Source organism: Bradysia coprophila, unplaced genomic scaffold, assembly GCF_014529535.1.
Source record: "Bradysia coprophila strain Holo2 unplaced genomic scaffold, BU_Bcop_v1 contig_235, whole genome shotgun sequence".
Taxonomy (NCBI): domain Eukaryota; kingdom Metazoa; phylum Arthropoda; class Insecta; order Diptera; family Sciaridae; genus Bradysia; species Bradysia coprophila.
Genome location: NW_023503496.1, coordinates 3,388,820 through 3,635,509, shown reverse-complemented (window position 1 = coordinate 3,635,509; position 246,690 = coordinate 3,388,820). Strand labels below are relative to the sequence as shown.

At 37.1% G+C, this 246,690-nt stretch overlaps 8 protein-coding genes and 1 long non-coding RNA gene across 10 annotated transcripts; 6 read left to right on the top strand and 3 right to left on the bottom strand.

Moving 5' to 3' along the window:
* Window positions 1-3,627: 3,627 nt before the first annotated feature.
* On the bottom strand, window positions 3,628-9,118 carry LOC119077514. The gene is made up of 3 exons (XM_037184748.1): window positions 8,311-9,118; window positions 5,849-5,967; window positions 3,628-3,874 (listed from the first exon to the last, which is right to left on the bottom strand). Exons 1-3 carry the CDS (start codon window positions 8,438-8,440, stop codon window positions 3,668-3,670), a joined length of 456 nt encoding a protein of 151 aa, XP_037040643.1. The 5' UTR covers window positions 8,441-9,118; the 3' UTR covers window positions 3,628-3,667.
* A 13,644-nt stretch (window positions 9,119-22,762) lies between these two features.
* Window positions 22,763-60,445, top strand: LOC119077491 (adenosine deaminase 2). Of its 2 annotated transcripts, none has more exons than XM_037184710.1 (7): window positions 22,763-22,975; window positions 54,402-54,974; window positions 55,398-55,961; window positions 58,704-59,051; window positions 59,701-59,826; window positions 59,888-59,969; window positions 60,051-60,445. In XM_037184710.1, exons 2-7 carry the CDS (start codon window positions 54,726-54,728, stop codon window positions 60,266-60,268), a joined length of 1,587 nt encoding a protein of 528 aa, XP_037040605.1. In that variant the 5' UTR covers window positions 22,763-22,975; window positions 54,402-54,725; the 3' UTR covers window positions 60,269-60,445. The 2 variants fall into 2 exon arrangements, with proteins under 2 accessions (XP_037040605.1, XP_037040606.1); XM_037184711.1 differs by lacking the exon at window positions 22,763-22,975 and adding an exon at window positions 49,423-49,432.
* Window positions 60,446-74,808: 14,363 nt separating this feature from the next.
* On the bottom strand, window positions 74,809-149,511 carry LOC119077505 (CCN family member 2). The gene is made up of 10 exons (XM_037184734.1): window positions 148,799-149,511; window positions 110,233-110,327; window positions 102,195-102,225; window positions 100,823-100,902; window positions 96,281-96,425; window positions 93,440-93,538; window positions 91,877-91,989; window positions 91,625-91,777; window positions 89,581-89,763; window positions 74,809-77,347 (listed from the first exon to the last, which is right to left on the bottom strand). The coding sequence occupies exons 2-10, from the start codon at window positions 110,317-110,319 to the stop codon at window positions 77,273-77,275; spliced, it is 966 nt and encodes a 321-aa protein (XP_037040629.1). The 5' UTR covers window positions 110,320-110,327; window positions 148,799-149,511; the 3' UTR covers window positions 74,809-77,272.
* On the top strand, window positions 78,899-100,467 carry LOC119077523. Its single transcript, XR_005087823.1, has 3 exons — window positions 78,899-79,074; window positions 98,899-98,905; window positions 100,456-100,467. It is a non-coding gene; the product is annotated as an uncharacterized LOC119077523 (long non-coding RNA).
* LOC119077495 lies at window positions 79,491-81,291 on the top strand. Its single transcript, XM_037184719.1, has 2 exons — window positions 79,491-79,904; window positions 79,968-81,291. The coding sequence occupies exons 1-2, from the start codon at window positions 79,737-79,739 to the stop codon at window positions 81,267-81,269; spliced, it is 1,470 nt and encodes a 489-aa protein (XP_037040614.1). The 5' UTR covers window positions 79,491-79,736; the 3' UTR covers window positions 81,270-81,291.
* A 44,777-nt stretch (window positions 149,512-194,288) lies between the features above and the next one.
* On the top strand, window positions 194,289-196,810 carry LOC119077498. The gene is made up of 4 exons (XM_037184723.1): window positions 194,289-194,365; window positions 195,317-195,368; window positions 195,435-196,163; window positions 196,240-196,810. The coding sequence occupies exons 1-4, from the start codon at window positions 194,327-194,329 to the stop codon at window positions 196,674-196,676; spliced, it is 1,257 nt and encodes a 418-aa protein (XP_037040618.1). The 5' UTR covers window positions 194,289-194,326; the 3' UTR covers window positions 196,677-196,810.
* Window positions 196,811-213,798: 16,988 nt separating this feature from the next.
* On the bottom strand, window positions 213,799-214,848 carry LOC119077509. The gene is made up of 3 exons (XM_037184741.1): window positions 214,706-214,848; window positions 214,478-214,646; window positions 213,799-214,324 (listed from the first exon to the last, which is right to left on the bottom strand). Exons 1-3 carry the CDS (start codon window positions 214,779-214,781, stop codon window positions 213,811-213,813), a joined length of 759 nt encoding a protein of 252 aa, XP_037040636.1. The 5' UTR covers window positions 214,782-214,848; the 3' UTR covers window positions 213,799-213,810.
* A 3,107-nt stretch (window positions 214,849-217,955) lies between these two features.
* Window positions 217,956-220,222, top strand: LOC119077486 (leucine-rich repeat-containing protein 15-like). The gene has a single exon (XM_037184699.1). It carries the CDS (start codon window positions 218,039-218,041, stop codon window positions 220,010-220,012), a length of 1,974 nt encoding a protein of 657 aa, XP_037040594.1. The 5' UTR covers window positions 217,956-218,038; the 3' UTR covers window positions 220,013-220,222.
* Window positions 220,223-228,761: 8,539 nt separating this feature from the next.
* Window positions 228,762-245,938, top strand: LOC119077502. The gene is made up of 3 exons (XM_037184727.1): window positions 228,762-229,261; window positions 231,913-232,008; window positions 244,790-245,938. Exons 1-3 carry the CDS (start codon window positions 229,250-229,252, stop codon window positions 245,807-245,809), a joined length of 1,128 nt encoding a protein of 375 aa, XP_037040622.1. The 5' UTR covers window positions 228,762-229,249; the 3' UTR covers window positions 245,810-245,938.
* Window positions 245,939-246,690: the final 752 nt, after the last annotated feature.

The following is a 246,690-nucleotide window of genomic DNA, read 5'->3' as shown; positions in this document are numbered from 1 at the left end:
CTTCCAAGCAGAGCTTGTTTTAATTAAAGATTCTAATTTCTATAATTTCCAAAAGTTTAGCTCAGATAATGAAAAACAACTGAAATTGTAAAGATATACGCGGGTGACAAACGACAGTTGACGATAAAATGGCCGATTTCAAAGCACCTAGCAGGGTAATAGAAACAAATAAAGTAGTACTTTAATCGAAGTATGCGAATATTTCCATACCTTTTTTTCATAATGTCATTGCAAAATTACCATTAGGGCTGCTAATGGTATTATTGGTATCAAAAAACTACTCTATTTGACGTGTAAAAACCTCTATTACCCTGCTAGGTGCTTTGCCGATTTCATCGTGGCCCTACGTTAGTGAAAGCAAAGTATATAAACACTGAGTGTTTATATACTTTGAGTGAAAGGCCGTGACGCAAGTCCGTTCACACTGAAAATTAAAAAAAAACACGCCACATAAGGTTAAGATTTGGTCGAAATATCATAAAACTTACTGACATATTTCAAGCCAAGACATTCTTTAAATCGATTTTTCATCATGAAGCCATGATGGATCATTTTTGACCAAATGGAGAAAAATGTAGATCTGGTTGTGGTCTACATTTTTCTTCAAAACTTGGAAATTTGTATGAAGAAATGGATTTTCATACGTTATACCAACCTTTGTCTTTCTGTTACTTTGTTACGGTGAAACTTGGTGGATTTGGCTGAAATTGTATGTCAAGGAAGTAATTTTAAGAAACTAAATTGAAAGAATTTTCATAAAAGCTTATAATTTTGGAGCTATGAGCGTGTTAAGCTATGGGACCTATAACTCGGAAAAATATGGCAGACAGTGTCCAGTTCTAAACGACACGTGTTTCAGGGCTTTCCTTAAAAGTCGCTTATTTGGGAACTATGATCTATGAGCGTAAGCTATGTGATCTATATCTTGGCAAATATGGCAGTTATAAAGTTCGGTTCAAAGGGAAAGTTTTAGAGTTTTAGATTTTAGTCGAAACGTGTTCAAGGTTTTTTCAAAAAAATCGCTGATTTAATTGCGTTATACCAAATTCTTACAAAAGAACTGATATCGCCCAAAATGACGCGTGACGCAAGTCCTTTTATCCATTTACAAAAGAACTATATCGGTAAAGTTGACGCTTACAGCTTTACTCGTAAAGAGAAAAGCAAAAATTTTCCCGAAAAAATTCTAGAAAAAAAATTGACATAAAAATTTTGCGTCGCAAGTAGCAGATGTTGAGGAAAGTACTGTTAAGAAAATTGGTAAAATAGGGAAAAATTCGTCCTGAAACAAAGGAAAACCGGAAAGAAACCGAATCATGTCTCTGTCTGGGTGCAAAGGGTACAACTGCACCGAAAGGTACCGATGAAAATCAAAACTTTTGTGGAACCCTGGTTCAAGAGTCTGAGCTAACAGATACTATGAAGCACATCTCGGCATATCAGTTCGGGTTTGAAACCTGACCCATAATATGCAATAACGTGATGACCTGGTGTCATTCTAATGAAGGAAAGTATTAGTCCCAAAAATAAAATTACTATTAAAACATCTCGTTTAATGACTGGGTCCGCTGGGTGTCCACACACTCGCCGCAATCACCTCCATTAAATCTCCCATCGAAACCGACATCATTACCGCATTTATTTTCATGTGCATCATCATCATCAAAGCTCGTCGAAAATTTTTTCCAATCAATCATCCTTCGTTCACATTAACTTCCGTTTGCTATTAAAAGAACGGTGTGTGAGTGATGACGAACCGAATCCACATTTTTCGCAAACTTTTTTTTTGTTATTACGGTTTATTTTAGCGTCGCATGAAATAGCACATTTAAGTGGTCGTCTGTTGTGGATAGCGTGCATTACAATAAATTAAAAATTGTTTTGACACAGTAAAACAAAAGGAACGGATGGCATTAAGACTCTCGCTATCGTAATCGATAAAATTGAATTTTATTGTGGGGGCATAATAAATCATGAACGTTACAAAGATATTGCGGTATCTATGGAATAAAAAATAAAAAAATAAAAACAATTTTTGCAATGTGGTCACACAATATTGATATACACATGAATATTGTAGACTTTGCGTTACTTTACTAACAATAATAAACTCTCGACTCTGTAAGCTAAAGACGCAAAACAGAGGGCATTACATTAAGAATATCTCACACTCTCCTTTCACAGTACCCAACTGAAATAATGAAAATCGAGGGGTTCTACTTCCCTTTGCAGTAAATACAATGGGACGCTAAAAATTGCTCTGTGAAAAGTGACAAGTCATTTTCTCTCTGCGACATGTTGAGAGTCAGTGCCACCAAAACAATGCTAAAAATCGAAGAAAATCGGAAATGGAAATGATTTTTTGCCTCGTAGCAAAGAGGTGACAAACGTTGTACCCTCGGTTTGTCGTCATTTTGCTAGGAGGCAAAAATCACTGTTAATGGTTTCAGTGTAATTGTATACAAGGAAGCAAAGTATAATAACACTGAAGGTAAATGCAAGCCCTCAGCTGATAAAAGACAATTGATCCCGACTTTCAGGTGAATTCGTTTTTGTAATGTTTCGATCGTCACATTTTCTCGTGACAAATGTTGTTGCACCTCACTACTAACTTGACGTAAGCGAATTCCTTCAGTCAGAGAAATTTTAAGTTGTTAAGCATGTGGCGAGATAGAAGGAACATGTAAATGACAGCTGGCACCTTCCTTCTATCTCGCCACATGCGTACCAACTTAACATTTCTCTGTCTCAGGTTTAATATATTTTGCGCACCATGACAAAAAAGAGTTGAAATCGTCGAAATTTTTACCTGTAGCAGGTGACTTTGTCTCCAGGTAATCTACAAAAGCTGTCACGGCTGTAGCGCCTCATAAAAAAACAGCTTTTCTAGATTACCTGGAGACAAAGTTACCTGCTACAGGTAAGAATTTCAACTTTTTATGTGAGTACACAGTAACTACTTTCCAAGGTTCTGAAAGAACAGGTTAAAAGACACCTCTAGATCATGAAGACGGTGCTTGCCTTGCCTAACATCTTCTTTCTGGGAATTTAGTTTCGTTATGTTGCACGCATAGTAAATTTGTTTGCGTCAAGTCGCACCTAGTGGTGAGGTGAATTGGATTCCATACAAACTTAGCAGGTGCAGCAACGTTAGTCACAAGAAAATATGACGATGGCAACATTACAAAAATGAAATTACCTGAAAGTCGAGCTCCGTTATTTCTCTGATCCGCTGCGGGTTTGCATTACCTTCATTCAGTGTTTATATACTTTGCATACGACAAACAATGTGTGAGCCCTAGAAATACAATTACATCGAAACTACAACGAGTTCACTGATTTTTTGCGACCTAGCGTTGTGCAATTGTGCATTAATTTCCGATTTCTCTTCAGTTTTCACCATGGTTGTGGTGCCAATGAATCATGTTGCTTCACAAGCACCGTTCAGTGTCCAGCGTTTATTTTATTAGCGGATCGATCGTCTTCGTTAAGTCAAATTAAAATCAAATAATTGATAGGTCCAGGGCAGAACTCCCAACAGAGTCGAAGGGTGAGCTGCCGTAATAAGTTATCTGACAGTTAGAGTAAATGTTTCCATTATTCTCAGTGGCGTACGGTCAAAAAAGGGTGTGTGTGTGCATTAAGGTTATTTATTCAGTAAAATGGTTTAGAATGGACAACACAAATATCCAGCATCATTTGGATCAACACATCCGTTGGGGAAGCAGACATTCATCACCTCAGCACCATGAGCCGCAGCTTTAACACCCAACAATTCGCCCGGTATACCCTGGTTGCCGTTCTTAAATGGCACCAATTCCAATTCGGTCCAATCTAGTAAATTAGTGGAAAAGTTCGGTGGAGTTGAAATTCTCTGGAAATTGGAATCATATCATGTTACAGTGTTGCTGGTGTGAATGATATAGATGGAATGTAAAAATGTAAAACAAAGTTTCGATTGAAATGCTTTCAGCGTTAAATATGTTAATTTAACTTTTTAAAAGATGGTGAAAGAATTACACGAAGAAGCATCGCGCACGCAAACCGGGGTTGCATGAGATGGTTATCCTATCGTTATTATACGTTTTATTTTGATATGGAGAACATTTTGCATTCATTTATGTTAAATTGTTTTATTAAAGTCTTTTGACTCGGAAAGTCTTCGAAAGTTGGCGAAACTCAGTTCAGTTCCAACCGGCAACCCGAACTAAATATCCCGTCCCCCTCTTAAAATACGAAGCCATAACCGTTAACTGCGTTGCAATATAATTATTTATGAATAATGTATTAAGGGACGGGATAGAAGGATTTTACATGCGAAAAGTATACTTGTGGTGTACGAAGATAAACATGAACGTAAAAAGAGTAAACAGAAAGTCAAATTACCTAACGTTGCACTTTGTTTATCGTAGAGATTTATATCAAGAAAATTTCGAAGAACGTGGAGAGTGCAGAGTATATAGGACATTATAAATAACAAACAGCCGATGTTCATTTTAGGGTGGCCTGAGGTGATATTTATTTCTGTGTTGCAAAGGGAGACATTTGTAAAGAAAAAGTAGTTTCCAGCGGCTGGACGTGTTTAATTTGAGGGATTTCTTTTGGAGTACTCCCCGTGAGAGAGACAAAATTGAATTGCTTCAATTTTTGCTTTACTTGACACTCTTGACAGCTCGCTCTCTCACGGCTCTCACACGAAGTACTTTTTGTTGAGTGGAAACCATACTTAAGAGTGGTAAATACAATTCGTAATTTAAGAAGACAACTGTCAAGTTACGAATTAAATTAATGAGAATTGGCACCCAGTGTACATTATTACGAGGATATACATCATGTTCAATGCTGTCTATAATGTGAGACATCACGAAAGCTGTATGAACGAGAGAAAAACTTAACGAAACTCAGTCACATTGTTTCGCTTTTAGGTTATGTTAGTTTAAGGCTAGTATCCGTGAAGAATGTCTGAGAAATTATTGAAAAATTACATTTGCTCAACAATCTGAAAGATTATTGCAAAATCGAATCAATGTAGTGTAGGCACTACGCCATCTGGCTAATTCTAAGCAAAACTACACGACGAATCGTAAACAGATGACGTTGCAGCTCATTTCATTTTAATTTATTTCGCAAGCATTTTTTAGCTTGTGGAACAAATGTAATTTCTCAATCAGTTTTTAGACATTCTTTACGAAACATACAATACAAGCAATCCTACGCGGCAGCTCTTATTACTGAATCCTCCAAATTAGAAACTTGACAATTCAGTGTTATGCTAGAGCAGTGATGTGCAGTTACAAATTGACCAAAATTAAATAAATTTACGCTTCAATTGCGCTACAGATGGCAGTACCGTAAGAAAAATTTTAGACAAAAGATTTTCCGGAACGCCATCTCTTGACATTTCATTCAAGTGTCGTTAAGTTAATCTTTTTTGGTCAACTTGAACATGATGCGAGACCGCCTATTACACAAATTGTCCGTAAAAGACAGTCATACCATCTTGCAAGAACCAACATTTATGTAACTGTAATAACTTCCTAATCGTTTGCTAGTTGATTCACCCGTGCAACTATTATATAGAGCAATCTTAAGACCACCCCATGCATATTGAATTGAATTTATTATTTTTATTGTTGCTACAAATGCTTACATCTGCAATATGACAACGTTGTTCAAATGATTTACATTTCCACTGGAGTGGATTTTCATTAAGTTTGTTATTTTAAAATGAGTTTCCATCCCAAGAGCTAATGGTTACAGCACAACATAATTTGAATGTGCTGTGTGTGTGTGTGTGGTAAGAAAAGTTGAGATTTCATTTTTTTCTGTCATTTGTTTATGTACTTACCGAAAATTCTGCACGTTTTTCGGATGGTATTGTTTCGAGAACTGGCTTGAAAACGACATCGTCTCGACTTCTTTCGTTTAAGGCTATCGAAATGTGATAGGCAACAAAGTTTGGTCTGTCTGCAAAAGATGGAAACGAAGGAAAATTAATACGGTTATGTGCAAGCGCCATAAGTAAGAGCAAAATAAAATGATCGAATCCAGTTTTTGACAATTGAATTTCAATTGTCACAAACCAGACTCGATCGTTTTATTTTGCTTTCATTTTACATAAAAAAAGGAAAATCTACTTTGTAATCAGACTGTACCAGTACTTTGTGTAAAACGTGAGCACGAATAGCGAAAAAGCTCATTAAAAAAACAACTGAAGGCTAGTCGCCTATTCATAGGTAAATATTGTCTGTGTACCTCTAAATGAAGTCATTTTCGAAACCAAAGTTATTGACGAAAAAAGACCAATTTACAATACAAATGCCTTGCAGGGCAGAATCGTAAAAAAAATGTAAGACAAAAGTTGACAAAAATGTCAATGGTACCAGGCATTGCTCGCTTTGCTCAGAAATTTCATGAGCAATTTGTTGCTTTTTCCATTGAAATCAAATATTCACCGCAGACTAAACAATGGAAAGCTTAGCAAAATAGGACGAGTGTTGCGTCAGATAAATGAGTACTTCTAAAGTGGCGATATTTGTTTGTTTTCATAGCAATTATACGGTTCAACACAGAACTAGTACTCATTTGTCAAGTGGCGCCATCCTTGCTTTCACAGGTGAATACGCGCACGTACTAACATGCAACTAATGGCGAGCTTTATTGTCGATCCCATCAACGCAAAATTGCTCGTGGGCCTAAAACAAATAACTGAATTTCCAGCGTGTTAAAAATTGGCCATTCACTTCCACAATAAACATGTTTTAGCTGTTGGCTATGTAAAGCACCCAACAATTCAACCAGCCCTTAATATTGAAAACATCGAAATATTCTACTAAAATGGCTACAATGGCTACAATGTATCTGATTGAGTTATTTTGCAGACAAATTGATTATCTACAGAGAATGTTCACATAATATCCAGGTTAATTTAGAAGAATTTGAGAAGTTGTTGCAAATTCAATACTGTGGATGCCGTTAATAATGCCACAGATACTATTCGCCCGTGATATTATTGGAGGAAAGATGAGGGGCTTTGGTGCCATTTGTTCGAGGTAGTGGGATTGTCTGAAGGTAAATTATTTCATTTTTGATAACTTATGTTGCAAATGTCATAAGCGGTCCATGCGAACCTAGTACCATGAATGTATTTAGTGCCATATAGATCATCTTCAAGGCCGCTTGAAATGCCATCCACGTATACAGGATTTTAAGCTTATTATTCAAATGGCAGCTCATTTTTGACATTAAACCTTGTGTTAAATAAAACCCAACGAATCTAATGTGAGGTTACGTTTGAAAGTACCGTAACTTGAAGACGATCTATTGTCTTTCATGGAATATTAAACTCCCAACATTCTTTCGTCTCTCTTCTTCTCCCTAAAATCCACTACGTAAGGAAAAAGCACAAAGAAGCTACCGGAAAGCTTGACTTCTCCACCTCAACTTGCCTGTACAGAAGGTTCTCATTTACATCCGTTATCTGTCTATATGAGCAACACAAAGTTGTGTTTTTTTTGCCTAAAGGGAAACTATTCGTCTATGCGTTTAACCAACGCACTTCAAGCATGAGTAGTACTTTAAATGGGGTACTGAAACTGGACAGTGTATCGAACAAATTTTGGGACCGTAAAAAAAATTCGGACACTTTTCATACGAAGTAGTAGCTGCCATTAATAGCACTTTTGCTTGAAGTGCGTTGGTTTAACACACCCGAAAATCAAATTTTACGTTTGCAAAATGTGAATCAAACGATTCTCTATTAGGAACATTACAGTCAGAGGCAGTGATATTTCAACATGAATTTGCTTCAGCTGTTTTTCAGCTGGTCCACACAAACAATCAAAACCGTTTTTATCGTATGTGTGGATCAGGTAAAAAACAGCTGTAGCAAATTCATGCTGAAATTTCACTGTCTCTGACTGTAGGTTTTTATACGAATATACTTCCTAGACACAATACCAACGTAGTTTCACTGGTCGAACCCATTTCTACTACGAATTTCGAATTCGAAATATTTCAAATGAAACGCACTCTGTTGCAATTCGTACCCAGTGGAGCGAATATGGCTCCTCAGCCGAATTGAACAATAAAACTGGCAACAATTTCGATAGTAATTACGTCGAACATTGATGCATTTTAATTAAAAGGGGCCGTCCATAAAGGACGTCCGTGATTTTTCTGGAATTTTAGACCCCCCCCTCCCCCCTTGTCCGCACTTTTCCACTACACAAATGTATGGCGGTCACACTTTGGCGAACCTCCCCTCACCCCCATAGTGCGGACGTCCTTTATGGATGACCCCAAACATACCAGCGATTGGAACCGAATCCATGACGATTTGGGATGGAGTACGATGTGCACCGGTATCACCGTTGGCACGTGCATTAGATAAATCAAAGCAAAGCAGGAATATTGCTAGGAAAGCAATTAACGCCCTCATTCTGGATGCAGAAATTTTCCCTTTTTCTTTCCAAATAGAATTTTTCGTTCAAGACAACTCTTTTCACTCGGATTATTATTACGAACAAACGATTGATATTAAGTGTTTTCGTTCTTCCTTTATATACACGCTTGTCACTGCAGTGTGCAACACTCGAAACGATTCTGTTTTTCCAATTTTATTTGCTCAATTCACATTTGCCGTTGAAGTTTTTCTGTTTTTATTTTTATGTTTCGTTTCGTTCAGTTTTTTTTGTTGAACTCAATAAAATTCAAGTTGGATTGTCGATTTGTAAAAAAAAGCTTTGGATAATATTGTTTGAAAGCTCCGTTGGGGGCTGAACGCACTTCGTTAGTGAATTGTATTTCCAATTATACGAAATTAGAAAGCGACACGCTGCTATTTATACTTTAATTATGCAAAGTCACTACTTTTCCTGTTCGGTATTTTTTTTTTCAAATGTATTTTTAGCTATCTGCTCTCGCGAAAATCTTTTTATCAACTACTGGGTCGGAATGGAAAGTTTACGTTTTTTCCAAATGGTCGATGCACAAACGACTCTAAATTACACATCAAGACACGATAAAACCGGAGAATAATAATTACGACCAAAGATACGACGCCAAAGTAACTTCTCGAAGATATTTCGTATTTAAACTGCCAGCGGATTTCTTATCGGGTTTCTTTTCGATTTTTTTATTATTTTATTGCCCGGGTTCTGATGAATTGGATTTACGCTCACTTCAGTAGATATTTACAAATTGCTTTTAATCGACAGCTCATAAAATTCACTATTAATTGTCGTGTTCCAGCCATTCATTTTAAGCCAGTGGAATTTCGTCGCGTACGAGAATTTTAATCGATTTGGTCGTTATCTTAAAGAAAACAAATTATCGGTACGGGACACCATCTACAAACTTTTGTGGGAACAGAAATCTGCTGAGCATAGCGAAAACGAAAGTTTCAACGTGTTGACGACCCAAAAGGCGATAGAGACTTTGCGTTGGACTGAATCACAAATGTCTAGACATAGTCACAAGGTATATGACTTCTTCCGGAACATGTCGACAAATTCCTCAGGTTTTTCAGGAACAAAGGTTCGAAAGAAAGAATAGAAAAAGAGAAAACCGATTAAGCTGAATGACAAGGGGAACTGCACAAGTTAATAATGTCGGATATATTACCCTAGGGTAATAATATTGAAAGGAAATATTGAGCTAAATCAATCACATTGGCATTTGTAATAAGAATGTTTTCTGTTCATTCGGTATCAGTTAGTCCAAAGGCTCTATACCAGGCAAAAGTTGACCGATTTTTAAACGTAGGATTCGTTCCTAACATCCGCCGCTTATACAATGACAACAAAAGTGCGCGAAATGTTTGAAAATGCAAAAAAATTTTGTGGAAATTTTTTTATTTTTATATTCTTTTAGGTATTTCAGGTTTTTGGTAATTAGGCTGATATATATTTGATCTTTCATGGGCGTTTTACTTGTTTTGTGTGAAGTACCTTGTACATTTAGTTTCAAACTTCACAGCAAATAAGTAAAACGTCGATGAAAGATCAAATATATATCAGCCTAAATACCTAAAACCTGAAATACCTAAAAGAATATAAAAATAAAAAAATTTCCACAAAATTTTTTTGCGTTTTCAAAAATTTCGCGCACAATAAAAATCCATATCACCCTCATTCATTTGTTGTCATTGTATAAGCGGCGGATGTTAGAAACGAATCCGACGTTTAAAAATCGGTCAACTTTTGCCTGGTATAGAGCCTTTGATTAGTCATATAATAAGGATGTTCATATTTTCTGCTTCTATTCCTCACCATAAAATTGGAACCTCTAACAGGTTATGGGCCCAGATCGGCAATAGGGCAGTGCAGAATACAAGTCAAATATTTGAGGATTGAGTAAATTACTATGGATTTATGTGTTGGAATTGTGAATTGTGTTAGACAAATAATTAGAAAACGAAAGCGGAACGTAAACGGATAATGATTTGGAATTATGACCAGGAAGAAGAAAATGTTGACGACATGATTAAAAAAGGATAAAGAATGGATTACGGCACGGCTACAGTACAAGTTGAAGAAAAACTAATCCGATAAAATTTACTGCAACGACCCTGGCAAAGATTAATGGACAAAAGAAAATAGAAGAAAGTTGGTAACAGAATTTGAGCGGAGAGCAACAGAATTTACGCCTATGAAGAGAAGAAGAAGAAAAGGAGAAGAAGAGATCGGTGAACAGAAGAAGAAGGCATAAGACGACCACGACAATGAAGGAGTTTGACGATTTTGATTGTCGTTATTCAAAAGATATTTTTTTGGTACAATTTATGAGAATGAGAAGAAGTGTTAAAGTAGTAGACTTAGCATTCAATTGTCATTTGTAATAAGAATGTTTTCTTTTCAGTCAGTCATAGAATAGATCATTGCCGTTTGAGCGGTCAAATAAGATGTCATTTTCACAAAGCTAACCTCAAATCCGCGTGTGGAAATTCACGCTATCCGCGGTATCCTGGATACCGGGAAGTTTTCAGAAAAATTCTTTAGATACCGGGAAATCGAAAAAATCGGGAAAAATATGTGGCGAAAAATCAAATTTACGATTTTAGATACCGGGAAATTTGACTCGGATACCGGGAAGAAAACAAAATTTCCATACGCGCTCAAATCGAACAAAAAATGTATTTGATGGTGAGACGCCACACAAATTTTCATACAAGGGGCGGCTTGAACCAGAGAGATTATAAGTTGGTACGAATGTGGCCTGTTCTCTGTTCTGAACGAAACATTTTTTGAGGTTAACTTTGTGAAATTGACAACTCATTTCACACTTTTTAAGAGAAGAAACCGCTATTTGACACTGACTGGGTAAATAATAATGGCGTCACATATATCACACATATGGCAGAAATAATGTTCCGTGTAATACTCCGAAAAACAGTGTTTTATGTCGATATATTCGCGGCAATGCAATAAATTATTTGATTTTGATTCACTTTTACACACACTAAAGATGCGTAACACGAAATGGCGGAAAACGCACCGTTTTTGACATGTGGAACCAAGATATTTTACCGTATCCTAAACTTAAGAACAATCTTCACTTGGCAAATTTTGATGATAATTTTGCACTCGCATCCTTTTTGGAAGAAATAAAGACATCGTTTGGTGTTGAAATGTGGTAGGTTTGAATAAAGGTTTGTGATGATGTAACCTAAATTAGGAAAAACTCAATAGTCCACGAAAATTGACACAAATTTTGAGTTTTCATGGACCTAAGTTACATCACCACAAACATCTCTATTTTTTATTCAAATCTAACACATTTCAACATCGAACGATGTCTTTACTTTTTCCAAAAAGGATGCGAGTGCAAAATTATTGTCAAAAATGTAAAACTTTTGTGCCCAAATGTAGGCTACAAATTTGACAAGGGTAGATTGCTCTTAATTTGGAAACAAAGTAAACATTAAGAACAAAAAGCGAAAAAGTAGAAAAAACCAAAATTTAGTTTAAGACGAATCCACACATGGCTAAATTGTTGCCTACATTTCGGGGCAAAATTATTATTATTTTAATGATAATTTTGGACTCGAAGTCTTTTTCGAAAAAGTACGACCATCGTACTTTTTCGAAAAAGACTTCGAGTCCAAAATTATCATTAAAATAATAATAATTTTGCCCCGAAATGTAGGCAACAATTTAGCCATGTGTAGATTCCTCTTAACCTTCCTATACCACATATTGAAAGCTTGACTGTAGCGCCATACATAGTGGCCGCCAAATAAACTAAATTTGAATTTGTGGATTCCATTAGTTGTGGGATAAAGTGCGGGTTATTGATATGAGTATTGATATGAGTTTATCAGTTATCGGTCACCGAAAGGCTTTAACAATTTTAACTAATGAATTTATACAGAAAGTAGAACTAGAAATTGAAATAAAAACACCTTTTGCTTGTAATTGAAATTTTAACTATTTGTCACATTTATTAGACGATCCAACCGTATACACATAAATATTGACGCTGCTTCCGCCGAGTGAGAATATTCCATAATTCGATTAATTTTACCACATCACACGCTGGACCCAAAATTGATATTTTCGCGTCCATTTTCACCATTCAAATGTACGGTAAACAAACATCGAACATCACCTCGACTGAATAGATTTTAATTAGTTCATTGCATATTTCATTAGATTATGCAAAGCCAGTCATATTAATGAATTCAATTTAAGGACGGACATCAGGCCGTAATATTCTGGGGTGGTAATTCGGAACTCATTAATGGCATTGACACTCACCATATGAATCCGATTAGATTGGCAGATTTTATGTGGGAAAATTTTAGAGCAATCAATGCAGAATGAGTCGGTTGAAAAAAAGGAGTTGTATCGGAATGAAATGGGATGTGTTGGGCTTATTGTGTTCAAATTTGAATAATGTCCGTTTTTCTGTCATAACATTACCGTCGTATAGGCAATGTTCCATCTCATGTTAGCCATTCGAACTCGTAATGAAGAAGAGATTAATTTAGAGAATCGTTCTGATTCGTCTTTTGTACATTAACATCGACGACTTTAATGTAATTGTGATGGACATGCATTCTCAACTCGCAACAAAGTCGCATTTTAAAGAAACGCAGATTTAAGAATGTTCCAAGTAACACGAAACACGAAAGTTGACATGCCGAACACAGCCGATTTCATTCACACTGATGACAAACGTCAACAAATTTCCTTGTATATTTTTCGTTAAAATATTTTCTTGAAGTTGATTTCTCACACTATCTGTTTATAAAATTTGGTGTCAACCGCCTTCGTGGTTGTCTTAACCTGTTCTTTCAGAACTTTGATACAAACACCGTATTCAACCTTATTGTACTATCGTTCAATCAACAACGCCATCTTGTTCCAATGTAATTTCGAAATGTCTAATTTCATCAATTTCATCCACAGAAAGCAACTTAACCTCAACTTTCAGGTTGACGAAAACTTCACAGAGAAAGTTAACTTTTAGGTTATGTTCATATCTGGTCTGTGGATGAAATAGTTGTCGTTCGTGTTGGAGCTCGTTCAGGAACGATTTTTTCTTCACTCAGTGAAGATTTGACGATTCGTTTAATGTTACACTAACAGTTGTCTGACGTTTGCCGTTCAGATACGTTAGTGAAAGTTACGAGTTAATTTTCTGTTTATGTTTACATTCCCACAGGGGGATTCTTTTGAATTTCGACTGACCGAAATCGGCGCTATTTTTTCTGGGACTTCTTTATATATGCCTAGTTAGGCCTTGGTGGCTAGGCCCCAAAACAAGTCTAAGATTTTTTTGATCTTCCGAAAAAGTCGAAAAATGGGGTTTCGCAGTCCGGATTTCATTTCCGCAAGGTGGCGAGGATACGAGCGTGTATGGGTTCGTTGGAAAGCTGAGGTCGAGTATTATCGGGGAAAATATTAATTTCAAAAAATTGTATGACAAACGGCCGAATGACTTCCGAAAAATTTCTCAGAATCGATGGAACGTAGGTGAACTTTGACGAGGGCCTCCACCTCACTGATGCAATTATTTGATTAAATTATTATTTATTATGAATGTGGAGGACCTCAACTTTACAGTGATACTCACTTGCGTCCTTAACTTACCTTAACGGACCAACTTACTAGACCGAAAGTGGAGGGGAACGGAACTTATATACAAAATGAAGAGGAAGGAGGTGCCAAAAACAACTGACAACAGAACTATTTTGTTTCTTAGAAATTTATTTGACCATGACGAACATCACTCATTCAGAATTCATTCGACGCAATGAAAAGTCAGAAAAAAATATTTTCGCACAGTCTACAGTGCGCTTTTCTAAGATCGACCATCCAGTTCGACCATTTCTTTGATCATCTGAATTGCATCAGGCGTCTCCTCATATGCCTCGTAATAGTATTGAATGGTTTCCTGGACATGATCTTCACTTCATTCACTGTACCGACACGCTGTCATTGTGTCCTAATAATCTTTCGGATCGATGAGAGCGGGCCAACTGTACTTATTCCCCGTCTGAAAAAAGCCGAGCAACATTTCCAGTGCATGATCCAAATAGTCGACAAGAAGATATCTTGTTCGTATATAATTGCGCGTATCCAAGATTTCCCAAATACGCTCCCCTTCCGTTTCGAACACATTCGCCGGCAACATGAAACTTGGTGGTTCTGATGTACTCGACAGCAATATAGCAAATACTGTCTGTACTGTGGTTACTTGCAGCCCCCAGCTCGTACAGGATTACTTTTTTAGCACAACATCCGTTTATATGTAAATCCGTTCTATGAAACAGTTCTGTTAGGTCGGTGTCAGATCGATTTGACATCGGAAAATCTCTGTTCTTGAACTGTCGACGCTGGCATATCGTATCATCAAATGGTCCACAGAAATCGAAATGATTTATATCCGCAGACCACAACACATCCATTGTAAATTCACTTCACCGAAGTTTCATGACATTTGGGTAACATTTCACGACCAATATACATCGTGAGAAATCTAACCTCACAGTTACACCTGTCATCGTTAACTGAACGAAACTCAGTGAAGAAAAAATCGTTCCTGAACGAGCTCTTGTCGAAGTTCGGGCTTACAGTTATTTGGAACAAACATATTCATCCATGTCCATTTTGAAAGGAAAGACTCAAGGAAATTTGTTTAATATTTTAATCAGCTGAAGGTTGTAACCAACTATCAACGGTAAAATATTTAGCCAATCTCGTAAGTAATCTCGTCTAAGCCATACACGATATCGACGTAAGACGAAAAATGTTCACACCCGGACAGATGCAACCTGATAGAAAGTGTAGATATTTTTGTGTAAACGACTCATTTTGCCAATGTTTACGCCTGAATGATGACTATGATGTACGTTATTGTAGCGGAAACTATCTGTAAAATTACGAGTATACAATTTTTCCAACTGTGCCATTTATGGACACGGCAATAAAGTCATCATACTCACCGATGCCAATACATTCATATCGATTGTGAAGAAATCATTAGCGCTAATAACGACATTTTGATGACGAACTTGCAATAAAATCTCTTGCAATTGGTAGTTCGTCGTCCATATAACTTTGTGACTCAGAACTTTGCCAATAATATCGTACGTTGTAGACGCCTTTTCTACGACAGTTGGAAATTTAATGCGGTGGTTGATTATGATGGCGTAATACTAGAATAATGGGACTACACACAGAAAACAGACTCTCCAGTGCGCTCAATATATTCGAACAGCTGGTGGTAATGCAAACCATTAACGAACCACATAAACTATGGGGTTCTACTTCTGGAAAATCAAACTGGACGAACGTTTTGTACTTTTGTCCATTGGAATTTTTCTAATAAAAATGGCAAAGGTTCCAGAAGTTGACAGTTAGCGAAGTGATGGAATCTATAGGTTTGTTCCAAGGTCATTTCGAAATGTCAAATTTCATCCACAGAAGGAAATTTAGCCTCAGCTTTCAGGCCGACGAAAATTTTAACGAAAAATTTACAACGAAATTTGTTGACTTTTAGGTTATATTCATCTCTGTGGATGAAATCGTTTCGTGTTGTCAAAGTTCGGGTTTACTGTTAATTGGAACTTTTTCCTTTATATTCAACTAAAGTGAACGAAAGTAATCAAAAGCGAACCGATTACAGCTGTCAATTCATACCTTCAGACCATCTAGTCTTTTTTTGAACTTAAAAGGTCTATTGACGATTTTCAAAATATCCAGGCGGCGCTCCATTCTACGTGAAACTTGGCACTTTGATTGGTACAAATGTTTTGCACTACAATCTTGTGTCAGCGCTTTCTTTGTGAAATATGGCACTTTGACTGTTACAATTATCTACCACCACATGTCGCACTCTTCGTTGCAAATCATACATAGAAAGCAGTGACATCTACCGATCGTGAAAATCGCCAATACTTAATGGAATTACATACGAAATGTTACTCTAACCCACAGAGGAAACTCAGGCGCAATAAAAGAGAGTGCATGGCGATTCTATTACAATGAATGTAGCTCAAGGAAAACACTTACATTATCAGCACAACGTCCACAAGAATAGCACAAAGTGATCAATGCAATGGACACACTAACAAATCCGACAATGGCACTGATTTGGGTGCTTCTCGGCGTTATATTCTCAATCACCAAATAAAGCATGAAGCAATTACCCACCGAATCCACAAAATAGGAAACCACTATGATCAAAAGGGACCATCCAAACGATTCGTTGATCAATACGCTGACATCATAAACCAGCGCGTAAATCTGTCGCAAAACCGTGACTTTCGTTTGCAGTGCATTTGGCGACAAGTGCTTTTGCTGAACAAGTTTCCGCAACTCTTGATGTATCCACAGTATTCTGTCGTTGACCAAATTGGCGTAGAATGCGACTTGTATGCATCGGGTCCGGGAAACCATCAGCGATTGCACACAATGAAACCAATAAAATCGAAAGTATTTGTCCGAGTTATGCGTAATCAAATCGTGGACGAAGTAAATCCGAACTGCAGCCAGAGTTAGCATTGGCGCAAAGAATCTGAAAAAATATTTCGTTCGCAAACGTTTGTAGTCAATCGTCTTCCCAAATGCATTCTCAAATGCCGTGTCCATCTTGCTCAAGATCTGAAATATTTGCACCTGTTTCGACCGAGTACAGTACGTCTGGACGATGATTATCATCGAAACGATAGCCCTAATAATGAATACGACGTGTCCCATAAAAACACGCATGGATCCGTTGGTGAATATGGGCGATATGATGAGAAGAGATACTAACATCCAAATGCCTACCGAAAATGAGAGAACTGTAAAGATGGCGTAAATGGTCGGGTTAGGTAGCGGATACAAAGCCAATATTTGGAAGATAGTAAAAATTGGCTTCATTCCTGCGTTGCTTCTGGTTTCCATTTTATTTTGTTTGTCGACGAAATGCAGCGCAATTAATGTGTCTTTCAATGAAATACCCGATTCGACTAATGCGACGAAGTGGTAGAAGCAGTGGTTGGACTAAATATAGACGCAAAGGCAATGATTAGATCGATAGAATGATTCTCGTGGGACTTCACGCAATTAAAAGAAAATATTAATTTCGTAAAATGGTCAGTTTGTGGCATTGTGTATACGACAGACGAGTTTAATCAACATTTGTAGACTCGTTCACATTGGATGCTGCGAAAGTAGTTCATTACTTGTGGTAACAATTTAGTGATAAAAGTAAACGCAAATGTGCTGTTTAAGCAACAAGCTTCGGTAACTGTCTATTCGTCAAGTGTTCAGTTTTTATCTGAGGCGAAGGCGAGATATGCAACTACATTGGTCATAAAACAGTTACAGGAGCAAGTTGTTCTGAGTATCACAAAATTCTTTCCGAATTAATGAATTACTTAGTAGCATCCAATGTATTTTGGTTTATTGCCTGTCCCATGCGAAAGTTGCCCCCTTACACAGGGGGAAAACTGCTATGTAATGGTCAATTTTCGCATGTGACATTCAATAAAATTATTTTTTTTACCAGTCGATTTTTACGTATGCAGTCGTTGATCCCGTCTGAAACATTAATAATTAGATATTGAACAAGGTAGCTAGCCGACCTTCACCCATTTCCTACATTCTTTTATGACCGACATCCACAAATATATAATGTCCTCATCATCATTAGCATCTTGTTTCTCTTAGAGAAGGACCAGTAGTGTGGGCCACATAATTCTTCTACTTGGGGTCAGAGTCTCCAAATCACTTCAGCTTTTTCGATGCAACTATGTGGACACATAGGCCCTATGTGCCTGGGATATTTAAGACTAGGACTCAACGAGGCCAGGTCTAGATGCATCACGCTCTTAAGCATTTTATCTCTGTAACAAAAATACATTTGTGTATGATGCCGCAGAGATTTGATATGCTTCAACAAAGCAGATATGCCTTGGTGTACGAAAGTAATCAAGCACGTTAACGGACAGTAAGAACGTGTTCGTTGCATTTTGAAACAGTCTTCCACATTCTCTAAATTTGGCAGAATTAGATTTACATTTGAAAACAAGCTAATGTGGAACCTAGTGTAACGAATGACAAATGTGTAACCTAATGAAACAAATAACAAAACATACGACGTAACGAACGCGTTGTTCTATTATACAAGTATTCGTTGCAAAATTTACAGTGGGAGATGCGGGAAAACAGGAAAAGTATACTTTTCAAGGTATTTTAAACACTCAAATTGGTTCGTGGATCCGGGTCAGGAAAACAGCGGAATTTTTGTGCAATTTTTTTACTCCATTTTCTTACGATTTTCAGATGTTGTAAATAGTTAACTATGGAAAAGTTGTAACAATTTGAGTGTCTTTGAACAGTACACTTTTGACTTTTCCCGTTTTCCCGCACCTCCCTGTACTGCAGCGCTATGTGTTGAAATTTCCCTACAAGTTATGCCATCAATTAATTACAATGGCAGTGAATGCATTCTAAACTGGTTCAAGAGTGTTGTGTTGAGTTAAATGTTTATTTGCTTGCACGTTCTGTTGATACTTATAATTTTGTTCATTTTTCGACACCGCGTTTCGTGTTACATGGTACCTACAATACTTTTGTTCTCTAAACAGAAGGATATACACACTTTTCTGAGAGCTGTTTAGTTTCACCATGCTGCAATTACACAACAACAAACGACTTTTTGTTGAAGACTTTTAATTGAAAGAACTTTTCCCGTTAGCTAGCGCATTATCAAATAATTATAATGTTTCCTCTGAAATTCTTAAGACTTTTCATTTGAAGAACTCTTCCTTTGATGTAACTGTGGCAACACAACACTTCACATGATTCACGAATGTAAAAAAAATTACTTTTCTAATTAGATTTTATTTATTCAGCCAGGCTGTGATACACAAAATGGAATGAAAAGTTTGCTGGAACAAAAAAATCTGCATCTCTGCACAGCTGAAAATGTAGCATTTCGGATTTATATTACATTACGCGACTGTGGGAAAATTCTTCGAGGGAAAGAATTGTTTCACAAACCGATATAAGTGGATGATAAACACATTTTCGTATGTGAGGTGTGAGGCTATGAGAAAATGACATTTTGTTGACACTGTCGTCTGATGACAGTTCGGGGAAGCAATGTCTATTTTCTATCCTATTGTTTTGACTTCGGAGAAAATTGACATTTTCTATACTAAATTGTCTCTTTTCTTTTGGTTTTGCGAAATTGTGTCACAAATTGATGTTTTTGTTTCGTGTTCAGTCCTGGAAGAAAATACGAAATTCCAACTCGATCGATTCTATTTTGTATTTATTAGATCCGCTCTGGACGTGAAATTTCACTCCTGTTGAAATTTTCTGTTTTACAAATAGCTCCACAGAAACGAATGGTGTAAACAAAACAAAATTTCACACAATAAAGTAACGTCGTCAGCTCCCTAGTAAGTTAAAAATTTGAATTTGAGTGGTTTAAATTTTGCTGTGCGGTCATTTCAGTCAAAGTTCTGTAAGAAGTTTCAACATTTCGAGCTTAAAAAGCAAAGCTCTAAACTTTGAGGAGGTTACAATTATGACACACACATTACACTTTCTATATACAGTGCAGTCAGAAAGTCGCTGAACATGGAAACTATAGAACAATAGACTATTAGGCTTTTACAGTTCAACTGTTTTCGATTCCATTGTTCTATTCTTCACATATTAGACGCAGATCCGATTTTAGTGAATTCCTTTTGGTGAAAGTGGCGATCTGCGTGAAATTCCTAAAGTCCAACCAAGAAATGTGAAAATGGTGTAAATTCGTATTTTTTGAATGTATGTTAAGGTCCCAGCTATTATAGGCCATTATTAGCCTATAACCAAAATTTCAGGAAAATCTATAGAAACGTTTAGGAGTTGCTGGATCCACTTTTCCATAGGAACTAACTAAATAACTAACTAACTGCCTAACGTAGGAAATTTGCATTATCTGAAAATTCGAGATTTTCATACAAACATCAATATTTCGAAGTTTAATATCTCGGTCAATTTTGAAGCTGCAGTAACATGTGATAGCTCGTTGAACTCGTATTCCAGATATCCTTGGGTACCATTGGAACCAAGGGGGAGAAATTAAAAAGTTGCTGTATTTAGAATATGCTCCGCAGTCCTCAACATTTTTTTAAAACTTTTTGGTAGTGGACTTGCGTCACGTCCGCTTACTAACGTGCAGGCATATCGACGTAGTGTAAACTTTGTATACAACATTTCGGCAAGATTTATTAATGAAAATTTTAAAAGCCTCATTTCAGAAACCTTGTGTTACACTGTAAGTAAGTGCACTTCATATGAATTTTAAGTGAACGAGTGAAATGATAACAGATGGCGTTGCTGCCGTCTCACCGGCGCATTTACGATGTGAATTGGTGAAATTAAGTTTTTTTTTCTCCAAAAAATTAATTGAAATTGGCACCCCAGGGAGATAATATTCATAAAGATTCTAATTCCATATAAAGCAGACCAACGATACAACGTACTTAACAAACACACCATAATGAATGTTTAAGTTTGAGTGAGAGATTGACATTCAATATTATGTCAATCTCTCAACATAAAGTGCATAAAGCTAACCACATCTTCGATACGAAAATGAAATTTTGACAATTTTTCGAAAATTTCAATTCTCTAAAATCGGCTTTCGAACCGTTTCTATACAACAAGAATTTCTAATTGACTTGTTTCGGAGTTGTAATTTGTGAACGATTGAACGGTGTCGTGTTCCTCATTCCAGAGAAATAATCAACTTCACATGTTTGCTGCAATTAACTAAAATGAGCAAAAGGGCTCAAAGCATCGAACATAATTCATCATCGTTTTAATCTGATATCTTTGACGTCGTTCACATTTCAAATTGTGTGTTGGTAAATATATTATGTTATTTGTTCGACACAAAGTACTCCCATAATATATCCAACGATTTTATCTATTTTCCCAGTCAGCAAATTAAATGTTCGAGTAGTGCGTTACGTGGGAAATTATGGGGTAAAAATGTTCTTCGAGTTAAGGCCGAGCCTCTAGCAGAGATTGCAGCGCAGTGGAAAGCATCACTTTATTGACTCTCAGAGCTCTCAGAGCATACGATTCGGTGACGAGAAAAATCTCCGAGTGTATTATCGTTGCAGCAGCGATAATATCGTTTCAGGGACGATAATATCGTTTCAATCGGCGATAATATCGTTTTCTGTACGATAATATCGTTTCACGGGCAGAAATGATAATATTGTTGCATGAAACGATATTATTGTCCGGAAAACGATATTATTGTCGTCTAATACGATATTATCGTTGCTCAAACGATAATATTGTTTCACGGGTGATAATATAATATCAGAAATCATAATATCGTTTCTTGGGCGATAATATCGTTTCATGGACGATAATATCGTTGTACGGACGATAATATTGTTACAGAAAACGATATTATCGTCGGGAAAACAATATTATTCTCGCATGATACGATATTATCGTCGCTTGGGCAATAATAACGTTGCTCGAACGATAATTGCTCGGACGATAATTGTTGCAAAAAACGACTTTATCGTCGGGAAAACAATATTATTGTCGTCTGATACGATATCGTCGCTCGGACGATAATATCGTCGTTGAAAACGATAATATCGTCACAGCGATGATAATATCGTCACAGCGATGATAATATCGTCACAGCGATGATAATATCGTCACAGCGATGATAATATCGTCACAGCGATGATAATATCGTCACAGCGATGATAATATCGTCACAGCGACGATAATATCGTCACCGACGATAATACACTCGGAGATTTTTCCCTGCACCGATTCGTACATTCTCAATATTTCAATAATCATACTCACCACATTGACTTCAATCTACCCGAAAGATAGATTCTACAGTTTATTTGATCCGATGAATAGAAACAAAATTATCACTTCAATGATGTCTCGTCTGTACTAATATCTAAAAAGTTGTATTCAAATAATCATCACAACATCTTTAGTATGGACGAGCGAGTTCATTCAACCCTTGCTCTATTGCTATTATACCGTTACCGTTTTTCTGTCCGACGGTTTAAAAGGCGATATTTACTACAGCCAAAGAATAAACAAACACATCAGCTGCTGAACGGGTTCGATTCATATTTTGTCGTTTCCTCTCTTTGATTCCTCTTTCAAAAGGAATGTTGAACATGTATATTCCATGTTAATTTGCTTCTCATTCTATTCTGCTAGAACCTTTCATTGGTACACGCTCAATTTGTTTGCTTACATATTTTTAGTGCACTCCCGGCATATATGTAGCAGAGACGTCATTTTTTTGATGTCAAATTAAGTTTTCAATCTTTTTAGTTTGTCTTTTTATAATTCACGTTCAAAGCAAAGTGTTTCTCGGTGAACGGCGAGTAAATTTTGTTGATTTATGATTAATTGATTATTATACGAACTTGGGTGTTTAAGAAAATGTGTGCGGTGGAGTAAAGAAGCAGAAAGTGCAAGTGAGTCAATTAGTATAATGGAAACGAGTTATGCCTTCTCCTCTTCTGTGTACAGTTGCCGCAAAATAAATGTGATAATTTCATGTCTTTTCGATCAATAATATAATGTGAGATGGCTTTAGAACCTTGTGATCCGTGAATTTATAACAAAATTGAAAATAATCGTAAAATTAATGTCATTATTGACCACAGCCATAGGACTGCCCCTAGCATGAATATAGAACATATTCGAAGGCTGGTGAAATCACTGCGTTTCTTTCGCACAGATAGATGACTTGTTTGTGCTGTATGAGTCAAAACATACAATACAATCAACCTTTAGCGGTACATCTTGTCAATAAAGCCTTCAAATATGACACTTGTCAATTCCGTGTTCATGCTAGGAGTAGTGCTCTGCATTGAATACATGAAATGCAACATATTCTTCCCATATTCACCACTGTTGAAATATTTAGCGCTACCCCAAACAAAGTAGTGTACGGTTGCTAGGAATCTCGCGCCGCGTCATTCATAATAATTCACATTTTGACACATTTACATTTTGTATAAGGAAGATGTCACTTTGTGAGTTATTGTGAATGACAGTCGTTCATTAAGTGAGTGAAACTCCAAGAACTTTCCATTTATCTGCCGAGAACCGATTTACATTGAGATAAACTGTTTTGCATTAGAAGGATAAATTTGAGATTGTCGTTCTTGGCAGATTACGAGTTTTTCTTGACCTCGGTTTCGCCTTTGGATAAACGAAAATTCACATGAAACCCTGACTTTCCACTTTTCTTCCTTAATAGCAATTTACATGCTTTTGTTTTCCCTATGCTCGAAAGTAGTCTTTTACACATCTAGGGAAAACAAGAAATTTGGTTGAGTTTAAAAGTCTCGTTTTCGTGTGTTTGTTGATCCGAGGCGAAGCAGAACACCCTACTTAAGTAACTATTACAGACACGACAACGAGACCCTTAATTTTTAACCCGTGTTATGTAATGGATTTTACGTGTTGAGGGCGCCGAAATAAGTGCATCATACATTGATACAAGTATGGTTTTCAACGCATGCAGCATGTTAATGAATATTGCTTAACTAGTGACAATCTAAAAACTAAATTTTTCATGTATACTGTCAGGAATTCTACTCACTACAATTGAAAACACTTTACTTGGGGATGCTGTCCCCTGAACTTCTTGTTCAAAACTGATTTTATTTTCCCTTTTTTTTCTTCTGTTGCTTTGATTATCTACAACTTGATTTTCTCGCAAAGGATAACTCGATCACACATTGGAGTGCTTAGAACATTTCTTAACATACTCCCGCCTTGACCTCTTATAATCACAATTATTAAGGTCAATCAAAATTGCCACCGAACCTGCTGGCTGGCGCTCAAGTCAAAAGTTGGGTTGGTGTTGCCTTCCATTCCATTTTCCAAATGCTGATTGCTGCTTTTACTCCCACCATCCAATTTTTCAGAATTGTTCTATATTTCTTCTTGTCGCCTTTGCTTTACCGCCATTGAATCCTTTTTACAATCCTTGTTGACCAATTTTCAACTGCTTTAAATCACGCTGGCGAATTCCATGTTCTTTGAGAGAAGTTACTGCCTGTGCCCAATCTACACTCCGGTGAGCTGACTCCGGGGACATCCTCAGTAAACTTCTTTGATTACACAGCCATGTTTGCCCATCTTGTTAAAAGCTTGAGCCATTTTCTGCCTTTCTTGAGGCCTTTTCGTCGGCCGTTTTTTTTCTTCTTCAGCTGGCTTCTCTCCGTCTTAACTTCCTGTCAGTATTGTTTATCGTCCTAGTCTCTTTTTCCCTTTTCTCCTAAATGTCTTCAGATGTTTAATTTTCACGTGTCGCATGATTCGCTCTTTTTCTCTTCAATATTTCCTTCTTAAGTTCTTTTCTTTTCGTGCGTTTAATCTTCTGTTCTTCTCTTTAGCTTCTTTTTGTCTTTAATTTTTCTTCATTCTTCTCTCGCATCTCTCATGTCTTTCTTTCCTTCTTCTTGACCAAACCAATTTGTCTTCAACAAATTGAATGCTGTCAAACTTTCTTTCTTACAGTTTCACCTTCGACCAAACCAATTTGTCACGTACAAATTGAGTGCTGTCAACGCTTCTTCCTCTATCACTGTTTTCTTTTTCTTTTTTAGAAACAAAAGATCTCCATCGATCCCAGCCTGATAAATCTACCACTATTCTTTCTTTCTTCTTTTTCCTTTTTTTTTTCTTTTTTTCTTTCATCAACTTTGACTAAACTAATTTTCTCACAAAAACTGAACGTTGCCATAACTAATCCAACCCCTTCTCATCCTTAAACAGCCCCCAACGCTGTCAGACGAACAGAACTAATTTTCTCAATCATCCTTTCTAACATCCCTGTTTCCCGTCTTCCAAATTCCTTCTCCTTCTCACGACATATCTTTCAATTCTTTCGTTCTCTACTTCCACTCTCTATTTGACCAAACCAATCTTTCAGTACTCTATTTAGAGTACCACTCATGCTTGAAGTGTCTTTTTACTTCATTACCTATCTTTCTTTCGCTACCTGTTGCTTCTCAGACCTACTATTACTGCACGTTGGGTCACCTGCAACTCACGAAGCTTTAAAATTCACTTTTAACCGATCGTTCTCGTCTAGCCAACTCTCGTCGACCCTCTCCCCTAACATCGTTTACTCTAACGACCAAATGACGTTTCTCTGTCTTCTAATTCCCTTTTCTTAAAATTGCCTCCACTAAGAGAAATTGGAAATATGTTCACGCTTAAATTACAGATATATAAAATCAATTCAACGAAAATAAATGAGCTCAGCAAAAATTACAAAAAAAAACCGCTGTAAATTGAACATGAACATTTTCCCGTTTCTCTAACCAGCCGCAAACAACTGAATCCCTAAAACAAACAAACACTCGTACTGCACAAACCTCAGTCCCTGACTATCAGCCTAAGTAGTATCGAAACGACTTCTCAACAAACGACCTACACGAAGCAACAAACAGTACTATACAATTTCCTAAAGTCACTCACCCAATTCCAAAACAAATCATTCATATTTCTCTGTAGAAGACCAACGAACGATTGAAACCAGACTCCAGCTAAATCTTAATTGTGTTACGTTAGGTGTGCAGTACATTCCAGCAAAATTCTGATTCATTGGTTATCCGATCCAAGGTCCAATCACCGTTCAATGTTACTTGACTGCTACCAACTAATGACGTTCTTTCCGCCTTGACATGTCTAATGGTAACGATTTTCAATGAGCCACCAACCATTGACTAACGCCTGGATTTTTGTAATGATTCAATTGCTTCACCAACGATTTGCCTATCCGTATACCAACAGCAGTGACTTTTAAGGCACTACCAACAACTGGCCAACTAGTAAACTGTGTCCAACGGCGTTTGTTTTTTTTTTTTCAGTTTTCCAACAATTTCATTCGTTTCATCAAGCATGTCACACTGATAAATTACGCGGATGTGTCCTTTTATATGAATCCAATCAATTAGTGTGTATTGAAGATCCGACGATCCAATTTTCAAATTGTTTTTTCTGATTTCGACGACACGCTTTTGCTCTTTTTTGCAATAACATCTTCGGTTCTTTGTCATTATTATGAAAATACCTGTTTTCCTGCTGCGCCACTTGTCAGGAATTCTACTCACTACAATTGAAAACACTTTACTTGGGGATGCTGTCCCCTGAACTTCTTGTTCAAAACTGATTTTATTTTCCCTTTTTTTTCTTCTGTTGCTTTGATTATCTACAACTTGATTTTCTCGCAAAGGATAACTCGATCACACATTGGAGTGCTTAGAACATTTCTTAACATATACTGTGTGATTAGCCCTATTTTATCCACCCAAAAAGCCCTCTCCCTTCTTGTTCTAACGGAAAATAAAATTGAAGTTTCCTCCACCGGACTGTACAAAAATGGTAAAAACAAATTGATATTTTTATTTCACGGAGAAACATCTTGCACACAGATCATCTTCAATGCCGTTTGAAATGCCATCCACGTTTAAACGAGCCGTCAGAACAGTCGGAGCGTTTGCTGCGACTGAGCCCCGTACAAACCCGTACATCTATTGCGCACGTGACCCTACTTCGTCCGTCGCCCTACTCTTACCGTAAGCCTATTGCGCCCGTAAACGTCGTAAAATTCTTATGCAATGTGTACGTCTTAAAAATTGCGCATAGCGCAATTACAAAGCCCCGTACGACGTTCCTTTCAAAAGTAACACAAACTACACTTCCCACTGATCAGTGATTTTGGAATTATCATTTTCACCTATTTATATTGATTTTACAAAAATCCAAAATGGCGGCCGACGGCCATTTTGTTAGGAGGTGGAAAGTACGACGGCTGCTTTACATTCGTTAGTACCTTTCAAACAAAAAAAAATTCATGAAATTCGGTTAAATTTTACTCGAGATATTAACAAAAAACAACACCTTCACTGTACGGCCGAGTAGCCAGATAAGAGCTCACTCCAAGAGACCTAGCTCACGCTCCGGTAAACCGAATTCCATGAACTTTTTTTTCCCTGATTGGTACGGTCAATACCTATCTAATAAAGCAAAATCCATCTAAATACTTTCAAATTTGACTAACCTACAAGCAAAAACGGCTTGCCGCCCTGTACCTAGTTCACACCAAGGGGTCTAACTCACGAGTCGGTCATCTAATTTCCATAAACTTTTTTTTTGTGGATAGGTATTGTAAATACCTTTCATTTGATGTATCACTTACAAGTGTAGCCTTTAAATGGCCAGAGAAATCTTTGGAAAACGTTAAAGCACTTATGGGGCCCCAGGGGTCGACCCAAAATCGCCCATCTTCGAACTTAGCCTCATTATTTCAACTACCTTTCAGGGGAAAAAAAATTTTTGAAATCGGATTTGATTTACTCAAGATATCGACGTGACAGACGGACAGAAGGACAGACGGACAGACAAAATTTTTATTGCGGATTCGTTATCTATGAACATAGGCAAACACTTTGCCCTTACCGTCTGCTTCGAATTCCATCAATTACACACGGCATCGTAATCCTATAAGCCCCTTCGTACTTCGTACGGGGCTAAAAATCTCATACAAATGAATGAATGAACGAAACATTAAACGAAACTTAAGTGAGGTTACGTCTAAAAGTACCGTTGATATCTTGAAGATGATCTATGAAAAACGTTGTGTTCTCACCTCTGGAAGAACATAGACTAGATTGTGGCCCTCTGGCCGCAAAACTTCGCTCTTGCTGGAATTTTCTATTTTAATATTTCGGTATACAAATAACTATTTTCAAAACAAATCAACTATCCTTTCCGTACATGGAGACAAACATAGCTGTACTAACTGCTTTATGCATATCTTATTTACTTCACTACAATTACCATTGTAGTATTAAGGACACATTGTATTAATATACTGAGTGTGAATATATCTATTTCAATTTCAAGGTCATTTCGAAATGTCGAACGTCATCCATTTCACAGTGTGCTTATGAATTTATTGTTGACATTTTTTCCAATATTCGAGCTTTCATATTCACCTCATTCGTAAATACAAGGTTGAAGCCATATATGAATGGGAGATATTCACTCTTTCAAGTATATGGTTGAAACGGAGTGTTCCAGTTCGAATATAGGACAGCCTACAAAGATGGATGTACTGAAATCGCTCGGAAATAGAGATTCACCACACCAAAAGCATCGAATTTATTCGGAATTCTTTGTCAGTTGGCTTTGTCTTACGTCTTTCAAAAACCAGAGAAATGTTAAGTTGGTACGCATAGAAGGAACGTGTGAATGACAGCTGCCACCTATGGAAGAAAATGCGAGAGAATTTCATAAAATTTTGGTTAAATTCTTTATCAAAGTTGCCAGCTGTCATTCACATGTTCCTTCTCAGAGAAATGATATGTTGGTACGCCTGTGGCGAGATAGCAGGAGCATGTCGAAAAAATGGGCATCTACCTTTCTCGCCACAGGCGTACCAACTTACCATTTCTCTGGTTCCTTCTATCTCGCCACATGCGTACCAACTTAACATGTCTCTGTCAGAAACCTAACCTAACGGAACGATACCAGAGCCTCAATTCTCATAAAAATTCATCGAATCATCTCTAAAAATGTGTAACTTGACAGTTGCATGCATAAAATCCGTTAAGAACTGTCAAGTTACGAACGTATTAGAATTGAGGTACAGAGTTTTTGATAATTAATTTATGAATTTTACTATTGGATCACTATAGAATGAAAAACTAAACTCGTTGCTGTAATTCTTTCAAAAAAACCTTTCAAAACGAAAATATTCAAGAGCGTCCTTGAAATTGAATGGTTCAGAATTACAAGAGCCCAAAGAGAATATAAGTACTGCACGTGTCTAATTAATCAATTACACCGAATAATACCGATAATATGGGTACACTGATATGCTTGCGATTCAGCCCGATGAAGCCATTTTGGCTGTACGGAAAAATAATTTTGAATAAACATCAAATCCACTTTACTCCGACTTCATTCTTAATATCAAATTCGTTTTATTTCCTTAGCCCCCAACATGGTTTGTAATAATTGAATTAGGTAAATATTTGAGCTCATATCTATGGTAAAATTGGGTTATTTCTGGTGGATAATGAATTCGGGAATGAAAAGGCACAAGTGGTGTATCATACTGTTTGTTGTGTATATGTGATGTGTGTATGTATACACGAGACCACTGTAAATTTATCGAACATTTTCTATTTATATTGATTCTGCTTATCAAATATTAATGTTATGAATATAGTCGGCGCTTAAGTGGAATATGTATGAGCTGTATGCTGAGGGTCAATACCAAATACAAATTGATGAAAAATAAATGAGAATGATTGTAACGAACGAACGATGATTATATATACTGTGATTTACAATATTTATAGAGAACAATGAATTTTATATCTCGGTATTTTGGCATTGGTCGAGTTGATAGACGAAAGTATGATTAATGTATGTTCGACATAATATTTCATTGAATATGAATTATTTCACCATTCACGGTCAAGTTATTTTGTAATTTAAGCGCTTTGCGCGGCGTCGGCTTACGTCAAAGTGAAAGTTGGGATAAAAATGAAAGGTCTCGTTTTCGTGTGTTTTTTGACCTAGACTTCGCCTCGAATCAACAAAATTCTCAACAAATGTTTAATATTTTAATACCTTGTATACCCATTGTACCCCTTGCATCCATTGAATCCATTATATCCCTTGTATCCATTGCATCCCTTGTCTTTTATATGTAATTACTATTCTTTAACATGCACTATTATACAGTCTTTTGAAGATTTTATGCTCGTTGAGCTAACTATATATTATTAGAATGGAACTAACATTTTTCTAATTAAGTGAATAATATTGGGTGAGCAATAATTATTAAGTATGTCACTCGATAGTCTCACTTTTCTGGAAATTTTCCGATATAGTAGGTAGGGTTGATCCCTCAAACATCAAGTTTTCTTATAAGTGTAAATTACCCGTGTCGTCTGTCATCGTACTATAGAGCACCAAGCACCAACACCTTACTACTATACTACACCTTATTCGAGTTAAGCTAAGTATACAGTCTGCGAAATGAAATTTTGACATCAAATGTATGTAGTTTTTGCCTTCTTTTACGCTAGAAGTGAAATAATGACAGATTGTTCATACGATTTCTGTCAAAATTTCATTTCACGGCTGAGTGAGAACCTAGCTTTAGTGACTAGTATAAAGTATGAAGCGGCTGAAGATCGCCGCTTTCACAGTTGCTTGTATAAAATACCATACCTGTCAAGTTACGAATTATTGAGGTTACGAATGTTTCGAGAATCGGCGCCAAGACTTTATTTTCTAAAAGAGACTACACTTTTTCCAAAAAAAGATGAATTCACCGTCAATTGGCTTTATGTCAAACTACTGCTTCGAGATTTTTTTGTTAGAATTTTTTCGTACTTTTCACCGACGGAATTGTAGCGTCAAAATATCGAACCGAAACCAATATCTACACATCAAGCGACGAACAGAATTCCCCCAATATTTCCGATAATTGAGAGCATTCACTTCAAGGCATATTTGGTGAGTGAAATAAGCTTCAAAAACAATAATTGGATATTTGTACAGCTGTATGTTTCTCTTTATGACGAATAAATTGAAGTGTGAAGGTGTAAATTCGTCTCTAAATTAGATATCATTGGTTACACTAATGCAAAAAAGGGTGTTGATGACATTAGAGGCACGATCTAATAATCAAATATGGTTGATTGACATGTCTCAACAAGATCAAAGATTAAAATATGGTTCCTATTTAAGGGCGACCAGATCGATAATTCGAAGGCATATGATTGGTCCGAAATGATGTCATAGGTAATTTGATTGGTCGAGAATTGTGTTATACAAACATGGCTACCGTTAGGGTTGCCATGTGATTGAAAATTAGTAATGAAGAATGATTGGTTTGAATTGATGTCACATGATGTATTTCATTGATTTTATTGGATATTTTGTGTAGATGATGCAATATCTTGGCATGTTACATCAACTAAATATGATTGGTTAGAAATCGCGTCATTCTGGATTATGAAACAATTTAGAACAGTTGAGTGTGCATAAATAAAGGTGCATTGCGTGACGCCACACATTCATTCATAGTTTATTCATCGTTTTGGTGTTAATTCAGTTAAAATGGAAGCTAAATAATATTTATCACATCAGCGCCAGGTAAGTTTGGTTTGCTGTGTATGATACCTGCTTTGGCAACAAACACATAACGTCACCATTCTAACTGTAATTGTAAATACGGTAACATCACAGGAACCTGGGATCGTGAAGTATTTATATGTTTCCTACTGGCGACGAATGTAAACTCACGGGGCGAAAGTGACATAAATGTAAGCCCACGAGGCCCCAGTAGGCAGCATGTGATAGTTATTTACGTAGGCACTTTCGCAAGTTGTAGCCCGAACAAAGTAAGGGCAACATGCGAAAGTGCCTAAAAAAAGCGTCCACAACAGATGCGTATACAACTTTTCATGCTGAGGGCCTAAATTACGAGAAAAATTCCGAAATTTATGCCCAAGGCATGAAAAACTTAATACGTAATTCTTTCGGCCTAATCAATCGTTACGTAAATAACTATTATAGTGATGGTAAAGGCTTGCAACGTGTGTTTCACTTGAATGTTGTAACAACAGTCGTAACAGATTTAAACTGTACCGAACGCTGATGTGATATGGTACATAATTGGCTAAATACGTCATAAGCACTCTTTTGAATGTGTGCGCTCGTACATATCCTCGTGTGAAGTTAATTCACTCGTTCCGGATAAATCAAATTGTTTCAGACGGAGAAGGCTGCAGACTCAGACATATAAAATGCCCAAATATTTCAATCACACTGTCCGATTATCTGGGCGCCGATTATAGTGAATTTAAGAATTCGTAACTTGACAGTTGTAATCTCAATGCTAAAAATGACAGTTTTCGGTAAATAAATCCCATTTCGCTACTAATGAATGAATTTCGGTTAGAATTAAACATTGAGTAATCGGTACACGTAAATGTCACATCAAATAATTTAGGTCCACGGGCTGGACTAGTCATGTAGTTGCTCTACTTCCCGCAACTCCCATGTAAAAAGGTACGTTCGACTTTTTTCCGATACGCGTCGTTTCCTTTGTTGAAAATCGTCAATTGCGAAAAGTGAAAATGTATTAAATATTCTGTAGAAAAAAGGCAATGGGATCACTGCAGTCAACGCACTTCAGGCAGAAATTGTTTGGAGTGAAAGTTGCCAAATAGAGTACAATTTTGTATGAAAAACGTTTACGGTTTTTTTAATAATGCAAAGATTTGTTTGATACACTGACCCATTCCACTCACACTCATATTTGAAGTGCGTTGGTGTAGCGCAATTGTAGCGCAATTTTTTTTTGGAGACCTGTACACACTAGCTTGTTAAAAACAACCACATTTAGATCATTGATGTTGATTGCGGCGAAACCAATCAACATCTACACAGATCAAACGACGAACGAAATTCCCCCAATATTTCCGACAATTGAGAACATTCACATCAAGGCATATGATGAATGGAATAAGATTAAAAAATAATTGGATATTTGCATAGCTGTATGTTTCTAAATATAGAAAATAAATTGAAGGTTGGTCTGTAGCGTCTGTAGACACATAAAATGCCGAAATATTTCATTCACACTGCACACGTGTTTCCGCCTTAATTTTATTTACTTTCTTCGGCAATGACCTTAATATTCAGCCGTATAAATACTGTCGCCTCTGAATGTGTTACCTCAGTTCCGAGGTGTCCACTTAAGCTGTGAGTTACTTTTCTTTTCCCTTTTAATAATATTTATTTGGGTGTGCATGGTCTTGTTTGCTGCAATAGCTTCAAGTAGTTAAGGTTCTGGTCGAAACCAAGGTTTTATATGAGGAGATTAAACCGATATCTGGGGGCCGTTATCGCAAAAATCCACTGAACTTTGCTGTAACTTCATGCAAAATTGTAGCGTAATTTTAGTTCAGTTGACTTACTGAAATGCGATCGGCGTAACCTCCTAATAAATAACCTTAGGTCGAAACAAACTCATACAATAGTGAATACAAGAGCAGCGTCATTAGCACTTAACTTCAATGTCTAAATATTTGTCCAATATTCTATCTATCATACTCACCACACTCCACCACTTACCAATTGTGTGGAAATCGTAAACGCAATAGTGCTATAAAGTTGGCGTTTCACTTAGGCGGAAAACACACGAACAATTTTGCGTTGATGTGATCGACAATTATGCTGCGTTTTCCATTGTAATTCGATATTCACCACAGGCTTAACAATGGAAAAAACAGCATAATTGTTGATCCCATCAAAGTAAAATTGATCGTGTTCTTTCGGCTTTAAATTTATCCGAAAATAGGGTTCCGTTTTATTAATGTAATCAGTTGAAGGCTTGCATTACCTTGAGTATCCATATTCATTTGTTAGGACACCACTGAAAGTTGATCACAAAGGGCACTGACAACGTGAGTGATACTGATACCTAACTTTACAACATTTTCACATGTAAAATATCTACAGAACCGTTCAGATTTCTATGGCATTCTCGTTCGTGGAAACTGGGCGACGATAACTTGACAGTTGAGGGTGTAAAATACCATACGAACGGTTAAGTTACAAACGGCATGAGAATCTTCGCTCTGGTTTTTGAATTTTCGAAGTATAAGTTAAATCAAGAAAACATAAAACTTCTTCACAAAAAGCATAAAACCCTTATCTCACACAAATAAAACCCATAAAGACCATTTTAGTATAATCGGTATAGTCGGATTTGAAGCACGTCGCGCACTTCAATTTTCCACGCCGTTTAGCAGTGCATTAGCGAATCTCTCACTTGAAATGCACGATTCATGCAATAGAAATTTTTACGTGTATTTAACAGCACAATGTAAATGTAGCTTTGTTCATATGAAATCCTGTCCGCACATTAGTTGGCGGGCGTGACGGAAGTCCTACACTACAAAAATTTGTTTTAAGGACGAAGGAACATATTTACAACAAGTTTTGGATTTCACCCCTTCGGCTCGAATGGGTCCCAAATCTGGATATGCCACTTCGTGCCGCAAACCTTGTTTTTGTGAAATTTTCTTTTTAAATTTTTGTTCTTAAAACTTTTGCGTAAGTAAGTAAGCCAAAAGGACTTGCGTCACATTTTACCCTTTAAGGGTTTTTTTTTGACTGATATGCATTTACATCGCTTAATCACGTAAAGCACCGTACGCCCACACTTCGCCCCACTCATCCCCAACTCATCAAAATAAAAATTGGGGAGCACAGCCGGAATACACTATCAACAGAGTGCTCAAATGGAAAAGTGCGCGACATGACTATGGCTTTTATTATGTAACAACAGATGCAACGTTTTTTTAAATCAAAGAACGAAATGGCTAATGGTATAATGGCCTTAATTCCAAAATCATGGATAACAAAATGCGACGCATAAAAACCGAAGCTTTTTACATCTTGCAGTGCAGACTGTAGCCCTATTTAGCATAGACCAAAAACACATTTCAGTTTTCGGAGTGACTATTCGACACCAGTGTCGAATAGCCACACAACACAGTGCATGCTATTTGACACCGGTGTCGAATAGCCATACAACACAGGGCATGCTATTTGACACCGGTGTCGAATAGCCACACAACACAGTGTATGCTATTTGACACCGGTGTCGAATAGCCCAACAACACAGTACATGCTAATTGACACCAGACGCACTCATTTGTTTGGTTTTAAATATACGCAATGGTTAAAATTACTATTAAATGTGAAATTCAAATATTGATGTCAATAGGTTGTGGTTTCCGCAATGTTGGTATTTCGTGTAAGAAGGTCAAGAGGGGTCGATATTAGTAACGATGATAAATTGGCATATTAGCTAAAAATTGTTGGTGCTCTGAACGTTGGAGATCCGTTGTTGTTGTTCTCTTTTCAAATAATTACATTCTGAATTTCTAATTGGAGTTTCCGACAATTGTAAAAAATATTCTCAGTGTATAGAGAAAACTGAAAATTAAAAATCAAAGAATAAAACAATTTTGCACTCAAGAAATAGCGAAATCATATTGGTTCCCCGTCTGATGATTGTTCTAAACCTGGATCGAAATATAGCGAAATTATAATTTTGACTAATGGTTAGTTAAAGTAACTAGAACTGGTACAATAATTATCAGAAATCGTAAACCGTATTGGAATGAAATTAAATTTGAAAAGAAAAATTTGGTTCACGGGTGGGGACCGAACCCACAACCTTCAACTTGCCGGGAGACAGTAAATGTTCGTATGTACGGAAAGCGACAGCGTTACATGTTGAGTATGTGTGTGTTGTAGAAAAGTTCGACAATTGATCAGCTTGTGTGCAACACACGATATGAGCTGTGACGTAGCATTTGAAAGAACGGTTCAAAATTAGAGTTGAAAAGAAGATGTCCACGGTGGCCCAATGGATAGAGCATCAGCCCGGCAAGTTGAAGGTTGTGGGTTCGGTCCCCACCCGTGAACCAAATTTTTCTTTTCAAATTTAATTTCATTCCAATACGGTTTACGATTTCCGAAATTATAAATTCACAACCAGATCCAAATCATCAGTGAAATAATGAAACATACCAAAACATCTTCAATGCCAGGCTCAACCCGTAATTCCCAACATTTATTATTTTCAATGCATATCAGTCTTACAGTTCCAACAAAATAACGAATTCTAAGAATTTAAAATTTTTTTCGCAATTCCGGTCCATAATCATCACCTTTCCATGCATCCATTTAATGTCGTTTTGAAGGTACTTATTTCACTGTATTCCCGGACACAGTGCAATATGAACTTTTTTTTCGCACGCAGTGCGATACCAACTTTTTTTCGCACGCTAAAGAATCTATTACCTTCAACGAAGGCTAAATTTTTATAAACGGCTATAGAGTCAAGGCTGTATACTTTGGGGAGGTCACGCAGATGCAGATACGCGGGTTACACACCACGTTTCATACAAAAAATTCACTACGCCATACAAATTTAATTTTGGTGAATTTGTTTGTATGGAAAAGGTGTGTTCCCGCATATCTAATAAAATGGCGGTCTGCGTGACCTCCCCAAAGTATACAGCCTTGTATAGAGTCACACAATTATACCGAACGTATTGTTGAAGCTTATATACTAAGCATTGACTACTCGATTTCATTCAACGCGTTACATCACATTGCAATGTGTATTATAATGCAGCCTTCTTGATCGTTCATGACCCGAAATCACATAAATTCTTGTCAGGTTTAAATTTTTATTCCTTAAAAGTATGTGGTCTAAAACTAGGATCCCATATGCTTGTGTTTCTGATCTTATATTAAAAATAATTTAATGAGTAAAGTCTGTTAAAATTAGAAGCTATACTGTATCTGTTCTTAACGATTAGGTCTCTCCTATAAAGTTACGTTAGAAATGTTAAAATTTGACGCCAATGTGATTTAGATATCTTTTTATCACAATTTCAAAAATGCAATGCGAAGATATGCATCTGAAAAAGTGAGAGAAATCAAAAATGGTGGTTTGATGAACTTTGCGAAGTGTTAAAAAAACTCAAATACTTTATCTACAGCTAGGGAAAAGCACTTATTAAACAAATAAAGTTTTCGTTTCTAGTTAACCTGTGATTTTTTTAGAAAACAAAATATATAGTCTAGATTAGCCAGACAACACAGCTGATGCTATTCGACACCCACCTTTGGGAGCCAGAAATAAATTTCGCGCGCGCGAAATTTATTTCTGGCTCCCAAAGGTGGGTGTCGAATAGCATCAGCTGTGTTGTCTGGCTAATCGACACTAGTGTCAATTAGCATCTACTGTGTTGTGTGGATAATCGACACCGGATGCAAATAGCACGCACTGTGTTGTCTGGCTATTGTAGAGTTCACCTTCTGGGTATTGTGATCTTGAAGACGGCCGAGCGATGACGTAAATAAAAGGACACAATTATTTGGTTTTTTCTCTTAAACTTCCAAAAGAACACTTTAATTAACACGTTTAAGTATTTTACACGACTAAGAATTTGGACACACTGATACCGCGTTGCTTGTATGCAACGCCTTATATAATAAAATATTTTCCCTCATTTTCCCAAGTTTAACTAACTATCCACGGTTGCACCTGGATAGTTTATTCCATTTATTTTATTGATGTATTCTTTAATATATGTTACAGAATTTGTTCCATACCGAAATCAAATAAGCTTTCCGTTATCATCGTATGATTCTGTAGTTGCATATCATATTGCATCTGGATTATTTGTTATAGTTTATATCTTTACGATTTGATTTCGGGTCAGAAACGTTTTGAGAAATAGGCATATCGATAAGATTTAACACCTGGATGCAGTAACTCAATTTATTTTCCTATGAAATCTATTTGCGTTATGAACTCATTTATGGGAAAAGTTTCCCTGTTATCAGAAAAATGGTTCTGCATCTGCAAAAGTTAACTCTAGTTTCGTTCGATGACAGAAACTACTCCACTGTTTACTTTACGTATGAAACATCATTAATCGTGGTGTGTAATTCGGTCTTTGTAAATGACCGTACACTACATCCGCTCCCCCCTTTAGAAAAAGAAAAAAAATGGGGTTTGCTATTCTTTTTTCTTTCTTTTTTTTTTGTTAATTCTTTTATTCTTTGTTTTTGCTAGGGAAAATGAGGTTGTCTTAACCTATAAAAGACTTATTAAATAGAAAAGTTCTTGTACTTTCGAATTCGTACTCAAATTTTTTTTTTTTTTTTTTTTTGATAGCTAAGGTAAGTACGATGCAAATTATTCATCCGTATGTTCTTGTAAAATAAAAAAAATTAAGAAAACTAAAGAAATTCTTAGAATGTAATGTGGATGATTTCTTGTTATTGATTATAGTTTGATAGTAAAGGAAAAAAAAATATATATATATGTTACCAATAACATTTAGGACACTCACTTGGCGAATACCACGTAAATAGTTGTTGATCGCATAGGTTGCACCAGAATGATTTGAGTTCCAGTATTGATAAAGTTAACCCTTTTGTGAAAGTGCAGTGTTGATCGTTTTTCATGTGTATGGGGTTGGAGATGCTGCTTGGATTGATGTTTGTGTAGCAGTCCAAGCATGTGACCAACGCCGAGTTGTTCGTGGTTAATTCAAACATAACTCGAGGCAAAGTAATCAGGTGGTGGGTATGTTGGAAAATATTCAAGTTCGATGAATGTGTCAATATTGCCACTAGTGTTTTGGTGGTCAGTTGGGAAATTGTTGGTGTTTGGATGACTGGTGCAATAGTTTGGTTGTAACGGGTCACCAATCGGCTGTTGAGAGTGCTGGCCATGGTCCCATATGGCTGGAACTGTGTCCGTTGAGTACGTCGTTGGATTCTCTGTGGTGGCATTCTGTCTGCAATTATTGTCGACATTGATTAATAATGTTGATATTTTTAAGGATAGGATGGTGGATATGTTGTATAAAATTTCGTCACTGTTACTGGAAATTGTTACTATATTTTGGTTATTATGTAGACATCCTATTCTCAGTTTCAGAGTTGTAAATAGATTCTCAATTTGTTCTGCCATAAATTTTGTGTGTTCCATTGTGGCTATTCGGTTGAAGGTTTGTTTAGCTACTTCTGCCATGTTGACCCAGGTGTTTGTAACATTCCTTATTGCCTTGAGTCTTTCGGTTCTGTTCGTGGGAGATGTGTAATCGATCGAGTTCAAGTATACTTTGAATGCTGTTAGTGATTCCCTACGATTTCTTCTGAATACCGTCCGCAAATTGCCTCTGTTGTTGACGATGGCTGTGAAACGTACGTAGGAGTCGAGTTCGAGTTGCGATTCGGGTGGCATGTTTTTCAGAATGTTTAAAATATCTATTTCCGATAAATGTGCACTCCGGTCTGGGTGTGCTACGTAATATTGAAGTCTTACAATTGCTTCATAGCATATGGCCCATGTTATGTGTTTGCTTGGACGTGGCCAAAATGTTGCAAGTGTATCACGTGGTAGTGGACTTCCCTTCATGTTTCTTGTTGATTTACAATTTGGACTACTTGCATTGTGACTGGCTAGCGCTTCGCGTAATCTACTGGGATTGACCACGATAGCTTTGCATTTTTGGCATTGTATGTCGAATGTATTTGGTACCAGTATAAACCCGTGTTTGGCGTATGTTTCTACTGGCATGCATCGCGCATTTTTGAACGTTAATATGCGTTGTTGGAATGCGATTTGATCCTCGTATGTAGTCATGGTAATTCGGAAGTGAGTAGACCTAAAATTGCAATTTCATCACTTTGATGTTTTGTTTTGTTTTTTTTTGTTTTTTTTTTTTTGATTTTATCTTAGTGCGATTACTTAAAACTAAAAAGAAAAATAATATAAAGTAAAATGGTGAAGATCTTATAGTTTGTGATTTAAACTAAAGTGTCATTACGTGGTTCAATGACTTCATTTTGAATGTAACTTCTTTGTGCTTCGTTATGAGAGACGTTATAAACGTTTGTTCTGAACTGATCATAAACGATTAGTAGTATTAAATTTATAATCAAAATTAGTATGAGTAATCCAGCTACGGTTACGAAATTATTTCCGTTAGGTTGCACTATATAGTTTGGACGTTCGGAGATCAATTTAGATTTCATTTGGTTCGTCAATTCAGATAAGCTTGAGCTGACACTTTTCAGCTTATTATTTTCACCATTGGAAATGACGTCCGGAGACGATAACTGTTTAATAGATTGTTTGTCTATTTTGTCCAACAATTGTATAGTGGCATTGAAATCCCAAAGTTCGGTGAGGGATGGTTTCATCTGGTAATACTCGTCGGATTCGTAAACGGTGTGTGCTTGTATTACAATTTCGTCTGCCTTAATTTGACATCCTTGTTCGAGTAATACGATTCCAGATCCTTGTACTGCGATTTCGGTCGTTGGAGTATCACTGCATTTGACGTACAATATTTGTTTATTTGGGAAAGTTGCTAGCCAAGAGTTGGTTTGTCTTAGCTTGATCCAAACATTTGAGGTAATGTTACTGATTCGTTTGTCGCAGATGTTGGTTGGGTTTACGTTATTTAGCATTGTGATGCTACAGTCATCTCTTTGATGAGAAATTTTGAAGATTGGTGATGATTGCATGCAAATCAGTTCTTTCCTATTTGAAGCGTAACGCAAATCGTGACAATTTTCAAGTTCAGTGTTAGAAAAGGTTAAGTACGATTCCCGGAACGGATCGATCGCGATGTATTCGTGAGTTGGAATGATAAAACTATATAAGCTGTTGCCTAATGGATGGGGAAAGCTTGTCATTTTGATCAGGTCGAGCTGAATCGGGCTGATCAGTGGAATCGACATTTCCATAACTAGCTGATTGTCGACTATTCTTGATTTCGTTGATGACAACTGATAAAAGTGTAGTAGATTTGTTCTGGATATTCCGAGTGGTAACTCGAGCTCCTGTTCCTTCAAATGGTCGCGTATGTATTCCAATTCGTCCATAAATATTGCTGGCGGTAGAACAATTGCATTAGTGTTTGACCGTTGTGATCCAAATGTCATTGCGTCCAGAAGTTTCTTTTGGTTGTTACCAAAAGTCGTTAATGCCATAGATAACAAGATAAAAAGGTTTTCCAATTGGAATTGTAACTGGAGGTTTATCCATACGTCGTCGTAATTTTTGTGTAGTACGTCTAATGAATCGTACACTTCCTGTATTTGCTCATTCGTGTTGTTTTGCCATTTGGTGTTCTGGTTGTGCATATCCGATATAATTTGAACCGTTGATCGTAGTAATGTTGTCTGTTCATCTGTTTGCATTTGTCTTTGGGCGTCAAGTTGTTCCATGTGGTTGAATTTTCGCAGATACTCCTCGGCATCTTGTTGTGATAGGGTGCCAAATACTGCTTTCATTACTGAACCTACTATGCTTAGAGGTGCTCTTTTGTTACGTTGATTTGGTTGGTCATAAAACCATTCCGTGTGGAATTCCTTGATGTTCTCAATTGTGAGATGAATCTGGTCATAAGATGCTCCACATTCCCGCTTGAATTCTTCGCTTCGGATTTTATCTCGGTCGGTCTCGTTGACGAAGTTATATTCGGTCTCTAGATGTCGACATAGCTTGTCTAAGGCTTCTGCTATTTTGACAATCTTGTTGAATTCTTCTTGTACACTGGAGAGGTTCATGTGATATACGATTTTCCATTCCGAGTTGTAAACACGAATTGGACTGATGTTTTCCAGATATAATCCGGATGTAGTGTTTATCTCGTGAAATGCGAAACTCTTGTCCTGTAATGTATAGTTGACGATTTGTTCCGCCAATGACGTCCCCCATAGTAGCCTGTGATTTAGTTAAATGATTGTGTTGAGAGTTATGATTACTTCTTTTTCTTTTTATTTATTTTTGGTTTTTATATTTTCTCAATTATTAGGATTATCGAAAAGTGAAAATAAATTCAAGTTGAAATGAGTTGTTTCTGCTGGGAATGGAAAGGATTTCTTCCCTTAAAAAAAATGGGTGCAATTAGCTTGCGTTAAACGCGCTTTGATCATCGAATGGTTTCATTTTCTCTTTCGATCTGTCATAACTCTTCGCGCCCGAATGGCATCTTGACCGATCAACTTAACTATACAAATTGAACGTACATTATCGTATGTAACCTGTTGATTCAGTTAAAGAGTTCCTAAATAACTCGTTCTAAGTTACACTGATTCCGCATCATTCGTGAATTAATCATCGTTTATTCGTTATCAGCTATTCAGAGAAACCGTCGTCGTTTTGTCAACATTTTTTTCTTTTTTGATTCGGTGAGTTGAGAAAACAAAAATTTTCTTCGTTGTTGGGTCGAGAAGGAATATCGACGATAATATAATGGCGTTGTCGGTTTATGATCCGATAGTTTTGTGGATCCTAGTAATATCGGTAGCGGATCATGAAAATTCAGAAATCACAGTCCCTGGTTAAATGCTTGAAAACGCTATTTCTTGTTGTTCCAGACATTTTTCTTGCATTTCGGCGAGACACGGACTTGAATCAGAAAGGACATGAAGTATCAAGTTTCTCGTAACCTGGCACGGAATTTGACGATGAGGATGAATCGTCTTGTGATTCTGACTGTTTTGGCCGCGATTCGTGTGGAGTGCACGCCCTGTCTGATGGTCAACCCCGATACGAAAATAGAACCCTCTAATGATCGTTTCGATCACATCGATGGCCTCATGGTATTTTGTCTGATTATGAGCAGTTTGACCTTGTTGGTCGTGGTGATCGGGCTACTATCTTGGTGTATAATACGGTAGGAATTTATTCATATAAAACGTTGTCACATTTGTCCCTAGCTGTTTCGTCCTTGTGTGTCCTAATCTATTCGTTTTACTACTTTTTGGTCTGAGAGAGATTTTCTTTTCGCTTCTATTCGTATCTAGACGGGCCAACTTTCGTTCAGCGGTAGTTGCTTTTCGATCACCGGTTGAATCGGTGGAGGTACCTGATGTTCAACGAGCAATTTCCGAAGCGTCGCCAACTGCAACAGCGTCAGTACCCGTTGGTCCGGTACAAACATTACCCGAGATTAATGGCACGGCTTCGCCAACCATGCGTCCTATTCGGATTCGATTGGAAAGGAGACTGTAGCAAACGTTTTTGTTTTCCATTTTTTTTTTCTTTTTTTTATCGTTTGTTTACCGCTGAGGAAGATTTTCATTTCATTTTGCATTGTTATTATCTTCTCGTCATGAAGTCGCGTATTGTCCGTTTTGAAAGTTCAAAGAGAGAAGAAAAACAATGAGAGAGAGAGAGAAGAAAGAAAAAATGTTAACGGTCTAGATGAATGCATCTAATTTTGAATTTTAATGCTGAATATTGACCATTAGAGTACAATTAATATGTGTCCGATTGGACTGTATATAAGAGGATCTGAGAAAAAATGGGATCTTTATGTGAATAAAAAATAACTTCTGTCAAGTGACATAAAAATCGGCGTCGTTTCAATTTTAAAATCTGTTGAAGATTTCAGTCGGTCTCGAGTTGAAACTAATTAATTCATTTTACCATAACTGGATTTCGTTTGGGTCATTTTAACTTTTTATTTACTATTCAATCTTTCATTTGCTTTGTCTTAACGGTACATTTTGTGATTTTACATTGTTCTTGTTTTAGACAAATAGTGTTCTGGCTCCAAACTTGTCACCCCTGCAAATTGGGCAACAAAGAACTTGCTGGAGACATTCATTGCAGATGGTATGACCGCATCTGAAACTGCGGTTGATCCGTTCAGATTTGCATACTTGGCATGTGAGTGCATGGGCTTGGGTTTCATTTAGTTTTTGTAGTTCCATCATCTGCTGATTAGTTGCGTCAATAAAGTCCTGTTGTTCTCTGGCTAGGCCATACCAAGCGCTAGCTACCCCCTCCAATTCGATTGGGTGCTTCTTCATCATTTCCTTGATTAAATTACGACTTTTTTTGAGCCGCAAGTTGACGAAGTGGTCTTTGAAAGGTATGAATCCTTTCATACGTTGATTGTTGGTGGGGTAATTTGGAGTTCGTAGCTCTATTTCATCGTTGGTAAATGACCGGAACAGGAATTGGCATCCTCGATATAGGGTTGCGTGTAAATCGAAAATGTTGTCCCCTTTTTCTAGGTTCCGTAATCCTCCACCGCATTGAAAACAAACGACTAGATCAGAACGGCCGGTGTAGAAGAAGCCGTTCATTACTAACGTTGCAATTTTGACTGGGTGGGTGATTGGCCAGTATGCTACAAACGAGTTCCTTCTAGCCTTGCGAAGTCGGAAGCTTGGATGTTTGGCCCGGAAATGATGGGCCGCCAAGTTCGACGAGAAAATATGCGTCTGAGGTTGCTGTTGAGCTTCCATTGTTGTATCTTAAGTTTGGGTTGATACGTAGTCGATTTCGGACTTACTGTCGCCGACAGTCTATAATGACAGAGAATTGATACTATTACTACGAAACTGATTGTTTCTTTCTTTTCTCTCTTTTTTTTTTTTTTTTTTAATTATTATGCAGTTCTATTATTACTTAATTGCTTTCTTTAGTCATTACGCGTATCGTTAAATCTTTTTATGCGGTTCACGTGCACAATTTTTTCTTTTGAATTAATTTTTATTTTTACGTTTACGTCGGATACTAATTCGGTTATTTCGAAAGGTCCGACGAAAGGGTTGTGAAGCTTAGTTTCACGTTTGTTGTTAATTAACAGAACTTTGTCTCCTACTTCGAATTTTGATTGTTTTGCGTTCTTATCATAATATTTCTTGTTTATCATTTTCGAATTGAGTAAGTGTTCCCTGGCATTATGGTGTGCGGTTTGCAATTTAAATCTTAACTCTGCGCAGTAGTCTTCGTAATTGTATACGGGTTCCGGTTTACGAGTTAAATTAGTAGGTAAAATTAGCTTGTAAGCAAATAATAATTGATGAGGGCTATATTTGGTGGACGTATTGATTGAAGAGTTTATGACAAATGTGGCGTAAGGTAAAAAGTCGGGCCAATTGTGTACTACATTATTGGTGTTTGATCTAATTATAGCTTTGAGAGTTGCGTGACTTCTTTCCAAAAGTCCGTTACTTTCGGGATGATAAGGTGAAGTTTTATGGTGTTTAATACCTAGAATCTTTGTAATCTTAGCGAACAAGGTGTTCAGAAACTCAGAACCGGAATCTGAAAAGATTACCTCGGGTAATCCGAATCTTAATATCACTTGCTCCACCATGGCTTTCGAGACCGAATTGGCGGTGTGGTCTACTAACGGAACCGCGCCAAAATATCTGGTAAGCTCGTCCTCAAAAGTAAATATGTACTTGTACCCTTCCTTACTTTCTGCTAAAGGACCAATATTGTCAATGTGCAGTTTAAAAAATGGAGTACGACTGTTGGTCGTGATTTGCATTGGCTGTTTTACCAATCCTTTCGGCTTGGTTAATTGGCAAATTTTACAAGAATTGACATATTGCTGTATATCCTTGCGCATTCCCTGCCATTTATATTGTTGGCCGATCCTATTGGCCATGCGATGGATGCCTTGATGCCCTCCGACCGGGGAATCATGAAAATCAGTGAGTATTTGTTTTATTTCTTCAGGTTTCGTCAGTAAAACTACGTTTTGTTCTAGGAATAAAAACCTGATATTGGAATCATAAAACTGTTTGGAAACTGACTTTTTTACTTCATCGTATTCTTGTTCGGAACCAGAGAATGTGTCTTTCACGAAATGTAAGTGTGTTATGCTCGTTTTAAGTAAAAGAGTTCGAAATTCGATAAGTAATTTGTCGAACTCTTGTGGATTGATAGTTAGGCCTTCAATTATCAGTATGAATTCGTTTGAGACAGGTCTGTGAATTATGTTGCCTGGGATCACTAATTCGTCATCTATTCCTTTCTCTTCAAAGAACTTTGAATGTACTGTGCTGCTAATGAGCACTTGAGTCTTAAATTCGTTGATCAGATTTTGATCCGATGACTCGATTATAACAGGCAATTGATTTTTGTCAACTATGCTGTTCTTATCTATAGATATTGCTTCAATTGCAATTTCTGGTGTCTTGTAAGTTGTTTTATTTTCTGCTTGTCGGGCTTTGGCTCTAGTGACTACGTTAATTGATTTGACTGTGTCATTATCAACGTAACGAGACAAATGGTCAGCTACCGTATTTTCCTTGCCCTTGATGTGTTTCACTTCAAAATCATAACCTTGCAATTCTAGTTTCCATCTCAATAATCGGCTGTTTGGGGATTTGACCTGTAACAACCATTTAAGAGCTTGGCAGTCGCTAAATACGACAAAAGGAACATGACCTAAATATGTTTTGAAGTGGCTTATCCCCCAGACTACCGCTAAACACTCAGCTTCTGAGGCCGAATACCTAGATTCTGGGCCGGAGAGAGTCCTACTTGCGTATGCAATCGGTAAAAGGTTGCCTGGTTCGTTTTGACTCAGTATGGCTGAGATTGCCACTGATGAAGCGTCAGTTGACAGATAAAACGTCTTGTCGAAATCCGGATATTGTAAGATTGGAGGAGCCGTAAGACATTCCTTGAAGTATGTGAAAGCTTCCTCGCATTCCCCTGACCATAAGAACTTGGCATCCTTTTTTAGAAGGTTATGTAAAGGTTTTGCGTATTCAGACAATTTGGGAATATGTCTGGAATAATAATTGATCATTCCCATGAAACTTTTAATTGCCTTGGCATTTCTAGGCCTTGGTAATTTTATAATTGCTTCCGTTTTGCGTGGATCAGGTTGTACACCCTGATCTGATATCTGGAAGCCGAGAAATTTAATTTCTTTCATCAACAAATTACATTTCCTGGGGGAAATTTTCAAGTTGTGCTTTCTCAGTGTTTCGAACAGTATGTTCAACCGCTCAAAATGTTGAGGGATTGATTCTGAGTATAAGATCACATCGTCTAGAAATATGCACAGTATTTTGCCTATAAGACCGGCTAGCGCGATTCTCAAAACGCGGTTGAAAGTGTGGGAAGCACTGCGTAAACCTAGTGGCATCCTTTTGAATCTAAACGAATTATAGCCGCTGGTGAAGGCTGTTTTGTCTTTGCACGAATCACTTATCCTTATTTGCATATAACCTCGACAGAGATCGACACTAGAGAAGTATTTACTGTGACTCAACTGATCTATGATATCCAGAACCTGGCTAGAAGGATAAGTTTCAGGAATCGTTGCAGAATTTAACATTCTGTAGTCCAATACGATCCTTGACAAACGATTACCTTCGTCATCGAAGCCTTTCTTCACTAAATGCAGCGGGCTATTGAACGGACTCCTACAAGGTTCGATTACCCCCATGTCCAATAACTCCTGAACCTTCTTCTCGATTTCGTCTTTTTCAAATTTCGAACGTCTATTGTAAGGACGTACGTTGACCGGAGAGGAGTCTGAGAATAGAGGTATCGTGTGTTCTAAAATGTCACATGCAGATAATTTTTCACCTGTTAGGTAAAATATATCCGTAAAGTCCCGTATTAATGTTTCGACGTTATTGCGAATTTGATCGTTCATTTGACCCATTTTCACCTCCTTAATAATTGCTTCGTAGCGAGCTTGAGATTCAGTTCGCGTTCCTGGTGAATTTGAGAAGGATGCGATCAATTTGGTTCTCGTTTCCTTTCGCTTATAGAAAATAAGTGTCTCATAAGGAAATTTGCTGTTTAGTGCATGTGCACAATTAACAAAGAATACTTTTCTTCCCGATTCAGAGACCTGATAACTGATCAGTGATCGGAAATGATAAGTGATTACTTCATTGTCTAGATTGGTGTCTTTACCTAACGATATTATTGGGTCTATTCGTAACGAAGCATTCTCGAAATTGATACCTCCATCTAGATTCCGTACATATAAACAAAGATTCTCAGGCGAATTCTGTAAAAACGTGTATCTTTTCAGTGGTAAAGTTGGATTACATGTGAAACAATTAACCAAAGATTCCGTTGGAACAAAAAAATTTGCCATCATTGATGACGTTGAGTCACTTCTCTCAGTATCTAAGTGATTGAGATCTAAGCTATGACTGTTCATATATGAACAAGTGTCGCACTTTGTTCGTAATGACAATCGAAACTTAAATTGTTCAGTAATTTTTGAGTAGTCATTTTGACAACAATCGATTTCGGACAACAGTGTGTTGTCCAGGTCGCAATATATATTTGTATATAGATCGCATATTTTTGTATTTGATTCATTTTCACTTTGGTAATTCATGCGTTTATCATCTTGGAGAGTTTGCTCATGCTGAGTGTAGAATGGAATTGCTCTCGATAATACACAACCCATGCATTGACAAAGGGTACTATACGCGTCCGTATTAATTTCCTTCATGGTTTCAAGGAGCCATGCTTGAAAAATCGCATTAATTAACCTGTCGTCTTTTCCGACAAATATTGGAAATCTGTTAGTCGTAATTACTTTGTTGAGTAATTCCCGTTCATTATCATTTCGTGTTAAACGACGAATTGGATTATCGCGCTTATGTGCGGATTCCGTATTTTTAATTGTAAATGTAGATGGCGACTGTCGACACGTCGATTCATTCATTATTTCGTATAGCATGTCGCATATAAATTCATTTTCTTGATCATTCAAAATTATTATTTCTTTGTTAATATTCGCTGTCTCTATGGACTCATTATTATACGTTACATCAGGTAATTCGTCTGATAGGGATCCCTTAAATATTATAATTGACCTTAGTCTATATTGTATTCGTATATATTGTTTGCATATAGCATCGTAAGTGTTAAAAAACAAGTTTTGATTTATATCGAAATTTTCGATTTCAGTTCTAGTTTCCCGAAAAGATTTGGTTCTATCAGTTCCCACATATAGAAAATGCGGAGCCTTTAACAGATTGGGATGGACGTGTGAAGGATTCTTTTTGGCACAGAAAACACAAAACTGATACCAATCACGTTTGAAACCGTTTGCGAACAGATTTGACATCGAAGTTTGTGTATTTTTTGAAGGTTGAATAAAAATTTTAAGAAAATCAACTATTTTACTGTCCTTAAACTTACAGTAACTACAAGAATTCCTTATTTCAACTGTACCCTGCATCGTCAGTGCCATAGTTGTGAAAAAATCTGAAAACTTCATACATTTCGATGTTGACAAACTATTGAACAGTGATATCGGTAGGTGCCGTACAAAATTTTCGCACGTCGATGTTCCAATATTCAGTAATTGAAATAGTTCATCATACGCTTCATAGCCAGAGCTTTCACAATTTGACATCAATTTCACTATTGAACAACCGAAACACTTGCAAATCAATGATCTGTTTACGTTCTTCAAGTCAATTCTTGACCTGAGATTCGTTAACAAAGGGTCGATCATCATGTCAACAAATTTCTTCACGATTTCTTTTGGGTCTGTAACGTGCACATTGCATGGTACACATTCCTCTTGCTCTGTCAAGTCAATAGAATTCTGGCTATAATTTATTATGATTCTGTTCTTCACTAAGAAATCGTCCCCTAATATAGCATCCGCGGATAAATTTACAGAGATGTCATCCACTACGTGGAATTTATGAGATATCAAAGATTTGCCAATTTTTAACTGAATGGAACATGTTCCTAGTGTGTATACTATGGTACCGGATTGTGCTATTCCGTTGAGCTCACATATTTCAGATTGAATAATCTTTACTTTATTTTGTACTATAGAGAGACGTACTAATGAAATCTGTGCTCCGGTGTCCACAAGGAAATTCAACGTACCTAAAGAATTTAGGCCAAAACAATCTAAATTCAAGTAGCGCATTTTCTCGTGAATGATTGGAGTGGTGGTTGAAATTATGTGGGCTTTGGATGCGAAACGGGGGCTCGCCAGTTTTTTTGGCGGTTCCAAGAAATTATTTTGGACATTATTCCTGCCATCGTCCGTCTGTTGCGGAGCTGAGGGTAACCTGGCGAAGCAGTTTTCTTTTAAATGGCCTTGTCTGTTGCATCTAGAGCAAATTGGTCTCTCAAATCTGACCCTTGGATTCTGTTGTTGATTCCTGTACTGAAAAGGGTTCCTGTTCCTACTGTAATTGTTCCAATTCAACGGAACTGGGGAATTTCTGTTAATCGTTGAGAAATGGAGATTATCATTTTGTAATCTATTCATATTGGCTTTCAAATTATTGCCACTATCCGTAGATGGTTTGAGGACCGATACAAACGGTTCCTCTTCCATTGCCTTCCTCACTAAATCGTCTAGCTTCAATGCCTCACAATTTATGATCCGTTCTTTCAAGGGAGAACGTAAACCCTCTCGGAAAGTTCTAATAGCAATTTTTTCGTGTTCCGTTTGGAACGAAGTTATCACCGCCTCATCTTGATACATAGATTTAGTGACGTCAGCAAGTTCTTTTAATTTTTCCTTGATCAAATCAGCGAACTCTTTTGCTGACTTATCGTGCGGTTGAGAAAAATTCATCAATTCATTTTGAAGTGCTGAGGCGGATTTGCTTACTTTCAGACCTTTAAGCAGGTCTGATTTCAGTTCACCCCAATCCTCATACTTCTTCGTTTCATATATGATAAAAGCCTTACCCCCGAGTTTAAATATCAGATGCGCAACGAACGATTTCTTTCCCGCGTCAGATAGAGTACTATGGAAAGTATCGCATCTGCGAATGAAAATGTTTAGCGTTTCTACCTCACCCTTAAATTCGGGTATCATCCGATTAAAATCGGCAATGGCAAAAGCTGACATTTCTACCTCTTCAGTGATCGTAGTAAGGTTTGAGAAGAGTTTGTCCGGATTTTTCTTAATTTCTTCAGAGATAATTCGAGGATTGGAAACTGGTTTAGAATTCGGTGGAATATTCGTTTGAGTTATGGTCGTTTGTGGCGTTTGACTAACTATGCTTGATCTTAAAGATCTGCCTTCCGAAGTGCCCTGCAATGGGTCTATGTTTAAACCTAGTAATTCCCTCGATTTATTCTTGGTCTTGCTGTTTAAAGGATCAGTAAGTTCTGACATAAAGTCATCGAAATAAACCCTGTTACACAAAGAAAAACCGCGACACGGATTACACTACACTTTGAACATTTAAATGCTTCTTATTATTTACTATTTTCCTTTTTGTTTCTATTGTATGAAAAGCAATCACTTATTTGAATTTAATTCATCTACTGTGTAAAAAAAAAGAAATGAAAATGTCCTTACTTGTTCACTCGGTATTTTCAGAGAAAACTCGATACTAATCAAAACGGACTTTACAACTCGTGACACTGAATAAGACTGTTCGGAACCTGTCAAAATATTCTTAACGCAGGAAATATAAAATCCTGGTGAAACATAAGAAAAGCAAATTCAGATAAGAAACTGATATATTAAACAAAATAGCGATGATCGCAACATAAGGTTTATATGACCGTGTTTGTGAATTTTGGTTTTGTTCCTTAATCTTATTTCATGTATTTTCAAAAAAAAAAAATAAAGGGTAGGTGTCATATAAGAGAAAGCAATTGAATCTTTTGAATAAAAAAAAATAAATAAATATATTTTTCTCCACACGATTTGTTTGAACAGTGTGTCCTGACTTGATCAACTTTTATGACCCTGATACGCCTTATGATCATAAACGAGATCACTTTTCTATTCTTTCTCTTCTTTTTCTTTTTTATTACTGTTTGTTATCAACACCTATCTTATGCCAATTCAGCAAATAGAATCAACTTGTGTATTTCTGTTATGAGATATTTTCACTTTTCGATTCATATATATAGGTAAACTAAAGCATTTCAGAAAAGAGAGCAAAAAAAAAAAAAAAAAGGATAACTTGGATTTGTTTATTTTAAAGTGTAATTTATGACTTGGAAAGAATAAAAAAAAACCAAAAAGAAAGGTTTATTTTAAGAAGAAAAAATAACTATACTTACCACAATATGTAGAATTTCATTATTTTTCTTCCTTTACTTCTGATACCAATGTAAAGTTCACCTTCTGGGTATTGTGATCTTGAAGACGGCCGAGCGATGACGTAAATAAAAGGACACAATTATTTGGTTTTTTCTCTTAAACTTCCAAAAGAACACTTTAATTAACACGTTTAAGTATTTTACACGACTAAGAATTTGGACACACTGATACCGCGTTGCTTGTATGCAACGCCTTATATAATAAAATATTTTCCCTCATTTTCCCAAGTTTAACTAACTATCCACGGTTGCACCTGGATAGTTTATTCCATTTATTTTATTGATGTATTCTTTAATATATGTTACAGAATTTGTTCCATACCGAAATCAAATAAGCTTTCCGTTATCATCGTATGATTCTGTAGTTGCATATCATATTGCATCTGGATTATTTGTTATAGTTTATATCTTTACGATTTGATTTCGGGTCAGAAACGTTTTGAGAAATAGGCATATCGATAAGATTTAACACCTGGATGCAGTAACTCAATTTATTTTCCTATGAAATCTATTTGCGTTATGAACTCATTTATGGGAAAAGTTTCCCTGTTATCAGAAAAATGGTTCTGCATCTGCAAAAGTTAACTCTAGTTTCGTTCGATGACAGAAACTACTCCACTGTTTACTTTACGTATGAAACATCATTAATCGTGGTGTGTAATTCGGTCTTTGTAAATGACCGTACACTACACTATTCGACACCGGTGTCAAATAGCATGCACTGTGTTGATTGGCTATTCGCATCCGGTGTCAAATAGCCACACAACACAGTGCATGCTATTTGACACCGGTGCCGAATAGCATCGGCCTTCAGTTTTACATCGTAGTGTTACAGCGTTCGTTTCGTTCGCAGAATTTTGTTTATTTAAATTGGTATTGAAATATTTCGGCCAAATTGCTCATTTTTGGCACACTGTAAACAAAACGTTGTTTCGTACCCATTCTAAAAGATTTCTTGACCGAATAAAATTCCGAAACTCACCTACGGCTCGTGCTGAAAAGCTATCTCATTTGATGAAAAAAAGTTTTTTAGCATGCGTTAGGTAATAGGGAATAGGGCCATTCCCTCCCTAGGGAAAACCCTTTACCTCGCTCTCAAAGTACAATAGCATACTGCACTCGAAAAATAATTTGATATTTCGAATCACGATCAGTAAAAATACCTCGGGCTGAAGCCCTCGGATATTTTAACTCATCTGGATACGAGATACTTAATTTATTCTATGGTATAGTAATGTACAATACAAAACATGGGATAAAAAGTAGGAAAGTAGAGTTTTCGTAATTATATTTCACCAACGTTACCAATAGCGCAGTAGATGTATACCATTAACAGTGGACTGCAATTTTTACACATTTTACAGCCAGTCAGTGGACCGTATTCTATTTTTCAACCATTTTTCACGAACTGTGAACTCGCCATCAGATTTTAAGCTTTTGATCCTTCAATTAATAATTAGTGCTCGGGTCGGAATCGGTCTGTCTCGATTTCGAACCAAACATGAACCAACGTTTCAGGTTCGACCCGAACGTAATGTGAACCTGAAATTTTTGATATCGGGTTTTCACCCAAAGTTGAATTGGTTCGACGTGGGTTTGACCTGAACAGGAAATTTTCAAGTTGGATGAGGTGTCGGGTAAAAATTTGTGATTTCTGTTGTACCGAACGCGGCGTGATCCAAAATGAGAATTTCAGGTTCGGGTAAAACCGAAACTAAAAATTCAGGTTCGGTCGGGTTCGGGTTTAATCCGAAATCGAAAAGTTTAGATACGTTCGGGTCGAACCTGAAATTTTAGTTCAGGTTCGGATCAACGCGAACCCGATTCGAGCATTGGTCACAATCATTGTTCTGCACCTTCCCAAACATTTTTTTCAATATAAACGGACTAAGAGGAAAAGCTGGTGAAGTTGTAAGAAACCGAGGGGGGCCGCATTGAATTTGCAACTCTTTCGCAACTCTTTTTTTCCGCGTGCGTACAACACTCTTGCAACTCTGCAACTCTTTGTTTCAGATTGCAACTCTTTTCAGTGCGGTCTCCCTCGTAAGAAACCATATTTGACTTTGAGCGCCACGAAATTTTGGTTCGAAACTCTTGACGAGCGTAGACTTTTTAACATTGAACGACGTTAAGTCTGAATTCTCAGTCATCCGTGTCGCCGTGTACATGACAGTTGGTATTTCATACAATAGAGCACATTGTTTGAAATGACAACTGTCACTCATACGGAGGCAAAACGGAATGAAAACGGATGACTGTGATGTGACTGTAAATAACGAAATTCTACACCGGCTATACCAGCTAATCAATAAATGATGCCAAACTCTGTGTCATTCATTTAAAAAAAAACAGATTCGCGTTTCGTCTAACAATTTTGTTTCTTTGCTTTTCAGATCATCATCATTCCACAAATATTTGTGCTCGCATCTGCTACATCAACCGTACACGTACCTACTCAAATTATACCATCAAATCAATTCAATTAAAGTTCGATTGAGTTCATTAGAGTCGGAAATTCAGATATTTCGCTGACGGAAAAAACAGAACATCAAACGAAACACTGCAAAAACGTATTCGGTGTACCTGTGTGTATACCTTACTTGCAATACCTATAAGTAAGCAATACACACGCGAAACAGTAAAGCATTTCATGTAAAATACAACTCTGAACTTACGATTACGATTATCTTGTTCCCTCAATAGCAACACCGACAATTATGGCAAAAATTCAGCTTTATATGAATGTTGTAGCGGCTTTATCGGTTAGTTTACTGGTAATCGTAGCCGATTCAAAGTCGTTAGTCGACTCATTCAACAACGAAGTCCGCAATCGCAAACCGAAAATGTCGAACCGACCATCATTTGAGCAATACATTGCATCGCGTGAATCCATTTTCAATGCGGAAAATTCGGATAATTTCGAAAGTGATGTCAAACTGAGTCCGAAAGAGAAACGGGCCAATGCGGTGAGTTGCACTTTGAACGAGCTGCAATAAAACCAATGAAAAGCAGATTTTGGTTTTTTGCTTTGTCAAGTTGAATTCACATGTACACACTGGCTGTAACCATGTAAATTACCATCCGCCACCGGTTCGAAAACATTTCGGTACATTTCGGCTGAAAGGTATTACCGGTATTGCACAGCAGTTTGTATATGGAATTTCAACCTAACAAAAAATACTCTGCTCGACCAACGCACTTCAAGCAAAAGTGATCATAGTCGACAGCTGCCAAATAAAGCACTATTTTGTATGAAATGGTTTTTACAGTGTTTACACTGTCAAGTTTCAGTACCCTGTTTAGAGTACCACTCATGCTTGAAGTGCGTTGGCTCGACGGTCTACCAAAAAAATTGTGTTCTAATTGTCATATCCGAATGCCCCCCCAAGGTTATAATGGCAGCCAAAAATGCCGAATTGGATGACGGTCTGACGAATCCGCAAAACTTTGCACCGTCTCGCTATTTCTTTGAGGTATTGGATGAGATAAACAAATCGAAATTGTTCAAAATTATCAGAAATATGCCAAAAGGTGGCATATTGCATGCACACGATACGGCGTTGTGTAGCACCGACTATCTAGTGAGTTTAACGTATCGCGACAATTTGTGGCAATGTAACGATAACAGCAACCGGATCGTCGGTTTCAAATTTGCCAGAAGCACACCGGATCTGGTCGATGGATGCAATTGGGTGAAGGTGGCTGATGAACGGGCGCGTGTCGGTCGCGCTGAGTACGATGCTCACATACGGTCCAATTTCACGTTGAATACGAACAGTACGCGTAACTTTAGTGATATCAATGACGTGTGGAATGAGTTTATGGGACTGTTCATACGATTTGAACCACTGGTCACGTATGCACCGGTGTTCAAGGACTACTACAAACAGGCGCTGAAAGAGATGCTACAGGATGGTGTACAGTATTTGGAGCTGAGAGTGCTATTACCGCCGGTAACGATTCAGAATTTTTTTCGCTATTACGTACAATACAGCTGTGTTAGGGTGGAGCGCCGGAATTCATTTTTTTTAGGTTGTATATCTGTGAGCTCTAAGAGCTTGTCGTGACTGAAGATTAGTTTAAATTTCGTTAAATTGCGTGGTATACAGTTGGAGGCAGTAAAGTTTCAACATGAATCTGCTTCAGCTGTTTTTCAGCTGATCCACTCATCAAAACTGTTTATACGTCTTTATACGGTTTTACCACTACCACGCGAATGCGTGATGTGTGGATCAGCTGAAGAACAATTGAAGCAAATTCATGCTGAAATTTCACTGCCTTCAACTGTAAGATGAAAGAAAACTTCGATCAAAACAGATTTTGTGGTTTCCGGCTCGTACTGGAAGCCTCTTAGCTTGCGTTTGGTAGAATTAGTTGATTACATTGGATGCTGCGAAAGTAGTTCATTACATTGCGCAATAGTTTTGTGACAAAGGGTAACTTACAGATGTGCTTTTAGGGCAATAGCTTTTGGCTATACCAGTTTTCGGTAATACTGGACCACTGTAAACCGGTATTACCGGTTTTTCATCAGATCGTTCTTGCTACATAGGTTTCTTTCAAGGTCGTTCAAAATGTCAATCGTCATCCACATAGAAGCCAACACAACCTCACTTTTAAGTTGCGGTTATGTTTGCTTCTGTGGATGACGGTCGCTTGATTTCGGCCTGTCAAAATTCGTTTGTACCGTACGATGGAAGAAACCTATTGGTTTCTACAAATTTTTCTATTTCGTTGAAAATACCGGTAACTGACTGAATGACAATACAAACGGTGCAGAAGACATAGAACACTTAACTGGAAAACGAATGATGTCGCAAATCAGTGAACCGATTCAATCAGACAAATCTGATTGACAGAATCATATGGTTGCGGTTGAAATTCGAACCTATTAACTGTAGATACTCATCATAGCAACGCGACATTGACATAAACTTCTTTTCTTTTCGTTAAACTTTGGAAAGCTACGCAATTTGGTCGACTGATTTGGTCAATTTGGTCAATCATCAAAATTGCGTAGCTTTCGGAAATTGGAAAAGGCCCGAAAACAAAAGAATTTTATGTCACTGCTCTATTGAGTTGTTTGCGGTTTGCATTCTTGCGAATGTTAACAATGGAATTCACGTAAAATGAACGAAACATATTCGTCATGTAATGGATCACTTTCGCAGGGGGTGAAGTGCTATTTAATGGTCGACTTTCGCATGGGGCATGCAATAAAATATTTTTTTTTTTGAAAGTGAAATAGTGTTCTTTGGAATGCGTGAAACGATTAGAAATGTTCTTTCACACGAGAGACTATTTTATGAGTCGTTTGGAAAAACTTCGTTCCACTGTAATAGAAATACCTTGCGTTCGTTATGAGCCACAATTTTTTTTTCATGAAAATGTTTGTGTCAACAATAATTTGAATGGTTCGTCAAATTACATTACATTAACGGACGACTATAAATGCTCAATTATATGTATTTGTGTATGAAACACAAGTCGAACTCAAATCAACGTGTCGTAATATCATATTCTTCTCACACTTGTATACAGCCGATATGTGGACACACTAAGACTTCATTCTTTCCGAATTTTCTTTGTTCTTCGCCTCTGCACTTGAAAAATAGAAAGAGCAAAGTTCAATGCTTTGTATGGCAGGTCAGGTCGCCAAAAGATTTGTGAATTTTTTTAAGCGACTGTAATACCATCCGGACTGAGTGTTTCGCCTATCTTCTGTATTCAGATGCAATAAAAATTCCAATTCAATATCCGTCTAGACATCGTAAACGAAAGAATCCTCAATCACTCCGTATGTGTGCGTTAAATCAAACTGTAAAATGAAAAGAGAGAGCGAACGATTTTTGAGTACTTGCAAACAAAACCTCCGTTAAAAATGGCAATTTAATTGTTGTTCCTTACTTCGCTTCATACACTCGGTAAATTTCTGTAGAGTGCAGTATTTGCAACAGCTGTTCTTTTATCAGCTGGCATTCACTGTTTGTGTTCAGAGTACTTGTCTGTTTACTCACTCACACTTTCACAAATTTTCTCCAATTTTCGCGATTTTCTCAAATCAATTCAAAAAACTTTTTGCGAAAATTTGAGAAAATCGTGAAAAATTTTTCACGAATATAGGCACTGCACACCGGTTGTGTGTGTGAGTGAATAAACGGCTAATACACTGCTGATTTAAACATAGTAAGAACATCAGCTGGCTCAAGACCAGCTGTTGCAATTTCTGCATTTCAGTGAAATCTGTCGAATGTATTTTGCCTACGACATCATTCATACAATATGTCACGAGTGACAACTATTTGCCTTTCTTTCTACCACGTTGTCAACAACATCTTATATCTCCCTCGCACTTGAGTCATGCTTTATGAATAATCGCTACGACTAAGAAAATTACGATAGAAAACGCTTTTTAAGTCGCTGACTGAGAACTTGGTCAAGTATTGACATTTAACAAAGCCAAAAACTTTGTTTTCTAAGACCTCTATTCATGTTTGGAATCATGGAAACGACACACTAGCCCTTAGGAGACGTGTTGTTTTAATACAACAATTTCAAAAAAATTTTGTACTGAAATGCAACAAAAATGCAACAATGCAACACTTTTGGTCTACCGTTAGTAATCATAGAGCTAGATATACCAGCCAAACCAATTCTCATTTACCGGCTTCGAACTAATCACGAAATTACTGCAGGTGTACGACTTGGATGGAAAAATCTATTCCTATGTGGAGCGAGTTCAATTGTACGTCGACGGTCTGAACGAATTCAAAGCGGAAAATCCCGATTTCATCGGCTCCAAATTCATATTTGCCCCACTGAAAGCCGTCCCGGAACAAACGATTCTTGAGTACATCGACATAATGACCGATCTGCAGCGCAAATTCCCCGAATACATAGCCGGCTTCGATTTGGTTGGCCAAGAGGACACGGCTCCGAAATTGTTTGATTTGGCACAGAATCTACTGAAAATTCCGGACGACATTCAATTTTTCTACCATGCTGGCGAGACGAACTGGTTCGGTAGCATCGACGAAAATTTGGTAAAATATTTTTCTGATGATCCAAAGACGTTAAAAGCATTCCATCTGCATTGGGACGATATCACATTAACTGATTTCGGAAGGAAAATGGCGTTACTGAAATAGTAGATGAAGGTCTAATCCTGACACAAAAACCGCATCCTATGTTCTACAAAAAGCGAGCATTGCGAGCCCAAAAATGAGCTTTTTAAGCCTAAAATTCAGTATTTAAAGCCCAGATATGAGCTTTTCAACTCCAGAAGTGAGCTTTTCAAGCACAGAATTGAGCTTTTCAAGTTCAGATTGGAGCTTTTCAAGTTCAGATGGGAGCTTTTTAAGCCCCGAAGTGAGTTTTTCAAGCCCAGATCTGAGCTTTTCGAGCACAGAATTGAGCTTTTCAAGCACATAAGCCGGCTTACTGAGCTCAGATATTGAGCTTTTTAAGCCCAGGTTTGTGCTTTTCAAGCCCAGGTTTGTGCTTTTCAAGCCCAGGTGTGAGCTTTTCCAGCCCAGATGTGAGCTTTTCCAGCATTCAGCCTAAAAACAAGTTTTCGAGTACACGGAGTCAGTGGGCGAAACATTTTCTTCCGAAAGCTTTCTTCCCGACCAATGCGCAATGGAAATGCTCTGCGACAAATGATCCCCATCCGATAATTTTCCCCAATCGTAGGTCGATGCAATTTTGCTTGGTACGAAGCGAATCGGTCACGGATACGCTCTATCCAAACATCCACAGCTGTTGAAATTGGTCAAAGAACGGGACATTGCTATTGAAGTCAATCCCTTGTCCAATCAGGTAATTAACACAATTTTGAGGAGAGTGCAGTGAATTGACGCGAGTTTTTACGTTTGAAAAGGTTCTGAAATTGGTCGACGATTTACGGAATCATCCAGCCGCCGTCTACTTATCTCAGAACGTGCCCATGATTATATCGTCAGGTGAAACAAAAATTTATTTCCAACGTTGCGAACAGCACGACGTCATCTGAAAATGTTCGTTTGTCTCTTTTCCGCTAACAGATGATCCATCATTTTGGGGTGCATCGCCGCTGTCCCATGACTTCTACATGGCCTTCCTGGGCATTGCATCGAAACGAAGCGATTTACGTACGCTGAAAAAGCTGGCCACCAATTCGATCAAATACAGTTCGTTGAACAAACAAGAAAAGGAAATTGCATTTGCCAAATGGCAAACGAAATGGGATCGTTTCATTGAGGATGTGATAGCTGAATGCTGAAAATGTGTAATGGCTTTGCGGGAGGGGCGGGTGTGTTATTTTTCTTTACTCTGTTTTGTTGTGGAAATTGTTTGGTTGAAAGGGAAACGAAATGAAATCCGGCAATGTTGCAAGGAAGTAAATGGTTCTCTTAGACAAAATAGACGCAATAAATAAAAGTCGGTGGAACTTATGTATACGTATCGTGTTTGCAATGCATTTTCTCGTTCAATTCGGCTTTATGGGTGATAATTGGGCTCTCGTCTGTTGAAGTTGGTTTCTATGAGGTAAGTGGAATGTCTCGAGTGAAACGTGGAATAAATAGTCGATGAAAAGGTGTTTTGGAGAAAGAATGACTTTGAAGGGTGTTCAGTTTACTGCATCACACAGAGGAAAAATTTGGGCATTGCGTGAATTCTTTCATTTTGTCATCAATTCACACGGGACTTATTTTAAACTTCAATTCCAAATTCACGAACTTCTATGTCCATATTCACCCTAGTTAGAATGGTATGAGAAGCCTGAGAGCGGTTTAGACGATTCACAGTTTGATGCAGTCATAGAAGTAACCATAAGATGTCGCTGCGCTATCTCTACGCTGAAGCAGAAGCAACTCCATCTGTTATCATTTCTCTACCTCTTTCACCTCAAGTCATAAACATTTTCTCATCAGACAATAATCATCCATTCAATACCTGAAATCAGGGCCCAACTTTTACCAGCAGCACCTTGGGCACATTACCGAATTGCCCATGAAATAATCCGCAGCTTGGGAAGTGCGTTACGACTCTCACTGTTACGCCTATTTTCTTGGCTATTTTCACGATCAACCCTTCGTTTTATAAACGGAGAGCTAAAACGAAGGGTTGATCGTGAAAATAGCAGTTCATGTCAATGACAGTTCATTCCAACAAAATACTACTCTATTTGACGTGGTAAAGCCTCTATTATCCTGATAGGTGCTTTGAAAAGAAATAAAGTTTCCATGGTTTCAAACAACTGTCAAGTAAACAGAGTACCATATACGGCAAAGTGCGATTACACCACGAATCACACAGTCTTCGTTTTGAAAACGGTTCATCCGTCTGGTTAACACTTCGAATTCAGTTTTTAACGTACGTGCCACTTTCCTAACCGACGTTTCCATACAAAATAAAAGGCCGAATAATGACAGTTAATAAAATCTGTTCCTTTGCCTGTTCTTGGAGTGAGAAAATGAATTTTTGAGATAGTCCTCTCAAGTAAACGGACACAATAAAGGTGCTTTCAGTCTAAAAAAAATTCATCCGTTTACAACAAATGTTCATCCGTTTACGTAAACTCCACCTACATTCTATTGTTTGAACACATCTATCAAGTACACGGATGAACTAAACGGACCAAGGTGAGGAGATCACGCAGACCGCCATTTTATTAGATACGCGGGAACACACCACTTCTGATGATTTTACATGTAAAAAAATTCACCACATCATCAAGACGACGAGAATCATCAGAGTATGTGAATTTTTGTATAAAATCGGCCATTTTATCATCAACTGTGGTGTGTAATCCGCGTATCTGTATCTGCGTGACCTCCCCGAAGTATACAGCCTTGAAACGGACGACTCTGAATCTGAATTGCGCTTAATTCAATCGTCTTCAATTTTTGGGTGTTGAGGAATTTCGCGCCGTGTGTCATTCACAAAAAGTTTCTTCCATCGTCCGGTAAAAACGAATTTTGACAGGCCGAAAACAACCGACCGTCATCCACAGAAGCAAACATTACCGCAACTTAAACAAATTTGTTTGTGAAAACTTCAAAGTGAGGTTGTGTTGGCTTCGCTGTGGTTGACGATTGACATTTTGAACGACCTTGGAAGAAACCTATAAACCACAAAGTGGGATTTCCTTATACAAAATGTGTCATTTTGGCAATTATTGTGAATGACGCTGCGCGAATATCCTAGCAGCCGCGAGCTGTCAAATAAACAAAGGAAAAATTGAAAAAAATCAATTTTGTCTCTCACACGGAGTACTTTTTGGTAAAACTAAGCATTAGGTTTGGATTTTTTCTCTTTTTTGCTTTGTTTACTTAGCAGCTCGCTCTCTTACGGCTCTCGCACGGAGTACTTTTTGTTGAGTAGAAACCACACTTTAAAAAGCATAGTTTTTCAGACTTGTTTTGCTAATCCGATTTTTTCCAGAGAGTATTAGTTGAATAGATCATCTTCAATGCTGTTTGAAATGCCATCCATGTTAATAAAATTTCATGCTAATGAATGAATGAACGAAACATTTAACGAAGCTTAAAAGAGGTTAAGTCGTCTGAAAGAACCGTATCTTGAAGATGATCTATAGTAAATTGCGAGCTAAAAATTTTGTGAGAACAATTAATTGCCACAGCCGAGGAAATTCTATTAGCGATTTTCACGATCAACAGATGTCACTGCATTCTATATGTGATTTGTACTTCTAAGCGATGTTGCGCATTGGGGTCACCAGTTTCTATGTTCAATTCGTACCTTTTGTAGCGTCGCATTCCGTTTGGTGTATCGACAACGATAACAGATCGATATAGATGCTGTACATGAAATGGAATGTGACACAGATCTGGAAATAAAAGTATTTCAGCACTGCGAACAGTCTGTTGAAACTGTAAGAGCTACAACGAAGTGAACTTGCGCTGCACTCGAATTCACCCGAAACTTACTGCTCGTAACTGAAGGTAATGCAAATCCACAGTGTTTATATACTTTGAGTAAGAGGTCAATTGCAGCGTTGCGCTGTATCGCTTTATCGTCTCATACAATGCATACATCTTACTATAGCTCAAAATCAGTACGTCCAACACATAAAATTCTTTCATTCATTATGAGGGTTATGAGGGATTATTTAGGTTTCTTGTTTTTTTTTTTGTGGATTTGTATTACCTTCGGTTATTGAAAAATATTGAGCACGACACGACGAACATCTACAGGCTTAAATGTTCAAACAAGGTTCTTCATCATATTTCTCTGGATTAATCTTGTCCTCGCATTTTCCAATGTGTAACGGAAACTTTTACGAATTCAGAACTGTACAAACTTCGGTGGTTTGAGTCTCATCCCCTATTTCGTGTAATACATAAATCCAACGACAAACTTTACACACCAAGACAATGTTCTTAAATGACTGCGGCATGCCAGTCACTTTAACTTTGACTTTCAATATTGTGTTTCATCTGAATGAGAAACAAAGAAAAATTCGTCGACATCGTCTTCGTTGGTTTCACATAATCTGGATGGGAAAACCTCAACGACCAAAACATTTTCAGATCAATCAGAAAATATTAAAGTAAAATCCATCACAAAACCAGCGTGCCAAACCGAATTTCCTACACCGAAAACAAATTTCCAATTTTCTAAATCTTTTTTCGTGCAAATCCCTTGCGTATTTTTATTTAAAATTTTTTTTTATAATTTCGAACAATCTGAAATCATCAATCAGCCATAAAAGTTGGAGATAAAATATTGGTTTCCCTTCCAGGAAAATCAAAGGTAAAGCAAGAGGCATCCAATCTCTCTCCCTTTCTCGCGCTCGCTCTATTTCGAAAAGTAATCAAAATTCAAGTGCGACCTCACACCTTACACACGGGATATAAATAAAGAACCCGCTGTGCTTGTATTAAACCTTTAATTTTGCGTTATGTTTCTAGGCGGTACACGTACGTGTATACAATCCATATATATAACACCCTGATATACACCCAAGTCTATCCATATATCCCACGGGTGTACCACTTTACCATAAAAATTGTCGTAAAATACCATCGATGTTAGGCAATTGCCGAAGACAATTAAAAGTTACTATAACAGAAAATCGTTGTTGCCGAAAACTATAAATTCAGAAAATTAAGAAACGATTCGATGTTTTTGAACGACATTCAACAGGGCTGGTACAAAAATCAAAAATGTTCTAAGGCAGCGACAATAAAAATCGTTCTAAGTTACACCCCTGTGATATATCCACATTGCATGACCCACAACATTAACACCGACTTTTATGCCTCAAACGATTGTATTGGATTCTATTCTGTGCAACCGTGTTCCGGGATCATATTAAAAATGAGAAATGTATGCTCCTCCGGTAGCAGATGAAGCGAAAACAAAATGTGTGCGACATAAATGGTGAATACACCCGAAGTGTTAACTGTTCATTAAGTTAGCCGTAATTGATTCCCGTATCGTTAAACGTTTATTAGGGACATTTTCACCTGTGTGTTCGGTCCGTTTTGTGTTATCGGAAAAGAAGTCACGTTGTTGATGGTGTGTATAAACTAAACACATGTTTAATCGATATTATATGTGCTTGCATTGTATGGGCGATATATATGTGGTTGCTCTTTCCGAAAAGCCGTGAAAAGAACTCTTAATTCGACAGCGTTTCACGAACAAAATGATTTTATTATACCTTGCAAGCACCTTCTCAATGTACGTATTTGAAATTCTCTAAACTTTTTATTAGTTGCATTCGCTCATTTTATGCTGAAACCTAAGATTATATAGACCTCCGCCCACATACGCCGTTTAGCTCTACATTTACGTAACAGGTCTTTCAAACCAAAGAGTTACGATCGAGAGTTGATGGCGCTGATGCTAATCGGCACACCCAAGAATTACATGGGCACCCAGCCATGCTTAAAATTGACAGCTCCACGATGCATATCTCCCTAGTGTGACTCTAGCTACAAATACCGACGAGAAGAGAATTTTTCAAATTTCTTTTTTGTTATACTGTCAAATTTGACAGGACAACAAAAGAAAAATTTTAATAAGTTCTTTTTCTTTGTGGATCTAGTGGTTCAAACAATAGAAAAGAAGCAGAGTTCTCATTTAAGTAACACCGATTTGAGTCAAAACAATATTGCCAGATGAATCGACAAGTCGATTCCCGGAAGCGGGCAACAATATTTTTCCGCTATCGAGTCAAGGTTCATTTTACTGGAATTTTGTATTGCTGGATGTTGTGTTGCTTGAGTTGACAACCAATGAAACCAGGTTCATTTGAGGCTGAGAGACGAGCGAGGAAATTAAAATCCGAAATTTTCACACCTAATTTTTTGGGATTCAATTTAAGCCAAATTGACTTGTGGCCGATGTTGTGGCTGGGTGCTAGTTCTCAAATTTCAGATGGTCATTTGGAAGTTCTATAGGATACTCTAGAGAACCATGAGAAGTAGGTTCACTTCCGCCTGGTTTTTTGAAATTTAAATTCAAATTAAGATAATTTGGAAGTGACTGGGCGCTTGTTCCCAAATTCGAGACATTAATTGAATACGAATTTCAACATTAGCAAAACTACCGATAATTTTGTAGTTTCAGAAATATTATGCTCTGCCTTAAAGATAAGAAACTGTGTGGCAATCCAAAGTATATAAACACTGAAGGTAATGCTTAGTTTCCTCTTATCAAAAAAGTACTCCGTGTGAGAGACAAAATTTAATTTTTTTCAATTTTTCCTTTGTTTATTTGACTGCTTGCTCTCTCACGGAGTACTTTTTGTTGAGTGGAATGGACACTTAATGCAAATCCACAGTTAAGTGTCCACTCCACTCAACAAAAAGTACTCTGTTTGAGAGCAAGCTGTCAAATGAACAAAGAAAAAATTGAAAAAATTCAATTTTGTCTCTCACACGGAATACTTTTTTGGTAAGAGGAAACTAAGGATTACACATTGATCCAAACTTTCAGGTGAATTTTAGCTCCGTCATGTTGCACACGTATTGAATTCGTTTGCGTCAAGTAGCATCTAGTGGTGAATTTGGAACGATTTAGCGGCGTTATGTTGCACAAGTCTAACTTAGACACCTGAAAGTTTGGATCCGTAGATCCGTAATTTCTCTGATCCGCTGAGGGTCTGCATTACCTGCAGTGTTTATATACATTGTGGCAATCTGCGGTTATTTAATTTTCGTTGAATATTTATCGAATTTTAACGAAATTTTGAATCGAATTTTGACGAAGATGTCTGAAATACTTTAGCTTTTAACTTAAATGCACTGATAGACGATATAATAAAAAAAGGTCATCCGCACCATAAATTCATTGAAATTCATTAATAAACAATGTCTAGAACGCCTGCCAGTAATATTATGCAGTCCACCCAATCTTCAATCCATATTTGAATTTAGATGGACTCTCTATTACAGTAACACATTATTCCCGATTCAGGTCGGAATGCGACGATGATCACATCGTAAATATTTAATTCTCTTCCCTATCATATCATCCATGTGTGGATATGATTAACTAGTCACTAGCTCGATATGGACATGTCGTATATATTATCAGAACGATGAACAAGGGTTGTTGGGAGTGAGACATACCAAACATTTTTATTTCGCACAATGAACACACATAATACACGACCGACTAGCCGCTCTCGTAAAGGTAAAATCTACAAAAGAGCCTCGTATACATCTAATATTGACATTCGGTCCGGTCACGACAGCATCCAACAAATTTTCATAATAATACACACGACCTACATCGAGACCTACATTTATGTATTGTACACAATATCCCCATCGTTCGGTATACAAAAGGGATATTGCTTAAACAGACGACGACCCTTCTCATCGATGGATGTTCTTTTAATAAATTTATTCCATTTGTAAGTATAACTTTGCCATTGGGAAAATGTAATTTCCTCTTCTTTTTTTTGCTCAATCCATAAGTGGGATTGGGTAATGTATTTTTATTAAGTTTTCGATGCTCTCTCTCTGTGTGTGTGTATGTGTATGTGTTCTATTGGCTTCGAGTCTATCATCGTTGTGCTTTTTCTTTTCCGAATTTGTTGTTCCTGCACGAAGAGACTCATCTTCTTCTGTTCGCTTTTTTTTTCTTCCTTTTTTCCAATTTTGGATTGGATTGGAACGTATTTACTTTAATAATAAACGGGAGGATGGATATGGAACTGTTGACAGCAATATTATTTTCGATTTGAATTACATTAGTTTTTCCGTAGAAAGTGGAAATCTTGTCCATGATGGTATAGAGGGAACTGTAGAAGCTATTATCGCACACTCGGAAAAAAGAAATTGGAGCAGTCTTCCGGTGCGAAATGACGATAGTTAACGTAAATTGTGTACGGAAATACTAAAAATTTCAATTTATCGAGCATCTCTCTATTCTGCCGTTCTTCTAGCTATATCCTGGTAATTGCACAGGTTTCATAATTGAATCGTACAGTTGTTTACGTAATCTATAGGGTGTGTTCCACCTCAGAATTAGTTCACTTTTGTACTGGCAGCACACTATAATAAGAAATTGCAAAAGTGAACACATAATTCGTTTTTGATAGTATTATAAAGGTGAACTAACTCCAATGATATCTACTTTGGATGATATCTTTCCAGAAGAATTCTTTTTGAAAAAATATAGGAATGTAATAACGACCACGAATGTATTAGCTTTCACCAGGAAATAGATTTCCTTGTAGCAGTTTGACCAGCTCCGAGAAGACTGAGCAGTTTATGAAAATGAGAACTATTTATACCAATTTGCTCACGAGCAAGTCTAGCGAATCATAGTTAAAATGAAATTTAAACTCATCACCAAACTTGGGTTAAACTATATGAAAGAGCGAAAGAGTCTCTGACTTTGTGCGCTAAAAAGTGGATATTGAAACCGAGCGTTAAATCGACCCCATTCTCATTAAAGGAAAGCGGTGAAAATTTTTCTTTTCATTTTGTTCACTTACTGGTTCACTTCATTCATTCATTCATTTATTGTTCATTTTCAGTCGACTTAATACAAGCGGACTTAACTTAGGTATCACAGGTAGGACTAGGTAAACTTAAACTTCAAATTCTAAGGCGGTGGTGTCAATAAGAGCAAAGTATATAAACACTGAAGGTAATGCATACCCTCAGCGGATCAGAGAAAGGTAATGCAGACCCTCAGCGGATCCAAAGTAAATAAACACTGAAGGTAATTCAAATCCACAGTTACACGCGGATCCAAACTTTCAGGTTAATTTTAGCTCTGTCATGTTGCACACGCATTGAATTCGTTTGCGTCAAGTTGCATCTAGTGGTGAATTCGGAACGATTTAGCGGCGTTATGTTGCACACATAAAATTCGTTTGCGTCAAGTTCAATTTAGTGGTGAATTGGAAGGATTTAGGGCCGTCATGTTGCACAAGTCTAAGGTAGACAACATACGAAAATGAATTCACCTGAAAGTTTGGATCCGTAATTTCTCTGATCCGCTGAGGGTCTGCATTACCTTCAGTGTTTATATACTTTGAGCGGATCAGAGAAATTGCGAATCCAAACTTTCAGGTGAATTCATGTTCGTATGTTGTCTAACTTAGACTTGTGCAACATGACGGCCCTAAATCCTTCCAATTCACCACTAAATACAACTTGACGCAAACGATTCTTATATGTGGGCAACATAACGTCGCTAAATCGTTCCAAATTCACCACTAGATGCAACTTGACGCAAACGAATTCAATACGTGTGCAACATGACAGAGCTAAAATTCACCTGAAAGTTTGGATCCGTGTGTAACTGTGGATTTGCATTACCTTCAGTGTTTATATACTTTGAATAAGAGTCGATCGAAAATGTATAGTTTAACGAAACAATCAATCGATGTAATGTACTGAACTATACCTAAAGAATATCAACCCATATCTGTACGTATCACCATTCATATTTATACATTCGCTCCAAACAAAAACGATATTTTTCGATTGAAATAAAAACAAAAAACTTGTCTCCGTGGTCGTTATCGTGTTCAGGCGATATTAAATTACCAATAAAATATTTTTCCCATACAAAAATCTCGATACAGACAGTGGAATGAAGATTGTTTCGTGATGTGATGTACACTTAACAAAAATGAATAATCCGAAGTGATAAAATGTCTTGAAACGATAAAAACAAAAATGATAAATGAACAAAGTCTATCGGTTCAGGGCGTTGGACCCGCAACGTGACTAGTTATGATAACATCGGAACTGGAAAATAAAGAGAAGCCTTACGTAGTTGCATTGCAGTACTCTTAGGCCACGGACTCAAGGACGTTTAAAATGCAAATGAATGAATAAACAAAACATTTAACGAACGTTTAGTGAGGTTAGGTCTGAAAGTACCGTTATTTGAAGATGATCTATTTTGAACCTACCTTTCCATTCCGATATTTTGTCATGTCTGGAAACATAAAAAGATTCAAGTTCATGCTTTAGTACTTCAATAGAACTACACACAAGTGCTACACTAAATACTGTGGGTGTCAACGAACCGCACCTAAGAACCGTATGGCTTTGCAATATAATATACTAAGCAGACATCATACGGGCATATTGCTCGATATACTTTTTTCGTATGTTAGTAACACAATGCAAACGACGACTTTAGTTGCTATACAAATTGGAAAGAAATATGGGGAAACATGATGAGTGGCAATTATCGCGTCGATTGTTCTATGTACGTAGTAATATTATAAGACAAATACTGTGAATCATAAAATTTGAATCGATAACATTTTGACGGGCATTGAAGTTTGATTTTTATAAAGATTTAAAGATTTCTATTAACTTATCAGGACACGTCACGATGTAGTAGAATCTTGGTCGCAGGGGGTGATACGATTGTTTGTTTCTATTTAAATCGACCCACTTTGATCGCGAGTATATGTCAACATTTTTTCTATACAGAAAGTTTACGAAATATGCAGATCTAGCTGATCTAGTACGTTGATACGAAAAAATAGTAGAGCTTCCATACATCTTCTGTCATTCCTTCGCTTTGATCAGAGTTAATTACCAATTACCAATACCAGGTACGCCCGATTCTTCAAAATTTGTCGATTTAGGATCTGTTTTTAAAATAGTTATTCCCTCCGAGTTGACATTAGCCATACCTGGGTGGTTATTATTCATTGGTAAATACTAGGCTTAACTGGTCATATGGTCAGAGTAGTTTAGACTTCCATTTACATAAAAAACAGACATCGAGCCAATCCATTTTCACATTGCAGGCGAGAAAATAGTTATTTTCTCACCTCAGCTGAAACTTCCGAAGCATTTGTTGTGATAAACGTAGTGTTCACAGAGGAAAATTTTTATTTTTTTTTAAATATCGTCAGCGGGATTTCTCGACTAACTGACTGAATAACATTACCAACGAACAATTACATGTAACACAAAGAGACGTCATCTGTACTAAATCTAAGACGCAGCCTAATAATAGAGATGAGCGGGCCGACGTTTTATCAATACCCGACCCGACCCGGCCCGATCCAATTTTTTGAAACCGAGCCCGACCCGACCCGAGACTTTTCTCTTCGCGGCCCGACCCAACCCGACCCGAAAAAATCATCGGCCCGACGTGACCCGACTTTTTTTTACTATAAGAAATTTAATGAAAAATCATTTTCTACGCATAAAAGCTTTGCAATAATCTTATACGCGAAGTAAAATAATAAAATAAGTTAGTGTTTCATGCTTTATAGGCTTTTATTGGCTTACTTTAAATTTGTATTTCTAAGTCGGGCCGGCCCGAATTTTTGTTGTCAAAGCCCGACCCGGCCCGAATGAATTTTCAAAACCCGGACCCGAACCCGGGCCGATGTATTTCGGGCGGCCCGCTCATCTCTACCTAATAACCGATTCAATCAGATGTCAATATCGTGGACAACAACCTGATGAAACGAATTATTTGAGTTTCGAGCCCACAACTGTGATTCAATAATTCAATGTGAAGTCTCGACTTACACACTGCGCCATACACTCGCTACGCTCTGGCCACAAAAAACATCATCGAAATGAAATTTCTATTTTTTTCCACTAGGTGAACAAATAACTATTTGACCCAACTTTTCGTATAATTCGAGAGAAATTTCAGTTTCAGTTTGGAAATTTTGCGTTCCAGCACTAATACCTGTAAAAATACGAGAGGTTGAGCAAAGTGAATCTTTATTTCTGTCAGTTCAGTAGTTCATCAAAGCGTGAATAAAAGTCCAAAAGTTTGGTTTTTGCATTTTATTAAATGTTTACAAATAATTTCGATTTTTTATTTATTTTTAAATTATTTACTTAAACACTAAAAACTATTTTCTTTATTAATTCAAATTTTGCGATTTAATTAAATTCATTTTACTTTTCATTTAAATTTAATTTATTATTTTTTGTTATAGATATGTGTTTACCTATTGTGCCCATAATTCATTAATGAATATGTTTCATATTTCAATAAAATTGCAATTAAAACGAATGCATCCAATCCATTTGCAGACAATAACAAGCGGTCGTTTACAATAAGAGTGTTGACATAAGAGTGTTGACGGTGTTGACATAAGAGTGTTGCATTACGAGATATTCAAAAATCGTATTCGAGTACACTGAACGACATCTCAAATGTCTCACTGTCATTTTTTTCAGAGAATGTCATTGTGCAATGACACAATAAAATTCTCAGAAAAATTTGACAGTGAGACATTTGAGATGTCGTTCACTGCAGCTCTTTTGAATTGTTTAATGCAAACTAGAGTTACGCAGGTCATGTAAAACAGAACTTTTTTAAAATGAAATAAATGAAATGAAATGAGTGTTCACTTACATTTAAGTTTCAATCGTTCTAACGTGTCTAATATGTTGAACATAAGCACTAAGTCTTGCTTTTTTAGTAGAGAGGCATTCTTCTGACCGAAATCGGCGCTATTTTTTCCGGGACTTTTTTATATATGCCTAGTTAGGCCTTGGTGCCTAGGCCCCAAAACCAGTCTCAGATATTTTTGATCTTCTATACCTGGCTGGTTGTAAGTGGCCAAAAGTCGAAAAATGGGGTTTCGTAGTCCGGATTTCATTTCCGTAAGGTGGCGAGGACACGGGTGTGTATGGGTTCGTTGGAAAGCTGAGGTCAAGTACTACTGGGGCAAATATTAACTTCATAAAATTTGATAATAATCAGCCGAAAATATGACTTCCGGAAAATTTCTCAGAATCGATGTAACCTCTATGAACTTTGATGAGTGCTGTGACCTCACTAATGCAATTATTTGATTAAATTATTACTTATTATGAATGTAGAGGTCCTCAACTTTACAGCGATACGCATATTTAGTAGTTTGAGTTTTAAGAACATTTCCTAATGTTTAAGATTTTCAGTTTTTAAGGTGTGTGAGTGCCAGAAGTAAGTGGCTCGTGTGACAAAATATTCAATCATGCTAATGCAACTGCAACTCTTTTATTGATATTTTTGAAATTTCGTTTTAATATGCAAAGTGACCGATTACTGCCCGCAAATATTTAAAGTGTTGTATTACACAGCCAACAAAGTTACGTTAGAAACATTCTATGCTGATCCAACGCACTGCTCCTAGCATGAACACTACTTTGACAAACGTCGAATTTGGAGGCTTTTGTGATGAGAGCTACCGCTTAAGATTGATTGTATTGTGTGTTTGAACTCACACAACTAAAACAAGTCACCTATCTTCACGAAAGAAACGCAGTGCCTACTGTGACTTCATCAGCCTCCAAATATTTCTTATGTTCATGCTAGGAGCAGTGCGTTGGCTGATCCCGTGTTTCTTTATTGTTGTAATCTGTTGAACTCAAAGTACTTAGATGAACATGTTGTTCCATGTGCTTCTTGTTACTTGCGCTAAATTAAATGTAGTGCTTCAAAAAAGATTAAAAAAAGCTCCTAACCCAGTTTTGTTGGCTGTTCCAAGAGCGTCTACCCGGTAACGTCGTACCAATTTTTAACACGATCAAGAACAATAATTAAAAGAAAAATTCTTAGGAATTATCTGCTCTTGGTAAGTGATACATAAATAAACATTATCATTGCCTGCTCCATCCGGTGGTTTTTAGTATTACATTTAAAATGACCACCATAGTATTTTCGGGGAGCCTTGTGTATGGAAATTTTGACTCATCACTTTTTCCCGACTTATTTTGTTGACTTCGAATAAAGCAGACACTAGCATGACTAGCCTTTAGAAGTTAGGATCCTCTTCAAAAACATACATTCTGTTAATACATTTTACCTGCAGAAAGAGGAACAGCTGTTTATCCACAATTTAATTAGCTGTGCCACAACCGCATGATTCATAAACAATAATTGAATTAACGGTGTTACGCTACAATGGTGTAAGCCACAAGTATCTTGCGTTACAATAGAAATTTGAGCATCATGGAAGTCAGCGCCACCTGTACATAATTTCTTTAATTTGTCGACAAATCACTCACATCAAACGAAAAATCTTCGTCATCTGTGGAGAGAAAAAAAGAATTTCATTTACGTAACAAAGCTCTGCAACGGTAAATGATGCACCATTTTGAAGGAAAAGATGCTTTTGTCAATTTATAATCCTTCAAAATGCAGAGATTTGTTGCGTAAATGAATTTCTTTTTTTTTTAAATCTCCGCAGATGAAAAAAAAAACATTTCATTTGATGTCAGCGATTTGTTTGTCAAAATTCAAACGTACAAAAATTATAGAAATTATGTACAGATGGCGCTGTCTCCATGCGGTGCTTCAAATCATAATATAATAGATCTATCGTACGGTAAAAACGAATTTTTACAGGAAATAAACATAACAACCGACTGTCATCCAACTTAAACAATTTCTTTCGTTAAAATTTGAAAGTGAGGTTGTGTTGGCTTCTCTGTGGATGACGATTGACATTTTAAACGACCTTGGAACGGATGAACTATAGATCAGTGTCAAATAGCGGTACTTCTCTCTAAAATAGTGTCAAATAAGTTGTCAATTTCACAAAGCTAACCTCAAACAATGACAGCTTCATATAATTTTTTCTTATATTGTGGTTAGCTTTGTGAAAATGACAGCTTATTTGACGTCTCAAACGACATTGACAATGATCTATTTGCTCATGCGTAAAGTCAATTATACAACCAGTCGGTGAAATAAAATTCTCATACATTTTTCTAAGACTGTAAACTTTTGGGGAGGTCACGCAGATCGTTATTTTATTAGATACGCGGGAACACACCTTTTCCATACAAACAAATTCACCAAAATTCAATTTGTATTGCGTGGTGATTTATTTTATGAAACGTGGAGTGTATCTTCGTCTGCGTGACCTAAAAGTGTACAGCCTTGCATTTTTCCACACAAACTAAACAATTTCACTGGCTGGTTGTATTCTTAAATAAAAAAAGACTCATGTGGTTGTGCATCAGCTGTTGCTAATTCTGCATATAAAATTGATTTACTGAGTGTACTTCGAGCAACGAAACATAATTTCCTTGTTTCATCACTAACCACTCTACCGCTTGCCATGTATAATCTATCTATACTAATTCTTGCTTTATTAATGCAAACCAAATAAATATGAAATTGATTTAAAATGAACAAAACCTACCCTACAGGCATCCATATTACACTCATTTGCTTTATTTACATAAATGTACAATTGTATTTGTCATTCAATTTATGTAAAATGTTAAATTTTTTTTTGTATTTTAATCAAATTTTATTTTATTTTTATTATCTATATCGTGGAAATCTATTTTTATCATCATCGCGATATGTTTCGGGTTTGTGTGTTGTTTGTTTCTCTTCTCTCCTCTCTCACTTTCAATTGTGTTTGGAACATGTTGTTGGAAAAGATAATGACATTATGCCAATGGTATTATGTGCCTCAGTGTTAAAGTTACGAAATTTTATCAGAAAATTAATTTTTAACTCAATTCCAAATATTATATTTCGTTAAAATATAAGAAGGATAATTGAATTGGGAAAGTCTCTCCGAATCGAATCGGAAGAGTTTCTGATATTAATATATTGTATAAAGTGAAACGAGAAATAGCAAAGGGAATCGGGGGGTGGGGGAGGATGTTATAAAGAAACTTTCGAGAAATTGTTAATTAAAATTTAATATTTGATTTATAGCTAGATCCGTGCACATAAAACACAAATTCGTACAGCAGAGAAGTGTTGGAAAATTCTCTTTGTTGCACAACATTTCAAATTACAAATCTCATTTCTTTTGGGATTTCTTTTGTTAGTGGATTTTCTGTGTTAGCTTTGTCTGCAAATGTGTACGGTCAGAGTAATTGTCTGACATTAAAAACTGGACTCTACGAACATGGCTGCTCATATGTCTATGTGTCAGATGACGCTGGAACAACAATTTTTTTTTAAATTATGTGGTGATATGGAGTGTCATTCCACAGTACAACGTACGAAATTCTAGATTCACATTTCCACCATCACAAAGACAAAAGGCAAAATTGTTTTCCGCACTCAGCAACTTCTATTTTTATTCATAAATGAAAATTAGTTGATCATGTAGGTTGCTAGGAAGTTATTTAGTTACTTTAGCTATTTGAATGTAGATGGCGCGCTTGTCAATTGAAAATTTCGTTTTATTTTTTGAGACTGCGTTAGAGTCATTAGATCTAACTAGATGTTACTAATAGCAGAAACTACTTGTGATTAGGATAAAACATGAGAGCTTGATCATCTCGGGTATCAAACCCAGGACCCATATGCAGTGAGTTCATATCGTTCTACCCGGATATTTGATGAAGTTAGAAAGTAACGAGTAAGACCTGACCCGATTGCATCATGTAAAATTAACGAATTATCTTCGTCACAAAACCTAAAAAGTGCAAAAATGTCTATAAATGTCGTCACAGAAACCCTCTGTCGTACGCACTCTTTCCCTATGTTCATCTATACTTTGGACGTGACTACCTTCCTATCAACTAATAAAATATTTAAGACTAAAAAAACTCATTTCGGATTGCCTTTGATGAACCATCATTTACACATTCTCTGTCAACATTTTGTCATCGAAAATAAACGGGAAACAAACCCGTCCTAAAATAACTCAATAAAATCAATGCTCTGTTGTAGTCACGTGTGTTATTTCAACCTAATTTCCTCTATTGTATGGTCAGGCCATGCCATAATTGGTATACTTAAATCTGAATTACTTATCGTCACAACCGTTCAAGAACAAGAAAATTCTCTCCACCTCATTGCAACCCTACAAAAAACGAATTGTCGATTTTTGGGTGTTTTTCTTTCTAAGAGATGGTGCTGATGCTAGACTTTGGTGGCTTCAAGCTTCATGAATTTTAGTGATCTTTTCCCATTTTGACGGAAATAACCGAATTTTCGCAGCGCTTTGAGGAGGAATGAAGAAAAGATCCCGTCACCAATAATCGAGTATTGAACGCACGACATCAAATTCACATGATGGTCAGTTAGGAGCATACAAGGACCTACAAAGAAGAAGAAACTGAATCTCACGTGAGGCCTACGACCGGTCGCTGCTATAAAAGTGCTGCAAACAAGTTTTCTTTTCAAATTCAGACCCGAAAGCTTATTGCTGAAGCTCAGGTAAAGCTTGTTCGCTCTCGTTAATTTTACCGGTCTTACTAGATTTAAGTCACGCTGCGCCGTAGGTGTCTTTTATTTCAAAACATCGCACATCCGATGACGTTTACTATATGACGTCAGCGGTATTTTGTCCAACTGTCAGTAGTAAAAATTTAAATTTTGGCGCACTTATGACGTGAATTGACTACAGAAACGAAATTCAATGCCGGCGATACCAAATAATGATGGCAGTTCCGTTCCAGTTACACAACACACATTTTCTAATTCAAATTGACGCTTTGCCTTCGAATTTACATCTAATTAAATTGCGTAACGTTACAACCAAAGAGAATTTCTGTTTTTTTTAAGAAACAAAAAAAAACTTGTTTCGATCGATACGTTTCGGAGTTGTTACACACACTGTAGATATATGAGATTGCTGAAAATGTTGTTAATTGTATGTGGTTATGTAACGGTAAATTGCCTGAACAAGATTTTCCAATTATTTGCCAAGCTAAAAGTACAAGAATAATTAGACCTTATGGTTGTGTTGTTGTGTTTGTAATGTTGAAACCGTGTATACATGAAGGATTTTCTTTCTGCTCACATTTCAAAGGATCAATAAAAATATTTTTCTTTTTCTTTTCATTTTTGTTTCGCTCTTAGTCTAAAATAAAATACAATTCGCTTATGTCCGATGTACCCTCTTCAGCAACTCTTTCAAATCGTACTTGCTGACATTATCATCCAAGCAATGGTTTCCCTGTAAAAGAAAAATTTTTTTTTTTTTTTAAAGAAAGAAACGAAAACGAATTTGAATTTCTCGAGCAAAAAAATAAAACTCAATTTGTATCGTAAACGTAACGGTAATCGGGTTAGATGCAGCCAGTTATGCTGATGATTCTTACAATGCTAAAGTTAATCTTATCTCAAATACTTAGCAATCGTCATTATTGCCGTACAGAATTAACGATAAAGTTGTTGTCGATTCAAGTCAAATAAACCACTTGGATCGAAAGATAAAAAATGAAAAATTCGTCCAAGCAACAGACACTACACAGAGGTAATTTTACGAGTAAAATGTTTGGTTTGAGGAAGGTGATTTATTTGTGGTTTGATTAGATATTTGCTTCCTTTTTGCATATAAGAAACTTTCCACGACCTGAAGAGACGCCACTTTTTCAGTAGAGCGTCAATGAAGTACCAAAACAATTGTGGCGCCTCTACAGGCCAAATGAAGTTTCCCATAGACGACTGGATCCATTTTCAGTTGCAAAGTTGACACAAAGCGTTCACATTTTCAATGAAGAGGTATTTTTCCAGTGGTAATAAGGTAAGACCATCCAGTACGTTATTTCGATATACAAAGGTCAATCCATCAATACTTCATTACTTCAGCGTACTCAAATTTAAAACATCACCCATTTTCAATCGATTTAATCTCGAAACGCACTTCTTTTCCCCTTATGGTGAGAATTTGTATTGGTTAAAACGATCGCTTGACATATTTCAACTAATGCGAATCCACGTATCTAGTGCGACATCGGCTTATGTCAAAGTATATTGAATTTCGAGAAGAGGTGTACGTTCACGTACATCCTGTTTAGCATGTAACAGTAACATGGTTTGCCTTAGAAAATATTCATCGCGTCATGAAATCCAATATCCTTTGGCATTAGTCGCACTAAACGCGTTTTAGACGGAGAAAACAAATTTGACTGCGTTTCATGCTTTATCAATCCTCTTTCGTCACAAGAAGATTTTACAAGAAATCATAACATTGAGGATTAAATAAATTGTTGCCGCCTTCGCGGATTGAAAATTTAGTGTAATTTCCACAGTGTAAGTGAATCACACAGTTCCGCCATATCACACGAACAATTGGGACATTTGCCTAGGGTGCAGCGATTTGGCGGAGCCAAATCCACGCCGTAGGTCCGCTCAAAATTTCAAATTTTGTAACGGACCAGGGGCGATTTAATGCTCAAAACAAACGAGGCATTGAAAACGTGTTTTAGTCCTATTTTTCATGACGAAATTTTCGAAACTGTCAAATGAAGTTAGAACTTTTTCTATTCAAAATCGCGACTGCTGCATCTGTCAATGAAAACTAGGACCAAAACACGTTTTCAATGCCTTGTCGATTTACAATCGAAATTTTCCTACTGAGGCATTTCTGCAAAACAAACAGAAAGGCCTCAGTGGAAACATTTCGATTGGAAAACATAGAAAAATTGAAAAATAGGCCTCAGTAGGAAATCTAAGAAAAAATTGAGGGAAATGCTAAAATGGACTTCATTTGTTTGAACAGAGCACCAAGCAGGGTAATAGAAAAAAAGAGTACTTTAATCGAAGTATGCGAATATTTCCATACCTTTTTTTCATAATGTCATCGAAAAATTACCATTAAGGCTGCTAATAGTATTATTGGTATCGAAATACTACACTATTTGACGTGGTAAAACCTCTATTACCCTGCTAGGTGCTTTGGTTTGAACAATAAATGGTTGAAATTCAAAAAAGGCCTCGTCGGGACTTCGCCCGACTAAGGCAAAACGCCCTTCGGGAATCGCCCGAACGCCCAATATGGCCAGTCCGAGCCTGGAAACCCGTGGCCCCGGCTGTCATATACGTGTAGTATAACTACAACTGTAAAATTATTTGAAAGTATTACTTTGAAACGGCAAAAGTTCTTTCCTACACGAGAAAATGAACATTTTGTATAGCTTCAACATAACAAAGTGAATTATACTTGTGTCCAACATGAGAAAAATTATATTCACCCGAAAGTAGAGGTCCGTGTGTTCTTGCGGATTTGCGTTACCTTCATTATGTTTATTTACCTTGATACGCTCTTTCTTCTCTGTCAGTCAGAGATACATCAAACTAACCCCGCTATCACTGCGACATCAGCTCATGTCAAAGTATAGTGAATTTCACGATAATATGCTTATGTAATTATAGATCGATTTGGTGCGAGGTGCATTCTATTTGATGCTGAATGTATCAGCACCACATGATTTCCATTTCTGTGAGCAGATAATCAGTTATTAATTAGCGAAAATGCATTTCATTTTAATGGTCTCGTCTTCACAGCTTATGCATTTCGTCACGAAACTCACTATACATTGACAGAAGCCGATGACGCACTAATGAACCTGAATTGTTGTGCTCTTGCATCCATTTTAGTTCGTGAGGAATTAGAAAGCAGTCACCCGGTCATTTTTACTTTTGCGATTTTTACTGACAAAATTGTCATGCATCAAGAAACTGAGCTCGCCACCATATCACCAGCAAACGTGGATCAGATAGAAAATCAGGTCAGACCATTTGCCGCTCACCAATTTGACGCGGTAATAAAAGAAATAAATTTCGTGTTTTAGACGGACGACACGCTGCCGATCGAAATGACAAATGCGACCGGGACGTATCTCCAGGATTTGAATGAGTATTGTCTGATAGACATATTTTCAAGCAGTTCGCTACGTCTAGTGGATTTGTGCAATCTGGCAGAGACCTGTAAAGAGTTCAAACGAATAACACACCGTGTGTTCCCGCAGTCACTCAGCATTAAAACCCCAACGCTTTTCATCGACGGGCACGAATCGGTACGGAAGAATTTGTCTAAATCGTATACTGTGCAGGAATACGACAGAATTTTAAAGGTTTTCGGATCGCGTCTTTCAAAACTTTCACTTAACGATACGAATCAAGCTGTTGTGGATTCGGTAGCACGTTACTGCGGTGACGTCAAGTTGAAGCGACTCAAACTGGACGGCATGAAAAGTATTCAAAGTGTCTGTCGGAAACTGAAGTCAAACTTTCAACGGCTGCAGATACTTTATGTGAGGTTTTGTGACGTCACGGGCTGTACAACACTAGATTTCAATTGTGATTCTCTGACTGAATTGGACATCTCTCAATCGACTGGTTGCGCTCCGATTCTCATGGCAAATTTCCCGAATTTGAAACAATTTCGATTTAATTACAATCCGAAGTACTTTACAAATGAGGACCTCACTAGCGCCGTATCAGCGTTTATCGGTCGCCATAGACACCTAAGAACTCTCATTTTGGATGGAATGTCGATATGTCGCAGCAGCGAGCTCGTAAATGCAATTGGCGACAGTTCGGAATTGGAGGAATTGTTTTTGGAATGTATTGAAGTACCCGATATTTCATTCATTGCTTCCAACCGGCTGTGTTTGTCAAAGGTTAGGAAAGTGCACATTAACATTCTGTTTGAAAACTACAATCTGTCCGTTGCACTGTTGGAAGCAGTAACGTTATTAAAAACGGTGATAATGCATTTTCACGACGAACGTCTAGTTGAAGTATTTGATGTTCTATCGCAACGGCAGCATTTACGCGAATTGTATTTGTTTTGTTACTCCTTTGATCGCCTCCCATGGTCAAAGTTGACTCAATTAAGGAAACTTCTCCTATTCACACAAGAATTTCGTGTTGCTGATATTCTCAACGTAATTAAACAACTGACAAATTTGGAGGAATTATATATTGCGCCATGGAGTAATGGAAATCATATGACCGAAGAAGGTTTTACTAAAATTGTTAAAGTCGTCGAAGGAAGGTCGAATGTCCTGACACTGACTTGTAGATTTAATTTCCCTGTCACGAAACATTGTAACAAAAACCGATATGTAAGATTAATAAACACGATGTAGACGAAGAAGAAGAAGTCTCGCATCTAACGTGATAGCAAATCAGACTTGCACCCTACTCTTAAGATAGAGCCTGAACAGATCAGGTTGGGATGACCAATAAAGATCATAAAACGGATCTTCTGATCCTTTCTTTCCATTTCCGCTCATCCCGTAAATCATGGCTATTGCGTTCCTGGTTGTCGCTGGGAACCTGTCTACATCGACTACATCGACAATTTCTGAAGGAACCACCTCATTGTCTCCCAGCAGTTGAAGAACGGAACAATCGCATAGTAAATGTGTGTCCGTTTCTTCTTCTTGATCGCAGGAACATCTCGCAGTTTCCGAGACAGCCCAAAATTATTCAGCCCACAATATCCATCCTGCTAATGCGACTCTGGTCCGCGTTGAGCAAATGTTTGGCTCACTTTTTGTCAGGTTTTGGGAAGAAATATTTCGCATCATATGCTTCCCAGCGTTCTGCGTGTTTCCGCTGGACCCAGTCTTTCAACGCTAGTTGGCACAGCGATTAGGATCGTGGCAGGTATAGTTATCAATAGGCGTGCTTTTAGACTTCGTAGAATTCTACCACGTTATGGTGAACGCAGACAGTCTTCACAGTAATTTCACTCCCATCAACAAACGATGTGTTGATTTCCTTTGACTTTTCGTATTAAGAATTTATTTTCTGAGAAGCGTCTCTTTTGTGTAGAGGATTCCTTATGCATCGTCAAAGTCAAAGTAGAAAAATACCGAATTACGTTGTGCTATGTGTATGATAAAATCCACCGTTGTTCTTGGCACGGAGGTTAAAATTTAAAGGCATAACAAATTGTTAAATTGAAAGTTTGAAAACTTATCGCGTGGTAAAACTATTGCTCCTCCCGCTCATGTTTCACACTCTCAAATTATTATTTAATTCGTATGCTATTCATATCGCTGTTCCAATACATAACCGTTGTTCACGTGCACTTGTTAGGCATTTAATTCACTTTAAACTAGAAAATGTATAATGATGTGAGGAAAGTATTATGTTGCGAGCTACGGGAGGGTTCCTTCTTCACACCGTATTTGTTGTTGTCGACGTTCAGAAATTTGTACAAAAATTGAATTTGCTATGTGAAACCCCTCTCATATGTGCTTCAGTACCATTATCATAGATAGTGGTAAAATAAAGCGACAACGGACAACTGATGGAATGGATAACATCATTTCCGAGAAATGTTAACAGGCGAAACAAACAAAGTTCACAAACACTGATCACAATAAAATCCGTGACCCTACTTTCGGGTGAATATGAATCGCCCAAAACCACTTACAGTGGTGGTGTGACGCAAGTCCTGTTATCCACTTGTAAAAGAACTGATATCGGTGTAGGTGACGCTTACAGATTCGACACGCAAAAAGATATGCGTCACAAATGGCAGCTGATGAGGAAGACTTGATGGAATCTGAGGTGTTTTTACATCAGCGGATCAAAGAAATTATGGATCCCGCTTTTCAGCTGAATTTTCTTTTTGTAATGTTTCCATTGTCATATTTTCTTGTTAGTAACGTTGTTGCACCTGCTAAGTTTGCATGGAATCGAATTCACCTCACCACTAGCTGCAACTTCACGCAATCGAATTCAATATCTGTGCAACATAACAGAACTAGATTCACCTGAAAGTAGGGATCCATGCATAACTGTGGATTTGCATTTATGTTTATACGCTTTGGAACAAGTGACCATATCACACATAGGATGTTTACGAAATTATCTTCCCTCCCCTCTTGTTTAATGGGTTAATAGATAATGCATGCAAAATCGACCGCTGCAATAAATGCTCGCAAAATATGACAGAAAATACATGATCCAAATGTCAAATATTTTGCAAGCACAGTGTAAACATCACGTTTACAGCGAGCTTGCAAAATATTTGACAGATAGGTAATATATTTTCTGTCAACATTTTGCCAAAGTATACACAAGGCTGACCTCCCCACGCAGATCGCCATTTTATTAGATACTCGGGAACACAACTTTTCCATACAAGCAAATTCACCAAAATTGAATTTGTATGGCGTTCTGAATGTTTTGTATGAAACGTGGTGTGTAACCCGCGTATCTACATCTCTGCGTGACCTCCCTAAAGTATACAGTCTTGAGGTAATTGCAAACGCTCAGTGGATCACAAATTTTACGGAACCTAAGTTTTGGGTGTGAAGATTCTGAAAGAACAGGTTAAAAGACTCACGAAGGCGGCGACTCTCAAATTTTGACAAATGGATGCTTTTTGTTGAACAAACTCATTACAGATCGTTTGAAACGTCAACTTGCAGAGAAAAAAAAAAGTTTTTTCATACCTAGGACCCGAAAAGTGCGTATTTTTCTCCGTCGAATATAAAAAATATTATTCTCGCCTTCGGCTCTGTCTGGAAACTTCTCACACGCTAAAAAAGACTTTTAGTCCTAGGTACGCTTAACAAGTTGACATTTCAAACAATCTCTAATGAGTATGTTCAAGAAAAAGCATTTATTTGTCAAAATTTGTGTCACCAACTCAGAAGTGTATTAACTTGTTCTTTCAGGACCTTAGTAATGATGCTGTTGGTTAATACTGAGTTTTGACATGTGTTGCAATCTGAAAAATTGAATTTGACTCTTGGCGAAGTTATAAAAATTATATTCACCCGAAACGCGGGTCCCACAACTTTCTGTGCATTGACACATTGACCTTCAGTTGTTTATATACTTTACATTTTGAATGCATATTGCAATAACTCTGTACTAGCCAGGATGTGTTGTACTAGTTTCTAGTAGCAACTTTCTACTTTATAGCCGCGCCATATTCGGCTATATAAACAATTTCTTGTTAGGGCATGTTTTTCGTTGACGATTTGTCCACTTGTCAGCAATTTTTCTTCAGCTGAATATGGCGCTTTTGTAGTTTTTAGTACTGCGTGACATTGTCAACAAAATACATGCAAACCTAGAAGTTGTAAGTGAGTTTGTTCCGCCTCTATCGGATAAAGCACAAAGCGACGTAACCGACAGTCAGAATTTTCCGTGTAATTTTCGCGAGCATTGAAATTATGCGAAAATCATAACTTGTCGGAATTCAGAAAGAGAAAGCGCTTGACTGACAGTAAATTATAACGATAAAGTACTTGAGCAATTGTATATATAGGTACTGATGGTACACATTGTTTGCTAAAACAATAATGGAATTGGAATGATGTTTATTTTTCGTAAATCGAAAAAATCGCAAATTTATTTTCCGCTTAAATGATGAATTACTTTCTCCCTATTTTAACTTATGTATATTTTAAGTACACACATAAAAAAAACGACGACGACGACGACGCCTTTTATTATATTCAAATTTTGTGCTATTCAAAAATGAATTATGTCTAATTTTTTTTTATACACGAATCAAGGCTTGTGTATTTTCTTCGTATACACAGTTATGCTATGCATACATTCAACAATAATAAAAAAAAAACGGGAAGAAAAACTCGTTGAAGCCAGGCCAAACATATAGCAGGATAGCATCAGAGAGAAGAAAAACCTTGTGAAAGATAGCGATGTGATGCACGTCACTATGCAATTCAAGCCCTGATTGTAAGTAAGTACAATGACAGTTCAAAATGAATGTCAGACGTCAAAAAACCTCCAAACTATGATATTATCACGGCAGAGTAAAATAAACAGTGCATTAGGTCCCTTATTTGACGTTTAAAAAAAACCGTTACTGCCTATTACTCCATGCAGTTATCCATGTACTGTACACTTGACTGTGTTTTGACTCACACGAAAAAAGCCTATTCTGAAGCCATCAGCCTGCAAATATTTTCTATATTAATGCTAAGAGTAGTGCTATGCTATCAGAAAGGCACTGAGTTGTTCTAATTGAAAAAAAAATTGACATGGGGCCACATTCAAGTATCGGATATCGTGGAAATTCAATTGTTCATCAACTGATTAACCCAAAATTTAGATTCCATAGTCATGATAACAGACGACATTGGTGCGGTGGAAGCAACGCCATCTCTTATCATTTCTCTGTTAAATTTTGAAGCGCACTTACGGCGTCAATTGGCGTAAAATTACTCAATATACGGTATTATAAAGTAAAGCAAGCAGTAGCAGTTCATTTTGGAGTTGTTTTTAATGTAAGATCCGTTAAGTATGTAAATGAACACAGTGAGGAGCAATGATACCTAGACGGTACTGCAGTGTTAAGCCAAAATAACGTATCACATTTGAGTCTCGGCTTTTGAACAGCTTTTGTGAGCTTTGAGCTTCTTTTGGATTTCACTGAAATCTTCTATCTTCCTGTGGAATCCAAAGCTCTCACGAAAGCTCTCCACAGCGCACATACAGCACGATAATTTATTTTAGCTTAACACGACAGGAAGGATAATGCATTGATGGTCTTCAGATATTTTCTCACCTGCCTGAAGTTACTGTAACAGTAGCAAAATTCGTAAAAGGAAAATTTATTCTGAAACTCATTCAAAAAGCTCCAAATTTTCTTTGTCAACTTTTTGTTGTTGTTGGGATCTGCGTCACATGCCCTATACAAGAATGGGATCGTGACGAGTACAAGCGCACCCTCACATTTCACACATATTGTCTCTATTGTCACAGAAATAAAAACAAAATAAAAAAAGCACACACACGCCGACGACGACGATGAAAATGAAATTAACATTTTGAAAACAATTTACCATTTACCATGCATAATATAACAAGAACATTACGCAAAGACAATGTTTTCCATAAATTATTAAAATAAAAACAATTTCCCTCTGTGAAATATTAAAAAAATAGAAACGAGACGACGACGACGACCGAACGTTTTTTTGTCGTTAGATTTTTTCCCATATTTTTTGTTGTTATTGTTTGATTCTTTCCGTAAGTATTTGCTTTTACTCTTTGAGTGGTACTGCCTTCCCAGGGGATATTTTGTCCTGACCTGATCGGGGTTATTTTGACCGGGGTATTTGGTCTGGAGTTATTTTGTCCGGGATTAATAAGTCCTACAGCCATTTTTGGAGTTATTGAAAGTTTAATTGTGATGACTGATGACAGCACTGAAAAAGAACCTGAAGAGTCTTAACCTCAAACAGACAGAATCCAGATTGAGGAATCTGGGTTTGAGTCTACGCTCAACTAGTCATTATTCTTAACAACCACTTTCTGGATGACATAATTAATTCCAAGATAATGAAAAATTGAACCATAAAATTGTGCTATTAGTTGCCCCCTGCGGAGCAATTTAAAATTAAACTCAAAACGCCTACAGCAAAAAGTTAAATTTATCGTCGGTTACGTAATCCAACATTTGAACTTTAATGAAACATGAATGCTTTTGGCATATAAACTACACCGAAAACATGTCACTGTTTCGACGATAGGACATTTTAGTCATATTTCACTCATACGATATACAACAAGTTTGGGCATTAGGCCTGTTAAAACTTTACGATTTGAAAGGTTTTATGATGGGGTTTCGGTTGTGAAATGACAAGAATGACACTACAAAACTGTTGTGATTCTAAGCTTTGGTTTATTGACATTTTATTGAAAAGTATCGTCCACCTGTAAAACAGAACCAGGGGTTTACGCTCTTTCATGTCCACGTTTAACGAGTGATTAATCACTGATTATGATTAACCTAACCGTTGAGGCTAACCCATTTCTACATTTCTTCAATAAACTTCAAAAGTTGGTCCAAAATTACGAACTTGATGCTATGATGTTGAAGGTAGAAGGTGAGGTTTTTCAATAAAATCTTAATTTAGCGCAAGCATCAAGCATCAGTGCCTCGTATTACTTATAATTTCGGTGGTAGGACCACCTGAACGACGGAGTATTTACATTAAACGAATCCAAGGAACACTTTGGCATTTCATCATCAGTTAGGGTGATCATTTCTGATCAATGCACACAGATCATGGGATCCTTTGTACTACCCTGTCATCATTAAAATCTTGAAGCCCTTTTCAGGACCTCAACTCCTTCTCAACCTATTCCCTTACGCTCTACACGAGCCACTCCAGGCGAGCAAACTGATCCCTATGATTAGGTACCAAAATGATCAGCTAATCTCTAGGGCAGAAAGCAAAGAGTGACTGGCGTCAACCTCGCTTCATTAGATTGTGATTGTCAGAAAGCCACTGGGAGGACGGCTGCGTCTCACCCCTTAGGCCTTACACTAATGAAAGCAAGTAAGGCAACATTGTCGCCCGAATCACAGTCCTTGTCATTGAGATTGACAAAGCCTGTGATTTACATTCCGCTCGATATTAACCTGATCCAGTCTCATATTTCATCAGACTAGCCCGTTCGAACGTAAGCTTTCTCTGCAGTGAGCCAATATAAAAGCCGAGCCAGGCAGAAGCGTCACTCAACAGTGTGCCACCAAATGGCCAACCGCCAAACTTTACCATTATTTAGCCCAAAAGCCCTTACTTCCAAATTAGACTGACGAACCAGCCACCTTTGAGAAGAGGGCCTTCGGTGCAAAAGGCAAGGTGACAGCTTGTCCAGATTATGACACACTACTGAATAGCACAACGACCCGACACGGCGACCATATCGTCCCTTTGCAAAGAGTTTGCACAACATCGAGTACATTCCCCGGATATAAATTCAGAGAGCTGTACACTGATTGAGTGTATGCTGTCTCTGCGAGGAATCAAAATAAAAGCCGGTAAAAACTAGCATCTCTCAGCAGCATAACACCACCAATCCATCCGTCGACCTTGTCCACTCTATAGCCCGAAAGCCTAAGCTCTATGAATAGTCCGGATCATTTTACTCATATAGAAGCAAAATAGGACCTAGCCACATCATTGAGTAAACTTTTAGACCATAAACCAGCCGAAGGACAAAGCTGGCGAGTGAGGCAAAGCAACTAAGAGTGTCCTGGTAGTGACACACCACTAAGAAGAGTACCAATCTCGACAAGCCTTCCTAATGTCTCTCCGCAAAGAAATTCCGCTTACAGCGTCCAAAAATTCACTGAAACACGTTCTCAAAATATTCGTCGTGAATTTCTGGTGGATCCAGCTGTCACTGTCTTTCACTGGTATGCTTATACACGTACACAGTGTGAGGTTATGACGAGCACCGTATCATTAGCCGCACAAAAACGCTGGTTTATTGGATGATTATACGAGAACTCCAACTTTACCGGCGACCGTGGCACTTCATAACTGAGATTTAGTCAACAGAAATGTTTTTCTGGTCAGTTCTGACTACAAAAAGTATAATTAAATTCAGACACAGAAACAAAACACTTGTTGACGTTTGCAGTGTTGTCAGCCTTCAACACTTTGGCAACAATAACAGCATTGCATGGGAATGCCTATGGACTGCTGTAATTTGCACGAGGGACTTAGTGAAAATTTAAACAAAAGAATTCTTTTGTTTAAAAGTCTCTTATGCAAATTAAGGCAGTAGGTGTAGTCGATCCTGCAGAGTGCGAAAGAGACCGGTCGACAAAAAATGTGTAGTTGTCTCTAGACCCCAAAAAATCACTTTTCAGACTATGGTTTGGAGCATCTTTTGGTACCATGTCAGGTCAGTAAATCCTAAGAAATTGTCCGGGGGAACAATACGAAAATTTCCGTTGAATTTAAGAATGTATCAAGGGAATTCAAGAATATTGAACAAATCTTGTCATTGAGTTCATAATAGTATATTACAACGTATACCAATACTCACATTGGTATGTACGTGTACCGAGTGCGCAGCACGAGAAAAGTACGTACTACGTGTGTATTGGTCTCTTTTGTTGACGCGTTCTGTTGACGCTCTCTCCGATGTCAGTTCAGATGAGAAAAGTTTTCTTTTCTCACCTCTTGTTTCCATGGGCTGAACAAAAAAGTTTCTTTTTCTCTTTGCAACTGTCACTATGTTTTGGTTTTGAAAAAACGGTGAAACAAATTGATGAGTTTGTTTCGTGGATAAAAACGGTTTGGTATGGTTTCCACTCAAGAAAAAGTATTCCGTGAGAGAGCGAGCTGTCAATCAATTTTGTCTTTCACAAGGAGTATGTTTTTGGTAAGTGCAAATCAAGCCTTATTTACGCCATGAACAGATGCAAAATTATGTGTTGACCTCGGAAAGAAATAAAGAATTCCAACTCGAGCGAAAGTTTCGTTCTTATTGGAATTTCCTATTTTCTCCCCTTGGTAAACAAATAACGATTGGAAAATCTTTCTATCACACGCCTCACACCAATACTCTCACCGTATACAGTAAATGGTTACCCAATGAAATCGATCACTACAATTTCCAATACAGCTACAATATTAAACAATTAGTGATATGACTTACCTTCGAGCTACACTCGCACTTCAACACCCATTGCACCGATATGAACCTATTCTCTATTTGTATTTGTCTAGATTGCAGCAGCTCTTCGTCAATTTGATCGATCGAACTGCTATCCCACAGATCATATTTAGTCTCAATAAAATTTAATGGGTCTCCCGAGTTCAAGGGGCACAGCATTTCCACCTGGAAAGAAATTAAACGAAGAACGGGATGTAAAAGAAGTGTAATAAAAACGAATTACTTTGTTTATTGGTGGTATTTAAGTAGTTAGAGAGAGTTTTCTCTACTTTCAACATTTTTTTTTTGCCCGCTACACTTTGTATTACTCGGTTGAATATGGAAACATGAAATTTATGTTTTTACCATGGCAATGTTCATTCTCGCTGTACTTTTCTTTTTCTTTCGTATGGCTAAAGTTTGACTCTCTGTTTTATTATTTTATTTTCTCGAGTTCCTCTTCGTCTTTGGCAGTGTTTTTTTTCCCTGCCATCCCTATATTCAGTTACATTAAGAGCCGTGTTATGGTTATCTTTAAATAAAATCCGACAGGGACTGTTTGCAACGGAAACGAAACGAAAGCAACAACATCGCTTAATTAAGTTAAACAAAAGTTTCTTTTTTCTTTCTGAGCCGTGAAGAGTGTTCGGTTCATTGGCAACGGTTATTATTCTTGTGCTTTAATGGTAAAACATTAATTAAAATCACGTAGAATATTAGATTAAGCGAAGTTACACGCAGCGACACCAAAATTTATTTAATGTTTCCGGGAGAATTTCGTTTTGTATTTTCATTTGATTTTGATTCGTTCATTCTGTCCGTAGGAAATCAAAACGTTTAATAAGCTTCCCATCTAGCTTTTCGCATTTATTTTCACTTAGCACATACTTCTAAGTTATTGCCTAGTCATTTGAGACTTGTCATGGCAGTGGAGAATTGTCATTGACTGTGGAGACCTGTCATTGGCAGTGTAGACCTATCATTGACAGTGGAGACTTGCCATTGGCAGTGGAGACTTGCCATTGGCAGTGGAGACTTGTCATTGACAGTGGAGACCTGTCATTGACAGTGGAGACCTGTCATTGGCAGTGGAGACCTGTCATTGACAGTATAGACTTGCCATTGACTGTGGAGACTTGTCATCGGCAGTGCTCGTCTTTAGCTTCTTGGTGCCAAGGGCAAAATTTTAATGATTTTTCTTTTTTAAACGTTGTCACACGTTGACAAATTCAACCTTTTTTAATAAGAAGGTTACGCAGTTTGCTTGGTGAAAAAGGACTTCACCTAGCACAATATGAAGGCCTTGGACATCTATTTGACTCAGCAATTTGTGCAACATAGAGAAACTAAATTTCGAAAAGAGATTTCTGAAACGATGGACTGTTAACAAGTTCAGTCCTCTATATTACATCCAGGCAAAATTTAATCAAGAATCTCGGTTAAGTTTTTTCAATCTACAACAACCAGTTCAACACAAGACTCAATTTTCGCAATCTGTCTTTGTTTATGAATGTGAATGAATCCCCTCGTCTAATAAGCTGTCGCTAATTTCCGATTTTTTGTTATTTTTCTTTACGGTAAAACGATGTAGCTCAATTCAATTGCAGCCAAGATAAATATTTTATTGGTTAGTCCATGTGCCATTTTAGTGAATTATAAGCGAAATGAAAGTAAACCATGTGGAATTTCCCGCGTAAAAATTGCTTCACTTCGGTATTAATTCACTAAGGGATCATTTATAAATGACGTCCGCTATTCTCAGTGCTGCCAGCAGATTGCAACTCGATAAATAGATATTTCCGTGAGTCAAATATGCATTCTACCCTCAAGTAGATCCTCTAAATGGGGAGTAGAACATACATTAGACTCTTCAGAAAGCATATTTCGCGAGTCAAAAATGATTTGAATCTGTTGGCAGCACTGAAGCAAACGTCATTCATAAATGATCCCAAAGTGACAACTGCGAAGTTGATTTAAAAGTTCCTTGACCCGGAACGATGATTTATAAACAAGAATGTACGAAAGCAAAAAAAAGGAAAACACTCACTTGAATTGTCGTCGACACTGAAGGCACACAACATTTACTTTGGTTTTGACATCGACCACATATCTTCGGCCTGAACAATTTCCGTGATACACAAGGTCCTAATCGTATGCGAGACGAACCTATTCTCTGCATTTGACGGCATTCATGCCCTTTCTGTAATAGAAAAGCGTTTTCGGTTTTACAATTCATTTTTGGTCAGTATTTTACTCAACAATGGGGTGCAAAAGCTGAATTTTTTTTACTCTCACTTACCCTAACTTTATGTGTTTTGTATAAAAAATTATCGTCCGTCATGCTGTTATCTCTATTGTTGATATCACATCGTCTATTCTGACACAGTCGTATTGAACTTAGTTTTTGACATCCTAAATAGAAATCGATTTTTTTTTGTTAATACAAATTTCAGTTAGATATTTCAACGAATATTGATAATGTCCTCCCATATTGCGTCATCAGCTTACGTCAATAATGTACAAGTCTGTTCCAACGCACAAGATTCAAGATTATTTGAGATGTCAAAACGTCATCCAAGACATAACGAAAAAATGTTGTTGGCAAAATGTTCACAAAAGCGGGTTATGGTTCTGTGTCGTTACAATGGAATACATCTATAGTTTGATATAAGCCGATATCGCATTAATGGGATGGACTATGATCCTGGATAGTTGGATTTGTATTCGTAACTAAAATATCGACAGAAGACTTAACCTTAGTCGACTTTAATGAATACAGGCCTATCATGTGCAAGAAGAATTTTTAGACATTTCGATACCAGATTGAATTTTCGTGCAAGGATTATCGACTTCAAACAATTCTTTCTAGCAAGGTTATGTCAGCTGCCAAGACGTCACACTTAGAAACATAATCAAAAAATTATTGTTTGACGAAATGTCTACGAAAACATTGAGGTTATGGTTGTGGATGCTCTCAATTATTTCCGGCTAGTTAAGAATCGCTGGATTTTACAAGACATACCCACTTACCCACTTCAATTGAAATACATATCTAGGGAAACGGGCTGCTAATTGGTGTTTCGCACCGCGTCATTCACAATAACCCACAAAGTGACATTTTCCTTCAAAATGTGTCATTTTGTCAATTATTGTGAATGACACGCCGTGATATTCCTAGCCTGCTGCTTTCAATTTTCCTATCGGGCCTGACCGATCTTTCCGGTCAAACACATTGTTTGTTAGATTTTTCCAAGAGTTTAACCTTTCACAGGCGGTAAACATTTCACCAATTTGATTGAGCTTGTAGAAGTAGATTAAGGAATTTATTCATGAATTGGCTGTGTGCCGTCTATTTCGAGTGGGTTTTGTTTTAAATTTTTACACGTTGCCCTACGTGGTTGGCAAATTCAAGCTTTTATTGTGGGAATATTACGCGAATTGCTTGGTGAAAATGGACTCCACCTAGCAAAAATTGAAGACCTTGGACATGTATTTGACTCTGCAATGTGTGTAAAATAGAGAAACTTAATTTCAAAATCCACAGAAACCCGTGCTGCCACCTACATGAAAACCCATTTTTACGAACGTGTCAATCATAATCTATTACTTCATGTGATTTAAGTAGATGTTTTTTTAGAAACTTCATTAGTCTTGCACTGGTTGTACATTATCCTATATAAGAACTCATAAGACAGAGCTCGTTCTTTTTGGACAACAATTGGAAAGGAATTATCTGTTCACCTAATTTATTAAAACAGACACAGCACAAGAGCACCATCGAAAACCGTTTACTTTAGCACCTAAATGAGTGTGCCCTTAAAAACCGAAAATGTAATTTCTAATTGTAACAACAAAAAAGTACCTGTCGTGGTTGCTGTTTCCCTGGTTGATATACCAATACCACACGTTTCCGAGCACGATGACCAAGGACTTGTTGATATATTGTGGCACGTTGCATGAACTGTATAAACACGTTTCAGTTATTAAATGGATAAACAGAAAATAACATATTGTATGCGTTGTGTGGTATGCTCGAAGGGCGTGTGCACATCATTTCCAACTATGTAATTTAATTAGTCGGTGTGTACGGTATTAACGAAATCTCTGCAATTTAATTTCCAGAGGAATGTGCTAAAACGTCGGAGCGAACAGAAAGCGAAACCATTCGATGTGCAATCGTCACGATGTATTCTAATTAACAGAAACCCCTTTTTTTTCGTCGAAGAATTTAACCCCATAAAGATTTAGCGGCTGATACCCTTCTGTCGTGTATAACGATAATGTTCACGAAAACAAATTTGTTGCTTATTAACTTGTGTCCGTACTATAGAGTCCGTGCTGGGAATAATTTAATTATTTTTTTTCATAATTTCTCTTAACGAAATGTGTGGGTGATTTAGAGGCTAATGGAACGATATATCGGGTAAGGCGAGTTAGGCAGACGTGTGTTGAAGCTCTGAATAAATTTGGCCCTCATGTTACGCGGTTCTGAAAGAACAGGTTATGACACCTACCGATTGAGCACAAATGAAGCAAGTGTTGACATTAAATATTCGATTGTGTCTATATTAGAAACCTCTGGCAGTAGGAACATCCTGAGCACCATACGGTTTCAAACGGTTTCAAACTGTTCTTTTAGAACCTTGTTACTAGAGTGACACTTTTTCAGCCTGATTGTTGATCGTACGTAGGTACCTGAGAAGTTTCGAAAGTTCAGGTTCGCGTCAGGTGAAGTTTCCTTATTCAAAATATCTGACCTGACCTTTTGACATCAGTTGACCTATTCCGAACCTTGCATTTGAGACACATCTAGTACAATGTCGTTTTCTTTTTGTGACAATATTTTCTGTGTCCACAATACCAAAGTATATAAACACTGAAGGTAATGCAGACCCTCAACAGATCAGAGAAATTACGGATCCAAACTTTCAGGTGAATTCATTTTCGTATGTTGTCTAACTTAGACTTGTGCAACATGACGGCCCTAAATCCTTCCAATTCACCACTAAATACAACTTGACGCAAACGAATTTTATATGTGTGCAACATAACGCCGCTAAATCTTTCCAGATTCACCACCAGATGCAACTTGACGCAAACGAATTCAATACGTGTGTAACATGACGGAGCTAAAATTCACCTGAAAGTTTGGATCCGTGTGTAACTGCGGATTTGCATTACCTTCAGTGTTTATATACTTTGCACAATACTACCACTTCTAGTATTGACACTCGTATGACAGACGTCAAAAAGGCTCAAAATTGTGTTACATGTATACGGTTCCGGTCTTAACAAAATATCATCAGCGCAGACTTCAAACATTTTCTATGTTAATGCTAGGAGCCGCGCTATGATATTACTAGTCTTACTTTGCCTAAAACCCCTATTCCTCTCCATGCATCAATGTTTCAAAGCGGTAAAGTTTATCACCTCGCTCTGAAAGCATTCTCAAATTTGCTGCATCTTTGAAAATTGTCATTTATGTGGAGTTACAGAAGGTGTCATCAGGTAAAGGAAAGAACAAACTTCCAAGCAATAGGTCTTTATTACTCCGACGACTCTTAAGAACTAAATACACTGGTTTAACATAGTCTTTTATATCATTCAATTGTACACCATTTACATGGAAGTGCAATTCACATATTACATTTACGTTGCGTTTTACTGTTTATCAAATATGTTTCTTCATGTTATATAATAAACAAAAAGTGTTGCTTCTTGTTTATTTCCTCGTAATAACAGTGTCATCGTGATATTGTTACTTGCATAACTATGTTTCTAGGCCATTACCACATTTAGAAACGATAGAAGAAACAGAACGAAGTGACGTTTGACACGCCGAGATACGGATTGAAGTTGATTTTTGGAAGATATTTGTCCCCATGTGAACTGAATTTTCTTCAGTATCCTGCAGAAATGACGTCCGTATTTTTCAGTGTTGCCAGTAAATTTAAATCATCAATAACTCGACAAATAATCAATTTATGAAGTCAAATGTATGTTCTACACCCTAAATAGGCACACTGTTTGAACATTTGACTGCCAAGAATTCAGTTTTGTGAAGTTATCGATGATTTCAAATTTGCTGACAGCACTGAAAAATGTGGACGTATCATTGCTGCATGATCTCTTGTGGAAAAGTTTTGGGTCGTGTCTACTATATTAAAACTGAACACCCCTGTTGGGCGAAGAGCACCTTCTACGCTACAGTTTATTACATATAATATACATCAGACATGAACGTTTACTCGTAGAATAGAGGATTGATGCTACTGTATCCTCTGTCATCAATAATCAGCGCCGCCGGCACCGACATTGCAATACATTAAATAAAAATAAAGCGATAAATCAGTAGAGAAAATGAAACGTATCGCCTCTGTGTGCTACATTTTCATTTGAGTTTTTTTCTTGTCCCGATGGGCTTTGCTAAATAAACAGAAAAAAAGCGGTTGACATTCGTCCATTCTTTTTCTATCGAGCAAATATGTTTTAGAACCTGATGGCAATTCAAATTTTTTTTTTTTTATCGACGTTATCTCCCATTGTGCTCTGTAATATGTACATCGCAAATACCATCTCTCTACACACTACACTGCCCACTACAGTAGATACACCTAACGTTTTCTGCGTTTCCATTTCAATAACAATCCCATACCGACCGTTTTTGTAATCACAGTTGTTTAACGTTAAAATGTATATTTACCATCAGCCGTTGGTTTCTCACACAGCCATACTTTGCAACAATGGCCAGACACTTCAACTAACCGTGGCGACCGACAGGCAATTGTGTCCCGAGGTGGTGGTAAATTCTCTTTCGGACATAATGATGAACAAGCGTGACGACCATCCTGTGTGGAAAAACAATGAAAATGAAAATTGGTGGTGGCTCATTCGTTTGGCCGGAGAGATATGGTTATCGTGTGTGCGGTATTTGTTCATGTGGTTTTATGTGTGCATCGTCCTCTGGCTGTAAAGACGTGTGCTTTGTGTGTGTGTGTGTGGGGTGCTTTTTAGGGCCGGTAAAAGTTAATGATCCACATTGATGTTGTGCGTCCATTAAAGTTAGCCAATTAGTTTAGTTTAGGCTATCATCGACTAACATTGCGGAAAATTGGATGATATGAGCAAAATGTGAAATCGACACAATAGAATATGGGGATCACGGTTTACAGTTTTCATGCGAATTTACTGAAATGTGCAAAACGGTTTGTGATGCATTTGAAGAAGCGGTGGAACAATTAAGAGATTCACATTTTACGGTGAATTATGTTTGGTATAATTGCAAAAGAGGCAAAGAGTAATGTTTATTGGACTAAATTGAATTTGCTGACACAAATGCGAACAATATCCAACTCACCATCACAGCTGGCAACACTAATTGCACTTGAGGTGCAAGATGGCAACACCATTTAGCAGCTTTAGCAAGGATCACGATACGTCAAAAATATATGGAAAACAGAGAGATGCTAATATGACGACTGCGACGTCGTTTCGACTGATTAATTTGTCGAATGACAGCCGGTTTTTTTAGAGGGAATTCAATATATTTTGTCTCGACCCAATGCACTGCTCCTAGCATGAACATAAGAAATATTTGGAGGCTGACGAAGTCACAGTAGGCGTAGGCACTGCGTTTCTTTCGTAAACATAGATGACTTGTTTTCCTTGTATGAGTTAAAACACACAATACAATCAACGTTGAGCGGTAGCTCTCATCACAAAAGCCTCCAAATTGGACATTTGTCAAAGTAGTGTTCATGCTAGGAGCAGTGCGTTGCTCGATCAAATTCAAAACCGTCAAAACGAACCAGTAGTAATATTAGCATCTTCTCTGATGGAAAAATAAGATAGAGAGAGTGAGAGAGAGAAATAAGATGACATTTCGTGATCTTTTCTTTTTCATGTAAATGTGACGCCCTCTACAGTGCGTCTCAAGAGCCAATAGGAATTATTTTTTATGAAAAGTCGGGCTTCACCACACATCTGATAAAGTGGCGGATAACGTTACATCCCCAACAGACTTGATATGTTTCAATTCGTGATTCAACTCAGGCTCTCCTCGCTATTGATTTATTTTCAAGACCACTAAGATTTTATCAGAGATCCCTACCCCGGTCTGTATTCATGGAACTACCAGAAAAGGAAACACCACAGTCAGTGTCAGTCCTACGAATTTTAACCAATTAACGAATTGCTCACTGCGGTTCATGCAATATTTTGAAATATTCTTCGGCTTAAGAGAGCACAGGTCCGGTATGACCCTTTGGGCATTCGGGCGATGTACCAAAAGGCTTTTCGATTTTTTGTACGCATACGAAGGGACTTTTACAAATGTTCGTACTTCGCCTGAAGGGCTGTTGGGTAGCCAGTACGGCACTGACCCACGAAACAGACCGTCAACGAGTGTAACAAGATAATTAAGTACAACCCAACATCCCTGAAATGAAAAGTTATCTCGCTTTGCCCATATTTTTTCCAATTTTTAAAAGATGGAACAGCTTCGAAACACTCTCCATCCACAGAACACATAATTAGTTTCACATTTCCAATGTTCAACACTTTGAACAAATTGCTGCGATAAATTACCGCAAGTAAAGGAAACAATGAAATGCCAACCGAAACGGAAAGATAAATTCATTTTAAAATATAAACAAGAGACGCCGCCGTCTATGTTCCGAAGCTCCTTCATCATTGATGATCTGCAAGTTTGCAATATATAAATAAAATTCGTCTCGTATAATACATATTTGTAGCTACCGTGGGTAGTAGTATAATGGTACAACGGTATATGTATGATGTATAGTGCAACGCATACAAAATGTTTAATGTTCATCGTATTTATCATTCTGATAGCATAATGCATCCGAGCATAATAATGCGATGACATGATACAATTTGTTGCTGGCATTATGTTATAGGTATAACAAAGATGAATTTTATGCAGCTTTTGGTGTATTACATCATCATATGTTTCGCTAGGCAGCTTACACAAAGTAACTGGTCATATTGTTTGTTCTTCTGGCAATTTTAGAGATTACAAAAAAGGGAAACCATTTTTCTCACCTTCAAGCTAAGTCTACAGTCAGCCTGAAATGAAATGAAATTTTTAGACAGAAAATGCTGCTAGCGAAACAAGTGACAGAAAGTCCATGCATTTACTGTCAAATTTTCATTTCATTTCATGGCTGACTGCATAGTAGTTGAGAAAATTGTTCATTTCATCCCTATTGAGGGGCATTTGAGGTACTTCGGATCGTCAAAAATTGAGGGTGACAGATGCAATGAGAAGCTAAATTTTGAGGGTTTTCTTCGTTAATAAAGTTACAGAGTCGGACTGGCCATCACAAAAGAAAAGTATAATCGAAATTGAAGACGCCAAAGAGAAATTTTAACCTGTCACAGACGGCAAGCATATTAATAGGTTTACTATTCAAACTATTACTACATTTGATGGAAGATTTTCAGAAATTGATTTCAATAATCTTTTACTTCATTTGTTTTCAATATGCTTTTTGCTATATATAACCTCAGCCGCCATCGGGATTTCCATATTTTCACCATATGGCCAGTTCACCTCTGGTAAAGTATCCTAGTTTATCCTACTATATTTCCACTCCCCGCGTTTTCATAGAATAGAATGTTGCAACATAAGGCTTGATTTCCACTTACAAGACTAACTGCTCGCACACATAGCAACGCGAGTTTGACATAAAATTCTTTTGTTTTCAGGCCTTTCCCAATTGTTTTGAAACGTCAAACTTGCGAAAGCTACGCAATTTTTATGATTAAAATGAAACAATCAACGAAATTGCTTAGCTTTCGCAAGTTTGACATTACGAAACAATTGGGAAAGGCCTGAAAACAATAGTACATTCCGTCCAATATGAAAAATACTATTCGTACCTAGGACTAAAAGTCTTTTTTAGCGTATTCGATTCTTCCACGGCAGAGTAAAAGTAACCCTGGCAGGAGCGGTTCATTATTGAAACGTCAAATGAGTGACCTAATACACTGTATGAAAATGAACTCAAATGAACACTGACATAAGTCGAAAAATTTAATTCGCAAAAAACATAGGGCTACTAGATTATTCAGGTCCCTAGTCAAACAAGCGCTCCTGCCTGGGTTACTTTTACTCTGCCGTGATTCTTCTCACACGCTAAAAAACACTTTTAGTCCTAGGTACGAAATGTACTATTATGTCAAACTCGCGTTGCTATGTGTACTTGCTACAGTAATTGTCGATTCATCAACGCAAAATTGCACGCGTGTTTTCGGCCTGAAGTAGCTGATGCAAAATTCAATGTCTGGTGAAAACAGCAGAACCAGCAATTCAGCACATCAAGAATTCGATGTAAACACATTGACGTGGTGTAAACGTTGTGTTGTAGATTCAGTGTGGCGGAAGCTTTTATGAATAAAAAATTTGAAAAATCTCGCTCTGCAATACGGAGTTGTAACTTTACAAGAAAGAGTAACAATGCAACGTCACTTTCAGGAGTTACAAGTGAAGTTTCTACTGTTGAAGAATTAGGGTGCTTGTGGAAAGTACTCGTGACGTAACAAAACGTACGAGACTACAACTACTTCTACCACTCCTTGTCCCAATTCTATGCGCACCACATCTCACAAGAGCTTTCGACAAGGAAAATAGTTTTATATTGACCAAAATCAAACTTCAGTAAAAACACGTTGGCATTGTTTGCCTTTCGGCGAAAAACATCTACTTCATCGTCACGTACAATCGGATATACATAAATGCGATTAATGCTTTCTGCTGCAATTGCACAGTCTCACGCTATGTGTACATTTTCCAGAAAATGGGAACTAAAGCCTTAGGCTGCTTTATAGTCGTGTCGCAGCGTGCAACATGAATAGGAAAATGAAAATTAAAGGATTATTTTCTCACAGAAAAAAAAGTTGCAAAAAAAAGGATTTTAATGCCGCCTTGTGCCAGTGTATACGTATATACTACACGTCTATCCAGATATTTATTTTCATTTCGAAGGAACGCTCTGGTATTTTTCCTCCCATTGAAATGAAATTGCAGTCGCGCTATGAAATTATTTTCGTTCCACGAAATGAGCAGAACTCAATTATAATCTAATTTGAATAATTTAATTGAAAATTAATGAGGTTCACGGAAAAGTTATGCACCAGAAATTGCACAGACGCTAGGCAAACCGGTGCAGTAATTTAATGATTTTTTTTAATGTTCAAATTTATAAAAAGAATTCCTACTCACCTCACAGACGCATTGCGTTTTGCAGTCAAGCTTAAATGTTTCACCATGTTCGTATGTCTCATTTCCAACGGTGCAGCTGCCTGGAGTTAAAAAATTTATTTTTTTAAATGATTTATAGGGTGGTAACACTAGACTCCGAACATGTATCAGTAGTCGGACACCTAATGCTCCTTCATTCATAACAAAGTCTATCAACAAGAAAACAATAGATGCCCTACTACTGATACATGTCCTGAGACTGTTGCTTCTACCCTATGACATTGGCTTCACAAAAATTCACAGGCCGGCGGCCCTTATAGGTCTGTTCCAAGGTTATTTGAGCTGTCATGCATATAGAGCCATAACCAAAAAATTATTGTTGACGAAATGTTTGTAAAAGCGTTATGGTTATTTATATGGCTCTGTGGATGCTCTCGTTCATTTTCGGCTTGTCAAAAATTGTTTTGTCGATGGAACAGACCCACATAGATTGTGTGATTTGTTCAATTTCTGCACACATTTTAGTATTTTTGAGAACAGCACTGACGCTAAGTCGGTTTGTCGAAGATACATATAGCCTGGAGGTAATGACACCTGTTTTTAAAATGGTTCATTATGATTCACTTGCGTTCAAAAAATGCTGTGCCTATCTTCACATAGGAAGAAGTAAAGAGATGGCGTCTATCTCGAACATTTGTGTTACCGCACGTTTGATTCGGTTATGTATGACATTACCTCCAGGTTATGTACCTTGGGTTTGTCACTTATTCTTATTAGCGTGCGTAACTCGGTCCCTAATAGAATGACTTGTGTACAGTGTACACCCTTGTATTATGCGTCATAGATCGAGTTTGATAAATGCATGCGTCTACACTTACAGGTGTTTTGTGTGTTAATTCACACGGAGAAAGCATGTCTGTGTTCTCGACAACTTTCTTCGTTCTTCGCTTGACGTTAAGTCAAATGATTCGGAAAATAAGTTTCAACGCTTCTATATACGAGAATGGGCGTGATTAAACGCTGCGTCACACGCGAATTAGCAAATGTGATGAAAATGCGAGAAACTTTGCTTTCAAAAAGGCGAAACATGTATCTTCAAGTCAATTAATTTACTTTTGCAATCTTTAGCTAAACGCATTTTCTAGAGTAAGCTCAGTTTCAGTTTAATCTTTGTCAACTTCAGCTGGGTACTTGAACTTCTTCAGTTGGTGGACGTCAACCCCGCTTGGTTATCGTTACTCTGGGGCTTGAGCATCATCCATATAATGACACGTATATTCACAGCATTAAAATCACAAAAAGGCTCTGGGGCCAGCAGCTCTATTTAACGCATGTCTACTACACCAATTAAAATCCGACCTAAATGGGAACCTTTTTTTTTCAAATTACTTACCAAAATTCAACTTCAAGCTTTGTGTGGAGATCTGTAAGGTAAAATGAAATGAATTAAATTCCAGCAAAGCTTCAGTCGAATTGAAATGTTCACTCAGAGCTTGAAAAAAATTCCTTCTTTATCAAAGGAAATATTATTTATAAGTCGAACAAAAGACACGCCAATGTGCATTTCATTCAGAATCCCACGCAATTCATTAATATTTGCAGTCTATCTCCAGCTGCATAAAACTAGAAATTCTTTGAAAAAATATTTCTTTTCCCACTGTCGTTGTTAATACTAAAAAAAATGTAAAAGAGAAATGCCTCGCGGTCTTGATCAACCAGTGTATTTATCTATGCGATTTTGCTCCGATGAAAACATAGAGCATAGAGTAGAGGAAAATAGTGTGGGATCAAATGTATAGTTCAGCCATTCCAGCGATTTATTATTTTTCCCAATGCAGGCGAGAAAATAGTCGTTTTCTCCCTTCCGCTGAAACTTCGGAAACTTTTGTTGTGAAAAACGTTGTGTTTAACTCAGGGAACAAATCTACCGTACAACGCATAAAAACCTTATAGAGGCGAATTTGTGAGAGAATTACATTGCCGGTCAGGATATTTTGACACTCTCGAAATGACCGTCTTTTTCTAAATCTTTTATTTCTCCAACTTCTCTCATTTCTCCACAACGAATATATAGAGAAATGAGAGAAGTAAGAGAAATAAGAAATTTAGAAAAAGACGGTCATTTGGAGAGTTTATAAATAAACTAAATTTAGCAAAAATATTGTGCCGAAAATTCTTCGCTTTTTTCATTCAAAACGAAACATTTAACGAAACTTAAGTGAGGTTACGTCTGACAGTACCGTAACTTGAATATGACCTATTTGTGATGATCACCACAGGTACCACAATGGAAAATGCGGCATAATTGTCGATCCAATTAAATCAAAATTGTTCGTGTGTACGAGAACGACGTATGAATACCAGTATGCCGTTATCATTTATGTCGAACTGTCGAAAACTGCCAGAGAGATGCTAATATGACGGATGGGTCGTTTCGACGGATAGAGGGAATATGTCGAATTATTTTGAAATTGGTTGAATTCTCTCTCAAAAACGCAACTGTCATTCGACATATTCCCTCTATCCGTCGAAAAGACCCAGTCGTCGTATTAGCATCTCTCTGAAAACTGCATGTTTTACGGTCTAAAGCTCAGAACACACGAAGCATCGAAAACTTGTTTCGATCAAATAGTAATTTATGAAACTAGTTGCGAAAAGTGGTAGTTTTTGTCACTAGATTTGATGTTATCAAACGAGAGAAGCGAATTTGATAACCACATCGTGTGACAAAAACTACCACTTTCGCAACGTGTTGCATACAACGTTTTCTTCAACCAGCTGCGAAAAATGAACTTTTGAAATGCAAAACATAACTCTACCTTTAACATACATTCTACTGTATGAACGATCAAGTTGACTGCATTTATGGACGCTTCAAAACTTGGTTCATTGCGATTATATATCTCAATATCCGAATGGTTAGCGGTGTTGCTCGATAAGCATTGGGTTTCGGTGTCGGTGGTTCGAAATTCGGTCAGGGCAGAATTTTTATTTACGTTTAATGGTTCAGATGTTCAGAAGGAGTGGTGAAAAGTAAATCCATTTCACCACTAGTGGTGAAAAGTAAAACATAGAAACCCAGAGGAAAAAAAGACCCTTCAATCGCCACCCAAATCACGCATGAAAAAGTTCAGTTTTCGCATCGCAGTTGCAGAAATTCGTTTTATAGTTATACGTTAGGCATCTAAGAACAAAGGAAAATTTTGGTCGAAACACCTTTTCGATGCATCATGTGTTTTGAGCTTAAACGATTTGAGTTGATGGGATCGTCAATTATGCGACGTTTTCCATTGTTCATCACGGAAGACGCGGCATAACTGTCGATCCCATCAAGGCAAAATTTTTCGTGTGTTTTCGGCCTTAAATTCAGGGCTCGCCACGACCTTTAAAGATTCGTTTGATTCTAAATTTGAAAGTACAGTCATGAATTTCATCCGGATATTCTCCTCTGTGATAAGGTGCAATAAGCAGGCAAAAATTAATTAATTAATTAATTAAATCGTCGATGTAGTATGTAGTTTAATGAGATCGTCTGATTTAGACGTTTCGAGAGTAAAGAAAAGTTTTTCAAAGAAATTCAAGAGATGCTTAGACAACAAACAAATCGATTAGATGTATAGTGGCGAACGAAATAATTACTTGAACTGTAGCTCCGACAGAATGGATGTGTGGTTTGGTTGTGTTATTCGATGAGCCAGCAGAACGGATTTTATCCGTTACATCACAAAAGGAAATCTGTCTTTGGTGTTGTCGGATCGGAGGAAACACATGTTCAAAGATTAGCTAGTAGCAACATTATGTGTTCAGGGCCGGACTGGCTGGGAAAGAGCCTTTCGGGGGTTGTATAATGAAATTTTGTAACAGGCCATTCATTGCCCTTCATTCATACAAAAATCAACAACTCCTTCGGGCATCGCCTCAGTTTTCATAAGGACAGTCAGGAACTGCATGTATTCTCCCTTCAAAGTTGAAGTACAATGTACGAGCAGATAACAAATTTTGGTTTTAAGTTTCCAGATTCTGAGGATTTGTTTCGGTTCCTAGAAACCTGGGCTTTCCTCACCAAAAATTTGTAGCACCCCGCATATGGAATGTAGTTTACGGCAAAACTGTTTACCAGACGAATCGTTTCAGTTGTAACAACACAATAGCACAATAGTGTGTAAAGTTGAGACTTCACATTAGGGAACGTCAGATTGTTCGATCCGAAACGGAATGTCCAGCATGTTGTACACAAACGGAAACACAAACGATTTTTCTTTGGCAAAGCAGCATTGTCCCAAAGAATAATCGTTTGGGTTTCCGTTTGTGTTAGACAATCCGTTTCTGTTCGAACAACATGACGTTCCCTATTGCCAGTTGTGGGTTTGAAACGCAACCGCAATGCAAATAATTCTTTTCATCAGGTTGTTGTCCACAATAAGGTGTTTAAGTAGAGAGAGATGGAAAATCAACTCGGGGTCTGCTGTCATCGATAACACAAACGAATCTGACAGCAGACCAGATGGAACAATAGGTTGTCGTTCTCTCTCTCTCTCTTAAACACTCTACAATGAAGTCTGATTGAACCCGAATCGGTTATTAGGTTCCGTCTTGGATTTAGTACAGATAGCGTTTCTTTGTGTTGAATGTAATTGTTTTTGGTAATGTTATTCAGTCAGCTAGGCGAAAAGCCCGTTTGGCTGTGTGTTGTCTTTAAAAAAACGAAGAAGAACGTTTCGATATCGAATGTCCTTGAATTGGTTAGCTATTCGAATATTCGTAACAATGATGTTTTACCCTTACAAGTCTCTTAATCAACAACACCATAGGTAACCCTTAAATCCTATAATCTAAAACGAAACGAACGAAACACATCAGTGCATGTTTGCCGTTTTCTATTTGTGTTATTACCTTCAATTGCGATATTTAAAGAGGTAAAATGGAATCGATTCGAATGGCACAATAGTCCCCATTATGCCGGTTTGAAACATTTGAAAAAAGAGAGAATAAAACGAAAGCAAAAACGGTTTATATTTATCGAAATGTGGTTCGTGCGGCTGCAATTTATGCAACTGCAAATTTATTATGCCCGTAAAATGCAAATGGATTGTGTTGTATAACCACTTGCAACTGTATAACTGCCGAGAGTTCGGTGTAATCAGTTCATATTTTCAGTTTACTTAGGAGGTATTTTTCTGTGTATTTTTTCCACCCCGAAATGAAGTTAACCGAATGCATTGAGGTGTAAAACATACATAATTTTGAATATATTGCCAAAACGGAGTTTATGCCAACACAGTGAGCGGTGTGGTATGTTGTTGCTAGGTATAACTTCATTTTAGGGAATAAAATGTGTGCTCTCAAGAAAAGAAGCACGGTGTACACGTAGAATGCTTAACTGTTTTCTGGCATGAACACAAAGAGACGGGAGCAGTGAAAAACCTGAACTGATAAAAAGAAATTTCATTTCATGCAATTCAGACGAAATGGAATGTTTTTCCTTCAAAAGCACGATGGTGCGGCCGAATTGGAGGAAATCAACATTCGTTGAATCTGAATGAATGGTGGGTGAAGAAAAATGCACATAAATTAGAGTGGAAGTCTTTTGAGTGCACAAAAGAACTGGAAGCAAAACGTCGACGTAACAACCCTTTCAGGAACTCTTTGCGTACAGCGACAATATGCTAATAGATTAAGGTTAGCTCGTTTAGTATGTGTTTATTACGTAGATCACGGGGTATAACGTACCAATGCACGAGTGCCAACTTGTAAAAATTAAAACCCACCGCTGACCGGTGGCGACTCACTTGACGAACGAATAATGAGAGAATTAATTCCTTACTCTATTCACCACCGTAGTAACATTAAATGTTCTACACCTCCATTCATTGGCCCATTTGCTGTCGATCAAACTGGAATAAAACATGAAAATATCCCATCGAATCGAATGTTCGAAATGACGAACAAAAATGTTCGATCCAAACTGTTTCAGCCATCTTGAGAATGGTGTATGATAAGTGGTCCTTTACAACTTAACTGAACTGAAATTAATTTGAAGACACATTACGATCATTTGCTTCCAATATGACTGCTGGAGCGCTTTAAAATCGACGGAGACAAATAAGTTAATAAACCTGACCTAAAGTGGACTAATTGGACATAATGTAACTAACCAAATCGATAGTGAACACAATTAGTGAGTATAAATTTACGACTCTATTCAAATTCTGAGGCAATGTTGCGGCGTGATATTTTCTGATAGACTGCAATCGCAGTTCACCGTTTTGGAATCTCTGTTTGTATTATTGAAAGAACTCTCAAGTAAACGGCGCAAGAGATTACACGGTGTTTAAGTAGAGGAAATATAACTGATCTCGGGGTATAGCTGTCACAATAAAGTGAGATGTAGTGTGTTTGACTTCAAAACAATTGAATAGTAAACTATAATCTTTCATTCGGTTGAATTTGTCATCACCAAATTTTAATTTAATTTTGATTGCAAAATACAAAACAAATTCAAATTTTGCCTCTTGTTTTGACAGCTATATCCCGAGATCACTTACACTTAATTGGTCAAAAAACTCTCTGCTTAAACACTGTATTATGATGAGAGAGAAGGTAATACAATTCGGACTAGTTATTTTAACTTGCCTTGACTGACTTGATTATAGCAAGAATACCAAAGACTAGTTAATTATAACTCACCTTGAGGTAGTTGTCATAGGTTTCTTCCAAGGCCATTCAAAATGTCAATGGTCATCCACAGAAAATCAACCTCACTTTGAAATTTTAGCGAACAAATTTGTTTATGCTCAAGACAAACGAGACATTGAAAACGTGTTTTGGTCCTAGTTTTCATTGACAGATGCAGCAATCGCGATTTTAAATAGAAAAAGTTCTAACTTCATTTGACAGTTTCGAAAATTTCGTCATGAAAAATAGGATCAAAACACGTTTTCAATGCCTCGTTTGTGTTGAGCATTAAGTCGGTTGTTTCCGGCCTGTAAAAACGACGTTTTTACTGTACGATGGAAGAAACCCATTGAATATTTTCATATAAATTTTGACACGTCCGCCAAAGCAAGTTAAAATGACTGGTACGCATTGTATTACCTTCTCTTATCATAAAGTATAGTTTCCACTTAAAAAGAGCACTCCGTTTAGCCTCCGTTTACATGACAGTTGTAAAATAGAACAAAGGAACTGTCATGTAAACGGAGTACAAAATTGAAATAAATTCAATTTCCACTCCGTTTGCGTGACAGTTCTTTTGTTCTATTTTACAACTGTCATGTAAACGGAGGCTAAACGGAGTGCTCTTTTTAAGTGGAAACTATACTTAACAGTGTTAAAAGAGAGTGGAAATTTTGACGTATCTTTCATCGAACTCAGTTAAATTAACTGGTTCTCCCCCTTGTTTTTTCGCTCTTTTAACACTATACAGCACAACCGAGGTGCATTTAACTGAGCTGTCAAAAATTCATGAACATTTGGAGTAAGCGCAGTTTAAATTTTGCATGACATTCCTCTAATTATTCGACTTATGACCCACAGGTTAAAATTAACTGGTGAGAAATCGCTCTTCATGAGCACACTCTATGATCGTACCGTCGATAATGTTGCGAGTGTAGCTGTCGTATCCCGTATCCCAGTTTTGAGATGAAACACGATATCTTGCTCACAGCAAATATTATATTTATTGAATAATTTGTTTATGTAATTAACAAAAGGTTCGAACGTGAAATCACTAATATCATTGACTTGTATTCAAACAATTATATTTCACAGACTTGACCGATCCACTCAAGGTAAACTCTTTTCCGATTCCTAGATCTTTTCGCTTTGACAATCAAACTAGAACTAAACTCTTTCCATTTTTCAGAAGCAATCGTTCGTACCGTTCGGTACGATCGACATTCCACAATTTTGCACACTTTTGTGTGATCAGCACTTTGATGCGAGTGCAATTGCACTTCACATCCGTCCAACCTCGATTCCGATTTCGTGGACGTTTCATACATTTCCCACGACGCGACATACGATTCCGAATGTCGCTGATCTAGCAACTTGCGGAACGTATTTTCAGCCATTCGGCATGAGGGGTACCACATAGCAGAAATGCACGATTTAACTTCTTTTCTAGGCACTTGATGGAATTACTCAGATAAAGTTCTGCATTTAAAAAAGTAATTTCAAAAATGTTCCGAAGCTGCTGATTGTCCCGCTTCCAAAAATGAAGGAAGGAGGTACTTGGGAATCTACATCACGAGATATGGCTTGATCAAAGAGACCGAGTATCAGATAGAATTTAAATGAGGAAATGCGTTTACATTGTCTACAAAGCTAACACCCGACCTCTGTGCTTTTTTAACGGTTAAATTTAAAAAGCAAAAAAAAACCAATCGGAAACCATTAAACTTTGTCAATGCATCGAAACGTAGTTTTAAATCGAGTGAAAAGCAAAAAAACCTCGAAATCCTCAACTCGTACGAAATTTAACATCTCCAAACAACCGAAACACAAAACTTTCGTACACTTGAGAAACTAATCTCACCGTTGACTTTCCCCCAACCGAAAAAGAAATTCCAAATTCAATTTTCTGTTCAAAGTCAAAGATTCAGAGAGATGTTCCGACATTCACGAGATATTAATACATCAAGCACCCGTGTTAGTTTGGTGTATAAATGTATTCGAACGGTGGCACACATTTAGATGAATTCTGAAGGGAAATTCAACTTAACTTCATATTATAGTGGCATCCATTGCCTCTCTCCCTCTCTCTCTCTCTGTATCTATTCCAATTGAGACGTATAACTTACCTGAATTGTTGATTTAAAATTTGGCATGCAATTTGGAAAGTTCTTCAATTTTCCATGTACTTTGCACAAGATGACTGAAGTCTTCTCATCGATGTGGAAAAGTTTTCACTTTAAATGCAGTTGATGCAGTGAGGTAGCTTTTGAATTTTATGGAAAATCTTCGCCTTTGATATACCTTTGATTTTGTCAAACAAACTAATGAGAAATGTTAGATGCTGCCGGATAACGGTTAATTAACTGCCAAATCATCAATGTCCATACAAACCGCACAAAATGTGTGTCTATCTTCAGGCTGATATTGCATCTCTGGTTAGTCTGTCTTTAGGCGTGATTTGGATTTCAAATTCAGAATGCATTTTAGTGAACTGTTTGTTGTTACACAATACCCAAGGAAATGAGAAAATTGCCAGAGAAATGTTTAGTTCACAGTGTTGACAGCTAGTTTAATGCAGATAGTGTTGAAGAACGATGAAGACAATTAACGGTAAGACAAAGCTCTGAAGTATATTTTGTTTTTGTACCTCTTCCACCTCTCTTGTCTAATTTGTATGTAGACAGATAGTCGGGGGAAAAGTCGGAACGAAGGGAAGGAGATTTTTGAACGTTGTCAAATTTTAATATTTTCCTTACCTGATTTTGGTTTCCGATATTTAATGTGACGGCGAAAATGTTGCGCAGATCACTCAAGAACAGACCAATCAGTAGAGACAACCACATTGCTGTATCTGCAAAAATTAATTACAAAAACGTTAGTCCCCTGCAATAAATCGAAATGAAACATAAAATTGAAAGCCCTGCTCAAACATGGACTCGTTACATTTATGAACTCTGCCTCGAATTAATTAAATGAATTCGGAAAAATGCGACATCATCTGTCGTCTGTTGTGAAGCTCCAGTGATCCACAATTTTGCAATAAATAAAATGGACTAGCAAACCGCCCACTCATTACACTCGTCATCACTGCAAAAACAAAACTTTCGTCGAAGAGTAGCCTCTTTTGTTCGTCTACTGGCTTTCACATAAAATACAAAAACCATTTCTCTTGAACTTTTCTTATGCGCCAAGATAAATAAAATGTAATTGAGTTACTATCCCACTTAAGAAACATCAGCAGTATATGGTGCAATTGGCACATTATGGGGCCGCACTACATATTCATACAGAGAAAGAGAGTCTCCTCCAGTTTAGTGTATATCCATAAGTATGCCAACTTACATTACAGCATATAATACGCTCATCATGCATGATTGTATTTTATTCGCAAATTTTTCTGAGTTGACGAAGACATAACATCTTGGACATGTAAAGGACTTTTGAGGACACAAAAATGGACAAAAAAAATATTTTTTTTTTGTTCGCTGGTTTTATGATATTCCATTTCATATCTATTTGTATAGAATCGTCTTTTCGTTGTAAAGATTTTTTAATGCGAAAAATTGAGAAAAGGGTGAACAACAAAACAGCCTGACAAGGTTCTCTTCGGTCAAGCGATTATTTTCAGGAACAGAATTTCCAATATTTTCTTGGATTTTCCTACATTTTCCATAACAAAGTAACAAAAATCTTTGCTATCGTAACAAAGTCGCAAATTTCAAGAAATTCAATATTCGATTTCTTCGTTACCATCACATAATGTCAATACAGTTTGTTCATTTCATTTTTACACAGTTTCTAAAGATTGTCGATATGTCAGAGTTTTTAATGTACCCAGTCAATTAAGTTCTTCCCAAATTGCGCAATATTTGAATTCGCGATAGAAATTTTAAATTTTGCGCCAAAAATTCATAATTTGGAAAGAACTTAATTGACTGGGTACATTAAAAACTCTGACATATCTAAAACTGTGTAAAAATGACATGAACAAACTGTAACACCAGTTCACAATATACAATATACTGTAGGATAAGCGCCATCTATTGGCGACTAGTCGCTCATTGGGAAAATGCAAGGTAAATATTGTGAGGAGGTAATGACATATATAACCGAATCAGATGTGCGGTGGCACGAAGGTTCGATACAAACTCCATCTCATCCCTTTTTTGAAAGCAAAAAATGGAATAGAAAGTCGGGCCATCTGTTGTGAGGTAGTGAAAATATTTGTGTGAAATACAAGTAAATCGTAGTCAACCATTTAAAAAAAAAGATGTCACTGGCATCGAACTTATGTGCCGCGCGTCTGAATGGCATTACCTACACACTATATTTACCTTGGGAAAATGTATGAGTCATTAGTGATGGTTGTGGTTTTAGCATACCACTCGTGGCTTAGAGAATTCACAACGTATGGGATGTTTACACGTTCGTTTTTTGAACTATCTGAGTCGGTAGAGATATGATGAAACACTCACAATTCATACGATCAAGTGACTTGTGCAATAGCACAACAAGCCCACTAGAGACTTAGGTGCTCGGCTAACCCCCTTCCAATACAATCTAATCCAGTCCAATGTAATGTGGAAAAATGTAGAAAAGTACGGGAAAATGTGAGAAGATTATGTTTGGTAAAGGTCGACGCAGGTCAAGCCTTATCTGTAGAATGTTATTTGACCAGAATTTTTCTGAAACAGAAAAATCGAAAACAGTTCAGAATAGAACTGCTCCTAGGCTCCTAGCATTAACACTCACAACTCAAATGTCGATAAACCTCCATTTTATTGCATGAGTGTGCAATTTCATGTATTGCGTCATATCACTGCTCTTAGATATAGATCATCTACAAGCATAGAGGTAGACTACCTAGAGGAATTATGACCGAAATTCATTGAAAAATTATATCACACACACCACTAACACGAAAACGAGCACGAACACGTCAACTTTGACATTGCTTTTGACATTATGAGTCCCTTTACTTTTGACATTAAGAGTCCCGTGTACTGTCTGTACAGTACGCGGAGCTGTCACACACAAATTCAAATATATGATTTTTCATTTTAATTTGTCAGTTTGTTCTATTGAGAAGGCCCTTGTCTACAAGTTACGTAACTTTCAAACGTAACCTCACTTTAGTTTCGTCAAATGTGTCGTTCATTCAGTCATGAGAATATGTACATGGAGGCGGAGGCTGATGAAATCAAAATGGGCGTTGCATTCTTGGTGTGATTTAAAACACACAACACACTCAAATGTCTACGTCTACAAACATTCATGAATCGAAAATTGGTGGCTTTTTGACGTTTGAATTGAAGTACGAGTGTTAATGCTAGGAGCAGAGCCATGCGTTGTTAAAATTTTTCTGGAAGACCAGAACTCAGACCTGATTTACCTAAATTGCATACGGGTTTGTATCCAGTGAGTTAACAGATTTACAGTTTCAAATTCAAGGATATCTCTAAGCCCTAATGCTTGCGTCATTCAGATGCGTCTACTTTCAGCAATACTGGAACTGTTGATTTGATGATATTAATGAACGTTCATGTATGAAGCGACGAGCTGTTAAATTTTGAACGAATTGAAAGTGATGATCTACCCTTTAAATTATCTGACTTGAAGTCTACATGAACTATAGGCCATAAAGAGGATAATGCTTTACGCTCCCGGTATATTTCACAGTCGTCGTCTGCGTATACGTATGCTACGTTACATAGATGAGGTAAGTGGATTATTTATTATTTATGAAAATGGCTGAATGTGGTTCGTTCGCTTCTCTCTTTTTTTTCGTTTGCCGAGAATATGAAACGGAAAACATATTAAATTATGCGGAATTACCGACTGGATGGGTATAATACATACAACGCTTTCCGAAAAATTCGTTTTGAATACATCATACGCCGAAAATGTTAGTGTTATGTGTGCTGCTGTTGCTGCTTTTTTTGCTAGGGTTTTTTTTTTTGATTATGTGCAAACAGTCGGTGAACAACATATTGCTTAATAGAATGGTATTCAAAGCATTTCATCGTCAGCATAATGATTATGAGTATAACACGAAAGTGATTTTTGCTTTTAGCGAAATTATTAAAAATGAAGAAAAAGAAAGAATTGAGATTTTCAATCACGTCAAATTATGAACTCGTGAAAAGCCATCATCAACAAGAGGTGAGAGGAAAATTAAGATTTCTTAGAAATATTTTCCTTGGCTGTTTACATATGATACATTGTTAAACGCACAGCACTGCTCCCAGCATGAATACTGAATTCACAAGTGTCAAATTTGGAAACGAAAACAAATCATTTATTAGGAACAGTGTTGTGCTACACGTGAATGATTTGGGAGCGTACTATATACACGTGTCAGAAGCAAACGGTTGTCACATGTTTTTCTGTCTGGACTGGCTTTTTGTGTTCGACAATTATGTCGCTTGTTCTATTGTAGTCAGAAGCACACACACAATGCCACACGGTGCTTAATACGACAGCAAAGCCTTTGATGCAAAGCCTGTGGCTGAAAACAAACGAGGCATTGAAAACGTGTTTTGATCCTTGTTTTCATTACGAAATCGTCGCAACTGTCACATAGGTTTGTTCCAAGGCCATATGAATTGTCAAATTTCATCCAAAGGACCATAACCTCAATAATACCTCTGTGTAAATCGCGTAGGCGACGTTGGTCGATTTGTATGAAATATCACGTAAGCGACGTTGCTATGGATGAAATTGTCGTTGTTCGGGTTGTCAAAGTTCGTGTTTACAGTTACTTGGAACAAACCTATAGAGTTAGAAATTTCTCTATCGAAAATTGGGATTGCTGCGTCTGTCAATGAAAACTAAGACAAAAACACGTTTTTAATGTGTCGTTTGTGCTATCACTAAATACTGGAAATCGCAGCTTGGTTATCGATTCCATTACGCAAAATATTGCTCTTGTGTTTTCGGGCTGAAATGGGCTCAAAGCTCAAAACATACGGAAGGCGCGTTTCGACCAATATTTTCTTAACGAAACTATAACAAAGAGAATTTTGATCGAAACACGGTTTCGATTCCTCGTGTGTTTGGAGCTTAAAGCTCACTGTCCCACAAAAAGCAGTTCAGGCACGTGAAACTAATTAATAGTATACGTGAGTTTGCAAGGGAAGCGGTTAGCACATACGTACGTGAACAAACGAAAGTTTTTTTCAAACCAACGTAAGCCGCCAAACACATCAGAGAGATGCTAATATGACCAAGGCTGTATACTTTGAGGAGGTCACGCAGACCGCCATTTTATTAGATACGCGGGAACACACCACTTTGTTGGAGTTGGCCATTTAAATATCATAATATCAAGCAACCAGTCAACTTCTCTAAACCGATTCATTCTCCATCAATTTATCATTGCGAATTCACGTTAAATATAATTGTTCTTTATAAAACCTGGACTTTCCATTAATATCCTGAATTTCACTAAAGCGATAACTCTAACACACTTCTGATGATTGTACATGTGCAAAGTGGTGAATCTCGCACAGTCATGACTTTTCGTTACATGTCGTAAAAGGACGCATACTATGATCGCGTGTGCGAGATTCCCCGACACCAAAAAAAATTCCCCACATCATCAAGTCGACGGGAATCATCAGAGTAGGTGAATTTTTGTGTGAAATCGGCCATTTTATCATCAACTGTGGTGTGTAACCCGCGTATCTGTATCTGCGAGACCTCCCCAAAGTATACAGCCTTGAATATGACGACTGGGTCGTTTCGACGGATAGAGGGAATATGTCGAATGACAGTTAGGTTTTTGAGAGAGAATTCAACACAACCAATTTCAAAATCATTCGACATATTCCCTCTATCCGTCGAAACGACCCAGTCGTCTCTCTGAAACACATGCATGCGACCCGAGTCTTTGATTTTTTCTGTAGATAGGAAGTTCAATGTAACAGCGACAGTGGTACTGGTACGAGTGGTACTGGTGCAAGTTGAGTGATGAGTCATGGGGCATTGTACCAGTACTACTGTCGCGATGGCCTGATGAGAAATGGTATTTTTAAACTGATTATTCGTACAAAATGTCGAGTTACGTAGAAATGTCCCATTACTCTCTAGTTGCATAATCTGCTAGGTGTCTTCTTTCGTCAATCGTTGAGTAAATTTTAATAAACAGTTCCTCATGGCTTTGCGGTAAGTTGTTAAAAGTTAGTGTTCGGACAGAGTTAATTAAATTTTGAAAATGTTGAAGATATCAGACCATTTTTGCAACCAAAATCTTCGGGTCAATTAAAGTAAAACCGCAAATAAAACCAGCCGAAAATAGGCTTATGTTCAGTTTATCTACTCCCTGAAAAATACTGTTGAATTTCCCTTCCATTTACGTTCTGCGTATACCACAATCTATCTCTATTACCCAACGTACATCAATATCAATATATTAGGCGTGTTTTATGTAGTAAGAATGCGAACACCATTTTCTTGTTGTATATGGTATGCGAAACCGTTACACAACATAAATTTTCCGAAATCTTATTGGATTTTATTGATTGATGATATGATAGCTTTTATCTGACCTTTGGTTGGCCTTCGTAATTTGTCGGACGAGTTTTTTTTTTAGAATTTATCGACTTTTATTATTAAATGCTAAGTCTATGGGCTGTTATGCATACCGTCCGCTGTGATATTAGAGAGATTAGAGAGATTTATTTGTAATTTGATTTCGAACAGAGTATACTGTTCATGTGTCATTCTAGATCGGAACTGAACGTCTTTCGAACTAGTGCTTTAAAATGAGTAAAAAGGCACTTTCGTAGACAGTTTTCCCAATACTCTCACTAGAAAACAAACTGTCTTATGCTCAAAACAAACGAGGCATTGAAAACGTGTTTTGGTCCTATTTTTCATGACGAAATTTCCGAAACTGTCAAATGAAGTTAGAACTTTTTCTATTCAAAATCGCGACTGCTGCATCTGTCAATGAAAACTATGACCAAACCACGTTTTCAATGCCTCGTTTGTTTTGAGCATTAAAAACTCGAATTAGTATGTAAAATAAGTTCGAAAACAACTGCTTCTTCATAAGTGAACAGACTCACGAATCGTAAACAAGTAGCATAGTTCACAAACGTCTTTACCACCTTAATAAATCCAAGGGCCCTCTCACTAGAACAAACTGACAAATTAAAATGATATATCAAAATCATATATTTAAATGTTTGCGTGACAGCTCCGCATACAGACAGTTAAAAGGGACTCTTAATGTCAAAAGTAAAGGGACTCATAACGTCCAAAGAAACAAAGTTGACGTTTTCGTATTCACGTTCACGCGCAGCGCAAGTTCACTTTCAAAATTTCGTTTTCGGCTTGCCAATAATTGTTATTACAGTACGATGGAACAAAGCTACAGAAATAGCTAGCGCTGCACTTAAAATTTACCCGAAACTTGGGTTCCGTAATTTTTGTGATCTTTTTGAAATTCTCATTAATCAGTAAATTCGTAATTTGACAGTTGTCACCTTAATGATAAGAGTAATCCATACGATTGGTAACTGTTAAGGTGACAACTGCCAAGTTACGAATTCTTTAATTCATGAGAATCGACACTCTGCTGAAGATTTGAATAAGGCCGAAAACACACGACGTACGTTGATGGGATTGATGGTCTGAGGGGAATATCGGATTACAATGGTAAACGCAGCATTCATCTCACCAACCAAAAATTGCTCTTATGTGCAAGGTTCTGAAAAAACAGGTTAAGATAGCCTAGTGGGCGGGTGACACCGAAATTGATAAACACACTCAGTACAGATTGTGTGGGAAATCAACTTGACGAAAATGTTTTTTTAAGGAAAATTCGGAATTTTGTGTTTAGGAAGTTGTTCTTCTCAGTAAATAAATGTCATAGCCGTTGCCGCAACTTATGTGTCACCGCATTCGTGATCAACTCAGAGTTGTCTTAACCTGTCAAACACTATCAAACACTGTCAAATTTGAATTGCTGAAACTGACAAGTACGCTGCGTTTTAATAGTACTCTGATATTAACCACAGGGTAAAGAATGGCAAACGCATGGTAATTGTCGGTAATTGTGTTTTCGACAGAGCCGCACTGGCTATTCAGAAGCCCTTCGGGCGTTGAATGACGAATATTTGTAAAAAGCATTTCGTATGGCCCTTAGGGCATCGTTCAGAAGTCCAAATGACAAGTCTGACCCTCGTTATCGGCCCTATATAATTTCAATTTTGATGCTCAACGGCTCATCAAAACTTACTATGTGTTTCATTGCATCTATTGCTGTCTGTTGCTTTACTTTTTCCCACAACTGCCTATTTATGTCTTCGACACTTTCTTACGTTCATTTGGACCGTATGAAGAGTATCTCTCTTTATTATAAGTCGTAAAAAATCGCCATTTAAGTCATACACATAATACATTGTTGACATCAATACCATTATTTGTTACGCCTTCCAAAGACAATAAAACCATAGACAAAGGACCGAAGTTGATTCATGTAAAATAATTAGAATATTGATGGCATATATAACCCGTTTTCATTCGCAATGGCATTTTATGATAAATTGCTGCTGATAAAGTATGACAAGAAAATTGAGAACAGTGGCTCGTAGTTCAGCGAAATAGGAAGCGAATGACATGCAAGATATTATAGCAGTTAATTAATTGAATTCAGTAGAGTTAATCTGATCATCAATAAACGCGCGAGTTCATTGAGACGAAAACGTAATTAGGATGTCTTTTGTTAACAAAAGAGGATTGCAAAATCCTTTCACTTCTCTAATTATATGAATGATGAAACGCCGATTGTAAAGCTTTATCGTTAATAAATTTTAATCGAAAAACGCGAACTAGAAAGCAATTACGAAAAATAAAATTGAGCAAGATTACACCCAACAATATTCACAGCATTATGGCATTGTGTCAGAGAAACAACAGACAAGAACAACAACAACAGACAAGAACAAGCTACAACTTCACATGAACTTTTACTGAGAACGATAGTCACATCTAGATAAGAGTAAAAACTCCACAACAGTTACAACTCCCCAAGAGTAACAACTCCCTAAGAGTTACAGCTACCCAAGAGTTACAGCTACCCAAGAGTTACAGCTACCCAAGAGTTACAACTCCCAGCAGTTAAAACTCCACAAGAGTTACAACTTGATAAGTGTTAAGACTACGCAAGAGGTTCACTCCCCAAGTGCTACAACTTTACAAGAATTACATCTCCTTCAAGAGTTAAAACTCCTCAAGAGTGATAAGAGTTAAAACTACGCAAGAGGTTCACTCCCCAAGAGCTACAACTTTACAAGAGTTACAACTCCTTCAAGAGTTACAACTACTCAAGAGTTACAACTACCCAAGAGTTACAACTACCCAAGAGTTACAACTACCCAAGCGTTACAACTACACCTATAAAAATTTTGTCCAGCTCAGCTGTAGTCGTTGTACGAATGTACTGTACAAATTCGGGACAAGTACATTATGTTAACGTAGCAGTAATATTTACAGTACAGCTGTATCAATGTACAGTTGGGCGAACATTGGTTGTCTCATCGAAAAATAAAAGTTGTACAGAAAATATTATTCAGAGTTCATAAATTTTCATCTTTAAACTATTTAGTACGTTTATTTACGTCAACTTATTTTAAAAAAAAAAAAACTGCCGTCTGTGCGATTCGAACTCGGGACCTCCGACACTCCAGTCCACCACCTTACCCATGTCCCAACTCAGTACTTGTGTTTGGAAGACATTATGGGAAAGCTATCTTATAACATCGTACGTCTCCACTGTACTGTCTTGCTGAACATTAATGTTCAGTTGATCAGTATTGTGAAATTGAACTTTAAAAGTTCTCGTATTTTAATACTGTTGTGTGGTAATGTAATTTCCAAATGTTCAAGAAGGAAGTTTTTTTTCTGTAAATTATTTGTTAGGAAATTGTAAGACTTAAGTCTTCTTCTCCTATTCTATAATTCTAAGAATAAATATTTTGAAAGAAAAAGTTAAGTTTCCGGCAGATGGGCTTTTGTCACATATTATTTAGACACCCAACAGTCTGACAGAAGCTTATTAAAATTAAGGGTAGCAACATAGTCAATTTTACTAATACGTCATTACTGTCTCGCTCAAAAGCGGTTAAAACGCAACTAGTACTACACATGTGTACGTCAAATTTGTTATCCTTTGTTTGCAGACTTCAGTTTTTTCATTTCATGATTTTGTATCTTTTGTATGCGAATGAAAACTAAAAGTGAGAAATTTTTCTTAGTAAAAGCTGTTTATTCATTTTTTTGAGCAAACTGTTTGAAAATGTGTTAAGAATCGATTGCGTGGATTTACTTAATCAGTGCCTTTTTCTCACAAGCATCGAGGCTGAGATCTTTCGCCGGCTACATTTATGACAAAATTCGTGGAATAACGTGTGCTCCTTAAGTGCTAACTTTCGAACAGAAGAGAAAGATTAATATTTACGAATGTCAAAAAATAGGTTTATAGTGTAACAAATCATTTACCAAGTCATTTATTAAAAAAATTTCTTGAGCCTTCATTATTCAAATACGTTATTATTCAAAACTTGAATTTCTGAATTTAGTAGGGGGGCATTTCGTCAAAAAAAGTGATTTGCCTTCCTATGGATTTTATAAAAAATGTTTTGATGGGATTATTTTGAGTATTATTAGTAGTCAAAAAAACACTAATTAGAAAAATTCAAGGTCAACAAGGTTTTCTTTAACAAACAAAATTTCACCCGCCAATATAAAATCAGCGGTACAATATAAACACTTCATTTCTTCCATTATTTTCAACGGAGATTGTGTATAAAATATAAAATTAATTAAACAACACGACATTTACGTGGAATCATCATCGAAAATTAAACTTTCGCGTACTTTGTTAACGTAGGTACTAGATTCGAAAAAACGATTCTTCTTCTTCTTCTACATATACGTCGGTTCTTTATTCGTATGTACAAATGCACGCATGAATGAAGAACCGACGTATAGAAGAAGAAGAAGAAGAATCGTCATTAAGTGCATCTTGTACTTACGTTAACAAAGCTCGCGAACGTTCATATTTCGGATTCCACGTAAGTGTCGCGTTATTTAATTAATTTTATATTTTATATACAATCTCTGTTGAAAATCATGGAATGTCGCCGAAGAAACGGATTGTTTATATTGTACCGCCGATTTTATATTGGCGGTCGAAATTTTGTTTGTTAAAAAAACCTTGTTGATCCGCGACCTAAAAAATTTCTAATTAGTGTTTTTTTGACTACTAATAATAATACTCAATCCCATCAAAACATTTTCGCTAATAATTTAGGATGGCTAGACACCAAATGCCCCTCTACTAATTACAAATAGTTCCTAAATTGTCTCGAAAGTTCGTGCAGTGTTTAGTCTCATTTAACATTATGGAAGTTTTCACGACCACTACATTCAAACAGGCATTCATTCAGCTATAGTGTACATTGTCCATCTGAATGGTACTTTGAATCTGTCACAAATCATGTACTGCTCTGCTGTACAAATTCGGGACAAGTACATTTGTTAACGTAGCAGTATATTTGTTAACGTAACAGAACAGTAGTACATCTTAGCTGTACATAGTACTGTCATTACGTTCAAAATTCAGCAATTACGTACAATATACTGATATGCTGAAAACTAATGTTCAGCTGTGTAGTAAAAAGAACTGCACGGGTACCATACCCAAATATTTTTTTATAGGTGTACCCAAGAGTTACAACTACCCAAGAGTTACAACTACCCAAGAGTTACAACTACCCAAGAGTTACAACTACCCAAGAGTTACAACTACCCAAGAGTTACAACTACCCAAGAGTTACAACTACCCAAGAGTTACAACTACCCAAGAGTTACAACTACCCAAGAGTTACAACTACCCAAGAGTTACAACTCCTCAAGAGTTCACGCCATAAGTGCGGTCGAAATTCAAAATCTTTCTCAAGCAAGTCTTTCTAACGTAGCGTCATTTTCATACAAGGAAGCGTTAAAATGTATTTTTCGGTTCACTTTTTCATCGACTCGTTCACTTGAAATTCAAATTTTAGGCACACTTACGGCGTGAATAGTTAAAACTACCCCAGAGATACAACCACTCTACATGAAATTGAAATTAAAACGAGCCACTATTCCACTTGGCTAAAGTTCTGAAAAAGTAATAGCCCCTCAAGCCTTACAACTCCACAAGAGTCAAAATAAGAAAAATTCACGTAAATTACAACCCTGTTACAGCTACTATTCGCTCACAGACACTTCAAATTTTAATTGATGATAAGATCAACAGCTATCTTGTTTGAACACCTTTGTGAACTTTGAATTTCATTGACCTCTCCAGCACTATTTATCGCTCTAAACCACCATTATACCGTTACAAGACTTTCGCATTTAGTTGGCGAATGGAAGGTGACACCTCGAAACTTAAATTTTCCATGAATTAATGAAGTTATAAACTTTGGATACAAGATAATTAAACACTTGCATAACACGGTGTGTGTTTGTGTGTGTGTACGTAAGCAAGAGAGCGTCTCTGTATCAACATGACATAAACTTTATAATCGTCTCCAGTGAGTGGCTGGCTATATTTGTATAAAGCTGCAAACCAACATTGGTTTTGACTTACCTTTCGGTTCTATCTTCTCAGCAGAATACGTAGAATATTTTCTTGTCTCGTGGGATACCAGATAATTTATGAAGCATATGGAAATAGACTATGGGAAAACACAGAGAAAATTCTCAGGCGAAATATTTCATTTTCCTTTTTTGCCATGTATTTCCGCTGTATACAAATTGAGTGACCGCGTTCACTTTTTATTGTCAATTGTCTTACATAGATGTTTATGCGGACACCGCTAAAGTCAGAGAGATGCTAATATGACGATTGCGTCGTTTCGACTATAGGTTTGTTCCAAGGTCTTTTCGAAATGTCAAATTTCATCCACAGCAATGAAACTATAAGAGCTCGTACAAGAATTGTATTTCATTCACTCAAGTTAACTTTTGTCGCTCAGTTAATCCTGTCATAGTTAACTGTGAGGTTAGCTTCTCCACGGCCGATTTTGTCCGTGAAGAATTAACTTGTCAGTGAAACTTGACATTTCTGATGAAAAAAAGTTTTCGATTTTCATATTCATGAAAAATAATTATTTTTGAGTGATGACACTGTAATTAAATAGTGAAAAACAATTTATTAAATTTTGTTTATATTCCCACGGCAGTTGTCAAAATTCACTTTCAGTAACTCGGCGCGTTCACTGGGCGACGAAAAAATAGAATTTCTGTACGCGCCCTAAACCAGGTATGATCTGTTCATACAAACCGGAGGACATGGCGATTTCAGATAAACAAACTCACCACTCACGAGTTTGACATTCGACCATACATTGTGTTGACGTTCATTGATCCACAGAAAGCAACCAGACCTCAACTTTCAGGTTGACGAAAATTTACAAAGAAATTTGTTGACGTTTAGGTTATGTTCATCTTTGTGGATGAAATCGTTGTCGTTCGTGTTGTCAAAGTTCGGGTTTGTTAAAATGACAATTTTAAAAGTAAACACAACCCACTACATTTGTATGCTGCGAAGATTATGATTGCTGCGGTATTGAATTTGGCGGAAGAACCGTTAGTGAGGAAAAAAACGCCAACGGAATGTGTGGAGTGTGGACGTTAACCAATCCCGAAATGTTTCAACTCCAATGCCCCCTGAATTCTCCTGTGTGTAGTGAAGTGCGGTGAAATTTGTATTAGATAAATGTATGCATGTCGCTCGTGAGCATATATATAATTATGTACACGAATGTACGATGGTGGTTGGTATTAAAGTTATGCATTGTGGGTTAATGATAACTATGGAATATTATGGTAGTCTGGTGTGTATACATCCACAAGTTACGTGTACACTTATGTCATACATATATTCCAGCAACCCGTGTAGACGATATAACTCCATTTGAACGTTAAATAAATTCATACACCGAAAAGTATTTGTTCAAACTCGACGTTTTTGTGTTTACAATTATTTTAAATTATGCAGAAGAATATACACCCCAAAACCATCGCTCGAAATATACTCGAGGGAAATAATAAGTAAATACAATGCACCACAATATAATGATTTTCACTAATGGCATGGAAGTTGTTGATGAATATTTAGTCATATACACTTCTGAATAATTAATATAGAAAGAAGAAGAAGAAGAAGAATAAATTGTATACGTTCAGAATGTGTCCGAATTTGAGGATGACTTTGTACTCGAGTGTTTTCTGCTGCTGTCGAAGTTGTGTTTGAACGTTATTGCAATTTGGAACGGAATTTTAGTTAAATTAAAATTGCATAGCCAATGGGCATAACGAATAGAAATGCACTCTCCGGAGGCTATTAAAAGACTGTATTATTAACAATGGTTTGTTGCAGCAGCGAAATGAACTGTATTCAAATAAACGAATGAGAAATTCAAATTTAATTCAGAAATTATGGCATATTGACGACAATTGTGCGGTGCTTATTATTCGGAATTTTTTGATTACTGAAAAAGTAGTCACATAGTGACGCAAAAGAGACTTAACTCAAATTTTTCTTTTCTTAAACTGTTAAATTTGACAGTAGAACAAAAAAAAATTTGAATTAGGTCTTTTTCGCGAGGAATATTTTAGGAATTTCAAGAATTCAAAAGTTCTTGAGATTGTTAAGCATGATTTCCACTAAATTAAAAGTCCTCCGTGTGAGAGTCGTGAGAGAGCGAACTGTCAAGTAAACGAAGCAAAAATTAAAAAAAAATGAATTTTGCCTCTTACACGGAGTACTTTTTTGGTAAGTGGAAATAAAGAATTAACACGACGAGAGAAAAACCGTCGCTTGCCGTCGAATTTTTTTTTACAGCTACACCTGGATGATTTCTTTCCTAAATGAAACATTCTGCATGCAGGAACATTTGCAATTTTCATAGCTGTACTTTCATACATAACCTCACTTTAGTTTCGTTCATTCATTCGTTTGAATTAGATTTTTTTACAGTTAATTGAAACGTACTTGAAAATGGTCTATAGCGCAAAATTTTGGACAAAAGCTGGTACGCCTGTGGCGAGATGGAACATGTGAATGACAGTTGGCTGCTATGGGAGAGAATGTGATAGAATTGCATATAACATTCCCACGTCGTTTAGGAAAAACCTTGTTCGTAACTTATGCTAAAAGGCCTTTTCAGCGAACTCTCTCTCTCTCTCTCTCTCTCTCTTTAGCGTTAGGAAATAGTTATTCTCGCAGCTGGATTCAGAAAACGTTGTATGCAACATTTTGCGAAATGGGGGTTTTTCGTCGCACGGTTACAAATTAATTGAAAATTTTGCATATTATGATGCTGAGTGGCATAAATAACTATTTCACAGCTCAGTAGGAAAGATATAAAATTTTATCATCTCCTTCTTTGGAATTTGTTTGCCCTTAGATTAACTGATGAGGTGTTTCGTCTATTTTAGTTGTTCTAAGTACACGCAATCACGGCAGAAAAGTTGTTGTTTTTTAGAACATTAAATCCTTGGTACGAAAGGCATTATTTCCCAAATTATGTCCTGACAGTGGCAAATTACTTGACACCTCACCGATTGTGTTAAATTTTATCAAACTATGTCCAACCACCCGAATATTTAAATAATAATCTCTCGTCACCAACGAAATTCGACCGCACCATATAATCACAACCCCACCACCCCCCAAATCAATTTTGTAAAATCATCAGAAACTAAAAACCAACGGCGAAAAAGAACCAACAACAACCACGCAACGTTTGATACACAAATAAATTGAGTTAAATCGACATGCTTGCCTCCATATCATGTTATAAAACTGATTCATCCGGTTTCAATCTATCATCGGGTGTGTGTGTGTGTGTGTGTAACGGCATAAAAGGTTTTCATGAGGTGTCTGTATCCTTTCTCCATTTTATTATTTCGACAATAACAAAGCTTCTTCTATAGCTTTTCGCATAGCATGAATGGAGTGTGTTTGTGTGTGCGTAGCGTAGTGTATACGGTAAAAGGTAACCCAATCCTGAAAAGCGTCATTAATTCCACCCATAATTTTTCAATGTCAATTTATATGTTAGTCTAACAAACACGCAACAACCATTCTAATAATTGTCGGCAATATTTTTCTCTCTATACCATCGCCCCTGGAAAACTAAAAGCGAAAACCTTTCATACACGAACGGGAGAACATGCCTTTAACGGTGTGATATTGTTTTATACCGGTAGTGTAGTAAGGAAGACGTATTAAATGTTGAACAATGTAATGTATGGAATGGCAGAGAGAGGGTGCATATATGGTGGCATGTGTGTATGTTGTGTGTTGCTATTCTCGGTATGAATATTATGTTGTGTGTAAGTATGTACGTACATATGGATGAGAGTGGAAATATTTTCGTAAAGAAAAACGTTGCGTGACTTCAATTATTAAATAAGTTTTGTTGAACAGCATTGTACTTGTATGGCCTTGGAATTATTGATGTTAGGTAGAGATTGGATAAAGCTTCCGTTCCGTACGGTTCGAAATAAAGTTGGTTTACATTCACGTTTACTGATTTGTGTCACGACAATCGAATTCGTCAACGGAAAAGAAATTTCGTATGAAACATTACGGTGGAACGATTCACTTCAGGACGATAAGTTACCCAAGTGCACAAGTGCAAACAGGCAAATGACCACCCAACCACATTTTTGAAAGCAATTATGTTTTCTTTCATTTCGTTTATGATTCGCTAGAAGTGTACATGCAGAAAAGAATGACTAGCCTCATAGAGATTTCGTTTCTATTGTCACAATAGACGCGGCATTTTTAAACGGAACTTTTTAGACCTTTCATTTCGTTTATAATTCGCTAGCCGTATATGTACAGAAAGGTATGACTGCCCTCCTAGAGACTTTGTTTCTATTCGTCACATGAGATTATTGTTGTAAGCATTTTGATTCAGTCAACAATTTGGTTAATTTAACCAAAACAAAGACATTTTGGTGCACAGAACCGGAAGTCGATCCACCCTACATCACACCTGTTTATTACATTTACATAACTAAGAAAGTCGACATACCGTAAGTGGTAAATTCTTCTCGTTGATCGACTTTTTATACAAGCCGGTTAACTACAATATAACTTCCCCCAACAGCAAATTTTCGGGAAAATATCGTTTCTAAATCTCAATATGGGTGATAGACCAAAAAAATTTGTAGAAAAAAAATTCTTTCCGATAATGTGACACGCACACTATGGATGGATGGATGGGGGAATAATGCGGAAAGAATAAAAACAAAAATGGAAAAAAATTCTTCTTCATCTTTTTTTTAACAAAATAGAAGAAAGTCTGCACGAACAGTCACAAATTTAAGTTCCATTAACCTTTTAACCCCAACCAATGTTCGCTATTGAGTCTGGTTCAAGCTGTCGAAACATTTGCTTGTGAATTCAAGCTGAGTCGTTTTTTGTCTTCAGCAATTCATGGAAATAACACAAAAGTTTTTGAATATTTTAATGACTTAAACTTGTGTTTTCTGTAAATTTTCGTAACTCAAGGCGTTACTGAGTTCAATATTTACGCGGAAACAAGCTCCCAGTTCTAGAACTTAAGCATTCTGAAGGATTTCTGATTTTTTTTTTTTGGGATTCTCTTCTGGATTTATTGAATTATTGAGGTGGTAGTAGGTAAGTTCCTAAAATTCTGTCACTGCACCTGGTCACCATGGTCCTAGCTTTAGAACTTAAGTATTCTGAAGGATTTCTGAGGTTTTGTTTTAGGATTATTGGCTATTGGGGTTGTAGTATAGTATGTTGGTTCTCAAAATTCCTCCATCTAACATGGTTCCCAATCGGTAGCTCCATCCAACATGGTCTACAATCGCTAGACGCTAGCTCTTATAGCTCTTTAAATTCTCTATAAACCTTCCGAAGAAAGCTTTTGCGAAGTTACAGTCTTGCTATCGGTTTCGGCGATTTTCCTGGTTGTTGTTTCTTCGCTGGTAGCGTGAATCAACTTTCTTCATTTTTTCCACCATTTTGGATTCAACTGTCAAAAAAGAACTTTTTTCTACAATTTATCCTTTGGATGTAGATTTACATCTCTTCTCGTTTACGTAGGAAAATTCTAAAAAAAAGTGACAAACCGGCAGCTCAAGCGTGAATGATTGAGTTGCCGTCATTGCCCCACCTCAATTTAGAATCAGGAATCAATATGAAACAACCTGTTAGAACAATTTCGTAAGATGCCCGATCTAGCCATTTCTTCAGCCTTAGCAGGTCAACTAAAAGCAATGTCCTTAGGACTACACTGTTTACGGAAGCCAGATTTGCTGCTTTCTTTCACACATATCAAATGGACATTTTTCTTGTGACTGGAGTGTGACGGGCACGTATGGGGAGATTACTAAATTGTGTTTCGATAAGGTTAACATGACCGTTATTAGGTCCAGATTGACTTAACATAATTCCGTTGGTTAATTACAGGCTATGCCGGAACACAAGCGTATAAAAGAAATGCTGCCATTGTTCATTAAACTTGTGAACAATAAAAGTGAAATTCCCCTTTTAAATCCAGCAGACAGCTATTCAAATTTAACATCGAAAAATTTTTGCCTTCTCGGTGAGATAGCCATATTATATAACACATTTAAAGCTCACTCACAAGCCATTAACATCTAGGAGATTATTTAAGAGAAGAAAGAAAAAAACTTTTCCCACAGATTTTTCAATTCTTTTCTAATTTTCCCTTCTTTCTTCAGTCATTTCATACGCTCGTTCTTTTTACAGCGATGAGACTGTACAATTTTTCTTATTTCTTTTGCTGTGCAGACTAACCCGGCGTAGTGGGGGTAGGGCAGGAGGAAGGTGGTGTTTTTACAAGTGAAGCAAGACAATCGGGCGGAAGTATTTGTTGGGTATGAGAAATTGTTCGTGTTACTTGTCTTAAAGAAATGTTGCAATTGGGAAATGAAATGCTCATTGGTTTATTTGTTGATTATAGCGTAGCGAGGGTGAGGTGCTAGATTATAGGTTGACGGATTTACATAAAGTAGGGCGAACAAAAGAAGTGTTAAATGAAAAGAAGAAGAAACATTATCGTATTAATTATGGTAGAGGTTGTGCTAATGGCTCTTTGTACATTTTGGATTAAAATTATTTTGATTGCTTTAGTAAGTAAGCGAATTTGGAATGATTGTTTGTGTACTGAGACTGCGAGTAGATTCACAACGATGCAATATTTTGCGAAAGGACATCTATAAATTAGGTGAGCCCCGGAGGGAAACGGAATTCGACATTGGTTTCTGATTAGAGATACAGATAACGGAATTTGTAATTGCTACAAAATAGAGGGATAGGGGTCAAAAATGCTGACTAATTTTCTGGGGTTCGAGGAAACCTTTTGTCTAATTAGTGTCTATAAGCAAATATTGTTCAGTACTAGGGTGTGTCGATTTCAATTTTTTTTTTTAGTGATTCCGGATTCCGCACTAGCGCGATGCACCCTCGCACTAGCAATAATAATCAGCAAAACGTTTTTTTTTATAAGTCAATATAAGCTTGCACCGTCACTTTTTCAAAAATTTTCGAGCTACATGAGATAGCTGGATTATGGGTCTGCACCAAAAAAAATCTACAGATGCTTTTGCAGAGTTTTCACTCTGTACGGCATCTAGAGGGTCTACTAGAACATACAAAAATTAAAAAAAGTCAAAAAAATGTTTTACCGTCATTTTGGTATAGCACCAAGTTTCACCGAGGTGGAATTTTCAAGAATTTTGTACGTGAAAAAATCATCTCTTCTGGGTAAATTTTATTCAAACTAATGTTGTGATAGCTCATTTTAAAGGTAAAAGAGCGGAGAATCTAGAGGAAAGAAAATCTTGGATGCAGGCTCCCCTGACCGAGAAATATTACTCGAATAGACAAATACGATTTTTAGCTTATGTTTGACAAAACCTTTTTTATCGCACAGACACACAATTAAATGCAGAAAATGTTTCTTTATTGTGTAGATTACTGGTTTACAAATTGTTTTTTTGTATCGAATGAGGACATAAGTTGACGTGAATGAAATATAGATCTGATTTGACCGTCTCTTCGTGTATATCCTGCAACTTTAAGGCTGGTTTCGGTCACTACTTTCACACAGCGTTCCACCGCTTGGGTGTGATTCGGCAGGCGAAATCCGGCGTAATTCCACAAATCGGAATTGCTACCGTTTTTTGCTAGGTCCTTAAGTTGGGACTCAGAGAACTTGCTCGTTAAAGGTGGTTCTGTTATTTTGTTTGAGTTCCACTTGATAAGGTTGGAGTAGGTTTTGGCTTGAAAGTTAATTTGAGGAACTTTAAATTGTCGGGAAGAGACGGTCAAATCAGATCTATATTTCATTCACGTCAACTTATGTCCTCATTCGATACAAAAAAACAATTTTTAAACCAGTAATCTACACAATAAAGAAACATTTTCTGCATTTAATTGTGTGTCTGTGCGATAAAAAAGGTTTTGTCAAACATAAGCTAAAAATCGTATTTGTCTATTCGAGCAATATTTCTCGGTCAGGGGAGCCTGCATCAAAGATTTTTTTTCCTCTAGATTCTCCGCTCTTTTACCTTTAAAATGAGCTATCACAACATTAGTTTGAATAAAATTTACCCAGAAGAGATGATTTTTTCACATACAAAATTCTTGAAAATTCCACCTCGGTGAAACTTGGTGCTATACCAAAATGACGGTAAAACATTTTTTTGACTTTTTTTAATTTTTGTATGTTCTAGTAGACCCTCTAGATGCCGTACAGAGTGAAAACTCTGCAAAAGCATCTGTAGATTTTTTTTGGTGCAGACCCATAATCCAGCTATCTCATGTAGCTCGAAAATTTTTGAAAAAGTGACGGTGCAAGCTTATATTGACTTATAAAAAAAAACGTTTTGCTGATTATTATTGCTAGTGCGAGGGTGCATCGCGCTAGTGCGGAATCCGGAATCACTAAAAAAAAAATTGAAATCGACACACCCTATTCAGTACGAGCAAAGCGTCCACATTATTGTTGTGCTTATTGAGATGTGAAGGTCCTTAACTTTAGGATCAATAAATCTGCATTCAGCCGGATTCAGCTCAATTCATAGTGAGAGCTCTTCTTCTTCTTTATGATATGAAACTCAACACACGATCTTTCACAGCAAAGGCCTAATATTTGGGAACGAATTCACAAAGAATCACTAAAATTCTCAAAGATTCACTAAATTTTCGGTCATTTTAGGGAATCTTTTGAGAATTATTTCTAAAATATTAAGCCTTGTTCAGAAGCAGATAAGCTGACCAAAGAAGGCTCGGCGAGTCAGGCAAACGGGCCAGAACCGTACCTTCCGATTTCCCAGTCAGAGTGTAAAAGAGCACTGGAAGACTGGGTTAAGCGTAAACACGCAGAACGCTGGGAAGCGTACAATGGAGGCGTTCACATGAAATGCTTCTTCCCTAAGCCTAACAAAAAATGCGCCAAAGATTTGCTCAAAATGGACCGAAATCGCATTAGAAGAGTAGTAGGAGCGATTACGGGACATTAAGAAACGGGTGCACACTTGATATGTGACGGCTCAAATTTCTTCAACTAAGACGCAGGATGCTCAGAGACTACGAGGTGGTTCCTTCGGAAATTGCTGCAATATGACCTGACATCTTAGACAGGTTCCTATCGGCAACAGGAAGGCTACCATGATTTACATGATGACCGGGAATGGAAACAAAGGATCAACAGATCTGTGTTTCGAGATCTTAAATGATCGTCCCAAACTGATAAATCTAAAAACCTTGTTCACAGCACTACCTACCACAAACGATTACATAACCTACGTGTTTCTCATACAAATTCGTCTTTTGTTATCTTCCTATTTCCTATGGAAGAAACTAATGAACACAACTTAGAACTCCTAACTTAGAAACTGCGCAGTCGGAACCAGTCTTTTGCCGTGGTTTGAATCCTACCTGGTGAACCGGTCGCAATTCGTCGTCATAGGTGACACCAAATCTACGAACATTTCTCCTACTTCCGGAATTCCTCAAGGATCAATACTTGGTCCATTGCTGTTCCTCATCTTCATCAACAGCGTGCCCACGGTATTTAAATCAGCGAACTCATCTCTCTTCGCCGACGACCTGAAGCTGTACCGGAAAATCGAAAGTGTAGACGACTGCGCTCTGCTTCAGGAGGACATCAATTCACTGAAAGACTGGTGTATCGCGCATAATTTGTACCTAAATGTCGGCAAGTGCTTCAGCTTAATTACCTCGAATAAGAGAAACAAAACTAGTTTTGTCTATAATATCGATGGCTTGGATTTAGCACCATTAACTGAGAAATCAGACTTGGGTGTACTTTTCGACGACAAACGCAGCTTTAAGCAACATATCGATGATATCGTCAGGAAGGCCTACAGAATGCTGGGCTTCATCTTCAGATCGACAAAGTGCTTCAGATCACCAAAGAGTCTCATCATATTGTACAACGCATACGTGCGAAGCAAACTGGAATACTGTAGTTCAATCTGGAATCCCATTTATAACGTGTACAGTGACATTATTGAAAGAGTCCAGCGTAAGTTCACTCGTATGCTCTACTACAAATTCCATTGGCAAAAACCGGACTATCACACACGATTGAAGCAACTGAACTTACAATCGCTAGAGACACGTCGGCTGCAATTCGACGAACTGTTACTCCACAAACTGATTCACGGCAAAATTGACTCGATCCTGAATTCTGAAATCAGCTTTAATCACCCATCCGTCACTCGGAATCAGCCCACGTTCTACCTGGCGTTCAACAAAAAATTAAACATCGAACGTAATTCCCCTGTGTACAGACTTCAAAACAGCCACAATGAATACTACTCTTCGATTAATGTGTTTGAGCCGAATTTTTATTGCTTTTCTCTTTGATTTCCTTTTCACTTTGCTCTTTGATCTCCTGCGCTGAGATCACAGATTTATTTAATTATTTAATTTAATGATTTGATTGTATTGAATGATTAACGATTGATATGTAACTAGGATAGTGGCCTGTGTATTGATCGAAATAAACAAACAAACAAACAAACAAAGGATTTCAACTGAATGCAAATTCGGCGCCCATTTCCAAAGATCTTCAAATCAACCACACTTGCCTGTAGCTTTACTATGTCGTGCTTTCCAAGGCTGTATACTTTGGGGAGGTCACGCAGATCGCCATTTTATTAGATACGCGGGAACACACTTTTTCCATACAAACAAATTCACCAAAATTGAATTTGCATGGTGTGGTGAATTTTTTGTATGAAACGTGGTGTGTAACCCACGTATCTGCATCTGCGTGACCTCCCCAAAGTATACAGCCTTGGTGCTTTCGCTGCTTTTAAGGAAAAAAAACTTTTTCTGTGACCAAAATACAAAAAACGGAAAAGTGGAAAGGGTCGGTTGAACAGATAAGTAGATAGTAGAACCTTTTACTACCGATCTGAGAGAAACGTCTTTCGACATTTTGCACTGATATGCAGTTCTAAAATACCATTCCTCATCTACCAATCACCACATCACTACTCAGTTTTACAATGCTCTAAGAACACTACATCATTTTGCACACGAACAACTCTAGCGAATCATAACTGAAATAAAATTTTAATTCGCCACTAATCTAGCTAAGTGGTCAAACTGTAGACTGTACAGTAAGCAGTTATGTAAAATAGGAAGAAAAAAGAGAAAGTAACAGGAATTTGACGACAATACACAGTCGATCTCGGAGTATATTTTTTAGAGGAAAGATGGAAAAATGCGGGCTGCGATTTATTGTCGAGTTGTTGCCTCCCCTTTACTCAAAGTAAAAGCGCACATAACTCCATCCGTGAGCCCATTAAAAATAAAAATAATAAAAATTTTATTCATAGTCGGTGTAGTGCAAGCGATGCAATGCAGCGGGATAAAATGTTGTTTTTTTTTCTTCTCATTCTTCAAAACATGCAACATTTTAAACAAATTTATTCGCGCTGTGCACACAGCGTTCAACGGCAACAACAAAAATGAGAGATAATGTGCATTTTAATGCCTTTAATATAATTTAACTTCGTTGACACTTTAAAGCTTTTTTGTATGATACAATCGTTTGCCTCTTTAAAACGTCGTATCGCTGAGGATAATGTGTGCAAAGCTATCCTGCACTCCATGCTTTTCTACGTCAACATTTTATAAACATAACAAGAATATTATGAGCTCATATATATACATAGCCGTAGCTCTGTTATGTGTGTAGTAGGTTACTGTAAAAATGATATCATATTTTATGCCTTTTTATTTCGTATTTTACATGACTTTCAGTTCGGAGTCGGGTGTGTGTTGCTCGTATCATAAAGAATATAACGAAAAACGCGTCAACACAAACCGAAAAATTAACTGAAAAAGGAATGGTGGCAGACAGCCCACTCCACTCCCCTTTGTTTTATTATTCAAAAATGCTTTTTAAAATCCTTCTTAGCCTCTTAAGCCCGCTTATCCGTTCAATTTTAATTCAGAAATAATTTCAACGATTCTCTCTCTATCTCGCTTACGACATGAATTTTCTGGTTCTTTTCGTACCGGAGCAGCTATTTATCTCAAACAAGGAAATTATCCTGCGCTCGTGATTCTACCAAATTAAGCTTAATTATTGCTTCAAGGGTTACCGTCAGACTCTCTTTCTCCCTATTTCAATCGTCTATCTTTTTTGTTACTCCAAATCCACTCTGAATCCACTTAGAATATACTTCGAATCCACTTCGAATATACTTCGAATTCACTTCGAATATACTTCGAATCCACTCTGAATTTACTTCGAACCAATCCGAATCTACTTCGACTTCACTTTGAATCTACTCCGAATTCACTCTGAATCCACTTCGAATTCATTTCGAATCTACTTCGAATCCACTTTGAATTCACTTCGAATCCACTTTGAATACACTCCGAATCCACTCTAAATCAACTTCGAATCCACTTCGAGTTGACTTCGAATCCATATCGAATCTACTTCGAATCCCCTTTGAATCCACTCCGAATCGACTCTAAATCAACTCCGAATCCACTCCGAATACAATTCGAATCCACTTCGAATTGACTTCGAATCCATATCAAATCTACTTCGAATCCCCTTTGAATCCACTCCAAATCGACTCTAAATCAACTTCGAATCCACTCCTAATACAATTCGAATCCACTTCGAATTGACTTCGAATCCATTCCACATCTACTTCGAATCCCCTTTGAATCCACTCCGAAACTACTTCGAATCAACTCCGAATTCACTCCGAATAAAACGTTCATCCTTCCACTGGGCTGTCTGTGAACAAATGATAACCGAAAGAGAAAATATTCGAAGCCATTTCACCGATTTCACCCAAGGTATAATAAACGTTCATAGTAACAAACCGAACCGAATAAATTGGTGTGTCTCACAGAGTGATTTTATTTTAAGAATTCAGTCAACCAATGCATAGATGGGCCCCATCAAAAATTCAGTATCCGACATCATTTTTACGTATAGATATAATAACTAGGTGGTGTATGTGTGTAGTGTAGACGATTTTTCTTCTTCTTTTTTTTTCGTATACATATTTATGCATGGGCATGATATGGAGAGTGAGAGGTGGTTTGGACTGGTGGAGTGGGATGAGTCGTATATAAAATATCAACGGTTACGCAATCAGCTTTTTATGGGACGATCATTTTTTACCATCAAAATCAAACCCCATATTGCGTATGATAATAAAATGTTTATTATATGGGAAAACTTGGAATCTGATGCTTATAAATAAATGATTACGTTGTACCTTTTTTCCCTGACGTTGTCGGTGTTGTCGGAGGATATTAAATCATTAAATTTTAAGACAAAGCTCTTTTAATATTTGCACAACGAATTAAAATTTTGTGCGTTTTTCGCAGTCGAAATGCGAATTGAATTGCGAAGATGCTCCCGAGAATTGTTATATTTATGCAAAGATGTGTGTGAGTGGGGGAAGTGATGATGGGGGTTTGTTGGTAGCGAGACAGAGAGGGGCCGGATAGATAAGACGAAAGGCTTTTTGCCGAATGGTAAACAAATTTTAGCAATTTAAATGGATAATTCTGTGACAAAATTTATTTTGGCTTTCCATTCATTATGTATAACGACTTAATTCCGAAATTTATTTATTTTTTGTTTTAAATTATATTTTTAGTGACATGAAACGAAATGAACATTTTAACTCAGAGTAGTGTCTCTCCACCTCCCCTCTTCCACATTCGCCCGCTGGTATAATATTTACTCGGGAGTTATATTTTGTTTTCGTATTTGGTTTGTATTTCAATTAACTGCCAGCAAATGGTTAAATGAATTTACAATTTGAATGAAATTTGATATTTAGGTACACCATCCTATGCGGCAGAACTTTATACACTGACTGTGTTGGGAAAGTTCTGCCGCATGGATATACTTAGAGTACAACATAAATATCAAATTTTATTCAAATTTTCCATTCAATGATATCTACATCTACGATCAGCAGATTACTTCATAAAGTAGGATACGTATATGTGCATTGCATATATAACTTTTCGGAATAAGCAGATATTATTGGCCCGATAAAGGAACAGGGTTTAATGGAGAACCGTCGGTTGGAAAACAATTATTTTTGCCTTTGTCAAATGTAGGCTATCGTCTTTTAGATTTCACAATGGTCATAGAACCTTAACATGCACTTAGCTTGATTTCGGATACTAATAAACGACCGATAAATTAATTCAAAACCACCGATAGAAAATAATAAATTATCGATAGACAAATTCACAAGTACCGATAAAAATATTCAAAACTACCGATAACTTTTTACCGATAAAAAGTGATAAAATACCGATAAATTAATAATTTTACGACTATTCATCGGTCAAATTCCATTTTCTATCGGTAGTTTATTAATTTCTATCGGTAGTTCATTATTTTCTATCTGTAGTTCATCACTGGGGCCTTTCTGTTGATTTTTCTTCGATTTCAAATGGAAATTTTTCTACTGAGGACCTTTCTGTTAATTTTTTACGATTTCCAATCAAAATTTTCCAACTGAGGCCTTTCTCTTAATTTTTTTCGATTTCCAATCGAAATGTTTCCACTCAGGGCCTTTCTGTTAATTTTTTTCCGATTTCAAATCAGAATTTTCCAATTGAGGCCTTTCTCTTAATTTTTTCGATTTCCAATCAAAATGTTTTCGATTTTCAATCGTAATTTTTCCACTGTAATGCAGGGGCCACTGAAAACCCTGTGTCCAAAGTGAGGTCCGGAGCATGTTAAAGTGTTTTTCGGTAGAGTTTAGTGTCCTGATGAAGAAAAGTTAGGGTGCCAGGCTGAGTTCCTGGGCAATAACTTTTGTCGGCGGCTTAAAGCCGAAAATCCGTGTTTTTTCACGCTTTTCATTGAATATCACGAGAACCCGAAAAGATAAAAAATTAGTTTCTTCGGGAAAAATGTAGAGTTTAAAATTCTGAACAACATTGCCGAATACAAAAAGTTTGTGGAAAATACAGGATGTATCGAAGTCGAAATTTTTAAGGTATTGAAGAAAATGCATGATTTTGGACCATTTTTTTTTTCTTTTAAGTGTTTTACGAACATATATTAAGTGAGATATGTGAATCTCTAAATTCTGAAGACGAATCAAGAAATTGGAATGTACAGGGTGGTCCGAAAAAGTTTATCTTGGTCGAATAATCTTATTTTTCCATAAAATCTTCGATTTCGTGTTTTTCTTTCTCGCTTTTTTTAAAACTTTTTTTTCTTTTTATTTGGTGGATATTTAGTAAATGGTGTCTTTCTGACCTTTTCTCTTATTCTACGTAACCTATACGCTAAGTAATATTGAGGAATCAGTTCCTTGGGCTGAAAAGTTCCCAGTTTAGCTACCAAAAAGGGCTACAATGGCTTGCAATGGACGAAAATCGCTTGTGACAGGGCCTAATATTTGTCAAAAGTTTCACAAATTTTTAGCAAATTTTTGTGAAACATTTGTCAAAATTTGTGAAACTTTGTGAAACTTTTGACAAATATACGCTAGATACGTGTAAATCGATGCGTCAAGATATTTGTTTTATAGATACGACTAAACAGTATGCTTAGGAGCGAATTAAACCAAAAAACGATTACGTACTACGATTTTCAAGAAAATAATATGAAAATAATGGAGCATTGAAAATTGCACAAATTATTTTTAACTGACGTCATATATTATCCTAAACAAAAACTGTTCCGAAATGGCTGACCTATGTTCTCAATCAAAAATGTCAATACATATGAGGTTGATGCTGCAGAGCCCCTTACATCTATTTTTGTGGTACATCTATGACTAACACTAAATAGAAGTAGACTGGCACTACGTAGACGTATACGACGGTCGAACGTCAAATTTTGAAGAAGAAAAAAATCCATTCGAATCAATGTTGGGTACCATAAATTTATGGTCCAACGTATACTAATACGTTATTGCCTTAAAGTGCCGATATAAAATGATGAACTACCGATACAAAATAATGAACTGCCGATAAAAAAATAATTAATGATCGATCGAAAGTATTAAACTACCGATAGAAAATAATGAATTACCGATGGAAAGTATTAAACTACCGATAGAAAATGATAAATGATCGATAAAACGGCCAGTTTATCGGTATTTTAGTACTTTTTATCGGTAAAAAGTTATCGGTAGTTTTGAATATTTTTATCGGTACCTGGGAATTTCGCTATCGGTACTTTATTATTTTTTATCGGTACCGTGTTTATCGGTCATTTACTATTTTTTATCGGTAGTTTTGAATTAATTTATCGGTAGAATATAATATCCCCTTGATTTCTACTTCCAAAAAACACTACGTTTTGCCTCCGTTCAGCTAAACCTCGGGTCGTTTCTATTGTTTAAAGAGTACACAGAGAGAAAACGGAGTGCTAATGGTTAACACGCCTCGGCTTCTAGTAAGAGGTTTCGAAACTCAACCGCTGGCAGATAAGAAACCGATCGTCAGATTTGTAAAGAAAGCCAAGCCGATTGAATCGGTTCATATCAAGTGAAGTGTTGAGTGTAGAGCTTTTACATGTTTTACAGGCAAAATCAATTTTTGGAGTAACGGTGTATTCAAGCCATACTAGTTTCGCTCCTAGTCCTAGTGTACATACCACAGTAAAATGATCTAGCTAAAATCTTAGACGATATCATCCATGAACAGCCGTTTCAGGCAATATTAATTAGCTTGGGGATACGCTACATAGTAAGGTTTGGTCAAAAAGTGTAGCAATCTGAAATTACCTGAACTGACCTTAACCTGAATTTCTGAAACCTGTCAGGTCGACCTGAAACCTGACCTAATTTACCTACTAGCACTTTCAGTTTAAGGTCAATGCAGGTCAGGTCAAAATTTTTAGAATCAGGTTCAGGTCCAAATAGGTTTTAGGTAATTTCAGGTCAGTTTCAGGTAAACCTGACCTGTTCCGAGCCTTACTATACTCCCCTACAATGCATAAAAAACCGTGACGAAAATAAAACAAAAGAATTCTTTTGTTAAAACCGGTTTGTAAGTTTTTTATGAATTGTAGGGCAGAATTGTAGGGCAGTACATAGATTCACAGTTTTCCAAGAAAATTTCATTCTTCAAATGCAAATATTGGAATCCACTGTATTTGTGTGAAAGTAATCGATTTGTCTTGTTTAGAGACCTCACTAACAGTCTTTTCTGTCGTGCATTGTACACGCTCACATTGTAATAAACCAGCCGGGAAAAAAAACGACAAATGACAAGATCAGTCTGGACCATCGACTTCAAATGACTTCCGTACTACGCCTTGATGTATGCAAATACTCTCTGAGGAAAGTTAGCCGCTTGATATCTCGCCTAAATGTAGGCTAGACACAAATTTGTGGTGTGTTGGTTACGTCATACTGTGCATGCATATCGTTGCAGCCACAAAACACGCTGCAACCACACAAAATATGAAACTTGAGTGAACTTTAGGACGTTGACAATGCGACATATTCGCCCTGATCATTTTGGTGAACGTCCCAATGGCAGATTGTATTCTTATTTGGAAATTTTTGGAATTTTTTGGAAGCACAATGACTAGCGACCAGCGACTAGCGTCAGGGAAATGAATCATTTCCGTAGGGTGCTGCAAGTAAAATTGTATCGTTGACACGCCCATCGATTTTACAGTAAAATATACTTCGAAGTTGCTAAATTCACATTCCCTTTCTACTTCCTTCGTGAAGTTCGGCATACGTACACAGCTCATGTGGCAGTTATAAAATGTGTCGTTACAACCACTTACTTATTAACCACTTCTTCTGATCATCAAAAACGAAAGGGGGTTCCAATACGCACCGTGTATTGTTGTTCACAATGACGCACAGACCGTTTCTATTAGCTTTCGCTAATGCTTGGATTGTGTTCGGATCAAATAACAATTGTCCTCTTTATAACAATAAATTTCCAAGCCAGACATCATTGCATTACTTTATACATATACGTCCATCCAATCAAATCAAATTGCGTAAATCGCAAATCGTACACTCAATATAATTACCAAGAACAACCCTCCGTTCAAAAGTTGTAGCCAATAATTTGTTTAACTTTCCGAAAAAGTTTTTGATTTCAACCATACCCTATAACCGCCAAAACAAACTGCAACAAAGTTTTCGCCCCTCTTCCCACCCCCTCTGGAGAAAAACACTTTCGTTTCCTGTTTAAATTTTTATTGATCAAGACCGCTGAATGAAAACCTCAACAAACACACAGCAAAATGAGTTAATTAAACACGAAACGATGCCGATAAATTCGGAATGTATACACTCTCAATGCATCAGAACAATCGCAATATTCCATTAAATCATTTCGGGACTTGTATCTACAACGGCGAGAAAAGACAAAGTGCCAAACTGCCGAACAAAAAGCAGCCACTTTAGCTGATGTAAACGGGAGATAAAACAAAAAGGTCACGTTTTCTTTCTGAATTATTTATTGCAGGTCATGGTTTTAAAGGTTTTGGAGGAAATTGTTCTCCAAGCGAAATTCACAACCGTGCGGATGTACGCTGTGTAGTAATACCACTGGTGTACACACACACAAACATACACACACTAATACATAAATTGTAAAGTCCTTCGGGATATTGGATATCTTCGGTCTTCCATTGTATATACTCCATTTATCTGCCATCCAACCACCCAACGTTTGTTGAATGAGTTACATCTTACTCCATTGTCGCTGCTAGGTGTAATTAAAGTTTTTCTGTCCGAAATTATATTTACCTTTTCACAGAAAGTTTATTATTTATTCGAAGACGAAAAAAAGATGTTATCGGCTTGCCGTTTTCCAATTTTATTGCGGGTGGTGGATATGGGGGTGGTTTCAATGTTTCAAGGCATATTCAAAATTGGACTTGAAAATGCGGCGATGATTTCGGGAGGGTAACGATTGTTGTATTGTTTAACTTATGAATATATATCTGAATAAGAATGAAAAGTTTCTTTTTTTTCATTTTTATTTCCCGTATCTGCGCCTATTTCATTCGTTCGCAACACACACCGTGCAACAACTTAGTTAAAGAAAAGCGTGAGAGCCGGGAAAAATATGTCAGCGGTGTAAAGCCTACACATTGTATAGACTACCTGTGGAAATAGAATTGCTGTGACCTTAACAATTAAGAAAACACCAGAAACTTCGTTAAGGTGCTCGAACCAAGAACGTCACATGTAAGTTTCAAACACAATTGTCTGAATTTGTTAGATCTTTCATACTCTCAGATGGTTGTCTAAACGAAAACATACTGTTCTGCAATAAGCGAAACAAGCCAAGAAACTCAGCTTTCCTTTACTTAGATACCACATATTGTCAACCCACAAAATCCACAAACTCAAAATCCACATTTCTACGTGTCATGCACACTTTTTGCACATACGCATATATTAACTCGTATAACAGGCGAGACGCAACTGACAGTACCGTTACTGTATATGTTCCAATCTAATATTAGATGGGTTGTATTTGTGGGTTGAAGAACGGTTATAATGTCAAAAAATTTCTAAATAATTTTTGTTGAGTGTTTAGGAGTTCACTAAAATTTCGTAAAATTCCCGAATCGGAGTTTATGTTAAACATATCCCAATATAATCATTTCAGCTCAAAGCGACTAAAGAGACCGTAAAATCAACGGAGGGATTCAGGTCGTTTTAGAGAAAATTACAAAACGTTTTAGAAAAATTAGGGAATTTAGAGTCGATTTACGGTGGGTCATAAATTTGTCGAAGCGTAGAATGACGAGTTTTCGGACGTGCCACTCCTCCAAGTTATGCTACTAAACATATCGACAGAGACCTCCAAATTTTCAGGAAGGATAGTTACTTTGAAAATGCATTTAGTGACAAGCTCGAAAGCTCCCGAATCTACGCTTCGACGATTTTCCGGCCAACATGAATCGACTCCATTGAGTTACCATTGAACAAAGAACTTATTTTTTCGTCTCGAGAGAACCATCTGAGAGGGCAAGACCTAAGAATTTCGAACTTTTCATTTTATCTGTACATTTGAGACACACCCTAGTATCTTGGCTTGAAGTCGTAAATATAATTGCTACGTTCCAACGATGGTGTACACTGCCTCCATTGAGCACAGCATATTTTCTGCCGGCTTTTCCCCACTCCTGCATGCCATTAAATTTTCTCGCGTTCTTGATTATAAAAATATTTTTCATTTTTGCTTATGATTCATCAGAGTTGTACATGGCCTGTTTTGATTGCTTATTTTTGTGCTCCTTGTACATTTAGCGAAACTTGAAAGATGAAGTCTGGACCCTGAATCGAACGGAAATTTTAATGACTTTCTCTCCTATAAAACCTAGGAGCTCTAGAGCTGTGCCGGTAACTTAGAATATGCCTGGCTTGGCGTAGCATAAACTGAAAACGAGCCAACATCGAGCGCCTGTTATATCCAGCGACTCACACGTTTCTTTTTTTTTATTGTATGTAGCTTTCGAATGTATATTTTACTGCCTGCCCTATACGAAAGTTGAACATTAAATAGCAATTTTCCCCCTTCGAAAATGATCGATACATCAATTTCATTATAGTCAAATTGTCATTAACCTCAATTAATTTAATCGCTCGTTCAATTCATTCGAACTGTCTGACAGCTGGGAATCGTGTCTGACGTTTACAAGGTCATGAAAATGATTGATTGCATGTGGAATGTATTCGGTTCATTCAACTTTCATTAAACAGGATGCATTAGATGCTCCGAAAGTAACTCATTACATGAGATACCAATTTTGTGATAAAAGCAGATTCCGAAGCGTGTTCTTTGATCAACTTGCTTCGGTAACTGTTTTTCGACACTTTACAACCATAACTCTACACTTGTCCAAAGAACAGTTACCGAAGGTTGGTTCTCAAAAATACACTTCAGAATCTGTTTTTATCACAAAATTGCTGCCTCCTGTAATGAATTACTTTCGCAGCATCCAACGTAACCTACTATTCCTCTTATCTTTTTATTGAAATGAAAATTTTACTTTTGTTTGAATAGAATCGATGGAAGGGAATGAAGATCTATACATCAATAATATTCCATAACCGAAATAAGGAGGGCCAAAAAATCCTTCCGGTATGCTACACGGGTTAATACCAATAAACGATGTTTCGATTTTGCAATTTCACGATTTTATACGTTTCCGATAGACATTTGTCTTATTGAATGTTTCAGCTAGACTTGTTATCACGATGTTTCGTTGTACAATATAGATTTTAATGTGCGGCCCTTTTTTTCCTTTCTTCTTTTTGTTTCGGGTTTCTTTTTTTCTTTTTTTGCTTTTCTTGTGAGTGCTGTAGCTCTTTATTAATGTTTATGAGAAACTGACATACTTTCACATTGTATAACTTTGGGTGACTTTTCCAAGTAGAATATATGAGATTTCGCATTCATTTTTCGGATTTATTTAACGAAGAAAAACGTATCTTTGATTTGTTCACGAGCTCTTCGCTGAATTGTATGATTTATTTATGAAGCGCCAGTTTAAGGGATTTTTTGTCCTTAGAAAAAAAAAAACATTTTTCTGAATAACAACATTTTCTCTCGCTTAGGGACAGATAAACGTCCAGTGTAACCATCCTACCTAAGTAATAAATTACGCTGAAAAGATGTTCAAACAGGAAACCTTTTCAAATCGAGATGTCGCAGAAAATCTCGGAATATCCTTTCAGTGATTTTTTCCGAGAAAGTTTGGCACAAACGAAACGACCGTAAGCAACCGTAAATGCTAATCATGATAATGGCTGCTTTCCAAACAAAAAAATAAATAAAATCAAAACATCGCAATCCCTTTCTGTCTGTTCGTTGCTATGATATGCTATCATGTTGCGGACAATTAGCTCAGAAATAGCTATTTGTTTACCGAGGCGAGAAAATAGGATATTTTGATGTTGGAATTTCTGATTTCTTGTTGTGTTTTGCCATTTTTCTTAACGAAACGAAAACATCGATTCGCCATGCCATAGCACTGCCAGTTCTACGGCCATGCCTATTTTCGAAAACATAAACAAAGTGACAGTTGGAATGAGAAAAGTTCTATGGGAGAGTAGGTGTTGCACTAGAAATGTCATTCGACCAGTCGGCAAGAAAACGCAATGACATTGAAGGGAGAAAATAAGACAAAACACAATTCGGACATGAAAATCTACTTTGCTTTCTAAATTGATATATCCCATCGGAACTAATAGTTATTTGCATAACAAGGTCAGAGTGATTCCTTTTGACGAGTATACAGTGTTACCAGGTCAATTTCACAGCATAAGTTACGGGTGAAAGCAACTAGAGAAAACAGAGAGACTGGATGTATGCACATTAGAATCATTAGAATTGAAAAAAACAGATCACTTAGTGAAGGCAAAATCTGTCAAAATTGAACCAGAAGTGAACTCACGTCTTGAAAAAACAACTTGACAATATCCAAAATTGCATAAATTGGCCCCATGTAGCAACAGTATATAGTAGCGCGAAAGAGACCTAATCCAAATATTTATCTTGTTATGTCAAACTTGACAACGGATCGAAAGAAAAAATTTAATTAGGTCTCCTTCGAGTTGCTATGTAGCTACAGTTACTGCTCGTACGCATAGCGACGCGAAAAAGGCCTAATCCACACACAAGAAAAATTTGGATTAGACCTCTTTCGCGTCGCTATGTGTACGAGCAGTTAGAGTTAGGAATGTATACCAACAGTTGAAATTTCGAAGTGTCAAAATAACAATAAATAAAAAATTTGATAAAATTGTCGATAAAGTAGACCAGACTGTTGCGGGAATAGAAGGTACAATTGAACTGAAATTTGGAAAATTGTAACACAGTCTAGGAAATTCATGGGTCACGATTGTATCATTATTTGCACATATTAGTATCTTTTCGTAGTCTTTTAGTAACTTTAGCAATTCGTGGCCAGGGAGGCGATTCTCATGATGTTCGTAACTTGACATTTCTTACGGCATTTTATGTCAAGTTGCGAATTCTTAGAATTAAGAATCGGGGTCCAGGGAGACGATTCTCGTATTTTCGTAACTTCAAATATTCGTAACTTGACAGTTACGTGTATAAAATCCCATAAGAACTGTCGAGCTCAGTGTGGCCCAGGGTCTCAATTCTCATACATTCAAAACTTTAGGAATTCGTAATTTGACTGTTTTTATGGGATTTTATACAGGTACACAGGTAACACGCAAGTTACGAATTTTTAGAGTTACAAACGCATGAGAATCGAGGCCCAGGTCTGTCAAACTCTGATCCGAATGAATCAATTAGAACTAAATTTTCTCACGTAATTATGGCGGCCTACGAAAGTAAACTGTTAATCTCGCAGTTAATCATCAATCAGATGACGATGGAAAATTCTGTGCCTAATTTAATCATAATATGTCCGCATCGATTTCGATACAAACAATAAGCAAAATTAAAAGCAAAACCATGTCGTTTTTTTAACGAATCATAACGACTTCAAAAACGACAGATTCAATGCATTGACAGATTCCATCGAAAAATTAAAGAAATCCGAGACAGAGAGCGACTTTAAGGTGTTAGGGAATCTCGCGCCGCGTCATTCACAATAACTTACAAAGTGACATCTTCCTTATACAAAATGTGTCAAAATGAGAATTATTGTGAATGACGCGGCGCGAGATTCCTAGCAACCGACTTTAATACTCGCTTTAAAACATGCATTGGTTGCCAAGAGAGGAAAACACACAGTCACAGCCACACACAACATGAAACCCATGACATTCAAAATGACTCTCAATCGCACAGTTACTTCACAGAAACGGACATTTCGACTAAAGTTACTTTTTCATTGCACAGAAATCGTACAGTATGAAGGATTCCTTTCGGTATTCGCCAGATATATTATCACGAGCTGAATTTCAAGTACGTTTAATCAAGTTTTGCTGTTATGTCAATTCCTAAGTTAAATTCGATTGAGTTGGCAGCATTAGCACCACATACAGTACGTGACGTAACGGACCTGGAGGACTATAAAATATATATACCGTCCCGTCGTCCCGTGCATTCCTTCTTATTGTTTAGAACCGTGTCAATGTCACTCAATCTTTCAATATCGCATGTTCCTTGTTCCTGTATTTCCGATGTTTTTGTGTATATGTGTCAGGGCAATAGAGAACCGAATTTAAAAATGTCTAAACATTTTCCGTTTTTTTTCCTCTTCGTCTTCTTCTTTCTAAACCTCAATCAACTTCATTTTTTGTCATTTGTATTTACGTCGGTATAAACGTGGATAGAGAGTAATACCCTTTTTACGAAAAGAACATAATCCTGATGTTGGGTCATTACATTTTCTTTTAAATTACTCTCCATTCAGTTGGAACTCATTTGCTGGTTTTTATGGTAGGAAGAAAAAAATAAATTTTGTTCGCTTTTTACAGATGCAAATTTTATGCGGAAAAAGGTCGATGCGTACCTCAGACTTGATGTATAAGACGATTTCAGTTTAGAGTTTTTTTTATGTTTGGAGGAGCGATTGTGTGCTAATATATCGGATTTCTGTCCTACGCACCGAAAACGTATAAAATTGAATGCTTGTTCAAAATGGTCCGACTTTGTATGTTGTGGGTGTTTAAAGGTCTGATAATCTCAAGTAACAAAACTGATGGTTCGTTTGAACCAAACATAAATTGAAACCGACCCTTGACTTTTGAATGTTTAATAGAAAATGAAAATATGAAATACACGGGTCGGCTGTCAAGGGTATTAAAAAATTTGCAAAGTGTCTCCTCTCAAAACGAAAAGATTATCATATACCCGAAGACCATGAACTAGTGTTGATATCGATAGATAGACAATTCCTTAGATGTTCAGTACAGGAACTATTTCTGCCGAGAGGTCACAGTCCTGAAAGTGTCACAAGTCAAGTAATATTCCACAACTAAGTTGGTAAAAGATCATCGAAAATTTTATATTTTTAAATTCCACATGCAGCTACCTTTAGCGTCACTGACATCCGAAAAACTCAGATAATCCCAGAAGGCATACTTTGGAGCTCCGATTTCTAGGACAGAATCTACGAATCGTACATGACCAATAAGGAATGATGTTACTCTAGCCACACAAAGCGATGTGAAAGAAACCTAACTCTTTGACAGGAAAACAAAAGAAAAATTTAAATTAGGTCTTTTTCGCGTCATGTGTTGCCACAGTTAGGAACAGATGTCTAATTATCTCAGAACGACGAAACTCCAGTGAAGACTAAAGCGCGGTAAGTTATCATGTCCTAGAGCTGGGAAGACGATGGAAAATCAGGAATGGGTGTTACCATCAGTTATCATCATAAAAGAAGGTTTTGACATTGACATATCGACTTAAACGAATAAATGATGTGTCACACGAATTTTGCCGTTAAGAGACATCCACAATATCCCGAGTTATTTTTGTGACCAGTCAGGGTCTATTTTTTGGGAATTAATTCCCAAAATTAATTCTTAAATAATAGGTCCTGGCTGACCAGACCAGCATTCCATTCTAAAAATTTTATGGCGGGTTATTCTGCAAACTCAATCGAAAAATATTAATCTCCTGCGAATGAAAGCTCTGAATAAGATTGGAAAATGTCAGTTCTAGGAACCCTGGAAATCATGGCCTATATATACCAAAATCCAGACAAAGGCTCAAAACCCGCCAGCATTCGACAAATACTAAAGAGCCCTATTTATCGAAATCGGTTTAGAATTACCGTTGGGAGCTTAGGAATTTTCCTGGTCATTTTTTACGAACGCCATTTTGTTTCATGCAAAGAAAAGTTGTTCCACGAAATATTTGTACTTGATCACGTTTTCGCAGAACAAAAGAATTTTCGAAAAATTTGGTTCCGTTCAGCAGATATTTGACTTTTCAGGTTTTTTATACAAACTGCTTCTCCGGCCGGAAAAGCGATTTTCCAATTTCCAATGAAAGATTTGTTCCATTTTTTCTGTCGAACTATTACCCTCGGAGGGCAAAGGCCTAGTCTAGGACACCACCCATTCACTCCTTTCCATATTCCCAACCGTAAGTTTAATACAGTTTATGTTTTCGTTGCGTTTCGGATGACAAAGAAAACGCTAGAAGTTCACCGAAATAGTCCATTTTAATTCAACTACCCATATCTCCGTGTGGATGAATTTTAAACCCAATAAGACAATATTTGCCCCGAAAGTACATGCAATTACCTTTCAAATACCACCCCACACGACCTCTTACGTTTCATGTATCTTGAAAAATTTCCATAAGAAAAGTGCAACTTTGCGGTTTTAGATCCACCTCCCCCTGTCGTCACACAACCTTAGACGATTTTTTTTTAAAGTGACTGGTTTCTAGGGACGAATACCTAGCTAGGCACAAATAAAAAATCCACACTGGAAAATTACGTCCGCCTTCGGTCGGCTGTTTTTCAAAAAAATCCCTCTCCATATTCACTTCCTACTATCACATTAAATTGGGTACAGAACATCGCTCCAAAATTATTAAACTTTCGACTTCAAAGATTTCTAAAAAGAAAAACGAAAATCCGTGAAACGAATAACAGGACGTCTCGGTTGTAAAGAGAAAAAGATCAAGAAGCAAAATCCCAACAAATTTTTTATAAATCCGAAAACTGTAGACAAAAATCTCTACAGACTGAGTTCGCCCCCACTCGCCTAATGTGTTATTTTGGTCGTAAAATTTACAGATGTACGTACACACATTCAACATACCGTTTTATATGAACCGGCTTATCGGGCATATATATCAAATTTCCATTTGTTTTGTGCTGTACATGTGCTGATATATAAAACCGTAATTTACTTCATTCCGTATCGCAACGACTATTATTTCTAGGATGTATCTTATGCTCCTCCGGTAAACAGTGCACACCTTTTCAGCACTAAATCAAATTGAATTTATCACTGGGAATGAAAATAATTTTTTCTTATTTTTTTCTCGTTCTACTCAATCCAATCAATTTCCGGGTGTATTATTCCGGTATACTCTTCACTCGCAAACATCCACTAACTCTGCCACAGTTTGTATGTCGAAACAAAAAAAAAATTATTTCCACCTTTCTGCAACAAAGCAACATACACACGTAGTATACAATGGCTTTAAAATCCGCCAACCGAAAATCAATTCAAAATATTTTTAGTTTTTTTTTTGTATTTTTAGCGGAATAATGATTTATGTTTCACTGATGGCTGGCTGTATCACTCGCATTAATACGCGACAACAATAACAGCCAAAAAAAAATCCATATTCCAATAATACGAACCGTTTGACGCTATAAACTGGCCACCAAACAATTTTTTTAACACAGGACAGGAAGTGGATTTGACGGACTTATATATCTCGTACCGTTTTCCAAAATTCCAAAAAATTATTTTCGACTAAAGAGGCAGAACCGACCGGGTTTTTTAGACTGTTGATTGATGCAACTCAACTGTTCAACTGACGGCTTCAAATTTTTCGAATTGTTTTGTGTTGTGTGACTTCAAATGTTTCAGGGGTAAAACCGTCTGCTGTTACAGCAGTTTTGCGGGGTAAAAATATACTAGCTATTGCGCATCACCAACATAGTTTGTAGGGGTAGGGTGTAGGAGGGTGGTGTTTTATACATACAATTTAGACAAACAAACTCGACATTTAAAAGCCCATTGAAATGAAGCATGAAATGGAGACACCTCGTTTTGCGTTCAGCAAATTGTATTGTTTTGTTGCATGAAATGGAGACACCTCGTTTTGCGTTCAGCAAATTGTATTGTTTTGTTGCATGAAATGGAGAAACCTCGTTTTGCGTTCAGCAAATTGTATTGTTTTGTTGCATGAAATGGAGAAACCTCGTTTTGCGTTCAGCAAATTGTATTGTTTTGTTGCAACCCAATGAACGTAACTAACATATGCACGATACACGTTGAATTACAAAATATATAAAACAAATGCTCACGCTGGCGCTGAATCGTATACATAGTGTATATAATGAACCTCTGAAGCTTTTCAAAGCTTTCCTTACGTAGAAATAAACTAATGACCGCGACATCTACTAACTTGAACTAAAGAAAAATTTAAAAATCGTCAAATTTTGCCAAAGTACAGTTGGAAATTCCAGATCATACGGACGGTTCTATTCGTTTCAAAGATTTTTTCTAAAAATACAATCAGAAATAAATTAAAAAAGTTTAAGCGTTTAACGAGTATTATACCGTGGACCAGCTGGTAATCGGTCAAATGAGTTGGTATTTAACGTGATTACAGCCAGTGTGTACACGTAAATTTAACTTGACCGAACAAAAAACCAAGAGTCACCATCACATTCATTTCGTTATGCGTTCAATAATAAATCGATTCTTATGGATTTGATAGTAATAGAAATTTAGCGGAAGCGATAAATCTAATCAACACTAGCCGAGAAAAGATTATCAGCCACAGATAATTTTCGAGCAGTTAAATGAATCACGCTTGTAATGATTAGATAGTATCAATGTCAAAGACATATTTTCCTTATCTATTTACATGACAGACCCCTTTTGGAATGCCAATGCATATTGGATTGGATGAGACTCTCTTTCTCTGTATGAATATGTAGTGCGGCCCCATAATGCCAATTGCACCATATACTGCTGATGTTTCTTAAGTGGGATAGTAACTCAATTACATTTCTACAAAATGTTTCTACAAAAAATAGTTTCAATTACCAAAATCTTTGTACATCACTGAGGTCGTTTGTCTCGGCGTTGCATGAGAGGTTTCGTTGCAACTGAACTTTTTTTTTTGTAGGGAAAAAGTATCCATCGAAACAATTAAACTTCGATATATGTAGACCAAGGTCAATTAACGGCGTCCGCTGAAACAATTTTCGATTTTATATTTAATTATTGTCATTAACATGGTCTCGTTCAATTGATTTCATTTCATTTTATGTTGAAATGAAGTTAATTTTTGGTGAAAAATGTTTTTTGTTTCGCAAATTTAAGTAATTGATGGGACATTTGAAGTTGAACTTATTTTTCATTAATTTCTGATTTCAATGTATCGATAGACATCAGCTACGTGGACTGCAGACCATACATTTCACAAAGCTAACCTCAAACAATGACAGCTCCATATAAATTTTTGTAACATTCTGGTTTAGCTTTGTGAAAATGACAGCTCATTTGACATCTCAAACGACATTGACAATGATCTATCGCACTCAGCACGGAATTAAGTCTATTGTATTCGTTGATTGACTGTCGGGGAGAAGGATGAAGTTGCGAATCATAGACTAGACTCATTCTTCTCGACGAGCGTTGATAAACGGTACGGTCGGTACGGTTGAGTCTAATGTCAAAACTATGATTTGTCATCATTTTAATCATTTTGTGGAGATGCGTTACTCGATCAATAACAGCTAGCTGTCCGAGCGGAAGTATGTTGGTGCTGTAGAGATAGGTCGTGGAGGTTATCTTGTGCAGTCGAAATAGTGCCTTGATGCAGCCGTGAAGTTAGCTATCAAAGACTTTCTTGTAGTCGAACTTATAACTGGTCATAATAAAGTCAAGTACACAACTAGTCAATGAAATTCTAATACATTTTTCCACGCGAAAATTCTTAGAATTGTACAGTGGATTGGAATGAATGAATGGAAACTCGGAGAGCTTTCGTAAAATAAGTATTTATTGAATGATCGACTTGAAAAGAATAAAGAATCCTTTGATCTAGATTTAGTTAATGAATTGACTCGAATGCTATGATTGAATTAGTGAAACCAACACGACCCCTTAATTCCATGTTGCCATTCGAGATTAGGTACGGCTGGACGACGAGGCCACCAAATTTAGGTTCTTTCGATGTTTACTGAACAAGTTGTTTCCGAGGCTTTTCGTCATGATGTCGGCGACTTGTTCGGACGACGGAATGTATTTGATCGTAACCGCCTTGTTTGCGATCTCGTCACGAATGAAATTGTATTTGATGTTTACGTGCTTCATTCGTTGATGCTTACGTGGTTCCTCCGCAATATTGATGCATGATTGGTTATCTTCGTAAATGACTGTTGGCTCGACGCATTCCAATCCCAATTCTTTCAATAAACTTCGCAGAAATTTGGCTTCACGTACTGCCTCTGCCAACGCGACGTATTCCGCTTCAGTGGATGATAAGCTGACTGTCGATTGTTTTCGCGACGACCAACTGACCGTATTTCCGAATACCTTGAATACGTACCCCGATGTTGATTTGTAATCGTTTTGATCTCCACCCCAGTCTGAATCGGAAAATCCAACCAAGATGTCTGCCGTATCGTTTCGACGATATACCAGTTGCAGATCCTGCGTTGCTTGAACATATCTTAATACTCGTTTCGCGTGAGTGTAATGTTCTTTGGTGAAACAGTTTTGAAATCGACTTAGATAATTCGTCGATGCACACAGGTCTGGTCGCGTTGTTTGCGTGGTATGCATAAGACACCCGATTAAGTGTCGGTACGGTAAATTGCTTTCGTCTGAGTCGTCACTTTCCGACGAACTATTTTCTTCCGGACCATCGTTTGCTGGTAAGTGTAAACCCACTTCCATCGGAGTTGCACACGGTTTGCAATTCTCCATTTCGAATTTGACTAGAAGATTCTTCAAGTAATGTGGTTGACTTAGCATCGTCATTCCACCGTTGATGCGTTGCACATGGATGCCCAAATATGAGTCGACCGGTCCAATATCGGTCATGTTGAACTCACTGGCCAATTCTCGTTTCATTTTACCGATTGATTCCATGCTGTTCGAAATGATGAGCAGATCATCGACGTAGAGCAATATGTAACGAACAATGCCATGACCAATCATCACGTAAAGACATCGGTCTGATTCACATCGCTTGGTTTCATCTTGGACAAATTCTTCGGGCTGCGTCATGTAGATTTCTTCGTTTAAATTGCCGTTCAGAAAAGCGGAGTTCACGTCCATCTGTTCAACGTAATATCCAAAGTGATTTGCCACTGCCATCAGTGTACGGAACGTCGTTAATTTTGCAGTCGGTGAATACGTCTCCTCATAATCGAAACCCTTTTTCTGTGTGAATCCTCTTGCCACAAGCCTTGCTTTGTACTTGTCGACTTCACCATTAGCTTTGTGTTTCAACTTGAATGTCCATTTGCATGATACCGGTTTCCTACCAGGGGGTAGGTCAGATAGGATCCACGTGCCATTATTCATTAACGACGAATATTCCTTTTCGATTGCATTTTTCCATTCAGGCCAGTCGATTCTACGCTTTGCATCCGTAATTGAAATCGGATCGTTTTGAACAAATTCTTGTGCGCAGAATGAAGTGTGTTCGACCAAATGTGCTTCGTATCGATCCGGACGACGTCGTGCACGATTACTACGCCTCAGCGTACCATGGTCTGAACCAACCTGTTCGATGTTATTGTCATTGTTGTTCAAATTACCTTCATTAACGCGAACGTTTCGAACTGCATTTTCCTCATCAATCTCTGAATCGGAAATTTCCACAATGGCTGGCTGTATTTCATTTGGCTTTTCCAAGATCGATTTTTCGTTGAATGTAACATGCCGCCCAATAACGAGTTTGTTGTTTTCCATATCCCAAAGGCGATACGTGAATTGAGACGATCCATACCCAAGCATTCTGCACTTGACTACTTTCGAATCCAGTTTCGTCCGGTTCTCCTTTGGAATGTGATTGTAGCAAATGGATCCAAAGACTTTAATATGGGACAAATCCGGCTTTGATTTGTACCAAATTTCGGCTGGAGTCTTTTTCTTGAACTGTTCTCCGCACGCACTCGTTGGACTTCGGTTCTTAATGTAATTTGCGGTAACGACGGCTTCATTCCAGAATCGTTTCTCTAAATTAGCCGCGAGTAACATTGTTCTTGCTTTCTCAGCCAGAGTACGATTGAGACGTTCAGCCACACCATTCATTTCCGGGTTGGATGGCACGGTGTATATGATTTGTATTCCACGCTCTTTGCAAAAGTTCTTCAACTCGTTCGAGATAAACTCGCCTCCATTGTCGGCTTTCAACTTAGCGATTGAGCTGCAGTCTAATTGTTTGACTTTCTTGCAATGTTGAGCTTCGGCCATTGCAACAAACTCTTTAAATTTCTGAAACACTTCGCTTTTGTAAACCATGCAGTAAACCATCGATGCTCTGGAAAAATCATCCGTAAAGGCCACGAAATAATTCGAGCCATCCCACGCTGATACAGACACTGGACCATATACATCTGTATGAATGAGTTCCAGTAGTCGACTGGATCGTATGACGTTCTTCGTTGAGAATGGCAGCCTGGTTTGCTTACCCATAACACACGCCTCACAGAACTTTTCCACTGTGTCTACATCGATTTTGCCCAATCCAGATGCCATGTCTTCCATGATTAGCTTCTTCATGTCGAAGACGTTTAAGTGACACAGACGTGAATGCCACAAACTTTGTGAAAATTTGTTCAATTGTGATCCGCCCGCAATTCCAGCGAATACGTTTTTCTCAACCTTGAAATTGACTTCATACAAGCTTCCGTTTCTGTACCCTTTGAACTGCACTTTGCCATCCTTTTTAATGATTGCTTCATGCTTGCTAAACGTAACTTCGAAGCCCTTGTCGCATAGTCTACCAATAGACATAAGGTTACATTTCAGATCCTTCACGAACAGGACGTCTGACATTGTGCGACACAGATTATCACCGTCCTCGAAGGTCTTCACGGTGATGTCACCACTTGCCTTGGCAGTCAAGGATTCACCATTCTTTGCAATTGAAATCGATACCGGGGGAATATCGTCCAACTTATTGAAATACGTTTTCTGATTGACCATGTAGTCTGTCGCTCCTGAATCCAACACGAATTTCAGTTGATCCTCGTTTTCAACAGTTGCTGCCTGTGCATGTCCATCTGCAATCATCGTTTCGCTCTGGCGTTCCGTAATGGCACATAACGACGTTGCACCATCATTTCTTGTGTGATCCCTTTCACCACTGGATCGATCATTTGCCTTTGCCACATTCGCACCTGCATCATTTTTCTTCTTTGATCTGCAATCTGCCTGAAAATGACCAGGTTTCCCACAATTGAAGCATTTTCCTTTCGGTTTCTTACGAGCAGCGTTCATTGCAACTGAATCGTTCAATTTCTTACTGCTAAAACCACCAGAACGTTTGCCATACTCGTCCAAAATTCGGCTTTTGACGAAGTCCAACGTTAGGTTAACCGGATCAATTGTTTCAATCGCTGTTACCAAGTTATCAAAACTTTTCGGTAATGTTAATAACAAGTGGCAAATGATGTCGGTGTCCTCCATTGTCGCTCCAATGGCCTTTAAATCCCGTACCAATTTGTCAAATCCAAGGAAATGCTTGTTCATGTCCTCTCCGTCGTTGTATTTCATAGTCAGCAAACGTTTACGGAGTAGTAATTGTCCAGCCACGCTTTTTCGTTCGAAAACAGCTTTGAGAGCATCGAATATGTCCTTCGCTCGCTTTTTGTCCTTCACATATTCTAGCTGGCTATCGTGAATACACTGCACTAATATGGATTTGCATTTCTTCTCTTGTAACAGGATTTTGTTCTCCTCTTCCACATCTTCCGTAGCGTCTACCAAATCGATTAACGGCGTTTCGATAAATTCAGTCAGGTTCTTTTCGTCCAAAAGGACCTCCATACGGAATTTCCAATTATTAAAATTGGTCCCGTCGAATTGAATGTATTTGTTGAGCCGGTTATCTTCTGTAGACATTGTATCGTAATCTGGGCCAATAACCTCTTAGAATTGTACAGTGGATTGGAATGAATGAATGGAAACTCGGAGAGCTTTCGTAAAATAAGTATTTATTGAATGATCGACTTGAAAAGAATAAAGAATCCTTTGATCTAGATTTAGTTAATGAATTGACTCGAATGCTATGATTGAATTAGTGAAACCAACAAAAATTTTGACAGATGGCCTATAAATTTTGTGTCAAAATATGATTTCACCGGCTGGCTGTATACTTGGCTTAATGTAAAAAAAACCTAACATTGACATCAAAAGTTATATAAATTTATGGTTTGAAAGCTCTGACTAGAATCAAAAACTCTGTTCAACATCAAAAGCTCTGTCCATAGTCAAACACTCTGCTTACAAAAAGTTCGGTTCACAAATCAAAAGCTCTGTCCACAAATAAAGACTCTGTTCGCAATAGATTGTGGATTTGAGCACTATTTCACAGGACTATCAATGATTGACGCTGTCGGCAAGTCGGTCACTTCTGTCACTTCATCGAACAATATTTTCATGGACAATGTGATCGAAAATTTAATTTCCTAACAAATGATTTTGACTTTTGAATTTCGTATCTCAAAAGACCGACTCGAAGGCAGCGCCATCGCTGATTTTCGCGGTAGTTCTGTGTTTACGATTAGGAGCCCTTTACAAATTTATAGCTTAAATTTAGGCGGAAAAATATTTGCTTTTTGATGATTTGTCTGAACCAAAACAGTTTTTTTTTGAAAAAGTAAAACCATTAAAGGACGCAAAAATGTGTTACTTTTAAAGGAAAATTTGGTTTTTGAGTCATAACTTTACCCACTTGGAGCAACCTTTGCAAACGACATAAACTTACACATAAGCAAAGTGGGATCTTATCACCCACAGACCAATTTTTCCTTTTAAACACATTGTTGCGTGTTTGAATGGTTTTACATTTCAAAAAAAGATTTTGGTTCAGAGAAATCATCAAAAACGAATATTTTTCCGCCTAAATGTAGGTTGCAAATTTGTAACAGATCATCGCTTTTAAAAGCTTAGTGTACAATTAAAAGGTCTGTCTACACTCTGAAGCTCTATTTACAATCAAAAGCTCTGTCCACAATCAAAATCTTTGTTTACAATTAAAAGCTCTATGTAGAGTCAAAAGCACTGTTCACCCTCTGAAGATCTGTTTACAATCAAAGATCTGTTCACAAATCAAAATCTGTGTTCATATGTGTTTGCAAGCTCTGTTTACAGTCAAAAGTTCTCTGTACAGGCAAAAGCTCTCTGTACAGTCAAAAACTCTGTTTACAGTCGAAAGATCTGTTAAAGATCAAAATCTCTGTTTACAATCAAACGCTTTGTTTAAAATCAAAAGCTCTATGTACACTATCCAAAGCTCCGCCTACACTTAACGGCTGTGTTCACCATCGAATTCACATAAATCGTCAAAACCTCAAGTTGAAGCAGTAAGCTCTTGTTCTACTATGATGGAGTACTAATAAGAGCGAGAAGGTTTCTCTAACCGGTTGTTGTTTACAATCAAATACCAGCTAAATTTGAATGACGGAAATAATAATTCTATTGTGAAGGCTGCACGTATCGGCTTAATATTGTAGCGAGTATTGATTTCTTTGGTTTTCGCTACTATAATCCGTACCTTGAATCGGTCATAGTCGTACATAAACATGTCATCGAACATATACAAATTTCATCAACATTTACCCGTTGAAACAGAAAATTTTCAATTAATTTTCAAAAATTGCGGTTGCCTATGCTTCGCATATCACCCAGAATTGTTTAATCATTCATATGGATTCGAGCATTTAGCATCCAAATGATGTTCCAACAATTATTATCCCATGCGTAGGCCGATTTTGTAGTAAACATAACATTTACTCCTGCTCCAAATACGCATCCGGAAAATGTTCAACTAATTAAATTTATTCCACTCTATCACCCCTGAAACGAAATTTCTCTGTATGGAAAATTAATTTAGCAATTGTTCATTCATCCGAACGAAATGCTCCTACACCCGTTCAAACATATTTCTTTTCCAAGTAAAACAGTGGAAATCGCTTATGAAATGAGCTTTTTATTGGCTCTCTATGTAATGTTTCATACGAATTCAAAATGGATTTGTGATAAATGTGCCACCGAATTTGAATATTGATAAATAATCTCGTCGTCGATTATCGTCTCCGTCATAATTTTAAAATTTTATTGGTATGGTAATGTCGGGTGCAGTGATAGTCATAAATAATATTCTTGGTTTTACGTTTGTGAACGTTTGTTTGAATTTGAATTTAGCTTCTCAACGAACGATTTTTGCCATTTTTATGTTTTTTTTTTCTCTTGAATTTGAATTTTAGACTCATCCAAGAAGTGGCTAGGCATCCAAACTAGACTACAGTGAAATAGAATGACTATTCCACAATTAACTGATCTTATTGTTAAAACTAATGAAGTACAAGATCTTGACGTTTTTACTGTTCTTGGAAAAGACTGGCAGAGACTTAAACGTGAAAACGGCGGAGCAAATATTTTAATAAAGACATATAGACACCTTAGAAACTCTGTTAGAAACTTAGCCAAAATAGTAGGAGAGTGAACGAGAGATCCAACATCTCAACTGTGAAATCGTGACATTTCCTTCAATTCTAAAATTTAAATGTGCCACCAGTGATGTGACTAATTGAATTAAATGTCAATGAACCATTCTACTCATCTCCGATAATCATTGGACTTGAGTTGAAGTCATCGAAAAATTCAATAATTCAATTTAGGCTGCGATGAAATTGGTCGTTACCACAGTATGTACGTACCATTTTACATTCGAAAAACTATTACCGTAACAACTGAAAAAGCCACATAGTCTGACATGGCATGGCATATAAACATAAGCCCAACTATGTCACTTAAATTTTAAAAGTTGGGAAGATAGCATGCAACGAGATAGAAGCAATCGAACTCCTTTGGTAATACCCGGGTAAAATTGGTGGATTGAATACGAAGAAAACGATAAGGAAATGAGTGACCGCGTTCACTTTAAACTGTCAATTGTATTGCGAAGATGTTTGTGCAAAGATCGCAAAAGCAAAATTTTTTAGTAAAATTTTGCGGTTTTCATGTTCAACAGAGGCCATTACTTTCTATGTTGGATTTGAATATGAGACAACAGTATGTTCCATTTATTTCCGCTACGTGGCGTTTCGTTCGTTGTAAATTGACAATAACAATAACAACGTATTATTAATGCTTAGTTTACTCTTACCAAAAAAGTTTTCCGCGTGAGAGATAAAATTGCGAGCTGTCAAATAAACAAAGAAAAAATTGAAAAAATTCAATTTTGTCTCTCACACGGAGTACTGTTTTGGTAAGAGAAAACTAAGCATTATCTGATGAATGACAACATTGCGCAAGTAGAGCCCGTTGCAAATAATTATAATGCATCCAAAACGTCGAGATGCTCATAATTGGGAGTGGTGATGGTGGTGATTGAGTAAGATTTGAGCGAAACGTGAAACATTTAACAAAAAGAAAATTTGCTCATTTTGACATAGCTGTCAAACCCGAACAAAAGAAATATTTTTCGAGCTTCTCTCCGTTAACACTGTATTGCGAACCTATCATTTGACGTTCTGCGCGTCAACGCACTCACTTGTCAAAAAAATTTAACTTGAAATCACATCGTCAATTCCTGTTCATAGTAACTACAAACGACAGTACGCATCCCCAAATACACCATTGAGTGACAACAAGTTTCGTGTTGGGGTTGATGCAAAAAAAAAATGAATGAAAATGTGTGGCACAACGCCAGAATCTGTTAGAGTTGGCGAAATGGGTTGAATAATTTTTTTTTCCTGTTCCATTTTCTTGATTTTTCTCAGAGGCAATGTAAATATTCCGTATCACAGTCATATGACAAGCATTGATCGTATATAGATTGGGTATAATAAATCGATGGAAATAGAATCGCATATATGCAATGCTCCGTACGGAAAGGTGCTGAATTCTATTTGTATTCAATGGGAAACGGAGGTTTTTTTGTGGGAATTTTATTTTGGCATCAAAGAAGAAAGCTAGAACGGATAAAATTGATTCGACCTCAAACTGAAAGAATGTAACACAACCATGTGCACAAATTAGCACAACATACTAAAGGATGTGGTCGGGAATAGCCCTTCTTTTGTACGTAACACCGGTAACACCGTACCACGGATTTTTCTCTGCGTGTACGTTGTCATTGATATAATTTTGTTAAATTAAATTTGTCACAAAATTTTATAGTTTCAGCACGTCTTATGGCAAAGTGAACGTAAAAAAATTTACCATAAAAATTGAGATGCTTTTTCCACGCTACCGGTATACATAACTGGTCATAACAGAATAGTTGAATGGTTTTTCTTTTTCAAATTTAAAAGTCCGTTTGGATTGTCGTGTTAAATATGAAATTCTCCCGACTGACTTCGCGCTACTGTTTTTGTATACCCTCATATCAAGGTAATTCGCATTGAATGCTATTATACCCGATGTTAGGTACCCGATTAAAATGTTATGAAACAATTTGCCCATGATCTAGATTGATGGCACGGAATTTTCCACGTCATTGAGCTTTTTAATATCGAGCATAAGTACAGAGAGCAAAAAAAAAATGAAAAACGAAACATTGAATTTGTGTGCTATTCATCCCGTTCCTTTGTTATAACAATACCGTCTTGGCTTGTTAAAGATTAAAAAAATAAAAAGCTGAAACGTTGAAAATATATAACATAAAATGGGCGCACATATTAGCGTTGGAATACATATTGCGAATGTATTGGATACAGTTAGGATCAACTCAGTCGAGTATCGAACTGGTAATGGGCGAAAAAGGGTTGTACGGGTTGTTAAACGTCTGCTTTAGATGTACTACTTACTGTACGTTTAAATAGCAACGCTAGTTTGACATAAAATTATTTTGTTTTAAGGCTTTTTCAGGTTTTGAAATGTCAAACTTACGAAAGCTACGCCATTTTGATTATTTTGATGAAATGAATCAAACGACTAAACTGCGTAGCTTTCGAAAGTTTGACATTTCAAACGAAATGGAAAAGGCCTGACAAGAAAAGAAATTTATGTCAAACTAGCGTTGCTATGCGTAGCTTTACTCTCACAGGGCGACGATTGGCATTTTTAACATTAAAAGTATTCAAAATTACCGTCTCATCATTGTAAATGTAGTTTTTCACTTTTGAAAATTACAGATGATTTAGACAGTTTTAATTCGGATTTGACTAGTTCCGGCAAGAAATTCAAACCATGATTACAATCAGCCATCTGATTTGTTCATCATAGCGGGGTGAACTTCGTTCGAGCCTACACAGTCTTACTGCAAGGTAGAAGCAGCGACATCTGTTATAATTTCATAGCTTACACACACACATTTCAATGTGACAAAACTCAATAGCGCAATGTGTAAGTCGAAACTTCACATTGAATAATTGAATTGCCAGTCGTGGGTTCGAAATTCAACTGCAACACATGTTATTCTGTTCGCAGAGAGTTGCTAATATGACGACTGGGTCGTTTCGACTTCCCTCTATCCGTCGAAACGACCCAGTCGTCATATTAGCATCTCTCTGTCTGTTCGTCAGATTGTTGTCCACAATAACAACATTTGATTTTTGATTGAATCGGTAATTTGATTTGTGTCTCGAATTTAGTACCGATAACGTCTCTATGTAAGTCTTGTTTGTAAATGTCATAAAGTCAGCTGGGCGAAAGCCTATCACTGTGTTGTATTGTCTTTGTTTTATCACCCGTTTTTCACTGTCACTTGAAAATATTCTGAAGCCGTCTTCTCTACTTAGCCAGTCCGGGCCTGCACTCTTGTTTTCTTATATTTTATCTGATTTTTTTTTGTATTCGTGTATTATAAGTATAACATTAAAAAAATCGCGTTGTACAAATATTTTTTGAAAAAGAAAGAAACTCTTTATTTTCCATTAATGACTGGATGGATGAATGAATGCATAAAGCATAAAAAAATTGTGAAAATAAATTAGAAGTAGAATAGAGAGATAGAGGATCCATTGATTATTATTTCTTTTTTGTAATAAAAACGTTAAATATGTGCACAGAGATTACGATTTTCGTTTAGATTTATGAACGTTCGTTCGATAATGGCTTTAAAAGCAGACGTATCATTAAATGATTTTGCAGAAAAATGAAACATTTGATGAGCTCTATTTTGTCGAGTCATGCGCTTATGTGGTTATCATAACCATTTGTAGGCTTTTGATAAGAGGATAACTTTTAATCAAAGGAAAATTATCCCCCAATTTTTTTTTACATTCATTTTATAACAAACGTTCTCTGGATGTATTTACCGGCAAAAACTCTTTCAGAGCAAAGTTGGACGCAGTCTACAGTCTATATGTGTGATAACTTCTAAAACAAGTGATATCGCTAGAGGTGACGCTGTCAGCGTCGTTACGCAAAATTGAATTTCACAGCCAATTAATTGAAATTAGCTGATCTAGTTTTCCAAACCATTCGCCAATTATTTTTTTTCAGAAAAAATTTTAACCAACAGAATTTTGACTGCAAAATTTTCAACAAAAAATTCTGCGTCGCATGTGGCAGATTAAATGTTCTCGTAGGTTTGTCCGTGAGCATCTGCCACTTTGCGACGCAGAATTTTTTGTTGAAAATTTTTCAGTCAAAATTCTGTTGGTTAAAATTTTTTCTGAAAAAAAAAATTGGCGAATGGTTTGGAAAACTAGATCAGCTAATTTCAATTAATTGGCTGTGAAATTCAATTTTGCGTAACGACGCTGACAGCGTCACCTCTAGCGATATCACTTGTTTTAGAAGTTATCACACATATAGACTGTAGACTGCGTCCAACTTTGCTCTGAAAGAGTTTTTGCCGGGATATCAGTCGTTTTAGAAGTTAAGTCGGAAGTTGACGAAAGTTAGAGGTGTGTGCCGGTTTTAAAATAGTCGGCGGCGGTGCGCCGACTGGTAAGGGATGAGTTGCATAAAGTTGTTTTAGTAACACGCTAATACGTACCAATGATGAAATGGTCCATAATTGTGAACAAAAATAGTGTTGATAATCAAGGCTCCACATTTTGTCTCTTTTTATACACTTTAGGATATGCAAAAATTTCAAAAGTCTTTTTGTTACGCTAATTTTGCACATCTTTGATTTGAAATGTTTCAAGTATGTGCATGTTGTCAAAATTCGCAATAGTAAAGTCTACCTCTACACAGTAATCTTTGCATAAAATGCGTAATGTGCAGTGCCGCATCTAGTATACTCATACTCAGTGCTCCGGACCATTCTAACCTAGCGCACTTACGATCTATATCCATAGGATACCAATATTAGTTGTAAGACGCCGCTCAATGAAACCATATTTTACTTTGAAGTAAAAAAGTTGGTGCAATATTACGTCTTCTTGTGAAGATGTGACACTGTTAATTTTTTAAGCTATGGACTATGTATGCAAATGATTTTATTCTGCCGCTATTTTGAGCATAAAAATGTTTATACTAATTATGCAAAAATAAAAGATATCAATAAATATCGTTTCATCTATAAATTTATTCATAACTTCATATGAAACCTTGAAATATGTTTATGAACATTGTAAGAGTAACATTTGAAGTCGTATTCCAAATTTTTATTAAAATCGTTGTAAATGTTGCACACATTACAAATGCAAATAATATGAAAACCTAAATTCTATATAACTTAACGTGTAGAAACGCTTTCATAGAAGAGAACATATACATTTTTAGCCAAACGTGGCCAACGTTTTGTCGTTAAGTTTGTATCATTGAGAAGGTGTCATTGATTCCGAATTGTAATGTAAGCTGTGTAGTGACCGCTATGTTGACTATTCCCTGAAAATTTGACGAAATTCGAAAATTCGACGAAATTTGAAAATTTGACGAAATTCGAAAATTTGACGAAATTTGAAAATTCGACGAAATTTGAAAATTTGAAGAAAATCGAAAATTTGACGAAATTTGACGTAATTAGAAAATTTGACGAAATTCGAAAATTTGACGAAATTCGAAAATTTGACGAAATTTGACGAAATTCGAAAATTTGACGAAATTCGAAAATTTGACGAAAATCGAAAATTTGACGAAAATCGAAAATTTGACGAAAATCGAAAATTTGACGAAATTCGAAAATTTGACGAAATTCGAAAATTTGACGAAATTCGAAAATTTGACGAAATTTGAAAATTTGACGAAATTTGAAAATTTGACGAAATTTGAAAATTTGACGAAATTCGAAAATTTGACAAAAATCGAAAATTTGACGAAAATCGAAAATTTGACGAAAATTAAAAAATTTGACGAAATTCGAAAATTTGACGAAATTTAACGAAAATCGAAAATTTGACGAAATTCGAAAATTTGACGAAGAAAGTAATTCTATATCTGCCACCATTCAAGAAATATCTCCAAAACCCCAATTGACCCACCCATTTCCAACTTTCGACATTTTTCGCAAATGCCCTTCTTTTCTACTCGTAAAACTCTGAGACTTTGCCGAAGAAAGTAACTCTCTATCTGCCACCATTCAAGAAATACCTCTAAAAACATAATTGGCCCACCCATTTCCAACTTTCGACATTTTTCACATATGCCAATGTGTTCTACTCGTAAAACTCTGAGACTTTGCCGAAGAAAGTAAATCTCTATCTCTCATAAGCCAAAAAATATTAGTCCTTTCATCCTACGCTCGAGTAGCTCAAAATTTGGTCACTCTGACCACTCTAGCTCAACCAAATCTGCACCAATTTTTCTAATTATTTTTTTGTTCGATTCGTGTGGCGAATACCTTTCATTTGATGGGTCACACGCCCCTGCAGGTTTCAATACAGCTGAGCTACAGCTGAAAACGCGTTCCCGACCCTCGAAAACCACACTCAGAAACCACTTCGAGGCCAATAAAACAAAATTCTGGTTTTTCCTGGGGTAGTGGCGTATCACATTTTCATTTTTATGCCCACCCTGAGGTTCCTGCAAAATTTCATGGAGATTGGCTGACTAGTTTCCGAGATCGACCGTCGATAGATAGACAGATAGACAGATAGACAGATAGACAGATAGACAGATAGACAGATAGAAACATACAGAGTAAGTTGAAAGATTTTGATTGTTTGGAAAACGTTAATTTGGTGCATTTTCTATCAAAATGACCAACTTCAAAACGATGTATCTCCGGCAATTTTAAAGTTACATTGTCGAGTGATAGCTCGTTTTGCTCGTATTTGAAGCACGAATAAGATAGAATAGGATTTGTGGTGATACAGGCCAAAGGAAAGAAACTTAAATTCTCGCCTATATATAGTTGCCGCGTCTCAAAAAATTTTCTTCGTTCTTTTTTTGGAAGTTAGACTGCGTCAAGTCCTCCGCTATCGCTCCGGACATGATAATGTGTTGCTACAACATGTTTAGTACCAGCGCGGGGTCCTAAACTTTTGAATGTTTATGAAAAGAACGTCCACATATTGCAGCATAACGTTTTAAGCCGAATACAGCTCCCGAACATAGATCAAGTCCAAGGTTATTCGAAATGTCAAAAATCATCCACAGAGAAACCTAACCTCAACGTATTTGCAGTGAAAATGAGCTGGCACTTTGGTCATGTTTGAAAATAGAAACAAATGTTTTCGTGGTTTTCATAGTTTTCTTGTAAAATAATGAGTTTAAACACTTACGCGCGACATACAAGAAACAATTATAATTTCACTTTTTATACATTGGAAATCTATTAAATTAAACGTTTTTGAAGATCCGGAAAAAACATAAAATTAAACGGCCGCTCAAAAATTACTATTTTTCCACCGAGTTGAGGTTAGGGTTCTCTATGGATGACGGTGCAGCTGTCAGTGTTCGGATTTACAGTTACTCCGACTTGATCTATATCGTAAGTTTCATACATCGTTCGTCCTTCTGTCATTCCTTCGTTTCGTCGCATACTAGGTTTGAAACTAGAGAGCAATATTTCTGTGAGTAGTGCTGTTCTGTATCGGAGCGTAGTGGTTGAGTTAAAAATGTCAAAAATTTCATTTAAGGAAATAGGTAAAGCTTAGAGCGGGAGCTAAATCGAAAATTTGATTAATTATTTCACAAAGTTACAACGCTAAGGAAAGCGCTACGACGATATGTGAAAATTCGTTCAGCGTTTACTACAACAGGGACATTTGATAATTTAATGATCAAGAACGTGGCTGGCAACTTCATTTCGCTTCTTATTCGCTAGAAAAATTTCAAGCAAAAATGCAACTATTGCTTTGGAGGGTGTGTTGTCCTTTTTATAGTTTACCACCCTTTTTTTAAATTCCTAAGTGACTCTCCACACAACGACGTTCGCGAAACTTTTCGACACATCACCACCCATCCAAATGTTATGGCAACTCTCATAAGTTAAATTAGATGAGCTGTCACTTTCACATCGACAAAGCAACTCAATAACGCAGTTATTCACATTGACAGCCTTCACATTGAATTATTGAATTGCCAGTTGTGGGCTCGAAACTCAACCGCAACACAAATAATTCGTTTTATCAGGTTGTTGTCCACAATAATGACATCTGATTGAATCGGTTATTAGGTTGCGTCTTGCATTTAGTATCGATAACGTCTCTTTGTATTACATGTAATTGTTCGTTGGTATTGTTATTCAGTCAGTTAGGCGATAAGCCCGTTGATTTTTTACGATTTTTTTCAATTTTGCCATCGTATCTTTCCAGGGACTTTCCAATACATCAATTCAATACATCAAGAATTCGAGGTAAACACTATCGACGACGTAGTGTAAACTTTGTGTTGCAGCGCAATTTCAATATGGCGGTGAGATTGTTGAATGAAAAATTTTAAAATCTCGCGTAGCAATTCAGCACAGGAAATATCGTCGCTGTGTAACCGTGGATTTACATAGCAACGTAAAAGTGACAGATGCAATGTTTTTTAAATACTGCAACCCGAAATTTCATTCATAAAATTAAAATTATGAATGAAATTTCGAGTTGCCGTATGAGAAAATTTTTGCATCTGTCACTTTTACGTTGCTATGTAAATCCACAGTAAAGGCACAGTAAAATAGCAGCTTTGTCTCTCAGATCGAAACATTGCCAGAAATCGTTACTTGTTTTTGGCAAGTTTAGGTCGCCTTACGACAAACGGTTACATTTTTCTAACCGGAAGTAGAAGTATTTCGCACAAAAGAATCAAAAATATTCCTCGGAAGTACTTACTGATCTAACTGTTCTTAAGCCTTCAACGTTCAACTTTCATTAGCATATAAAATCCTCGGTCTTACCCTCTTGCATGGTCTTGTTTCCTATTTTTGTCTCGTTAGAAACCAATCCTGATGCAAGCGCATTAAGTGTGCAACAAACGTTATTGTAAACATTAAGACGTTCCTGCATTCGTTCCGACAGTACACTGTAGCTATAGATTGACCTATACTGTACATTATAGGAATATTCCGTGCATCGCAAATGGATACATTACATATATAACTTGACGCTCTAAAAATACAAAAAAAAAGTTTTTTTATACAAAGCGAAAATATTGCTACACGAAAAAAAAAGCACGAGAGAATAAGACGAAAAAAAGCACACAATACGTGACTAGAACAATAAACTCTAAAAAAAGAAGAAAATGAAAATGTGGAAAATGATATTCGTTTTGGTTGTCGTTGTTGTTGTTGTGCTTTGAGTTTCGAAAGGAGGAAATGTTGGTTTGAAAGGATTGCAAAAGTAAAATCATTAATGCCATGCTGTGATACAACAGTGTAGATAATAAGATGAAAATTTTTGTTGCGCTTTGTTTTTTTTTCGAAATTAGTTATGGGGGTTGTTGCGCAAAAGAAATGTTTGAAAGATTTTTTTTTTGTTTAAATTATTTGTTACAATTCCATTTACAGGCAACTTTTTTCGTTGTTGTTGTTGTTTACATTCCCATTAAAAATCATAAAACATGTTCCATTCTCTTCGGATTATTTTGACAAAAGTTATTGTGTTTTTTTGTTTGTTTTAAGAAAAATTATTTCGAAAAAGGTTAGGGCGGGAAGTTAAATGAAAGAATTTTGGGTGGAATATTAACTCGTCTTAACTTATTGCTGCCATGTCATTGCTTCTTCCGGGGAGTGGAAAAAACTAAAATTTTATTTTCCAATAGAGTAAGGAATTTATTCTCTCATTATTCGTTTGTGAAGCGAGTCTAAATTGGTCAGCAGTGAGTTTTCATTTTTAATTTCTACAGTTGCCACACGTGTATTGGTACACTATGACAGCTGAAAACTCGTGCTTCCTGTGATTCCCGTGTACATTTTGGTAATTCCTATTTTATTTTCGATAATATATTTTCACCAGAATCCTTTTTTTAAATGTAAGATCGCAATAACGACCACCAATGTCTTACGTTGCTTACACACAACGACCAAATACCAAATTTTCCTGTTAAAAGACAACCCCTAATGTCATTCATAAGATCACGGCAGAGTAAAATAAACCAGGCAGGAGCGGTTCATTTTCGAAACGTCAAATAAGGGACCTAATACACTGTATGAAAATGAACTCAAACTGACATAAATTGAAAAAATTTATTCGCAAAAAATATAGGGCTCCTGCCTGGTTAACTTTACTCTGTCGTGATAAGATCAGTTGAGCTGTCAAATTCGCATCGGCATTTTTTTTTTGCCAACGAATCTTTCTAGTGACTTTCCAATACAGCAATTCATCACATCAATAAATTCGATGTAAACACTATCGACGTAGTGTAAACTTTGTGTTGTAGCGCAAATTCAGTATTGCGGTGAGATTTATGAATGAAAATTTTTTAAATCTCACGTCGCAATTCAGCACTGGAAACCCTGCATACGTCGTTGTGTTTACAGCTGTCAATTTTGCATCGGCAAACTTGAATTTTTCCAATTTTGCTATTGAATCTTTTCAGTCAATTTCCAATAGATCAGTATCAAATAGCGGTTCCTTCTCTCAAAAAGTGTCAAATGAGTTTCAGTCAGTTTCACAAAGCTAAATTCAAAAGATGTTTCGTTGACAGAGCCGCCCCTTGAAATGTTTTGAAAATTTGAGTGGCGTCTCACCATCCAATATTTTTTTTGTTCGATTTGAGGTTAGCTTTGTGAAAATGACAACTTATTTGACAGCTCAAACGACATTGACAATGATCTATTTGGTATGGATATTGTTGACGTTTTCACCGCTTGTCAGCAAATTTTCTTTAGCTGACTGTGGCGCTGTTGTAGTTTCCATAGAGTAAAATCTCACAACCGTATTCAGCTATGAGAACAAGGATGTTCCTTTGTAGTTTTCAGGGTAAACCAGTACGTCGTCAGTCGTCGTCCCATGCCTTATTAAAAAAATCAATTCGAAATTGACAGTTCCTTCTGAATTGAAAGTCGGAGAAATATAGATTTCGGAATTTTTAAAGATATCATCATTTCTCTCATTCTTACAATTGCCATTTGAAACAACATGCGAAATGAGAGAATACAGAATAACGATGAAAACATAGCTAACGCCGACCCGTACGAAACACCTATTCGTGTCGAAAGCCTTTAAAATCACTTACATTATCCACTCTTTGCCTTGTTATCATATACAAATAAATTGCCGGAGGCAATATAGACAGCCCCGTACGAAGTCAAATTTCATAAATTCCTATTTAAACAGCTATATACCGCTATATTTACCTATATTTCACTATAAATAAACATTTCACAGATAAATATATGCTATTATATAGCTCTATATGCCTGTATATAGCTCAATATAGCTGTATATAGGTATATATAGATGTCCGTATATGGAATCCCTGAAACCCCACACACATAACAAATTATTTCCATGTTAACAGAAACTCTCTAAGTACCATTTTTCCCAAGATATATCACTTTTAATAAAATCCAATATGGCCGCCGGCAGCCATTTTGTTAGGAGACCGGAAATAGTACCGACGCTTTACATTCTTTAATACCTTTCAAACAAAAAAAATTCATGAAATTCGGTCAAAATTTACTCGAGATATTGTCAAAATACACCACGTTCACTGTATGTACTTCCGAGTAGCCAGATAAGAGCTCACTTCAAGAGACCTAGCTCACGCTCCGGAGAACATAATTTCATGAACTTTTTTTTCCCTGATTGGTACGGTCAATACCTATCTAATAAAGCTAAAACAGACGAAATATGTTCAAATGTGGCCGACCTACAAGCAAAAACTGTTTGCCGCCCTGTGCCTGTTTCACACCAAGGGCTCTAACTCACGAGTCGGTCATCCGATTTTTTTTTGTCGATCGGTATTGTAAGTACCTTTTATTTGACGTATCACTGACAAGTGTAGTGCTTAAATGTCTGGAGATATCGTCGAAAAACACTTAGGCACTTATTGGGCCCCAGCTCCGGAGAGGTCGATCCGAAATCACCCATCTTCGAACTTAGCCTGTCTTTTGACATTACCAAACGAGGAAAAAAAGAATTTTTAAAATCGGATGCGTTTTACTCAAGTTAGAAAACCCACAGACAGACGGACGGACATTTTTTTTTCGCGGATTTGGCATCTCTATACAACCACAATAGGTTTCCCCTTACTCAGGGAGTCCAATTCGACGTGTTACAAACGTATGCGTAAACCTATAAGACCCCAGTACTTCGTACGGGTCTAAACAGTGATGTCTCTTAAAATCCCGAAATCTATATTTCTCCGACTGTATGAATGAAATTTGGAGTGACCCTGACCTCTGATAATAAAGGCATTTAAATTGTGAGCGATAAACCTAAAGATTTCCATCCGACCTCTGTCATGCCAGCATTAATAGTGCCAGTCACCCTTCCCGTATAACAGGGACTAAAATAAGGATTTTTGTGCAGGTGGGAAATTTTACCAAGGGGCGCTTAAGAATGCATATTTGGGGCGCCAAATCATCCAAAAATAAAAATGCGCTTAAACGTTGATCTTAGTTTATCGTTACACTTACGATTAAAAAAAAACACACAAGAATAGGACTCTGAAAATATTTCCTACTATGGATAGATTGCATTCGATGAAATTGTATCCTCGCGATTACGAAATGTATATCAGAATAATTACGATATGAAAGTAGTTGGTGTAAGAAATTAAAATATCTTTATGGCAATTAGCATCGTAATATGAAAAATTTGCAAACTTTAGATGCCTCTGTGGCATAAAAAACTATTTCAGAAAAGCCAACCCGTTTTCGGAACCTGCAATTAATTTCTTTTTCAATTATTAATTGAAATTCGCCTTCAAAACTTTTTCGACTTTAAGAGGTAGAAGCGACTCCCTTGACTGTCTGATCGATCGATATGCTGTGTAGTAAAGCAACCTAATAAATTAAGATTGGCTCACCTAGTTTGTGTATATTGCGTAGGTGGAAGCACGGGGTTTCAGGGGGTTTCGAACATTTAGTGTTTTCATGTTGCAGATATTGGGTGGCGGGACATTTCGACACCGTCAATATCGTCAGGAACGATATTATCGTTTTTTTGGACGATACTATCATCTAAAAAACGATACTATCGTCTAAAAAACGATAATATCGTTTTTAGACGATGGTATCGTCCAAAAAAAACGATAATATCGTCCAAAAAATTTTCATCCAGGACGATAATATCGTCTAAATTGGAAAATTCTAAAATATTGTCTGGACGATAGTATCGTTTTCTGGACGATATTATCGTTCAGAAAACGATACTATCGTTCAGAAAACGATACTATCGTTCAGAAAACGATACTATCGTTCAGAAAACGATACTATCGTTCAGAAAACGATACTATCGTTCAGAAAACGATACTATCGTTCAGAAAACGATACTATCGTTTTCTGGACGATATTACCGTTCTAGAAAATCTAATGGATATTTTCGTTTTCTGTACGATAATATCGTCCAAAACGATAATATCGTCCTGGGCGATATTATCGTTTTCTTAAATGATAATATCGTCCAGCACGATACTATCGTTTAAAAAAACGATAATATCGCCCAGGACGATATTGTCGTTTAGTTTTGGGTGGTAATATTGTCCAGGACTTAATTTTACTCAGAGGTGCAGCAAGAACCGAATTCTCTTCCAAAATATCGAAAAACAATTGTCAGAGGAAATCACCTACACATCAGTGTTTAAAAAAGGCGTTTAGTTCGTCCCTAAATAATTCATCTTTTTACGAAATGAATACATAAAAAGCGTCTTAACACGCCGAGCGATCCGGCCCATTGCCCCGGAGCGAAGCGGAGGGCCGCAATGCGAGCCGGGCGCCGGAACGGTGTCGGAACTTAGGAGTTTTTTTTTTTTTCTCGCATCGTCTCATAATTAGTCTGTGTAATTTTTCTATATAAAATTTAAATTTACGGAACCAAATGAACCAATTTTTAATATATATTTGCCGTCTATAAAAAGGTGTTTATCTACAAGATTTTGTGTTTCGTCTTCAACAACCATCCAGAACGATAATATCGCCCAGGACGATATTATCGTCTAGAATTTTTATTTTAAATAAATTAAAAACGATATTATCGTCCTGGACGATATTATCGTCTCAAATTTAAAAAAAAATAATTAATTAAAAACGATATTATCGTCCCAAAAATTATCGACCAGGACGATAATATCGTCCAAAATAACGATAAATTTGTTCAGAAAAAGAAAATAACGATAATATCGTCCAGCGGATATTTTCATACAGGACGATAGTATCATCAAAAAAACGATAGTGTCGTCCAAAAAAACGATAGTATCGTCCAAAAAAACGATATTATCGTTTAAAAACGATATTATCGTTTTTTTAAACGATAATATCGTCAAGAAAACGATAATATCGTCCTAAAAATATTTTAAAATTTATAATTTTAGACTATATTATCGTCCTGGATGAAATTTTTTTAGACGATATTATCGTTTTTTTAGACGATAGTATCGTCTAAAAAACGATACTATCGTCGAAAAAACGATACTATCGTTTTTAGACGATACTATCGTCTAAAAAACGATAATATCGTTCCTGACGATATTGACCGTGTAGTTATGTCGCCTCACCAGATATTGCAGTGTCAAATTCTGTCCAAGATGTGACATATTTGCAAGGTATTGGCCTTTTTCACAAAGTATAATCAGCGTAACCTTCGTAAAAAGAATCTTGAATCTGACAAGAGCACGTGTGCCAACGTGTAAAAAACAAATGTTCAAAACCCCCTGCTGAACCGTGGCGATCCTCTTGTCAAACGGACATAAACAAATTCCATCATTTATTTAATTGGGCAGCACATTTATTGTTAAAATAAATTATTCTTTACAATTACATTACAAAAGTTGAAAATCCGTTGAGAATTACTAACTAAAGTTACGAGCGACAAACACATTTAAGGTATTTGGTCTACACTCATGTATATTTTCAATCACAGGATAGGGAACATTTTATTTTTTTTTTTTTTTTTTTTTATTTCGGAATAATCATCGACAGCGTGATCGCCAACTGATGATGAATAAATAACAATTAATTCCTTAAAAATCATAAATCGTCAACAATTTATCAAACAAAACCGGACAAACTTAGAACGAAAACCAATAATCACTTCAAAAAGAATAAGAAATTAAAAAAAACGAATGTAGCAATACCGAAACCAACCTTCATCCAACTACACGGCTATGGTATCAGAAGACATATGAGCCAACAGCGAATTTAAGTTCACAATCAATTGACAGAGCCTTGATCAATCGGCGAAACGTGGTCCTAAGGGTCAGTGGGTCAACCAAACGACTAAAATTGTTAAAAATCCTGGACAAATTGCAAACCGGTTCAAAAAAGCCATAAAACGTACGATGAGCCGGTACGCGTAAAAACTCGTGAAAACGGAGGGTCCTGAAAGGTTGGTTCACGATGAACTTCGAAGCAAGGTCGGGAGCATCAATACGGCCGTTGAGAATATCGTGTACGAAAAAGGCGCACAGATTTATCCTTCGCCTTGTCAGAGTCTCAATCCCGAGAGTTTTACACCTAGACTCATAGGAGGGAAGCCTGAAATTAGCGTCTCTTCTTACAGTCCGACGAAGGGCATAAATAACAAAGTTCTTTTGTATCGATTCAATCTTAGCCACTCTATCGGCTTGCCAGGGATACCAAACAACTGAAGCATACTCAAGATGTGAGCGAACGAGCGCACAGTAGACACTAACAAGCGCTTTTAAGTTGGTGAAGCCGTAACACATTCGCTTAACGAATCCAAGCATCGCGTATGCTTTTGATACAACATATTCAACGTGAAAATTAAAATTGAGTGCGCTGTCAAGGAAGACTCCAAGATCGCGAATAAGCGTCACACGTTCTAACACGGAAGCAACGATACAATAGTTAAACAATATTGGGTCTCTGGATCGGTGAAAAGAAATCACCTTACATTTATCAACATTCAGCGGAAGTCGGTTACGGCAACACCAGCGTGAGAGAGCGTCAAGGTCACGCTGAAGCAATACACAATCGAGTATAGAGCTCACACGAAGAAATATTTTCAAGTCATCAGCGAACAACAGAAACTTGGATGAAGCAAACACAGACGTGACGTCATTGACGAAAACAATAAACAAAAGAGGACCGAGGTGACTACCTTGAGGAACTCCTGACGTTACGTCAAACAAACGTGACTTCCAACTCGACAACTTTACGTACTGGGAACGGCCAACCAGGTACGAGTGAATCCAACCAAGCAGACTTGAGTGAATGCCAACCTCATTGAGCTTCTGTACTAGCAAGCTGTGAGACACCCTGTCAAACGCCTTACGTATGTCAGTGTACACAGCATCCAACTGAAAGCCGGACTCCATGACATTGACAGCATCATTAACAAAATCCACTAGATTAGATGAAGTTGATCTCCTCCTCATGAATCCGTGTTGTTTGAAAGACACTACTCTCTTAAGCTTACACATCAACTTACCGGCTACGATCGACTCGAAAAACTTCCCAAACGTCGGCAGTATCGCTACACCTCTGTAGTTTTCGATACTAGACCTAGCGCCGCTCTTGAAAACGGGGGTGACGTAAGAAACTTTCCACCGTTTAGGGAAACTAGTCCTCAGCGACAGATTAAATATAAAGAGAAGCGGAGCGGTTAAGCCATCTGAGCAGTTCTTTAAAAACAAAGGTGAGACATTATCTGGGCCATCGCCTTTTGATGTCTTCACACCATTGAGCGACTTATACACTTCGTCATAGCTAACTGACAACGATCCAATATCCACCGACTTCGGAATCCCAAACTCAGCCCCATCGTTTCTGTCGTCAGCACCGTACACTCCCTCAAAAAAATCGGCGAAAAGCTCACACTTGTCTCGCATCTTGTCAGCTACGACACTGCCCTTACGCATAGTCTTCGGATACCCACGAGATTCACGTCTAGAATTCACATAGGACCAAAACTTCGTAGGATCAGAGACCAGGCCTTCCTGTACTTTAGACAGATAAAACGCATAGCAAGATCTTTGGGAAGCCTGAAATTGCCTGCGAAGAGAACAAAAAGCAAGGCGATCATCGTACCTTTTCGAGCGCTTGAACCTCTTGTGAGCCACATCCTTCCTCTGCTTCAACTTCATCAGCTTATCTGTATACCAGGGAGGGCGACGGAAGCATTGAGCCTTTTTCAGAGGTACATGAGAACGAAATCCAGTCAAGAGCGTATCATAGAACACGTCAACAACCTCATCAACACCAGCCTCATCAGAAAACAACCCATGCCAATCACAGCTTGATAAGTACGAGCTTAAGGCGGGGAAATTCGCCCTACGAAAGTCGAACTCGCGAACTGTCGGACTAGTTTCGTCGATACCCAATTGATCAACCATGAAATCAACTTCCATGGCGCCATGAAAGACAGCATCGACTTTACACAAAGGATCCAACGAACTTCTTACCGTCACGTCACTGTCGTTAGCAAAGATGAGGTCGAGCACGTTACCATGGTCATTAACGACATTGTTCATCTGGAAAAAGCCAGAACCCAGGAGCAAATGAATCAGCTGTCCTTTCGTTTCACACTCAACATTCGTTGGAAGATATACATTACCATCAACCGGATACTCCTCGTCAGACGCATTAACAGCGGACGATAAAGAGTCAGGGATCCATTGAACCTTAGGAATGTTAAAATCACCCACCACAAAAAAACGATCACCGTCATTCAATTCAATCGAATCAATCACTTTCTCAAGCGCCAAATGATATCTCAGATAGACAGCTACAGATGAACCAGACGGTATGTACAGGCAGCAGATATATACACAACAACGTTCAAACTTCAACTTAACGACCAACAACTCAACATCAACAATGCCCTCAATGTTTACCATCTCACTGTTAATGTCTGAACGAACTGCTATCAAGACCCCTCCACCACTTACCTTTTCACTATTGAGCACCGACCTGTCAATTCTGTGAACTACGAAAATGCTCTCATCAAATAATTCACCATTCAATATCGATGGATGAAGGTTGGTTTCTGTCAACGCGATGGCACCGTACGCGCATTCAGAAGACGACAAGAAAAATTCGTTGGTTTTCATTCTAAGTCCCCTAACATTCTGATAAAACAACGGAACATACTTCTTAACAACAAAAGCTTTATCAATCAAATTATGACTCGACACACAATCTCTATCATTAACAACACTTTCTACAACTGGAATATTGGTTGCAACTTCACTAGCTAAGTCACTTACTATTTATGTTACATATATTTTCAAGTTTTTATTATCATCCGAAAGACCCTGACTTTCAGTCAAAGAAATAAACGTAGTAGATGTTGGAAGCGCCGCAGGCAAATTTTTGATTGAATTTTTGTTTCTTTTGGATTACTTTAAGTAAGGTCAACATGATTTTTATTGTGGGGAAATCTGGATTCGCATGTGGGAATTCGGGGGGCGCAGGTGGGAAAATTCCCACCTGCGATGTTACTTAGTTTAGTCCCTGCCGTATAAATATAAACTTTTCGTCATGTAATTTAATTTTAGTTTTTCCCGTATGGATGTCTCGTCTCTCCGAGAAAGAAGAAGAAAATAAAATGTCCAAAGCCAATCTACTTGCAATTTAACATTCGTTTTATGCAAGACATTCTTTAACTTTTAAGCGTTAAAAATTTGTATGTGCAAGGTAGCGCATCTTATAAATGATACATTGAGGACGACATAAATTTTCAAATTTAATAAATAATGCATTTTCGTGCTTGTCATGGAAAAGCCGATTATCATTTATAATATACAACGTGAATTTTTATGAGTTTTTTTTTTCTCGTCGTCTTCTTTTCTCGTCTTCTCGACGGGATAAAAGAAGGAAAAAAATAAGAAAAATTTCCGAAATGAATTTTGGATATTTATGGGAGAATATGGAGAAATGGTAAAAGTTTGATACAACAGAAGGGAAATACAACCAAAAGTCAAATGAACACTGAAAGTAATGCACATAATTTTCGTAAAGTGACACGCATTACGTTTGGCACAGTACCGAACTCTGTATTTTGTGACATAGTCTCAACCGAAATCCCTCTCCAATTGTATTCAGTTTGCGTTCACTGGCCCAGTGGTAATAAACAATGAAAGTATACTCTATAGGTATGGTCTAATGTCAAAATTTGTATGAAACGGAAGAGATAGCGATTTTATAAATGAGTGCAGAGTTCGTGAAAAATGCATGCAAAATCGACCACTGCAAAATGCTTGCAAAATATGACAGAAAATGTATAAGCCAGCTGTCAAATATTATGCAAGCACAGACTAAACATCAACTCGAGCTTGCAAAATATTTGACAGATAGCTCATACATTTGTGTCATATTTTGCAAGCATTTTGCAGAGGTCGATTTTGCATGCATTTTTCACGAACTGTGTACCAGCCTTATGTAAACAAACTCGCCTATTAATGAAAATCATTAAACGGTGAGTTTTTCATAGGAAATCGCTATTTCTTCCGGTTTGTATGGACAGACCATACCTGGTCTGCACTTTCATTGGTAATTAATGACAAACGTATGCCTAGTGCATGTGCCACAATCATACGCACAAGATTTCACATTTCAACATTCGCAATATTTATTTGACAGTTTATCAATCAAGGAAAATGCAAGTTTGACATTTTAAGACAATGGGAAAAGAGCTGAAAATAAAAGAAATTTTTCGGTAACTTTACTATGTAAATCAAGGGTTACTGACCCTACACGCAACGACGTACGCGAAAATATTCGTCATACCGTACCACCAAACGCGTGGATGCCTAATTTGCGATACAACAGAAAGTTTACGCTACGTCCATGGTGTTTATATCACATTTTTGTTGTGCTGAGATCAGTGGCAAATAACGGTTTCTTCTCTCAAAATAGTGTCAAATGAGTTGTCAATTTCACAAAGCTAACCTCAAACAATGACAGCTCCATATAAATTTTTGTAGCATTGTGGTTAGCTTTGTGAAAATGACAGCTCATTTGACATCTCAAACGACATTGACAATGATCTATATTGGAAAGTCGTGTAGGGTCAGTTTTAAGTATGCCAAGATCGACGTACAGTGCCGATATTTGAGAAAATATTTTTTTAATTTTCTGAAAATGTCGCGATTTTCCATGAATCAAGAAAATATTTTCTCAAATATTGGCACTACAGCATTGGGATTGGGACATCTCAGCGCTGCGTTAGATTATTGTATATCCAAAATTTTCATTTTTTAACTATCAGTGCACTTACCACGTTAAATTGTTTTACCTTCAGTGTATAAATACTTTGCATACACAGCCGAAGATAATGAAAATTGTGCCGCCACCATGAGTAAGCAGTAGGATGGTTCTGCTTTAATTTTTTTCTCGACTTTGTTCGTCCAGCTGGAACATATAAATTGCTCAAACTTCGTTTACGTATTATGTTCACATGGATTCATTCACCAAGAAATGAACGTTTGGCAAACATAAAAGTAATGTACAATCAGGGATAGGAGGAAGCGACGTGAGTACCTCGTATTGGCGTCTTCCTTCAATTGTCGTGCTATTCCCTACAGTAACAACAAAAGAAAATAGCACGCCAATAGAGGTGTGTCCTTGGGAGTGACATACTTCTTGGATGTTGGATTTATTCCATTCACAGTACTTACATACCTAGGTGGGCACTACAACCTACTATTGGTCTCTTTGAATTACTCCAGCATTCTTCTCTATTCCACTACAACGTCAAGAATTGACCGAAGAATCCTTTCTTACACACATCAAAAGTTTCTCTTCATCTCGTTGTGTTATGAACTCCTGTTGTTGCGTAACACCGTATCGCATTTGTGTCTTTGCTTTTAAAGATCTTTCGAGAGCTTAAAGCTTCTTATGTATTCCACCGAAATATTCCACTTTTCCAATGGAATTCAAAAGAAACGCCAAGCTTTCGAAGGCTCTTCAAAGCACACAAACAATGTGATACGGTGGTTTAAATTAACACGGCAGTGTCAGTCTGTGTCGTCTTGTTTAAGTCTTTCCAAAGTTTCAGAAATTTCATAGAGATAGTTTCGAATTCTGGCACTAACATGTGACACGGTCATTCAAGCCAAATCGATACGTTTTCCATCATCGCACTCCATAGCTTTCTTTGAAAAACTTTGATATACCCTTCCAAAATCGGCAAATAAATGGTGTGAAGCAACATTGAACTCTCTGCACGTTTCCTTGATCTGGCTGACGCTGAACAACTTACTCCTTCACAGTTATCAACGCAAATACAAGGCAGGAAGGAATGATACCAACAGAATGAAATTGACCCCAATATCTAATTGGTTGGTCCAGGATTAACTAGCGTTTCACCATCTCGTTTCAAAATACTCTTAGGCTTGGGTCTGTAAACATTAAAGAAAAGAACAGTCCGTCGTGGCTCTTAATCCCATTGCAAACGAATACCCATGAACCGAATTCAATTTATTTGTTTCAGAAAGCGTAATCAAGAATCGAATTTGAGGATGAACGACAGTATTTATACAGGGAATTGTAACCATACATGACGAGCAAATATAGTGATAGACATTTAACCTGCCGTACACACAATAGCAGAAGAGACAGAGCTTACAAAATGATATTGTATTTTGTGAATAAAATTAAATCTCCAAAGACTTACACTGAGTAGGAGCGGAGCAGTAGTATATGTGTATGGTACGTATATGGAATGTAAGTAATTCCCCCTTTGCACATCATTTTGTCTAAATGTCTTGAAATTGTAATTCCTTTTTTGTTTCCACGACATGTTGAAACAAACATCACTTGATGGTATCCTTTCGTATAAATTGTATATCTGGTGTAGGTATACCTATTATTTGTGACAAGATGTCATTTACCTCTTCTACATCATTGCCAACACATTCTCTGTATGTTCTGTTCTGTTGTTATACATTTGTGTACGTTATGTTCTTACCTTCTAAGTAAACGAGTTTATTATTCATGTTGTGAATAAAATTTTGTTGTTGTGATGTTTTGCAATGAAATTACGTAAACATTTTGCAGCACTCTGTCTCTATCGCTTCCCGTCGGTGTATGCTTGCTCATTCATTCTATTTACCCTTGGTGTAGTTTACTAACACACCATATATGAATAGCATACCTCTTTAGAATATATTGTTAATGATTCCGCAATGCAATCAAAGTCTTTGACGCGATGAAATTGTGGCAATTTCGAAAATATGCTTAATTGATGGGATTTCATTAGGTTTTGTTCACGGGAAATCCTTCAAAGTGGAGGCTGTTACACGAATGGAATGTAGTCGTACAAATTTGTGTGTTTGTTTATTTTAGCTAAATAACTCAGATTCTAAGCACTCAAGAGCCAGTTGTTTGATTTTTGGTATTGTTGTACGTTAGGCATCAATCAATTGTACGAATAGATTGGCTCGTTCGGAATGCGTTTTTTTTTGTAGGCTCATGCACGGGGTCTCACGGGGTCGATGGGTTTCGAAATTACTTTTCTCTGTGTTGCACGCATTGCAGCGTCAATTATTGTGTCCAACGTCATTGTGCACCTTTTCCACCAAGCAATCTGCAGTTCAAAAATTTTCATTGCAGATTTCACAGAGAAACTTTTTTGGAACAAAACTTCCCAAACTTTCAGAACGAGCAAAGGCTGAAATTTATCCCACCTTCAACATCCCAGGCATGTGTTTTGCAGCATTGGTCGGACAGGAGTGATTATAGAGTTCATTGAGGAGAACAAACTTGCCAAAGAGAGATGGTTTCTAGCTCATTATTATGAGGAGTTTCAGCTGGTTTCATGTTGAAAGTGACCGCAAATTTTAGTATTTTAGAAATTTCTTGCGGGAACTGCATTACTGAAGTCAAATGAGGAAGAATAGCGAAAATCGTTTTCCTCTCCCACCACCACCCACTTGTAGAATTCTAAAATTTTCAGAGATTTTCTGGATTTTTTTGTATTGCTTTCTGGACATTTGTGCTTATTCAGGTGGTAGTGTGGTGGCTCCCACGATTTCTTCACTCAATTTGGTCCAACATATTCTCAGTTCTAAAACTTCGAGATTTTGATTTATTTGGTTCCTTTTCCGACTTTTGGGGTCATTGAGGTGGTAAATGGCAGATTCACACAGAGAACCTTTTTCGGCACAAAATTGTTCCCAAACTTTCAGAACGAATGAAGGCTATTTTTCCCACCTCTGTAACATTCCAGGTATGTCTTTTGTATCTTTGGTCGGACAGGAGCGAATATAGAGTTCATTGATGAAAGCACAAACTTGCCAGAGAGAGCGAGAGAGAGAGAGATAGATAGAAAGGATTTCTAGTTCTATATTACGAGAAAATACAGCTGGTAATCATTGAAAGTGACAGAAAAGGTTGGTATTTCAGTAATTTCTTGTAGGAACTGCATTCCTGAAGTCAAATGAGGAATAATGGCGAAAATCGTTTTCCTCTCCCACCGCCTCCCACTTGTAGAATTCTAGAATTTTCAGAGTTTTTCTGGATCTTTTGTGTTTCTTTCTGGATATTTGTGCTTATTCAGGTGGTAATGCGTTGGTTCCCACGATTTCATCACTCCATTTGGTTTAACATATTCCCAGTTCTAGAACTTCGAGATTTTGATGAATTTTTCGGATTTATTTGGTTCCTTTCCCGACTTTCGGGGTCATGGAGGTGGTAAATAGTTTGTTCCTACACATCAGTTGGCTCAAATGGTCATTTAATGCAATCTCTCGAATGTGATTTTCTTTGAACGTAGGATTTTATATGACGGGGAAAATTTGAACAATCATTTCCAAACCTTCTGATATATGTCAAAAACTCTTGCAAAATTAAATGTGACGCAAGTCCTTGTTGATACTTCCAAACCAAAATTTGAGATAAAAGGCAAAAGTTTAGAAAGAAAATTTTATCAAAAATAATTTGAGTGACACTTGTCAAACGGACAATGCATGAACACATTCCATAACCTTTAATCTAGAAGCGCAGACATAAAATTTGTACGTATGCTCCCCACACTACCTAATGTCTGCACAAATTGAGGCTGGAGAAAATGAATCTTATTGACGAAAGTGTCAATCAGTTCGATTCTTTGCGATTTGAATGCAACAGCAGCTCCTGTCACACTTTGACAAACTCCACACAATTCATATGATTAATAAATCCCACCGTTTAAGTTGAATGGTGTAGCAAAAGAAACGTTACCCGTTCCGACATCATTCAAGATAAGACAAAATTTTCCCTTCCAACAAAAAAAATCATTCCTCCTTATTGACTTTCATGGCACGCACAGCACATTGCCCTTTTGTCTATTGTATTGTAATGGGAATACACAGAAAGATAATAAGTTTATTGCAGTTGAAATTGGCTCTGTTTACGTCTGTGACATACCAGGCCATGTGTGTATACACAACGAGTTTGTCTGAAAGGATTTTACGATCTTGTTATGTTCGCTTCCTTTCGTATCCATAAATGATTTAATGTTGTCGGACCGTGTGCTACTGGTAGACGCTATAGGAATCGAAATGACTGTAATCCATACGTTTAAACGGAGGAATGCGAATGATGGTATATGGTGTTAATGTTCAACCGCATTTCAGTCAATTTATATGTTTATTAGAGGACAATGTTTCAATATTAACGTGAAAGAGCGGCGTTTTTGCTTTTGTAATGTTTTGGGCTTACGAGATTGGAGCTTTAATGAGAAAGTTCGTTTGTGGAATGCGTTAGGAGAAGGGCGACTACAGAATCATTAAACGATCTCAGTGTCAGCGTGGTGTCATCCAAGGCTCTGAAAGAACAGGTCAACCAAATAAAAATTTCACTCGAACAACCACTGCTGTCAATTCGAGTTAGTCTTGAAAATGAGCTGTAAAGGTCGCAATTCAGTGCTGTCAGACGTATGCATTTTGGGAAGTTAATAAATTTATGCTATACTCCCATCAGCGGTCGGTAATACATTTTGACACCTCAAAAATTCATATTGATGGAGTTATCAACCTGGGCGCCGATTCTCGAAACATTCGTAACTCTAAGAATTCAAAACTTGACAGTTCTTATGGGATTCTACGCATGCAACTGTCAAATTACGAATTCCTAATGTTACGAATGCTAGGAGAGTCTACGTCCTGTATGGCAACACTGAATTGCGGACATCCTTATGGAGGCTTTGCCAAAAGCAATAATTTTAGGTAGGGCGTCTTGAAAAACTACTGAGTACTTCAGGTTTTGACAAGAAAACCTAGGCTGGTAATGCTCTCTGGACATCTTTTGATGAGCATTGCTGTTATGTCTGGCCCAGGCGGTTTTAATTCAATCAAATAGAGCATGCCTCGCAGTATAGTACTAGTTTACACTGAAGAAAACTACAAAGGCGACACCTTTTTGTCATAGCAATACGGTCGTTTCGTGAAGTTTTAAACTGAAAACTACAAAAGCGCCATATTCAGCTACAGAAAAAATGCTGACAAGTGGAGAAACCGTCAACCAAATACATACTCTATTGGTTTGATACACATTCAGCCTTCTAGCCCGGGCAGCCTCGACTACTGTCTGATATGGAAAATTGAAATTTTTTAGTTTTTTTTGTTGAGAAACGTTCGAAAGAATTGAATGGAATTAAAATTCTCGTGTGGTTTTCCCCAAAACGGACGTGTATATTCAATGTGGCTTTTGTATACAAAAATGTGATACCACTCACATAAGAGATGCTTTCTAATCATCACCGGAAATTTCAGCGAACTATTTTCAGTTGAAAGGACAAACAGAATAATCTGCAGCATAAACAGCAAACATAAAACAAACGAACCGACGACGAACCCTCCATTCCACACAAAACGTAAATCGGTTTTCCTTTTCCTGTTTTTCGATAAAGGCTTTTTATGTGGATGCCCACCGCACACACATATATAATATGTACAAACACACAACTCAAGTATCGTACACAGTTTATATTTCCGATTATCCATAAGCAAACAATTGCAAGTTTATAAGCTGAAGAGAAATTCAAAAGCATATCGAATATTATGTTATACTCTCGGATTCGAACTGAATGGACTCTGCTGTATGTGTGTGTTTACTGTGTGTACGGATGCTTAATGGTAGAAAAGGTTTTTTATCTCTGTGTAGTATTTACAGGTTTTGTGCCAAAAAGGACGGTGTAATTGCAAACACAATTTTGAAAGTTTCGTTTATGTAACGATTGAGACATGACAAGTTCAGCATTTATCTGTATTGGGTAAATAGTTTCTGGATAATTTGAATTTTAGACCGTAGACCATTGATATTATAAATTTGTATCGCCTTTGAGTGAGGTTGACGTGACATGATTCATTGTATACAATAGATGATGCATGCCGAACCGATCTTTCTCTTTAAGACTAATTTGGAACTCTCGGTACGGGGTTGAAGTTTTCGAATTTAGTCAGGGTTCACGCTACGAGATCAGATTTTTGGCCATGTGACACGAATGATAATTTTTGTCACGAGGGTCCTTAAGTTTGGCAGAGTGAGATATATCCAAATTCTCAGGCGTACGTCGTTTTGTGTAGGTATATATAACTAGGATGTAAATTTTGCTATTCTGAGACGAGGCTGAGGTCAATAATAACATAAAACGAGACGCTAGATCATTAGAGTGCAAAATTCAACAGGAATACCGCCTTTCATTCATGAAATAAGATGAGTTGTCACTTTCGTAGTTTTCCAATTTTGCCTACGTTTCCAAGGTTGGATATGAGTAGGTCACTGCATTTCAGTACGAAATTTCAACTGAACCGAAATTACGCTACAGTATGAAAATTACAGCAAACTTCAGGAGATTTTTGCAATAGCGCTCGCAGCCATCGGCGTAACCTCCGACCGTGATACTTCCAGTTACACTTTCACTTTCCACTTTCCACTTTCTAATTCAGCACAACAAAAATTTGATGTAAACTCTATCGATGTAGCGCAGATTTTGTGACGTAGCCTAAGTTCAGTATCGCGGAAAGCTTTCGTGAATGAAAAATTGTAAGATCTCGCGTTGCATTACAGCATTGGAAATTCCAATTTCTCTTTACGAAACGGTACAATTACGCTGCAGTGAAGTGCCTTAAGAAACGAATTTGGCAAAAGAATTCCCAAAGCCGTATTTTTACATGACATATTAGATTAGATTAGATTAGATTTTTCATTTATTTAGCAAAAGCTATTAAAATCACAAATTTACATAGAATACATATTGAGACAGTACACAAAGCCCAAAAATTAACTTTTAAAAATTGTCTCAAATTATTTTAAAACGTCTGTTCACTCCTCTCATTCTTTATATGTCCAGGTAACGAATTAAATTGCACCAATCCCTTATGAAACACTGAATTCCAAGTTTTTTCCTTCGTCCTGCATGCTACCCTGAAGTCATTTTCTGATCTCGTAGGGTACATGTGTATATCACAGTTGTACGTCACCATATCGCTGAGGTATTGCGGTAGTTGACCATTCTTAAGTTTGAAGTTTGGTTCTGAAGTTTTTGCATACGGTCGAATGACGATGCGTCACTCAGATAAAGAAGCGATGCACAGTAGTCGAAGTGAGGGGCTATTACCGACTTATAAATGCTCATCCTTGCACTGAAGGTAAGGTTTCTCGCCAATCTTGACATATAAGACGGAAGTTTCCATCCTCGGATAAGAATGAGTCCTCGGACACCTATATTGTTCCTCACAAGAAAAGTTGAATGAATGAAAGAAAATTAGGTGTACGAGGACTCATTCTTGTCCGAGAATCTATATAATAATTGGTAACATATACCCTAAAGCCAATCGTCTTTGAATTTATCTTTTTTGGAAGGCCTGTTCTCGCTGAGTATCTTCCTGTTATGTTAAAATATTTACTGTGGAAACTAATGCTTCACCCCAATACTTTCGTCAAATGTTTAACCCGATTCAACAAAACAGGAAATTTCGGGTCTATATCAAACGCAAATCAGATTGAAAAGCGAACGCGATATAATTCTGACGCAATTTCGTTTATATTTCCATAAAAATGTTTCGCAGCAACGTTGATAACAACCGGAAGTTAATTTTTTACGATCACACTCGTAAATTATTGCACATGTGGATTCATAAAGATTGCGAACGAAATGAGCGTAAATAAAACTCACTCTGAGTGTGTCACCTTACGTACAATATACCAAAAGATTCGCTGTAAGCGCACATGATTTTAAACTGAGGGAAACGTATAGGCTCATAAAGATTTACGACTGAAAATGAGTTTTATGGAAAATGTGCGTGTGTGTGTGTGTGCTTTCCTTGGCAACAAATGAGTCCTCTTCATATAGCATAAAAATGATTAGATCGGTTGGAAGGCGAACATATGAATTTTTGAAAGAATTTGTCATACGGTTGAGAAACACTAGAAAGTATGCCCTTCGTATATGAAGGAGTGATATATGCAACAATATTCGCGGGACAAAAGAACCTGTGTTGATAACACTGATTTTGAGCCAGTTGTACAGAGAAATGATACGTGGATACACCTGTGGAAAAATGCGTATGTGAATAACAGCTGGCTTCTATGAGAGAGAATACGATGGAATCTCATATAAAATTAAGTCCATTCTCTCCCACTGGACCCAACTGTCAGACTGTCACTCACGTCACATACATATTCTACCCGGCCACAGGCGTACCAACTTATCATTTCTCTGTAGTTGAACGCCAATGGTGAGAGACAATGGTGTAGCGTTTCGCTGTAGCGCTGTATTTTGACCAGAGTCTATATACACACTGAAGGTAGGTAATGGAATCCCTCAGCGGATCAGAGTTGTTTTGGATCCCGATTTTCAGGTGAATTCATTTTTGTAATGTTGTCATTTTCAGATTTTCTTGTGGCTAATGTTGCTGCACCTGCTACATTTGTATGGAATCAAATCAATCAAATTCATCTCAGCACTAGCTGCAACTTGACGCAAATGAATTCAGTATGTGTGCAACATAACAACATTAAATTCACCTAAAAGTAGGGATCCGTGCGTAAGTACGCATTTGTTTACATACTTTGATTTTGACATGCAACTCGTTTACAATCAGTGTTACCAACACTGGTTCTTTTAGCCTACGGTTTTCTTCTACATGTCGTGTATATACCTCTCCTTCATTAAAATGGTATGTCGGTCGAACCGAGTTTGCCAAGGATGTTTATTCAACTATTATCCAATCAAGTATAATGGATTCGGATTGTAAACATGTTTCGACTGTTCACAGTATTGCGATGTTGGTGTGTTTGTTATAGTTGCTTCTACGAAAAGGTTCGTTATTCCATAATAAGCTGGGAAAAGCTAGCCACTTTCTTAAAATTACATTTGTGCACACAAACAACGGAACGGCACACCACACCATAAAATTTATGTTCATTCTTATTTCGTCATGTCAGCCATATTACACATTATACAATTTTCATGTGAAATACATATAAATCATGAAAAGCAACCATAAATAATCCTTAAAAAAAGCCATCCCTTTTTATTTCTGCAGATTAAAGCGAACCAGAGAATACTTACTGCCGTCTAAATGCATTACGTTTATTATATCTCCCATTTTCCGTATTTTTATGCTAAAGGGTGTGGAGGATCTAAGATGATACAGAAAGACGAAAAATATTGCGGAGACTTTAGAGTGTAATACGAAAAAAAGAAAGAAAAAAACTCTTCAAATTAAATGAATTATGTTTGGTATAACACTCGCTGATGGACACGGATGTGTTATTCCATTGTGAAGATGTGTGGAAGAAGAAGGTACTTTGATAGTTACCGAACGAATTTTTTGAACAGGATCCAGTCCATTTTTTTTCTCGAGCGGTAATACGGCTAAGAATAGGTTACGCCGATCACTGAGCCTAATATACAACCTTCGCTCTTGGTGAAATTTCCTATTTTCTTCACTTGCTTCACAAATAACTATTGTTTTCATATTGTCGTAAAATGTCAAACTTATGCTAATAGGCTACTTAGCCGAATTGAACGCACTCACTAGCCTTGGAGAAGAAACAGCATGACATATATTTTGATATATCTCTGTTGTGTCGCACTCACTCAGTCAAATGGCTGTTTACCCCACGGCTAGTGAGTGCGTTCCATTCGGCGAAGTAGCCTATTGCTACCAGTTTTCTTTGATTGATTCATTTCAATAGAGAAATTTTAGCAGCAAATGCAAGTTTGACATTTTAGGACAATGCGAACAAGAACTGAAAACAAAAGAAATTTTTCGTTAACTCTACATACAGCTGTCTAAATCAGCAGTACCTCTCTAATACCTTTCGCTTCGTTATTTCGCGAAAAAATGTTATTGCAATACACCCGGTGCTGGTAATGTCTTAAAGTTTTACTCGACTACAGCAAATATCAACGATGGCGCAGCCTGAGCTACATGAATATATTGTTCGTTTGAAGTGACAGTAGTGACCGACAGCGACAACCATTGAGAGTCCTGTGAAATAGTGCTCAAATCAACAATCTATTTGTTCTTTGACAGTTTAACAAAAGCAAGGTTCTGGAAGAACAGGTTATGACAGAGTTGATTACGAAAGCAGTGAAACACAAATTTTGACAATTTAGATAGGTTTTGTTCAATGAAAGTGTAAAACAGGCATGGTCTATTGTCCGCCTGGAGGACATAAAAATTTGATTTTCGTACTTAAACGCACTCATTTTCATATTATTTTGACATAAAATGTGAGTGTGTTTTAGACGAATTCGCCAATCTACCATACCTGTTCTAGACTTTCATTGCTTTTGTTAAACACACTTATTACAGATGGTGTGAAAAGTAAACTTGAAAAAACTTAAAGTTGACATTTGTCATAATCTGTAATGGGTGCGTTTAACAAAACCTGTCTAAATTTGTTTTAGTGTTCCATCGACCCAACGCACTCCAAGAACAGGCACAAGAACAGAATTAGAGCCAAACCACATCGAAACTTTTTGTCGGGAAGTGACTGTTTTGACGTTGTCATTTTTGACATCTGAAAAAGTTCGTCATAACCTCAATTGAAGACGTGAACTGTACTCAAAACTTGTCTTTAAATAATTAATTTTGAACAATATTACAGTGTTATAGTAGCCATATTGTAATATTTACGATAATACCGTAATATTATTCAAAATTAATTGTTTAAAGACAAGTTTGTGTACAGTTCACGTTTTCAATTGAGGTTATGGCGAACTTTTTCAGATGTCAAAAATGTCAATGTCAAAACTGTAACTTCACGACAGAAAGTTTTGATGTGGTTTGGCTCTAAGACGCAGTAGTCTACAATTCTCATATAAATTCACTTTTTTTTTATGTTGGTATAGCTCACTGCGTTATGGACATTCCATACAAAATAAGAGGCCAAATGACCGTTAAAACGAGCCATCAGAACAGTCGGAGCGTTTGCTGCGACTGAGCCCCGTACAAACCCGTATATCTATTGCGTACGTGACCCTAGTGCGTCTGTCACCCTACTTTGACCGTAAGCCTATTGCGCCGGTTAAAGTAGTTAAAGTAAAATTATTATGTAATGTGTACATCTTAGAAATTGCGCATAGCGCAATTACGAAGCCCCGTACGACGTTCCTTTCAAATAAAACAAAAATTTCAAATAGCCCTAAAATTTTAATTTATTGAGTATAAATACACATAGGGCCTCAGTCCTAGGATCCAAATATATTTTTTTTCAACTACATTCTATTCGGCCTTTGATTACCTTCCAAATGAAACAAAAAATACGAAAAACGGATGAAATTTGCTCGAGTTATATGTAAAATACACATAGGGCCCTAGTAGCGGCCTTAGTCCGAGGACCCAAATTTAATTTTTTTTCAACAACATTCTATTCGGCCTTTGATTACCTTCCAAATGAAACAAAAATTACGAAAAACGGATGAAATTTACTCGAGTTGCATGTAAAATACGCATAGGGCCCTAGTAGCGGCCTTAGTCCGAGGACCCAAATTTAATTTTTTTTTCAACAACATTCTATTCGGCCTTTGATTACCTTCCAAATGAAACAAAAATTACGAAAAACGGATGAAATTTACTCGAGTTGCATGTAAAATACGCATAGGGCCCTAGTAGCGGCCTTAGTCCGAGGACCCAAATTTAATTTTTTTTCAACAACATTCTATTCGGTGTTCGATTATCTTTCAAATGAAACAAAAATTACGAAAAACGGATGAAATTTACTCGAGTTGTATGTAAAATACGCATAGGGCCCTAGTGACGGCCTTAGTCCGAGGACCCAAATTTAATTTTTTTTATACAACATTCTATTCGGCCTTTGATTACCTTCCAAATGACACAAAAATTACGAAAAACGAATGAAATTTGCTCGAGTTCTATGTAAAATACACATAGGGCCCTAGTAGCTTTTCACTTCTAAGGCCCTAATTCACGGTCCACTCACCCGATTTTAAAAAACTTTTTTTTCCTGGATTGGTATTGACAATACCTATCATTTGCCGTGTCATTTACATTTCCATCGTTTGTTTTGCCATAAATATCACCAAAAGACCTTAAATCACTTAGGTGGCCCTAACTCACGAAGGGCCGACCCGAATATGCCCATCTTCGAACTTAGCCTCACTATTTTGACTATCTTTCAGGGAAAAAAAATAATTTTGAAATCGGATTTGATTTACTCAAGATATCGACGTGACGGACAGACGGACAGACGGCCCAAATTTTTATTGCGGATTCGTCATCTATGAACATAGGCAAACACTTTGCCCTTACCGTCTGCTTCGAATTCCATCAATTACACACGGCATCGTAATCCTATAAGCCCCTTCGTACTTCGTACGGGGCTAAAAATCTGTTCCTTCTTGGAGTGCGTTGACCGACCGCCTCGTGTCGCAGAAGTGTCTTAACCTGTTCTTTCAGAACCTCGAGAAAATGTTTCCCAAAAATTGTCCCTGCTCATATGTACGACTTCCACACGTTTCGCAGTCCAATATTCCATCTAGCTCTCTCCAAACTTTAATATTATCGAAGGAAAGGTGTATCACTGTGTGATATGCTGTTATTGCTATAAATAATCGAAAAAGCTTTGTAGTTCGAACGCATATTAATGAGTCGATTTGTTAGAATAAAATCGCAAAGATTTTTCCCTTTTCCTATTGCAAATAATTAAATATTTCAGTCAAACGCTTTTTGTACGTTCCTTAGTTCCTCCATTTATAATTTACTTTGAAATGGAGATGCCTTAATAAGGACCCTTTGTCACGAACAAAACGACAAAAAAAACCCTGAATGTCTTTCAAGATTCCATTTCTGGAATTTCGGCTCTTTTCGATTGGGGACAGTTTATTGCCAATTAGCCCGTCCCATTCAAAATTTAATTCAATCAATTTGCAATTAGCCGACATTTACCTCTCATTGCCCCGAAATCATTAAAACATTTCCAAAAATGCTGCGAATTTATTTTTGAAACATTTCTTTCTAAATGGGTCTATTGCTACCGCCGTCTCACCTTTAACACCTATATAACAATAATTGAAAAAAAAACCCGGCTTATTGAATTATTTAACATGAAAGATATAAAAGGTTTTGATGTGTAAGAAAAGTCGAAAGAAAAACGAAGAAGAAGAAGAAACATATCTCTCAACGTCATTGCAATGAGAGTCGGGGAAATCCTTTGAGAGATAAACGAGATCCTCTTTACGAAAGAAAAAAAAATTCTTTCGTTTGGGATGTCTGCTAAATTTCTTTTCGTCAGATGGTGGTTTCCAATAGTAGTACATGTGAACCGAGTAGATGTTCAGAATAACTTTTCGGAATATCATTCATTTGTTTTCAGAAAAGTTTGAATTTATCAGCATTTTTCCCATCATAGACACGATAACTAAAACAGTCTGCGACAGATAAGTTGACCATGATGAATGTATTGAAGGTTTTGATTTTTGTATTGCAGTAAAAGGTTCCCGCGTGAAAATAAAAGTCTCAAAATTTCGAAAAACAAATAGATCATAATCAAATAGCTGTTTCTTCACAAATACATGTAAAGCAAGTCTAAATTTCATCCATCTAACCTTAAAAAAACGGATCCGAATTATTTGAACAAATTTTGGTAGAAAGGAGAAAGGCAGAGTTGATCGACGTTGATTGCTTCATAATTACACCAATGAACCAAAAACTGAGTCAGGCGTTTAACAGCTTGCAGTCTTGTACAACGAATCACTGGATGACTATTTTTAATTTTATTTTTTTAAATCTACAGTTTCCTTTATGAACGGAGCGTTAGCGGAGTTCGTGACGCTAGTGCGCATTCCCTAAAAAAAAGAACAACCAACGGGAGAACTAAGGAACCTATATAGGCGAACATTTTAACTTTTCCATACTGAACCGATTCAAAAAATATGTTTAGACGAAAGTACTCTTCTACACGAGTTCGACGAGAAAACACAACTTGAAATTGAAGCATATTCATACATTTTCAGCCATTTCACCATATACGAGTTAACATTTATTTACGAATACCGCACACGCACTTAGCACACGAGCGCGAATAGTTAGTCAATTGTGAGACTATTCGCACACAAATGTTTTTCTTCTTCATTTGTTTCAGGTGTAAATGTGAACAAATGTTAAAGTGACATCGTTTTTTACTTTTTAACTCCAGGTGTAACTCTTTTGAAAACCATCGGCATTACTGTTTTACAAAAACTACTTGAGGTCCATGTTGCAGAAGGAAGCATAAGTTCCTAACGTCCAATGTTGTAAAAAGAAGAGCGTAAGTTCCTTAAGTTCCATGTTGTAAAATGGAGCATGAAATTCTATAATCAATTAGTTTCAGTGGTAAGGCTGCTTAAACTAACATTTTCTTCGAGGTTAGAGAGTTTGATGGTTCACCACATTCTTAGTGTTACTTATTGTAAAAGGAAGCATAAGCTCTTGATGTTCCATATTGTTAACTGGACAATAAGTTCTTCATGTCCATGCTGTAGAAGGCATCATAAGTTCCTAATATTCCACGTTGTAAAATGAAGCACAAGTTCTTTATGTTCCATTTTGTAAAAGATAGCATAATTTCCTCACGTTACATGGTGTAAACGGGGGCATAAGCTCCTTATGTTTCATGTTGTAAAAAGAAGCATAAGCTCCTCATGCCACTTTTGTAAAAGGAGACATAAGCTTCTTATGTTGTATGTTGTAAACGGGAGTATTTATTTATGTTAGAATTTGTAAAAGATAGCATAACCTACTTATGCTACATTTTGTAAAAGTGCTCATAATCCATTTTGTAAAAGGAAGCATCAGCTCTTTATGTTATACGTTGACAGAAAACCTTTAAGAAAAGGCGGCCATCTTGAAATTTCGTATTTGTGAGATTTTTCCGCTATACGACATGTAGAGAGTTGGGATAAAGTGTCACTTGGACAGTTTCGTTGGCGAATAACTTTTTTCGACATTTCAAGAAAATGGCGACCATCTCGAAACTTCGTATTTTTGAAACATTTTCCGTTCTTCAGCGTGTTCACCTTAATAGTTAGAAACAAATTTTTACTCAACATTTCACACAAATGAGTATGTCAGTCGATAAAACTCCATAAAAAAATGCAAGCCTAGCAAAATCTGGCTCTTATTCTTTAAAAACAACGGAGAATATCGGATTAGACCGTTTTTTTTTTGCAGCGCTTTCTACCATACCACTAAACGCGTGGATTAATTGCGTTTAGGCGCAGAATGCGCCACCAAAACTGATATCAAATGATTTAAAAGTTTAATTTTTACTGGACTAGCGTCACTGTTTCTTCTTTTGAGGTTTTTGTGGGATGTTTGATTATTGACTCACATCTGGTTACTAAACCATATGACTATGCTGTTGCTGTTACTGATGATGAAGAGAAATTAATTTTTATTGTTCAAAAACCCTCTACCATTTCAACTTCCTTATCGTGATCAGTATCCATCCGCTCAACTTTTCGTATAAAGAGCGTTCGAAGCGGTGCAAGATTTAGTCAGTGTTTTGGCTGCAACGACGCGATAATGAAGTCACTCACATTTGTTTTATCAACGATGTTAACGGTAAATTTAATGTAAAGAAATTCGTAGTGTCCCCACTTAGCCGTTTCAGCACTCTGCTAAGAAGATCTATTAGCTGAAATGATCGCGTTGGTCATTTCAACTAATCTGAACATCTAATGGAAGGATAAACGTAGTTAAAGATTTAAGTGCTGTTCTAGTCTTAGTGTCGTACTTTAGACTGCTTAATGAGCAGTTTGCTCTAGACAACGTAAAGTAGGACCGTGGATTAGAGCCCTAGTTATACGATGCGAATATAATGTGTTCTCGTCAGAGTAAGGACACCGTGAGCCATATGGACAATATTATTCATACAGAGTCAAACAATGCATACTTCTCACATTCAATCCTTTTGTGGAGGTTCTTCGGTTCCAGAAGACAATTTTCAATTCAAATTTATGTGGCCAGGATTTAATGTAATATTTTGCATTGTGTCTGACGAAACCGGGTATCGATCATTAAATCCAAACCTTCAAGCCACAGACTTCAGCCATTGATTTGACAACTGACTCTGTCGATCGAAGAGGAGTCATCGAGTTTCCACACATATGTTCAATGAAAACTCTATAGACATCATCACCACCAAGATCATCACAGATCACTTTATGATAGATGAATGAGGCACTGGCACTAGTCTTGCCTGCATATCAAAATAGAATATGTTTGCTGCAACTTTTTAGTACATCCGGTATCTGTGATAACTGAGGGAAAAATGTAAGGTGCTCGAAGATCATCACTTTCAGCTGTTCTTATCTATTTATCGGATAAATGTAACTGACGTCACGTCAGTTATAATAAAGTTGAAGGTCAACTTGAAGTACTCGCCACTACTAAGAGCACTTAGTTCTAAGCGAAAAGTAGAAATTTCAGCAGCACTCAATGATGCCAGAATATCTTTGTAAACATCTGCTAATTTGATCCGTCTTAGACTTATAACTCAAACACATTTTGCAGTTCTGCCTATCGCCAACGTTACAAAACGAAGCAACAAGAAATTATGACTTGGGTAATTATGAATTGAGTCATTGAGTGTCACAGACTGTATTAACGAAATGAAATACTTCATTTACAGCACCGCTATATCTCATACCCCCGAACTTCCTCACTACATCCATCACAGAATTAAGAAATTTTATCGGGAGAAACGGATACAAAGAGAAAAATACGTTGGGCTTCGTAGCAAGGAGTAGCTACGATTGTAACGGAGAAGCTCGTCTGACACCTGTATACCGTTTCGAAAACAATATGAGTCACCCTCCGGTGTACATTTTGTCGACCAATCAAAGTCCACCTAACGAAACCACATTACCGTACGAGTCGGATGGTATTGCATTCTACGTTTCAGCTACGGCGAATGAGCGCTGCGGACCGACTGTACCGTTGCACAGCTATTTGGTTCAGTCTCATTATTATGTTTATACGACGGATAAAGTGAGTGCGGATATGGTGTTAGTTGAAGTGGAAGGTGGAACATACAAAGGAATTGTTTGTCATATTTGGCTAAGCGATAAGCCACCAGTGCCAGAACCGACCACCACAGTTCCAACCACTACAACAAGACCAACCGCAACAGAACCAACCACGACAAGACCGACAACAACAGTCCCAACCACAACAGAACCAACCACGACAAGATCGACCACAACAAGACGAACCACAACAGAACCAACCACGACAAGGCGAACCACAATAAGACGAACCACAGCAGAACCAACCACAACAAGACCGACCACAACAAGACGAACCACAACAACAACAAGGGCACCACCGCCACCACCACCAAATTGTCCAGTAAACCAAGGTAATATTCACCCACAGTCAGAATTCATTTCCTTTCTCACTAATCTCAAACTAATAAAATATCGTTTATTCATTAGTGCAACTTTTGCGACTGTACGGACCAGCAACAATGGACCATTTCTACACAACTTCAGAGCCAGAAGCTCAAAACGCTTCAGGCTACGGTCGAGAGACATCACCTGGTAAAGTAGTGACATCAGCAACAGATTGCTCTTGCGGAAACGAATTCGTTCCCATTTATCGGTTACGCAAAACTTTCTTTAATTTGGTATTGGATCATTTTTATACGAACAGTGACTACGAAGCTAATAACGCCGCTGGATACAATCGTGATGGTATCGGATTCTACTGCTCTCCAACTAAAGATCTTTGTGGAGCATCGATTCCACTGTATAGATATTGGCGGGTCTTTTTTACCGATCACTTTTACACTTCCGACATTGAAGAGGGGAACAAAAATGTTATACCGTTCGGTGGTAAATACGAGGGAATCATGTGCTACATTTGGCCATAGATGCACGTTTCGTGTTTTAAGCAAAGATCTTGTTTTTATTCAATTCGAGTTCTAGCCATAGAGCTACACTTGAGAGTTGTCGCCTGTGTGGACATACCTATACATGATATATCCAATTATAACACTTAATAGTTTCAGCATACGGTTCTTTTTTCATGTTGCATTTCAGCGATAGACCATTTAAGCTTAAATATTATCATGTCCGAATCGATAGCGGAGGACTTGACGCAGTCTAACCCCCAAAAAAAAAGAACGAAGAAAATTTTTTGAGACGTGGCAAATATGTTAAGGCGAGAATCAAACATCGCAACAAAGAAAATGAGCTATCACACGCCTACCAAAGTGCTCGGGAGCTCTAGCGATATCATTCATTTTATAAATTGAACTACAAAGACTGCGTCACACCTCGTAGAGATTTTGTTGGGATATAACAAATAACCCAAGAACCAATTTTGGTAGAAAAGTTACAGTGAACCCCCTTTATGGGTGATCAAAGATCCGGCAAGTTAATCTTCCCAAGACCTCCAGCTACACATAGCAAAGGAGATCTAATTCTCTCTTTTTTTTGTCTTAAAGATGTAAGGCCACCTGCAAGTTACGGTAGAGAGGTACGGTTGGCTTCTAAACCACGTTCATTCACAGTAAAACATTTAATTAGAATGCAAATGAGACGTCAGAGGTATTTGTTCACAATAATGTTATCATGCCCAGACGTTAGTAAGCGGGAGTGACGCAAGTCCTCTACTACAAAATTGTAAAAAAAAAACTATAGTATAGGGACTCCCTTAACTCCAACGACCCTCAAACTTAGATATTTGAAATCTAGGCATCCATACGAGTTCAACGAGCTATCATATGTGACAAATGGTGAAGATTTGGCCGAGATATTGAATATCAAAATCTTGGATTTCGTGTGAAAATAAGCAAAGTTTCGTATTATCAGAGTATCTTGATTGGTTGCTTCTTGCTCTGGAAGCGCTTCAAACGCTGGAAATAACAAATGAATCGTTCCAGTCCTTTATCTCACTTACAAAATAACTGATATCGCTGAGGCTGAGTGTGTGCGTGTGCGCCATCATAATGTCGACAAAATGTTGCGTCACTGTGACAGACAGACATTAAAGTAACTAACTAGTAGAAGACATCTACCACAGTGACGCAAAATTGGTCAATTTTTTGTCGATGGAATTTATGCGTAATCTTGCATAATGCGTCACCCCCAACAATATCAGTTATTTTCTGAGTAAGAGAAAAGACTTGCGTCGTATTTATTTTTCAAGGTTTTTTTTTGACTGATTGTAGATTACTTGGACAGAGTGTTACCTGCCACAGGAAAGATTTTAAACTCTTTTCCGTGATTCTGGTTGGTAAATGCAAGTTTTTGAGTTCATTTTTCGCATTTACTGAGTTCATTTTTCGCATTTACCGACCAGAAACACGTAAAGCGCTGTACGTCCGAGGTTCCAAATTTTTATATTGACGAGTGGGAATACAGCCCTCGCCTTCGGGTCGGGCCATATCGTCCCCACTTGTCAAAATAAAAATTTGGAACCTCGGACATAATGTACTATTTTGTCTGTTTATATCATTAAGTCCATTATCGACGCGAAATTAATGAAATCATTCCATTGAGTTTTACAAATCAGAATTGTTGCGTGGCCCTACTGTAAATGGAACGGTATGCCAGATTGTCAACACATGAAGAAAGATTTCCAGCGTCAAAGGTGTATAATGTAACCATACAGATGGCAAGGGGCATTCCCATTGATCTTGTTTTAGTAAAAAATAGTTATTTGCATCACTTGGATTGAAACCACGAAATTACAGTATACGTGTGAATTCGTATACCGAGAGAATAATAAAATATCTTACACTCACCAAACCATGAAAACACTGAATATCACGCGTCAAAAGTTATCGGAAACCACACTTTTTTAGTTCTCTCTCAGCAGACCTTGCAAACAGGTCTAGGACTCCAGGCGATGTTTTCCTTAATGGTGGAGTTTGTTTATGTTATTCGTCAAAGAGAGAAATTTTTACGAAGGCGGAGCTTACTCTCCATATCAACAAGTAGTGTGATGCACATCGATCGATCAACTCGTTCGGCTTTATATCGCGTATTTTCGGTTTCGTTTTTATTCTCATTCTTCTTCTATACATTCAAGTTAAACCTTGAACGGTGTCTATTATAATTGATTTTGTTGTTTGTGTATTTCATGGTGTAAAATTGTGTGCATCACAGGATTGAAACCACTCAATCACAGTATATGTGTGGATTCGTATACCACGACTTCATCTCGACGAAACATACATACTTATGCAAATAACTATTTAATATCTAGGACTCCGACGGATATGAAAAATATTATTCGTACCACGGACTAAAAGTCTTTTTTAGCGTGTGAGAGGTTTCCAGACAGAGCCGAAGGCGAGTTCAAGGTACGAAATTTACTATTGTGCACCGCACAACTGAAATACGACATATTTTGCCATGATTTTTTGTTATGAAATGTCAGGTTTTCCCGAACGATTATACAGTTACCCAATTTAATTATGACTACGGTTGTGGGATTCATTACTTTTACATCCTACACACTTCCCACATTCAATTGAACCAACTAATTCAATTTTGATTTTGTCGATTGGCACCATTGACATACAAGTGGTTAGTTCTCATTATCTGCTTGTGGTGGCACCATATACTTTGCGTGTCCAAGCAGTTAAAGAAGTGCCAGGTAGCGTCAATCAAAATTCTGAAAGGACAGTTTAGATCACATCTGAGTTGATCGCAAAGGCAGTAAGCAATTTAGAAGGTTTTCTTTGTTTACTATATGTATTTTACATGCTACATGCGTCGAAAACGGTACTTTTCATGTTTCACACACTAATTTCGACTTCCAAAGCATGCAAAAACCACTCGGGATAAAAAGATGAAATGTCTCGTTTTCGCTTGTTTATTGACCTCGGCTACGCCTCGGATCAACAAAATTCACACGAAAACTCTACTTTTCATCTTTTTATCCCAAGAAATGTAAAATACAAATGCTTTTCTGATCTTTCAAACGTGAGAAGCAAGTTCGTGTGAAATGGGAGAAATGTAAAACGCTAAAGAAATACATGTAGAATGAATGGAACGAATTACATGAAGAAAACCAACAAAACCGTTAAAAACGTGTGTTGATTGTTGATTTTAAATTGGACAAAAGAGCAAAATTCTAATCGTAAGATGTTGTGCAACAAAATGACGATCGGCTGTACCTTCACCGTTTTTGATATCCACCTTCTTGGTACATCACATATGCAAGATTCTTTTCATAACATTTTCATTGTTCATTTGTCAACAATTGCGAAGTGACATTTCAGCGTATTTTTAAGCTTTTGCAAAAACTGCAGGTTATTTCATTAACTTTGGGAACACTGGCTCTCCAATTCTAATGAGTGATAGATCATCACCTGTAGTACGTCTTCCCATGGCCGACATTAGTACAGCATAACAATGATTTACAATAATTATTTCTTGAGTTATTGCTGAAAAACTGTTCACGGGACCCCCTGACAAGCCTTCACTCTTGAACACTTTGCACCGAAAACAAACAAAATTAATCGAAAAAATTAAAGATGCGACCTCTATAGAATTGAAAGACGAATCCAACGATCTATCACTCATTTGAATTGGAGAACCCGTGTTCCCAAAGATAATGAAATAACCTGCAGTTTTTGCGATATCACGAAAAGCTAAAAAATACGCTGAAATGTCACTTCGCAATCTGTTGACAAATGAACAATGAAAATGATGAAAATGTTATGAAAATGTTATGAAAAGAATCTTGCATATGTCATGTACCAAGAAGGCGGATATCAAAAACGGTAGAGGTACAGCCGATCGCCATTTTGTTGCACAACATCTTATGATTAGAATTTTGCTCTTTTGTCCAATTTAAAATCAACAATCAACATACGTTTTTAACGCTTTTGTTGGTTTTCTTCATGTAATTCGTTCCATTCATTCTACATGTGTTTCATTAGTGTTTTACATTTCTCCCATTTCACACGAATTTCCTTCTCATGTTTGAAAGATCAGAAAAGCATTAGTATTTTACATGACTTGGTATAAAAAGATGAAAAGTATGGTTTTTGTGTGAATTTTGTTGATCCGAGGCGCAGCTGAGGTCAATAAACACAGGAAAACGAGACATTTCATCTTCCCGAGTGGATTTTACATGCTATGGGAGTCGAAAGTAGTGCGTGAAACATGAAAAGTATCGTTTTCGACGCATGTAGCAAGTAAAATGCATATAGTAAACAAAAAAAACCTTCTAAATTGCTTACTGCCTTTGCGATCAACTCAGATGTGATCTAAACTGTCCTTTTAGAATTTTGATTGACGCTACCTGGCACTTCTTTAACTGCTTGGACACGCAAAGTATATGGTGCCACCACAAGCAGTTAATGAGAACCATGAGAACTAACTACCTGTATGTCAATGGTGCCAATCGACAAAATCAAAAATGAAATTGAATTCGTTGGTTCAATTGAATGTGGGAAGTGTGTAGGATATAGGATGTAAAAGTAATGCATCCTACAATCCCATAGTCATAATATAATTGAGTACCTGTATATTGTAATATATTCTTGACAATTTATCGTGTGAGATCGGTTTTGAATGAATTTTTCCATGACTATTCGATTGAACAAATTTATGTGTTTTGTCTATTCCAGTTGTCCGGTGCACAGAACGTTGTTCGTATCTCGACAGGAATAGTACATTTTGTTACGAGTGATGAAAAGTTGAGTTTTTCGGTACTAGTCGTGAGCTTGTCCTAACGAGGCGGAGTCGAGTAGGACAAGCTTACGACGTGTACCGAAAAATTCAGCTTTCAACACGAGTCACAAACGACGATTTTTGTGCTTGAAAACTGAAATGAGACGAAACCACAACACCATTAACATAGAAATCACTCTAGCCATTTCAACAACAAAGCATGCACACTTGATCGCGGCCGGAAAAATATATATGAAAATGCATTTTCGGCCGGAGAGAGCGTCCGAGAAAGTACTTTCTTGGCCGGAATACCTCTCTATTAGAAGAACAGAAAAATTGAACTTTTCGATCGTAGAATGCTTGTCGAAATCCGTCGAATTTCAGTCTTCAAGCACAAAAATGTATTTTTTCAGTCTTGGTACGAAAAATACTTTATATCCAGCAGTGTGATCGAAGTAGAACGCACTAATGCGTAAAAGTGACATTTGTAAAAATGAGGCTTCCATTCCTGGACTGGCAATAACTTGTGCCTAAACTGGAATTTTGCGCATACGATGTGTTGTCAACTTCGGTTTCGCCTCGTACTTTTCACATTTTGGCCGATGCAATGAAGAAAGCTATTCTCCCACCAGTGCGAAAAAAGAAACCTTCAAAAAAGTATAGAATGTAAATTGTAGCACTGATCCTCACGTGTCTGAAAACTGTTCCTCTTAAACCGAAGTTTCACTAGAATTAGAATTGATGTCACATTTCCATATCGTACAGACTTGTTACTAAAGAAACTTTTGTCACAACACAAGCAAATAGCAAAGAATGTTGAACGAAAGGACAACATTTTCGTTCACACCGTAAAACGAACTGCAAACAAGTTTCACAAACAAATTCACCCCCCGTCCTTCCATTCACAATGTAAACAAACTTTAAAGTTTAATGCCACAATAATCATCGTTAAACTGCATCGATTTATACAAGTATTCTCATACGACACTCCGTATACATTTACCCAAACCATTATAATAAATGGCATTCCAAACATTGGTTCAAAATTTATTATCCAATAGCTTTTTTTATCAATCCTTCTTCTCCCCTCATTTTTGGGAAAAGGGTAGATTTTAGATATCACATAATTCACGGGTATGATGATGGTATATATATATACGTATACGTACCTATATCCCCTTCTATCACTATATAGAAAGGTATAAAAAGTCGAACACAAAGCAGTAAATGTAGTACTGGTAGAGCCGAGGTTAGACCAGAACAGAGATGTAAAACGGAAGATTGATTTGAATCAGTTTGGCAATTCAGCTACGAAATGTTCTTTTTCATGATGCATTAACGTAGACTTTCTCGCTGGGAAACGGAAGGGTATCTAACAGATAAATATGTCAGTGGACAAATGAGATATTTTTGAATGAGATGACTGAAGATTCGAATTACTTAAATTACACACTTCCGCGTGATCGTTCTTTTATTGCATACGAATCCGTTTCTTCATGATTTTGCGACATTTATCCGGTTAATTATATATAGAAAATTATCATCGTCAAAATAATGTATTGTTTGTGTGTTTCGGAGAGCTCTCGTAAGTTTAAAGCGTCTTTTCAATTTCACATTAGAAATGGAAGATTTCAGTGGATTTCAAAATAAGCTGTCAAGATCGAGAAAGTTCTTCAAAAGCAGGGACACAAATGCGATAAGTTATTTTGGCCGAACACAGCAAAAAGGCGATAGTTGGGTCGTTTTATGTTGCTATAGCTGTAGATGTTACGAGAGATAAGAGTCTAGTAAAACATGAAACCATGAGGAAATTGTCAAAACGAACTTGATTCTCCCAATTTTCATTTATTTCTTCTGTCGCCTTAAGTCAAGATATATTATCGTATTTGTGTCTTTGAAGAACTAGCTTTGAGCTTCTTTTGTATTCCACTGAAATCTTCTACTTTTCCCATGGAATCAAAAAAAAAAGTTCAAAGCTTCCGAAAGCTCTGCAAAGCACACATACAATACGATTAGTTATTTTGGTCGCATACATCGCAAATGTGTAAAGATCCATGAACTGGCCTTAACAAGTCTTTTCGTGTGGCACTCTGTCGGGTTCAGCCAAAGTACTGCATTGTTTGTGTGCATTGGAGAGCTTTAAGCTACTTTTAAAATCCGCTGGAAAAGCGGAATATTTCGGAAGAATATAAAGGATCAAACATATCGAAAGCTCTTTAAAAGCAAAGACACAAATGCAATACGGTGTTGCCTACTTAAGAAGATGACGCGTCATCGATGGGTATACAAAGTAAATTGTGTCATTTGTTTGATCATTTACATGATCACCAAACCTTCTATATTTATCCATATTCCGGTAAAATAATTAAAATGGTAGCACTTGAGACCTGAATCGGACTGGTAGCACTGTGGATCTGGGGTCACAAATATGACTGAAAATCCACTGTGTTTAACACAGTATGTTTCCTCCAGGTTTGTAATCGCCTACCTTTTCTGCTGTGTTAAGCCGAAACACTGTATCACATTTGTGTTATTACTTTTCAAGAGCTGTAAGCTTTTTTGTATTAAATTGAAATATTCCACCTTTATGCAATTCAAAGGACGCTCAAAGCTTTCGAAAGATCTCCAAATCACACAAACAACGCTGCTTTGGCTTAAGACGACAGTATTACATTCCACAGGAGAATTAATTCCGTCAACTGTATACTAATGCTACATGAAATGCTGTTCGGAAATTGATTCTTTTCAATTAAAAGGAAATTCGAGAATATTTCTCGGCTGTAATGAAATGCTTGCTTCCATAGAAAACGTATTGTAAGACGAGTCTCAAAGCTTCGAACGGGACCCAATCGTTAGCTGGCGCAGACAATGTATGCTATGTTCCATTAAATTAAACTTATGCTAGCTAAAGAATTGATATTTTAGTTTTCCAATGAATATTTAAAATACGCCACTGCATAAATATGTATATATACAAAAGGCGATATGGATGGTTATACCGGAGCATGTGTATAATATATAATGTTAGGTTATTGTATTGTTGTGTATTGCATAATATCAAACAAGGTCTTCCAATGGGATTTCTATGTAAATTTTATTTTCATTTCAAAGCTCTGTTTTATATATCTTTTCCCTTGCTGTTGCTAAATTTAGGTGATTTTTTGCAGAGAGGAGAACGTTGAATACACTCTGGCGTTAGTGTGAGTTGCTGTTGTTGTTTGTATTTTTTTTTGTCACCATTATAATATGGCAAAGTCGTTATTGCTGCATTACTGAGAGGGTATTAAAAAATATCTACAGAGAAGGAGGAAAAAAAAATTAAATTGCGATCTCGCTAACAATTTTTATTATAATAACCTCAATCTCATTCGCTTTTTGCCTGAATATATATTGTTCCTGTGCAGATGGAGTTTTTTTTATTCAAAAGCTTAACGAATTAGATGGGTTAATCCTTAAAAGTCTTTCACAGGTACAGATACTATAGAGTACTTGAGTATTTAACTCTTATGTTTGTACATTGTAATACAGCTGAAGTTTTGATGTCGCGGAGCACCCAGAAAAAGAAACTTCAGACAATACTCCGAGTATGTGTAAAATTCATCGAAACGGTATGATATACATCATTGACATATATGATACATGGACAATGTTTTCTATACGTGGGACACGTTGACAACGTAGTTACGTATTTCGATTGTCAGATTTGAACATTCATTTGCTACGTATTATAGCAAAGGCTCTATACCTTTATATAGAGCCTTTGATTATAGTGATGTACGTGGAATGTGAATAACTTACGGGTGGGACGGAAATTAAACGCACATCACGTATGTTTAACGTATATAGTGGATGTTGGTCTTAAACATTGAATTTGGATCATATTTATTTATATTTCTTAACACGAAGAATATCAACTACAAAATTGGTTTTTAGTAAATTAGAGAAATCTCGACAAAATAATTTCATTTTTTGTGAAGTAGTTTTATTTCGTAATCATATCAGAAAGCTGTTTAAGTTGAAATTATCTGAAATTGATTATAAGCATTTTGATAATCCATAACTATCATGCCATCAAGTCGACTTAAATTCAATTATGTTAAAAAACGACATATAATTATTTATGTGCGATACTTTATAACGTTCTATGCGTAACTTATACGCCACACACGTATATGGCTTTTAAAGTACGCTTCAACAATAAGAAATGTCAACCAACACTACTGTACTGCAACATTAGAAAGATCGTTGGCTCATGATCCAGAGGTTCCCGGTTCAATTCCCAAAGAAGTCAATTTTTAATTTGAGACATTTGTTACCAATAGCTGCGAAAATACATAATACCTACTATAAGTTGCTAATATGGAGTCTACCGTAGATGAATTCAATAAAATTCATATTTTTAGACCCGTACGAAGTACTGGGGTCTTATAGGTTTACGCATACGTTTGTAACACGTCGAATTGGACTCCCTGAGTAAGGGGAAACCTATTGTGGTTGTCCAGAGATGCCAAATCAGCAAGAAAAAAAATGTCCGTCTGTCCGTCCGTCCGTCCGTCCGTCTGTCTGTCTGCACGATAACTTGAGTAAAACGCATCCGATTTTGAAAATTCTTTTTTTTTCCGTTTGGTAATGTCAAAAGACAGGCTAAGTTCGAAGATGAGTGGTTTTGGATCGACCCCTCCTGAGCTGGGGCCCAATAAGTGCTTTACGGTTTTTCGAAGATATCTCCGGACATTTAAACGTTAAACTTGTAAGTGATACGTCAAATAAAAGGTATTTACAATACCGATCGACAAAAAAAAAGTTTATGGAAATCGGATGACCGACTTGTGAGTTAGACCCCTTGGTGTGAAACAGGCACAGGGCGGCAAGCAGTTTTTGCTTGTAGGTCGGTCAAATTTGAACATATTTCGTTCGTTTTAGCTTTATTAGATAGGTATTGACCGTACCAATCAGGGAAATTTTTTTTTATGAAATTATGTTCTCCGGAGCGTGAGCTAGGTCTCTTGGAGTGAGCTCTTATCTGGCTACTCGGAAGTACAGTGAACGTGGTGTATTTTGACAATATCTCGAGTAAATTTTGACCGAATTTCATGAATTTTTTTTTGTTTGAAAGGTATTAACGAATGTAAAGCGTCGGTACTATTTTCGGTTTCCTAACAAAATGGCTGCCGGCGGCCATATTGGATTTTAGTAAAACGATATAAAGTGGGAAAAATGATGCTTAGAGAGTTTCTGTTAACATGGAAATAATGTGTTAAGTGTGAGGGGTTTCAGGGATTCCATATATGGACATCTATATATACCTATATACAGCTATATTGAGCTATATACAGGCATATAGAGCTATATAATAGCATATTCCTCTGTGAAATGTTTATTTACAGTGAAATATAGGTAAATATAGCGGTAATAGAGCGGTGTTTAAATAGGAATTTATGAAATTTGACTTCGTACGGGGCTGTCTATATTGCCTCCGGCAATTTAATTGTATATGATAACAAGGCAAAGAGTGGATAATGTAAGTGATTTAAAAGGAAGAATAGTTTTTCAGCAGAGAAGAAAATGAAGTAAGAGAAATGAAGAGTTTCACATTAAAGGCTTTTGATACGAATAGGTGTTTCGTACGGGTCGGCGTTAGCTATGTTTAAATCTTTGTGGAAGAGAAATACTTCTCGCACGTATTATATTCGAGCCGGCTGTATAACTACCTTACCACACTTTTTTTACAGAGGGCACGAATGATATACGCATAGCACGTAGGAAATTTCGCTCAGTGAGATAGTGTGTGCTTGATTCGATTAGATATCAAAAGTAAAATTTTTTTAACGTTTCTTCTACTTCAATAGCAGCAATTTTCAAAGTATATAACTAGGCCCCACCTTTTGGGTGGATCAAGTCCCTTGACTGATCGACTTTCTCAATCAATTATTGCGATTGTTACAAAAGTATCACAAAAGTGGGCCTCGATTCTCATGCGATCGTAACTCCAAATATTTGTAACTTGACAGTTGACAGTCTCAGAAGAACTGTCAAGTTACGAATTCTTAAAATTACGAACGTGTCAGAATCGAGGCACTCACTTGATTTCTTAAATCTAAAACAAAATTTCAGAATAAACAAAGCGAACTATGTCTTAAATTTCAAACGATCCATTGTCTGCTATAAAAGGTGTTGAAAAGATTTCGCGCTTATTGACCTAAAATGAAACTCGCTGCGCTCTGGCCGCAAAGTACACACTCGTTTTTTTATAAATAACTACCATGAAATCACTCAAAAAAATCTTTTCGGATTCCGAAATTCGGAACAACTCCTAGATTATTACTCCGATACTTTCCATTAACGAACAAATTTCATTCCAAGTCTAATAAAAAAAAGTTTTTGGAATTACTCAGATTATCGTATTTATCAAGGAGTAAACGAAGTGTGACGAACATTTTCTGTGTTTAAGGTTTTTGGTCATGCATTTTCAATCATAGTAGTGAGCATTGTGTGACAAACATTTTATAGTGTTTATCATCCGTAAGACCCATGACTTTCAGTCAAGGGACTAATGATCTATCTGATGCTAAGAGTAATTATACCCAGAGAGGAAATTTCGAACAAAATTACGTAAAATATGTGGTCTCAACATGAAATACTAAATGTTTTTTGGCCCTCTTGTTGTTTGCCCTCTCCTTAGGCTCCTTATTTCCCAAAGTTTCCATTTATCTCAATAGCCATGGTTACAGTAGTACTGCTGCGATGCTCTAAGAAGACTATACCAATTTGCACACGAACAAGTCTTGCGAATCATAATTGAAATGAAATTCCAAATCGCAACGTATGAGACAAAGGACCAAGCTCTAAACAAACAAACCAACAAACATTTCATCTTTTTATGAGCGACAAGCGTTTAGAAAGAAAATAGAGATAAAACGGAGAACCAAGAGTGTAGGAGAGAGATATATATTTGCAAAGGAAGCCTCTCTTCCCAATAAACAAATTTTATTGCAAGTAGCCCGTCCTAAACCACTAAGTCTGCATTTACAGTCGTAAGTTTTGCCTCAGTTTAGCTCTCCGTTTACGTGTCGTTTCTATTTTTTCGATGACTCTTTGCATTGTTTTTATGCCAAATGTCAAGTAAACTGCTAGAAAATGGACGCAAAACTGCTAGAAAACGGACGAAAACGTTTGCAATAACTGCACCCCTGATTGGCGTAATCTTCTAATGTAAGACCTTGGACATGGGTACCTCACAATTGTGCCTCAAAGCCCTCAAAGCGTTGGCAAACCCACACTTTCAAGTATAGGTGAACATATATAGCGCGTATTGCAGTTATTTCTCGAACAGCCACCGAAGTTCTCATTTAATTCCACAAAAAAATCCTGAAAATCCGATTGAATACAAAACAATTTTTGCACGAGTTAAGGAACGGCGATGCATGAAACTTATATTGCCTCAATTTGTATTATTGCAATAAAAACGAATCTCTATCATCAATGCAAGTATACTTTAAGCTTCGTTGGATGGTTGCATTCTACACGTCGTCTTATTTGCAACGTCTCATCCGCATATATTCGTTTCAATGCGAAATATTTGAATTTGATAAAAAACATAAAATAAAATCTAGAGACGTCTTCCATTGGTGAAACGTTTATCACATCCGGAATGTCTCGCTATATGTATTCATGATCGATTAGATGGTGGTATTTGCTGTGAATCCCTCAAAATCAGAAAATATGTTATGTGCTCTCATCGAATACTTCATGCACACCACACACACTCACACACCGAACCCTACCTAGTCACTCGTTACTCGAGATGTTACACACATCAGAATCCAGAGGATTCAACATTCATATGAAAATATTATTCAAACCAATTTTTTTCTTACGTAGATTCGTCGTCTGCGAAAGTATTTCGAATGAAGTGATGGAAATAAAAAAAAAAAAATTGGGATGAAGCGAAAAGAGAAATATTTTTATTTGTACAAATTTTCCTGTGGATTTTATTACATGACGGTGGAGTGTATGATGCCACACGAAGACGACGAACGGAGGATCTGGTTATATTGAATCATGAAATGATATTTTATTTTTTCTGAAAGTGATATTATCGCATATTGAGAATTTATTCAGGCATTCTTATCTCGACATATAATGTGTGCACTTACATGGTTTATCTTTATATAAAAAATATAAAATTTCAAAATTGGGTTCTGTATATGGAAATTTAATCTAATTCCGTTCCTAAAACCGCATCAGAAGCATGGCCAAAACGTCTTCTGTATCACTTTCGGGTTCTGAGAGCGGAAACACCATGTCAATGACGGTTAAAGCATTGAAAAAGGACATTTTCGTAATTCGCTAGCGAAGGGGTTCGTTGAAGAGTATTCACGCTGTAAGTGCGCTTTAGAATTTGAATTTTAAGTGAACGAGGGACCGAAAAATAAATTTCAACGCTTCTTTATATGAGAATAGGGCTATCTAACGCTGCGTCAGAAGGACCTCTTCACGTTGATTTTCGACGTCACGACTTAAATGCGACAACTCAAAAGGCGACGTGATAATGTCCTTTTAACACAGTGTTAAATAGTCCGAGAAAAAAAAAACAACAGAAAATCCTGTCCCACCATAGATCAAGTCAAAGGTTATTCGAAATGTCAAAAATCATCAACAAAGAACCCTAACCTGAAAGTATGTGCAGCGAAAATGATCAGGCACTTTGTTCAAGTTTGAAAATAGAAATAAATGTTTGAATGGTTTGCATTGTTTTCTTGTAAAATAATGAGCCTAAGAGTCAATAGACCGAGTGCTATTTTGACAAAAAAGTTTCGAACGTCAATAAAAATCAGATTTAGCATGATTACCACAAGAACAAATGTTTATATTTATTTTTAATAAATTATTCAAGAAATACATTGCCATCCCGGTGCCATCCCGATGGTCAATTTGTTTCATAGCAGAAACTCTAAAAAATGTAGAATGGGATATTATTCCACAGCTGATAGGGATATTTTGTTTGTTATTATTTTTATGTCAAATGATTTGATGAACGGCTGTCTGATTATTTTGGTTCTTTCTTTTAAATTAATATTAAGCGCTGAGTACGAGTAAGTGATAATTGTGATGATTAATTACATTAATAACAAATTTGTCGTTTGCGAGGACTATGTTAATTTGCAATTTTCGATTGCAATCCAGGCAATTAGTGGCGGCGTAGGCTGAAAAATTTCTACCAGATCATCTGTCAGTTTGAAAAATTCAAAATTTTATATGGAAATGCATATAAAATGTGTAATATTTTTGTTAATATTACTTCTTATTCATAAGAAAGTGGTCAGAAATGAAGATCAAAGCTATTACTACCGAGTGATATACAAAAATGTCTAAATCTGTCCGGAGAAATTATAAAAAATCTTAAAATTGTGTGGCTGTGTAGTGTTGCAATTTTTGGGTAATATTTATAAAAATAGTGAGTGTCTAGCTTAACTGTAACAACAAAAGTGACGGTGATAATCCAATAAACATAAATGACATCTTGAACGACTAAAATGTTGCAAGGAAAGAACAAAAAAAGGTCAAAAATATTCACTAAGTAAAAATTTCATTGAAAATGTATGGCAGCCATGTTCGTTTTCAAGCAAATTTCGGAGACTCACTTTGACGTCAATTTTCTATTATTTCGCAACATTTTAATCGGTGCAGATGTATATTAAATGATTAATTGAACTGTTATGGTCACTTTAGACGCATAATATAAGCATATCACTCAATAATTAATTATAGAAACAAACATCAACTACACACACTACACCGGCACAAACGTGTTGAGTTTTAATAATTTCACTGAACAAATGTTATACATATTTATATGTCGTTCGTTAATAAACATTTCGAACTTCATTTTTGACCACTTTCTTCTGGATAAAAAGTTTTATCGTTTACGTCCGCTATCGTTCATATTAAACTGTTTTTTCCGAAAATTTTCATGTGTTCACCATTTTAAACTATCAACACCACCAAACTGTCAACGATCAAAATATCCCATTCGGCGCCATTTTGGCTTTTCGTTTTAACTCTGGTAATTCAGAATGAGGTCTTTCTTTTTAAGCGCTTAAATTTTCAAACTTTTTCTGAAGCTTTCATACTCAAATTAAAAATACTAACTAATACTTTTTCAACTATTTATACACGTTCCGAGCGTTTTTTCTATGTGTTCATTTGGTAAAAAATAAATTACGTCATATGAACACGGTCTATTAAATAAAAAAGAAGCTCAAAGCTTGCGAAAGCAAGAAGCAGAGATATAAATGCGTCATTGTGGCTTGACACTGCTAATTTGAGGCTTTACATAACTCAATGTCGATGATCAACAGGCAAACTTTTTAGTACAGTCAGACGCATTGAAATTTCAACAAAAATTTGTTTCAGCTGTTTTTTTAGCTGATCCACACATATAATCAAAACTGTCTAAGCGTATGCGGATAGCAGCCTTAACCATCATACTTAAATCTAAACAGTTTTGATTGTTTGTGTGGATCAGCTGAAAAACAGCTGAAACAAATTTTTGTTGAAATTTCACTGCGTCTTACTGTACTGCTGATTGAGTGAATTATTTTGAAGTCTGAACTCGGATCAATTAATAAAACCTCTCGCTTTTCGTAGTTTGTGTAGTGCAAGAAAGCCATAGCCAGAAACAATAATGCAAAAATTCACGAAGCAGAAACTTTGTTCGTCCCAAATAAATTTTCAATCAAAATGTGAAAACGTTTACCGAAAATGAAATCAGATTATGACTTGGTTGAACTCATTCATTCCCATTCCGTCGTCCGAAATTATATTCAGCGATCTGTACACGAATGAAATTAATGGGACGAAATGTTTTCTTTTCTGTTCTATTTTTATCCGACCGACGAACCCTCAACAAGTGAATAAAATACAAATGTCCCTTTTTGTGTATAGCCGGGCATTACGGAAACGCACACACACACACTCACCAAAAATACGATTTCCACATAATCAAATATTTATGTTAACCGTAATACGTTAACTAAGACAGTAATACTCATCAACAATGGCATTAGGAAAAAGAAGGAAATTAAGATTCATTTACACTACACACCATTATATACAGTTAATTAAGCTTGCTTAACACAACCGAAAAGCTCGTGCGAACCGTTTTCACATTTGCGGTTTAATAAAGATTTAGTTTCCGTATTTGTGTGTGTGAGTGCGATACACTTCGGAAATTCAGAAACAATTAATTAATTGTATGGAAGAAAGAACTTAGCTGTTTCTGCTTCGGAATAAGTTTAATATAAACTAGTGTGCTAGGGTGTCCAACATTCTGAACTAGGTTGTTCTACGGTTGTTCTTCCGTCGATTGTTAATCATCGAGTGTTTCACAGATTCCAAATGTTAAACCAACGCACCTCAAGCATGAGTATTACCCTACAAATTTTGGCACTGTGAAAAATGTGCAAAAGTAGGATCATATTTGACAGCTGTCACTCAGAGTACTTTTGCTTGAAGTGCGTTGGTTAAACGTAAAATGAGATGTTCTTATTATGCTCCTAAGAGATATTTTTATAGTTCTTTGCTACATATTACTAGCCATTACTCAAACGCCTCCGCACTACATTTGACAATTCGAAGTGAACTTGCTCACTCATTTTATATTGCAGCGATTATATGTTTGTTCCAAGTAACTGTTAACACGAATTTTCACTGGCCGATCGAACACTCCGTTTCATCCACAGAGACTGGTTTTCATATAAATATTGATTGTTTTTACTGGTAATATTGGTATCGTGTCTGACGTTTGGAAGGTCATGAAAATGATGTAAGAAGAGTACTGAAACTGGATACACATTTTAGCACTGTAAAAAAATGTGGAAAAGCTTTCATACAAAATAGGACTATATTTGACAGCTGTCACTCGAAGCACTTTTGCTTGAAGTGCGTAGATTACATATATTTCTGTCAGATTTCATGTAGTGAAATTCTAACATTTCAGTTTTTCAGCTTGATTTCAGAATGTAGATTTTTCCGTGACACACTACTACATTTCGTAATCACCTAGGCACTTTATTCAGACGGTCAGGTCTTATGTTCACGATACCATGGACACAAGCTAGGACACAAACGCATCCATTAACCATTAGTATAATTTGCAATCGTAGTAAAGAGGATGAACGGTTTTAGATGCTTATTATGGTTCGTTAAATTGAAGGGATAAACCTTTAGTTAAACGTTAAATTCTTGAAGAAGTCGACAGTTTATAGCGCTTAGCAAACCGTGTTTTTAACCTTGTGAATTCATGTTTTGACAATTCGTATGTTGACAAAGAAAACACTCCGACCGACTCGGGTTAAAAACCGTTTTTATTTAACTATTATACCGTTGAATAAACGCAATGATATCAGCAATAAGTTGAGGTAGTGTAATCCGGTTCAAAAAAGCGTTAACAGGATAAACAAAGGCAGCGAACAAAGCCTCAAAGAAAACGTCTCCCACGTTTACAGCTAGTCTAAGTGTTTCGTTTAATCCTGCGCTGATCGCTTTATCGATAGCATCGAGCCCGAATCCAGTCAGATGCGTGACAACCTTTTCCACATGAATGTCGAAGTTGAACTCGTCCAAATTTAGTTGATTCTCACCTTTAACGCCAAGTAAAATTTCAACCGTGACACTTACACCGGTAAATGTTATTTCAGCATCGCCGCTTCCTTGATAGTTGATAAGTCCAAGTTTTGTCTTTGTTTCATGGTTTCCGTCGATTGTTAATTGATCGAAATACATTGAAATCGCTGCATACAGGCCGAGAACCTTTAGGTCACAGTTGTCGATGGTGAAATCGGAAATGCCACTCAGTTCAGCATTTAGTAGAGTCAAATTGGTTCTGTAATATACGCGTAAAACGTGAGTAACTTTAGCGAATTTTTGTATGAAATGTTCTGTGTGAGAACGGTGAGAACCGACGTGAAATGTCGAAATGAAATTCTAGTAATGTGAGGACTTCTACGCGGCGGCTCTAACGTTTGTTATGACTTACGTTCCGAGCGGAATTTCAAAACGGTCAATGTACACTGGATCTAACGGTTTGATTCCGACAACCGGCCATCCTGTCTTGAAATTATCGCGCTGACTTTCAAGAATGTTCTTGCACTCTCGGTTTATAATACCACGACTAGCTTCAATTAACCGCCTAAAGTACGGGTCCACTACAATCATAGAATATCATTGATTTCGGCTGGATATCGATTTTGTTTGGATCACTCACGATTCTCGAAAAAGTCTCTGGCCGATGTTCCGTATATTAGGCAAACGAACAGAAGTACCACTTTGAGGAGATGCATGTCGTCGAGCAATGATTGGAGAAAAACATTCACTGTTGCTCAATGCTCAAGTAAAAGTCAATTTATAATCATTTTTTATCGAGAAAACATTACAGTGGCGATTAGATTTGATCTGGATGTTGGTTCGGTCAAGTAGTTTTATTTGATAATAAGTTAGCTTATTGAATAAGTTATCGTGCTGCACGTGTAACATCAATAATTGTTTCAAGTTGAGAAGTTGATTAATTTGGCTTGTGTTCATAATGATGATGATCTTTGCGATTATCGCAAAGTCTGCTTATACTGTCTTCTTGTACGTCTTGAACTGTGAACCCACTCCATTCATGTCTGCGTCGACACGTCACTCACGTAGTTTATTTTAAAACCGTCTAGCCCTGGACAAAAGTCTTACAAGGTGCATTATGAGGCACTTTGCAAGAAAGAAACGAAGAAATTAAGCAGTCAATTTTATGATATTTTCGTGTTTTGACGCAGCCATTGATAATGCTGTCAATACCCTTTAAAAAAGGGTGCGGTACGTCAACTATATTACAAAAAAGTCAGTGTCACATTTGTCAAAATAAGGTGGTATTTTGACTGCTAGAGAGTTGGTTGCTAGAGAGTGTATTGATGCTGCCCGTTGTCGGCCAGCGAAACATTTAATATGAGAAGTTGAAATGTTTAAGTGATCATATTTCATCGTAGATGCTATCAAACCACTATAGGACCCTTATTGCCCTGAAGCAACATAAAATTACCATTCTAATGACACTCCACACGACCATGTACGTTTCGTGTAGCTCGAGAAATTTCGGTAAGAAAATATCATGTTTTCGGTTTTTGATCAACTCCGACTAGCCATACAAGCTTCGAAGAATTTTTTTGAAAGTGGTTTTGGCTTCTAGGATCGAATACCTTTCTGAGCACACACACACACACAAAATTCCCCTGGAAAATGCGCCCGCTTTTGGTCTGCTGTTTTTCAAAAGAATCCCTCGGAACAATAGACCTTTTAAGTTGAAAAAAAGACTAGATGGTCTGGAGGGATGAATTGACAGTTGACAGCTGTGATCGGTTCGCTTTTGGTCACTATCGTTCACTTTTCACTTTTATTCAACGAAAGTGAACACAATCAATGAAAAGCGAACCGATTGCAGCTGTCAGCTGTCAATTCATCCCTCCAGACCATCTAGTCTTTTTATCAACTTAAAAGGTCTATGTCTGCCTTATTCTGGTCCGACGTTGTTTAATGAGCTTCCGCCATCAATCAGAAATTCTCTTACTAGTAACCAATTTTGTCGTTCATTACAGGCATATTTGCTGACGCGACGTGATTAAAATTAGATGTTTCGTCCACGATCGAATGATGAGAGCTATTCACTTATATAATCGTTCACTTAACATTAATAATGATATCAAATTCGAGAACATTTCGTCAACAATAATTGTTTGGTTATATCTCTAGTCATCTAGTACTAGTTTTGACAGCTGAAATAACCTTGGAAGGGACCTATATTTCTCAGAATGTATATCACTTTGTTTAAATAAACATTAGCCTTTACGTAGCTGTTTGTAACGAAAATTAATATTGTTAGAATTTTATACACATGTGGTCGTGCCCTCTACCATGCAGTAGTTCCTAAAAATGTTACTCAGTAGATGTCGCGGTCATTAGTTTCTTTCTACGTAAGGAAAGCTTTGAAAAGCGTCAGAGGTTCATTATATACACAATGTATACGATTCAGCGCCAGCGTGAGCATTTGTTTTATATATTTTGTAATTCAACGTGTATCGTGCATATGTTAGTTACGTTCATTGGGTGCATCCAATATTGGCATTCCAAAAGGGGTCCGTCATGTCAATAGATAAGGAAAAGGTGTCTTCGACACGCTTGATACTATCTAATCATTACACGCGTGATTCATTTAATTGCTTTATAAGCATTAGCTTCCTTTGTAATATAGTTTGAATCGAAAATTATCTGTGGCTGATAATCTTTTCTCGGCTAGTGTTGATTAGATTTATCGCTTCCACTAAATTTGTATTACTATCAAATCGATAAGAATCGTTTTATTATTGAACGCATAACGAAATGAATGTTACGGTGACTCTTGGTTTTTTGTTCGGTCAAGTTAAATTTACGTGTACACACTGGCTGCTGTAATCATGTTAAATACCAACTCATTTGACCGATTACCAGCTGGTCCACGGTATAATACTCGTTAAACGCTTAAACTTTTTTAATTAAATTAATTAATTTCAGATTGTATTTTTAGAAAAAATCTTTGAAACGAATAGAACCGTCCGTATGATCTGGAATTCCCAACTGTACTTTGGCAAAATTTGACAGTTTTTAAATTTTTCTTTCGTTCAAGTTTGACATTATATAACAAAAGTAAAATCATGCCCGCACGTTAGTAAGCGGGCGTGACGCAAGTCCACTACCAAAAATGTTGTAAAATTTTTTTTTTGGGGTCGGTATTGGGGTCTCTTTTGGGTCGCTTTGTAACGAAAAAAGTGTTTTGTTTTCAGCTCTTTTCGCATTGTCTTAAAATGTCAAACTTGCATTTGCTACGAATTTTCTTTGATATTTGACATATTAAGACAATGCGAAAAGAGCTGAAAACAAAATAAATTCTTTTTAACTATACACAGCTATCTAAATCAGCAGTAAGTTTCATCGCAGAAACTCTGCTGTTACACGCGCAACTTCATAGTGATATGGTTAGGATCAGATTTACCTAAAAAAATCAAATTACGTTACGAGTACGTTACAGGGTAAAGTGCTTACGACAAGTTTAAGACAAAAGATTTATCGTAGCCTTGTATTGTCAGTGTGTACAAAGCTAATCTACGTTCTATTTATCTGTTTTGCGTACGTAAGTTTGTGGTTGTAGGAAATCAACGCATATTAGGGATGAGTGGTACTCTAAATGGAGTACTCAAACTTGACAGTGTGACACACACTATTTGACACTTTTGCTTGAAGTGCGTCGTAGGAAATACTTTTATGGAACTGCGATATCAATTCCACTAATGAAACTTTTAGTGTACGTTTGTTTCCTGAAAGTCCCTTGAATCGGCAGCTATCATCTGCTGATAAGTGGCGAAGATAAATGTGGTTATCTCTCGTGCAATCAGTAAATAACTATATTAAACAAAGTAAAAAAAAGGCAACACCGTTTCAGTCACAAAGTTGTTTTCTCATTCGATAGCAACATTTCAAAACCATAAGTGGCTTCTCTTGCGTGTAAAATTTTCAATCGTTCAAGTCGTGAATGATGCAAATTCTACTAATATTCAGTGTGCTTTTCTGTGCAAGTGCTGCAGCACAAGAAGTTTTCGTGAACTGTTCGTACACCTTCCGCAACTCAAGATACGCATGCGATCTATCCATCAACAATCCGGATGCATTGAACAACTTTACTGAGGTTGGAGGAACCCATGCTGATAGCTGCACAAATGACGACGTTCTTTCCATCGGAACGGAATTTAATGATGACATAAATAGTGCAAACTTCCCCAGCATCGTCTGTTATACATTCCCCAACATCGAAGTGGTGAATATAAGCGGTGGTGAATTGACCGTGATCGACGAGTGGGCATTCGGTAAATGTTCACGTATCAGTTCGCTAACGTTGCACGATAAGATCAATTCAATTTCGGCGAATGCCTTCTCAACTTTGGCGAATTTAACTTTTCTCGATCTATCGGACAATACACTTCGTACACTGCCAGCAAATGTGTTCGAGAGTCTGGTAAATCTGCGTGAACTGTATCTGACCAATGCCAGCGTCAATCAAATCGGTTCATGGTTTCGTGGCGCTGGTCTATGGAATCTCCGAATTTTGAACTTGAACGACAATCGAATCGGTTCGATTTCATTTGCCGCATTCGCTGGACTAGAAAACCTTCAAATGTTGCAGTTGAATCAAAATCAGCTCTCATCAATTGCATACGGCGCATTCGTGGGACTACCAAATCTACAGGAACTACAAATTAGTAACAATCAAATCATTAACATCCCTGCTGGCATTTTCGGCAACCTGCAAAATCTTTTAAGTTTGCTTTTGAATGGCAATCACATTAGTACACTTACTGCTGGAGCATTCGCTGGTTTGCGAAGTCTTCAACGCCTAGATTTGCAGGATAACAAAATTGAAAAAATTGCCGTCGGTAGCTTTGACGGTCTGCAAAATCTTGAAAGTTTGATTTTAAAGGTATGTCGAATCACTGCACTTCCGGTTGGTGTTTTTCGGGGTCTGACAAATCTGAATGAGGTAACGTTGTCCAGAAATGACATCAGCGAAATTTCGTTTGGCTCATTTTACGGAGTAAATAATTTACAAGTTTTGTACTTGGACGAAAACCGAATCGGAACAATTTCTGAGGGGGCGTTCACTAATCTTGTAAATCTTCAGATGTTAGACCTTACATCCAATTCGCTTACTACACTTTCTCCGGGAATGTTCACCGGCCTGTACAAGCTCAAAAAACTGTACCTGTCCAACAATTTGATTGCTCAAATTTCAGTCGGTGCGTTTGCCGTCCTCTTCGACCTCGATGTTTTAGATTTGCTGGGAAACCGAATCACTGAACTACAAATTGGTGCGTTCGCCGGGATGTATATTCTACAACAGCTACACTTATCCTATAATCAAATCTCTGCAATATCGTCGGGTATGTTCGCCGGATTGTCGAGTCTTCAAATTTTAACCTTGAACAATAATAACATCTACACAATGGAACCGAATTCATTTGCGAATCTTGGGCAGTTGAAACGTCTCGAAATCGACAATAATCCGATCGAAATACTACGCAACGATTGCTTTCTTGGCTTGGCTAATCTGAGCGAATTGTCAATCGCTGATTCGAATATCCGTCAAGTCAACCCTAACTCGTTTTCCGGATTGGAAAATTTGCAGCGCCTCTACATGAACAAAAATAAACTTACGGCTCTTCCGGTTGGAGTTTTTGTGCCATTGCCAACTGTTAACATTATTCAGTTAGCTGACAATGCGTTGACCACCTTGAGACGGCATCAATTTGGTGTATTAGGAAATTTGCAATCTTTGCACCTGGATCGCAACCGCATCGAATCAATGGACAAGGAAATTATTGACGATGCGACGGATCTGCAGTCATTTTATTTCGTTGCGAATCAGTGTGCCACTTTTAATCTGAACGAAATTCAATTTAGTCTAGACGGACTCCTAGGCATGTTGGAGCCATGTTTTAAGAGTAGGCGTTAAGCAGAATTGACTAGTCCGCAAGGGAGCCCTTAATTATTGATCAATTAAACGAGAGAACTTCGGTCAGTTTTTGAATTTTCATTAATGTAACATCTACGCTACACACATCAAAAAGCTTCTATCTTTAGTTGAACGTGTTCGAAAAGCTTTCACTCAATCAAAAACAACAAAATAGAAAACTTGAAATTAAAGCTGATGAACAGAAGAACAAAGAATGTTTCATTCAGGATATGTGTGTACCGCAAGGTGGTAAGTTGCTGGAGGTCACGGGAACGATGATACAGCGTTATATCAAATTTAACGATAATAAGGCTTGTTTGGTGAGTTTTTTTGTCGCTGACGGTTAATGACAGAAAATTCAAAATTGACCATCTTTTCGGCCTGAGTGTAGCGTCTCATTTGGTGGCGCGCAATGAAATTCTCGAACATTTTTCCACACGGGCTGAAAATTCTGCAAGATGGCACTTACATTTTCTGGCAAAATTTCCACCTCATACGCACTGGATTCTCCAGAAAACTACTGCTAGCTCCGCGCAGACATCTCCAGAAAACCATTGACGATTAAAAGCGAATGCAGACACTCAATTTTTACTGCGGAATACTACAAAAGTGTGGTGCTGTAAACAAGTGTGTAGCTGAATTTGGTGCTACCGAATATATGGTATGACAGTAGGTAGTACCTCACCTTTCACACGATTGTATGTAAACCTTATACCTTGTATTAACACTAAAGGTAATGCAATCGCCTGAAAACCAACGAGGCGTGTTTTAGTCCTTGTTTTCATGACGAAATTGTCGCAACTGTCAAATCTCAAGTTATAGAAATTTCTCTATCGAAAATTGCGATTGCTAGACAGAGTGTCGAAACGGCGTCCCAGCCTTCATCTTAGCATATCTCTGTTGCTAGAGTGTTCCAGTTCGAATTTCGAAAAGATCGTTTTTACTGGTTGCGTCTTGCAGCCTTTTTTTCGCTTTTAAATAAACATTTAAAGAATTTCGAAAACATTTCGAACAACTTTGCCCCCGCGGCATCCCATATTGCAAAAGTGAACACGAAAATCTAGCGAAATAGAAAAAATCTATTGTGTCCTCGCAGCATAAAAGTGAACAATTTCCGAAATGAAATCCCCTGTGAAAACTAGGACCAAAATACGTTTTCAGTGCCTCGTTTGTGCTATCCTCTGAAGCATCACAAACTAAAAACTTTACGGGACCTATTTTCGGGTGAATAAAAGATTTGTTATGTTGCATCCGTGACGTTTGCCCTAAAAATGTTGTTGTCACCAAAGTACATACTGAATGTTCAGATACTTTTGTTGGAACTGCGTTAGTTCCGTGAGTTTTTGTAGATTTTCTTTGCCTTCGGTTGTTTATATGCTTCGCTTTTGCACTAACCAAAAAGACAGATGTACTCCCGACAGCGTTCAACAACAAAATGATAAATTTAATTTGTCGATAATTATAAACGTCAGAAACTAGCCTCGAGTTGACAGCTGGAAACACATTGTCAATTTTGAATTGCTGTTGCCGACAATGATACTGTGCTTTCCATGTTGAGCTTGGAGGGGAAATCGTATTTTAAAGAAAAACACAGCATAATAGGACACCCACGAAGGCGGGTGACACACACATTTTGACAAATAGACACATTTTGTTGAACAGACTCAATTTTAACAAGAAAATATGTCAACGAGAAGTTTACCGATGAGATTTTACAACGAAAGTTTTACAAAAAAAATGCGTCACAAGTGGCAGATGCTGACGAAACCGCTCATACGACAATAGTACATTACTATGCGAGGGAAGTAAAGTGATATCTCGTATCCAGATGAGAAAAAGTATCCGAGGGCGGCAGCAACAAATTCATAAGCGAAAATTCATCGGATCTTATTGTTAGGAAGGTTTTCCTTTACCATAACAGTTCGCGTAGGTAGTTAATTAGTTGAACAGCGAAACGGTAAAAATAACGTGGAACAGGAAAATCAAACACAACGTTTTGATGGTATAAAACCGCTGTTGTTTTCTTCATTTATTATTATAAAATCGAAATGACTTCATATCAATTATGGTTGAAAAGTTCCTCCGATAAATTACAGTTGTTAACAGACGTTTATAATAGTTTAATGGAAGGTATTATGCTTGGACGATTAGTTGCGGTTATTTCATTCATCAATTTTATTTTTATTCGTCAATTTCATCGATTTATTATTGAACGCATAACCAAATGAACGCATAATGAACAAAATATTTGCGTGAAAAACGAAAGGAATTATATCGTCGTTCGTATAAAACGATAAGCAAAATAGCTGAATGCAGCATACATCACGTATAAATATGTAAAATGTACGGTATGTACGTCCAACGGCTCTACTCGTTATTTATATCACCTATGCGAAATTTGCAAACCTGAACTTGATTCTTGTTGGAAAGATTGGTTTAATGAGATTTTGCAGTGAAATTGGACGTTTCGATTATGCTTTTCTTCGATGCGAACGAAACAAGTTTTGTTGGAATCATTAGAAGTTTGCAGAAACAAATTCAAATTTCTCTATCTGTAACTGTTGCTGGTTTTTAGTTGTTTTGCAATGAAAAATTGATAATTTAATGCAAATAACAAGATCGTTGTGTGCTCTAATTGCTATATATGAGTGGTGTGACTCACATAATGTTGTTGAATATGACGTGACTCTGCAACTACCACTCACAATTTCATTTGACCCGATCATTTTGTGGGATACAAACTGCTTTGTAAAAGAAAGTTCAACACGTTATGCATAATTGCGATGGAGTTAAACAAACGAAGCAAATCTTGGTAATGTGAGATGAGTGCCGAGTGAAGTTGTCATCAGAACAGGGAAAATTGTATGTTATAGCGACGCGAAGGAAGACCTATACGGTGTTTAAGTAGAGCGAGATGGAAAATCAACTCGGGGTCTGCTGTCATCGATAATACAAAAGAATCTGACAGCAGACCCCGAGATGGAACAATAGGTTGTCATTTCGCCATCTCTCTCACTTAAACACTCTATAATTCATGTTTTTCATGTTTAACAGAGGGCGTTGCTGCTTAAAAAAAAATTGAAACCCATGGAGAATGATGTTTAGAAACTGAGAAGAAATGTAATAGAGTTTTCGCATAGTACATTCTGTCATAAAATTACTGCTGTCACTGCGCTTATTTTCATGTGAACCAACTTCACATGGTGACATTTGTTCTGTAATGACAAAAAATGTATGAAAAAATGTGGCACCTCTACACGCCAACCCATGGCACCACCTGTCAAAAAAATGTGGTTATGTCATCATGTATGAAAGAATAAAAAATATTTAATTTTCGACTCGACGGATTCAAGCCAAACAGTGTGGAATTCTTTTTTCCTTCATGTTAAGCTGAACGTAACGAAATTTTTTCACAAATTGGACCCATATTGACCGAATTATCATCGTATGAAATTTGAAAAATTTTGCGACGATTTTCATACATCTTTTATAATAATCGTCAATCAGGAAAAAATTATCTTGCGTTCAGTTTCACACGGGGGAAATATATATTACACACTTGTCACGAAGAAGTCGAGGCTTGCCGAGACTGATAGTGACAAGTGTGTACTCTATTTTATCACATAAGCGAAAACGAGACAACAACATAGAACTGAAGTGTAATTTTTGAATTAAACTTCTAATTAAGTAATTTTGACATCCGAATAAAAGGAATAACACTTCATTTGACCTCGATCCGTCGAGTCGAAAATTAATTATTTTGCTTGTTGGTACAAATACAACCAATGTTCATGTAAACGCAAAGTCGTTGTATGAAAAGTCCAGAGAATTGATAACAGATGGCGCTGAGCAACGCCCGCTGTTATTATTTCTCTGGAAAAGTGCCGTCACACTCATTCTATCCGTCTCTACCGGCGCAGCGTCATCTGTTATCATTTCTCTGACTAAAGATAGTTCAAACCTCCAAGCGGATTAGATAAATTACGGATCCCGTCTTTCAGGTGAACGCTTTGCGGATCACAACCTTTAAGCAAGCCAAGTTTCGGGTGAATATGAGATTGGTTAAGTTGCATCTGTGACGTTTAGCGTAATAATGTTGTTGGAACTGTGTTGGTTAGCATTGAGTGTTGACATGTGCTGCAATCTAACAAATTGAATTTGACTTGTGGACAACGTTATAAAAATTTATATTTACCCGAAACTGGAGTTCCGTGAGTTTTTGCAAAGTATATAAACACTGAAGGTAATGCAAATCCACAGTTACACGCGGATCCAAACTTTCAGGTGAATTTTAGCTCCGTCATGTTGCACACGTATTGAGTTCGTTTGCGTCAAGTTGCATCTAGTGGTGAATTGGAAAGATTTACGGCCGTCATGTTGCACAAGTCTAAGTTAGACAACATACGCATTACCTTCAGTGTTTATATACTTTGGTCGAAACGTCCCAGTCGTCATATTAGCATCTCTCTGAAGTTTATATATACTTTGATGATGACAACATTACAAAAACGAATTCATCTGAAAGTCGGGATCCAAACACGGCAGAGTAAAATGAACCAGACAGTAGCGGTACATTTTTGAAGTGTCAAATAAGTCACCTAATGTATGGAAATGAACTCATACGCTGATGAACTGATAAAAAAGCGGGAAGAATTGACGACTTTCTGAATAAAAGGTGGATTCATCAGTTAGGTGAGTTTCTTTTTCAGAAATTGGTCGTTTCTCATGTCGTCGATTTTTCAGTGGCTGCTAGGAATTTCGCGCCGCGTCATTCACAATAATTGACAAATTGACAATTGTATAAGGAAAATGTCACTTTGTGGGTTATTGGGAATGACGCGGCGCGAAATTCCACAACACCTTTTCAGTGCAATTGTTTTACTTTACTCTGATCCGTCGAGAGTTGGCGTTACCTTCAGTATTTATATACTTTCGATTGGGTACACATAGTAACACGGAAGTGACCTAATTCAAATGTTTCTTTTGTTCTTCTGTCAAGATTAAAAGAAAAACAAATGAAAAAATTGAATTAGGCGTCCTTTGCGTTGCTATATGTAGTTAGAGTATGTTAGCTTAACATCAGTTCTTAGCATCATATGCATCCTTTAGTTGAAATGTAACAATATTTGTTGGGTGGGTTACTCTTTCTCAAGGAGCTGTGTCACTACATGGAGCTTTGTCACTACGAGCAGCTTTGTCCCTACATGGACCTTTGTCACTAGAAGGAGCTTTGTCATTACAAGGGACCTTGTGTTGTTCTCACCGACTAAGACTTAGACTTACAATTTCAACAGATGAATCTGTTAAGATTAAAAAAAACATTTTAAACAACAAGAACCAACGGCTCAACTTACAAATTATTTATTTCGACTCGGTTGTTATTCCCACAATCTTTATGTGTTGCTTAGAATTAAGGCATTGCAGCTAACGATACGGGTACTCATCATTCTCACTGTTCATTGTGTACCGATCAAGCGCCAATTTCAAACATTCTGAATCGTTTACCTTCACTACGCCAAAAGTTGTTCGAAGTTTCGCCTTGAGCAAATTGGTTGACGAAATTTTGTGCAGCCGTCCCAATGATACGAATTTCAAATTATTCCGGAGATGCTGTAAGTTGTCCCAATCATCTACGACCAGCTGATCCGCTCGCAATGTCAGCGATTCCAACTTGGCGAAACCGTGTAAAATTGGTTCGACGGACAAATGAAATGGTTGGGTAAATAGTGAATTCGATTTGAAAATCAGTTTCAGTTTCTTAAGGTTCGGATAGGCAGCAACTAATTTGGGCAACCACTCTTTGTAGAAGGGGGCATAGGTGAAGAATTTAATTTCTTCCAGCTTTGGATTGTAATAGTCACTGCAAACGATCGATGGTCTGCTATAGGTCTCAATTTCCAAAATTTCAACGAAATTGAAACGAGACAACATCTCATTCAATTCCTCTTTTTCCACATAGCCATTGGGTAATATCCGCATGATCTTCAAATTCGGTGCAGATTTCGCTAATGGGCCTATCAGATCAACAGACCTTCTACAGTGTCCCCTAATGGTCAGATTAATTATGGACCTGTTGTCCGACTCAGCGAGTGCTTTTAACTTGGCCTTACAATCGGTAATGCCACAGCGTAGCGTCAAATCTTTCAGTTTTTTCAGGCGACGAATCTTTACGAAAGATTCGTCGGGTGTATCACTGACATCCATTTCGAGTGTTTCCAACTCCGAGAGTTCCGCTACGGCATCCATGACTCGGTCGTTGACCGGTGTTCGAGAAACCATCCGTGCATCCGATAAAATTAGAGATTTCAATTTTGGTTGTTTCGATAAAATCGATGCTACCACGACCCTGCTGAGTGTAGACCCGGTCATTTCCATGGATTCTAATTTCAGTTTGCTAAAAACGTCCGTGGGCAAGTCATCGAATTCAAAAAAATCATTCTCATCCTTCAGAACCCATCCAAACTTCAATTTCTTGATGTTCAATTGACGACTGAGTGCAAAGGTGAATAATGCATGCCAGTTGAAATCAGTTACCTGCAACTCTGTTAGGCCTCCGACCGGCAAGTGCATGAAAAAAGTAAGAAATGGTGCGGAACATCCGACAATCGATAATGATTTCAGCTTCGTTAAGCTTAAGTCGTCGTTGTAGCGTCGTCTTTTCGATGACTCCCGTGTGCTACAAGCTTGCGGCAAGGCCAAATGTTCAATATTCGGAGTCAGCGACAAAATTTCCAGGCACGTGGACTCGTCCAGGGCGTCTCTATAAGTCAAATGTTTGATGGTCGATGAAAAATGTTTTATCACAGAAATGTATGGTCGCTGGTCTTCGGCCGGAAAACAGTAGGATCCAATTTCCATTTTCGTTATTTGTCGTTTCGATTTTCGAATGCTGCGCAGAAATTCGGAGTCCATTCGGTTGTCAATTCGTAAGCAAATCTTTGAATCGTTCACTACACACGCGATGCTATAGAACACCTGGTTGACTAATGATACTTCACCGTACGTTGGCAGAAAGTTGAAGATTTTCATTAACATTTCCACCGGTAATTGGTCGATCTTCATGGTTTCTCAGTTCTCACTTATGTACTTTAACTTCGAATTTATCTTCAAAATGAATTTTGGATTATCTGTTCGTCGTCAACGAAATGAATATGACCACTCGCTCACGCGTCCTTTACAACATTAAAATGTCAAACTTTTGACAGTTGTTTGGCTGTCAAAACTGTCAAAGTACATATATAGACGCTGAAGGTAATAGAATGTTTACTTTCAGGAAATATACTAGATCACCCGCGGGTGCATTGTCAAAGAGAACATAACAGATCAGATAAATGATAAGTTACCAACCTATCATTTGTCTGTAACAGATGGTCTTGCTTTCGCCTCACCTCTCTGATTGTCAACGGTTTCACACAAAAAATGTGTGGTGTGTTCACTTTTGTAATAGCTTTTTTTTTGTAAACAGTCCAGTAGAGGAACAGCGGATCACAAAAAATATGGATTTGCTATGTTGTATCCACGACGTTTGGCGTAATAATTCAGAATTTTGTTTTTGTTAAGTTACTGTTCCATTTTAAACTTCAAAGCCGTTGACGCAAGTGTGTGTCACCGCCTTAGTGATCAACTCTGAGTTGTCTTAACCTGTTCTTTCAGAACCTTGGAGAAAATCTGCTTTACTCAGGTGGATACACGAGCTGGTTTATTTGTCGTGGAATAGTTCACAACATTTGAGAAACGGCAAGCATATCGCGGTGTTAGCATATATTTCACCTAGTGCTTGATGCAAAATCTTGTACTTCATTTGTTTAACCAGTCATTTCACTATAAAACGCCACGTTAACCGTCGGTCGTCGGTTATTTTTATCATTGCTGTCGAGATGATTAGCCGGTTCTGAAAGGTCAATGGTCCAGCAGTGGATCTACACGTTTTTCTCTAAGAGTCAATCTAAGAGTTAGAAACTACGTCGTCTAGATTCGAAAATGTCTTCAACGCCTCGTTAAAAAACCATCGATAATTTCAACGAGCAATTAAACTGGCCTGTTGATTTTAATCGAGATTTTAATAAGGAAATTGTAAGTATATCGATAATTGAACATGAAAAAAAACGAACATCCATCGATCGCTTGAAATTATGGCATTATGAGTTGTTGTAATACAAAATGCAAAAGAAAAATCCATTCCAACGTGTTAATGACAAGACAACTTACACTTTGGATTTAATGAAGAGCTTTTTGCTTTCATTTTAATGCCTCTCCGAACAAGAACATCATTTTTTTGCCGTTCGAAATAATGATAATGTTCGCAGCACATACACACTGATATAAATCGAACTAATGGCAGTGCAAAAAAGAAACGATGAAAAATCGAACGCAATTTTGCATTTCCATGCTCTTCTCTTCACACCCCAGGAGATACAAAACATATTTTGTAGCCTCCCCATGTGAAGACAAAATTTTTTTTGAAATAGAAAAAGAGAGTGGGCGCGCAACAAAATGCATGACTGCACAAAATTGCACGGTACTATACGTATGATGTACGTACGTATGTGGATGGTGTACGGTGATATTATACACACACTCATTATGATTATATAGCTTCAAAGAATGGATAAAATGGAAAAAGTATTGAAGATCAAGGTAAGAAATTCCCCGTAACAAATTTTTGCATGAAAATTTTTTCAATCAAGTCGTTTAGTGAACATATCGTATATCGACCGTGACTATAAATACGAGGAAAGCAGATGATTGTAAATTGAATAGTGAAACGACCTTCAATCGATCGACTGCAATCTATCTTCTCAGGAGATTTTTGTTTTTGTTTCTGTCTTTGGTTTCGTAAAAGTAATTTTTTCGTTTTGAAATTTTTCGTTGGTTTTTCGCGTTAAAAAAAAAAAATTAAAATTCTAAGCACCGACACAGTAATCGATACAAAATTCGAAAAGTGGTTTTTTCTGAAAAGGAAAGTTGTATTTCAACTGCAAGACAATTTTTACATTACCAGCAGCGCAATCAAAGTGGTTTTTGTATTATTTTTTTTCAATGATCGCCAACATTTTAGAAAATTGAATTCGATTTTGTTGTAAAAGTGAAACGGTAAAATTGCATTACGATTGGATTTTCTACAACGAAAACGAAAAGCATCTGCGACCACCACCGATTGGATTACTTGTGAAACAGAGACCTTTTTTTGCTGCTTTTTCGAAAAGCTTATCTGCTTACAGATCGACAACTTAAATCATGAAATGGAAGGTTTGTGAGCTTTGTCACAGAAATTGTGCATTTTGACTTTGTGGCGAAAATAGTTGACGAAACGAATTCCGAAATTTAATCGTTAAGCTCGAAAGGTTGTTCAATATCCTGAGCTCTTTAAGCTTAAAACACACGAGGCATCGAATACGTGTTTCGATCAAAATTCTCTTTGTTATAGTTTCGTTAAGTATCAAAGAACATAGAAAATTTTGGTCGAACCACATTTTCGATTCCTCGTGTTTGTTTTGGGCTTTAACACTATTGGCGAATGATCTTAACTGACCCTATGCGTAACTCCTGATTTAGATAAGCAATGTAAGGTTAACAAAACATTTCTTTTGTTGAAAGCAGCAAATCGTGAATAGCGCAAAATCCACTGAACTTTTCTGTAATTTTCATACGAAATTGTAGCGCATTATCAGTTCATTTGAAATTTCGTACTGAAATTCAGTTAGTGCTACCGACAGCCGCAATTTTTTTTGCGATATATTGGCCATCGGCGTAACCTCTTATACACAACCTTGGTATTTTGCATTATCTGCCTTTTGAATGGTTATGTAAATTAATCCAAGTTCAAATGTACTCCATGTTGCGCAGACCGCATTCTTTTTTACTGTGACAACACTCGCGTTTGCTAAGTTTTACAATTCATATAGTTATGTCCGTTATGTTGCTCACTTGACAAAAATCAATGTTCCATGGTCCCGTTATCTGCACAGGCTGACTGTTAAGAGCAAGGTACAATTCTATTGCCAAATGGCGAATAGCACAGAAGTTGCGAATTTGCAATAAATTCTCCTTATAGACAACTTCGACCGACAAAAATAGCATTTCCAACCATTTTTTGAAACTACATAATTTGAAAATCGAAGAGCTAGTCAGACTTAGGCTAGTTTCCCAGAACAATGATGGTGCTTCCTTTTTAGATCATTCTTTCTTCTTTGGTCTTAGATCATTGCTAGTAGTGATAATAATACTAAGAATCATAAAACTTACTGACATATTTCTGGCCAAGATATTCTTTGAATCGATTTTTCACCATGAAGTCATGATGGCTCATTTTTGGCCAAATGGAGAAAAGTGTAGATCTGGTTGTGGTCTACATTTTTCTTGATTTGACCAAAAATGAGCCATCATGACTTCATGGTGAAAAATCGATTCAAAGAATATCTTGGCCAGAAATATGTCAGTAAGTTTTATTATTCTTTCTCGATCATCGAGATACACAAGGCACATGGGACCTGAATTACTGAATAGTTTAGACTCAAATTTCCCAAAGTATTTCCTGACATTGAATCTGTTACTTCAGTTGCATAAATCATTTTTTACTTTGGTAAAAATTCTTTTACTTCATTTGATAAGTACTTGCATAAGGCTACGGAAGTTTGAACCACTACCTTTTAGAACATTTTTCTTGATTTCCTCGAATTTTCGAGACTTCTTTGACAGTCTAGTCCTTGTGTCAATACGCACGCTTGACGTTTCTCTAGAGTTTCCTCTATTTGATCAGTAATGAAAAGTTGTGGAACAATTTCGAAAATTGACTTTTTCAGTACATTTTTGACGAACCGAGCTATTTTTTCTGACTAGATTTTATTAAAATAGTGAAAATCAAGACAAATTTTTGTGGATTTTGTTGACCTGTCTGGTGTGGCCAGGCAGTGGTTTGAAGCCTATTTATGTACCATATCATCACGACGATATCCGAAGGATTTCCTTATTTTTTGTATGAACAAAAAGCTCTTTCCAAATTTTCGTCGTTCGTAGTTTTAGGTCCCTGTGTAGACTAACTGTGTAACGATATCCTTATTAGCACATCACTATTTGAATAACCGTTCAACGCTTATTTTCTGTGCCTTCAATTGCATTGTTAATGTTAGTGAAAGTGAAATGAAAACCGAATGCAAATGCGAATGCAGCACGGTCTACCTGAATCACCTGAATGTTATTTCTCGTTCAACATCATCAACCACAATCGACGAAACTGTCCACCCAATAAAATAGTGTTCTCTGGTTGTGTTACATGCCATTAAATTAAAATGTCCGTTCGAAAATGTGTTTTCAATTAACTCCAACCGAACCAATAAATTACGATCATTGATGTAACAGACACACAGACACACACCGTGCATTTCCATTTTTCAATATTATTTAAACTTTTTGCCAATTTATCCTCGCGCAAATTGGCTCTCAAACGGTCGCCAGAGCAGTTAATTATGAACATATAAGGGAAACCGAATGAACGAAATTGAATAAAATTTTGAAAATGCAAAACGAAAATCATAAAAATAATTATTTTTCTCGCAAAATGATTTATTGGTGTCAAATATGCTGCTCAGATTCTGAAACACCATTAAATTAATGCAAAATACAAAAGAGAAGAAAAGAAAAATCTGAAAAAAAAACAAAAAAGGTGCAGTAACTGGTAACACACGCAGAAGCTGTACACACACGGTATCGCCCAATTGCTGAGTGCAGTAGCGGGTATTTTACCATAATAACTTAAGAATATAATTAGCATGAACACGCAATTCATTTCGATCTTTCCATTGTGTCTTGTTGGATGGGTGTAACAGCCTCACGGTCCTTTAAAGTCGAATATTTCACGTAACTGGACAGAAGACCATTCAAAAAACTTTATTTCGTTCCAGGTACAAACGATAGTGGCATCGCTGACTTTATTGATGTTGCACAAGATAACCGTCGTTCGATGTGAAGCTGCTCATTTATCATACGCTCCAGAATACGTAAGTTCGTTTTGAATAGCCTACCGTATCCTGTTAAGGAATATAGTCGAATTAGATTACCAGAACGTCTGATTAGGGAGTGATTGGTCTGCTGTTTTTACTTTTCAGTTTTAACTCTTAAAAGAGTAATTCATACATTCAGGCATATTATACGACAGTCAGACACATTAAACGACAGTCAGGCATATTGTACGACATTCAGGTATATTATACGACAGTCAGGCTTATTATAAGACAGTAAGGCATATCATACGACATTCAGGCTTATTATACCACAGTGAGGCATGTTATACGACAGTCAGGCCTATTATACGACAGTCAGGCCTATTATACGACAGTCAGGCTTATTATACGACAGTCAGGCTTATTATACGACAGTCAGGCTTATTATACGACAGTCAGGCCTATTATACGACAGTCAGGCCTATTATACGACAGTCAGGCCTATTATACGACAGTCAGGCCTATTATACGACAGTCAGGCCTATTATACGACAGTCAGGCCTATTATACGACAGTCAGGCCTATTATACGACAGTCAGGCCTATTATACCACTAAGACTGTGTTGTATTATGTCGGACTTTTTGAGCTTAAAGTTCACACTGAATCCAAATTTACAAAGGTCCAGTAGAATGCCTGGTGGCGCCATTATTTTAACGAGACAAATAACGAAAAGTTCACAGCTTCTCGATAATATTTACCAATTTTCGTTTGACATGACATGACATGACAACTCGTGATCTTTGCCCGTTCTCTTTTTTCATATGAAAATAACGCACTCTACTGTGCATCTCAAGTGCCAATTGGACCCTGCCAAAATTTTGTGTCGCTGAGTTTCGGAAATTTTTGAATTTTAGCGTAATTTGCGGTTTAAATTATTCGAGAGGAAAATTTCAGTTAAAATTCATTGCAAGAGCAGAGCAGTCAGTGTGGGGCGATTATTGTAATTGCATAGAATGCTGATTGTAGCTAATCAACATGTTGCATCATGTAGTTCAATGAGTGCGTATAGTGCGTATACATGAGATCACTTGAATGCTGATTGATTTCAAGTTGGTAAAATGTTTTATCCGCTTGAAGCTATTATAGCCGAAAGTGATGAAAATCAATAAAATTTATCTCGTTTCCTTGTGACTGTAACTGTTTTTCAGCAACTGGAATTGATTTATGTGTAACACCAGTGCATTTGTATCTCTGAATAGACAAATCAATTAACTCCGCAACGATTTTAATTAGTTTGTTAAACAGCCAATTTATAAATGTTTCATTCTAACAAGTAACAAAAAATGTTTTCGTTTGACTCCACCAGCACATACAGCCTCTCAATAATTATTATTATACCTTTTTGCCAAGTCAGGTGACAATATATTACACATTACCTAACCTAAAACCCGAACAGAAAATACAATTTATTGAGAAAAATAAAACAAATTTAACGAGTTTTGCCCATAATTGCCCATTTTATACACAGCAACTTTCGTTATTTTTAATATTTTTATTTTTTTCTATGCCAAACGTATCGAACCAATATAGTAAATCGTTTTTGGTTCATTTTCATTTTAATCAAAATCCGGTTCAGTATAAATGTTCTGATAATAAATTTATTGAATTTTTAAAAGACCGACAAGACTATAATGCGCAATTAGTCGGGGGGCGCAGTGGGCGTCATTTATGGTTCGCGAATGTTCATGTTCACAAAAAGTCGGACCAAGGATAAACACTGAAGGTAATGCAAATGCACAGTTACGTACGGATCCATCCTTCAGGTGAATTTAGTTTCATTATGATGCACACACATTTTGGGCCCATCATTGGGATATGACAGGACAATTTCCCGAAAATGTATGGGAAATTGTCTCACAAAAAATCACTGAAAAAATTCTAAGAAACTCATCTCTGTAACAGAGGCCAAGGCAGCTCAAAACACACAAGGTATCGAAAACGTATTTCGATCAAAATTATCTTTGTTATAGTTTCGTTATAGTTATTTATCTACAGTTTGTTCATTTCATTTTTACACAGTTTCTAAAGATTGTCGATATGTCAGAGTTTTTAATGTACCCAGTCAATTAAGTTCTTCCCAAATTGCGCAATATTTGAATTCGCGATAGAAATTTTAAATTTTGCGTCAAAAATTCATAATTTGGGAAGAACTTAATTGACTGGGTACATTTAAAACTCTGACATATCTAAAACTGTGTAAAAATGAAATGAACAAACTGTACCAAGGTAGATATGAAGGTATTTTTTCGCACTAGATGTCGATTGTCGATCCGAGGCGAAGCCGAGGTCGACAAGACGTCGTGTGCGAAAAAATACCGGCATACCTACCTTGGCAGATACAACGTTTTTCGCAATTTCGGGCCATAATCACCTTTCCAATACAAAATATTACCAAAATTTCTACCAAACATTCACATGCAAACTTGAATTCATTTGAACGATCAAGCAACCTGTTCTATATACACATTGCAATGTGATGTATAGAAACGCGCTAAATAAAATCAGGTAGTCAATGCTTAGTATGTACGCTTCAACAATACGTTCTGTATAATTGTGTGACTCTGTAGCCGAATGGCTATGGTCGTTGCTTGGTGTTTGGAAGAATTTTGGTGGTGGATGTTCAAATCCTGGTCTGTGCAAAGTTTTTATTTATAAAATTTAGTCTTTCTTAAAGGTACTGAGCTATGTAGCGTGCGAAAAAATAATCAAAAACGCACTGTGAAATAAATACCTTCAAAACGACATTAAATGGATGCATGGAAAGGTGATGATTATGGACCGGAATTGCGAAAAGCATCAAAGAACAATGAAAATTTTGGAAGAAACATGTTTTCGATGCCTTGTGTGTTTTGAGCTCTCGAGGTAGTGAAATTTCAGCATGCATTTGCTTCAGCTGATTCGGCTGATCCACACAAACCACCAGAACTGTTTGCATGTCTTCATACGGTTTTACCACTACCACGCGTGTGCATGTGTGGTTTCAACCGTTTAAACAAATCTAAACAGTTTTGATTGTATGTGTGGATCAGCTGATCAGCTGCATCGAATTCATGCTGAAGTTTCACTGCATCTGACTGTGTTGAATTTGTTTGCGTCAAGTCGCAACCAACGTGGAGGTGATTCAAAGTAAATAAACACGGAATTGAATTCACCACACCTCTAGCTGCAACTTGACGCAAACGAATTCAATATGTGTTCAACGTAACAAAATTAAATTCACCTGAAAGTAGGGATCCATCCGAAACTGTGTATTTGCATTACCTTCAGTGTTTATATATAACAGGTTAAGACAACCCTGAGTTGATCACGAAGGCGGTGACACACAACGGCTGCGAAGTTTATATGTAAAATGGAACTTAACAAAAACAAAATTCTGAATTTTCGAGAAAAATATTTTCTTCAAGTTGATTTCTCACACTATCTGTTCAGAAAATTTGGTGTCTACCGCCTCCGTGGTTGTCTTAACCTGTTCTGTCAGAACTTTGAATTCGTTTCCATACAAACTTCGCATGTGCAACAACATTAGTCACAAGAAAAATTAATTCACCTGATAGTCAGGATCCGGAATCCGCACACGAAAAATGGCGATTTTCAGAGCACTCTTTTGTCACGTAGCTAAAGCATTTTTATTCGGTAATTTGTGAGTGACAGAATCTACTTGCTAAATTTTTGTACTTTGTACTTTGCAAAATGCCAACAAATATTCTCCCTGAGATTATCTCGGAATGGGAGGATGTTGATTAACAAAAATTGTATTTTGAGATAACATTCGCGATGTGCCTACCATTCAAGAATTGAACTGATCAAAAGCTTTTGTCGAAATGTACATTTTCAATAGATACTTTAATGAACTGCCCCCGACTAGAAAACTGTATTATGAGCCATACTAGTGACCGGCCACTATATCATACACCGACATTTCGCATTTAAATTCTGTGGTTAGATAAATACAAATCTGCATGGTACTTTAATGCCTTAAAATTTACTGCGAACATGTCGAAAACATTTACAAACGTGTTGATGTGATTTTTCATCGACCATTTCATCGTACAATGTAAAAATTTTAATCCAGACATAATCATAACCGGAGAATGATTTTGTCGAGCGGAAAAAAACAACAACCAAATGTTGTGACTTACAGTGACGTGCGAGACTAATTAGAACAGAAATTCAATTTTCAATTTTTATATGCATATAATGCCAAGGATATATACTGTTTGGGAGGTCATGCAGATATAGATGGTAAAATGGCAGATTTTCTTTCAAAACTCATTAGAAGTCATGTCTTCAATAAAATATCGGTCTGATATACCGATATATATATCTGATATACCTCCCCAACAGTGTAGAGCCTATGCAGAAGCCTAAGGCTATGCCGATCACTGGGGCTGTCATCGCAAAAATCCGCAATTCAGTTCAGTTGAAATTTCGTACGGAAATGCAGTTAGAGTTACCGATATCCGCATTTTTTTTCGGCGTAACCTTCTCATATAAAACTCAACAACTTGCCGCGAAATTTGAATTTTGCCAAAGAAATAATAGTTAAGAAACGAAACAGGTAAAAAAGTTAACGCAACCTGATGGGAAATGTTCGGATTGAGGTTTAACTCTACTGTACTGTAACGCAATATCGAATGAAAATAAAATATTGATTGCAGTTGATTTGAATATGTCGGCTTGGCAATAATCCCCTTGAATCAATTTTTCGTCTTAATCTTCGTAAAATGAACATTTGATTATATCCAACGGAAAAATCATTTAGAATAACACTGACACCAAACGCCAGTTTAATTACCATCATCAGCATTGCAACATTTTCCATTTAATTTGATATGATTTACACTTTCAAAGCTAGTGTTATAATGTCACTCACAGTCAATTTATTCTGATGCAACAAAAACCAACGTAATGTGAATCGTAACGTTTTGGTTGTGAAAAATTGCACCGAATGGTTAACTAAAAGTATTCGTCAAAGCGACCAAAATCATGAACAAGAATAGACCGGCTGAAGCCTGGTGAGGTCTTTTTTCATTTTTTTTTCAATTTCTGTTTACTACTAGCTTGGTACTCATTCAAGTACCACTTTGGTATTCAACTACCAAATTTTGGAATTATAAATAGGCAAGCAAGCCGATTAATTTCATCAGTCGGTGTGCAGCTATCAAACAGTAAAAATATCTACAACATCCGTATTAGTCAACTACCATGTTGGTAGTCAACTACCACTTTGGTAGTCAGTCAACTACCACTTTGGTAGTCAGTCAACTACCACTTTGGTAGTCAGTCAACTACCACTTTGGTAGTCAGTCAACTACCACTTTGGTAGTCAGTCAACTACCACTTTGGTAGTCAGTCAACTACCACTTTGGTAGTCAGTCAACTACCACTTTGGTAGTCAGTCAACTACCACTTTGGTAGTCAGTCAACTACCACTTTGGTAGTCAGTCAACTACCACTTTGGTAGTCAGTCAACTACCACTTTGGTAGTCAGTCAACTACCACTTTGGTAGTCAGTCAACTACCACTTTGGTAGTCATTCAACTACCACTTTGGTAGTCAACTACCAAATACTCGATTTATAAATAGACCAGCAGGCCGAATAATTTCGTCAGTCGGTGTGCGTCTCTCGAGTAAGAAACATCTTTGCTGCTATATAGTTTGGGGGTCTAACTACCAACAACTACCAAATTGCAATGTCTGCTATGAACGATCGGTTACCAGATAACAAATAATAATTGATTTGCCTGGTGTTGGTTTGCTCATAGTAGCATTGCAATTTACCAACGTGGTAGTCAACTACCAAATTGTTGAGTTATAAATAGGCAAGCAGGCAGAATAATTTCGTCATTCGGTGCGTAGCTCTCAAACGGTAAACATCTCTGCTGCTAAATATTTTGGGGGTCCAACTACCAACAACTACCAAACTTTCAAATTGCAATGTCTGCTATGAGCGATTGGTTACCAGATAACAAATAATAATTGATTTGCCTGGTGTTGGTTTGTTCATAGTAGCATTGCAATTTGAACTTTTATCAATCACATTTTATTTGTGACACAGACGGACGGACGGACGGACGGACGGACGGACGGACGGACGGACAGACGGACGGACGGACGGACAGACGGACGGACGGACGGACGGACGGACGGACGGACGGACGGACGGACGGACGGACGGACGGACAGATGAAGTGCCCACAATAGGTCTTTTTTTCCTATGGAAAAAAGACCTAAAAATTTATTATGACCAATCATGAAACCAAACAACAATATTGTCATTATTTTGGACCAATACCCTCTCTAGCAAACAAACTACTTTTATTAAGGTGGTGAAAGGATCAAGTAGCCTTTGGAATTTGCATGTAGATTACAGCGTAGTCAGTCAAAATTTAGAATAGTGTGTTTGTAGAATACAAAGGAATAAGGTGTAAATTTGACACAGACAGCTGAGAGTTTGTTTGCAAGAGAGAGTATTGTTTGGACCCACCAATCGTTAAACTAATTTTTTTGAATACAGTGTTTTCAGAGAGGAAAAATGAGAGAAGACAAGTTAAATTTAACTTACCTTGAGGTATAGATGTCAAAATAAAGTGGTCCGAATATTTGAATTTGCGTGGAAAAATATTTACTCAAAATAAGTTTGAGTTTTGTTTTTCACATGTTATTTGTTTTTTCTTCTTCATACAAGTACAGTGAACGACATCTCAAATGTCTCACTGTCATTTTTTTCAGAGAATGTCATTCTGAATTTGCAATGACACAATAAAATTCTCAGAAAAATTTGACAGTGAGACATTTGAGATGTCGTTCACTGTAGTAAAAGGTAATTAATTATTTATTCAAAGGTTTTTCTCAATATTTAAACCTGATGGTGCAAAATATCGATGGCAACATAAATATAAACAAAGGAGATCAATCTAAACTCAACCGGTGAATGTTAAGAGTTTGTTTAATTATTCTTTCAGTAATTTACGATGCCTGTTGTGTAATTGGGTAATTATTGGTTGAACCTTGAAAGGATACAGTGAAGGAAGGAAATTTTCTGCGTTTCCAATGTTAAATAATCGTAACGCGAAGTCTTGGCGTTGACGCAAGCTAGGCAAAAGGCATGGATTCGTGCGATAAATCGTTCTGATTTTTTTTGCTAGCCAATTCCAATACGCCAGGGTGTGCGACTTGCATTTTATTTCGGGTAGTTAATTGTGATCAATGTGAGCTTAGATCGTTTGTTCTAAATATTCTAATTGTGTTTGTCGGAAAAGCTTAAAAATACACAGATGTTGATAAGCCGGACTGGGTCCCAACTCTACGTTTGGGATATGAGGAACAATATCTGGATGAAGAATATCTAGATGAAGGCATTCAAATCGAAACGTCCAATGAAGTGGATGATCCAAGTTTGATTGAAACTGACATCGCGGTCGAAACATCAAATGAAATAGCTGATAAAAGCTACATTGAGACGGAAACTGTTTTACCGAATTTAGAAACACGCACATTTGTTTCTATTTGACACGTAAATACATAACCCTTCCTCAATATAAATTACCAATGCCACGGAAACTTTGCCAGTCGCAACATTTTTCGTCATTACCGATTGGACCCAGCCACTCTCGTAAAGTTTATATGCCCCAAAGTTTTATAGGTTCTAAACAATTCCTTCGTGAATGAGCTGTCTCCCGATACAATAATTCTGTATATCATAGAATTGAATGTTATCGGGTAATGTATCTTTGGTATCAACCAACATGTACGGATCTACACCGCCATAATGCATCTCTACTTTCTCATTGTATCTTGTCAATATTTCGATGTCCATCCTTTTACAGTATCAACACTGCTGCGAACAATATTTCACACCACTCAAATAATGAATATTAAGATATTTTTACCTTTATAGAGTACAAAGTAAACTTTTACGTGAAAACAAACTAAAAAATGCGTTTGGTGTCGATTCAAATACTCGCTTTATTTATTTTAAATTATGCCAATTGTGACTTTTGCCTACTAGTTTCGATTGCCACGCAATCATTATCAAGGCTTCGTCTCGACTAAAGACAAAATTTACATCATAAATCAAAAATTACATTTTAGATCATACTTATACGGAGTCATAACGTACAACAATAATTCAAATACAAGTACAATCAACGTCTAAAGATTACGTAAAAAACAAACTACATGTTACATATAAAGCTAGGAAGAAAAGTTCTACATATCTGCATATCATAAGAATCACATCTGTTATCACATCTATTTGCAAACATGTACACATTCCAGTGTGTGTACAGTAAAACCTCCTACATTCAAATGACCTAAAGCGCAACAATGCGTTTCGTTATATCTCTCATTCACAATCATAAAAAACTGATTCTAAACTCTCATCAATCTCACTTGCGTCCACAATCTCATCATTCGTATCGTCTGTGAGATCAATGATATTTTTGTCAATTCTTCTCTCCAGGCGGAACACATTGAGAAGTGGTGACGTTACATTGCCATCGTCAACATTGAGTAAATTCTCGTGTTTATGTTTATGAATGTGTATCGCTTCCCAGAATTCAACTTTCCACATTTGCTTCACCGGTTTAATAAGTTCGAGTTCACTAATGTTGATTTCATGCTTTGAAGTGAAAATGTGTTTGCCAACCGCTGTTTTGTTCTTCCAATTGGCCGATTTCACATGTTCGTTGAAACGGACGAAAAGTTTGCGAATTGTCATTCCATAATACGCACGCCCACAGTGGAAACATGAGATGCGGTACACTCCAGATTTGTGTAATTCAAGAGGGGGGTCTTTTATCGATCCAAGCATGTTCATTAACGATCCATCATTTCTGTGCACGAGTTCCAGATTTACTTTGCGATATAACGGTTTCAGCAGTCTAGTAATTTCCGGGAAATACCTAATGGCAATTCTCTTGAGTGGTTCTTCCGGTGGGTCATTGTAAAGCGTCGAGATGTCTCTCAGCTGTTTCTTTTTGCGGTGCCTATTTACGACGTCCATGATGGCCGACCTGCTGAAACCATTGGTCTCACCAATTTCGACGATTTTCTCAGTTTCAACCCTGATCTTCTCTTCAGACAACGGCAGGCTATGCATAAAATGTGACATCGCATGGTAAGCAGCCATCTTGTGTTTCATATCGTGGAAGGAATCACTCGTTATTAATCGCATTGTGTGTGTCGGTTTCCGGTATACATCGATTTCAATTTGACCATTGACCACTTCGCATTGGGTATTCAAGAAAGCTATTTTTCCACCGTTCTGCCTTTCAATCGTGAACCTGATGGCTCCCTTCTTTATCTCATCCATCCTTTCTTCAAATATCGCTTTCACTCTATCAAACATTCTTTGATTCTGGATTACGAAAATGTCATCCATGTACCGGCGATAGAATCTAGGAAACAAAGGGTGTTTCTCAATACTCATTTCGAAGTGACACATGAACATTTCAGCGAAAAAGCTTGACAGAGCACTCCCGATGCATGCTCCTTCAAACTGGAAAAAGAATTTTCCTCTAAACTGGAACACGTTTTGTTTCATGCATAATTGGGCCAGTTCCACATACGCTAATGCTAATGGTTGGTTAGTGCCATTCAAAATCAACCATCCCATCAGTAAGCGCAATGTAAAATCGATAGGGACACTAGGATACAGTGACGTCACATCATATGAACCCATCTCTTCGTTCTTATTGACTTTTTCACCACAAACTTGATTCGCAAAGTCAGTGCCATTCTTAACCGACTTACCAGGTGGTGGTGGCATTGCATTAAATATCTTTGACAGCTTCTTCGATATGGCTTCAGTCGGAGCGTTCGTGTTTGAGGCCACCGGTCTGGCTTTCATGTCAAAGTAAACTTAAAAATCCCAAAAATAAGACGTAAAAACGACGAAAATAAGTCGAATAACACCACAATGAAAATCCTCGCATGCTCGCCATACATATTTGTTTACGTTTTCTCCTCTCGTTTCAATGATAATCAAAAATCAAAATTATTTTTACACGAAAATTCAACACACCAAAAATTCAAATTTTTACCGCTCAACATACCTCAAGGTAAGTTATATTAAACTGGTCCAAAATCTCTCTCTGAAAACACTGTATATGAAGAATGCAATGTATGAGAAATGAAATTGAAATTTGGAAAATTTTTGTTGTACGCGCCCAAGTGAGATTCGAACCCGACACTTGAGTATGAAGCAATTGTTCAACGATGTGAACCACCGACTGAACAGTCGTTCGGCGTGATGTGACTTTTAAAGATGATCATCCAGCAGAAAGAAAAAGTCGGCGGTAATCTTAAAAAATTGCGTTTCAGCGGAAACGCTACAATTTTAATCTTTAATTTTGTATGAAATTTTGTGTGACAGTTCCAACACAACTACATCAGATCTTTGAATCGATTCAATCAGCTGTGTTTTGGTATACACGTCTGACAATCGCACCTTCGCACTGGCAACTCAAACTTGTAGCGGAAAGCAAATGAGTTAACCAGTTTAACCATTACGTTATTGAGCTGTTTCATAGACTGCTTAAATTGAGGGGAAAGACTAAATGAACCGGGTGGACATGGACAATGTCATCATTTGCATATAAAATATTGCAGAAGTGAACGCATTTCATAACTTTCGAAATATGTTTGGTACAATGATTTTTCGTAAACTTCGTCCGCCTGATTCGTACCAGAACAAACCAAGGTTCTGGAAGAACAGGTTAAGACACATCTGAGTTGATCACGAAGGCGGTGACACACAAATTTTGACAAATAGATGCAATTTATTGAACATACTCAATACAGATTGTCAACCTGATAAAAACTATTTTTTTTCTTCAAGTTGACATTTCAAACAATCTGTAATGAGTATGTTCAATAAATAGCATCTATTTGTCAAAATTTGTGTGTCAGCCGCCCTCGTGGGTGTCTTAACCTGTTCTTTCAGAACCTTGGAACAGGTGGTTCTGTGTAGGTAGTCGAATAATATGGTATAGGTTTCAAACAGTAGCCTGATGACTGACCGATATGCACGCAGGTTCTCGGTATAGTTCATTTATGGTAAATCTACACAGATGCTGTTCTTTCTTTGCTTTCGGCTTAGCACACGTAGCGTTTCTTCTCTGTTCTCGATATAAATATTGCAAAATTTTCTCTGTGTGCCTCTCTTACTTGCAATGAAACTCAGTTTCGCACCAAAAAATAAAACGATTTAGGGAGCGTTTCTAAGTAAATAGTTTACTCGTAAACATTGCACACATTTCGCAATAATAATTGAAGCCATCCAATAAATTTGAAACAAATAAATTGAAATGAATGTCTCGATTATTAATATTATACCTCGCGAAGGAGTCAATTTCTGTAATAAATTTTATAATCTTAATCGTTATTCAATAAACGAGTTGTCCATATACCAAAAACAACGTGAACTACTTTATGCATTGGAGCTGAAAGGAGGAAAATAAAAATATAAAATCAAACGAACGAGAAAAATAAAAATCGAAAATTGATCTATCGCTCAGCGCAATGCCATTATATTGTAATTTAATCAAAACAACAGTCAGGCTGCATTCAATTTTTCGAATTTTATAGCGCCATTTAATTCGAAAATTTATTCTTCCAATTTTTCGTGTGCATACAATTTTACAATCAAATAACATTTTCATTTTCATTCGCAAATTATGCATTCAGCGTTTGATGTTGATTTTAGTTATTATAAATATCTACATGCACTGGCACATTAGGGTGGCCGTGAAAAAATTCAACTTGTTGTGATTCACACTTTTCTAGGAGACTGACGTTATTGTGCAAAATAAAGGACCGCCCTTGAAGGACGAATACACACGAGCAATTTTACGTTGATGGGATCGACAATTTTGCTACGTTTTCCATTGTTTACCTTGTGGTGAATATCTGACAACTCACCAAAATTGTCAATCCCGTCAGCTAAAAATACTCGTGTGTCTTGACCTAATGATTAGATCGATACAACCCAAGGGATATAAACTGCAGGTAATACAACTCAGCAAAAACGGCTAAGTTTTGGATAAAATCGAGTGTAGCGTAAGTTCACATTAATTGCTGCAGTAACGATTTGAAAAGAATTTTCGCAGTTTGGAAATACTTTTCCAACATTCAAGCTGTCATATTCATCACATTCCATCCATTCTGTAGAAACCGTTAGCGCTACACAAAAGGAAATGTGACGCTGCACACAAACTCATCCAAAACTTGGATTCCGTATTCTTTGTGACCAGCTGAAGATTTTGCAACTACTGATGTGTTTAGGCACTTAGATTCAACTGCTTCGTATTCAATATTAGCAATGACATAATGTTCAACATACCTTTTGATTTGCATCATAGTTTTTCGTCTAAAAAAGCCCAAAGCTTTTGAAAGCTTCCTAAAGGTATTGAATGCTTCCTAAAGCTCTTGAAAGCTTCATAAAGCTATTGAAAGCTTACTAAAGCTTTCGAAGCTTACTAAAGCTTTTGAAAGCTTCCTAAAGCTCTTGAAAGCTTCATAAAGCTATTGAAAGCTTACTAAAGCTTTCGAAGCTTACTAAAGCTTTTGAAAGCTTCCTAAAGCCCTTGAAAGCTTAATAAATTGGTTCCAAGTCCCTAAGTTTATCTTTGAAAATTGTGTGGCCCACCCTAAACCACATGACGCAACAAAAGCGAATTAGTCTTAATTTATGTTGCTTGAATGCGAAACGAATCAGTAGGAGTCGATACACGCAGAGTTCAAATTAACTAAAAAAAACCATTTCCATTTCAGAACCATCCAGCATATGCATTCAGTTACGGCGTAAAAGATCTCCACACGGGCGACGTAAAATCCCAATGGGAATCGCGAGATGACGGTGTCGTGAAGGGCCACTACAGCGTCTTAGAACCAGATGGATCGATTCGATCGGTCGACTACACTGCCGACGCAAAAAATGGATTCAAGGCCGTTGTAAAAACGCACGGACCGAACGTGCATCCGATAACCGAATCGCCGCACGGTCACAAAAGTGAATACAGTGGAGACGATGACACGTCTTCGCAATCGAAAATCAACCATTACAGCAAGGACCAAGAACACATTTTGCTGAGCTCTGACTTTGCGAAGAAGAAACCGCTGATCGATTTGAACAAGTCACAAAAGTCGATTCCGTCGTTGATCGAAATTAAACCCTACGATTATTCGCACGAAAAGTATTCCGGTTATTCACCGGATTTCGAAGGTGGTTACAGTAAAAAAGCGTCACCAGAACCCTATCTGAAAGGCGAATACGAGGAGGATTTCGAACCGAGCGTGCGAAAGCCTACGATCACAATCGTCAAGGCACCGGACCTCTCCAAACAGAAACATGGCCAACATGTCAAACCAATCGAAGAATATAAAATATCCGAAGCTGAAGTGAACCAGTACGAAAACACATATAAAACAGGATCCGGCTACGAATTGTATCCCGAACACAAATACAAGCCGCACGGCACGAATGTACGCGTCACCGATTTCATCAGTTCGAAACCGCATGCGGTCGGTGTTGCCAAAGTTAAACCGTTCAAGCCACATTCGACAGCAGGACTGAAGCACTATCACACGAAAGCCGTGCCGAATAAGTTTTACGCACGCAGTTTACCGATTAAGAGCGATTATGCAAGCTACTTCCGGCCGGTAAAATCAAACTTTGGACCGGTGGTTTTTCCATCAGAAGACACACAACGGGCAGCGTCGACTCGAATCGTACAGGCTATGATTTTGAGGAAGAAACAGGGGACGTTTCCTAGCTACAATTTCTACTATTAGCGCTGATGCTGTTTCTTAAGCTTTAGCTACGGGGTGTGCACTGTAGTACCTTGTGTATTTATTTCATTTGTTTTTAGTTTAAGCCCGTAAATTGTAAGAATTCTGTTATTAAATCCGGTGTCAAATGTTGTTGGTGTTGTTTGCTGTGCCATTTCGGTATTTTCCCTGAGAGACAATCGTTAACTATTTGTCCCTTCTAGATTATAGAAGTCCTTGATTTAATAACCTTTAACGGCAAATGACAGGTGCACCATGCCTAGATGTATGCAAATAATATCTGAGGAAAGTTAGGTGCTTAATATCGCCTAAATGTAGGCTAGACATATGCACACAAATCAATCGCATTTGGGTGACGTCATTGTATACATCGTTGCAGCCACCAAACACACTATAACTACCTAAATTATGAAGTGAACTTGAGTGAACTTTTGGACGCTATCAACGCGATCTTGTCGCTAGAAATATTCAATGTGGAATCGTCTGACACGAGATTCGAACCCGGATCATTTTGTTGGAAGGCTAGTACGTAACCACTGAGTCGTACCGTCCATTATTCCATTATTCCGTTATTGGAGGAACTTTGAAATGGCGTCATACATTTTTGCATGTTCACATTTAGCGAATCATAAGTGAAATGAAAATAAAATTTTTTAACAACATTTCATCATCGAATATGCTAACACATGCGAGTCTGATGGCGACGCCAAAGTGTTAGACCTCTGAAGGTAATTCAAGCCCGCATAAACACACGGAACTCACGTATCGGGTGAATTCGAGTGCAGCTCAAGTTCACATCATTCGTTGTAGCTCCAATGATTTCAATTAAATTTTCACAGTGTCGCTACGCTCGTATGCTCGTATGTGGCGCTGTACCTAAGTTC

Coding starts and splice junctions, on each gene's coding strand:
- LOC119077514 (XM_037184748.1), bottom strand. CDS start 8,440: ATGAGGGCGTTAATTGCTTTCCTAGCAATATTCCTGCTTTGCTTTGAT. Junction 5,968..8,310: donor GGATTCGGTTCCAATCGCTG/GTATGTTTGGGG, acceptor CATCTTTTGCAG/ACAGACCAAACTTTGTTGCC. Junction 3,875..5,848: donor AAAAACGTGCAGAATTTTCG/GTAAGTACATAA, acceptor TCCAATTTCCAG/AGAATTTCAACTCCACCGAA.
- LOC119077491 (XM_037184710.1), top strand. CDS start 54,726: ATGGCAAAAATTCAGCTTTATATGAATGTTGTAGCGGCTTTATCGGTT. Junction 59,052..59,700: donor GTAGCATCGACGAAAATTTG/GTAAAATATTTT, acceptor CCCCAATCGTAG/GTCGATGCAATTTTGCTTGG. Junction 59,970..60,050: donor GCCCATGATTATATCGTCAG/GTGAAACAAAAA, acceptor TTCCGCTAACAG/ATGATCCATCATTTTGGGGT.
- LOC119077495 (XM_037184719.1), top strand. CDS start 79,737: ATGAACCTGAATTGTTGTGCTCTTGCATCCATTTTAGTTCGTGAGGAA. Junction 79,905..79,967: donor TGGATCAGATAGAAAATCAG/GTCAGACCATTT, acceptor TTCGTGTTTTAG/ACGGACGACACGCTGCCGAT.
- LOC119077505 (XM_037184734.1), bottom strand. CDS start 110,319: ATGTGGTTGTCTCTACTGATTGGTCTGTTCTTGAGTGATCTGCGCAAC. Junction 102,226..110,232: donor ATATCGGAAACCAAAATCAG/GTAAGGAAAATA, acceptor TTTACCTTACAG/ATCTCCACACAAAGCTTGAA. Junction 91,990..93,439: donor GGAAACAGCAACCACGACAG/GTACTTTTTTGT, acceptor ATTTCTATTTAG/GATGTCAAAAACTAAGTTCA.
- LOC119077498 (XM_037184723.1), top strand. CDS start 194,327: ATGAAGTCACTCACATTTGTTTTATCAACGATGTTAACG. Junction 194,366..195,316: donor TTTTATCAACGATGTTAACG/GTAAATTTAATG, acceptor CACATTTTGCAG/TTCTGCCTATCGCCAACGTT. Junction 195,369..195,434: donor AACAAGAAATTATGACTTGG/GTAATTATGAAT, acceptor CTTCATTTACAG/CACCGCTATATCTCATACCC.
- LOC119077509 (XM_037184741.1), bottom strand. CDS start 214,781: ATGCATCTCCTCAAAGTGGTACTTCTGTTCGTTTGCCTAATATACGGA. Junction 214,647..214,705: donor CAGAGACTTTTTCGAGAATC/GTGAGTGATCCA, acceptor CTATGATTGTAG/TGGACCCGTACTTTAGGCGG. Junction 214,325..214,477: donor TTTGAAATTCCGCTCGGAAC/GTAAGTCATAAC, acceptor CGTATATTACAG/AACCAATTTGACTCTACTAA.
- LOC119077486 (XM_037184699.1), top strand. CDS start 218,039: ATGATGCAAATTCTACTAATATTCAGTGTGCTTTTCTGTGCAAGTGCT.
- LOC119077502 (XM_037184727.1), top strand. Junction 232,009..244,789: donor TATCATACGCTCCAGAATAC/GTAAGTTCGTTT, acceptor TTTCCATTTCAG/AACCATCCAGCATATGCATT.